This window comes from Primulina eburnea, chromosome 9 (genome assembly GCF_022965805.1).
Source record: "Primulina eburnea isolate SZY01 chromosome 9, ASM2296580v1, whole genome shotgun sequence".
Lineage (NCBI taxonomy): Eukaryota > Viridiplantae > Streptophyta > Magnoliopsida > Lamiales > Gesneriaceae > Primulina > Primulina eburnea.
The window spans coordinates 4,478,131-4,745,361 of NC_133109.1; the positions used below are offsets into that span (position 1 = coordinate 4,478,131).

A 267,231-nucleotide genomic window follows, 5' to 3' on the forward strand; every position below is an offset into this window, starting at 1 on the left:
TATATTTAAAAGATAGTTAGAGCATCCTACACCCACTATCTCATCAAAATATGTGATTTTAAAAAATTTAGTGGACCTCATGTATGTGTGGCTAAATTTGAGCCATTGATTCTATCATGGAGGTAGTGTTCTTACATGTAAGATGGAATGAGCCTCAAACACCCACTGTCTCATCAAGAATCACAGGATCCACTGCCACATACTCATTTTAATAACATATATCTTTTATCCACATTCCTTTTAATATTAAAACTCATTATTTATGAGTTACACAGTCTACTCAATCATCTTAAAATTTTTCATATTAAGTAAATATGTTTTAATTATATTTTAAATTATTTAAATCAATATTCTAATTTTTAAAATAATCTTACTTTTTAATAAAATAATTTTATTAATTTAAAAAATAATATTAATGTTTTTTTTAAAATATATTTATTAAATAAAGCAAATGTTCGAAAGAAATACCATGACTAAAGAAGAATTTAAACAAGACGTGAGCACAATTTATTTAAAGTTACAAAATAAATATGAAATTGAAATGAAACAATAACTTAGAAATAAACCACACTTTGATGAAATTAAAAATAATATATGAAATACTAATTCACGGATTGTTGTTGTATTGCCCCCAGATATACTCAACTAAGTCTGCACGAAGTTGTGATGAACTTGAGTGTCATATAGCTTAAAATTTGTACGAAGATAATCCTGAAATCCTCGGTTCGAGCCATGGATAGGTTGTGTGGGTTCGTCACCTTCATCGTTGTACCAGTTTGTCATGCGACCTCCCTCATCCTCAACGATCTAAATTGACCACCTCAATTGGGGATTCATATCGAAATTTGCGTCTCCGAGACACAAGTCGGAGTTACAGGTTCATTCGATATCGGAGATGTGAAAGACATAACATTTGTGTGCGGGTACTATATCCATGAACAACCGGCGGCGTAAAATACGGATGACTCATGTTTTGCCAATATTCGGCTGGAAGCGGTTGATGTGGACCTCGACGGGCATAATTCGGATTATTCATAGAATTTCCAAAACCTTGGAAATTTTGAAGATTTCGGGGAGGAAACGTCATATTTGGAAATGAATATTGATAATTTGGTGGAATTTGTTGATTTTGGGAAGATGGATATTCTCGCTTTTTAAAAGAAATTTCTAAAAAAATGTCTTATTATTTTCATCCGTTTCGGATATAAAATAAGATTTTTTTAACTTAAAAAAAATAGATGAGAATATTAGAGAGTAGAATTGGAGAGTGTAGTGAGTTGGAATGAAAATATGTGTACACATTTGTGGGTATTTATAGAAGAAAATTGAAACTAGTCGTTAACTAGCCGTTAAATATTCGTTACATTTTTTGGATTTTTTATAATTTAATTCGAATTTAATTAAATATTTTAAAAAATAAAAAATAGAAAATTTACAACGGTTATAAATGAAAACAAAAATTAAATTAAAAAAAACAAATCCAATCGTTAAGAAAAAAGAAAAATTTTTTAAAAAAATTTCAAATATGCGTGGTGCCCGTGTGAAAAAGAAAAAAGAAAAAATAAAAAAATTTAATCCAAAACATGTGGGGCCTCCGTGGGGCGGCTGCCCCACGCTAGCACGCGCCAATTGCAAAAAAAAAAAAAAATGAGAGAGGGGCGTTCAAACATTTGAACGCCTAATGCTCATTTAAAACCCTCATTGTAGGTGCTCTTACATCTATCTTGATGGAACAGTAATTAATTCTGTGTAATGAGTAACGACTATATTTTCCATCTTCATGTCTCTCAAAACGTCATCGATCGATCTTGGTTCAACTGTAATTATTGGATCGACTCGAAAGGCAATTCGTGAATATGGAAGTGCATCTAGAGTTCATGGAGAGTTCCATGGCGGGGAGCACATCCCTTTCTGCTCCTGAAGGGCATATTTGATGCAGCACTTGACAGATAGTTATGGATTGGAAGTGCGTGGGTTCGTAGGCCTGCCTCAAAATGATGTGTTAGATTATTTTATTAAAGTTTATAAAATAATTTAATTGTAGTCAATATATTTTATTGAGATATATATGATAGGCGTCTCATATTTAAAAGAAGATAAATCAAAAATATTATCTGAATTAAGATGATAAAGATTTTGAGATTTAATTTATCATATATCGGATAAATATATATCTTCAAGATAAATCACAATCAACTCAAACTCTCTAGGTGATAGTTAGAGAACATCTATAAATAATAACATACAATGTCTCAAATTAATGCAGTTATTCATAAGTACATCATCTCATAAATTGTATCAAGATTTAGAAATATCTATGTTTTCGGTGTTCATGAGATCTTGTTAGTTACAGTCTCAAATTCAAAATCAATTTGTTAGAGGTAACAATTCGTTCATGTTTATATTTCTTCATATTTATCTTTACATATTATGTTTGTGCACATATAGATTGAATTTATTTTTTCATTATGTTAAATTTCTGACTGTTGATACCATGGCGGTTTTGCCTCCGCCTTAATATTTTTAGATTTTTTAATTTAGACAAAAAATTTGAAAAATTATATTGATGCAACTTATATTTGTATCATGAATTTTACATTATTTCCGAAATTAATAATAAGTCTCAAATTAAGATCTGAAAATTTAATTATCAAATATTGGACATTAAACCCTAGCTTTCTAATTGGTAAAAATCACCGCCGTATGCAACCCATCTCCGGTGATTGGACATACCGGCCGACAACCCATTTTGTCGACGCGGTCATTTCTACACCACTGTCCGTAATAGTACATTGGAGAAAAGACAGACAGTATATTGTGATTTTCTCAGCGCGAAATTAGGCCAATGTTTTTCAGTGCACTGTCTCGTTCTTCGACAGATCATGTAGCAGCTATGGAGGGAAAGGGTAGATCAATATGTGCCCAATGTTTTGAATATGCAAGTGACTATTCCACGTCTTCGTTTGGTCGGAATATTCATAATCATGATCCCCTTCATAGCTGTGCGATTTGAAAGCTTATCTTTTATTTTCCGGCCGACATCACAGCGGAGTGGTGTCGGGAGAGGTCGGCCGCTCATGAATAATGGCCGATGGTCAATGAATCGTGGGAGAAGGTGGCAGGGATGAGGCCAATTTTTCAGAATATGGCTAGGGTTTGATTAACAAATTTAGGTTTTCAATTTTTCGATTTGAGGATTTATTTTTTTTTTTTGGCAGATTGGAATTTTTCCAATTTTATGAACTGTTTCAATGCTATAATATTTTAAAATTTGAAATTTTGAATTTTTTTTTTTCTTTTGAAACATTATGGATATTTTGCATGGGTAAAATTTATTTGAATAAGATATATAAAAAAACATTGTAATTTATTTTCTCATATTACATGCAATTAAATATAATATGTCAAAATTATATGTCATTAATCGTTGTTTGATTATTATGAAATAGTTAATATTATGATTATATTTATTTTCATAATGCATGCAAATAAAATTTAAAAATTTAATAATTATGATATGATATTGAATTATTTTCTTAATTTACCCATAGAGATTAAGAATAACGTATAATTAAATAGACTTATCATTAAGTTGTATGAATTTAATTGAATTAAAAATTTGGTCCACAAGAAATTTTTATGTCTAGTATTCATTTTTATCAAATGATTTACCTGGGTAAAACATGACATATGATTTACCTCTTCATTTGGTGATATTAGCATGTATTTTATTTATTTTGCAGCATCTTATCCCGTGAATTACTCTGATATTAATTGTGAAATTTTCAAAATTTAAGGTTATAATTATAAGGTGCAAATAAGATCATTCTTCAATTGAGTTTTGTTACGATCAGGTTGGAGTTTAGATGATGGGTCAATAAACTATTTAAAATTTTCTGTAAAACACTGCCAAATAATGCACTGGTCTTTATATGATTAACTCAAGCTCATACGTCACCTCTCCATCTAAAGAGAAGTCATCTCAGCCTAAATGGAACATATCTCCACAAAATAAGAAATACATTGGCAAAGTCAAGAAATCAAGAGCGTAGTGCGGTGCCGTAGACTGGCTGGGAAAAGAAGCGGGAAAGGATTTTTACTAGAATACTTTGGTTTTACAACTCTTGTAACAACTCATTTCCACCGTAGGACTTATCAACTTCTTAAGTCGAAACTCCTAGTTAACTCTTACAAATAGTTGAGACGCACAGTCAAACAACTAATACAACACAAATGAAATAAAATAATGAATCAACATATTCAAACTGGCGAAAAACTCATCAAACGATCTTGAAAAGAAACGGTTGATGTGGCAATATTTGCTACCCGCAAGTGCACAATGTCAAATTTTAGTACTCGGTTAAGTACAAATATCATTCCAACAGGGAATATAATTTAATAATATATTAACTACCGTAATTAGAATAGTCAACCTTTATTTAGATAATGAAAGTAAATTTTATGATTAATTATAAACATAACTAATTCAAGCATACAACACTTTAAAATCAATGGTAACAAAGAATCTAGAGGTGCAATTTCACTTGGTCTTCACTATATTAAATTATCATTGACTTTTATATTAATAAATTCAACCCGTTTATTATTCCCAGAATTCTCAAATATTCATACTCTCTTCCCCAAGTGATATGTAGGAATTAATTATGTAACATTGATTTCAATATCCCTATTAAAATGCAAACATTAAATAATTTCAATAGTACTATAATTCTTTTAATGGGTTCGGTAGAATTATAGGTCTTCCGAACTCTATAAATACCAACGATATATTTTCTTATGGTTTTAATCAAATCTCCTCTCCCGAGTGATAGATCTAGAATAAATATGACAGACCAGTTATTGATCAAGTAATTGAAAGCAATAAAATCCGAAAAATATAAATAAAACAAGAAGAAATCGCATATATAAATCAACAATTCATAAACATAGATTCGACCAAACTACATCGTCCTTTAGATAAAATAAATTAGTTCATAACGGAAAAAAAAACAACAAACAAATTCATGTTTTTTCGACATCGCAAAATAACTAAAAAATTGTAGTGAGAGCAGAAAAGAACACTCAAATCCAAATATGCGACTTCGTCCCTAGATGATGCGGTCTTCATCTTCGAGTTTCTTCCCGTTACTTTTACTTCACGCCTCCTCTCTCGGCCTTTTTTTTGTGTCCTTTTCTTTTTCTTCTCGCGCATGCTTCTTGAATTGTGGTGCATTCTTGCGTGCACGGCTGCTCGACCTTCTTGAGCTGGGGCGCTGTTGTTTTTGTGCTATACACTATTTGGTCCCAATATACGTATATTGCCTAGGTTCATGTGTTGACATTCAAAACAACCCAAAAATACATAATTCCGTTCGACACAAGCATAATTCATGCCTATTAGTTGGGTAATTTAAGTGCAAAACTTTGCCCTTATCAATTGAGTAGTTTGGCAAAAGTCTTTAATGATCCTTAATGATCTTATAGATGATATTTGAAGCAAGGGTGGTTGAGCAATAATGAGTATCACAATGAAGTATGCTCAAAAATCTTTTGGATAATGGAAGTTTAAAAAATTGTTTCGAATGCCTGCTCTTGTAATTTTCATAACTTCAACTCTTCTTGACATTTTCCATTTATAATGCTCTTTTGAATTGTAGTTTTCATAACTTCAACTCTTCTGGACATTTTATATTTACTAGAAAAATGCACGTGCGTTGCACGTAAAAACTAAACTGCTGAAAATATATGTACGAAATTTTGATAATATTTAAATGAATTAAAACATGGTTAATAACATTTATCAAATGAAAAACAAACTAAGCCATAAAAAATAAAAAATCATGACCATAGACGGTATATGAATCAGAGAAATTATCTTATCCACTTGACACACTTTCTAATATGCTTCTTGGTTGATTTTGACAACTCAACAACTGTTTGTCCAGGGGCGGATCCAGAATGAAATGTTTGGGGGGCTCGGTCTACCTCAATTCCTGAACGTAGAAAAAATTCCAAGAATCCTTGTCTTTCCTTCTGATGTGTCTCCGAACTCGCGTCCCACAATATTTCACTCGTCAGTCGACAATATAGCAGATGTTTTGCAAAAGGTTATTATTTCAAATGGCTTTCTTGATTGTGTTTGTATTAATCAACTATAAAAGTTTTAAGTTGGTACTTTGTAAAAGCCCGTTATTTAGGTTTTCAAAAAAAAAATTTGCAGAACAATGTCGAAAAACAGCGTATAAAAAGAATTAAACATGGACCATATGTGTAAACCTCGAAAGTCTTTAACCATTAGACTAATTATAGATACTTAAAATTTTGATGGGTCAAATAATATATATACTAAATAATAAAATATATCTTACATAGTAAAAAAAAATTAAAAAATTCAGGGGGGTCGTGGCCCCCTCCGGCCCTACAGTGGATCCGCCCCTGTCTTTGTCGTAGTTTGTTATAATATGCATATAACTATTTTGGTATGCTCAGCAAATATCTGATCGTCTATAGCTATAATTTTAATAAATTTTCAACAACTATTGAAGAACCTAAAGGGGGGGGTGAATAGGTTCTTTTAGGCCCTTTAGCGTTTTTAAAACGAGTTTGCAAAAATTGCAAGCGGAAGACTTGAGGGACAATCACAAATGAATGCGTAAAGTAAGTGCGTAAAATAAATGCGTAGTAAAGTAAATGCGTAAAGTAAAGAGGGATAGAGATGTTTATGGAAGTTCGACGAAGAATCGTCTACGTCTCCCCTTCTCGATGAGGATCGAGGTATCACTATATCGACTTGGCTTTAGGAGCTCCAAGCTAGCTTTTACAACCACGCCTCGATGCGTCTACTTGGCCTTGAGGGCTCCAAGGATAGCCACGAACTTTACAACCCACTCGAGAGTATTACTTTCACTCTTTTTCTACAACTCTTTTGATATTACAACTCTTTTAATCAACGCACACAAGAGATAGTAGAAAGCTTTGTAAGAGACAAGAGAGAGTGGAGTGGATTATAGAAAATGCATCCTCAAAGGCCTATTTATACTAGTCTTGGACGCCAAGGTTCGGATCTTCTGTTTATGCTTCGGAACGTCCGATGTGATTGAAATCAATTTGCGTAATTCTGGGATGACTTCGGATCGTCCGTTCTTGACTTCGTAGGGTCCGAACATGTGCTTCGGAGGGACCGATCAAACTTCGTATCTTCCGAACAGTTCTTTCAGACAGTGTGTGAACAGCTTCGGAAGGTCCGAACTCAAGTTCGTACCGTCCGAACATTCCCGCGTTTCCAGAGATTTGAAATCTTCAACACTTCGTAGCGTCCGATCATGTCCTTCGTAGCGTCCGAAATCTTACTCAATCAACAGTCATATCAATTTGTCTCCGCATTCAAGTGATTTGATTGCTTGTGTTCGGAACGTCCGATCACGTCTTCGGACCGTCCGAACTGGCTCCTCGCAGCTTCCGAACAGCTTCCACTTTGCTTCTGATCGGCACCTTTTCGGAACGTCCGAACCAACTTCGGATCTTCCGAACTTAACTTTGTTCTTAATTTCCTGCATGCCTCAATATAAAACATTAGTACATTTTTAAGCCAAGTTTTGGTATCATCAAAACAAAAACTTTGGGATATGTTACAGCATTAAAAACATTAATCTCATCCTCGAGATTTGTATGCGTTTAAGGCGTAACAATCTCCCCCTTTTTGATGATCACAAAACTTGGTTAAAAATTGAGAAACAATAATCAACATAATCTAAATTATTATTAAATAACTCCCCCTTAATCAAATAACAAGTCTAAGAGGTTGAATTAAGGCGAATTTATTTAATAACCATTTAATAGCAATTTTAACCAAATAAATTCTCCCCCTTTTTGTGATAAGCAAAAAGACATAAGCATAAAGAGAGACAAATAAACAGGTAAAATATCCACTAATAAATGCAAGTCTTTTATACAATGATGCATAAAGATAAAATAAACAAAAATAACAAAAACATAATCTAAGAATCCGCATCCCGCGACTCTCTATGGCTCGGTTCGGACGATCCGAACACGTTCGGTGGATTCCGAAGTAGCCAAGATGAGGAACACCTAAATTTTAAAATATTTAGCACATAAATGAATGTTGAGCCATAATTATGGATAAATACAATTAATTTGTATTATCCGACATTATAATGCTCACATTAATAATACTCCCCCTCAATTTAACAAATATGTACGAGAGTATTCGACTAGTGTTTACAACTCAATCATGCCAAGTTCACCACGCAAACGAGTAAAAGTAGATTCATCTAGTGGTTTTGTAAAAATATCAGCAATTTGATTCTTGGTGTCAACATAGTGAAGTTCAACATCATTTTGCTCAATGTGATCACGAATGAAATGATGTCGAATGTCAATATGTTTAGTACGAGAATGTTGAACTGGATTCTTTGTTAGACATATGGTGCTTGTATTATCACAAAAGATTGGAATTTTTGAAAAAGTAACACCATAGTCGAGTAATTGATACTTCATCCAAAGAATTTGTGCACAACAACTACCGGCAGCCATATACTCGGCCTCGGTCGTTGAAAGTGCAACACAGTTTTGCTTTTTAGAAAACCATGACACCAAGCAATTTCCCAAAAAGAAACAAGTTCCACTAGTGCTCTTTCTATCCACCTTATATCCTCCAAAGTCGGCATCACAGTAAGCTTTTAAATCGAAAAATGAGTTCTTAGAATACCATAATCCGAGATTTGGAGTATTTGAAAGATATTTGAAAATGCGTTTTAAGGCGAATAAGTGTGATTCCTTTGGACATGATTGAAATCGTGCACACAAGCAAACACTAAACATAATGTCAGGTCTACTAGCAGTCGCATAGAGTAGGGAGCCAATCATGCTACGAAATAACTTTTGGTCAACAGGTTTACCTCCCTCATCTTTGTCGAGTCTGACTGTCGTGCTCATAGGTGTGGATGAGGCTTTGGAAGACTCCATCCCAAACTTTTTTAGCATCTCCTTGATGTACTTCCCTTGGTTGACAAAGAAACCATCCTTGCATTGCTTGATTTGGAGACCAAGGAAGTAGTTGAGTTCGCCCATCATGCTCATCTCAAAGTGATCCTGCATAAGCTTAGAAAAATCTCTACACAAGTGTTCATTAGTAGCACCAAAAATAATATCATCTACATATATTTGTACTATCAGCAAATCATTATTTTTAGTCAAGGTAAATAAGGTAATATCAACTTTACCTCTACAAAAACCATTAGACAGCAAAAAGGTAGATAATTTCTCATACCAAGCTCTAGGAGCTTGTTTCAAACCATACAAAGCCTTATCAAGTTTATACACATAATCAGATAAGTGCACATCTTCAAAACCAATAGGTTGCTCAACATACACTTCTTCTTTCAAATCACCATTAAGAAAAGCACTTTTAACATCCATTTGAAACAATTTAAAGTCTCTAGAGCAAGCAAAAGCAAGTAGCATGCGAATGGATTCTAGTCTAGCAACAGGGGCATAAGTCTCATCATAATCAATTCCCTCTTCTTGACTATATCCTTTAGCTACTAGCCTAGCTTTATTTCTAGTGATTGTACCATGCTCATCTAACTTGTTCCTAAATACCCATTTAGTTCCTATGACAGGTCTATCAGTGGGTCTAGGTACAAGATTCCAAACTTTATTCCTTCTAAATTCATTTAGTTCATCTTGCATAGCAATAATCCAAGAATCATCAAGTAAAGCTTCTTCTATGTTCTTAGGCTCTATGTGAGAAAGAAAAGCAAGATAATTGCACATATTAGAAGAGCGAGTAGATACTCCCTTCGATGGGCTACCAATGATGAGTTCCATGGGATGATCCTTGTGTGTAGTCCACTCCTTCGGAAGAGGTGCGTCCTCTTGATCTTTAGGAACATCATCTAGGCTTGTGGACTCCAACTTTTCGCCAAGGATATCTATATCATCATCATCAGAAACAACAGGTCTAGGCAAGCAAGGGTTAGTTTCATCAAATATGACATGAATAGATTCTTCAACTAGTAAAGTACGTTTATTAAAGACTCTATATGCTTTGCTAGAAGTAGAGTAACCAAGAAAGATACCTTTGTCCGATTTAGCATCGAACTTACCCAGGTTGTCCTTACCATTGTTGTGGATGAAGCATTTTGATCCAAAAGCGCGGAAGTAAGAAATGTTAGGCTTTCTCCCTCTCCATAGTTCGTATGGAGTTTTCTTGAGAATTGGCCTTATTGATACGCGATTGATGATGTAACAAGCAGAACTCATTGCTTCAGCCCAAAAATATTTTGGTAGAGAATGCTCACATAGCATGGTCCTTGCAATCTCTACTAGGGTCCTATTCTTCCTCTCAACGACACCGTTTTGTTGAGGAGTTCTAGGACAAGAAAAGTTGTGACCAATGCCTTTGCTTTGACAAAAAATTGAAAAATTTTCATTTTGAAATTCCGTTCCGTGGTCACTACGGATTTGTTTGATCAAAAGATTTTTCTCATTTTCAACCTTTTTGACAAAAATTTTGAAATGATCAAAGGCATCATTTTTGTGGGCTAAAAACAATGTCCAAGTAAAACGTGAAAAATCATCTACAATGACAAAAGCATAAGATTTTCCTCCTAGACTAGTTGTCCTCGAGGGACCACATAAATCTAGGTGAAGTAATTCAAGGGGCATAGAAGTGGATACAAAATTTTTATTTTTGAAAGATTCCTTTGTGTGTTTACCAAGTTGACAAGCATCACAAAAAGAATCTAATTTTAAATTCAGCTTTGGCATTCCGGAAACTAGGTCAAGTTTTAAAAGTTTTTCTATGGTGCTCATCCCAACATGACCAAGTCGTCTATGCCAAAGAATGTTGTCATCAACATTTAATGTTACAAGGCTTTTTATTTTTGAAAAAGATGAAATCTTTAAATCGACCTTGTAAACATTTTCACTTCTATAACCTTTGAAACTAATGGTTTTGTCAGTTGTGAGTGATACAGTGCAATCGTGTGGTGTGAATTTGACTTCATAACCCCTATCGCACAATTGACTAATGCTTAGGAGGTTATGTTTAAGCCCTTTCACAAGAAGTACATCATCAATAATAGTAGAGTTAGATATACCTATTGAGCCGATGCCTTCTATGATCCCTTTGCTGTTGTCTCCGAAGGTCACCGATCCCTTTTCTTTTGGTCGAATGGATTGTAGCAACTTCTTTTCTCCCGTCATGTGTCGAGAGCATCCACTGTCAAGATACCAAGTGCTCGATGACTTGTCTCCCCTTTGTCCCTACAAGGTTGAGATACAGTTTGATAGTTGGTACCCGTTTCTTTGGGTCCTTTGAGGTTAGTAGTAGTTGAGGATTTGGGGATCCATTTCCAATAACTATTCTTGTTGTGCTGGTGTCTAAGTTTCTTGCATTTAGGTCTTATGTGGCCTATCTTACAACAGTAAGTGCATGTTGGTGGTGTTCTTGGTTTTGCCTTTGCGATAAGACTAGCGAAGTTGACTGATTTCTTTTCATATCCTAGACCTCCTTTGTCGAAGTTACACCTTTGCATGCTCAAGAGGTTTTCTAGTTTACCGCTACTCACATTGAACTTGTTGAAGGCTTTCTCTAAGTCTCTTAGGTTTGTTTTGATCTTAGTGTTGTCATGCATCCTAGCTTCTAGTTCAGTTTTAAGTTGCTTATTCTCATTTCTAAGTGACTTAGCCTTATTGTACATACTAGTGTACGCGGAGAGTAATTCATCGTAAGAGGGTACCTCGTCGTCATCCGAGTCGGTCAGATGATCTTCCTTCGCCATGAAGCATAGGGTAGACTCCTCTTCGTTGTCGCTGTCGCTCCACGTGGCTAGAAGGGCCTTTTTCTTGTCTTTGCCGGCCTTCTTCTTGGAGGGACACTCGTTTGCATAGTGACCCTTTTGTTGACAGTTGTAGCAGGTCACTTCCTTCTCAAACTTTTTGTCTTTCTTGTTGAAGTTGGAACTCCGCATGAATCTTTTGAACTTTCTAGTGAGGAGTGCCATTTCTTCATCGTCGCTATCTTCAAGTTGACTGGTCAAGGCGATCCCTTTCGCCTTTACTTTATCGTCATCTTTCTTTGTCTCCTTCCGGGTAGATACTTCAAGTTCATGGGTCTTTAGGGTCCCATGAAGTTGATCAAGGTCGTAGGATGCCGCATCTCCCTTGTTGGATTCAATGATAGCCGTGCGCTTTGCATCCCATTCCACCGGTAATGCTCGAAGGGCTCTCCTCCACACTTGTTTAGTTGGGTAGTTCTCACCAAGTTGGGCAAGCTCATTGATGATTTGGGTGAGCCGCCGGAACATGGTATCGATATCCTCCTTGGGTTCCATCTCAAAGGTCTCGTACTTGAGTTGGAGAAGGTCTATCTTCGTTTCTTTGACTTGATTGGTTCCCTCGTGGCAAATCTCCAATTTGTCCCAAATCTCTTTGGCGGAGGTACAAGCCGAGATTCGGTTGTATTCATTCATATCTAGAGAACAATGAAGAATATTCATAGCTTTAGCATTTTGAGAGATAAGTTTCATATCGTCCTTGGTGAAGTCATCCATTCCCTTAGGAATTTCCTTATTATCCACCGTTTTCATGGGGATATAGGGACCTTTCACCGTTATTTTCCAAAGGTCGTAATCGACGGATTGGATGTATAGAGATATTCTATTTTTCCAATATCCGTAATTAGTACCATTGAAAAGAGGGGGACGATTTGTGGATTGTCCTTGGGCATACTCGCTTGCTAGATTGGCCATTTAAAAGATTTTGAAAAACCTTGCTCTGATACCACTTGAAGAACCTAAAGGGGGGGTGAATAGGTTCTTTTAGGCCCTTTAGCGTTTTTAAAACGAGTTTGCAAAAATTGCAAGCGGAAGACTTGAGGGACAATCACAAATGAATGCGTAAAGTAAGTGCGTAAAATAAATGCGTAGTAAAGTAAATGCGTAAAGTAAAGAGGGATAGAGATGTTTATGGAAGTTCGACGAAGAATCGTCTACGTCTCCCCTTCTCGATGAGGATCGAGGTATCACTATATCGACTTGGCTTTAGGAGCTCCAAGCTAGCTTTTACAACCACGCCTCGATGCGTCTACTTGGCCTTGAGGGCTCCAAGGATAGCCACGAACTTTACAACCCACTCGAGAGTATTACTTTCACTCTTTTTCTACAACTCTTTTGATATTACAACTCTTTTAATCAACGCACACAAGAGATAGTAGAAAGCTTTGTAAGAGACAAGAGAGAGTGGAGTGGATTATAGAAAATGCATCCTCAAAGGTCTATTTATACTAGTCTTGGACGCCAAGGTTCGGATCTTCTGTTTATGCTTCGGAACGTCCGATGTGATTGAAATCAATTTGCGTAATTCTGGGATGACTTCGGATCGTCCGTTCTTGACTTCGTAGGGTCCGAACATGTGCTTCGGAGGGACCGATCAAACTTCATATCTTCCGAACAGTTCTTTCAGACAGTGTGTGAACAGCTTCGGAAGGTCCGAACTCAAGTTCGTACCGTCCGAACATTCCCGCGTTTCCAGAGATTTGAAATCTTCAACACTTCGTAGCGTCCGATCATGTCCTTCGTAGCGTCCGAAATCTTACTCAATCAACAGTCATATCAATTTGTCTCCGCATTCAAGTGATTTGATTGCTTGTGTTCGGAACGTCCGATCACGTCTTCGGACCGTCCGAACTGGCTCCTCGCAGCTTCCGAACAGCTTCCACTTTGCTTCTGATCGGCACCTTTTCGGAACGCTCTTCAAATGACTATATCTTAGAATTGTGTCATCATTTAATTTGACACAATTCAAGAAAATCATCCTTGATCGTCATTTTTTGGAAGCTTTGCAATAATGATTGCGTGCATCATGCCATGAGGATGATATAGTTTCAATCTCATTTTTTGCGTTTAGAACATAATATTATATTATTCATTGAAACAAAACAAATTTTCTTCTAGCGAGTTTATATTTTGTTTTATAATATTTTATCTTGTAGAACGACATACAAAATTATTTATTGTATTTTAAAAATCTTGAGAATAGATACGAATAATGTAATTAAGATATGCATATGAGATATCATTCTAATATATGTCAAAGTATTTGTTTTATTCAATATTTCATCTAATAATATAAACATTTAGATTTTATGAGCATTTTACGATAGTCAAAATTAATTTGATGAAATATTGTAGAATTTTATTTGAATTTCAATATTTGGCTAAGTGAATTTACTTGACAAGGAGTTTTCTATGCTACATCATATATGTTATGAATTAGCTGGTTAGACACTTTGACTAAAAAAAGAGACAAAAACAATCTCGTATCACCTCGAAATAAATCGAGATAATATTGGAGAAAATAAAGTAAAACTGGCTCGATGTCTCAATAAAATGCACAGAATTCATCTATTATATTGTGTCAACAAAGCTTTAGAATTGTTCTCATACCACTATAAATAGAATGAAAATTATGTACAATTTGTTTTTCATGTATTTTTTTCTGAATGAAGAATTTTTTCTTTTTGAAAAACTATTTTATTGAGAAATATTTACATTTATATGTCGCACAACCATGAAGTAGCAACATAATCATTATATAACACTTAATATACACATACAATCCTTCAATTTCTTCTTCATTGTGCTTCGTTGAAATTTAAATATGAATCATTCTTGATCTTAAAATTTTGCTTTAAATATGATTTAATATATATGTATATGTTTCATGTTACTTAGTTGGACCTAATTTCAAATATCTATAAAAAAAATGTGCTTGAATTATATCATACAGAAATCATGACATAGTATGTAGGACTGAGCACTTGTCGTTTTACCAAAAGTTATAGCTAGTAGTAATGGTGCAACTCAAATCTTTTAAACCGCGCAACAGCTCAAGCACCACGGTTCGGCCGCTCAACCAAGTAGGGACAATTATTGCACCCAACAATCTTCCTCCTATAATTGCATTCCTTGCAATCAATGGGAATCGAACCCGTGACCTTAGCTCTGATACCAATTGTAAGACTGGGCGTTTGTCGCTTTACCAAAAACTATAGCTAGTAGTAATTGTGCAACTCAAATCTGTTAAACTGCACAACAGCTCAAGCATCACGGTTCGACCGTTCTACTAAACAGGGACAATTATCGCACCCAACATAGTAATACACAACATATTTTTTTTATTTAACATGTCTTTTTTTTCATCCTATGTTTGTCGAAACTTTTTTGTTTAAAATTTGACGCATTTCGCAGACTATATATATGAAAAACCAAGAAATTATATAATTCACAGAAACCATTTATTATTCTCTTCATAGAACAGAAGACCCAAAATATGTGGTTTGATTGGTGTACTCGCATACTTATTTTTATATAAACAACAAGACACATCATATAATATCAGAAAAATCAATTACCGCCAACAATACTAACCAAAACGAATAAAAAAATCATAACACAAACAATCTCGATAAGAAAAAAAATGTTAACTCAAAGTTTAAAAATAATTTATTTACTACAATAACAAAGAAATTGAAGTATATACGAACAATAAAAAGCATAAATCACTCTCAAATTAAATATTAACCCATATTATTTACAATTTGTATAAATTTTCCAAATATTTTTTTTTTAAATAAAGAGAAGAAGTCTTATTAATGTCATCGTTTTATAGATATTCATTCCACTTCTTTAAAAAAAACAAATGAAAAATGGTGCCTTGAAATCATAATAAAACCATTTAGAAAAGCAGCTGTAAGAATATAATACAAAGTCACACAATTTTTCTTAAACCATAGAAAAATATTAGACTATTGACAAATATATGTAGCAACAACAAAACATGCGTTAACTTGTGATATAATTAAAATTTAGAATCATGTATAATCATTGAATTAGAACAAAATCGCATGTCAAAAATCTACTGGATATTATATATTTTAATAATTTATCCATATTTGTCGTTTACCAGAGGACTCTTAGACCTACCAATTTTTGTAGTTCACCTATTATTTTCATAATAAATAATATTACAAAAATAATATAAACAAGAACATAAAAACTCGAATTAAAATGCTTTCTATCAATCTAAGTAAAAAAAATTGATTAGATAATATAATAATGTCGTAAAAAATTTAAATATTGATTTATAAACAGAAGTTTTGAAATATATTTGTCCCAATAAATAAAAAATATTATCTCTTGATATTCTGAGACATAAGGTAAAAACGAAAAAATATTTCAATTTTTTAATATTTTCTAAGTCACTTTAAACTAAGTAATCTAAGCAAACAGAAAACATGCATTATGTGTTTAAAAAATAACAAAATATCTTAATAATAAAAAATTAAAAAACAATCATTTTTGTTGGATATTTGATTTTGTTTTCTCTTTTCTTTGTGCAAACAAACAAATAATAAAAACAATCCAAACACAATTACATGATCAATACAAATGACATATAACAATCAAACATGTTAACGCCAGGGTAAAAAAACTCCTCTCATTGCAAGAACAAAAAATAATTAAATAGAGCATATTATTTAGTAATATTTATTTAGCGGTATTTATAAAAAAAATTGACTAAATAACTTAAAAACAGTGTTTGAAATCTATTACAGAAAAATATTTCTCTCAATCGTATATTTCTATTGACACATGAGGAGTCTGAAAATATTTTTATTCTAAATGAGAGAAAGAAATTTTGTATGACCTTAATATTTATTAATACTTTATTTTTATTCAATCCGAATCATCTCTTTTGTCTTCCTATTATTATTTGACGACAATGTATAAATTTAATTATTTAAAATTAAATTTAAAGTAAATTAAAATAATAGTTAGTTTGATTGAGTTAAATACACTATTAATGATCTTATTAAACTAAAATAAAAAATGACTTAAATAACACCATTAATATGACAAATTGTAATATAAAAAAATAAAGTGATTTTCTGTGAATTTGAAAAAAAAAATAAAGTGATTTTGTGTGAATTTTATGTCAATATAATCATAATTCACATTCGTATATAGATATTAGTATAGATTAGTATAGATAGATAGATTAATTTAATTTTAAATTTTAAATTTTAATTAATTAATTTTAATTTTATGAAATAAAAAATGAAAAAGAAAACACGTATTCAATTCACATATTTATATTAGTATAGTATAGATATAGATATAGATAGATTTTAATTAATTAATTTTAATGTTATGAAATAGAAAATGAAAAGAAAATATGTATTAATGATTAATATGAAAATGTGTATTAATGATTAATATTAAATGAAAGTAAGAATATTTATGTAAATTCACAATTCAATTCATATATTTATATTAGTATAGGTATAGATAATGCTCTTTTGAATTTACCCGTTCAAAGTTCAACTGTAACTCAATAAATGAGCATTAATGCAAAAGTAACGTTGTTGTCTTCTTTTCACAACAACATATTCTTCGTCTCCTGTACGTGACTCTTAGACCTATCCTTTATATGCAAGCTTATCTGATTACTTGTCATAGTACTATCTGTAATCGTCTGAAGATACATTTGAATTCGAGCTAGTTACAAATTTACCTTCAACTTCTAATTTCATCTTTCAGTTTAGTTTGTTCATGAGCTAGCTGAATGTTAATTGATGATATCAGGAAAAGTTTCACAAAATGTCCGTTTGTTAATGTAAATAATTTTTACGTTAATTAAATGATTTATTTATTATAAGTTACATTTGATGATCAACTCATCATGTATCATACGTTTTATGATGTACAAGTCCCACGAATTTGTGCAGGAGACGCATATATTTTAGTACATCCATAATATAGATAGATGAAGAGTAGATATCTCAATGTAACATAGAACGAACTTCGATGAATTAACATCGGGATGTTGGTGGGCATCTTAGAGCACCGGCAGATCTGGTTAATAACCTAACTGCCCTTCCCTCAGCCACTTCAAAGCTTTGATCAGGCCTATAGTTCGGCCTCAATGCAACATCTCTAGCCACTGAATTACTGAAAGAGGCTCCATTCTCAAACACGTCCTGCACCGATTTGAAGCTGCCAATCGCACTGTGCCCCCATATAATCTACACATATGACGGATTTAAAAATTTAGTCGAGTGATCGATATGAATCCTATTTTTATATTTTTGAAATATTCGAAAATAAATTTCGAAACCTCTTTTTGTCGAAAGGATATATTGCAAATCTTGATCACATGGTCACTTGTTGAGTCTATCCATGTAGAAATTAGAAATATTGAATTGGTATGTGTACCTCTTTGTTTCCTCCTTGAGGTGCAATGAAGAGGTTTGCCTGACTTTTGATGCTTGGCTCCATGCTTCCTCCGATGGCGTATATCCCCCATCCTAGGTAAAGATTGTTCACAACATGTGCATATCCGAATCGAATTCTGCGAAAATAAATAAACAATGTCTCACACTGACACGTGTTTGAGTAATTCGTGGATGAATGCTATATATTTATGACAATTTGAGTTAATTATTTTTCGTTCACATGAGAACGTATACGTGCCTTGGCATTCTCTGGTGGCAACGAGGGCCAAAACTGTTGAATGCAACCGTCACCTTCATGTTCTTGTCCAGGAAGAATCCATCGTCGTGGCCTAAAAGCATGACCTTGTCTTGGAACTTAAACCAGTTATTCGATATAGTGATGTCCGTAGAACCTCTGGTAACATCTATCAAACCGTCGTGACAATCCTGTAGAGTGTTGTGATCGATCCAAATCTTGGATGAGCCTACCATCCGGATCGCGTCCCCGTCTACGGGACCAAGCTGCACTACCTTCCTGTCTGGGCCCATCACCGGGCCAGGCCCCTGAGCAAGGCAGTCGTGGATGTGAATCCCATGGATAATCACATTGGTCACCTGTAATGTTACATTTCCATAAGATTCGGACAGAAAACAATTTAAAATTTAAATAAAAACACAAACAAATTTATAGATTAGGTAAATACCTCTTGAAGCAATAAACAAGCACCACTTGCGATGTGAACATTAGCACCTCGTCCATCTAATGCAGTGAAACTGCCAACAAGGAGGGGTTTTGCAAGTTTAATGTTCATGTCCCTTTGGAATGTGATCCAAACCTTTCCCTTAATGCTGGTCATACCAAATCTCAAGGTTCCGGGCTTTGGGTTCAATGGGTCATCGCTAGGATCAGTAACAACGTAATTTACCATGCCACGTCCCACGTTGTTGGTCATCTTTCCGGCATAGCCAACCGAGCATGTGGCCAGCTGATGGCGGTTTCTCCTCCAATGGGGATCCGTCCTCCAGCAACTGTCGATCACATTCATGCTTCCGACCGGTCTCTGGGCTTGAACGTGACCCGATGTGAATAGGATGGCCACTGAAATAGCCCAAACAAGGCACCTTGTTCGGCCTTGTATGCCCATTGGAGCCACGGTTTCAAGATTATTTGGTAGGATGAATCCTATATTTATAGGGAAAGGAAAAGGTGTGGGAGATGCGTTGCATGGGAATTAGGGTTGGTGTCCAGGGTTTTTTATACATGCAAAAATTAGCTAATAGAACAGTCGCTATACGTATTCCATACCATTTAGTTCATGATTTTTCAATGCCAAAAACCATAAATCATGATCCGTATAAACAAAGTGTTCCTCGTTGCTAAACTGATATCAGTCCAATTAATATTATTCGTCTAGAGATCGATGTCAGAAATAAAAAAATCCATCCATTCAGTATATAATTTCGTTCAGTGTCAAATTCAGGAATCAAAACTCATGATTATATCACAGAATTTAAAATTTCAGAAACAAAAATCAGTATATACAATACACGAAAATATAAATAAAGCTCACTTACAGAATTTGAGTACGAATTCGACTACCAAGTTTTGAAAATCGAAAACTTCTTCTTGCAATTTTTTTTTTAATTCTATTATTTGATTGGTGTGTTCTTTCTCTCGGCAGCCTATGGTATGTAAATATAGGCAAAAGTGTAACTCCTTAAAATAATGGCGATTAATTTGCAAACATTATGGCTAATAATGTCAGCCATTTTTATTTTTTTTTTCCCATTAAACAAAAAATCAAATGTTGAAACTGTTGAGGGGCTTTGGCAAAAATTTGGTCTTCACGGGAAATCTTTTTTTAAAAAAAATAAATTGGAAATTTCTTTAAAAGCATATTTATATATATATGAAGATAATGTTGCCTAAGCTAATGTTTAATAGTAATTTTTCATTCTTTCGAGGTAATGTTCTCAGAAAATGTGCTTTGGGATATTAAGCACATAAAATTAAAATTGATCCAATAATATCATATTATATTTGTTTAATTATTTTATTTAATGATATATAAGATTCTATAATATTTTAAAATATGATGTATTGAAGTAATTATTTTATTTAATGATATATAAGATTCTATAATATTTTAAAATATGATGTATTGAAGATTCTATAATATTTTAAAATATGATGTATTGAATTAAATTAAAATAAAAGTACAGACTGACGTGATATCACTATCAAAGTATTTTACTATGACTTTTTTTTTTAACATTGTTTATATATATACATGCAAAAACTTGTGTGAGACGGTTTCACATGTTGTATTTTGTGAGACATATCTCTTATTTGGTCATCCATGAAAAAGTATTATTTTTTATGCTAAAAGTATATATATATATATATATATATATATATATATAACATACCGTAAATTTTTTTAACTGATAGCCTTGAAAGAAACTTGAAAGAAGATTAATAAAATTGAGAAGAGTTATGGTCAATAAATTCTGCAACTTAATTTGCAGAAAATAAAGAATTTAAGACAAAGATGATACTGCATCTAATTGATTGTTGAAACAAAAATCATATCACATGGCAACTTGTGTTTAAAATATAAAATAATAAACTTTATCGTATTTAGGATAACATATTGAAAAGATTGATAATATGTTATATTGTTCTTTAATTTGGATTAATGCAAATTACAATATAAAAATTAGTGACAAAAGTTACATCTGTGAACAATTTAACATATAGATATAAATATTTTGAAAGGACATACAACATAAGATCGATACTATAGAGTATTGCTCCAAAGGTGAAATCGCTCACCTTAGGCGCCGCCCCTCACCTCCCGGCCCGACAGGAATGTGAGAGGAGGTAAATCATGGTGACTCAGCCAACCAGCAGCAGCTAGACCTTATGCTACACCGCGCACAAGGAGCTCCCCCTCATTGGAGGGAATTTAACTCCCACACTGCCGCTTGCGAGACTCGATCCCTGGTCATTGGGGGACAGTCCCCAAACCAAACAAAGTTTGGTCCTAGCTTCCTGGAGAGATAAAATATATTTAAAAACCCAAAAATACCCTTATCCCTATTTAAATCATAATTGATCCCCGCGCTTTCTCAAATGGTATCAGAGCATGGTTAATTTATTTCAAACACGAAAATTTTATTATTACTAGTAACTAAATGCATGAGAAGGAGAATTTCGAAAAAATTATGAATCCGAACTTTAGTTCGAGAAAGATAATTTACAAGAACTATTCCAATATTTTGGAATATACACAAGTTCATCTAACTACTGTTAGATATCAGAAACATGAGGACAAAGGTATGTTCCAATGATGACTACCAAGTTATGGTACAGATCTGATGGAAACATCAGACATATGACGATATATGTCATGTATCAAGAAATGAAAGGATTTAGGTATCCCCGAAATCATTTCAATCTCTATTCCAGAAACATTAGTTTCCGAATAGATCTATTCAGATGTTCTATAAAGCATCTGAAACAACTCATTGAATCAGGAAACTTATCTCCTGATGAAAGACAGCAGTGTTTGCAAAACCTAGCATACACAAAAGGTAGACTCTTACAGGCCAAAAAGACCAGATCTTCAATGATCTGTTAAATATACCAAGGACTACCATCCAGTTCGAAATTGAACTTATTTCCCTGGAAATAACTCAATTAGAACAAGAATTACAGCGAAGTACATGCTTCACTGAATCCAGAACAAAAGGTATGCGTTTACAAGGTCTAAAGAACCGTAAAAACATACTTCAAAATCTACTCAGAAGAAATTCTTCAGAGAACAATGGATCTGTATAAACAGAAGATTTACGAAGGGAAGCAACAGCACCCTCAGGTAAAAATTTATGATTCAGAATAATAAATTTCTGGAAATAGTACCAGATTCCTCTAAGCTCTCTTTGGATCTTAGAGAAATACAGAAAACGGTACAAAATTATGGCAATATGCTATATTATGTACCTCAAAGGATTGAAAAGGTCCTAGAAAAACAAGAAGAAATTCTTGTAACCCTAAAGGATATTCAAACAAGAATTCAGAGACTAGAACAACAACCAAGTTCTAGTAGACGTACTTCAGGAGGTTGGTTACCACCAACCATCCTTTGGTACCGAACCTTTGTTACATCAACAAGGGAAGGCCAGAGTGGTGTCAAAACCTTTAACTGAAGAAGAAAAGATGATCAATCTAATCAATTCTGTCTCAGAAAAAAATTGATCTGATGACAACTTTAGAAAGGATTGGTTTGGAGGATCTACAAGAACTAGCGGAATCTTTCGCAAATCTCAAAGTAGTAGATCTAAAGATGAACAGAGCAGTAGGTGAAACACCACCTGCAATAACCTGGTCATCTTCTCAGGAACCACCAAGGGAAAGTATGGGATCTCATAATGTAAATATGAGAGAATCTCAAACTGATTTCCATACTGGTGGAGGATCACACCCTAGCGGGAACAAGGGCGAGGAGAACTCAAATTCCTTTGCACCAAACACCCTATAGGAAAACTGTTTTGGATCCTATACATCTTTACGGGGTTATGCTCAACCTTGATGTATTAGACTTCAAAAACAGAGAAGATCTCATAGACGATTGGACATCTGCTATGAGAATTGCAGCAGGAACACTTGATCTCAATAAAGAAGGATTCATTAAACTTTTGGAAATGAGTCTGATGGGATCAGTAAAAATTGCTTGGGACATGACTTCTTTAGAAATGAAAGAGTCAATCCTGGCTGGGGAATCTCTTAGTGAGATTGCTGGAAAAATGGCTACCCTATTTAAAGCACACTTTATAGGGGTAGACTATTTCAAAACTCAAGATACAGAGAAGAAGAAGAAATATACTCAAGCTCTGTATAGTCTTGAATTACATGATATATGTTTAGTAGATGAATACATCATGTTGTTCACCAAATATAGATGGAATTCAGGAGTCGAAGAAGATATAGCTATGCAGCTTTTCTTCGCAAAAATGCCAAGCCCTTGGAGAGAAATGCTCATAAGGGAATACATACCTGGTAATCCAGATACGCTGGCAAGAAGAGCCTCTTTCCTCAAAGGAAAGTTGGCAGAATGGTGTCATATGGCAGTGTTACAAAAGAATTACAAACGCCTAAGGGGTATCAACAAAAGAACTCCTTTGTGTTGTAAGGAAAATGATCTTCCAACAATTATTGGAAGTAAACCACAGAAGCATAAAAGGAAAAGTTTTAGAACTCATCCTTATGCACGAAGTGGAAGAAGTTCTTGGAAACCAAGAACTGTATGGTCTAGACAAAAAGCCAGATCTTATAAATCTGGACAAAGAAGTGGACCATCAAGAAGTAGGACATCATCCCAAGCATCGAGTACATCTCGAAGCACAGGAAGAACACCTACAAAGAAAACTTTCAGAAGAGCTCATATCCGAGCTAATGAAAGTTTCAAAGACTGTAATTGCTGCACATGTGGAGCAAGAGGTCATATTTCGACTAACTGTCCAGAAAATGAAAAGAGAGGTATTAAACGCTTTGATCCAACCCCAGATATTGAAGAAGCTGTTTACTACCAAGATCTTATTCAGGTATATAGATTTGAGGACATTGCCTCGGATGAAAGTATATATGAAGAAGAAGAGGTCTTAAGTCAAGAAGAATCTGATGAATCTGAATCAGAATCTGACTGAAGACGAAGTGTTTCGACACGAAACACATGAAGATTTGTCTGGTTTCTTTAGCCAGACTACCATATCTCATAACATGATTCAAAGAATTATAAGAGAATATCCTAGTCTACAGAGATATCAAGGTTTCTCTGCAGGACAGATAGAAAAGTTCTTAGGAAATCTTGGCCTAAGAAGCAGAAAGCATCATCTAATCTATAAAGTTTCTAGAAGGGAAATGGCAATCCCGATGGAACTTACAGGAAATAGAATAGAGATGCAGTTAATTCCTTCTGATGAAATAAAGGAGGAATTACAAAAACTCAAGATAGAAGTAGCAAGGACTATGTCCTGGATCCATATTGGAGCAATCCAAATTATGATAAAAGCTACTTTCAAAGAAGGAATAGATTCACCAATTGATATCGCTATATGCGATAAAAGAATGGGGAATCTACAAGATTCAGTACTGGGAACAATCTCAGGAAACCTCTGTGCAGGAAAAATTGTAGGAGTAATCTATCCAAGGATAGCCTACAACCTGGCAGATCGAGATTTCAGTCGAGCCTTGACATTGCATCAGAACTTCAAGGAAAAAAGGTTGATGAAAGAAGGTAATAGACCATATTCTATTACCTATCAGATTTCATATGCTCTATCTAATACACATCATTCTGAATTGTTTTTTAGAAACGAGTTTATAAAATCCCTGAGATATTCGGAAAAGTTGCACAGGAAATTTATCCAGAAAGAGTTGAGTTTCCTTTAATACAGGAAACAGATATCCAGATCCAAGACAAACCGATTCTACAAAGGAATCAAAGTCTTAAATTGGAACCAAGAAGACTATCTTTTCAAAGAGATAGAATTACAAGTTATAGGTGGGGAAAATTGCCTGTACAAGAAACCCAACAGGAGCCAAAGAGCTTTACCACAACTGGAAAGCTTAGATGCCCAGAAGGGTGGAAAGAAGTCGAAATAGTATTTGATATTACAAAACAAAGGAATCAATTTCCTTGTAATACAATATACTATTTAGAACAACCTATGATAGGAACCTACCAAGGAATGATTCAGATCGAAGAATTGGAAGTTCACATCACAGGGATTCCAGGAAAAGAATCAGATCGATTGATTCTTGGTCTAGAGTTTCTTGAGAAACATAAACCCTGGAAACGTCTAGAGTATGGAATGGAATTTATGGCAGAAGACCATATGTGGCAAATTAAATGACCACAAGTCCATTCTCGATATACATTCCAGTAGGAATGCTGTATGAACAATATAAGGCAGAATATTTTGCAGCTTATATTGATTCAGGTGCTGGAATTTGTACAGCAAAACGAGGAGTTTCGCAGCAAGCGTGGTGATTCAGGAAAACCCAGACTAGTTATTAATTATCAAGAAATTAATAAAATTCTGGAGTTTGATGGGTATTTTATACCTAGTAGAGAACACTTGATTTGTTGCATACGCAACGCCAAGATATTCTCTAAGTTTGATTGCAAGTCCGGATTCTATCAGATTCGGATGAAGGAAGAAAGCAAGAAATTCACAGCTTTCTCTACCCCGCAAGGACATTATATCTGGGAGGTACTACCAATGGATTGGCTAATTCACCACAGATATTTCAAAGAAAGATGGATAATCTTTTCAAAGATTATTTTAAGTTTATGTTTGTTTACATCGACGATGTTTTAATAGCATCCAAAGATATGAATGAACATGTTAAACATTTGGAGATTTTCTGTAATGTTTGCAAGAAAGAAGGACTGGTTTTATCCGAAAAGAAAGCAGTCATTGCTACAAGAAAGATTGAATTCCTCGGAATTGAAATCGATGAGTCAGGAATAATTCTGCAAGAACACATAGTAGAAAAGGTGCAGAATTTTCCAGAAAATCTCAAAGACAAGAAGCAACTTCAAAGTTTTTTAGGGGTTGTTAATTTTGCTGGGATGTTTATTAAAAACCTAGCAAAACACAGGAAGGTGTTCAGTCCATTGTTGAAAAGAGATGCTAGATTTATATGGACAGACGAACACACAAAAGGACTTATCCATTTAAAGAAGGTTTGCAAAAATCTTCCAAAGATGGCTATTCCTCAAGACAAGGATGATCTGATATTGTATACCGATGCCAGTGATCATTGGTGGGCTGCAGTATTAACAAATCTCACACCAGATGGAGAACAACCATGCAGATATTGTAGTGGGCTATTCTCAGATGCAGAAGACATAAGATGGCATATCAACGAAAAGAAATTTTATGCAGTAAAGAGGGCTTTTGAAAAATGGCCGTTATTTTTACTTGCAAAGAAATTCACTTTGAAAGTTGATAACACTCAAGTTAAAGCCTTTTTAAGGAATAGAATTGAGTCTAAACCGGAGAAGGCTAGATTATTACAATGGCAAGCTTTATGTCAAAATTATATTTTTGATATTATGATAATAAAATCTCATGAAAATATTCTTGCAGATTTTTTAACAAGAGATGGACAGCATTGACATTGATGCTATTATCAAGATGCAGAGGCATTTGAGAGAACACCTTGAAATGCTTCAAACCGAGTTCAACAAGTTAGCTGTTAACGCAGAAGTTGCGGGAAGGCTACAACAAGCTGATAAGAGAATTGTCTCTGATCGAATTACATGATGTTTACAGGCATATACTCAGTTATGGTCTGTAACGCAAAGGCCTATCCTCCAAGGCATTGAGAGACCACTGGTTTCCCAAATGGAGAGTTTTCGAGTACAGGACTCTATACCTGTAGCGGGGGATTCAAATACCCCTTGCACAAGTGTTAAGTCAGGATCATCACAAGATGAGTCGGCTGAAACAAAAATTGAGACTCCTGATCCTTATCTTGAGTCTTCAAGTCAACCCTTCACCTCGGGGATTGAAGAGGGAGAGATCAACCTTAGGCCTCGTATTGACAAAGGCAAAACTAAGGTTGGTACTAACGAAGCAACAATTTCTCCATTTCAGGTTTACCAACAGAATTGGGAGAAATTAAAAACAAGAATTGGCATTAACCCAGCTACCAATAGGGTTGATGTTTCAGGAAAATATCCAAGGGTATGGATGAAACAAAATTCATATCCAAAGGAGGTTAAAGCATGGTATGAATTCGGGGCTCTTGCCTCAGTTTATACTACGTCACCCAGCTTTCCGGAAATTTCAGGTCTACCTAAGTGGATCCAGGAAGCTGTTCACGAAACTTGGGCGAATAACGATTATTTGTCCAGAGGAGATGTTTTGGAGCTATACTTTTTTAGTGCAGCACCAGAACCAGCAGGGAAAGGTTCTCACGAAGCTTTTCATTTCATCAAGCTAAGGAGGCCAGATTCAAATGTCCAGAAATTTATCAAGGACCCTCCGACAGAAGAAACACCCCTGGTGTCTTCAATAACTGAAGATGACATTTCTACCAGAAGAGCTTGGGGTTTATGGGTCTGTCTTACTGAGATGGACAAAGTCAAGTTTCCGTTCAAATTCTACAATCATTCAGTGAACGGATCATTCCTGTTGAATACCATGACAGGAAAAACAACAAGTTTTGCAGAAGATCTATTTGAAAAGAAAAGAAATCTTTTGTGGAATAGCAAGCTGCCGGCAAGTAAAGAAACTCGTCGGAAATTATGTAATATGGCACATGTAGGAAGATGGTCTGAAAACATCTGTCCAGAATGCCAAAACCAGAAGGAACCGGAATTTGGTAAAGGATTCAAGCCGAGATCTGATCGGAAACACTTTACCGATACCAGTACAAGTAGGGATGGACCACATTCACGATTTCCTCGAGGAAGCCGAAAGCCGAAGATTCCTCGACAAAATTAAAAGGGACATGTGACCCTCCATTACAAAAGCAGGACCACTACCATGTGAGTGGTAGAAACAAGACAACCACTAATTAGTGGAAAAAGACAAATGGACCATTGGATACCACAAAAAGGAATCCAATAAATAAAAGAAAATTAACTGGTCCCAAAAAATTCATCTATAAATAAGGACAGAATGGAAACCAGTTAACACACCAGAATCAAAACTTAAAAATGTATAGAGTATATTTGAAAGTTTTGAAAAGAAGATTAACATACAAGAGAAAAGAGGCAGAAGCTCTTAAATGGTTAGTAAATCATTTTCGAGAATATAAAGAAGATGAAATTACTGCCGATATATTGGAAACTCATCGTCAATGGTATCTGAGAAAGATAAAAGAGGATGAGAAGTTGATATCAAGATTAATAATCTAGACAGGGACCCCTCAACCACCAAATGGTCCCCAATGCAAGCTGTAAAGGCTTATGAAGATTTGAAATCCGAAGTTCAAATCCGAAGGAGCCTTCTATAAATAAGGCAGAAGAAGGAAGTGAAGATCATCAAATATTTTCTCTATTTCTTTCATACAAGGTTGTAATATTTCTTTCAAGTTTTATGTGTGTTAAGAGTTCAGCTACGATAAGTAGCTAAACAAGTTTCTCCTCCTCTGCAGGAGGTTACTATGTATTATATAAATATTTGTGTTTGAATAAAAGAGATCTTTGCTCTAGCCCCTCTCATGTATTATTTTCAAAATTTTATTTTATACTGTACACTCTAAGGTAGGAAACGAATTAGAGTTGTGCCAAGTGCTGCTGAAGGAATCTGCGTCAGTAACCATCGGTTGCGACCGTGTGGTTGGACTGTGAGGAGCAGTTCGTAAAATACGGTGGATATAACCCGGTGGTACTCCGGTCAAAAAGGTATAAAATTTAATTTATTTTACGGAAGAATGATGGGCCATTATTTAAAAAAAAAATCATTTGGTTTAAAAAATGGTTAAAGGGTATTATAAGGGTAGGTTAGTATTTTTTCACAACTTTTCTCTCACCAGGGAATTGAGGCCAAAATGAATGAGGATTGGGTACTGATTACCAATTCTCCCTTTTTTTTTTATCATTCCAAAGCCGAATTAGATAAGGAATAGGTCTTTTGTGAGACAGTATCACAAATCTTTATCTGTGAGACGGATTAACTCTACCGATATTCACAATAAAAAGTAATTATTAGCATAAAAAATAATATTTTTTCATGGATGACCCAAATAAGATATCCGTCTCACAAAATACGACCCGTGAGACTGTCTCACACAAGTTTTTGCCTTATTTAAGTATTTAAATTAATGGTTTATGGAAAATATTTTCCGGATTTGATCATTGTAAATCTGTTATATAAACATCCACATAATTTTTTTTAGAGTGAGTCTCATGTGAGACCGTCTCACGGATCATAATCTGTGAGACGGGTCAACCCTACCCATATTCACAATAAAAAGTAATACTCTTAGCATAAAAAGTGATATTTTTTCATGGGTGACCCAAATAAAAGATCCGTCTCACAAATAATACCCGTGAGACCGTCTCACACAAGTTTTTGCCTTTTTTTTATCACAAAAACTTTTGTGAGTTCTCACAAGTCAATTTTGTGAGACAAATATCATATTTGGATCAGTCATGATTTTTTTTTAATTTTTATGTCAAAAGTATTATTTCCTATTGTAAATATGAGCATGGTTCACCTTTCAAACAAATAAAGATATATGAAATCATCTCACAAGAGACCTACTAAATTTCATTGAAAAGAGAGTTTACCATTAAGTGTTTTTTCATAATTTTTCGAAATTCTCTTATTAATAAATACGTATATCATATATCATTTTAATCCCTGATAATATATGCTTTTACTATATCAAATAAGAACGTTGGTAGCTGATAAAAGAAGAAGAGTAAATATAAAATGAATGATATGAAATATTATAAAAATGAGGTAAAAACTTGTGTGAGACGGTCTCACGGGTCGTATTTGTGAGACGGATCTCTTATTTGGGTCACCCATGAAAAAGTATTACTTTTTATGCTAAGAGTATTACTTTTTATTGTAAATATGGGTAGGGTTGACCCGTCTCACGGATTATGACCCGTGAGACGGTCTCACATGAGACTCACTCTAAAAATGAAAATGGATCGCCAAGAAAATACGTACCAATTACAAACAACTCAAAATAAAAAATATAAAAATAATTTCCATTATGGTTTTTTTAATTATTATTTATCATGCAAACGTAATTCTAATTTTTTACATCTGTGATTAAAAATAATTAAAAAAAACTAACACGTACAAATTTTTAATTTTTTTTTTTCTTGAAACCAACACAAAAAAATATTTTAGTCACGAAGAAACGCAGGTTTTGCTGCATCATAATACTTTAACGCAAGAAAAACATTTTGATGGCCAAACGTTAATTTCACGAAGAAAGAAGAATTATATTATATTCTGAAAAGTGAAAACCCACGTGAAAAGCTTCACACCGTGTGTACATTTATGCTAGGTTTGGTTGGAGGGATTACGTGGGTTTATGATTTTTTAACTCAGCTAATCTCATGTTTGGTAGGATTTTTATTTAACCAAGTCAATCCCTCATATGAATGATTATGTTATATTAACTGGGATGAAATAATCACTCATAACCCCTAGGATTATTTATCAACTCTTAATACATCATATTTTTTCAATTTATCATTCTCCTATATCCAAACTCACCAACACCGACCGCCCACCGACCGCTGATCGGCCGCCGTCGCCGTCTGCCGGCCGACCGATCGCCGACCACCACTGCTGTCGGCCGACCCCGCCGCCGACTGCCACCACCGCCGAAGTGGATTGGCAATTTTGTCAATTCATCAAAAGATTCTTAATTATCTCATTTTTAACAATCATACCAAACATAATATTATTTTATCATTATCTATTTTAATAATTCTTTTTATCATTTATCTCTTAAACATTTCATAATTTTATCTTTCAACCAAACATAGCCTTATAATTTACTAGTCTCTCTTTACACACACATATATTCACGCATATAAAAAATTTATTTTTACGTGCATTAATTTTTTGTATATAATATTAATTATATAATATAATTTTTAAATGTTATTTTTGAATTTATTATTTTTTGGGTGAATATAACAATCATAAAGTCATGAATGTGCTCATTATATGTATAGCATATAAGTAGAGGAATATGTAAGCATGTATATCTTACTATCATTATTAGAGCATGTTTTTTTGTGGTACGGTCTCGACCATCTGATCAATACATGCAATGAAAAATTATACATTTGATATAAAAAAAATAATATTTTTCATATGTTAGATAAATTCGAAGACTCGTCTCACAAAATCGACGTTATAGTTTTTTGTGTTATTATTATTAGTACACCGGAAACTACCAAAATCTTCTTCTGACTTTATGGTTTTAATAACTCAATGGATGGCCAAGGGCAAAACTGTCATTATAATTTATAGACCTCATTTCCTCCCACGCCCGTTATTGCAATTTTGTCTCTTGAAACAAGATTCCTCGACCATGTGTTAAGAACATAAAATTCAATATGTTTATTAATTTTTTTTAAAATCCTAGCATCTTTCTAAATATTTTACTTAAGACAAAAATTTATGTGATACAGTCTCAGAAGTCGTATTTTGTAAGATAAATTTTTTATTTGGGTCATCCATTAAAAATATTATTTTTTATGCTAAGAGTATTACTTTTTATTGTGAATATCGGTAGGGTTGACCCGTCTCACATATAAAGATTCGTGAGACCGTCTCATAAGATACCTACTCTTTTCTTGATTATTTTTCCTAATCTCTACTTACCATATGTTGTATTCAAATTTCTCCATAAAATAGATTTATCTGTATTACAAGGCAAAAACTTGTGTGAGACGGTCTCATGGGTCGTATTTTGTGAGATGTATATCTTATATGGGTCATCAATTAAAAAGTATTACTTTTTATGCTAAGATTATTACTTTTTATTTTGAATATCGGTAGGATTGACACGTGTCACAGATAAATATTCGTGAGACCGTTTCACAAGAGACATACTCAATAAATTTATATGTATTATAATTCCAGTACTCTTTATAACAAACAATAATAAAAAAAAATTTCTTCCAACACTATTTATTTTCTATTTCTCCCCACAAATTTCTCTTATTCATTTGAAAATCATGCATTTCAATACTCTCTCCATCACCAACCAAACACACCCTAGTCGTAAATCCCGCCGAATATCACAGCGGGTGAAGTTAGTGAACCTCGGGAAAATATATATTAAAAAATTTGTGAAAACATTCAGACAGAGAGAGAAACAAACAGTATTTGGTGAGAAAAATACAACGTTTCATTAACTGAGGAGAAAAATTTCCCAAATTTCTCCCATAATCTAGACATACACACATCACTGTATCGGTGCATAGAGAGAAGAAAATTTGTTCGATTCTCGTTTTCTGTACTAATCAGTGTTTTGTGTCTACATGCACTGAAAAATGGCTGAAATCTGAATCCAGCATTCCTCTGTTCACCCATCTTCTTCGGTTCATAAAACGGAAATTGCTTTGTTGAAGAAGTGAAATTAAGAAAGGAAGTGAATCAGTTGTAGTCTTTACTTCATTTTTGTTTGTTGTTTCACTCTTACTTGTATAGTTTTTTTTCCCGATTGCTGGAAATCATGAATGGTGGTGAAAGTGAAGAGGTGGCATCAGCTGTGGCCAGCCCACTAACGCCGCAAGAGTGGAAATTCTCTCAGGTATTTGGGGAGCTGGCGGTCGGTGAAGAAGTACAAGAAGGTAAAATATTAACTGTTAACTGAAAAAATTTGCTTTGGGTTCGGATCTTCTCTTTGGTAGTTTAGATTCCTGTGCTCTTTATAATTTTAGATTGCTAATTACTTAATTCAGTGGAAAATAATGGTCGTTGAGTGGGTATTACAGTAAGTGATTTGCATGTCGTTTTAATCAGGGGTATAAGTGGATGATTGTGTTGGGGAGAAGTGATTGAGTTCATTTTTAGTATGACTATGATATTACTGCTTAAATAAACTTTATTTTTGCGGAAATTTTTAGCTACAGTGTAGGCTGGGATTTTGTAACTGTGTTTACTACTGTGTCTTAAAACTTGTTGTCTGTACCTGAGTATGCAACTTTATTGCTTGAGCTCCTCGCTTTTTTTGTTGTGCTGAAGTGAGGACTGAATTGATTACTTACTTCGTGCAGCAATTAAGTTATAATTGGAGGTATACTTGCAAACCATTGTACGCAGTTTTTAGTGCCGCCCATTGATGCACAGTTAAGGGCTTCAGATTTTTTGGTTGACTAAAAGCCATACCCGCATGCTTGTCTGGAAATCCGTTTCGCATATTGGACTGACTTGTCCGCAAATCGTGTAACGGATATTCGCTTTAAAACAAATTATGGTCTTCTCGACTTTGAAACTATCCTTGACTTCACATTGTCGGCCAAAAGTTCCGGTCGTTAATTGTTTTGGCGACTAATGCATTTATTATTGTTGTCGAGTAGCGTAATTGCATTGAGAATATTACCTAAATTAGTTTTTCCTCCCCACTCTTTTACCTCTTCGACAACTGCAACGCAAGTCTTAGGTGGATATAAATGACCGTGCCGTATTCTAAAGCATATTACATGATCATTGATAAATTTGTTTGCCTTATGATTGGTTTTACATTTATCCATGCTGTAATTTTAAATGCTTCACACGTGTGAACTTTGACTATGAGCTGGCTTATGGGGGAGTCTCTATCATGAGCACTTTCCCGACTATTTAAATGTTTATGGATTACAGTGTCATTGTTACGTAGTATCATGCTTCGAGCCTTGGTAGGAAAAAACATTGATAACGTCTCTTTTGGACGTAGTAGGTCTACTTTTTATTATTCTTCTCTCATGACTTTGTTTTATGTATGTGCTGTAAATTAACATGCAGTTGACATCATCTCCACCCTTGAATTCAACAAAAGTGGAGACCATCTGGCTACTGGTGATCGTGGTGGAAGGGTGGTGTTATTTGAACATACCGATATGAAAGAAGTAAGTAACATCCAAGAATTATCTTTTATTGATGATGTGCTCATCTGTTAAAATCTTTTACTATAGCCAATTTAAATTGCAGCATGGTGGAAATCGAAGAGATTTGGAGATGATGGACTATTCTGTCAGTCGACATCCAGAGTTTCGTTACAAAACTGAATTTCAAAGCCATGAACCGGAGGTATTTGTTAAAATTTAGCTCTTCTATTGTCATCCTACAGGTTCTTAGCCATGAACCGGAGCTATTTGTTAAAGGCATCTTCTCTCTTCACCATTTTACTGTGGTGAAATGTTAAATAGGTAGTTTGAATTGTAATCATGCAATAAACATGTCTTTTTCCTCCAGTTTGACTATCTCAAGAGTTTAGAAATTGGGGAGAAAGTCAACAAGATTCGATGGTGCCATACAGCAAATGGAGCCCTTTTTCTTCTGTCCTCTAATGAAAAAACCATTAAGTTGTGGAAGGTTTGATTTACATTTCTTCTTAGTTTTTTATTTGGTCATTTGCAGTGAAAAATGTAGTTCATGTTTATTCATTGTCGCAAATACGCCTTAAGTTCTGTTATTATAATATTCAAGTTGGAAATTGTTTTGAACATTTGATCATTATTCTTCTTAATATGTATGATCTTAATTTTGAGCCTTATTTTCCTTTTTATCATTCCCTTTCGTATGTTTCTAAAGTCTGTTTGATTGCACACCTTTAAGCACTATTGAATTACTTATACCAGATCGAGAATTTTTCATTTCCTTTTGTCAAATGATCCAGTCAAGTTAATGCATTTGTTCTTTGGTTTTATTTCATCTGTAGTTGAAGTATGGTACATTCCATTTGCGAAATGCAGTCATAAATTATAGATTTTCTTGGAATCAGGAGGCGTAATATGTATCAAAAACCAAATAGTGGTATTGTTTGATGATTCTATCCTTTGTTTCAAGCAGGTCCAAGAGAAGAAAGTCAAGAAAATATATGATATGAACATTGACTCATCAAAAGCTGCAGGAAATGTTTCAGCTGCAACTTCCAGTGTTTCTTCTACTCCTAAGCAGTATTTCACTTATGGCAGCTTTCCAGATTGCTCTTACAACTGTTTGAGTGATGACTTGTCCTTTCCACCTGGAGGCATCCCCTCACTTCGATTGCCAGTGGTAGTTGTAATTAACTAAGCTGCACGTTTACCCATTGCTTAAAGACTTTTGCATGATGCATGTCCTTAGATGTATCATGTGGGGTTGAAAACTTATAGTTATGTTTTCCCAAAGGAAAAGTTCCTTTAATTTTTACTCTGATGTTATCCTTCTATAACGCAAAATAACTTTTGGCTGCTGTATATCAGTCTGTTTGGATGTATGTTTTGTATAATACGTGATTTTCAATTCTCAGTCTTGGAGCTTAAGGTTACTATAAGTAGTGTGAAGTGTGCATTGGTTGGTCTTAAATATTATGCAGACGTTCACTTTGGAACTATTTGCCAATTTCCATGTATTACTCCAGAGTATCTTCCACTTGATTATGCAGTTTCATTTCTTGTAGGTCGTAAGCGGTGATACCAGTCTTGTTGCAAGATCTAGGAGAGTATATGCTCATGCGCATGATTATCATATAAATTCTGTCTCAAACAACAGGTGAATATCTATTTTTTTACACCTTGTTATGCTTCCAATTTCCATCCTTTTGCTTGTGCTTTTATGGTTTGAAATGCTTCTCTTCCCCCTTTGCCTTCACATCCTGAAGGTAGAGGTGGAAAAGCTATGTATATTTAATGTTTGCAAAAAAAAAAACTAATATAGCATATTGGTGTCCTATCTTTGGTGGCTGTGAATTTATTCTCAAATGGTTCTGAGGCTTGGGGCCTCACAATTTAGTCATGAGGGTGAGGAAGGCCTGATTATATATAAGTTCCTAATTATTTTTTTGAACCTTTGAAATGAGCAGACGGAGCGGTATGGTTAGCATTTACACGTGGCTATAAATCCCTCTTTTTTTCTTTGGCTCTCTGTTAATCCCCCCCTTTCACCTGCCAAGTTCTTGAACTATTGTTTCTTTTCTCTATCCATATAGTTTAGTGGAGGAGCAGTACGGATAAAAAAATTCAAAGTGGAAACCATCTAGGAGTATTAAACTGAACTTTGTGGTGCAATTTATTTCAACTGACTATTTCAATGGCTGAATTTAATAAGGGAAACGGTATCCGATGATCAGTTGCATGTCAATTGAACAAAGGACAAGTAATTCACTTGACTTTTTTTAGTTATTCAAACACTTCTTGGTGAATACGATACCAAGCTGTTGGCTTGGGCGATACTTTCTGATTATAAATTATTATGAGGTTTTGCATTTTCTTACTGGCTATGTTAGTTATGTGAAATCTTTATCTTAACCACTAAAGTTCATAACTTTTGATGCATGAAAGTAATGGAGCCATGGAACTCGCTGTAATTTCTGTTGACATGTTGGAAATGAAATTAATTTTTAGTGTGGGAACCCCTATTATTATTTTTTTGTTGAAATTTTAATTTGTCTGAATTCCTAATTAATTTATATTTGCAATGCTTTTCAGTGATGGTGAAACATTTATATCAGCTGATGATCTGCGAATAAATCTTTGGAATTTAGAAATTAGCAATCAAAGCTTCAACATTGTTGATATAAAACCTGTGAATATGGAAGAGCTGACCGGTGATTAGCTTTTTCTTTATACATTCTTTTTTTCTGCTTTTCCTCTTGAGAATTCTTGTATAATTATTGCCAGCCTGAGGTTCTCTTCTTCTTCTTTTTACTGTTTGATGACCATAATGATTCTTTGAAATGGAACACACTGCAAAAGGGATTGTCTTATGGGTATAAGACTACTATAGTTCTTTTTTAATATAGACATTTTATATCTGATTAGTTCATAGTTTTTTTAGTTAAAGAAAAATCTTTGGGGACAATATGTGATAGCTATGTCGGTAGAACTTGAGCCATTTGCTCCGTCATTGCGTTAATACTTGTTTTCTATGGCAGAGGTGATAACTTCAGCAGTGTTCCATCCTACTCGTTGCAACATGTTAGCTTATAGTAGTTCAAAAGGATCAATTCGTCTCATTGATTTACGGCAATCAGCCCTATGCGATACACATTCTAAAATGTAAGTTTTAGGTAATTAGTTGGTTTTCACCAGCCTGATGATTGATTCTAATACCTTTGTCTGCTTTTATTATTAATAAAACTTAACACGAAATGAAATATTTGATTTTGGGTTATTTCAAATGCCTTTTCTGAATAGTCTCTTGGCTCAGATATTAATGTTCCATTCCTAAACAGATTTGAGGAACAGGAGGGACCTGGCTCAAGGACATTATTCACTGAGATAATTACTTCAATTTCAGATATTAAGTTTGCGAAGGATGGCAGATACATATTGAGTCGTGATTTCATGACTCTTAAGGTTCCAACTTCTGCACTTATATTTTTTACCACTGTTTGTTTAGGTTCCAACATCTGAAGTTATTTATTTACAATTTTGACCACTGTCTGTTTAAGTTTTCTTGAAGCTAGCCTGTTCTTCTTATAGATTAATCTATCACATGATAATGAATGTGTGTAGGCATTGATTTTTCAGTACAAAAATGCTTTCTGGAAGCAATATGTTGAATTTTGCATTTTGAAATACAATGGCATACTCTAGTTTGCAGTTTCACACATCTGTATTATCTGAAAGAAGAAACTTCATAAATTCAACTTTCTGTTGGGGTTAGGGAATGATCCATTATAATGCAATCAAACAATTTTGCTTACTGGTTACAGAATTTCTTCACTCTGTTGGTGTTGATTTGATTTTCCTCTGATCCAATATAAATTTGTTTTTCAGTTGTGGGATATTAACATGGATGCTGGTCCAGTAGCAACCTTCCAGGTTCATGAGCATTTGAGACCCAAGGTGAATTGCCTTACATCAGCACCAATTTTGGCTGAGGCTTTTCTGTAACATTATTTAGACGATCATATTGCTATTTGATATTCTCCAGCTTGGTGACTTGTACGACAATGATTCCATATTCGACAAATTTGAATGTTGCCTGAGTGGTGATGGTCAACGGGCGGCAACAGGTTCTTACAGGTAAACTCAAGTTTCAGTTAAGTTTTGTCGTTACCATTATTTATTCTGTCTATCTGGCTAAATATGCTAATATTTGGTATGATTTCAGCAATATGTTCCGCGTGTTTGGTTGTGCTTTGGGAAGTACTGAAGCAACTTTTCTGGAAGCAAGCAAAAATCCAATGAGGTACCTCCATCAGTTTAATTTTTTATCATCTGGAAACTTTCATCTATGTGAATATCTTAACTTGTTACTAAAAACATGAACGATTTAATCTCTTCTCAGAAAGCTGGTCCACGCCCCTTCAAAACCTTCCAGATCACTCTGCAGTAGCTTCACTCATGTCGTGAGACGAGGTACTTTTTCAATCTCGCTTTTTTAAGTTCTTCAATATAATAACTCCCAATTCAAAAGAATTTTGGGTTCTATGCCACAGGCGCAGAAAGTCCTGGAGTCGATGCCAGTGGAAATTCATTTGATTCCACTAAAAAGCTGCTCCATCTAGCGTGGCACCCGTCTGAAAACTCAATCGCGTGTGCCGCTGCAAATAGCCTCTACATGTATTATGCATAAGAAGTCCATCCTCAAACTCGGTAAACATTTTTGAATTAGTACCATTGACTAATAGAGGCTCTACCATTTTCTCAAACATCCACAGCACAGATATCAAAGTTTTCAAGATTCAGAATTACTGTCCCATTTCAACCTTTCGTTGCGTCCTCCACACAATTTTTTTAACCTTCAAAGGAAAAGATATAGTTTTTCTGTTGTGTTTCTCGGTTGGGCTGGATCAAGTTGGGTAAAAGTTGGGAAGAATATGTTTTAACCCTCCTGTAAACAAAACCTAAGGCTGTCTTGTACTTGTTTCTAGTTTTAAGGTAAAAGTAAGTTTTACTTGAACTCAACCTGGAAAGGATCTGCTGCTAACGTTGCCGGGGAAGTAAGCTCGTTAACTTCCATTGATAACATAATGCTTTTACTTTTTTTCTTTTATAGGATTGCTTTTTTCCTCTACAGATTCTCAATTTAATATTTTCTTCTGTAAAAAGTATTCAACTTTAGTTATACATATTTGTACAATCTTTTTGTTTTACCATCTAACATGTTGTTGCTTGTGCTTAGAGGGTAGGCTTTTCTTTTGTTATATTTTGCTATTTTTTTTTAAAAAATAAAATTGTAGCCAAGTAATTTTATGTCTTATGCTACGGTAAGAGTGACTATCCATGGCAAAATGTAAAATATAAATGGATCTTGTAATTGTTGGCTCCTCCCTTTTTATGCTTGTGATTGATACAAAAATCAATCATTATTAGGGGCAATGATTTAAAAAAAAAAAAGAATTCCAGTTTTTAGTTTCTTTCTTTGAACGTGACTCTTAGAAAAGAATTTGTGTTTAAATGTTTAGTTTCTTTCTTTGAAGATGAATTTTCAAATTTTAGTTTCAATCTATAATATAATGAAATGTTTTGTACTACAATAAAAATTATTGCAAGATGTTTAAATATTTGTAGAATGAAAAGTCACAAAGGAACCGTGAAGTTAAGGGTATGAAACAATAATCTAAAACTCAAAAAAAGATAGTTTATAGCCGACAAAGATATTTACTAATGTTTGGTTTTTCAAACCAATGTCAAATTGGAATTATAGGCTCGTTGAAATGAGAAGCATTGGAAACACATAAATAAGATTCGGGAGAAGCATTTCCAAAATAAGAGAAAAAATGGCTCATGAGCGAAACGTCGAATTCGTGTAACGTAACGAGTCGCAAGATCGAATTTGAAATTCCCATTTTAAGATTTGAGGAACTTGATTGACATGTGATATTCACGGAAGATTTAGGGTTCGATTCCAGTAAGTGTCACTAGTACAGATGCAAGCTTCGAATTTTTCTTGAGTCTGAAATCATGAAGAAGATCGTTAGAAGGGGGCCAGGAGGGTGTCCCGACGTAGCCCCTCCGACGCTCAAGTCAGAGACTGATGATATAAGGAGGAGCAGTTAAGGGTGCTGCTGAAAAATAATGTATTGAATGTCTGAGTTATACACCCAGCTCATCTATGGAGTGTCAATATGTTTGAGGATTATTTTGATAGTTATTATAGGTATAAGTATGACTAATCCCGGAATTCATGTAAAATCGAGCTAAATATACAAAACAAGAAAACATGGCGTGACCAAGACGAGAAGTGATGTGATTATCAAACCAAATATGATATCACTTTATCTTATACCCATTTGTTTGGTCTCATTAATGTCATTCACTTTCATATTTGACATGCTTGCATTGCATGATGCATTTCTGATTTGATATTACATTATTTTATCGTGTATGAAAGTTAGCTAATTTTTTGGCGACTACATATTTCTTATAGGTAAGTCGAAGATGGTGGGGTTTGCTGAATCATCGAAGAATGGAATAGATATATATGCCAACTTTGGAGTTTCGAGTTGTGGGTACTTTACAAACTTTAAATAAATCATTTCGACATTTGTATACTCTGTTATCTATCCGGAGTGGATGAGACTTGTTTGTTTGTTTCAATCCGTATACTATTTTTGTATGTTGGATCTTACAAATCCAAATCTTCTGTTTAAATGCGTATCAGATTACATTTGAATTGATGAGTTTGGATTTAAAGGAGGCATTTGAAATAAGGATTTCAAAGGATGAAAAGAATTTGAAATCTACTATAATGATTAAAAAAATAGCATGAAATGATAGTCAAGAACTTCAGATATCATAAAATGAATTTATACAAGCAAACTCCATGAATTTATCATTATGGATTCGAATCCTTTAGTTTTATATGCATCAATCCAAGTGTAGCCTGGATTTGAAAAGAAAAGAATGGAAATAAAAAGAAATTTAAAAATTTTGAAGCTTAGATTGAAAGTTGGGAGGGGAAAAAAGAGAAGATAAATGATTTATAATTTAGGTAAATAGTCAGTAACTCCCTGAACCCAAAACTCACTTTATCTTTATTTCCTTATCCCTTGAATTGTCGCTTAAACTCCTTAATTATTTGAAATTTCCAAAAATATCCTTGAGCTTTTTGGATTGTGACATTATTATATATATCGAACAGGGAGAGGATCTCTTACTGTAGAGAGAGAAGCAACATACCGTTACGTATTGTCAAAACTTATTTTTTTTAAACTTTTGTTTCTCTCATTTGGTTTGCTCAATTAATTAAATAAGATAAGATTGATAAAAATAATTATTATATATTAATTTTTAAATAATCAATTAATTCATGCAAGATGTATTACCGTTAATTTAAAAAAAAAAACTTAGAAAAATTAAATTAATAAATCAGTGATAAATTAATGATTAGCTTTACTTAAAAAATAAATCTAAACAAAAAAGTAACTAAATGGTAAATTTATAAACAATTATTTATATTAAATTTTTGTTAAATTTATTTTGTATGAAATAATATATATTGTTTAATTTTATTAAGTATAATGATTTTAAAATTAAATTGTATTATATTAATAATAATATTTTTACTAGTTGTAATAATCTTTTCGTATCATTTATCTGAATTAACAATTTTGATTTAACAATAAACGGATACAAATAATACAAATACATCATTAGTGTAACGACCCATTACAGGCCCAGTGGACCGCCCATACGGCCCACTGCCCCAATCGACCCAAGGCTATCCCGATCTTGTGACTTGGCCCGTAGGCCCAGTGGGCTTGCCCACCCTGTGGTGTCACTCACTGGCTTTCCATAAGCGTCGTATGGGTTACTCATAGAACTCTTAAGCCCATGAACTTAAGTATGTGCCTCCCCAGGATCGAACCCAAGATCACATGGATATATAGATATTTGGCACAATCCTGGTACCAATTGAGCTAGTATCTATATATCCATGTGATCTTGGGTTCGATCTTGGGGAGGCACATACTTAAGTTCATGGGCTTAAGAGTTCTATGAGTAACCCATACGACGCCTATGGAAAGCCCGTGAGTGACACCACAGGGTGGGCAAGCCCACTGGGCCTACGGGCCAAGTCACAAGATCGGGATAGCCTTGGGTCGATTGGGGCAGTGGGCCGTATGGGCGGTCCACTGGGCCTGTAATGGGTCGTTACAATTAGCTTCCACGTATTTCACTTTTTCAAAACAGTATAAAGATTAGTTAATGGTAATACGCTTTACATCAATTAATTGATTGTGTAAAAAATAATATATAATTATTATTTCCATTGTCTTGTCCTAATTAATTAATTCAACATACCAAGATGAGGAAAATAAGGAAATAATAATAATTTTGTAGCACGCAACTCGATGACGTTTTAGATGCACGGTACGATATACTGTTTCTCTATCCATAGTAGTGGATCCTCGCCCATATCGAGCATGCTCTTTAAAGACATATATACCAATTATTTATTTTTTAGCATATTATTTATTTATTTTATTAGCATGTCAATCTTCTTTAAAATAAATTAAACAGTTTACCTCTTCACCGAAATGTTGTCAAGTTATATCCACGGGTTTTATAGATTGTTCCTCAAAGTCAAACCACGTAGTCACAACATATGGTTCCTGATATAGATTCTTTCAACAGTACTTAACACAATCATGTGTTGTTTCCTACCTCATGTTGTTTAGTAAAGAAGTTTAATTATAAAAATAATACATGAGAGGGACAATAACATTGGTTATTTTATTCAAACATACAACATATTATTACATAATAACCTTCTGGAGGAAAAACTTGTTTAGCTAAGAGTTTGAATGATGTTTTCGAAGACTTGGTGGATTTAAAATCCTGACTTCAAACTTGTGAATTGCTTTGCTAGTTTTGGCCGCTGTCATCTTTTAGTTGGGCGCCACTAGTTAGTGGTTTATCATGTTTTCGTGGTTGAATGGTTCATCCTCCAATAATGAAGTGGTTAGATCACATGAATTTTTTACTTTTGTCGAGGAATCTTTTATTTTTGTATGGTACCTGGGGAAAACATGACTTGTGTGAACCTTCACCCTCGGACTTTCTCCGCAATATGTTTTCATCTGGGCCAAAAACATTTCCCAAATTCTGGCATTTTTTGGTTCGGGCATTTTGGGCAGATTTCTTCTGACCGTTTTTCCACATGAGCCAAATTATAGAATTTTCGAAAAGTTTCTTTACTCTCCGAAAGTTTGTTGTTCCACAGAAGATTTTTTTCTTTTTTTCAAATATTTCTTTTGCAAAGATTGTAGTTTTTTCTGTCATTATATTTAACATAGAAGATCTATTTACCGAATTTTGATAAAACTTGAATGGAAACTTGACTTTGTCCATTTTTATGAGACATACCCATGATCTACATGCTCGCCTAGTGCAGATGTTGTCTTCAGTGAATGATGAAACAAAATGTGTTTCATTCTCCGAAGAATTTTTTATGAACTTCTAAATGTTCATGTTTAGTCTTCTCAACTTGATGAAGTGAAAAACTTCATGCAAGCCTTTCTAAGCTGGTTCTGGTGTTGTACTGAAAAAGTACAGTTCGAGAATATCTTATCTTGAAAAATAATCTTTATTTGCTCATGTTTCATAAACAGATTTCTGGATCTGTTTTGGTAGTGCTGAGATTTCTAGGAAGTTGTAACACCCCAAATTTGACGAATGTCCTCACTGTATCAAGTCGGGTCTTTCCAGCATGCTTATGTCCTCACTCACACGCACCCTTGGAAACTTCCCAGGGGGTCATCCATCCCAAAATTACCCCAAGTCAAGCACGCTTAATTTTGGAGTTTTTATGTGATGAGCTACCGAAAAGAAGATGCACCTTCTTGATATGAGTAGTACCAATCAAATCTTTCAAGCCATCTTCAACTGTACAGTCCATTACATTGAACAGTCTCGGAATCCCTCTCATTCCGGTGTGGGATCGGTTCATTCATGTTCCTTCCACCTAGAAGCCTGCCAGGAGCCGCTCATTGTTCGTGCAACCTCATGGCACCGACGATCACCCCCTGCCCTCTTCGGCCCCGGGCCTCACATGCCCACCAGCTTCCGCTTGGTTCGTCCCCGAACCACACCGTACTAAGAGAGGTCGGCTCTGATACCAACTGTAATGCCCCAGATTTGACGATTGTCCTCACTGTATCAAGACGGGTCTTTCAAGCATGCTTATGTCCTCACTCACATGCACTTTGGGAAACTTCCTAGAGAGTCACCCATCCCAAAATTACCTCAAGTCAAGCACGCTTAACTTTGGATTTTTTATGTGATGAGCTACCGAAAAGAAGATGCATCTTCTTGATATGAGTAGTATCAATCAAATCTTTTAAGTCATCTTCAATTGTACAGTCCATTACATTGAACAGTCTCGGAATCCCTCTCATTCCGATGTGGGATCGGTTCATTCATGTTCCCTCCACCTAGAAGCCTGTCAGGAGCCGCTCATTGTCCGTGCAACTTCATGGAACCGGCGATCATCCCCCGCTCTCTTCGGCCCCGGGCCTCACAGAAGTTGTGTGATATAGTATAACTGAGGCAAGAACCTTAAATTCATATCATGCATTTACCTCCATGTGATTGGAATTTGGTTTAATTCATATCCTAGGATACTTTCGTGCTATATCAACTCATATTGTGGTTGATTGATACATATTCTTATTTTCGATTTCTCCTAGTTCTGTTGATATACTTGAAATGGAGAAACTATAAGCTCGTTAGTACCAACCTTAGATTTTTCTTTGTCAGTTTGAGGTCTAAGGTTGATCTCTCTCTCTCTCTCACTCTTCGATCCCAATGGTGAATAGTTGATTTGAAGGCTCCAGACAAGTACTGGAGCTTCAATTTTTGCTTTGGTCACTCATCTAAAAATAAACCCGAGTTAGTACTTGTATTATGGGCACTCAAACCCTTACTCCAGGTATAGAGCCATGTATTCGAAAATTCTCCATTTGAGAAAATAGTTGCTTCTCAAAAGCCTAGAGGATCGACTTTTACAATATAGACTATAAATGAGCATAAGTCTGTAAGCAACATGTTATTCAATTTGAAGTCTACCCACAACTTTTGCATTTATGACAAGCTTATTGAACCCATTTTGAAGCGTTTCAATGTGTTCTCTCAAATGTCTATGTATTTTCATGATGAAATCGACATTAATTGTCCATCTCTTGTTGAGAAATCTGCAAGAATATTTTCATGAGATTTAATAATAACAATATCAAAAATATACTTTTGACACAAAGTCTGTCATTTCAATAATCTAGCATTATTAAGTCTAGATTCAATTATATTTTTCAAGAAAGCTTTTACATGTGTATTATCAATCTTTTGAGGTAAATTTCTTTGCAAGTAAAAATAATGACCATTTTTCAAAAGCCTTTTTATTGCATTAAATTATTTTTCATTGATATGTCATCTTACGCCTTCTACATCTGAGAATAGTCCACTACAATACATGCATGATTGTTCTCCTTCTGGTGTGGGTTTTGTAAGAATTTTTGCCCACCAATAATCACTAACATTTGTATATAATATCATATCATCTTTATTTTGAGGATTAACTATTTTGGAAATCTTTTACAAATCACCTTCAGTTGGCTAAGTCCTTTTGTTTGTTCTTCTGTCCATATAAGTCTTGCATCTTTTTCAGTAATGGATTGAACAATTTCCTACATTTTTTTTAGGTTATTAATGAACATTCAAGCAAAACTAACAACTCTTAATAAACTTTGAAATTGTTTATTCTATTTTAGTTCTTCTAGAAATTTTTTATGTTTTCCACTATATGTTCTTGCAGAATTATTCATGACTTGTCTATTTCTACTACAAAGAATTTAATCTTCCTTGTAGCAATGTATCTTTTTTCAGATAGGACAAGTATTTCTTTTTTAAAAAACTTTTAGAAAAAATTTTTAAATGTTTAATATATTTTTCCATATTTTTATATATTATTAAAACATCATCAATATGAAAAAACAAAAATTAAAATAATCTTTAAATAGATTATTCATCTTTATTTAAAATATTTGGAGTGCATTAACCAAACTAATTGATAATAATTCTCAAATATAATGATCTTGCGATGTAGAGAATGCTGTGAATTTCTTATTTTTTCCTTTCATCAGGATCTAATAAAATCTAGACTTACTATCAAATTTAGAGAATATTTTTTTGTTGCGTATACAACTAATTAAATGATCTTTGTTAAGTATAAAATATTCATCAAAATCCAAAATTTTATTAATTTTTTGAGAACTAATTACTAATCTGGGTTTGTTCCTCTTTATTTCACAATGATCTATTACCAGGAAAAATGGACGGTTGTATATATGATGATATTCCTGCTTTGATTAACCAACTCCAAATGTTCCTTGATAATAATTTGCATATCCTTTTGATCAATCATGTTCATCGGGATAGATTTCATCTAACGAACTCATATTCCTTATCTTCCTTAATTTTAAGGGTGTCATGAAGTTGGTTTCTTTCCCACCATACCAAGGAATCTTCATTATAAATTTATTTGATCATTTTCTTGACATCTTCTAGGGATACATTTAATTCAAACCTACATTCTTCTACTATAAAACTATTTTGAGGAATTCTATTTCTTCTGGTATGAGGTTTTGATATGCTCTTAATTGAAGCATTGTTTTTCGAAACCGTCTGAAATCCTTCATTTGTTGGTTCAAAAGTTTTTCTTCATCACCACGCTAGATGCGAAACTAGATTAACATTTTTATGTAAAATACATGTCTTAGTCTCTGGACTATGACTTTGTGATCATATGATGAACACTAATCTTCTAGTCTCATTTTATTGTGTATATGATTTAAACATTTGCAAAAATTTATTTCATGTAGAATGTTTGCTCTTGTATCATGAAGATAAATCGTTCAACTTGTACTAAGGGGTTTGTCAAGCACCTCTGATTAATATTTTGTCTTCTTAATCTTTTTACGTAAGATTAAAATTCTCTTTGAGAAAATTTGTACAACAATGTGAGGTAATTCTTCTTTCAATTCTTTTGGAAAACTCATCTTTTTATTGTACATATTTCAGCTCTGGAGTCAATATAAGCAGCAAAACATTCTGACTTATATTGTTCATATAACATCCCTATTATGGTGTATATCGAGAATAAACTTGTGGTCATTATATATTCCATATTCTATCATCTGCCATTAATTTCATTCCATTCTCTAGACGTTTATAATATTTGTGTTCCTCAAGAAACTCTAGCTCAAGAATCAATTGATCTGGTTCTTTTCATGGGATTCCTTTTATATGAACTTCTAATTCACCGATATTGATAATTCTTTGGTAAGTTCTTCTCATAATTTGTTCCAAATGATATATAGTATTACAAAGAAAATGATTTCTTTGTCTTGTAATATCAAATATTATTTTTACTTCTTTCTATCTTTATGGACATCTAAGTTTTCTTATTGTCAAAAAGCTTTTTAGTACCTGTTGGTATTCCTGGACAATTATTTCCCCCCACTTGGACTTGTTATTATATCTCCTTGAAAGATAATCTTCTTTATTCCAATCTAAGACTTTGATTCATTTGTAGAATTAGTTTATCTTGGATCTGGATATATATTTGTTGGGTGCAATAATTGTCCCCGCTGGAAGAGAAATTGAACCATGATGTTTGAGCTGTTTTACGATTTGAAATATTTGAATAGCATCATTACTACTAGCTATAGCTTCTTGTAAAGTGGCAAGGGCTCGATCCTACAATTGATATCAGAGCGAACATCACGGGTTTGATTTCCATTGATTGCAACGAATGCAATTATTGAGAGTAAGATTGTTGGGTGTAATAATTGCTTATACTAGAAGAATGATCGAACCGCAGTGCTTAAGCTGTTGTGCGATTTAAAAGATTTGAGTTGCACCATTACCACCAGCTATAGCTTTTGGTAAAGCGGCAAATTCTCAGTCCTACAATGTTTCTTGAATTAAAGGAAACTCGATTTTTTCTAGATAATTTGTCTAAGTAACTTTTCCAAATATTTCAGTTATTTCAATAAACTTAGTTTTAATAAACAATTCTGAGTTATATGTATTAGATAGAGCACATCTCTATAGATTATAATTTTTTCTCATGATCTTTTGAACTATATTATGAGATATTGTTGTCTGGTTAAGGAAACAAGACAAGTCTTCATGTTTTTCTTCTCGAACTCCAAGCCTTCAATCTGATTTTGTTTCATCATATTCTTCCTGAATCAAGATTTCTTATTCTTCATATGTACTCTCGTCTGAAGGAATATCTTCAAACTTGTATACTTGAAATATCATATTCTTCTTGACTCTTCCTGCCATTTTCTGGACATTAGGTCGAAATATGATATCTTGTTCCAAATGTCCAACATTACAATCTTTAAAACTTTCACTTGCTCGGGTTTTAGATCTTCTGAAATTTTTCTTTGTTGGTGTACATCTCGTACTTCGAGATGGGTTTGATGCTTAGGATAACATTCTACTTTTTGATGGTCCACTTCTTTGTCCATATTTGTAAAATATGGCTTTTTGTCTAGGCCATAATTTTATTGATTTCCAAGAACTGCTTCCATTTCTAGCATAAGGATGAGATCTAAAGCTCTTCATTTTCTTCCCTTTTGACTTAATTCCAATAATTTTTGGAAGATCATTGTCTTTACAACATAAGAAATATGTTTATTGATACCCCTTAATCATCTATAATTTTTTTGTAATCATGTCATATGACATCATTATGCCAATTTTTCTTTGAGAAAAGAAGTCATTCGTATTCTCTAATTAGCATTTCTCTCAAGGGACATGACATTTTGACAAAGAAAAGTTATATTGTTTTAATTTCTTCGGCTCTGAATTCTATGTATATTTAGTGAATAATATATCATAAACTAAACATATGTCATATAATTCAAAAATATACAGAGCTTGAGCATATTTTTTTTTCTTCTCAGTGTCTTGACTGTAGTATACCTTTATAAATTATGTTTAAATAATGTAGTAATTATCTCAGTTATCACACTAAGAGATTCTATGACTAAGACTGAATCTTTGATTTCTGTCGAGGTCATGTCATAGACGATTTTAACTAATCCTATTAGATTGATTTTTAAAAATTTAATGAAATATCCTATTTATTCAGATCAAGTGTTCATGATGCAATTCTGATAGACAAAGTCAGTCATTTATGAGATTTTTCTGTTTTTGAAACCCAATACATCAACATTAAGCATAAACTTATAAGGATGTATTGGTTCTAAAACAGACTTCCCATAGGGTATTTGGTGAAAAAGAATTTGATTTCTCCTTGACTTTGTTCTTTTTGTGTGTGCTTCTCCACCAACTTGAAAATCTATTTGGGGTCCTCTCATTTTATATTATGAGATCTCACACTTTCTCTTGGTGGTTCATGGGAAGATGACCAAGTTACTGAGAAATGGTCATCCCCTATTGTATTCATCTTTAGATTTACGATCTTGAGATTCACGAAAAAACTTTGTAAGGTTTTGAAGATCTTATAAACAAATCTTTTCTATAGTTTTCATCAGCTTATTTTTTTTTTCTGAGACCGTTTTAATCAAATTGATCATTTTTTCTTCGTCAGTTAAAGGTTTTGTCATTACTTTGGTCTCCTCTCTTTTGTGTAATTAGGGTTCAGTACTAAAGGATAGTAGTAACCTTCTAGTCGAGATCCTTTTATTAGAACTTAGTTGTTATTCTAGAGTTTTGATTCTTGTTTGAATATCCTTTAATTTTCCATGGGTTTCTTCTTTTTTTCAAGGATTTCCTCAATTTTATGTTGTACATAGTATAGCTGATTTTCATAGTTATGTACCGTTTTTTTGGATCTCTCTAAGATTTTTGGAGAGTTTGGATGAATCCGGGACTATTTCTAGAAACATATTACTTTGAATCATAAGTTTATCTTAGGATTCTGATATGTTCCTCCTTACTCCTGATTTCTAACTTTGGTTATAATTTTTTTATAAATATTCCTAAGTGTTAGAATGAGTCAAATAGATAATTGATCTCGAACATATGTTCGGATTCATAATTTTTGAGAAAAATTTCATCCTCATACATTTAATTACACGGTACAAATATCAGTATATATTTGAAATAATTTTACCTCGACTATGATATCATTTCTGACGCAATAAACAAACAATAAATGAAGGGTATTTTTGACATGTTTAGGAAGTTTAAACAAAAGTTTTTAGGATATAAGGAGTAAATAGCAAATTATGTTTGATTTATGTATTTATCTTCAATTTACTTCTATTTTTTATTTAGAGTTGAAGTAAGAAAAGAATTTAAATAATTTTTTTGTGGAGGAAAGTGAGAAAATAATAAGTAATAGATGCCTCGGGATGTCCCGGGTCATGGATGTGCCCAGGTCAGGGGTATGGATTGTGCCCGGATCAGATCATGGATGATCCGAGATGATTGGTGATGTCTACATAGAAGCCAGGAACACGGACGACCCGTGAGATCTAGTGGATAGCTCAAATTAAGGTAAATCTATTAGAAGAGTCACCAGAAGCCGAGCAGTTGAAAGACTGGGACGAAGTCGCTCCGGATTTTTTGATGCCAGGGCTCTCGTGCAATCTCTCGGGAAATTTCTACCAGACCATCTCGATATGAGCACCACACTCAAGTGTACTAGCAGAATAAGGTGTGGGCAGCCGTCCCGTCTCTGACACTGACCCAAGAGGTTAACAAAATCAGGTAGGGTGGACGTGACTAGTGTGAGATTTGACATGTCAGAATATAAGGTATTATTAGCCGAATAGCTATAATTAGTATGTAGCACGCAAAACAAAGTCATTATTATTTCATTTACTATAAATACCAGGTTCTTTTCTTACATTTATTTTCTCTATTCAGACATTGAATACTCACATTTACTGCTCATTTATTGTAAAAAAAAAAAAAAACTCCACACCAATATCATAACCATCACTTGGTTACATTGATTTTTTTGCTTGAATCATTTGCTAACTTAAGCATCAGAGTTGCCACGCCTAGCACCTCTCTTGCACTCATTCACGCGGTTATCTTCTTGAGTGTAGGACATCTTATTCTTCCGAGAAAGAAGTTTCTGGCTCGGATACATCTTGCTCTTATTTCTTTCATTATATTGATAGCAGATTCGGTGGAGTACCCGACCCGGCTCCTTCGTTTTACTCGGATCATATCAATAATATATCCACTTTTACCTCCCATAAAAATATTTTGGTTGTGGAGGAGAAGCTTTTATCTCCTTTTACTTTCTTTTCTATTATTTAACAAACTCCAAAACAACAATGTTTTCAATTTTTCCTTCCAAATATTTTCTTTTCTCTCCTTTTGGATTGTCCAAACGTAGCCTGATTGTTTGAGAGAATTTAGCTGAAGGAAAAGACAGGAAATGTGCTACAGATTTTTAGGCTTAGTTTGGGAGTCGATTTTTGGAAAGGGAAGTATGAAAATGAAATGAAATTTAAAAACTTGATTCTTTGAGAGAATTTTATGGAAGGAAAATAAAAGAAAATGTTCTATAAATTTGGATTAAAATCTAATTTCATCCCATTAAAAATTAATCAAATACATATATAATAAAACAAGCTCATATAATTTTTTTTACCTAATTTAAAATTATTGAATCAATAGGGACGAAGCTAAAATTTCCACATATTGGGAGAAACGGTGAAGCTAAAATTGAACGAAATACTTATCAGAATATATTTATTATCGTGCTTCCAAGGGAAATTTGGTCACTTCAAGATATCTTTCTAATAAAAAAACACATCTATTTGCGGTCAAAATATAATTAATCCTTTCATATTTTATTTTATTTTTATTTTTGTTCTACTCTTTTTTAAATATAATTTTTTTTCTAGTTTTTATTACAAGCCAAATAAAATTCGTAAAAAATCGTCTAACAAAAGACATGCTATCTGTCTTAATAGTGTAAAAATATAATTTAATCTTACTTTATTTAAAATAAAATTATAATTGCAAAATAAGACCATATAACATACGAATCGAAAAAAGTTTTTTCCCTATTTTTTTTATTGTTTTTATTTGTGTTCTTTGTGTAGGTGACAAAAGTACTTAGCTTCCATCATAATATGTTGTTTGTATCTCTCTCTTTTCCCCCTTTATGCTTAGGTGTTGTGACTTTGTTTTCTTGCACTCTTATGGTTCATGTATTTTTATTTGATTCGTTTTTAAGTAAATTCTTTGGCGTTGTTTTATAAAACCTTTTCAAAATTTTTAAAGATAACATCGAATCTCCACAATTTTATCAAGCTTAAAGACTCGTTACATTTATCTCCTTGTATGATATCATTTTTTATGATGCTAGAATCCACACTGGATGAACTTTCAAATTAAGATAGTAGCCCTCAAACCACACTATCCAATTAATAATCTATCATTTTTCTTACCTGTCACGCCCCGGGTACGAGCCCGGGCCCTGGCCTGTGTGGCTGCACCAATAGGCCCTTATAGCAACTTTTGTATTCTTCATCGCTTTACGAAAATTATTAACTCAAGTTATAGAAGTTCATTGTAGCTCATTGTAAACTCATTTTATTTTTTTAATTTTTACCATGTGGGACAAGAGGTATCACAATTACCCCTCCTTCAGAACGCAACGTCCTTGTCGTGTCCTGACCCCTCGATCAACCAGCGCCGAGAATCTAGAGATGGTTCCTACATGTTCAAGAGGTGGCCCCCATCATATAGTATTTTGTCTAGCATGTTCAAGAGATGGATCTCATACACGTAGCACTATGCCCCGCATAGAACTTTTTTCCCGTTGATCCTTTCCAGTGATTGGCTCTGATACCATTTGTCACTATTTATAGGCAACAATGTGACTTTATGCCTTCCCCCTCCATGCCAAAGGTTGCATAGTTTATCACATGTAATTTATTCTCCTTCATACCAAAGGTTGCATAGTTTATTGCATGTTATTTATTATCATCCATGCCAAAGGTTACATGATTTACTACATGTAATTTATTATCCTCCATAAAATAATTCATCTTCAATGCAAAACTAAAATCAACTTGCACTTTATCTCTTTGTATAGTAAAATTTGGGTTTTCACATCCCTTCCTTTTTATTGGAAGTTTCGTCCTCGAAAATTGAGTTGTTCTTCTAAATCAAAAAGATAAGGATATGTTTCTCTCATCTTTGCTTCCAACTCCCAAGTAGTTTCCCTTTCTGTGTGATTTAACCAATGTACTTTGACATAAGGAGTACTCATTTGTCTCAATACTTGGTCTTTGGTATCCACAATTTTAATGAGAACTTCTTCATATCTTAATTCTTCGTTCAAGTTCCCTTCGATTAATAGCAATCCTTCTTCAAGAACATGGCTTGGATCAGAGACATATTTTCTTAGTTGTGAAACATGGAAGACATCATGAATCCTCGTCATATTGGGTGGTAAGGTTAGCCTGTATGCTGGTGTTCCCATTTTCTCTAGGATTTCAAATGGTCCCACATATCTAGAATTTAATTTTCAAGCCTTACTAAATCGAACTACTCTTTTCATTAGGAAAAATTTCACGTAAGCTTTTTCATCTATTTCAAATTCCAATGGGCTTCTTTTCAAATCAACCCAGCTCTTTCGTCTATAATGTGTCGTCTTAAGTTGTTCTTTGATCACAACTACTTTGTTCACCGTATCTTGGATAAGTTCGGGTGACATGGTGGTTCTTTCCCCGACTTCATTCCAATAGAGTGGTGACCGATATTTCCTCTCATACAGAGCTTCGTATGGAGCCATACCATGCTGCTATGGTAACTATTATTGTACGCGAATTCAATTAATGAAAGATAATTACCACTGAAGTCTAGAGCACAAGCTCTCAACATATCTTCCAATGTTTGAATTGTTATCTCTGTTTGGCCATCAGTTTGAGGATGATAAGCCGTACTTAGGATGACTTTTGATCCACACCTTCTTGAATGATCTTCTAAAATCGGGAAACAAATCTCAGATCTATATCAGATAAGATACTGACTGGAACTCCATGTAGGCGCACAATGTTGTCCATGTACAAGATGGTTAACTTGTCTAGATTATAATTCATGCGAACGAGTAAAAATGCGCAGATTTTGTAAGTCTATCTACAATCACTCATATGTCATCGTGACTTTGTCTAAACTTTGGTAAACCTACACAAAATCCATGGAAATTTGTTCTCATTTTCACTCAGGAATCTCCAGAGGTCGTATAATCCTTCCGGGTCTTTGATGTTCAGCTTTGACTTGCTGACATACTTAACATCTCGAGACGAATTCTGCTAGATCTTTTTTCATTCCACTCCACCAATAGTTTTTCATAATATCCCGGTACATCTTGGTACTGCCAAGATGAATAGAAAATTTGGATTTTTGTGCTTCTGACATCACTTCTTCTCGAAGATTGGAAACTTTTGGTACACACAATCTTCTTTTCATCCAAAGGATTCCCTTGTCATCAATTTGAAGATCTTGTGATTTCTCTTCTTGGAATTGTTCTTTAAGTTTTGTCGAATTGAAATTTTGATCTTGGCTCAACTTAACAGTTTCTAGCAGGCTTGGTTGAGCTGAGAGTAAATACCTTACTTGTATTCTTTCTACTCGAAGCATCAACTACTCTATTTGCCTACCTGGATAGTAGCTTATTGTCAAGTCATAGTCTTTTAGGAGTTTATTCCACCATATTTGTCTCATATTTAATTCTTTCAGGGTGAATGAATACTTGAAACTTTGATAGTCGGTAAATATCTCACATTTGGCTCCATAGAGATAATTTCACCAAATCTTTAGAGCAAATACTATCGCAGCTAACTCAAGATCATGCGTAGGATAGTTCTACTCGTACAGTTTTAATTGACTTAAAGCATGAGCAATTACCCGACCGTCTTGTATGAGCACACATCCTAAACCTCTTATTGATGAATCACTTTAGATGGTGAAATCTTTATCCTCTGACGGTATCACCAATATTGAAGTGGATGCAAGTTTCTCCTTTAGGATTGCAAAACTCTTCTTACACTCTTCATTCCAAATAAATTTAAAATTATTTATGAGCTTAGTGAGTAGCATGGCTATAGAAGAAAATCTCTCTACAAATTTTCTATAGTAACCAGTTAGCCCTAAGAAACATCAAATTTCTGTTATAGTCTTTGGTTGAGGCCAATTTGAAATTGCTTCAACTTTATTGGGATCAACTTATACTCATTCAGCTGAAATGATATGACCCAAGAATATCACATTGTCTAGCCAAAATCCACTTTTCTTAATTTAGAGGATATCTTCAATAAATACCACCACAAATATATCAAAGAATGCCTTCAACACTCTATTCATGAGATCATGAATGTCGCTGGAATGTTTTTAAACCCAAATGGCATGATGTTAAACTCATAGTCTTCGTATCTTGTTCGGAATACAGTTTTCGGTACATATTCTGTCTTGACTTTCAATTTGTGGTAGCCAGACCTCAAATCTACCTCAAATCAAGCTTAGAAAATATGTCGATACCGGGAAATAAGTGATATGCGAGGCAAAGTGCTACGTGCATGAGAGCCATCTTTTGAGAAGCTGCGGGGAAAAGTGCTACATGACGAGAGCCACCTCTAGATTCTCGACGCTGGTGGATGGAGGGGTCAGGCCAAGACGTCGCGTTCTAGAGGAGGGGTGATTGTGATACCTCTTGTCCCACATGATAAAAATTAAAGATTTAAAATGAGTTTATAATGGGCTACAATAGACTTCTATAAGAACTTGAGTTAATCATTTTCGTAAAGTAATGAGGAATAAAAAATAGTTGTTATAGGGACACGTTGTTCAGTCACGCAGACACATGCTCAGGCTCGGGCGTGACATTACTCATGCAAAAATTATATTGATTCAATGTAAATTGTGTAACCAAGACGTAGTAATATTTAAAATTTTTGAAAGCTTGCAATTGATAAATTGAATATTTGAACATGTTGATCTATATTCTATAAGCAATCTTGAATGTCTATACCGTTTAAAATTCTTGAAAGCTTGCACTTGACAATGGGATAATTATGTCAATGACACAAGATTTGATATGGAAAAGGCCGGAATAATTATGAAAACTTGGTCTGTTATACTTAACTTTCAGTTTGTTGAAAAGTAAGACAGGAAAAAAATCAGATTGCATTCGAATAGATGAATTTGAAGCTAGAAATTTCAAATTTATAATAACAAATTATTTGATTTATTTGGACAAATCCACTTGTTAATAGATTTCAAATATCAAATAATTATTTTTTGAATCATTATGGTGGATATCAAATTCATCCCATCATGAAATCATTTCAAATTCTCCAAAACAACTTTCTTAAATCTAAATCTTTTAATCTAAACACGATTTTAAGAGAGAGCGATTAAAAAACACAAGAGAAGAAAAAAACAAAAAGAAATATGAGAATGCAAATGATTCACATGGACCAACAAAACCACATCAATCTCATAGAAGGCAGTGTAAGATAAACAAGAAGATACTATTTATCTACAATTTTCTTGTAACATAAAAAATAATACTTTTTCATAAATGACCCAAATAAGATATCTGTTTCACAAAATACGACCCGTAAAACTGTCTCACACAAGTTTTTGCCTTCCTCTCAATTATCCTGAAATACAAAATATTTGGAGCTCTTTTCAGCCATCGGTGGCATTTGATTTTCTTCACAATGAATTTATATTAATTAAAATCATAATTAAATTCACCATTTAATTCATTCATATTTTTTCTACCTTTTTTGACTCTTTCTTTTACCTGAATTTCCCATTTGTGGGTACAGTCGTTCATCCCGTATATTTGCCCTTTTATTCACATTTTTATAAATAGTACTAGCATAGATTAAAGATATAGATAAATATAGTATCGATAGTGGCACGTTATTTGATTAGCCGCCATGCACACATGCATTGCATATTCATAATAGAAAATATAATGGTAAAAATTTAAAAAAAAAATCACATAGAAAAGTTAATATTCAAATTCAGCTTTCCATGAAACTTTGAAAACAAAAGGATATTTATTAATAAAAAAAACTTTATACAATGATGATCTATTATTGTAACAAATGAAAATACAAATTACTTTTAAAATAATCCATTGAACCTTTTGTAGTTTATTAAAATTTCTAAATATGGCTACAAGGTTTTGACACAATACTAATAAAAATTTGATCAAGAAGATTTTATTTTTGAATGAAGAAGGGAAAGACCATAAGTGTTATATATAGGATTCAATGCAAACGATGCATAATTTTAATATTAAAATTAATGTTTATGTATATAATAAGCACAACTTCAAGCAACATGTCCGTTTTATCGAGTAATAATACAGATGATCGTTGAAAGAAAATCTGACCATCAGATCTTTTTAAAATGTATATATGAAGAATTTTCTAAAAGAAGGGACCCCGATCATTTTTTTAGGCAAAACTTGTGTGAGACGGTCTCACGGGTCATACTTTGTGAGACAAATCTCTTATTTTGGTCATCCATGAAAAAATATTACTTTTTATCGTGAATATCGGTAGGGTTGAAATATCTCACATATAAAAATTCATGAGACCGTGTCACAAAAGACTTATTCTTTTTTTTATATATACAGAAACTGAACTATTTTCAAACCTGATTTTTCAAGATCTTCTAACACGCTTAATCTTTCAATATCGAGCTAATCACTTGGCATACTCTAGCACATATTCTCTAATTTATTTTAATTTGGTATGTCAAAAATTTAAAAATTAAACCATGATAAATCCTTATCGGATCAATTTTTAACCGCGGGAAAATACAATATTAATATTAATTGGGAATCTCGGATAGCACGATTTTAATGACCAAATTTTAATATATTGGTTTAATAGTGTCGAAAATAATCAGACGTAATTTTGAAATTGAACTATTAATTGAAGAGCAAAATCTGCGAAAAGTCTCCCAAGTCTATTTCTGTTATATGCGTCGACTCGATCTATACCTATCATGAAAAATAATATTTTTTGTATAATTAGATATTGTTGTTTGGGATGGTGTCCTTCTCGAAATTCTGGAACAACAACTAGTCTTTCAGTCGAGGCAAAGATAAATCTTTTATCCGTAAGACGATATTGCTCGTATACAAGTGTTTCACGTTAACGGCAATCGTCTATAAAATATAACGACTTCTATCAAGAGTAGCAGCACAACAAACTCTTGATTTCAACGAACAAAACTATGCAACAACTTTCAAGTATGGAAGAGAGTAAAAATGCAACAATATGAGATCAGAAAATTCGAACTCCAACAATGATGTAGTAGAGGATTATTTATAAATGATCACCGGATGCGTAGAAGAAACGCGTCTATCCGGACCGGATGCGTAGAAGAGTCACAACTTTAGTCAAGGAACACATTGATTGGTGCAAAATCAGTCAAGAACCGAAAGTTTGAATGCCAAAGGGCACGCATGATTTCTGAAACAACGCAGCGCGCGCACCCGCGCAACAACACGTGCGGCCGCGCGCAACATTCTGTTCGCGCTCAGCAAGGAGCCAGCACAATGCGCGCATCCGCGCGACCACGCGCAGCTTTCTGTCCTCCAAGCACATCAATGTGCGCGCACCCGCGCAAGAAGCTGTGCGGCCGCGCGCATTGCTCTGTTCGTTGGCCACCGAACCAGAAGCAAGCGCGCCTCCGCCTGTCCGTATGCGCACAAGTACTACCAATAAAATCTAATTTCCAAATAAATTTGGTCCAAAAAAATTAATATTGGTCAAAGACCGCACCGCACCAGCCGGGCGCGTGTGTTTAATTTACCGAGATCTAGCCTACTAGCGTCTTCCCCGTCTAAAAACTTCTAGTATCCCTTGGGGCCCAAACTCATTGCTCAAATTAGGAGCTTATGAGGGAGACTCAGCTATGCTAATTTTCCAATGTGGGACAACTCTCACTTCCTTCACCACTCTTCTCTTTTATTATTTAATTTATCCAACAGATATAATCATATATCGGTCTCATATTTTTTATGAATTAAATAAAATCATATATCGGTCTCACAAAATTAATATATATGATTATCTAACAACTGTTTTTTTTATTAATTTAGTTATATAAAAACCTATACAAAGACTCGTGCGTAACAATAAATAGGTTGACGAATCGGGTCAATGATGCTGACCCGCAAATATTCCTCCCCCGGAATATAACGGTCACCTTTTCAAAACACAAGACCCGACTTGCCAACTTCCATAAAGAGAACACTCCGCTGCTTTTTCTTCTTCGGCACGACACTGCCGATCTTCTCTTTCGAGAAATTCAAGAAAATGGTGAAGATGTTCGGAAAAACCCCACGAAATAATCCAACTTTCAGGGCTCTAATGCGATTATCTCGCGGCCAAAGGTTGATTTCTAGGAGCTTTCCGTACCGAATGCTTCCGGAGCAGCAGCTCAAACTTTCTGTTCTCAAATTGGATGGTTCCTGTTTTAGTAATTGCTCCGACCCTTGCTGGTTTTGTGAATTTATGATTTCTCTTTAATACAAGTAGTCTCGGAATTCGGAATGATAAAAGATTTTTTTCGATATAGGCTTTCATGTGGGGAGAAATGCTACGGTCTCGAGGCTTAAAATGGCTGTGGAGGAGGAATTTAAGCTCTCCCTGAATGATGAAGGCAACAGTTTATGGTATGGCGAAAGGCCGGCCGAAAATTTTGTCATTTCTGTTTGTTAAAATATCTCAATATATCTACAAAAAATGGTTATATGTGTTCTATCTGTCTTACCCGAACAGGCCACTTGTATGGAGCCATTTCTGTTTGTGCTATCAAAATCAAAAGCTAATCAATGACAGAGCTTGCATTCAAAGTTACGGGATCCGAGACGGCGATCAGGTTAGTAACTTTCGTACTTTGAAAGTCATTTGCTTGTTAATTTTGCCTCAAGTCTAGTAAATTTGTTTCAGCATCTTAAGCGAGGAAATTTCACTAGTTTTAGAATTGATGTTGGGCTAAGCGTGTGTGTGAATGAGAGTAGTATGTGATGGATGACCTCCTAAAAAGTTCTCATGCATCAAGTTACTGACGCTTGCGTCGCTTGATCTGGTTGACTAATTGAGCCGTAAAAGAGTGACACCAAATAGATTTTAACGTGTAATATTGTCCCTGCTCGGGAATTTCACTAGTTTTAGAATTGATGTTGGGCTAAGCATGTGTGAATGTGAGTAGTATGTGATGGGTGACCTCCTAAAAAGTTCTCATGCATCAAGCTGCTGACGCTTGCGTCGCTTGATCTGGTTGGCTAATTGAGCCGTAAAAGAGTGACACCAAATAGATTTTAACGTGTAATATTGTGCCTGCTGGGGACAAGGCCAACGGTAGAGTAAGAGTAAGGCTACACCTACCCCGACTCATGCTTAACAGCCTGATCCATTAGCACTCAAGTAAGTGCTCTCTACGTTGCCACAAATATAAGGAAATAAAGTTGCGCTTAGGCTAACAGCTATAATTTTTGGCCTAATGATAAATGTTTGATCCTTACAATTGTGCTCCAGCAAACCTCGAGTTTTGGGTTCTTGAAAGATTGAATTTATTGATTCAACAGAAAGAGTAATTTATGATGAATCAAAATTCATCAGAAAAGGAGAAACACCATTTATCTTATTTTATCTCAACTGTTATGAAGAGTTGATTTACTTGGAGCCTTTTGTGATTTTACCACTTTCTTGAATAATGCAGCTTCATTTTATCCAATATCTGAGGATTGACAATGCACCGATCCAAGAACATTCCAAATATCATATGATTGAATCCAAACAAAGGTCAATGTAAGAATTTCTTTACATGCCACGCCTCATGTTCACATAGGTCGAATCCTACCTAGACTATTCATGTAGGTAGCTAGGTACCCCCACCCTTTGCACAGAGCCAGGAGATAGCCAGTAGAATTTGAATTGATGGTTTGAGTTGGGAATTCATAATAGAGTATTTTCACATAAAATGAACAAAAATATTATTTCGCTAAATTTTGTTCTTGTTTCCCTTCCCCCTCGCCAATACACGATCTTGTGTTAGTCGTAAATCTTTAGTCCCGAGCTAGTTAGGGTCGGCTATATGAGCTAAATTCTTAATGATCACCGATCACTGAAGTCATGCTTAGTCCGTTAGATTTTGGCATCAAAATGAAGGCATATCTTTTGAACAGGATATTTTCTTGCGAGGCAAAAAGGGATGATCATGTTAGCGAAGATCAGAACAGAGAGTTAAAATGCTTCCACTCCGAAGAAGAAGAAGAAGAAAACCTGGATTTTCCTGAAGCAAAATCTACGCTTGCTGGACGCTTGATGGAGCTAGTGTCGCGCTCAAAGTTCCCAGGTTTGAAAAGGAAAGCATCGGATCGAAGGATTTGTTCTTGAAGACTAATACTTGACTCTGTTGTAAATGGATTTAGATCGTTAACAGGACTTGTGAAGGTAGAATCAGGGGTGATCAAATTTTTTTATTAATTTCGAACCGAATTGCACTGCAACGTTTTTTATAATATTTTATAAAAAACGCGATTAAAAATATTAATCATAAACTGCACCACATACGCGGTTCGGTTATATTTTTTTGTGCCAAAAATAGCACTAAACTGCGCTGCTTAAACCGCTTGCCATAATATTGAGCCTAAAATTATAATAAATTGTAAACAACATATTCAAATAAAGAAGTCGTCATTCATTATATCTCAACGCTCTTCAAAATTATATTCTTACAAATAAAATTTTTCTTTTTCTTAATTATTCCTCATATCAGTCTTTTATTAAATTATTTATTTCTTTTGCTACAATATTTTATTTGAAGTTTGAAAGTAAAAAAAAAATATAAGATAATGTAAATATTTTTTGTTATGAATATGTTGTGTTGTTAAATTATTAACTTAGTTTTGAATCTTGATTATTATTTTATCTATTTTGATCTTTATATGCTTTGAACTATATGTTATATTTGAAGACAATATATTGTTGTTGTTTTCAAATAAATTAGTATATATGTTCTAATATTTTTCATTAAAAAAAACTGTAAACCGACCGCAACCGTTTGAAACCGCTCAAAACCGTAAGGTTAATTTTTCATGTAAAACCGCGATTAATTTTGCAAAATACTAACCGACCGCATATGGCAATTCGATTTGAATTTTTTTAAAAAAATCGCAAAACTGCGTCGTGATCACCCCTAGGTAGAACTTGTAGCATTAGGATCCTTCGGTTCACAATGAGCTATGAAACGGGCAAGGATTTTCTTTCTAGGTGCTTTTGTGGTTTGGTCTTTGCTTTTAATTCAAATTGTCATCATTTTTCAGACAATTCTCTATTGTGATATTATATTTTCAACTGTTACACTGTTTTTAAATTTTATCATATATATATATATATCATTAAAATAATTAAAGCATTGTTTGATACAAAAAATAAAATATGAATTAATTATATATATTCTTGTTTCATCTTACTTTTGACTACAATTTAACAAAAAATAAATATTATAAAGGCAAAAACAAATGTGAGACGGTGTCACGGGTTGTATTTTGTGAAACAAGTATCTTATTTGCGTCATCGATGAAAAATATTACTTTTTATGCTAAGAGTATTAATTTTATTGTGAATATCGATAGACTTGACTCATCTCAGAAATATAGATTCATGATACTGTCTCACAATATAATTAGGCATAGTTTGGTACATGGGATAAAGGAGTGATTGATAAATAATCCTCCTTATCTCATGTTTGATACATTTTTAAAAAGCTCATGATAATATCATGGGCCCTTAATAAATAATTTTTTAGAATGATAAGATGTCCCTTCTATTAGGTGTGATAATTTTTATCTAATGATAACATACACTACAAATGACTTAATTACCCTCAATTTATAAATGATTTTTATAATTCTATGCTAGTAGATAGAAATTAAAATCAAATAAATATTTTTATTTTTTTTATATATTATATAATATGATAATTATATAAATGAATTCGAGATAATTATATAAATAATTTTTATAAATCTCTATAAAATTATTAGTATTACTCGATTAACCTTAAAAATTGATATTTGACTTGACTCAAAAAATCAAGAGCTCAATTATCATATTATATAATATATAAAATTAGGTAAAAATAAATAAATCATGCAAGCACTATCGATGCATGAAAAATAAAAAATATGAACTCAAACAACAATTTTGAAATTATAAAATTTATTATGATAAGGTTAATTTTGTCATTACAATCTAATATATAAATTTAATCACTCTTATTAAAATCATACCAAACATTAGATATAATATCATACATCTTATTTATCCTTAACTTATCATTATATTATATATCACATGTTTATCCTATCATGTGTACCAAACTATGTCTTACTTTATTATAAATTATTGTATAATCCATGTATCTTACAAATATTTTACCATAGTTTAAGTCAAATGATATTCCGGGTACCAACCCGTTAAACCCAATTACCCAGGCCCATTCCCCTGGCAAGCCCGCCTATCATAAGATCTACTTCTTGATTCTTGATTAATTTATCCACGCACGCCATTGACCCTTCTGTCTTTTCAGTCTCTCCGACAGCCGCGTCTCTCTCCTTCTCCGGCCACCGCCTCCTTCGCGACTGAGTATTTGTCTCCGATCACTTCTGCTTTCAATCTCAAGCCCTGTAATATGTTTCTTTCCAATTTTTTTGTTTTATTGCTTGAGTTTTTTGTTTCCAGTTACTTTTTTTGGTGATTTAGTCAATTGATATTTCTTCTTTGATCGTTATCTTGCATTTGTTTTTCTTACATTAGTTAGTGAAATGGGTAAATGAAATTCATTGATGGTTTTGAGTTTGGAATTCAAAAAAAAAAAAAAATTAACAATTTTTCGAGCTCTTGACAATTCTACCTCGACTTTGCTCGCGAATCCAAGGAAATGAGAAGAAAAAGAAGAAGAAATGAAATTTGCGAATTAAGAACTGCGGTAAAGTTCGTGTGTATGCTGGGTTTCTGCTTGTTCATCGTCGTACAAATTTTGTCTCAACTTCAACTACCTAAACTCACTGCTTCAGAAGATACCATTGCTTCACCCGAATTCAGATCCTCGAAGCTCGATAACCCAAAAATTAGTGAATTCGGTGAAACAGTGATTAACATGTTACCTGAGGATTTGGCTTTCACTCTGTTTCTGCCTTCGGAGAGGGCATTTGAGCGTGATTTGAGATTGATTCGAAACCACAGCTTGGTCGGAGAAAAGGCGAACGAATCATTCGCAATACTGACACGAGTGTTGGGGTTCTCAGCTCTGCCAAGATGGATTCATGCGGCGGATTTAGAGGTGGGGAAGGAGGTGATTTACCATTCAATATCGGGATTTAGCTTGTATATTACGAAGGATTCGAATGGAACTGTGATTGTCAATGGAGTGGCATCAGAGCTGCTGGATTTGAAAATGCGCAAAACTGGGAAGATATTAGTCCATGTCATGGATGGAGTTGTCATGGATTCGGAGTTTGAAGAATCCATGCAGCCTGAGATTGAATAAGAGAGATTCACTTTTACAATGTCTTTGCATAATTTTATCCAAATTACATGCTTTTCTATGTCTCGGTTTAGTGACGATATACAATAAACCGTCACTAATTTTAGCAACGGTTATTTTCACTGTGAATATGTCAGACGGTCTCACGGATCAATTTCGTGGGTCGAATTTCTTATTTGGGTCATCCATGAAAAAATATTACTTTTTAGAGTAGGTCTCTTGTGAGACAGTCTCACGGATCTTTATCTGTGAGACGGGTCAACCCTACCCATATTCACAATAAAAAGTAATACTTGTAGCATAAAATGTAATATTTTTTCATGAATGACCCAAATAGATATCCGTCTCACAAAATACGACCCGTGAGACCGTCTCACACAAGTTTTTTGTCTACTTTTTATTGTGAATATTGGTAGAGTTGACTCGTCTCACAGATAAAGATTCGTGAGACCGTCTCACAGAAGACCTACTCATAAATTATTATCCAAATCTTTCACGAAAAATTGCTTGTTGCATCTTCATAAAATACATATGATGCATGTCATTCATGTTGTTAATATATTTCTTACTCAATCCCCGGCATTTCATATTTTTTACTCATCATTGTTTGTTTCCTCTCCTTCATTTCTTGTCTCATATTTTCTATTTCGTTCTTCGTTGTCATTCTTTCCTCAACTTTTGCATAATGCTGTCTTGTTTTAGTCATCTTCGCATCCTCAATTTCATAGTATTTTGTCATATCATCTTGCATTTTTATTTTTGAGTAAGCTCCTTTCATGCTGGCTTTGAATGCCTTTCTTTCCATTGGTCTAATAGTTTTAGTCGCACGTCATCTTCTTCATCGACGGTGGGTGTATCAGTTGGTGTGAAGAAAGTATATGGAGATGATTCGCCATCAATATTCTTCAGCTTTTTGGTAACATTTTTTTGAAACTCTTTTCATCTCAAATTACGATCTACTTTGGTTGAGGACTTCTAATTTGCTTAGTTTGTTTTAGAAAACTAAAACTCTTTTTGAAACATTCGTGACATGTTTGCGTACGTTGTCCCTTGTACGAATATTCCATCCCCTTGAAAACTCGTGGTTATATTCTTTTTCAACCAATCCTTGGAAATAATAGTTGCTTTTGTCTTTGTCAAGTGTCATATTGGTGGAAACGTTACAATATGCCTTTGCAAGATTTCATCTCCGTCCTTCCTCCAATGTCTCCTAGTGATGGATTCACTCTCATCAGTCACAGCAACGACTTTCTTCCCTTTTTTTTTATTTAGAAGATGTGTTTTAAAAAATAGAAAGAGATACTTCATTTGAATTTTGGAAGAATTGAGCTTCATTGAACATTCAACATATGGTCTGACGTCCTAAAAACTTGATTCAGGAATGACGTCTAAAGTTTTTGTTAAGATTGGAACTTGGACCTAACTCAATCTCAAAAGCTAGCTCAAGGGAGGAGGATTGTCCAAGTCCATATATACAACTCCCAGGTTAATCATCCAACCGATGTGGGACATTTTTAACACACCTCTCTCACGCAGCGTGGAGTTTACAAATGACCCAATTATGGGCAGAACGGATGGTCCAAGTGTTAATTGTCCCACATCGGTTGGTTAAATAACCTTTGAGTGACGTATATTGGCTTGGGCAATCCTCTCCCCTTGAGCTAGCTTTTGGGATTGACTTAGGTCCAAGTTCCAATCTTAACATGGTATCAGAGCCCGGGTTCCACCGTTATGTGTTGGACTCCACCCGTTCTGCCCATAATTGGGTCATTTGTAAACTTCACGCTCCAGATGTTCATTCCTGGGCGTGAGAGGGGTGTGTTAATTGTCCCACATCGGTTGTTTAAATAACTTTTGAGTGGCATATATTGGCTTGGACAATCCTCCCTGATACCATGTTAAGATTGGAACTTGGACCTAACTCAACCCCAAAAGCTAGCTCAAGGGGGGAGGATTGTCCAAGTCCATATATACAACTCTCAGGTTAATCATCCAACCGATGTGGGACATTTTTAACAGTTTCATTAAAAGTATGAAATGCAGATTTTTTTTACAAAAATTCCAGCTCATCACGTAAGTTAAGGTGTAGGCACGCCTCTGTGCATATCCTTTCCTTCAAAAAAACTTCAGTTATGCACTAAGCACAAGGTGTGGGCACGTCGCCTTATACTTTCTTTAAACTTCTATATGGTCAGACACATCGTGTTACTAAAAAAAATGTATCAATCATGAACTATGTTATGAAACTGTCGTGAACTACATAAGACGAAAATCAAACATCAACACGGCGACGACGACAATCTTTAAGATAATGGTTCAATATTAAAATTTCATCAACTAGATTGAATAAATAAGAAACTAAAAGTTATTGTAGAAATCGTCAAGGCTAGGATAAGTGTTCCTCCTCAGTCCCAGCCCGTCATTCCTCGACAGCTATCGCCTCCTCAGTCTTCCTCACCTACATCAATTAAATCTATGCATTAAACAGACGCCAAATCTCATCATATGAAAATAATTTCTCTCTCAAAACAAAAACAATTGACATTTTCCTCGAAACTTAAGATTCTTCGACAAAATATGGCTGATAACTTTTTTCGCAAGGTCAGTAATATTCTGGCTCAACTTCCCGGAACGGATCATCACACTTTTCCATCAAAGTCGTAAATCTTCTGGCTCAACTCCTCAAAATAGATTTTCATACTTTCTGGTTTAGCTCTCTGGAATGAATCTGACTTCTGGATTAACTCTACGGAGTGGATTTTTATAATTCCTGGCTTAATTCTCCATAATGAAACAACTTTGGTGAGGCACCCTGATCCGAAATTGACATCCACATGCTCATAAACACTTTCAGTCATTACCTTGTCACAAGTAATCAAAATCTTTAAAAATTTCCATTTGCAACTCACGCACACAAGGTACATCTCCCTAAAAAATAATATATATTTTTTCCTTATTTCAATATCTTAATAAAATAATTATCATGCAATAGACTTTTAAATTTTTGAGGTGTTACATTTATACCCCTTTAAAATGAAATTCGTTTCTATGAAATTTACCTAGTCTTCACTATTGAAAAGCTTAAGCTCATTTAATCGCTCAATACTTGGTTGACCATAAAATTTTAGGTCGATCTATCACACATTCGTTACGTACTTTAATAAGATATTATTTCTATTTTTATACATCTATCCAAATTTTCTCGACTCAAAATAATTTAAGGATCAATTTAACTAACTCTACTTACAAAACCATAAATCCTAGAGTGAGTCTTGTGTGAGACCGTCTCACGGATCATAATCTGTGAGACGGGTCAACCCTACCCATATTCACAATAAAAAGTAATACTCTTAGCATAAAAAGTAATACTTTTTCATGGTGACCCAAATAAGAGATCTGTCTCACAAATACGACCCGTGAGATCATCTCACACAAGTTTTTGCCTAAATCCTATATCACACCCAAGTGATTTTATCTTTACAAAATTTAAGTCATTGACAATTTTTCTTTCATTCGTCATTACTCTAAATTTAAATTACCTCAAAAAATATATTTTATTGTCACTTTAATTGCTGAAACCCGTATTGAAACATCATTAGTATCCATGATTATCGATCATTATATCACTTTAACAAATTATGTCTAACTGACACTTAGCTGTTATATAATTAAAAATATTGTTATATTAACGTTAAAAATAATATTTCACTGACAATAAATTATTGTTAAAAAAATTAAAAAGCAATCGTTTTAGGTAATTGAAGACCGTCTGCTGGGTTTTTAAAAAACCATCGACAAAAAAATTATGCTGCTACGAGCTTCTTCCTTGTGTATTAGTGTCCTTTAATATTCGGCTAGCCGATGATATGTGAGACGATCTCATAACAGTTTTTATTTAACTTTATATCTTCGGCATAATTTGTTGTCTATTCGAATATTATTAATTGCGAATCTTTTTTAATAATCTATGTTTGTTGTGGGTTCCGTTTATGTTTATCGGGCTGCGTCCCTTATCTTTTCGAGATTATATTTGAGACATATATGTAATGGATTTTGTGTTGAATAACGTTGCTACTTCATCTATTTTTAAGGCCAAAGAGTCGAATAATGAATTTAATAAGTGTATTTTAAATTAATATATGAACTTTTTTGTATAAAAATTGTATATATACATGTATATATAGGTCAAGAAATAGTTTAGTGAGGAACTCGAAAATGTGAAAAGAAAAAAAAAATTAGGTGTTGTAGATTTAATAAAGTCCTAGTTTCTTGAATACATGCAAAAGCGTAGGTTGTAAACTTTCGTCCGATCCAAAATAATAAAGAAAATTAAATTTGCAAATAAAATGATTAATTATTATTTTCTCAAATGGAGCCCACTTTCTTGAATTCCAAATCATAGGTTATAAAAACAATGCTAATTGTTTAAATAATCGAAATATAGGGCCATGCTTTTCAAGGGACAATCAAGGCCTACAATAATTAACAACAATCTAAGAATAAAACAATTCACACTACGTACACCCAACGCCCTTGAAATTAGGGATTTTTGTTTCCAATCTTTTTTTTACTCATCACGAAATTTTTTATAAAACAATCTTACAAATCAATTTTATAATACCACAAAAACTTATGTGAGACGGTTTCACGGGTCGTATTTTGTGAGACATACATCTTATTTGAGTCATCCATGAAAAATATTACTTTTTATACTAAGAGTATTACTTTTTATTGTGAATATCGGTAGGGTTGACCTGTCTCACAGATAAAGATTCGTGAGACCGTCTCACAAAGACATACTCTTATAATACAGAACACCCTTGAAATTAGGGATTTTTGTTAGGTTTCCAATCTTTTTTTACTCATCACGAAAATTTTATAAAATAGTTTTATGAATCAATTTTATGATACAGATCTTCTATTTAGGTTACTCATAAAAAAATATTATTTTTTTACGAAAATTTTACTTACTATGATAAATATAGACAGTGTTGACTCGTCTTATTGATAAAGATTTGTAAAATTGTCTCACAAAAAACCACTCCTCATATCAATCAACAAAAAAATAATTCAATTATTTATTAATAATTTTATTAATTTGTCATTATAACCTTTTTTTCAATATTTAAGTGTTTGATAAAAATAAACCGGCTTGGTTTTTTAAGTGGAAGAATTGTTATTATTATTATTATTATTATTAGTAATATATCCAATAAAGTTGGGTGTCTTTTTATGCCTAATGCGAACATTATTATAAAATGATGATTTAGCACTAATTATGTGACCATGCACGTGCATGCGTCAAACTAATCATATTTTAATTTAAACTTGTAAATGTATTCCTTATTTTGCGGGACTGTTTTTATGTGTTTTAGGGAGTTGGTTGTTTTAATGGACTCTCGAATTCGATATTTCATCTCAAACTTTGAACCTTGATATTAAATGAGTTATAATCCATATTTTCCGATGATGCTAACAATTGTGTCAAGTTAAATATTTGTATCAAAATTTCAAATATAGTTACCAGTAATCCATTCTTATTTCCATATAGTAGTATGATTTTGATCAATAAAATACAAATAATGGAGATTGTAGATAAATGATATTAAACTCTCGATTATAGAACGTTTTGTATACGAAATTTAACAACATAGAAAACGAAGATGATAAAATCTTTTGATAAATTATTTGAACTTGTAATGAATCATATCTAAAATTTTAAAACCCTATTATTAGATAGGAGTAGATATCTTATGAGACGGTCTTACGTATCTTTATTTATGAGACAGGTCAACTCTATCTATATTTACGATAAAAAGTAACGCTCTTAACATAAAAAGTAATATTTTTTCATGGTTGACCCAAATAAAATATCTGTTTCACAAAATACGACTTTCGTGAGATCGTTTAACACAAGTTTTTGTCATTAGATAGATAGAGGGTAAACGAAGATTGATATAATATTTTTTTCTAAAAAATGATTAAATTGTGATAATAGAAAATATATATTTCCCACTAATTTAGGATGCCTTGTCTCTTCACAATTTTCGTTGATGACAAGTCCCAAAATTTGTCGAACTTAATGACAAAAAAAAATCTTGAATATGGAACACAATAAATTCTCTAAATTGATTTTAGTCCCTCGATTTTATAAAATAATAATTTGGACATTGGAATATTGAGACAAGATCATTGGAAAGTGGGGCCAAATCTCGCCGTCAAATGAGGACCGCCGTTAAGTCGCCGTTGATTTGCTTCATGGGAATTAATCACGGTAACGTGACAGTTAAGGCAGGCAACGGCGGGACGTTAGCTGACTGACGGAAAACGTTCTAAATTGCATGGGAATTTGGGAAACAAAGTACTCTGCCGATTTTGACTTGACGTAATAACTTCTCGCAATTAAATCGGTAATTCTTAATATTTATTATTATTCAATCACAAAAACTAAACTCATGTGATACAATTTCATGAATTAATTTTAGAATAGGTCTTACGTGAGATCGTCTCACGAATCATAATCTGTGAGACGGGTCAACCCTACCCATATTCACAATAAAAAATAATATTTTTAGCATAAAAAGTAATACTTTTGCATGGGTGACCCAAATAAGAGATCCGTCTCACAGATACGATTCGTGAGACTGTCTCACACAAGTTTTTGCCTTAATTTTATAAGATAAATATTTTGTTTATGTCATTCATGAGTTTATATATATATATATATATATATATATATATATAGTGGGTTTCATGTGAGACTGTCTCACGGATCTTAATCTGTGAGACGGGTCAACCCTACCCATATTCACAACAAAAAGTAATAGTCTTAGCATAAAAAGTATTACTTTTTCATGGATGACCCAAATAAGAGATCCGTCTCACACATACGACCCGTGAGACCGTCTCATATAAGTTTTTGCCATATATATATATATATATATATATATATATATATATATATATATAATTATATAATTACGGATAAATAGCATATTTAATTTTATGTGTTTTTAAAACTCAGACACATTTATCTCATCTGCACGACGGTTTATTTTTAAAAAAAACACAAAAAACTCAGGTTTTTTAAAATGACAAAATCGAAGTTTTAAAAGTTCTTTCAATTGAATTTATGATTAGGTTTCTTGTGAGACGATCTCACGAGTCTTTATCTGTGAGACGAGTCAACCTTACCGATATTCACAATAAAAAATAATACTTTTAGCATAAAAAGTAATATTTTTCATGGATGACTCAAGAAACCCGTCTCACAAAATACGATCCGTGAAACCGTTTCACACAAATTTTTACCTAAATTTATTTTATTATACATAATATAGATAGGTATTATTTATCTAATAATATTGAGAGCGATTTGCATTGAATGCGAAAAACTGGAGCATGTGGAGTGAGTCCACGGTCCACCAAACTCATTAAATGCCATTTTCAAATTTTGAATTTCCTGTTGGCTGCATTTTGATCTCACCTTCCAAATTTTTGCAACGTGTTTAGATCGAAATATTTTTAAAAATATTAAATTTTATAAATTTATATTTATTTGGATATCTTGAATTTATAGTTCATTTATTTTATTTTTAGCTGATATATGATCCATTAATATGATGAATTTCAAATGATAAAAAATTTGAGATATTTGAAATTGACTTCCTAAATTATTTTCTCAATTCCAAATAAATGTATCCAAATGTAGCATTAAAGAATTGACTATTTGACTTTACTTATTCATAAAAAATTAAATTAATGATTTTTGACTCAATTTTAAATTCAATACTTTGTTTTACAGAGGTAAAACTAGTAAATTATCCCTTTTAATATAATAATATAGCTAAAATATAATATTTTAAAAGAAAAACTTTTTATATAAGATAGGACTTAGGTGTGGAGTGGACAATAAAAAGGAACGTGTAGCGCAGGCAACTTGAAATGGCTATAATCATATATATCTTTTTACAAATTTGATATTGGTAGAAAATTATTTTTGGTTTGGTCGCTTGCATATTTCAATTTTTGATTTTGTTATCAGTCAATTTACATTCTTAATATACGTACTAACATATATTTTTCTAAACTTTTAGTTACTAGAAACTGACATGGTGTGGATAATTGTTGATATGACACAGGAAAATATTAATATTGTGATTGATATTGTTGCTATACACGATGTCATGTAAGCACTCCAATGAAAATGATTAAAATTAAAAAAACGTATATGTTAGTGGACTAAAATAGTGAATCGCTGCCAGAAATATTATTCTCCCTTAAATATTTTACCAAAAAAATTATTTTACGATCATTGATATTTCAAGACAAATTTTAAGTTGCCCTATGTCAGCAAATGTTTTGAGAAAAATTACCACACTCTTTTTTATTTACTTTCCTATCCAAAACGTGCACCCAACTAACACAAAAAAGTTTGTGAGACTATTTCATGGATCCATTTTATGAGATGGATCTTTGACCTGACTCATCTCACGGAAAAATGATATTTTTATGTTAAAATATTATTTTTCAAGATAAATATGGATCGGATCGGCTCGTCTAACGGATATAAATCCGTGTGACCGTCTCGTAAGACACATATTCCCAATTAATAGTTTTATCTTAAAAACTCATTCTAATATTATACCCAAAAAAACTCAAAATTAACAATTATACATTGTTAAACTATGTAAAACTACACACAACTTCTACGAGATAGTCTTATGAGTCAATTTTGTGATGTAGATTTCCAACCCAACCCGATCCATGAAAAAATATAAATTTTTATATCAAAAATATCAATTATCTTTGTAATATGAATTGAGTTAGCCCATATCATAGATATAGATATGTGAAACCGTCTTACATGAGACTTAACTACTAATTATATCAACCTAAATTTATGTTAAATGGTATTATTAAAATCAGTTTACAAAGAAATTAAATTGCTTCATATAATATAATTTTATTTAGGTATTAATTTGGTTGATTTAATTGTCATACAACTAAAATAAATTAATTTGTATAAAATGATTTCTTAAAGATTTTGTAAATTATGTATGCAATTGTTTTAAATATATATTACATATATAATAATCAGAGTCGTGTTAAAAAATTTAGTTTATGGTCAATAAAATTAGATATTCATATCACAAAATTGATTTGTAAGACCGTCTCACAAATTTTTTTATGATTAATTACATAATATTACGATTATTCATGTTCCAAATACATCTCACGAATCGATATGCTTCGACATTAATAGCAGAAAAAAAACATAATCTTAGAACTCTAATCCATAATTTCAAACATATCGAGGCTTGATTATTGTAAAAACAATTCCCTCCCACGTAAATTTCTGAAATTATATATTTTTTTAGAAGGAAATTATTTATTTTTTCAAAGAAGAAATATCAAGAATTCTATCACACAATGTACAATCATTTTCATCCAATCCATCAACCATCCTACATTAATGCCACACTGACACTATTTAATTCACTCTCTTCCCTACATAAATACTATTATTATTCACTCCAACAGTGCTAAATTCATTTATTAATGTTAACTTAATTTAAATATTTATACCAAACATTTATTTCTACCTATTTGTGATAATTCTTCGAGCACTTGAAAAAATAAAGGTAATTATATATACTTGATTTGGACGATTCAGGCAAACTCAATTTAATAAAAGATTGAATCTTGAAATAAGTTGGGGGAGAAATAAACATCAGTGAAATCGTCTCACAGAAAACATGTGTTTGGTAAAATTGTGAGTGAAATATTTTAAATTATACAAATATTCAAATCTACAGTTTTTCCCCCAAGATTTATTTGAGCAAGTGAATATGTGAAATTGTCTTTATTTGGGAGTAAGTGTCTTTTTCGCCATTGAATTTCATAAAAACAGAAACATACTGAAATTCATTATTACATTTGGGGGGGAGAGGTGTGGGTGGCAACTTTCCCTGAAGAGCAGAGTATTTAATGCAAGTGGGGACAATAATTAAATGCCAAAATTCTCTTCTCTCTTTTAATTTCATACAACTCAAATGATTAGATCTGAGACCATTTCACAAATTTTTATAGATGGGTCAATCATATCGATATTCATAATAAAAAATAATACTCTTAGAATAAAAAACAATATTTTTCATGGATGATCCAAATAAGATATATGTCTCACAAAATACGACTCATAAGATCGTCTCACATAAATTTTTGACAACTCAAATAGCTTAAAAATTGAGTTTTAATTTACAATCGATATATATTAACTTTATAGCATTTTTATATACTATGTTTTCTTTAATTTATAAGTTATTTCGACATTTCAAAAAAAAAAAAACTATGATCATATAATATCATTTAAAACATTTGTGAAATAATTGACTAGATTATTTATCACTACACTTAAAAAATCGATGGAATGATTGATTGATCACATAAAATTGTAATATTAAAAATAAAATAATGGGAAAAGTTCATATATGGTAGGTTTTTTATTTAAGAAAATATAAAGTAGTTTTCCTTAACTTGATAAGCCAAGAAAGCAAGATGTGTTGGGTTGAAGAAATGTTAATAATCTTGATTTGACTATAATAAAACTTGTTATTGTGTTGTTAACATATTTCGTTGAATGTGTAGTTGAAAAATCAAAATTTGGAAGTTTTGGGAAGCTAAAACTTGAATTCAGCATAGCAGATTCAGCACAGCAGAACTCTGCTTGTTTCAGCATATCTTCCCTTGATTAAGCTTAGCAGGCAGAACGAGCTGTTTTTCCTGTTGATCGAGCTGATTTGACCTCCTTTGTCTACTAATATGTCCTGTTGATCGAGCTGATTTGACCTCCTTTGTCTACTAATATGTAGGAGAGTCTTACTAGAGATATCGGCTGATTGAGAGTTATCCCTTTTATATGAGGTTATAATTGATAGAATCACATTGTATTGAATTAAATCCTCACACTCAAATCACTCAAAAAAAAAAAAAAAAAAAAAAAGAGATGAGTATGATGGAATAGTTGAGTGAGTGATAGTATTTGCACAAAGATATTAAAGAATGTGTATTTGATTGTGAGAGTTATTGTCTCAACTAGATTTGAGAATGTGCCAAGAGTTTTTGTAGGTAGTTGGTAGTTTAAAAAAGAAAATTCTTCTAGTGAATACTTGTACATAGAAGAAATTGGCATTCGAACATTCCTGAAAAAATATGTGCATCTTTGAAGCATTTGTTGTTGTTGTTGTTTTGGTAAGTATTTTTGAAATTTTATCTATATTCTATAAAATATCAAAATGTTTCATACAAAGTATTTGATAAAATGTTTCGATCAAATTGTTCTAATACATTCAACTTACATATCTTTTAAATATTTAAAAAAATATTTATTCATTGTTAGAGATATTATTTTGAATGTTTTCAGCTTGATTTGAAAACCAAGAGTTCAATATTAAAGAACCGAGTTATTGTAGCTCAATAATTTTCTCTCACTGATCCAAACAAGTGATATCAGATCATGTTGTTCTTGAAAGAACATTTAAGATGATTTTTTTACATTCAGTATTCTAAATTAGTGATCATAAAACTATTTCATTGTATTCTTTCAAGAATTAGATTTTGAGATATATTCTCACACTTTATGTATAGTAAAAAAATTCTGACAGCTTGCAATAAAATTGAGAAAAATGACATAACATCTTACTCGATTGTCCAAATAATGAACCATTTTTTGCATTGAAAAATACTCACATATAATAACATTGGTAAAAAAAAAATCAGCTTGTTCATGCATGAAGAAAATAGTCTATTTGTTAAATTCAGACTATGTATTATGTGTTGGTAGAAATATATTCAAATTTGGTTGAAAAACATATATTAATTATGTGTTGGTATAAATTTTTGGTTTAAGTTGTCTATTTTTTATTACTCAATTTAGGTATCTATGTTTTGCATATATTTCATCAATGACATATATTTAGATTGAGCTAAAATTTTAATGTATGTGCTTTCATTTTGCATTACTTTGATTATTTCTATTTTTGTGATTTCCAAACTTTTAGAAATATAGATAGAGAACTAATCATAATTTTTAGAAGGAGTTTTAATTAAATCTTGAGTGGATGTAAACTGTGTGCATAATTTGTTTTAAAATTTAATCTTTTTATTTTCACAAAAGTGAGAGAAATATGTTTAATAAAAATCATTCTTGTTATTATACAAGTTTTTTGATCATAAAAAAAACAAGATTTTTTATTGTGGAAATGCTAACAATATTGATTTTGATGATGACATAACTTGATATTGTGTTGGTAACATATTTAATTAAGTATGTAGTTGATAAATATAAATTAACAGTTTTGGGAAACTAAAACTCGAACTCAGCATATAAGATTCATCACACAAGCCCCCTGCTTGATTCAGCTTAACAATCATCATGAAAACCAGCATATCAACAGACCAAATAGCAGATCAACATGTCAAACCAGTTGACCAATGTAGCAGACCAAATCAGCAGGTCAAACCAGTATGTTCAACAGAAAAATCAGCTCACTTTCAGAAAATAGACAATAACTCAAATATTTCAAAAATTATACAGAATCTTTTTCAAATGACCATATTATTGTTTCCAACATTCATATCATTTTCGAAAGTCATAATTACAACTCTTTGAAGATCATATCAGAAGAAGAAGGAAAGAAAAACCAAAAAACAGTAACTAGAAACATTTATTGAAGGATTTAAATATACAAGGGAGTCTTAATATATATTGCTTAGTGAGAGTTATTCCTTATCTTAGGTTATAATTGAGAAAATGTTATTATAATAGATTAAATCCTCACATATAAATCACTCACACAAAAGATATATGAGCTTGATAAAATAGTTAAGTGTTAGTCTTTGAATAAAGAGATTAAAAAATGTATGTTTGGTTGTGAGACTTGTTATCCAAACCACAGTTGAGAGTGCACTAGTAATTAACTAGCAACTGGTAAGTCCAATTGAATTAAGTGTTCATAAGTGTTGTAATGTCAAATACTTCTAGTTGTAATGCCAATGTCTTAATAGAGGTCAGCTGAGTGAGAGCTATCCCCGAGTGTTCGAACTTCCATAAAAAAATTGTGCATCTTTAGTTGTCGAGTTTATTTATTATTGATGTTTTGGTAGGCAGCGTAAAAGTGTTTTATGCGTTCTATAAAATACCAAAAACACAGTGTTTGATAAAATACTTCAACCAAACTGTTTTAATAAATTCAACTTGCATATCTTTTAAATATTTTACAAAATATTTAGGTAGTTTTAAATAGATTATTTTGAGTGTTTTTTGCTTGGTTTGAAAAACCATTTTGATTTAATTTCTCGATATTCAATATTTAAAAAATTGAACTATTGTAACGCAATATTTGCCTCTGCCTATCCTAACAGTGTGAAGCTTGCACATTGGCTTAATCAAAATTTGAAGTATTCGAGCGCGTTAATAAATCTTTCCATAAAATTACATAAATTATTTTTAAAAAGTACTGATGGCTCGCATTAATTAATTAAATGTTACATTACAATTTCTCCGACAGGTTGTGATACTACTCGATATATATATATATATATATATATATATATATATATATATATATATATATATATAACAAAAGGATGAACTTGAGCCTAAATTTGACAAAACAACTAACATAATCAATTAATGTTTTATCATTCGAATCAAGTGAACGACATTGTGGTTATTTGCTATGTCAAACTCGTTCAATTTTGATCGAAAAAATGTGAAATTTTTTGAAGCAGAAATGACCATGCTGCGCTTTTATTAATATATTTGAATGAATTCATTTGTTGGATAAATTTCAAATTCAGTCGTTGGTTTTATATACATGTAAATTGTAATAATAGCTCGATGACATATTTATTCCTCATATATTGTCCTCCAAATAAAATTTTTCGATCCAAATACAAACTCAAAGTTGGTCAATTTGTTTTTCAGTCAAAGTTAAATCTTCACACAATAAATTTTGATCTTTTTTTTTACACGAAAATTTATGAAACATTATTGTAGCCTGTAGGTAATATTTCGAACATATAATTTTATAAATTTTGTTTCTTGTTTTTCTTTTTTAAAAAGGGGGGTGGGGGGATTTACTATTTTGAAAACACCAAATGTTAAGTTGAGGGCGACGTTTTCTGGAGACTGAAAATCAGCAGAAAGAGAGACAGTGCTGAAAGAAACTTCAGACCCTCATTTACATGTGCACAGATTTTGGGAGTAGCATCTCTTTCGATGTAAGAACGTAAACATTTCACTGTTACAAATGTGAGTGTATCATTGCTCTTTACCAAGCTGTCACCACCCCTGTATGCGCTATGCGGATGTCTGCCCTTTCCTTTTCTTTCTTTTTTGTTTTTCAAATAATTATTATGGCGTAAAAAATCGATCTTTTCGTATTTTCTGATATGGGTTTTGTGTATTTGATGTTATTAGGATCACATTACACCAACATGGATGTAGTTGTTGAGATTGTTCAAACATTGAAAGCTCTGTCCATGTTATATCTCAATTCATCTACTCTCTCTTTCACACACACATGTGAGTCATGACTTGGAAAAATGTTGTTTTGTTGAGATGTCATGTTCTTGTTATTTTGGTGTATCTTTAAATAAGTGGCAAGAAAAGAAAAAAAGATTACATTGATTGATTCAAAGATAACTAAATCACAGTATTCTCCTTTATGAATCTTGATCGCATCTGTTATACATCATGCATGTCTTATGTTGTTGTCTGGGCGTTCTTCTCTTTGTTTTGTTTTGTTTTTTGTTTCTCCTTTTTTTTTGTGTTTATCACGCTGATTGGTTTGTGGGTTTTTGCAGGAGTGAAAATGTTGGAGATCTGGACTTTGTGAGAGAAGATTGAGAAGTCACGTCTGAAACAAAGATACTCAACTCTCCTGTCATTCAATGACTATTTTGATTCCCTTTTGTTTGTGACGTTGGATTGATGTTTTTAGTGTGAAAAGCCAAAAGTAAGAAATAAAAGCATTATCCGAGTTTGGAGTAAAAGACTTGGTTTTTGAAGGGAATCAATAGTTCCACGTTTTCCAAGCTTCCAATTATTAACGTATATAACAGAGAGTCAGTGGGTTCGTTTTGGATCCATAGAGCAGCCAACCTAATTAACCCAAGCCCTTCACAATTCTACCCCGTCTTTTCACTTCTCTGCAGCCTATTGTTTGCTTGCTGCCATTTTAATGGTGCTGGTGGAGCATGGAGTTGGAAGTGTTTCTCTGTCTCTTGTGTGGTGCTGGTACCTAATCATGTGCCCAACAGTGACTTCTCGTTCTTGAAATGAAATCTCTCTGCAGAGATCTGTGCGAATAAGCCATCTTGATACCATTTTTGGAACCTGAATTTGTAGTCGTCTCTGGTTAAATTCATCACCCTCTCTTTGATTTCAGCGCTTTGACTAAAAACTCTTTACAAATTAAATTGCAAAAGAAATTCTTGATTTTCCTCGTAAAAAATATGTTTCTTGGTTGAAAGCGTCATCTTGTTTCCGTTAAATATCCGATTCCCTTTATTTGAAAAGCTCGAGCTTGTTCTCGGTTCGTCTCTAGAGTGTCAGTAAAGTCGTAGGTGCAAGGAAAACTTTAAGTAGTTGTGTGGGTGGCAAAAGGCAAAATAATGCACCTAATGTTTCTTGTTTTATCGTTGTTGTAAACAGACAGTAACATAGAGTTAGAATAAGCAGTAGACCTGTGGCATTTCGTGAAAGGAGAAACTAGTGCTGTCTTCACTTGAAATATTTTTAAAACGAAGCGTGGCATAATTTTCAAGTGGGAAAATGAGTAAAGACTTGAAAAAGGGGGGAAACGTAGAGAAGAGTTGCGATGTGGCTGAGAAAGTAGTGGTGGCTGTTAAAGCATCGAAGGAGATTCCCTAAGACTGCTCTTGTTTGGGCTCTGACTCATGTTGTGCAGCCTGGGGATTGCATTACTCTTGTGGTGGTGGTCTCTTCGCATCACGCTGGTAACATTTTTGTGATCATCCTTTTGAAATCATTGCCCTTTTCATGAGAATTTAGCCTTCTTTTCAATTGAAGTTTTCTGAGAAAATACAATTTGTAAAATTCTTTGTGGTGCAAGGAGATTTAATAAAGCTTTTCGATTCCATAAAGCTTGAGTATGTTTCTGAATCAAGATTAGCAGTTCAGAAGAAATAATGGTTTCAAATTTGTCGAAAATTTCTTGAATTTGAATACATTGCAAATTGCAACATGTTAGCATAATCTTCTGGTTGGCATTGCTCCTTCGTGCCAGTACATTGCCTCTTTTTGGCTGGACTTCCATGGATTTTAGTCAACTAGACTGCTAAATCGATTTTGGAGCGTCGGAAGTAAATATATATAGAAAATCTAAGCGGACACCAAGTTCATTTTCTGCACTGCTTCTAGTGTTTTTATGTGAATCTCTTTATTTGTCAAGCTTGGTGTTTTTTGCAGCTATTCTGAAGAATAGAGCTGTCTTGTTTTTTGAGTTCATTGCTGTTTCTTTTAATTCGTGACATGAGCCAAAAGCAAATGTCATTGATGAAATTTTATATCACCAAAATCAGGTAGAAAATTATGGGGCTTCCCAAGGTTTGCTGGAGACTGTGCTAATGGTCATAGGAGGTCACACACCGGTACAAGTGCAGAACAGAAGTCTGACTTAACAGATTATTGCTCTCAAATGATTCTTCAGCTTCATGATGTTTATGACCCTAACAAAGTGAGAAAAACGTTTTTGCTTATTTGACTAAAGGGATGGATCTGGGAATTTTGTCGAGCAGGGGCGACCTAAATATTTTACATATTTAATGCATTTAACGTGATCTGATGTATACATTGGCATTTCAGATCAACGTGAAGATTAAAATTGTATCCGGGACACCTTGTGGAGCTGTGGCCGGCGAGGCAAAGAAGAATCAAGCTAATTGGGTTGTATTGGACAAGTAATGTCTACGGTCCCCTTAGTTAAAGTATCTAAAATTAGTTATGAAACCTCCCTAAATTAAATTCCTGTTTTTGAATCTCTTTTAGACACCTCAAACACGAGGAAAAACGCTGCATGGAAGAGCTGCATTGCAATATTGTAGTAATGAAGCGTTCCCAAGCAAAGGTTCTTCGTCTGAACCTAGTTGGATCACCTAAAAAGCAACTCGAAGTGAATTCTGACAAAGATCAATCGTCTAAGAAACAAGAAAACAAGACTGATTCTTTGAATACAAATGATTCTTCTTCTTCTTCGGCTCGTGGCCCAGCAGTTACACCTTCTAGTAGTCCCGAGACTTTTACTGCCACTGATGCTGGAACTTCATCGGTTTCAAGTTCTGATCCTGGAACGTCACCTTTCTTCATTGCTGAAATGAAGGATGGCCTGAAAAAAGCCGAGATATTAGTCACAGTAACAAAAAGGGGCCATGATGAGTCCAGTTCAGATACCGAGAGTGAAAATTGGTCTGCCTCCTCGAGTTTAAGATTTCAACCATGGATGGCAGACATTGTTAGTGCACGTTGCCAGTCTTTTGAACGCATTGGAGAGAGCTCCAGACGATCCAACTAACTCGATTAACGCTTCAGTAGAAAAGCTCTCGAAATTAGACATTGAAGATGGGTTCGAATCACCAAGCTATCGATCTAATCTTGATTTTGGTGGCAGTTTGAGGGAAGTGATTGCACTTAGGACTGCCCCTCTGCTCCCCCTCCTTTGTGTTCTATATGCCAACACAAGGCTCCTGTATTTGGGAAGCCTCCAAGGTGGTTCACATATGCCGAGCTAGAGCTTGCCACTGGAGGGTTTTCACAGGCTAACTTCTTAGCTGAAGGTGGATTTGGAACCGTCCACCGAGGGATCCTTCCCGATGGCCAGGCGATTGCTGTCAAGCAACACAAATTTGCGAGCTCTCAAGGGGATCATGAGTTTTGCTCAGAAGTTGAAGTGCTGAGCTGTGCTCAGCAACGTAATGTTGTTATGCTGATTGGTTTTTGCATAGAAGATGGCAGAAGATTGCTAGTGTATGAATATATCTGCAATGGATCATTGGATTCTCATCTTTACGGTATTATACAAGCTATTTTAAGTCTCTCTTCATTAAAGGATAAACGTCAATTTATGACATTTTGCAAATGTCCTCGAAATTTTCAGGGCGTCATCAGGACACACTAGCATGGAATTCACGTAAAAAGATAGCGGTTGGAGCTGCGCGAGGGTTACGATATCTTCATGAAGAATGCAGAGTCGGTTGCATCGTGCATCGAGATATGCGACTGAATAACATTCTGATTACCCATGATTTTGAACCCTTGGTACAAACTTTACCCACATAATTTACTTTCTTTCTTGTTGAGAAATGTTTCTGAGAAATTGGATGTGATTCTTGGTTGATCTTACTTTTATCTGCCAGGTGGGAGACTTCGGTCTTGCGAGATGGCAACCAGATGGTGAGACAGGAGTTGAAACTCGAGTCATTGGAACATTGGGGTAATTTTCAAATTTTGCACTGCCTTTGTTATGTAAAGGTGTAGATCCAAGAATTCAGGAAAGGGGGCGATACAAAATATGAGGGTGGCCGGGTGGGGGCAATTCTCCTTGGGGGAAGGCAAACAAAGGTGGCCTGCCACCCACCTCATTTCGACAAAGTACATTATGTCGCCCCCTCATCCAAAATTCTGAAATCTGGTTGAACAATGTGAGTTTGATAAACTATCTTGATCACAAGGTACTTGGCACCTGAGTATGCCCAAAGTGGTCAGATCACAGAAAAGGCCGACGTTTACTCATTTGGAGTGGTGCTTTTGGAGCTTGTCACTGGGCGTAAATCGCTGGACCTTAACAGGCCTAAAGGACAGCAATGCCTTACTGAATGGGTATAGCTCTTTCCACAGCGCATTGGTATTTGTACTTGAGCTTGGTCTCTCCGCTTCTATATCCACAGGTTATTTTACGCTGATACAATTCTTGACAGGCACGTCCCTTACTGGAAGCATATGCCATTGATGAACTGGTTGATCCACGAATGAGAGGCAACTATGCGGAGAATGAGGTTCACTGTATGTTGCAAGCCGCATCCCTATGTATATGCCAGGATCCTCAGGCAAGGCCTCGCATGTCACAGGTAACTTTTTTTTTTTTTGCTTAAATATATACTTGTGCTCAAATGATTCTGAAGGCACATAAATATTCCTTTAAAGAATGTCGGGGCACGCATTTTATTAGAGATATTTTCACTTGCCTATATTTTCCGATAATAGGTACTTCGTATACTTGAAGGCGATGTCATTAATTCAAGTCAAATATCCAGTCCACGATATGATGCAGGCAACCGGAGTGGTAGGATTTGTTCATCAGATCACCAACATGAGCATTGTGTTGGCCCTATTAGGAACGAGGAATCCATAAGTTTTAGCTCGAGGCTTTCTGTTAACTCGAGAACGAGTTTTAGAGATGGAGACGGAGTCAAGATCATTGGCGAAACAAATAGCAGAATCTGCTCATAACTATGTTTACCATCCTTTCATGTTCTTCGTTTTTAAGATTTCGCTGCTTGTATAGAACTAGCTGTATCGCGTTGTAATCCAATGAGAAATGAATTACATTGTAATTTTGCGTGATGAGGTTTAGTGTACTCGTTTCTACTTGAATTAAGCCAATGAAGGCCTAGCAATTGTAGTCCTTTCCTTGTCATGTTTTGGAAGGTACTGGTTCAGTCTAGCATTGTATGATTGGGATACAATTCGAGTAGTCGGATGTCAATCGAGTCAATAATGAGAATATTGTCACGGGAACTAGACTAGCTCCAATGAACTAGAAAAAAATTGGACTAGGTGTCAATATTCATGGTGGTTTGGCCAGAATATGCAAACCCGACTGCACAGCAACTGGCAAGCTGCCTGGCGAATCATAGCTTCATTTTCATACAAGGAAAACTAAAGGTTGTCAAAGATTTTACACAGAACATTGCGCTATTGCAACATGAGACCTAGGCAGCGCCGCTGAGCATCGATACCGTTCTTCCCATTGTCTTCAACGATTTAAGACATGCATGTTTATTGTAGAACCAGTGATTTATGCTTCTACACTAGTGTTTTCAAGGCTTCCTCATTTTCGACCTAGCATATCTGGAAACAATGATGAAGATAAAAGTTTAATATTAAATTATGAATCGTGAAACGAACATGAATGCAATGGACATTATTGAGTAGCGTAGATTACTCTATGTGCATGCCACCCCGGTCCGAGGAAGGTAACGAGCTGCCTTGAATTGCATTCATTGCCTCCGTTGCTTGTTCAACTTTCTGCGAATACATGGAATTTTTTTGACAAAAGTAACTCCAATGTTTTAAGCGCAGTTTTCGTATAAAGATGGGCAGGATCAAAAGATCTCATTTTGTCACATGAAACAAGCTCGTACCTCAAAATCAGCAAATGCGACTGGCATTCCACCTCGAGTGCGAACCTTAAGGCCGTTGAATCCCGGGTATCTGAAATGCAAAGGAATGAACTATCAATCCTTGTCAAATCCATTTTTATATTTTAAGAAAGTTGTTGGAAAATCTGAATATGCTGAGTCCTCAACTATTCTTGAGGTCCCTTGTTTTGGCTACACAAACATGGTTCATCGTTCAGGGGCAACTTACTGAGAAAGAACTTGCTTCAGTTCCGCATCAGTACTGTTGGGACCCAGATTAGCGATAAACAGGGTCGAGCATGCGCCATCTGCTGTCTTTTCTTGATCCTATGACAACCATTTGCACAGAAGCTAATGACAATACGCCAACCAAAAATAATATGGACAGTAAACATCTTTGTTCCACGTATGTATTGAAATTAGGGATGTAATCATTAATCGAGTTGGTTCGCGAGCTTTTCAACCTAACTCGATAAATATTTGATCGTATTCTAAGTTATTGAACTCGAACATGGTCAAATTTTTTTCGAGTCGAGCCAAATTATTTTGTTCGATAGTTCGCAAAATTTAACATTTTACTAAATATGTATACATCTTGAGCTTTTCGGACATTTTGAGCTTTCGGACATTCATTCCCGAACCTTAATATTCGAGCAATAACTCAAATAGCCAGCGAATTGGTTCGAACATTAGGAGCCGTACTCAAACTTCAATTCGAGCCAAACTCGAGCAAAAGAATTTAAAATTTAAAAGCTTCAATCTAGCTCGAACTCGAATATACTTAATTCGAGCAAAATTTGAGCCTTAAATTTTTACTAATATTCGACTCGATTCAGTTCGTTTATATCCCTAATTGGAATGCCAACAAATTATTAATTTTTCTTTCAAACATTATAAAGAAGTATTCTCAGTCAGATAAAGTGGGTGTGGCGCAGTCTATCTTTACAGCTCAACAAGTTCCAAGAGTTGAGTAAACAAGATAAATGTAGGAAGAGTCAGCTTACATTCCGTGGAGCAAAGGAATCATTATCCTCAGCTGCTTTTTCAGTGCTGTAAAATGCAAGATGGTGTTTTATTAGATCCACGGTGGTCAATCCACAATAATTGGGCAAAAAAGGAACGTTGTGATGATAGACATCATTTCTACGTTAAATATGTATAACCTATTTTCCACTGCTGAACCATGTAGGTTACCAGAGTCATTGGTAGTTGGATCATCGGAATCACTCTCTCCTGAAAGTAACAATGTGAATTTGTGTCACGTCAAAGAGACAAATCAGCGATGTTATCAGGAACTATTCATACTACAATACAGAGACTGATAACAGTTAATAGACCAGCATACAAATTGAAATCAAGAATTTTCTCTGTTAATCCTTTCACTTATTTCCATGTTCTTCCAGATTATACTTCCTTGGGAAGAACCACAACCCCTTCCCTTGGGACAGCGCACAGGACCCATGTTCAAGGTCGAGTTCTATTTAAGGTGTCGACCAAGGCCAAAAAAGAAGGAAGGGTGTTTTTGCAGTGTTTCTAATAATTTGCACACCATATTACCATAGTCATTTGATGATTCCCTAGCATGGGTACCAGATGTTTTCCTTCTGTCAATAACCACGTATGGACCACTTCCTGCGACAATGAGTATTTTCAGCCACTGTCAAGGGTCTAATCGAGCCAAATAGCAACTAATCAATCCATCATATGATGGCTAGATGTTATAAGACCTCAGAAGTGATCATAAGAAAAAGAAACAAAACATTATTACCTGGTTTAATTTTTCTAGTGGAATTTGATCTTGCCAATTCGATGTGCAAAGTTGAACCAGTTTGAGGATCAAATTTTACACCCTATGATAGACCATGCACAAATACAAAGTGAGGAAACACGTAATAATACCTAAGTATAATATTCCAAAACATGATTATCCTCAACGAAAGTACAAACATAAGATCATGCATGCATGTCTGACTAATTTGATCTTGCCAATTCGATGTGCAAAGTTGAACCAGTTTGAGGATCAAATTTTACACCCTATGATAGACCATGCACAAATACAAAGTGAGGAAACACGTAATAATACCTAAGTATAATATTCCAAAACATGATTATCCTCAACGAAAGTACAAACATAAGATCATGCATGCATGTCTGACTGATGCACGAAACGGGAAATCAGAATAACCTAGAGATTTGGAAATGTTACTCCCAGGAACAGAAAATGGCAGAAATTTCTCCTTCATTCAAACGTTTCCCCTTATTTGGTTCTGTTTCTCATTTTCATTTTTCATCCACCATAATAAAAACAAACATCATCGTCCATTTTTATTCTCTTTAACAAACCAAATTTTCCCTCCTTTTTACATCTTCCAACATTTTCATTACTTTTAATGCAATTTTTTTATCAATTCCCAGAAAAAATAAAATTTATTATAATATATTCTAACTGAAAAAAATTAATAATTTATATAATTATCTTATTATGTAACATTACCACCAGGTAGATGACGTGACTTGGAGTCAAATACATCTTTGCATGCAAATTATTTACCCAAAACATTTCCACAAAATATTACCTCATATATCCTAAAAGAAAACCAAACAAAATGTACCCCGATCTGTCCCATTCGCAGAGTAGCTATAAATTTCATATGAGAAAACTTAGTCAAAGTTCTAAGCTCGAGCCAGATGCACATTATGTAAATCAGAATTGAAAGGGTCATTATAGCTACAATTATTGCCTTTCTCTTCCTTTCCCCCTTCTATTCCCCAGAAAGATAGGAAAAGATTTTGCATTCCTGCAATACTCTACTTGATACTCAAGATTTACATATATGCTTTTGTGACTGAGAAACCAATAAAAATCCATTAACTAATCAGCAAAAGTATGTCTAGGCGAAATATTTCGATTTGGCGAAGCATAAACTTTTGTAACCTGGATATTTTCTTAACAAACTCTCAGTAATCTTGCTTAATATTCTATTTTTAGCAAATGACTAAGAAATAACAAAGCTAAAATAACCACAAAAAAATGACCATCTTGGATTCTGTAAGCTACTCCAACCACTTTATAATACATTTACTGGATGCAATATAAAAAATATTCTAGCCAGGTGGGATAACTTCCAAAATGTTTAGCATATTGTTATATGTGCGCGACTAGGATCTAGTTAAAGGTTGACTTGTGCCGGCGTTCTCTATGATTGTTGCCAAAAACTTACAAGTTAAATTTTGTGAGACAGATCTCTTATTTGGGTCATACATGCAAAAGTATTACTTTTTATGCTAAGAATATTACTTTTATGGTGAATATCGGTAGGGTTGACCCGTCTCACAGATAAAGATTCGTGAGACCGTCTCACAAGAGACCTACTCATAATTGTTCAATTGTTTATGAGATTTAATATTACTTTTTATTGTGAATATCGGTAGGTTTGACCCGTCTAAAATAAAGATTTGTGAGACCGTCTCACAAGAGACCTACTCATGATTGTTCAATTGTTTTTATGAGATTTTCTTCCGTTTCAGCCTATGTTTGATTAAGTTTGTCAAGGCTCGTTTAATGAGAGAACCTCACGATCTCGGACTCACAAGTGATGATAAATTCTTAAGCTTGAATTTTATTAATCAAGAAACCAAGTACTTTTGCAGAAAATAAACAGACTCACTGACAAACCAAAACTCAAAAGACCAATACTAATAAACTTCAAATTTTGAAAGACCAATTCTACGAAAAAACCAAATCCTAAAGAAAGAAAAAGAAACAAAAGCTAGACTCCACAACTCTATGGCTTCACGCTGTCACTCTTGAACTTCCCATTCGTGCAACTCTTGTAAACAATATCCTTGGTTGATGTAGCTACGTCACATGGACTCGGAGAAGGTTGGGCCGAGCCCATGACACACACAAAAATAGATAATTAAGACCCATGAATAAAAATTAATAAGAAAGCATTCCTAGAGCAATCATTGCAATTTGAAATAGTTTCACCATGAAGTCAAACCTCAATCATTTTGCAACTCTTTCGCTAATCAGAGGGCAGCCTAGTGGTCAAAGAATAGGTTCTTTGGCCACAAAAGAACGTATTTTGTGCATGCTTGAACAGGGTAGTGATTGTGGTCTTTTTCACATGCCTAATGGGTTTAATTGCTGCATGCCAAAACCCCAAACAGACGCAATATAGCTTCCCACAATCAAGTTGAAGAAAAATGAAATAAAGCATCGCTGTAAATAACTTCCAAATCAATTTCTTTTCCTCCCATCGAATAATTTATTGCTATTCATTCATCCCCCTAGATTAGAAATTTAGAACAGCACAGGCAACAATCAAAGAAAAATAATAATAGAAAAAACACACAGAAACTTGGCAAATGCAACAATCCATATAAATCGAAGGAAGAAACAACACCAGAAAGTAACTAAAGATCAGTTTCAATACCGACTAACATTTAGAGAATGCAAAGCTGCCATTGCTGATTGATGATTCACAAAGGTGGCAAAAGCCACAGCCTGCAATTGCAAACCAGAGTTACAATAACCTGAATTACCATAATATGGTCATATCTAACTTTCCCCTTCATGACCAGCGAAACTGCAGATAAAAAAACATTTTCCTGGAGAATTCAACAAAGCTCGTAAATACATTCATACTTGAATAAAAGAATTCAGATTTAATGTATTTTTTAGAAATTTAATGCAATCCATAGTTACAATCAAAGAAACAAACATTTCACTGAGACGGCACATGGATGACAAGTGACTCGAAATCCATGGCAAGATCGTCAATCAAAAAGCATCTCTAATCATTGTAAATATTCCTCAAACAGCAAATGGACTCTTTAGACTTCTAAAAATGCAATTGCAACAAATTAACCTTTTAATCCAACCCACTGAGCTGAGATTATAACTGAAAATACATTCAAAATTAGAACGAATAAACAATTCTATTTTTAAAACACCATGTTAGCTAACAGCTTTAGTATTTTAATTGAGATTAAATGGATTAAAAAAAACTAAATTGGAAGGCGAAGAGAACTGGAGAAGTAAAACCTGATTACCACGGCCAGTGTATTTGAGCTGGCAATAATCAAACCCAGGACGTCGACGGAAGAGATTGTGAATCTCACGGGCCTTCACGTCCTCGGGAAGACCGGAGACAAAAAGCGTGCTGATTCCATCTCTGTCTTTGGATGCATATCCATATTCCTGCGGAGGAGGAGCCAAGTAGTACGGTTCATATGGCGGCGGAAGTGCCATGTCGGAGAAGGTGGCGACGGCGATGGAAGCGTTGCTGGACTGGACGTGAGTGACCGAGTCAGTAAATCAATGAGCTTTGGACTTTGGTACTGTGGGCCGGCTCAGCTCGATTCTCTCACAAGTTGGCCCATTAATGGCCCAATTTACCTGATCCAAATAATAATACAACAATATTCATATTCCAATTTTAATTTTATTCAACTTAATCTCACATTTTATTTTTTCGAAAATTAGTAAATTTTTTATCATAAATATTATTAAGTGAATTTTTAATAAATTATTTTATATTTATTATTTGACTTCAATTAAATTATTTTAAGTGCATAGTTGCCTTCATGTTTAGAGAACTTGATCTATTTCATCAAGATTTTTTTAAAAAATTGAAAATGGCACCCAAAAACGAGGTTGGTGGTGTAACATAATCATCAATTTGTTTTAGAGTAGGTCTTTTGTGAGACAGTCTTACGGATCTTTATCTGTGAGACGAGTCAACTCTACTCATATTCACAATAAAAAATAATACTTATAACATAAAATGTAATATTTTTTTATGAATGACTCAGATAGATATCCATCTCACAAAATACGACCCGTGAGACTTTCTCACACAAGTTTTTGTCTTTTTTTTTTAAAATTCATAAATATAATAATGGTCACCACAACTTTAAGAAAAATAATAATTCTCCCTAGATTTAATTTATTCCACACGCTACTTATTATTTTATAAATCCTCGAAAGGACTACTTGCCTCCAAGTCTTCGAATTTCTTGGAATAACGATACCACCAAAACCTAAGCCAAAAGCAACTCTCTACCATAATTTGATCAATGCAAGGAAAAAGTCTTGAGTGTAATTAACACAAGTTTTACATGTACACATGACAATATACATTTAAACATTCTTCAATTTTAACTCATTTTCCATTGAAAATGCACAAAAATTAATTTTTTTATGAACGGTGAATTACTTTTTGGGTGTATGTTAGATATGTACGTTAATCTTTAAACCTACACATCATATAAACTTGTAGAAACTGCATATCAGTTCAAGAAAGTAAGATTTTTGTAAGATTCGAACTTGAGACCTAGACGTCAACGTTCACACCATCAACCAATTCAGGTGCTATAAAATAACTGATTGAATGACATTTGCATAATGTTATTTCTCACTACCTAATGTAAATCGAGCATATTACTTAAATATAAGAGTAGGTCTCTTGTGAGACAGTCTCACGAATCTTTATCTGTGAGACGAGTCAACACTATCGACATTCACACTAAAAAGTAATACTCTTAACATAAAAAGTAATATTTTTTTATAGATGACCCAAATAAGATATTTATCTCACAAAATACGACCTGTAAGACCGTCTCACACAAGTTTTTACCTAAACATAATTACCTTACAATTGAATTGGTCAAATAAATTCTCATGATATGATAATTCCATAACCTATTTAAAATTAGAACATAAAAAACAAACCATTATAAATGTTAGATCTTTTAAAACTTTGGCTTAAAGGAAAAACAAGAAGCCATACTATTGATTTCCCTCTAAGATTTAAAATCTATGCTTCACACGTTTTCTTCGATTTCTTGAATTACAATAACAGCTCAAACTGAATTTATTTATCATACAATATATACGCACACAACATGGACTGGCAATGCTCATCTCATTGCATTTCAAGGAACTCCTCTCACTCATTTTAGAGGGTCTTTTCACCCCCTCGATTTTTTTGGCGATCCTAAGAATTTATATTCTAGAAATTGATTTAAAGAAGTTAGAGTCGAGCTACGTCGATGGAACACAAGCACGCATTCTTTCATGGAACGCTTGAAGTAACTATCTTTCGCGCCACCGTGAACAAACCATCCCTCCCATTCAAGGTACATAATTTAGTTACATTTTGAGAAATTTTAGACAGGAAACATTTTTTCTTCTGGTTATTTTAAGAATGATACAGGTTTTTAAGGAAAACAACTTTATTTCAAGGAGATACTAAGACAGCATACCGTGTATTGCAGTGCATATCTGCGAGTGGAAAGCCTACCTATGTGTCAATCAAAGTAGACAATAAAACAATGGCGAAAACTACGCAGGAACGAGACCGTGTTTGGAACCAAACCTTTCAAATCCTCTGCGCCCATCAACCAAATACAACCATTACAATTACCATGAAAAGAAAACGTTCTGTCTTGGGAAAAATCGACATCCAAGCTAACAAGCTTTTACATGAACAAAGTTCAATCAATGGCTATTTCCCACTCTCCAAAGCAAATGGAAAACCAAACAAGAAGCTCAAGTTACAGTTTATTGTACGGTTTAAACAAGCAGAAAGTGCGAAAAATTGGGACACGGTATTGTATAAAGGGATTAAGAATGCTGCATTTCCCTTGAGGTCGAATTGCAGTGTCAAATTGTATCAAGATGCTCATCATCGTCCCACGTTTCAACCGCCGTTTGATCTTTGTGAGAAGCCAAGAAATTTGTGGGAAGATATTTATATTTCTATTGATGGTGCAAAGCATTTGATTTATATTGCAGGATGGTCATTAAATCCTAAAATGGCCCTAGTACGTGCAAGAACTCTGTTCATAACCTCATACTTGGCATCCACCATTTCATTTTCTTGATTTCTGACACATCATGTACGTATTTACTTAGGTGCGCGACCCTCAAACAGACATCCCTCATGCACGAGGGGTGAAGCTCGGTGAATTATTGAAGCGAAAAGCAGACGAAGGCGTGGCGGTGAGAATCATGCTTTGGGATGATGAAACATCCCTGCCAGTCATTAAGAATAAAGGGATCATGGGAACTCAAGATGAAGATGCATTAGCCTATTTCAAGCATACTAAAGTGATATGCAAACTGTGCCCTAGACTGCACAATAAATTCCCAACAGCCTTTGCCCATCATCAGAAGACGATAACAGTGGATATTCGGGTTCTTCCCTCTTCAAGAAATCGAGAAATCACAAGCTTTCTTGGTGGTTTCGATCTCTGTGATGGAAGGTATGACACAGAAGAACATTCACTTTTTCGAACACTTAACACAGAATCCCATTGCTACGATTTCTACCAAACCAGTCTACCAGGGGCTAGTCTGCATAAAGGAGGGCCAAGAGAGCCATGGCATGACACGCATGCCTGCGTAACTGGCCAAGCTGCACGAGACATTTTAACCAATTTCGAGCAAAGATGGACTAAACAATGTGATCACAACTTACTAGTTCAACTCAGTTCCGTTCCAGAATTATCTCAGCAGCCTAATTCCATAACCAGTTCTCCTCAAAGAAACTGGAATGTCCAAGTTTTTCGGTCAATTGACCATCTTTCCGCTTACCCTTCGACTGAAAACGTTACCACTGAACGAAGCATCCACGAAGCTTATGTCGAGGCAATCAGGTGTGCGGAAAGGTTTATATACGTCGAGAATCAGTACTTCATTGGAGGTTGTCATCTTTGGGATGCGAACAAGCATTGCGGATGCAGGAACTTGATTCCTGTTGAGATTGCACTAAAAGTAGCAAGCAAAATCAAGGCAAGGGAACGGTTTGCGGTATATGTTGTGATACCAATGTGGCCAGAGGGAGCAGCAGATAGTGAAACGGTGCAAGACATACTGCACTGGACGAGGGAAACAATGCAAATGATGTATGGGATTGTAGGAGAAGCGATTCAAAAAAGTGGTGGGCAAGAACATCCAAGGGATTACTTGAATTTCTTCTGCCTGGCTAATAAGGAAAAGGAGGTAAAAGGAGAGTTCGTTCCTCCATACACACCTCATCAAGGAACACAGTACTGGAATGCACAGAAACATAGAAGGTTCATGGTTTATGTGCACTCCAAGATCATGATAGGTAAGAAGTAATCATAAAACTTGTGAAATTGTGAATTCAAAAGCCCGGTTGAATTATGAATTTTGTTCACTAAATGGAGTTTCACTAGTGCTTTGTTGGTTTTCAGTGGACGATACTTACTTGCTAATTGGTTCTGCAAACATCAACCAAAGATCGATGGATGGACAACGAGATACCGAGATTGCGATAGGATGCTATCAACCAAGAAGTGAGGAAAGCAATTCAGACAACAAGAACATTCTTTCATTTCGTATGTCACTATGGTACGAACATACCGGAAAAGCTCACGAAGTTTTCCGAGAGCCTCAAAGTTTGAAGTGCGTGCAAAGTATTCGATCGGTGGGAGACGATATGTGGGAAAGTTACAGTCGGGACGAGATACAAGATATGGGAGGTGTCCATTTAGTGAGTTATCCTGTCAATGTAACCAAAGAAGGTCGCGTTGAGGATTTAGCAGAGGGTGAGGGCTGTTTTCCAGACACCAAAACACCGGTGAGAGGGAAGAGATCCAAGGTTTTGTCATCCATATTTACTACATAGCAAGGGCTATGGCTTCGATTTTATCACATCTGCTTGATTTATCATCATTCATTGGTTCTGACAAGGCTCTGTAGGATATCTGTAAACCATCGTGATTCATTATCGATATATATATAACGTGCAGCAAGTTTCCTTTGGTTTTTAACATACGTAACAAACCCATCAATCTGCTTCGAATTTTCGTGAAGTACCGGAGAGTAAGTTCAAATGGAGTTTTGATTGGAAAATAATCTTCTTTTCTTCGCGGAAGTCACAAAATATTGGCATGGAAAAAGCTGGGGTTCAAAAATTACAAAAAGAATGCAATTTACCGCATCGGACGAAGAAACTTAAAACTAAAAAAAAATATCAAGCTTCTTCTCGCGGAGAGCAACTACATGGGCCGTCTGCCCATCAGCTCCTGGTAGCTGACACGGGTTTTATCCCATAGATTTCATCAGCAAATTCCATGTTACACTGGAAGAAGTTATATGCTGCACCGGGGAGCTACTCCGGGTGTATTGCCAACCATTGGATTGTGGTAATAAGCAGACTTCATCATTTCTCAGCACCAGTTTCGCAAATTGAAAGTAGAATTTGTAGTTGAACGGTAGATGCCAGGCGAAATCTGCATAAAGAAAGCAATTAGAAATTTAGAATTTCCAACAACAAAATAATAATGAAAATAAAATAAAAAGAAATAGATTATCCTTTATTTGGGACAAAGGCAAAACTCAAGACAAGTAGGGGAAGATCAAATATTTAAAATATCAGTCCATACATAGAAAAGAGACAAACTGCATAAAATTACATATATATATATATATATATATATATATATATATTCCCAACTGAATAGACATACACGGCTTCTCCAAAAAAATGAAAGACGGGGCCAATTTATTCAAAAAACAAATGTTTATGCATTTGTAATTTTTCCACACAAAAATCAGTTTGAGAGCCCTTGGCTCAAATACACTAAAGCAACCCTGCCCGTGCACCGCGACTAAAATTCGAAGTTTTCCCCTGACCAATACCACTAGTGGATAATGGCACATATACCACCCTTTATGAAAACCTAAAAAATAGAACCTGTATTAAATTAATGATCTTTCACACCCTGTGTTTTGAAAAATGAGGCACAAAACCCCTGGCATATTCAGTCGTGCTTGTATGCACTTTGCAAGTAAATATTCGGGTTTCGAGGGGTACAAAGTACATATAAATACAGCTGAATATGCCAGCAATTTTACATCTCAATTTTTAAAACAAGGGTTGGTGTTTTTGGGGGGGGGGGGGGGGTGGTGTGTAATGTAAAAGACTATTAATTTAATACAGGGGGCACCCTGCTAGCGTCCCTAATAAACAAATAAGGCAGGATTTTGACAAGGTAAAGAAAAGAAGTTTCGTGCTAGTGCTACTCCGCGACAAAGTTAACTAAAGATGCCCGATATTGAAAAAAAGAAAGAAAAGGAATTGGGTTGAAAACCCCAAGAGATCAAAACACTCATATTCAGTTTGTATTGGCAGTCAAAAACCTAACGTCCCAGGTATAAACATTTTTCTACAGGCAAAAAAGAAGAGGAACCTCATGGTCGTCCTTCCTGAATTCAGAACATGTATACAAAATCATCAAAATTTCTATGGCTTTCTTCTATTCAATTATTCATTCAGCACATAATGACGGCATCTCGAATTATGAGAATTTAACCAAATTATTTCATTTTGGTTAATTCAGGGTGCCCCTAACTAGTAATGTAAACGAACCAAGCAGCTTGCAAGCCATTCGGAGTTTAGCTCGATGAAAAGCTCGTTCTTTTAATATTATCGAGCCGACCCGAGCTCGAACATTAGGATATTGGGCTCGTGAGCTTGCGCGCCTGTTCGCGAGCTCGAGCTCGGCTTGTTCACTGTTCGCAAACATGTTAGTGTATATGTGTCGCAAGCTCAAGCTTGAGTTCGGAACATTTATTTGTTTCGAGCTTGGCTTGTCTACATAATCATGAATATGCTTGTCTACATGACTCGTGAGCTCGAGCTCGGCTCATTCATCGAGTTCACAAATAAAATTATTAGTATTAATGCATTTGTAAGGATTTGATTATTTGAAAACAAGACCTTCTGGAAAAATGATGATTTACACCACTTAACCACAATTGTTTTTAAAATTTAATTTGCAGATCACTATATTAAAATGTTCATTAAATACATAAAATAACATAACAGAACATAAACAAATGCACCAAGTTATCCTTTTCTCCCTCCAAAATTTAAACCACTAGGCAGGTTTAGTAAATTTATAAATTATTATACTAAAATATTATTTAAAAAAAAACATAATTATACATAAAACTCAACAAAACATATCAACGATTTCATTTAAAAACACTGAACCATTAAAATAATATGAACTTGCACTACTAAGCCCATTGCAAATTTGAATAAACTTGTATACATTATGCCGAAACATTCTTTTAAAAACTAGCAAAATAAATAAATAAATATAATCTAAATCTTATAACGACATTGCCGCTTTGGCTTTCTAACAACAATATTAATTAAATAATAAACTCATAGAATAATAATATAATTTTATAGGTTTATAGTAATAAAAATAAATGGAAAACCGATGGGAAAAACAGGAAAGAGGCTTAAGACAAGGGGATCCTTTATCACCGTTTCTGTTCAATCTAGTTGTCGATGGGTTGGGGAAGATGGTTGACAAGTCAAGGGCAGATAATGAATTAAGGGGGCTTGAAGTAGGGAAAGATAAACTCGAAATTTGCATTTACAATTTGCTGATGATACTTTGTTCTTCGCAAAATCAAAAAACGATGTGTTGGCATTACTGGACATATTCGGTCTGTTCGGCAAAATTTCTGGGTTGAATATTAATTTGGGAAAAAGTGTGATGTTGGGATTAAATTGCTTGGACGAGGAAGTCAATGATTTGGCGATAGCTTTTGGGTGCAAAAAGGAGAGTTGGCCTATTAAGTATCTCGCGGTACCATTAGGAGGTAATCCAACAAAAATGGAATTCTGGGAACCTGTTCTCTCCAAAATGTCCAAGAAATTGGCAAGTTGGAAAAAATCATTCTTATCAAGGGGCGGCCGACTCATTTTGATTAAAGCCGTGTTTTGTGCAATGCCATCTTATTTCATGTCACTTTTCAAAGTTCCAATTAAGGTGGCTACAATGATGGAGAAAATGATGACGGACTTTTTGTGGGATGGTGATGACGGGGAAAAACATTGCCATGTGGTCGGATGGAAGCAAGTGTGTAAACCAAAGGATAAAGGCGGTTTAGGATTGGGGGATATATGTCTCAGAAATAAGGCTCTACTTGGGAAATGGTGGTGGAGAGGGTCTGTGGAAAGAGGGTCGATGTGGAAGAAAATTATCAAGAGCATCTAGGGGATACATGAAAATGGATGGGATTTGGGGTTGGCAGAGAAAGTGACATTCAAAAGTCCTTGCAAGAGAAAGTGACATTCAAAAGTCGTTTTGGGGTTGGCAGAGAAAGTGACATTCAAAAGTCGTTTTGGTTATATATGAATGAATTTACCATTTTCTGTCTTAATTTAGAATTAGTTATATATGAATGAATTTACCCTTTTCTGTCTTAATTTAGAATTAGTTTATAGATATACAATAAATAATATACATTTTATGGTATCTCGAGCTCGATTCTATCTTTAACGAGCTAGAATCAAGCTCAAGCGTGAGCTCATTTGTATGCTTGACGAGCTCGAAAACGAACCTGCTTAACGAACTTAGCTCGAGTCAAACTCGTTAAACATAATAAATGAGCTATTAACAAACCGAGCTCGAGCTATTCAAGAGCTTTGTAATTTCAAAACGATTCGAGCTCGAACCTCGTGATAAAAGCTCGATTCGAGTTATAGTTGTAAAAGGCGAGCCTCTCGCCTATGGCAAGGACTAGTCCCAGGCGCAATGATTCATTAAGGCAAGCCTAGGCACTCACCTGAACTAGCTTTGGAAGTTGTGATTTTTCTTTTTTTACTTTTTCAAGGCAAAAAGCCTAGCAACCCAACGTCGGAATCAGAAGAAGAGAGATCTGAACAGAAGAACGAGTTGAGGGCATCTACATCCAAAACAACTAAAAAAAAGAATGATTTCACATCTTTAGGATGAAGAGGAAGAAAAAATTGATGTTGATCAAGAAAATGATAAAGACCAAGAAGAATACAAGTCCGAAAGTTCTGGGGACTCTGATGATACGATGGAAAAAAATGAACTATGATGATTGAAAAAGTTTAATCGTATTACAAATTACTATGATCTTATTAATCATTTTTTGTTTTGCGTGAAACCGTGACTTAATTATCTCATATATTAATATATTTATTCTAAGATACATACATTTAAATTTTAAATCTAAAAATGTGAGCCTTGCTTCAGTAAGGTGTGTGATTCGCCTTGCGCCTTCCGCCTCAGGCTCCATGGCCCTTGTGCGCTTTGGTGAGCCTTGAGCTCTTGACAACTATGATTCGAGCTCAAGCCTATATACATCTTAAACGAGCCGAAATCGAGCCTAATATTGTTCGGTTCGATTTGGGTCGTTTACATCCCTATCTGAACAGAATTTTAGTGTGTCAAATTAGAATAACTAAATATTTGACTTGTATTCATGTGCCCACAGTGGGTGACTGAAGGAGTCTGGAGAATTCTCAATGCAGACACATCTGAATCACATGCATAGAACCACATAAATTTGTACTTCCTAAGTATCAATACATGATTTTATTTCCATTATTTTTATTGCCTTTCCAGATCAAACAAAACATCGCAATACTGATTTTTTTAGAATAGAAACATCCATAAAGCCAGATAAAAAAAATCACCAATCAACGATCAAAGAAACTCAATTTGCAACCGCTATTTTGGAACTATGGTCAAAACATGTACCTGGTCCAATGACCGTATCTTTCGGGAGAATTTCGATAAAAGCAATTTCCCAATCTGCAAGAAGAGCAAACAGAAAAAATAAATATGTGTTAAGAGAAAACGATGACATTAATTAATAAAACTAAAGGTGAGACTTCATAAAAACATAACAAGAAAACTTATAGCCAAAACAACCATTTGATATCCTTGAATAACACTAGTAATTCGATAAAGTAATCAAAACAGAAAGCAAGAGCCAAGTCGATAATCCTAAACAAAATCATCTAAGTATCCACAACAGAAACAGACATGGCTGGACGCAATGAAATATTACCCTTGATTCGCCTAGGGAATTCGGAATTCAAACACTAACTTTGGTAATACCTCCAAGAAAATATATTCCTTCTTGGCCACCTTTCTAATAGATTATAATCCAATCACCGCAGATGATTATGTCGCGAGTCATCCCAAAACAAGCAACAACAATGGAAATGTGTGGATTGCTTAACCTGGTATTGTGGCCTGCTTACTTGTCTCCGCTAAAAATGTTAAGAGAAACAACATTACACCACCAAGATTGCTTTGACATAACAATCCTATGGATAATTAACTCCCGAAATTCATTAGATCACTGCATATACAGACTTCTCCAAAGCCCAAACTCTAATCAATCTGTCCCCCTCCAATGGTGGCTGGAACAAGCATGTAATAGAAGACCAACTTAAAGGCCACTCGCACCAAATTATAAATTCAACAAGTGATAATAATAAAAATAGGGTTGTAACCTACAATAACTTCATGCACGGTGTCTTATGGCAGCGTTGAGAACATCATTCTATTCAATCCATATTAATCTCCTTTCTATCGACTATGGGATAGAGTTTTCATTGTCTCAAAGGATACTTCCCAGGAGAGAATTGGTTCTATAATTTCTTTTAAACTGTACAAGCAGAAACCTCTGAATAACCAGATTGGTGAAAATCACACAGATGGTCAGCCAATAACATATCTGCCGATAATATAGATGATGAGGCCAATTGATTACATGATGAAATGTTGCATGGGGACATTCTAATTCTGTTCACCTATCCAAACATATCACAACTTAGTGGAATAGATATCCCATGTTAACACACCAAACCAGCTCAGATATTTTCTCATATTTCCTAGCTCCAAAAACCTAAGATCACATTCCTGGAGAACCACGGCAAAGCCGCTTACTACTCCTTGCCCATCTGTTTTTTTGTGAATCTTGGAATTGAAAATAACAAGAGAGAAAGGGAGCCAGAGCGAAAAGACCATATAATTTGGAAAAACGGTAATACTATACCTGCACTCAACTATCAAACTTCTCAATTACATTCAGCATGATGAAAATGTTAAGCATTATATTAAATCAGATCAGGACAAATAATTCAAGAAGTCCTTACGCAGTCTTGATTAACAGAAGGCAACTGTATGAACCAGTGACGGGAAGGGGAAGGGGAAGGGAAGGGAAGGGGAAGGGGAAGGGGTAGGGGAAGCACCTGAGCATAATCATATAGATATAAATTACAAACCAGTCATGACACATTACCTATTTAACAGGAGGATACTTGCCTATGTAGTGAAGCCAGCTTCATCATAGAGCAGTCATCACCACTTCTTCTTTCAGTTGTTCCACGATCATGGTGACTTATAGGGCACCTTGTTTACCACAGAGATAGCAAAAGCTACTCGACTACATAGAAAGAATTCAGGGAAACACAAAAATGGCAACTGAATGGGAACTTCTTGCACATTTGCAAGGTGCTACTATTGCTAAAGTCTGGACAGGCCGAAAGATGAAACGACGAGTCAAATAAATAAGAACAGATTCGACACTTGCAGCAGTAAGCCTATATAGGCAGTTCCTAAGTGCTCCTCCAAAGAAAATGAAGTGAACTTTCCAACTTCCAGTGACCAAAATTATGACTAAACCATGAAAATATTTCATTTCCCAGCTTCTCAGATGCCACTAAACAAGCTCTCTGGATGAGCCCTATAAAAATTCTGATAGCAGCACCATGTCGATACAACAGTCGCACAGGTAACTCCAGCGCAAGATATTCGACCTAAACTAGTATTGCACAACCTTCCAGAGATTTCTTTGCAGCATATCGGCGATACAATGAAATAATCATTCCTAAACACAGTTTTTACCGACATATAACAGAAACTCATTCTCATTCACAGCAAGTATCTTACCATAACACACCCAAAACAAAATTAAGACACGATCTTGGTGGTCAAAGTTCAGTTGTGGATCGAGATCACAAAGGCAGCGGCAATTTTCCAGTGGTAACTGGAGTCTTTAATCCATGGCATTAAAAAATATCACAAACCTCAATATTTGCATAAGTTTACTCTATCGTATATGCTGCTATAAAGATGACATCAGATCTGTCGACATGCATCTCTCTCTTAACAAAGACCAAATCCAAGCTCCTATGCCAATGAAAAGTAGCACACATCACATTCTAATTGGTTAGATACAGAAAATATGATCTCCATTAGATCCTCTTGGGGCATTCAAATGAAAATTTTTATTATTATATATTTGGTTTCACGGCAACCTTCTAGGTGAACTATCTATCCACTACAACTTGAAAAGATACCGCATATCAAATTAACTCTTATGAAGCATCTAAGGACATTCTAATTCAACAAATTTCCACGAGAAGCCAAACAAGCAACTGACTCCTTATGTCAAGATCACGCCACGGAAGCATCTTTCGTGTAATTCAAAACGGACTAAATATGGAGAAAAGTCATCAATACGAAAGGAACCTCCACCAACATTACAATGTTTGGCTGTTTCACATAACCAATTCACTACAAAAAGCATAAAGTACATCGTCTGCAGTACATTTTCACCGCCAAACCATTTCAATTCCATTCAAGCGACCTCTGGATGGAAAACTCTCCCTCAACCATAAAATCACACCTCTTCTCTCAAAACTGCTCGACTTCAACGAGAAATCCACCCTGCAACTTCATCAATCGTACATCTAATCTAGAAACCAACCGACAAGATGTAGAGATGATTTTTAATTTTTTTTGAAGAGGATGTATATACGATTTAATGACATAATGATTTGATAAAAAGTAACAGAAACAGCGAAACCACAAATTTAAGGCAAAAACCAGCCAAGGCAGCATGAAAATGCTATTGAGCAGAATTATAGTCATAAAGACAGATGATAGCATTAGATAAAAGATAGAAGTGTTAATCTCCTATAAAGGTAAGTAAAGGCATAAATATATATATAATTAGGCTACTGGTCTTAGTACGCACAAATTCATGAAATCACACTCTCTTTCACTTCACTATTGGGCTTCAGAAAACAAGAGTCTTGATTTGAGCTGCCAAGAGGTTTCCTTTACATCCATCCATATCTCAACGTCGAGTCATCCGCGGTTTTTCAAGGCCACCCCAGGAAGCAGAACCTGATCCATATGGACCAACCTTATGTATAGCACCCTGTAACAAAACAGTAAAGGTCAAAAAACAAAATAGCTCCTCACACAAAATGTCTCAAGTGAAAAAGAATGAAAATCTGGTGTATTTGATTATTAAATCTAAACCTGATGGATCCCATATCCATTGTCGTAAGGAGTAGGAAAGCTAGAACTGGGATTGCCGAATTCCATCATTCCAAACGGTCCACCTTAACAGCCAGATAGGCAAAATCAAGATGATGAATATAACAGCATAAGCACGATAATAAGTTAAATTTAACGTCAAACAGACTAATTGAATAAATCGTAGAGGATGGATTGATAAAAGGAGAGGACGATTTTCCAGTATACAAAAACTCAAAAAAAAAAGATATATGCTTGCTGGCAAAAGGAATTTAAGCCCTTTCCAAATCAATAACAGTCATGCTAGAAAATTTCATTAAGCCTGGTTGATGTAATAGAGGTCTGCCACCGCTAAGAACAAACAAAACAATTAGCTGAATAGGGAACAAATGACAAAAATTGCAGTCCAAAGGTGGTGGTAGGCAATCATTTACACCGTTCACCTTTTATTATAAGGCTTATATTACACCATAGAACATTCAAAGCTTGCAAACACACGACCAAAAGTAACTTTTGGGATAAACCATCTGCATGGTATTGGTATATTTATTGCTGTCCTACTATCATATAAATGAAATTAAGAATAAGGAACATGCAAGTAAACAATAATCTATTATCCACAAATTCTGGGCCAAATTAAGCAAAAGTAATTAGTACCAAAAGCCACATTAGCAACCCAAATTAAGCAATCCGTCAAAGTCATGAACCTCCAGCAAATGGAAGACTTTTCAGTATTACTAAGTTGCAGTTTAGAGGTTAACAAGTCCAAATAACTAGAAAATTTTGATCAACAACATGGTGAAGTTTGCATTTTTAAATTCAGAAAGGAAAATGATAAGCAAAAGCATCAAGTAACATTGGAATATATGTACAAGATAGCAAATGACAAACAAACAGAAAAGTCTCATTTCTCCTAAAGAAGTCTAAGTATATGACTTATTCCAAAACCATTACAACAATCTACATAGTAAATGAAGAAAATACATGAAAAAAATATATGTTAAATTCTGAACCAACAGATACAATACAACTCTGTAACAGAAAATGTACTCACTATCCAGTCATAGAATAAGATAAACTGTGAACTGGAAAGGAGATGGGCATTTCTATGTAGCAAATTAGCAATGGACCACAACTAGTATCAAAAAGCATTATCAAATTTCAATATATTCATTTCACATGAGGAAAACAAGAAGAGAGACTGGAAAGTTTTCACAATTTTCATTTAAAATAAGTGTCATGCGAAGGATGAAAAAGCCTTGCAAAAGCATGACATGAAAAAGTATCCACCTGAACTCCAAGATCTAGCACCAGAGTTTGCCAGCTCAGAACGAAGCTTTTCAACATCACGTGCCATTGTGACCATGTTTTTTTCCATTGCCTGTCTCTGTTCTCTCAGCTCAATGTTTGCATTCTTTTCGTAATCAATGGCATTTCTAAACATCAATGGCACTTGATTAAGGTCCGAAAATATCATGAAGACAAAAAAAATTCCTAACAAAAAGAGGTGAAAAAACTTTTATAGAAATATGAAAAATTGCGAAACGAAACTTAGCGCGCAACAGTTCCTGATGCAGTCCATCGATCTCAGTCCTCAAAACAGGAATGTGACGGTTATCACCTTGCAGCTTTGCGAGTTCTTGAGAGAGGGAATGAACCTTCGCAGACAAATCTTGCTTAATGGTGCTCAGTCTCTGAACTTCAGCTCGAAGTTGTGCTGCTTCACTTTTTAGAGGCTCGGTTGCACGAAGATCAGCCTTCAGCTTCATACTCCTTTCCGTAAGCTCCCTAGATTGCAGGTCTTGTTCAGTGTGAATATCAGCAATGGCAAGATTCATGCGGCGGACCTCTTCCTTAGCAGCAGTTAGCTCTCGTTCTAAAGAAATTCGATCCTCAAAAAGTCTACGGTTTTCACCCAGAAGTCTGCGAAGCTCAACATGTTGAATTTCAAGTTCTTCCTCTAACAGAGCAGGATGAGGAGGAACTGGCCGGGCCAAAGGTACTCGAACAACAGGTCCTTCTGGGGGATATCCACGCCTGTGATCGAATGATTCACGAGCACGATTTCTTCCTGCCATCTCAACTTAGACTGCAAAGAGACATGCATTCGTGAGATTGGAACAAAAAGAAATCATACAGCTAACAAGTTCCAAAGGCAAAGCTAAAACTTAGTTCAGCAACAAGGTAACAACACTACAAGATCATGCTAAACTCCGCATTAAGTTTACGAGTGTTGGTGCTTCAGTCAAATTATGAGAGGTAAAAACAACTTTTTGAAGGGAGGCAGTCCCCTTGTCAAAGATCCTTCAGGACCCACGATCATTCAATTAAATAAAATAAAACAACTTGTCACTAGGAATCAATTGATTTAATCAAAACTTTTGTGTATATTAAGATGCATATGTAGCAAAATGGGTAAGGATAGATTAGGAATGAAAAGAGTATGAACTACTTAGGTGTAGGTAAGGATAGATTAGGAATGAAAAGAGTATGAACTACTTAGTTATAGTCCCCATAGAGAATAAAATTAGGGACACATGTCTAACATAATTTGGTCATATGAAGAGGAGACCAAACAAGGCCCTAATCTGACATCTCTTAGATTGACAGGTTAATGGAAGGAGTAGATGGAATAATAGGTCCTTGAAAATTTAGATAAATGTCGTTAAGTAGGGTATCTTGGTTTAAGAGATGTCACGTGAGAAAATTTAAAAAAACTAATATCTATGATGAACGGTAAGGCAAAATCATATCGTTTTGTTTCAACCACATCGCACATTGCAACAAAGCAACGAGCAGATCCATAATTTCAAATAATTACATTTCCGCATCTTCTAGGAGAAAGTATCGACCTCAACAGTTTGACTCACTATCTGACTAAACTCAATCAAAGCACAAGGTTGATACTCATGGGTATGTTTGGAAGTTACAGTGTTTTTCAGTTTCTTGTCTGCAAGGTTGTAAATGGCGGGAGGCGGCGGCGGGGCGGTCGGTGACCGCCTACCGCCTCGGCCGCCTAGGCGGTGCCCAGGCGGTGCCTAGGCGGTTGAATTTTTTTAAGTGTTTTTTTATAGGTAATCATGCAATATAATCATTTACATGTAAATGTGCAACTAAATAATGTTTAAACACAAAATATAATATCATTTAGATAATGTGCAATTAATAAAGATTCATCATCATATTAATTATCCAAAAAACTAAGTTTCAATCATCATATTCATCATCATATTAATTAATAAAGATCATTTACCAAAAAACTAAGTTTCAATCAATTATCCATCATTAGAACAAATAGTAGACTAAATATAACTAATCTTCCAAATCATCTACATATGCACCATCTACTACATCCATGATCCTCTCATCATCGGACTCAAAATCAACATTTTCTTCATTCTCCTCCTCCGATGTATGTAAATCTTCGTTAAGTTGACTACAACTTAAAATTTTGACTGAATGCCTCGCCGCCGCCTCGCCCGCCTCGCCCCCGCCTCGCCCCGCCTGCTCGCCGCCTCGACCCGCCTACCCACCGCCGTACCGCTTAAACCGCCTCAAACAACCGCCTCATGCATAGGCGGTGCGGTCGAGGACCGCCTACCGCCTAGGCACCGCCTAGGCGGCCGCCTCGACCGCCATTTAGAACACTGCTTGTCTGTGCTCGAGGAACTACGTTTCTTGTTTTCAAGAAACAACTAAATAGGTGTCTCTTAGGAAGTAAAAAGTTTTTCACTCAAAGATAGAAACAATTTACATTCTGGAGTACTCCCACACACTTTTCGATGTCAAAACACTAAACAGGTAATAGACCAACGGGAGATCACTTTTATGTGTATATGATTATATTACTTAACATTCTAATAAATAAATCAAAAGTAACACCCATAAAACATTTTCTAGGTAATGCAATAACATAAAGAAAAACAATTTATGTACATTAAATAACAAAAACAAAAATGACTAAAAAAAAGTTATCCAGTAGGATACACAACATAGTTATTACCATTTAATTAAAATAACATTCAAAATGTTTGTGATATTACAACTACAAATTATATTGAAATAATTCTTAACTTTACCATAATGATTTCTAAGTATAGACTATATTTATTCACTTGTTTCAAATTTATGTCTAAATTGCTTTTGTTTTGTAACGTTCACAATATTCTATTAATTATAAACTTAGTAATGTATGAGTGAGCTTAAAAAAAATTTATTTTGTTTACAATGAAGATGAAAAAACGTTAATTATATCATTGAAACAAACGAAAAACACCAACAGAACACAAACAAAAACAGTTGACTATTTAAGGTTATTCTAATACATACTGTGAATCCAGAAACAGGTAACATAACTGATATTAAACCTAGAAATTAACATCAGTTTGCCTGAACAAATTGTAAGCATGATGGTAAAGGCGGCTAATACGTGTTATGCAATTAAATATATGATTGTCTTTACACATTGTAAGCACATGACAGTGAGGACAGCTGTTCAAAAAAATTCATGCAACGTGTCACACTCTAAGCAAGTTGAAACACCCAATCATGAAGAATCTGCACAATGCAGAACGGTGGTAAATACACATGGTTTTTATTTTTAAAGAGAACGATCAACCTCAACCTCAAGTATAATGTGCAGCGCGCTGGGAACGTTGACTATCTCATAGAGAGTCAGTGGTGATAACTGCGATTTGTTTAGAGACAAATGCCAAGACAAAGCACACGATCAGTATATAAGACAGCATTCGTCTTCGGAACAGAATTTATTAGACCTACATTGATTCAAACAGAGAACCAAACCAACCATTTATAGCTTTCCCAATTTATTATATTTGGTATTCAAGGACCGGAGGATGGATTGGTTTTCATGTAAGTACAATACACATGGACCAAATGACAATATTATGCCATAAATATCAGTATTACTTGCACTGCTAACAATTTAACCGTAAAAAAATTGGTTCGCAAATTTCTCCAAATAGATCCAACAAATGACATTTTTGTTCAAACTTCAGCCTAATAGAACACGTATTAAAACAAAAATGAAGCGATTCCGAGGAACATATAAAAAACACGTAAATTCATCGACGCACAATTGACAACTCTAATTTTCAAAGTTAACGCGACCCATTCTAAGCTGTTTTACCTCAATTTAAGAAAAAAAACAACTAACTCCAATTTAAAGTATAAAAAACGAGTCCATGCACTTCTTTCCAATTTTGTTATCTTCGATAAAGTGAGAGCCAATTAATAACCACCCCTTTTGGAATATCACTTGTGAGGTATTGAATGTTACGAAAACAAACATAGAAGCGGCAAACATCACAACAACACTGAGAATCATAAATAGTAACAAACTCCGACAAAGTTCTAATATCAACACCACAAATACAAAATGGAATGAGATCCCAATCAAATTATTAGTGCTCCGTCTACCACTAAAAACACAGTACAGTATATCCTAGATGGGGTAGCCAATAACAGCTGACAAAAAAAAGTAACAACATTAAGTTTACATTGAAAACAGAATGCAGAATCAACAACCTAAAATCCAAACAAACACATAAAAACCCATGCACATAAAAAGCCATGCAATATGTGGAAGTATCAACAGTCAAATACATACCCGTGATAAAAATAATGTCACTTTCATTAGTTACGAAACCATAGATCAATCACCAACACAAAACCCAGTTAAATTATCAGGAGAACAATAATCAATCCGAGTAAGTTTGCATGTTTGATCAAAACAAAAAAAACAAATAAATAATGCATATAGAGCATAAACCATAACCTAAGAAAACCAAAATCACCAGATACTAAATCTAAGAATAATAACAACAAATGGACATAAAGATGTTCAGAGTACATGCTATTAATGATCTCATTCAACAATTCCCCCAAATTTAGAGCCTCGGACATATGATTCGCCTACAAAATAAGTATTTTAGGGAAAAACAAGAACAAAAGAGTCGAACAATCATCTAGGTCTTTACATAACCATTGAACCTAACATCACCCACGAACCTCCTCCAAATAATTGAAAATCAAGCGAAAAATACGATTGGATTGAATTTCACACCTTCACGTGAGAAGCAGTAACTCTCTCTTGGTGGAGAGGAAAATAATTTGAGGGTTATTTATCTAGGGTTTGAAGACAAAAATTAATGCTTTGGACAAACGTTCTACTCTGCCTCAGAAACGACACCGTCTTCTGTGGAAAGTTGGAGTAAATACGATTACAAGTAGGATTAGGGGACATATGGGCCAACGAGCAAGGCTACAGATTTGGGCCGACCCAATTTGTAATTTTTTTTTGTTATGCTTTTATTTTAATTTTAAAAATTTAACGATTATATTATAGATGAAGTGTTGCAAATAATTATTGAAATAAAATGATTTGAGATTTAAAAAAAATCATTTTATCATATTATCAATTATTCGAACTCTGTGAATGTATTCTATAAATATTCTGTCTATGATGCTCTCAAAGAAGTAAAATATTTAGATTGATATTAATGCTCTCGAATTGACACAAATTTTAATATTTGTTGTTTTATATTAATGCTCAGAAATAGCAGAATATTGGGATTTAATATTGATGTTCTTGAAATATTTATGTTGATAATATTGACAAATCTACTATTAAAATATAAAAATTTGAGATTTATCAATATATAATAAAAATCTTGAGCTTCCAAAATTTGTCAAAATTCTTGAAAAAAATTTATCGGTCTTTCAACAAATATTTATCTAAGATATAAATTTGTCAATATTCAAGAAGAACATTGACTGAATGCAACTTAAAAATATATTTGCTTTTATGTACATTTACAGTCGTGTATCATTTTCGTAATTAGTATTGAATACACTTATTTGTTTTATATCGTAACCTTCAGAGATTGTTGATATAGAATCAAATATTTGTCAATATTCTTGAAAAATATTGATCTAAGATCACATCGATCAATCGATATCTATGAAGAATATTGATATAAAATCTAACATTATTATATATGTTGGGTTTCAGAATTTTAACAATCTTGAATTTGATAATAACAAAATTTGTCATTGTATTTATAGCATATTTACTCAAGTGTGTAGTTGCTTGTTTAAGTTTGAAGTTTTGGATGCTCAAATCCGAAATTAGCAAAGCTGAAAATCTGGCAAATAGAAGTTTTTTAATAATATCTCATAGCTCAGCGATTCAAATGACCAGCCATCAAAACTGTTAAACATTCAACTCAAAATGCTACAAATCATATTCAGAAGTCAAGATCTGAATCAGAGTCCAAGATGATGAAAAGTTGCATTGGAGTTACTCGTTTTGCACTCAAATTCAGTAGAGAAGAATCACTGGCTCATCTTAGTTTTTCAAGGATAACGTTCTTGTACAAGCTCTAAATTGAGTGATTCTTAACTATGTGGAAAGATGAAAAAAAAAAAAGGTTACAACTTCCACATTCATCATTTTGCTCATAAAGCAATGAATCAATAGTTATAAGCAAGAAACGTGGCTACTGAAATCATGAATGATGCAATTGCGAATGCTGAAATGCAATAGACAACGAAATACAGCAGAGCTCAAACCAGTAGAGATGGCTACTGAAAACCAATAACAGTTGTAACTAGTAGCTACTGTAACCAGTAATTATTGTTCAGTAGAACCCAGAATTCAGCCGACTGAATTCAGCACCACAAAATTCAGCAACAGTCAGAATTCAGCAGCGGTCAAATTCAGCAAATAGCCAAGCAACACGGATATGACAGTTTCAATATCAAAATAGTTTAACAGTATAGAAACTTTCTCAACGCTCATATTCTTGTCTCAATGTTCACATCATTGTTGGAGACTATAAATAACATTTCTTGAAGATTAATACAAGATTTTGAATGGGATTCAAAGCAAGCAACCTACATGAAGAAATTAGCTAAAATGAGAGCAAACACAATGTGTGAGGATACATTTGAGATATAAATGCTCCGTAAATGATTAAATCCTCACACAGTCACTCACATATATATATATATGAGAGTTGAGGTTCAAGTTTATATGAGTGAGAGTTCACACAAAGATATTGAAGATTGTGTTTGTAATCTTGGCATAAGAGACATTAAATTATGCGGATTGTGGATTGCGGTTTACAATCGAGTGTGCTAGGAGTTTTAATTAGTTAAGAGATAAGTACTAATTTGAAATGAATTTGTACAAGAGTTGTATAAATCAATAAGCGTGCCTTGTGCTATAAGACATGTTTTTTTATAGAAAACTATGATTTATTATAATAAACTTTAGATTACAAAATTAGTGGACGAGTGATCCACAAAACATATATGTGATTAAAAATAGTCATATCGCTAGCAACAGATAAATCTCCAATCCCTAACTAGGTCCCATATAAGCATATGCTGAAACTGCGGTATGTTAAGCGTCCAACTCGCCACTCTGAATTTGATCTTTTCCCATAGTTCCTCCCACGAGTCCTCTTTGTCCTGGAAGATTCTAGTGTTGCGTTCAATCCATGTTGACAAAAAATTCCATGAATCACTAACCCCCAAAAATCCGTGAGACCTTTCCTCTTTAGGAATTTCAGGTTCCATGAGCAGCATGTCTTGCGATCTGCATGGAAAAGTCCAATGGAAGCCCAAATGCTGCATAACTCTAATCCATATGTTAGTCGTGAAAAAACAGTGTAGCAATATGTGATCTTGATTTTCCCCACTTTGTTTGCATAAGCAACACCACTGAAGATTTAAGACTATGCTCGGCCTTCTTCTCTGTATCTCATCACAAGTCTGCAATTTCCCCAAAGCCACAATCCAAGAAAACACTTTTACCTTGAGTGGTGCCGGTACTTGCCAAATATTTGAATAGCAAGGGAAAAGAGGAAAAGTGTTAAGATGAAAGAATGAGGAATAAAGAGATGAGACGGAGAAGACTCCAGAAGAATCCCCCAACCAAATTCTAATATCCATGGTACCCACACACAATATAGCCGACTCTAAGACGCCTAAAAGGTTGGTGCACTCTTCCAACTCGATAGATTTTGGTATGATGACCAAATTAGGACCTTAAATCTTGTGGTACATGTGCTTTGTTCTCAATTGTCTCTAATTTGGGTTATGATGGATTGCGTGAATTATAGTGTTTGAATTTTGGTTTGGCTGTGACGAGGTGCAATTTATGATATCGTGATTTTTTGAGATAAAAAATTGGAGGTATATATTGTATAAAATAGTTCATTTGGGTGTTTTGCAAACATTGGATAAGCGTGAAAAAAAAAAAAACAAACCTACGTGATCCAAGCTACCAAACGATGTGCTAGTCTATGCCAACCAGGATTGTCCCTTCATAAGTGTCATTTTTGTGACATAAGAAACACTTTGGTTTCCTTGTCTTTGATCTAGATCTGCTACGATTCTTAGTTTGTGCTCCTCTCTTTTTTTATCTTTCCCTTACATGTAGGTAGTGTCCAATTTACTAAAGTGTCTTTTTCTATCATGGTATGTGTATCATTAGCCTTCCGTGCTTTCTGAATTTCATCGAAGACTCGTGATTTTTCGCATATTTCATTGTGTACACAAATACTGAGAATGATTCAAAAAGAGAATTGAGTACCAATATTGTCTTATCTTCATCCTCAAATTATATCCCAATATTTTCCAAGTTTATAATGATTCTATTAAACTCATCTAGATTTTATCCGATCTTCTTTGACTCAATCATCTTGAAACCAAACAGTTTGCCTTTAAGATAGATTCGATCTTGAAGGGATTTCGTCATATACATGTACTTTTTTCATATACAGGGACTCAAGTTTTGCCCAGATACCCACAACTGCTTTCTCTGATGATACTTTCTGGACAACTTTGTCGCTCGTATGAAATTTCAATGTTTTGAACGTCATTTTCATTGTCTCTGTTGTCTTTTATTTTGTGATAGATTCAGAGTGCAAGATTCCATTTACCATCGAGTTAATCTAATCCGATCTTCCTAGCCATCATAATGAGTATTTAACAACAGAGAATCTGACTTGGATGCCAGCTGTAAAGACTGAATCCCTTAGCGTGTAAATTAACAAGATTATTGCAAGAACTTGAGAATACAGGGCACGTAATATTGTACATAGATTCAGTAATCACTGCAACACAATGATAAGCATATGAATATGAATGTGAAGAATAGAATGCAAACAACACATGAGATTTACGTGATTTAATCAATGAATTGATCTGCGGTCACGCATGGCGATCTCATTAGAATTTGATGTTATCATATTACAACAGACTTTGAATAAAAGAACAAAAATGCTCTCAAATCCCTAGCTCATTCTCGTTCTTCACCTATTGATTACAAAAAGAACACTCTTGGCTATTTTGAGATAATATAATTATGATTTTTGTACACAATGATCACTGTTATTGTGTATGTCAACTGATTTGATCAACCAGAATATAAATATGCTTGACATTCCTTGGAGTATTATGATCCAATGGTCCTTGCTCAACTGAAATAAGGGCCCTTGATCTATTCCATTTTCAACCAACTACCTGTCATTTCTTGATCCAATCTCTTCCAACTAATCTTGAATTAATCGGTATTCAATTGTTGACATTGTAACTACATTAATGTTTTACATTCAGATTTAATAACAATTCGAATTAATTTTGATGTGGTATATTGACTGAAAATTAATCAATCAATGATGGGAGTAAGAGGCAACTGAAGGTGGATAAAACAGCTAAAGACTCGGCATTTAAAAAGTTGGAAATTCAAGTTGTTCGCATGCATTGTTTACACGTATGTGTGTGTGTGTAAACAATGGCTCAAGAGAAATCAGATTGTCTTTTTTTTTTTGCAGGCTCTTTAATGCAACCTTGTGAATCAATTGCTCTTAAAGTAAGAGGACTAACTTCATCATTTCTGAGAGATTAGAGGGAACACATGGGCTCTAATTTCCTGGAGAATTCTTAGGTATCGGGTGTGTGAAAGACAGATAATTCAAAAAGAAAATAGTGAATCGTTATCTACAGTTGATATACTCTGATTGAATTTCAATAAAGAGGCTTTCCTTCCCATGGATGTAGACCATTTGATCGAACCACGTAAATTGTTGTTGTCGTTCTTATTGTACATATTTTCATTGTGTTTCTTCACATGTACACTACCTTACATACAAATTTCAAACGCTCAGTATTGAGAGCTTAAAGATCATAAATGTTGTGAACAATAGTCCTAGATGTTTGCATATTGTATGAGATAATTAACTCATATATCCAGGTTTATAGAGCTAAAATCATGACGTTATATTTGTTCTTGATCGAGGATCATTTTCTGTTATTGTTTCTGTTTTTTTATATATAATTGTGATCAAAGTGTTCTTGAAGCTCATATGTGATCAAATGAATACACTTCATAACAAACGGTGACATTCGTTGGAATAGACCACAATAATGGGGTTTACAAGAATCAATATTGAAAGATTTATAATAATTAATTATTTTGGGTTGTGGATGGTAAATATGAGAGGCATGATTGTCCAACAAGGGGTTGTCGAAGAACGGAAAGGAGAAGAATATTTTCCCAAAACTTTGAATGAGAAATAGAACACAAAGATTCTTCACAAGCTACACATCTCGATTATATTGAGTCCTAGGTGACAAAGTTCTCAGAGAAATGGCAAAGGAAGAATCTGCAAGTGTTATCTTGTAGAAACTCGAAGCCATTTACATCCTTTACATCAAAAAATCTTTGTCTAATAGACTCTACTTAAAACAGAGGATATATTCTTTCAAAATGATATAAGACAAGACAATTTCAGTGTAGATCGATGAATTCAACAAGACCATTCTTGATCTTGTAAACATAGACATGAAATTGGAAGATGGGGACAAAATCTTGTTGCTGCTAAACTCTATCCCAAAGAGTTGTGGTCATTTCAAGGATGACATGCTTTATGAAAAGATCAAATCATTTTCTTTGAAGAATTTTAGTCAGAGATGAGAGCCAAAGAATTACAAGAGAAAATGGAGAGTAAAGAATCCAACAATTCATATGAGCTATTTGTCAGAGGTAGACCAAAAAAACGTGAAAACAAAAAGTACAAGAAATCTATATCAAAGTCCAGATCAAATTCTTATAAAGTAAACAACAACAAATCTACAAAGAAACCTTATAAATTTTATCATTTGATACGATACTTTGATTTCAGAAGGCTATGATTCAGTCGATGCCCTAGTTGTTGATCATACTTAAACAAATGAAGAGTGGATTCTTGATTCATGATGTATTTGCCACATGTGCTCAAATAAAGATTGGTTCGAGTCATTAGAACCAACAGATGGTGGATTGGTGCTGCTAGGCAATAAAAATGCTGCAAATTGATTGAAATTGGCTCCATTCGACTTAAGATGAATGATGGGATAGAAAGGATGTTACAACAAGTAAGTTATATCCCTGAACTCAAGATATTTGATTTAACTTGGTATACTTGAAATGAATGGACATTCTTTCAAAGCTGAAAATGGTTTGTTAAAGGTGATCAAAGGCTCACTTGCTATCATGAAAGGAACTAGGGAAAATGGATTATACTCGCTTCAAGGAAGTACAATAGTTGAAAACTCGGCCACAATAATTAAGGCAGATACTGACGTGGCTAAAATCTAGCATATGAGGCTTGGTCATGTCAGTGAAAGAGGGTTGATAAAGTTGTCCAGATAGAATATATTGTGTGGTGATAAGGTGAACAACTTGGAGTTTTGTGAACATTGTGTATTAGGAAAAGCATAAATGGCCGATTCAATACAAAAATTCACAAAACTTCAAGGCCATTTGACTATGTTCATGCTGATATGTGGGGCCTCCTCAAACACAAACTCTTGGATGAGGCATATATTTTATGTCCATTATAGATTATTTCTCAAGAATAATTTGGTCTTCATTTTGAAAACAAGGCAGAAGCTTTCCAGAAATCCAAGGATAGGCACCAAGTGATTGCAAACAAGTTAGGAACTTAGCTGAAACACTTAAGTATAGACAATAGTCTAGAATTTGTTTCTCAACATTTCAATGAATTCTACAAATATAAAGGGATCACTAGACACAAGACAGTACCACACACCACTCAAAAAAATGGACTAGCTGAGAAGATGAATTGAACTTTACTAGAAAGGGTGAGATGCATGCCATTGAATGATGTATTACCAAAGATTTTTTGGGGTGAAGATATTACAACTAGCTACTTGATTAATAGGTGTCTATCAGTTTCAAATGATCTCACAACATCTATGGAACTTGATATGGACATTCAGTAGATTACATCAACTTGAAGGTGTTTGGATGCATGGACTATGCGCACTCAAACAAATGGAAACTGGATGGAAGGGCAAAACGTTTGTTTTCATTGGTTATCCATATGGTGTTAAAGGATACAAGCTTTGGTGCTTGGACCAGATGGACAGAAGTTCATTACATTTAGAGATGTGGTGTTTGATGAAACAAAGATAAATTATTCTCTACACAAACTAGATGGAACTAATACCGGCAATAATACTTCTTATATGTTTCAAGTTGAGGTGGGGTTTCAAGGATTAAATCTGCAAAATAAACAATAAACACAAGGGACAAAAACGGAGACTCAAAAGGAGGAATCAGTGGATAAGGATGATGATGATAAAAAAATGAAATGGAAACATATGTTCTAGTTAGAGACAGTAAAAAAGAGCTACAAATACACCACTAAAGCATGGTCATGCTAATCATATATCTTATGCATTTAATATGGCATAAGACATTGCATACGAGAAGTCAAAGACATTCAAAGATGCTATAGGCAGTAAAGAAAGAATGACTTGGACAAAATCAATGGAAAGTGTGCATATATGCAAGTAGTGTTGGGAATATAATATATGGTGTGGTGTATAGCAGGCCTAATTTGGATCATGTTGTAAGTGTCTTAGCATATTTATGTCAAATCTTGGTGAAGCTTTGAAGTGGATTTTGAGATACATCAAAGGGTCAACTGATCCTGGTGTGAAGTTCAAAAGGAAAAAAAAGTGAATATGAGATGTCCATACGCTATGTGGACTCTGATTTGTAGGGAGCATAGACATAGAAAGTCCCAAATTGATTATGTCTTCACCATTTTGGAACGACAGTAAGTTGGAAGACCAAGTTACAATATGTGTTAGCTCTCTCGACAACCTAGTTTGAGTACATTGCAGTTTCAGAGGCAACAAAAGAAGTCATGTGGCGGAGATGAATTATTGAAGAGTTGGTGTTTCAAAAGAAAGCTTGTCAAAATTCATTGTTACAATTAAAGGACGATCCATTTGATCATCTAGTGTTTCATGAAAGATCGAATCACATTGATGTGAAGCTTAATTTTGTAAGAGATGTGATATCAAAAAGGTTGGTAGTAATGACCAAGATACCAACAGAAGAAAATCCTGCAGACATGCATACCAAAGCATTGTCAACATCTAAATCCTGATATTGTCTAGACTTAGTTAATGTTGAAAGGTTCTGAAGACCCCCCATGGGTCAATTGGAAAGGGAGCACTTTCTTTAAGAATCTTATTGATGATGTACCTAATTTGCAGGTCAATGTGGATAATTGTAATATCGACTGAAATTAATCAATCAATTATGGGAGTTAGAGGCAACTGAAGGTTGTTAAAACAACCCAAGGCTTGGCAGTTAATAAGTTGGAGACTCAAGCTGTTGGCATGCATTGTCTACACGCTGATATATAAAAATGGCTCAAGAGAAATCAAATCACTTTTTCTGGAAAACTCTCTGATGTCACCTTGTGAATCAATTTCTCTAAAAGTAATAAGAAATTCATCGTTTCTAAGAGATTAAAGGAAAACACATGGGCTCTGATTTTTGGAGAATTCTCAGGTGTTAGGGTGTATGATAGACATATAATTCAGAAAGAAAATATTGGATTGTTATCCTGTGTTGATGTACTATGATTGAATCTCAATAAAGTGTCTTTCCTTATCGTGGATGCATATCATTTGATAGAACCACGCAATTTGTTGTTGTCATTCTTAATGTACATATTTTCATTGTGTTTCTTCATCTATACATTACTATTCTCATAACTTTCAAACACTCAAGATTGAGAGCTTAAAGATCAGAAATTTTGTGAACATCAATCCTAGACGTTTGCATATTGTACGAGAGAACTAACTCATACAGTCCAGGTTTATAGAGTTAGAGTCTTGAACGTTATCTTTGTTCTTGATTGATGGATCATTTTCTTTCTATCAGTTGTTGATTCTTGATAGTTGTGATCAAAGTGCTCTTGAAGCTCATATGTGATCAATCTCAAATCAAACAATACACTACTTATTAGATCTTTGAATTCATAATAGAAACCCGTTTTGTGTATTGTATTTTAATTAAAAATAAATATATTACATATATTTTACTGAGATACTTGAGCATTTTGATGCAAATTTCGGACTTCCAAAAAGTCCTTTTGGGAATTCTTTCTATTTATATCCTTATAATTGAATTGTGTGATCCGTGGAATGTCAAATGTCCACATGCCCGCAAATCATATCTCTTGGATAAAATTGGAGGAAGGGGTCCCCAATTGTTTTGGATATGGCTTTTTTCCAAGAGGACCTTAGTCTAATTCATTATGTGGCAAATATATCCACTACATGTCATATATATATATATATATATGGACATGGGTCGGTATGACTCTCAAAGGCAAAGAAAGAAAAAAAAATGAACAAGCCCTCATCCCAATTGGTGACTAGGATAATGATAAGATCAAATAAATAAATACATAAATAATATCGCACACACGTATGTGAAGACAAAGCTCATATTTAGATCGTCTATGAAAAATATTATTTTTTATACTAAAATTATTATTTATTATTGTAAATATGTATAAAATTGATTCGTCTTACGGATAAAAATCCGTTAAACTATATTACAAGGGACGCATTATATAAATATGTGTGTGAGAGTACTTTGCAAAAATAAGCATGCAATTTTTATTTTTTTAAAAAAAAAAATAGACCTCATATTACGTTTACACGTAATACAACATGTTACACCACATATTTTGTTTGGTTACAAGTATTTATTTTTTATTTAAAAAAAAAAAGAAGAGGAAAAAGAAACGTACAAGTCTATTATTCTTGCAAATGAAATATGTGTGTGATATTAGAGATACCATTAAACACGACATTCTTGATAGAGATCATATCAGCAAATATGAAGCTGGAAACATATCGAGTTCAAGGTGAGAATGCATGCTCAGGTGTCATACTAATCCTTAAGCTTGAAAGCTACTACTTAATTTCCTCATAAACAAAATCAATACTTTTTTTCCTGTTTTCAAGAGGATGACGGATAATCCTTATCATTAATATTTTCATAACCAGATCAGTGATTGAATCTTAAAATAACGGTTCAACCGATCGTATCAAGACGTTGTTATGTTATATAAAATAATATAATATAATAAATAATCTATTTTAAATTTTAAAAATTGTGTATATAAATAATAATAATAATATGTATGTTCAAATGTTTAAAAAATCAAATAACTCTAATAATACTAAAATAATAATTTAAAAATTCAAATAGTCATATATATATATATATATATATATATATATATATATATATATATAAACAAAAAAATATTAAATTTAAATTGTGAATCGGTCCAAACAGTTTTTGCCCGATTCTTGGCCGATTTCGATCGGTTTGACCAATAAAACTATTTTTGGTCGATGTCTAGATTGGACCGAACTCGTGATCGGTTCAACCATCTCATCCGATTCGATTCAAAAAATGTTGTTTATTACCTCATGTTGGTCGTCCCTCCACAAATTAACATTATTTCGTTCAAAACAAAACAAAAACAAAAAATAACCCATTGAAAGTACATAATTTGAAAGGTAAAAACTTGTGTGGGACAGTCTCGTGGGTCGTATTTTGTGAGACGGATCTTATTTGAGTTTATCCATGAAAAAGTAATACTTTTTATTCTAAAAGGATTATTTTTAGTGTGAATATCGATAAGGTTGACTCGTCTCACAGATAAAGATTCGTGAGATCGTTTCATAAGAGACCTACTCCATTTGAAAAATAGATCGGTTCCATCAATTGATCCGATCCGATTCAAAAAACACGGCTTATTATCTCATGTTGGTCGTCCCTCCACAAATTAAGAATATTTCATTAAAAACAAAAAATAACCCCTTAAAAGTACATAATTTTAAAAGCAGAAATCACGCACCACATATATATACGTATATAAATTTGTCCAATCCTAGTGTTACTCACGTAGAAAAATGGGCATAAAGTGCAAGTGGTTAGCCCAAATTTCAGTCGCAACATCCGGACAACATTTCTTGGCCCATGTTTCTTGATTTATCTATTTTCTTCTTCTTCTTTATTTTTCTTGGTTATTTTTTCCCATTAAATTATTAAATTTGATAGGATCAGCCTTTCTTCAAACGAGAATTTTAATTTATTATGTAATTTCCTGAAAATATATAGTTTTTACTCCGTACTATCTCATCATTATTTGGTCACCTTGGCCGGTGTTGTGTGGAATATTTGGCCCCATCGAAAGCTGGAGAGGTTGACCAAATTGCAAGAAATAGAACATGGGGCTTCGGTCCCATGTCTCAACCAATTTCGAGAAATTAAGACATGATGCAAATCGAGATAGGTGACAGCTGCAAATACGATTATCATATGTATAATATATAATATTGTAAGGAATTGTTGTACAGGAAATAAATTAAAATAATATTATGTGTGTATCAGAAGTTAGTGTTGTGTCCGGTGTTGTCAACACTGTACACAACATGGCAGCGGAATTAAGTATTTAACACACAAATATAACTTTAATAAATTAACTCTAGATTTAAATGATGCACAAGTACGAATACTTGTGCGATGCCTCATGGCAAAAAATTCACTAGAAAATTATGTAAATCGTTTACACCAAAAACAATACTAGTGAGAAAACAAAACAAAATTCCTTGACACTCCAAGGAATTAAAAATGCATCAAAACACACCACATAAAAACTAGATGCATTAAATAAAAAAAGTGTGTTGCTTAAAACCAAACGAAACCACTCTTCGATCAACACTCTACGTCAGTGTTGTTCTTGAGTGTTGGCAACACCAATCGACAACACGGTATAACAGTGAATCAATCACACAAACTCTTCACAATCTTAACTCTGTGTGTGCACTCCCGAAAACCTCCAGCAGATCCTCTCCACAGCAAATTGATCACACGATCACACAAAAACGCCTCAACAAAATATAGGTTCGGCTTTTGTATTTTTCGTCTGTGTATGCGCTCTTCTACCGACCTCACGAAAGAGTCACATCAAAAGACTCACACGAAAAGCTTCGACTCTCCAACTCTCTCCTCTATCCCACACACATGACGGCTACAAGGCACTCCATATTTATATCTAATGCTTGACCTAAATATCTTCCCATAAAAGAGTCCTACAAAATATAGAAAGAAGATTTCATTAGATATAAAAACCTTTTAAACAAAGATAAAATATCTTGGAGATAAAAATCGTATTAAAACAAATCATATAATATCTATACATAATATTATCATTTAGAAATAAATCAAGCAAGATTTGATAATCTAGAAATAAATCAAATAAAATCTTTTTAGTCTAGAAAGGCAAAATCTTAAACTGATATTATCAATTTAACAAAATAATAAAGGAATAAAATATTCCTTTCAATCTCCCCCTTTTTGCCTTTCTGGACAAAACATCCAAAAATGATAATCTTGGTAAGCATCACCGTCATTAAGCTCCCCCTGCATTTGAGTATGTCTCCCCCTGAGTCAAAGTTCGTCTCCCCCTGAATTAGACATGTTAGAGCAATGGTGTTGTTGACAGTGTTGTCAACACCATCGTTAGAACACCTGAAAACATAAGAAGACATACGAAAGAAAGATTCAATAATCAAGCAAACAGATATAAGAGCAACCCACAAACAACATTACAGACAGAGTATCAGCAACTCGAGATGCTTCAGTACCATCCATAGAACCATGTCATTTTTGGTTCTCCTTCTCCCCTTTTTTGTCCAGAATGTAAGCCAACTTCCAAAAGCAGATTATACTCAGTTATATGTAGAACGTGAGAGAAAATTATAAAGATATATCAGGAGTTGAGCACAGAAAAAGAACCTCAAAGAAATCACGAGAGTAAGGAAAGATGCGAGAGTAAGTGAAAATAAGCAAGAGTAATTAAAGGCATTTAACGACAGCAAAACATATTTACTCTTACACAAAAAATTGATTCAATCATTCAGCACCAAAAAAATCCACATGGTAAAGGTAATATTTCTGAAATTTACCAAAAACACTAATTACGGTTCTATCCCAAAAACAAACAGTAAAATTGATTCAAACTCATGTTATGACAATTTCAAAAGAATATCCAGTGAAACCCACATCGATTATAACCCACTGACACAAGTAGTCACATAAATTCAAAATTTAGGTAATCAAGGTTTTCATCAACCGTCATAAGTCAATACTGATATGTCACTATACATGATGAATTCACGAAACAAACATCAATATGCATGTCCTCAATATGCCTCCAATATGATGAATTATCGAAATGTCAGGCAGTGTAAAAATTGTGCAGTGTCTGAACTTGGTGTTGGCAACACCTCCTGGCAACACCACTGAGTTTTAGTCAAACTTCCATAAAATTTTATTTTGATTCAGAAATGGTAGCTCCCACACTAGAAGAACGGTCTTCAATGGACTCCCCTAGGTAGCTTTTTCCATTACTTTTTACTTAGAAGTGGTAGCTCCCACACTAAAAGAACGGTCTTCAATGGACTCCTCTAGGTAGCTTTTTCCATTTTCTTCTAAACAATTTTTTTTTTTATTTACCTCTTTTCTGTTTTTCTCCTTTTGCTTACATTTTCCAAGTCATCTTTTCACTTTAGACAAGATCATGATTTTCATGAATATCCTCAACTACTCAATGCCTTGGATTTAAGCAAAAACTATTTCTCAACATACGATTGGAAGTATGAACAATCAGAGGGTACCTTTCAGAAATTTGCCTTCACTGTTCAGTCATTACAAAAATAAATAAGATGATTATGATTATGCAATATGCCTAACATCCTAAAAATAGTCATGCACAAACGGATGTTGTCTCTGGTGTTGGCAACACCTTGGACAACACTGAACAAATGTTTAAAGTACACACATGCTGAGAGATTTCCAAAGATTGGAAAATCTCTCAAAATCCAAAGGTTTCGTGAATATATCAGTCAGTTGATTCTCAGTCCTAACAAATTCCAGTCGAATTATTCCTTTTTCAACCAAATCTCGAATAAAGTGACGCCTTATATCTATGTGTTTTGTTCGAGTGTGTTGAACAGGATTCTTAGAAATGTCTATAGCACTTGAGTTGACACAATGTACCATCATTATTATTGTTGGGTTCAATTTGAGATACAAAACACGAGTGACTTACCTGGGAAAACGTGGAGCTCATGCATATTAAACCAATCATTTTGCGGTAGTCCACCTTTTCTTGGTTTCTTGTTTGCACACCATCATGTAATTCACCAATGATTTGTGATGATGGATGATTCTTCTGAATCTTGCTGGGAATTTCTCTTTCACAATTAATCACCACATCATCATTATCATTGTTATCATTATCCACAGTTTCTGTTCGGTTCAGAGGCGGTGTTGTGCTTGGTGTTGCCTCACTGGTCTCAACACCAGGCTCAACACTGTTTCTGGTCATTGCCTCACTTATCTCCAGCCATTCTTCTACATCAGCCTCCGATGTTTTAACTGTCAGATCTGCAAGATCATCAAACACAACGTTAATTGATTCCATTGTAGTCCTAGTTCTCAGATTAAATACACGATAAGCACGACCATTAGTAGAGTATCCAAGAAAGAGACATTTAACACTTTTTGAATCAAATTTAGCTAGATGATCTCTATCATTCAACACATAACCTACACATCCAAAAATATGAAAATTTTTGAGGTTTGGTTTTCTTCCCATGATAATCTCATATGAGGTCATTGTAGAACCACTCCTTAAATAAACACGGTTGGAAATGTGACATGCCGTATTTAAAGCTTCGGCCCAAAAACATTTTAACACATTCTTAGAACTAAGCATGACCCGAGCCATTTCTAGGAGGGTTCGATTTTTCCTTTCAGCTATGCCGAATTTTTGAGGGGTCTTCGGAGATGAATATTCATGAATGATACCTTTCTTATGACACAAAGAAACAAAATGAGAATTTTCAAACTACTCACCATGATCGGTTCTTATTTTAACCACCCTCATATCATACAGATTTGTTATCCTAGCATACAACTTCTTAAAAGCATCAAATGTATCCGATTTTTCTCTAAGAAAACTTACCCAAGTAAAATGCGAAAAATCATCAACACAAACAAACGAATATTTCTTACCACCCAAACTCTCAACATCCATTGGACCGAGTACATCCATATGCAAAATTTCAAGGCACTGTGTTGTCCCAAAGTGTTGCAACACCGGGTGCGCAACACGGGTTTGTTTACTCTTCTGGCATGGACCACAGACATACACAACACCTAAATTTAAATTGGGCATACCTCTCACAGCATCAAACTTACGCAGATTCTTCAAGGTATTGATACTCACGTGTCCCAGTTTTTGATGCCATATGTCTAAATCACTCACCTTGGCACTTCGACAATCATCACCTTCTCCCAATTGATAGCAATTCTCAGCAGAACGAGTACCTGACATTACACAAACATTGGCATCATTAAAAATTTCACAATTATTTTTATTGAACTTAACATATAAATCATCATCACAAAGTTGACTTATGCTTATTAAGTTTGAGTTAAGTCCTTCAACATGTAGAACATTTTGAAGTTCAGGAAGCCCATCAACGCTCAGGGTTCCTTTGCCTACAATTCTTCCTTTGGAACCACCACCATAGGTTACACGCCCACTTTTTATTTCAACATAATCCGTGAGGTGTTCTTTAAATCCGGTCATGTGGCGTGAGCACCCACTGTCGAAGTACCATGCACCTACAATGTTAGTTTTTAAAGAAGTATAAATGATATTGCATCGAATAACAGTTTTAGGTACCCAAACTTTCCTTGTGGAAGATTTCTTGACTACGGTGTTGCGCCTGGTGTTGGACAACACTGTGGGCAACACCCGATTTGATTTCCAATTCAGGTAGTCGTTTCTTAGTTTGTAGCAGAAGGGTCTGATGTGCCCAGGCTTATAGCAGTAGTGGCAAATAAAATGTCGCTTTCTTTGCTTTGGTTTGGAAGTTGACACTGGTTTCTTGATTTGTGATATCTTCACTGGAGGATCAACTTTCAAAGGAGAGGAAGAAGCTCTATTTTGTTTCGGCCTTTGTTCCGATGCTAGCTTTGAGATTGCCAGATTCTCCATAGGAGGGTTCACCATTAAAGGGACAGAATTGTCTTTAATTCCCTTTACAAACACAGTTGGTTTTGATCCGGAGTTGGAAGATTCACCATGTTCATATGCGCTTTCAACATATCCAAGACCAGTTCTGCCATCTTTTCCCATTGTTAGCATTGAGTCAAGTTTGACGAACTTGAGTTGAATTTTCCAATAGTCTTTGAGGCCTTCTCAAGCTCATCCTTGACTTTGCACAATTCAAGATCTCTTCTATTCAATAAGACTTCGAGTCGAGACAAATTGCCTTTTAACTCAACATTTTCTTTTGAAAGAATTGAATTTGTCTCGTTTCTTTTAAGCCAATCAACATACAACTCTTCATACATAGCCTGCACACTTTCAAAGGTGAGTTCCTCAGAATCAGTATCCTGTATTTCATGATTACCTGAGTCATTGTGAGATTTAGCATTGAGACACAAGGATTTTGAAGTGGTGTTGCGGCTGGGTGTTGCAACACCAGCGGCAACACCGTGCGGGTTGACTTGCAGCCAGCATTTTTCCTTCAAAACAGCAGTGTTCTTGGATAATATGTCCATCGGGATTCTGTTAAATTTCCTGAAAAAAAAAACAACAATAAACCACAATCAATCACTTAGTGTATCAAGCGTTGGCTCTGATACCACTTGTAAGGAATTGTTGTACAGGAAATAAATTAAAATAATATTATGTGTGTATCAGAAGTTAGTGTTGTGTCCGGTGTTGTCAACACTGTACACAACATGGCAGCGGAATTAAGTATTTAACACACAAATATAACTTTAATAAATTAATTCTAGATTTAAATTATGCACAAGTACGGATACTTGTGTGATATCTCATGGCAAAAAATTCACTAGAAAATTATGTAAATCGTTTACACCAAAAACAATACTAGTGAGAAAACAAAACAAAATTCCTTGACACTCCAAGGAATTAAAAATGCATCAAAACACACCACATAAAAACTAGATGCATTAAATAAAAAAAGTGTGTTGCTTAAAACCAAACGAAACCACTCTTCGATCAACACTCTGCATCAGTGTTGTTCTTGAGTGTTGGCAACACCAATCGGCAACACGGTATAACAGTGAATCAATCACACAAACTCTTCACAATCTGAACTCTGTGTGTGCACTCCCGAAAACCTCCAGCAGATCCTCTCCACAGCAAATTGATCACACGATCACACAAAAACGCCTCAACAAAATATAGGTTCGGCTTTTGTATTTTTCGTCTGTGTATGCGCTTTTCTACCGACCTCACGAAAGAGTCACATCAAAAGACTCACACGAAAAGCTTCGACTCTCCAACTCTCTCCTCTATCCCACACACATGACGGCTACAAGGCACTCCATATTTATATCTAATGCTTGACCTAAATATCTTCCCATAAAAGAGTCCTACAAAATATAGAAAGAAGATTTCATTAGATATAAAAACCTTTTAAACAAAGATAAAATATCTTGGAGATAAAAATCGTATTAAAACAAATCATATAATATCTATACATAATATTATCATTTAGAAATAAATCAAGCAAGATTTGATAATCTAGAAATAAATCAAATAAAATCTTTTTAGTCTAGAAAGGCAAAATCTTAAACTGATATTATCAATTTAACAAAATAATAAAGGAATAAAATATTCCTTTCAAATATATATTACATTGTGTTCATATTCTGATTATATTGTATGAAGATTAAACGTATGTGACCGTTTTACCAAAAGTTATAATTGATAGTCAACGTTGCAACTTCAATATAGTCTTTTAAACAGCATAGTCATGTTTTGATTATGCTTATAACAATATCAATTATCGCATTCTCGAAATTTTTTTTCAATAATTGAATTTTTCGAACTTTATGAAAATCGAACTTGTGACATTAGTTATGATATCAGCCTTTGTCATTTTACCAAAAATTATAACTAGTGATAATAGTGTAGTTTCAATCTTTTAAATCGTACAATAACTCGATGACCAACGTTTCGATTGCTCTCAGCAATTATTGTACGCAAAATTGTCTTTAGAGTTGGTTTAAGGTTGACTGTTTGAGATTAGTTTTGTTTGGTGTAGAAATTATATTATCTTGAAGTTATCATTGCTCTAAAATAGAATAATGGAAATATGTGACTTAATACAATAGTATAAGAGGAAAAAATTTATAAGATATAACTAACTAGAGTATGTCTCTTGTGAGACGGCCTCACGAATTTTATCAGTGAGACGGGTCAATCCTACCGATATTCACAATAAAAAGTAACACTCTTAACATAAAAAATAATAATTTTTCATAGATGACCCAAATAAGAGATATGTCTCAAAAAATATGACTCGTGAGACTGTCTCACACAAGTTTTTGTCTATTAACTAAAGTAGTTTTTGCAAGAGTAAAAATGTAATGTGAATATTGAAATCTTAGTACAAAAGAAGTAATTTCTTTTTAAAAAATAATGCAAATTGTTTATAGAGTTTTTATTGTAAAATTATGGAAATACATAATTATCGTTTATTGTGCACCAAGAATGCTCGTAAAGAGATGAAGTGACGCTATAACAATCCACAAACTAACAAGTTCTAGTTGGATTATAAATTAATTCAAACATTACGTGTGCTATTGTCAAATCACAAAAAATCTCGTGAGATTGTCTTACAAAGTAATTTTATGATATGAATTTTCGAATCGATTTGATCTATAAAAATATTATTTTTTATGTCCAAAGTATTATTTTCACCGGAAAAATATACCTTTTATTAGTTATATTTTGAATAAATTAATATTATGTAATATATATTGTTTTGAGTGTAAAACATTATTTTTTACGATAAAAATATATGATGTAATATATATTGATTCCGTTATTTGAGTGGAAAATATTAAATTTTATTTCAAATACATTACTTTTCACCGAAGATATAAACTGAATCGATTTATATCATCGATATGTATCTTTCATATGGTTGTACATAAGATTTGCTTTAGTCAAATTAAGATTCTATCATCTTTGGAAATATTACGGTAATAACTTATTGCTTAAAAAAGTAAAAAAAAAATGTTTCGATTGAACTAAGTATACCTTTTGGTAAGATTTTAAAATCACTGAGAATTTTTTCTCTCCTACCTCTGTGTAGGTCAACCTCCTGCCGACACCTTGGTGGCCGTGCAGGTTTCTTCCTCCACGCAATTTTGTGTGGCGGGGCAACGTTCCCATATCACCGAACATGGATCTTGAAGAGGTAACAAAATTGGTTGCGGAATTCCGTCTCTCAACAACAAACGAAACAGATGAGCCCTTAAATCTCAATGACGTCGACGTGCAGATCGTAGAGAAAAGCATTGCAAATTGTTTGGTGGCCAAAGTTCTCTCATCCAAGACGATCAATCGTGAAGTGTTTAAATTGCAAATGTCCCAGAATCTTACAAGCCGCTCGGCCGATCGAGGTAGGATCCATTGGTAATAATTTCTTCTTATTGGATTTCAAATCTACACAGGATAAATCGCGGGCTCTACGAGGGGGACCATGGAATTTCTTTCGGGATTTGGTGATATTTAAAGAACCCCACGGTCTTCAAAACCCCAAGACACTGAATTTTGATGAAATCAGTTTTTGGATCCAATGCTATAACTTGCTACTGTTATTCATGAACAAAGAAATCTTGACAAAAGTGGGGAATCAGATCGGGGTCGTGGAGGAAGTCGATACACACTCTAATGGATTGTCGATGGGGGATTTTGCACGTATTCGGGTGAAGATAGATATCACAAAACCTTTGAAAAAATTCATCCGGATAACTGCCCCCCAAAAGGACGAAGACATCATAGCATTACTAGCATATGAAAGGCTGCCCGATTTCTGCTATAACTGTGGTTGCATTGGGCATTCGTTCCGGGAGTGTGAGAATCCTATACCAGTGAGCGGGAAACTTGAGTTTGGAAACTGGCTACAAGCAACGAACGGGGGAGGCAGAGAGAAGAATAGAAAATTCACACAAAGCAAACCATATAACAACAGAGACAACTCTCCACCTAATAATTATGCTAGGAATGATGAGGCAGACATTGACATCCAAGGAAAAGAAGCCGGAATGGGAATTTCTGGATTGTTAACTTCACATTTTCCAGAGAAAGAGAGCCCGAGGCAGATCCTTACACGGGACATTGAACCCCCTGCCAGTTCCCAAGGTATTAACAAACATAAACAATCACCAAGTAGTAGCCAGAAGAAATGGAAGCGCCGAGCACGGGAGAAAGGTACTCTAGTAATTCCGACACTTGACCATCAAGTTAAAAATTATGAGAATATAGGCCCGGGGAATTCACAGAACCATCACAGTCCTCCAAAGAAGCGCACTTTCAGCGAGATCTTAGATCCCATAACAACTGAACCAGCGGCGGTGATTGCGAAGCAACACCGCCGATCACTATGAATTGCATATGTTGGAATGCTCGAGGGCTTGGGAACCAACGAGCATTCCGAGAATTAAAGCGACTTGTCGCAGAAAAGGACCCATCCCTTCTCTTTCTATGTGAAACTAAGATGAAGGGCTCTAATATCCGTTGGTGGAAGACGATTCTTGGATTTAATGGCCTATTTGCGGTGGATTGTATAGGTAGGAGTGGTGGTTTGATGCTACTGTGGAAAGACCCTCTCAACATTAAAATTCACTCGTATACATCGGGACATATTGACTGTACAGTACAACATGGCGATAAGTTTTGGAGATTCACGGGATTTTATGGAAAACCAGACACGGGATGCCGACATCTATCATGGAACCTCCTCCGTCGTTTAAGCGGACTTACTGAGCTCCTAGGAATCCCATGGATTGTTGGAGGAGATTTTAACGAAATTTGTTTTGACAGTGAAAAACAAGGAGGAAGCCAAAGGCCTCAGCATCAAATGCGAGCTTTCAGGGACACTCTAGACGCTTGCTCACTACAGGATCTCCATAGCAAAGGCGAGCTCTTCACTTGGGTCAACCGACGAGCTTCGGACAGTATTATTTTTGAACGGCTTGACAGATTTGTTGCCACTATTGATTGGAGACTACTGTATCCAACATCACAAGCCCAAACGTTGGAGTTCTTTCACTCTGACCATAGACCCATCCTTATTGATATTGGCGCTCCACAGAGACAATTAACTCGCCACAAAACTCTATTCCGGTTCGAACCTCATTGGGTTACAGAGGCTGATTGTAAAGATATAGTCACTCAAGGATGGAAAAAAGATGACAAGACTCTAACACTATCAGAGCGTATCCAAAGTGTTAAAACATTTCTAAGGAACTGGGCTGGACACCGATTTAAAGATCTCCCGAAACAGATAAAAACCAAGAGGGGGCAACTAAACCGACTCAGGACCCACGAGCAATGGCATTTGTCTGTACAAAAAATCAGTGAGCTAGAACATGACATTGAGAAGCTAGCTACCAAGGAAGAACTGTACTGGAAGCAACAAAGTAGAGTCAACTGGCTCGCAAATGGTGACCGCAATTCGAAATATTTTCATGCATGTGCATCACTCCGGAGAACGAAGAACCATATTAGCGGGCTGTTCACAGCACATGGAGATTGGTGTACTGAGCCACGCAACATGTCTGAAATCGTGGAACACTATTATTCGAATTTGTTTACAACTAATGCACCGACAACAGTAGATAGAAGACAGATTCTAGACTGTGTTGAACCAAAAGTGGACGGGGATATGAATGCTCTTATTTGTGCCCCGTTCACGGCAGAAGACATAAGAAACGCAGTATTTGACATGCATCCGGATAAAGCACCCGGGCCTGATGGGCTATCAGTTTTCTTCTATCAAAAATTCTGGGATGTGGTTGGCGCAGAGGTCACAGAGGCTTCTTTACAGATACTCAATGCAGGGGCGATCACGGAGGACTGGAACTCTACTATTGTCACTCTCATACCGAAAGTCAAGCAACCAATGACAATGAAAGATTTTCGTCCAATTAGTCTATGTAATGTCTGTTACAAAATAGTGGCCAGATCCTTGACAAACAGGTTGAGACCTATAATGCACCATATCGTTAATGAATTTCAGAGTGCTTTCATCCCAGGCCGTTTAATATCTGACAACATTGTCCTGGCTTTCGAGGCACTACATTGGATACGCAGCAAAAAAAGAGGACAAAAATCATTTGCAGCGCTTAAAATTGATATGAGTAAAGCATATGACAGGATAGAATGGAGTTTCCTTGAGGGAATGATGTCTCGGTTGGGCTTTGCCAATACATGGGTGGCGAAGATTATGCGTTGTGTCCGCACGGTCCAATATTCTTTTTCAATAAATGGTGAATTAAGCAACACTGTCATACCAAGCAGAGGCATAAGGCAGGGCGACCCGCTCTCACCGTACTTATTTGTTCTTTGTGCTCATGGATTATCATCTGCTCTTCTTGCTTTCGAAAGCAGAAAACTCATCACTGGAGTACGTATGGCACCCTCTTGCCCTTCTATAACCCACTTATTTTTTGCAGATGATAGCCTCATGTTCTTCCAGGCTACAATGGAGAACTGTGCTGGGATCCGCACCTGTCTTAACTTGTATGAGCGGGCATCAGGACAACTAATCAATTTTGAGAAATCTTCGTTGTCCTTCAGCCCAAACACGAATGACAGAGTGAAAGAAACCATCAAAACAATGTTAACTATCCCTGTTGTGCAAGGACATGAAGTGTATCTGGGCCTGCCTGTCTTCTCCAGTCGTAACAAGAAACTACAATTCCGATATCTTGTGGAGAGGGTAGCGACAAGATTACAAGGGTGGGGGAGCAAAACCTTCTCAAGTGGCGGTAAAGAAACCTTGATTAAGTCGGTTATTCAATCGATTCCAACCTATGCTATGTCCTGCTTTCGTATCCTGAAATCAATATGTGAAGAGATCGAGAGAGCTTGTGCTAACTTCTGGTGGGGTGTGGATCACGGAAAAAATAAAATGCATTGGAAATCTTGGAAAGCTCTTTGCAAGCCAAAATGTATAGGTGGGCTGGGATTCCGCCATCTCGAGACGTTCAACAAAGCACTGTTAGCGAAACAAATATGGCGGGTCTTACAATCCCCTGAGTCGCTCGTTGCCCGTGTTCTTAAAGCACGTTATTATAAACATCAAGATATCATGCATGCCTCACTTGGAAGTAACCCTTCTTATATCTGGAGATCTCTACTGTGGAGTCGGCCCCTCTTGGAAAAAGGATTATATTGGCACGTACGAAATGGGGAACAAATTGATACTTTTGCGAGTCGATGGATACCTGGCAGGGGTGTGCAACCAAAGCCTCCACATTTCAGTGGTACCTATGACAAAGTCAGTTCCCTCATCCTGAATGGACAATGGAATGAACAGATTGTGCTTGACTCCTTCCCCCCTCATGTGGCAGCAGAAGTGTTAGATATTCCGATATACCAATCGAACCATGGGGACTTCATATATTGGGCCTATGATCCAAAGGGTAGATATTCAGTCAGAGAAGGCTATAAGAGGGAAATTGGATTCTATGAACCACCGGACCACAGCTCGGAGCTGCACTCAAAGAAGTGGTGGAAATTCATTTGGGCTATGTCGGTACCCCCAAAAGTCCGTGTTTTTTGGTGGCGCATATTACACAATATTATTCCGACATCAGTCAATCTAATGGCACACCACGTCCCAGTAACTGGCAGCTGCCCATTATGCCATTTCGGTTATGATAACACAACTCATGCATTATTCTCTTGCTCCGTGGTTAAAGGCTGCTGGAAGACATCTCGGTTTTGGGATTTGCTAAAGCAGGTACAATTTTTGGAGGTGTTCGATATCTTCTGTTGGATGAAGGACAGGTTGAGCCAAATGGACTTCGAACTATTTGCAATAAATACTTATGCGATGTGGCGCGAACGACTCAACCTCGTACATAACCAAGGAACACTCGAAAAGGGATTTAATGTGAATTGGAGTGACTCGCTGTTGAGAGAATTCCAAGAAGCCCAACGATTGAGGTTGCTGAATGGGAAAATTGATACTTCAGGAAACTCACAGAAGACATGGACGGCACCTCAGATTAATGAATTAAGGATGGACGTTGATGCAGCTTTTAATGAGAACCTGAACAGCTTCGCGGTAGGAGGAGTGGTACGTAACCATGAAGGCCAACCATTGATCGCTTTCGGGATGAAGATTAAGAAGCCTTCTTCAATTGTCTATGGAGAACTGGCCGCCATTGATATAGGAATGAAGATCGCAAAGGATCACAACCTTTTTATCAACCAAATCACATCAGACTCTCTATTGGCAGTGCAAGCAGTCACCCATATAGATGAGGACCTTAGCTATGTTGGTACCTATGCTCAATATATTCGACGATCTCTGAGTGAACATGAAGGAGCCACCTTAAAACACATTCGTCGCACGGCGAACGCCGTTGCAGATTCACTTGCGTCTTTTGCTATTTATCACCCGACTTCCTTTGCTTGGAAGCCTGGGGATTTTCCTTTTTGGTTTGTAAAACTTGTAACTAAAGATATTTCTCAATCTCAATAATACTACAAGTTTTGTGATCAAAAAAAAAAAAAAAGTATACCTTTTGGTGGATTACAAATATTGCTCCGTTCAACTTTTAACTCAAATTCTATAAATAATAAGAGTTACATATTATTATTATTATTATTATTATATACACTCACACTCGACATCTCATTAAAAAAAAATAGGGATGTTAAAATCCGACACGACCCACCAACCCGACACTGTTCATCTAAAAAAAATAAGGTTTGAGTTTGGGGTTTTCGGATTCGGGTCGGATCGAGTTGGACCCAATAGCTGACCCAAAAAAAATGATCGAGTTGGGTTGGGTTGGGTTGGGTTGGGTTGAAGTTGACCCGGATTGACCCGAAAATTTAATTTTTAAAAAATATATATCTACATTTTTTATATATTTTATGTCTGAAAAAATATTTATTATATATTATCATAAATTTTCATTATTTAATATTTTTTTGAAAATTTTTTATTTTTAAAATAATTGATTATTTTTTTACGATTAGACTTTCGAATTTAAATCATATATATGAGGAAGTTTTTTTATTATGTGTTTAAATTAAAAATTATTTTTTTTTGAATTTTATTTACTTTTCTTTAAAAAAATTCAAAATCTGGTTATACGGGTTGATCGAGTTGATTCGAGTTCGGGTTTGAGTTGGGAGTTTTCGGGTTCGGGTTGAGCAGTTTTTGAATAGTAATGTCACTCAACCCACCCAACACACCCGAATTGACATCTCTAAAAAAAACAACCAATTTTGATAGTGTAGCTAAATTTTATATTTGATTTTGTTATATAATACACGTAATTTTAAATATTAATAATTATTAAAAATGGATATGTATTGAATTCGACAAACTATTTTGGAGACCCATAAGGTCGTTTTTGCCCATTGATGAGAGTGTCGATTGTGGTATGCCAGAGGTGTTAATGGTCCCTAAGACTCTTGGTTACGTGGGGTGATGGTCATTGGAAACACGTGTTTTCATTGGTTTTTTAAAATTAATTCTTCATAAATTAATTAATTTTGGAAATTATATATATATATATATATATATATATATATATATATATATATATATATGATATCTCTGTGTGTGTGTGTGTGATATTGTGTTTTTAAATAATCGTTTTTTTGCTATATGACAAATTATTTTAGATCATTAAGTTTCTAGATAATTCATGGAATGTTTTAAAATTGAAAAAATTATTATAGAATGGGGATTTATAACTTAAAATCCTTAAAGGGGTAAATTCATGATTTAAAATACCTTTCCAAAAAAAAAAGTAAAATACAAAAATTTTGTGTGTAATCTAGCGTTTTAAATAAACTTTTTTGAGTAGGAGTCTTGTGAGACGGTCTCACGAATCTTTAGTTGTGAGATGAGTCAATCCTACCTATATTCACACTAAAAAGTAATACTCTTAACATAAAAAGTAATATTTTTTCATAAATGACCCAAATAAGAGATTTATCTCACAAAATACGATCCGTGAGACCGTCTCAAACAAGTTTTTGCCAACATTTTTTTGGCTTGATGAAAAATTATTTAGATCATTTAGTTTCTAGATATTTCATGAAATTTTTTAAAATTGAAAATATTATTATAGAATAGGGTATTGTTTAAATTAAAATCCTTAAAGGGGTAAATTTGTAATTTAAAATACCTTTCCAGAAAAATGTAAAATACAAAAATTTCTATTGGATCGAGCTGACGTATCATTCCCATCTTGAAACTTAAAAAACAAAGATGACTCGTAATTCTAATCTTCTTATGACTATAAATTTAAACTGGATAATGCAAATCTCAGAAATTGCTCTTCGTCCGACCCACATAAAATAGACAAGTAACTAAAAATGGGAATGAATCGAATAAAAAAAAAAAAGAATATTTTCCTTTTAATTTAAAATCTATAAATTTGATTTTATCAAACTTTAAAACGAATCGAAGCACAAAAATTTTTGTAACATGGTTTCATGAGTCAATTTTGTGAGACGAATCTTGGATGGATCATTCAAGAAAAAGTATTACTTATCATTGTAAATATATATGTGATTGTTCTGTATCACGTATAAAGATCTATGCGGCCATCTCACAAGATATCTACTAAATTCGAAAATTAGTCCGTTTGGATTGGTTTGGTTGGAAATTATTCCAAACACTGGTTTTCTTAATATAGTAGACCTAACTCCAAAATTGAATTGATTAAATTTTATCAAAAATGATTAATTGTTGGAGTAAAAAAAAGTTTCTTGTAGTTAAAATAAAAATCATGAAAGCTTTCACTAAATGTCTCTAGTTTGTTAAACAACTGTCCGTGATAATGGAATCCAATAGATATGTGGGGCTAAAATGTTCATTTGTGGGGATTCATACACAAACCACAAATTTATTTGATTAATCTTAAGTTGATCAATTCGTGTTATTACAATTAGGGTGCAAATCCAAATCCAAACACGACAAATTTTAACGTGGTTCGAAAAAATTACAATATGATTAAAAGTCGGGATGAGCAATCAAGTGGATATAGTTTTCTAAATAATTTATTCTGTAATATAATTCGAGAATTTATATATGCTAGACATAAACGGATTAATCTATTCTATACTTTGAGTATTTTTTTCATATGATCTGATCAAATGTTAACTTTTGGATCATCGATATGTATGTCAACTTTCAAAAAAATGTGAGGGACTCACATGATCTAACGATATTCAAATAGAAAAATAATCACTCCCGATAGGGTTGACAAAGGTCTAGGTTTTACTCGTCCCTTTGGAGAAGGTTAAAACCATGTAAAAGGGGTTTCGAGGTGGCACGGGTACGAGTCAATTGGTCCAATGACAGGTTGGGGTGTGTCTCGAGTTTGGGTGAACCCGCCACGAATATATATGTATATTATATGTACATACTATTTATATATATGTGTGTGTGTGTGTGTGTATATGTACAATGTCTATATATGTATATGTTTTTTTATTTAATATATGTATGTATATATATTATTAATAATTTATTTAAGTTGTTTTAAATTAAATGTATTGCGGGTCCATGGGTCGAGATCCGCGTCTGACCCGAGGTGGACATGTCGGGTTTTGAGACGGGGGCAGGGGAGGGTTCGGTTCTTAATTTTTCTTGATGGGGTGGGTCTCGGGTTTGGCCAAATCTGTACCGTACTCTTTTCGTTGTCATCCCTAACTCTAAGAGTGTGTTTGGTTGGGTAGATTAAACAATGTTAGATAAATAATCAAACATGTATCTAATGTTTGGTTAAAATTTTAAGATACTTTAATAATCATTTTGATCCGGTTTAATACCCAATTTTATGGATAATAATTTGATTATTAATCTAATAAAACAAGTGGGATGTGTTATCAACACTCATCAAATTATATTTTTATCTTCTTATTTCTTATTTCATGTCAACACTCATCATTTTATACCATATCAAATATTATTTTGTCGTTTATTAAAAATACGCAATCTACAAATATATTTCTATTAAATATAACAATAAAATTAATATTCAAAATATTATTATATTAGTTATTAATTAAATGCATATTCACAAATATATTTCTAATAAATATATTTAAATTAATTTTAATAAATATAAATTATAATTATAAATATTTAATTATCTATCAAATTATTTTAAAAATATTTATAAATATTTTTAAAAAATAAAAATATTGTAATTATTACTAAACTTTATTTAACAGTAACATTCAAAATATTATTGTTATTTTAATTATTAAAATAAACGCATATTTATAAATTTATTTCTAATAAATATATTTAAATTTACTTTAATAAATTTAAATTATAATTATAAATATTTAATTATCTATCCAATTATTTTAAGAATATATATCTAATTAGCATTTAGGGCATTTTGGCATTACAATAAAATTTACAAAATTAATCCATCATTTTAAAATTATATCAAACATCATGTTATTTATCCCACCATACTATTAATACATATCTCTAATTTTTTAATCACTCTAATTATTAATCATTTACTTATCCCATCACACGTACCAAACGGAGCCTAAGTATATATCAACCCAACATAAACAAATTATCTAGTGTTACTGAACAGTTTGACTACAGTTATAAGCAACTTAAAATGGTTTATTAATTATCTAATCTCTCATAAGTTGTCTAAAAATGTTGGTAAAATATATTTTAAAAGATCTTATATATATATATATATATATATATATATATATATATATATATATATATATATAATTTGTAAGAGATTTTAAAAAAAATATAGAAAAACTTGAACTAATTAGAGCAAATAATGACTTAAGAATTACTCCACAATCATATATATTCCAATCAATATTTTACACTTCGTACCAAATAGAAAATGCACGTAAACAATTATGATGATTATTTACATTTGTTGCTTAACGTGGATGCCATCCAAATTAAATAATTATTTCCAGACTTTATATTATTGATGTTTTCCGAAAGGAACGTTTGAACAATAATAATTATTTCATTATTATTATTATTATTATTTTAGTTGTACGTATGATAATTATTTGGGAAAACTAAGTACAAATTCATTTAAAATATTTTTCATGTCCCAACCATATTTTTTACTAGTATTTTCTATAAGATAAAACCCTAGGAATCAATTTAATTACTTAAAGTAATGGATAATTTTTGTAGAAATATTTGTAAACTTTTTTTATACCATACTTTTATCATGCATGCGTAATATACAAGTTAATAATATATTTTCTTACATCAAATAAGTACCGAAAAATAATATTATTTAAGCCTCATTAAGAAAGCGTTACAGATCAGAATCTAATTTACATAGAAAATATTTATAAAAAAAATAGAGTTAGTTTACAAAATTTGATATGATTACGCACACATATAAATGGTAGGTTACACAGATAAATTAGGTGATCAACTCTGAACATACTCTTGGTCCCGTGTGTAACATCAAAATATAAATATAAATATAAAAATAAAGAATAAAATTAGATATCGAGATTTATGTAGAAAACCTCTAAAAATTATCAGGGTAAAAACATGAGCAAGATGAAAAGAATTTCATTATAATATTTTATAGTATACAACAATTTACTATGTTTCCAAATAGAACATACACTCTCTTATTGTAGGAGAATAAATACCTCATTAATATTGTATAACAAAACACTCAAATTATATAAATGCTTTGAGATGAGAGAACAATGCTGAGAATGAGATTTTGGGATGATACAAACTACATAGAATGTGTTCTATTTATAGAGCTCCCTCGTTACTGTGAAATCTTTAGTCCAGACTTATGCAACATGTTCACTGTAGAATTTGTATCATTCGCGTAACACCATTAAAGTACCTAATTTGCCGACATTTCTTCCACTTAGAAGTTTGATTGAGAATCAAACACATCTTCACACATCTTTTCTATCTTATTATTCTCAGCCGTTTTCGTTTCTGCTGGATTCTTTACAATGTACAATGCACTATGAATGTCGCAAAACAAAGGAACATTCCTTTGTTTGAGTATAATCTCCTCCAATAATCTTTAATCCATATTACATTTTTGCAAGCTTGAATATCTGTCATATATTCTGCATCTGTTGTATATAATATTAAAATTGTTTGCAGTTTTGAAACTCAACTTACTGCTCCCCCTACAAGTATAAATACATAACTAGTGGTAAATTTTCTCTTACCGAGATCATCTGCATAATTTGAATCTACACAGCCCCTGAGAGTAAAATTTGATCCTCGAAAACATAATGTAGTATTTGAGATAGCTTTAAAGTCTTTTTAACCATACTACAATGCTCTCGTCTAGGATTCTCTATGTACCGACTAACTGCACCCCACTGCTTGTGCAATGTCCAGTCTTTGACAAATAAATTCGAACATCAAACTTCCCACTGCTGATGCATATGATGCTTGAGACATCTCAATCCTCTCTGTTTCACTTCAAAGACACATCTCGGAGGATTACTTGAATTTAATAGGAAGATGGGTCGAGATTGGCTTGATATATTGTGTGGGGACCCGGGTTCTAACTCAATTATTTTGGGATTTATTGGATCTTTGCTCGAAAATGTGGGTCAAAATTTTTGCTTTTTAATACTAAATCAAATGTAAACATAAAGCATGTCACTGTTATTTAAACAACTATAAGGTACATACACATCTGTCTGATAAAAACATACACGATTGTCTAAAAGTTCCGTACAAGTCTAGTACAATAACAAGTAGTCTTCTTCTACACCCGACATCGCCACACTATAAACTCTCTCTTCAACGACGTGGCCCTGTACCTGCCCCACCTGTTGCCAAGTACACATACAGACAAGACAACAGCCGGAGAACTCCGGTGAGAATAAATCCCAATATAAAACATGTATGCATGCAATGTACTAAATCATACACTAAGGCATAGCATATATCAATGCACATGAAATACAATCTACAACATGTAAAGGAATACAAATCTGTAATCAACGTCTAGTTCTTGACTCGATTCTTTTCTAATCTAGGGATCCCGGTGTGAATAAGACGGTCTATCACCTACCCAACCACTCGAGGTGACGGTACGTCTTATTCCTAGACTTCGGTCAACTCTGTATCGAGGGCTACACATAGAGAAAGTCTACTACTATGCGTCGATACACCGAAACGTCTAGTTTTGGCCGATCTGCCAATATCTCCTATCTCAGGACTTGAATGTAAATCAATAAACAAGATATTACATAATCAACTGTAATAACAAATTAGTATGTGATTTGTGAGAAATCCGAATCAAATCTGATCCAAGTTGCATCTCCCAATTCACATGTATTTATACCTTTCTCGTTGAACAATTTGTGTCGTAGCCGGAGTCTTGAGTTCACAATAGCCAATACAAATCTGAAATGGCATAATCAATGTGCACTTCATCAATATACATCTCAAGCAACTCAATATACAAAGCTGAAATCGGTTCCAATACAATTCGACGGCGTAACGGCGAAAGTCTTCGATACCGATAACTCTATAATATCATACTCAATCACAAGCAACTCATACTATCATTAACATCAACATATATTCTGAAATCTGTATATTTTCGGTCCATCACATGCTGAAAATTCGAGAACATCTATACGGTATCCGAAATTCAATCCAATTGCATTTCTACGTTACTCAATATACCAAGAACACATATCTCTAACAAAATCATAACTTCTCCAACATATGAATTTCGAAACAGGCTGGAAATGAACAATACTTACATCCTTAGCTAGCTCTTGTTGCAAGGATCACAAATCCGGGCTCGAAATTAAAATCGGATCTCTAAATCTTGCACAATATAATTTCTAAAGGATGAAGAACTTGAAGCTATTCCATGGAAGCTCTCGGTTCTGCTGATGGAGATTTGAAGAATGAAGTGTCATTTCAAAGTATATATATATACCATGCCAAGTGTCAAGACAAAAAACAAAGGTGGCATTTTCGCATGCAGCACCGCGGGTGCGGTGAGTCCCTTAACGCGGGTGCGCTCATGCTTCGGCAGCATTTTCATTTTCCAGAAATCGTCGACCGCGGGTGCGGTCTTGTTCTTACCGTGGGTGCGGTCTTGCTTCGCTCAAAACTTCTCAGCCTACTGCCCATCTGCCGCGGGTGCGGTCCACTTCTGAGCGCGGGTGCGGTCTGGCTTCGGCCTTACATTGTAAAATTCTACCTTTTATGTCATGCATTCCCATATCTTCCGAGTATTTCGTCAATGAAGACTAATAATTCTCGAGCCTTACATCTTGTATGTTGAAGTGTTATAAGACTTTATTCAAAAAATTATTCTAGCAAAATCAAATCTTTATATTACTTCTGTCTCGGTGAACTTGCATCATTGTAATCTTGTTTGTTGGTCTCAAGTCATTCATATCAAATTCTCTAGCTAACCATGCCTTCAATTATTAGACCCGGTTTTTGTTGAGGTATGCTACCAACATGTTGTCCACATATAATAGAAAAATGATATAATCATCATCATATCTCTTGAAATATGTAAAATGGTATGCACTAAGTCTGTTGTATAATGCTCATGATTTATGAATCAAATCTCTTGTACCAACACATCGATGCTTGTTTGAGACCTTACATAGATTTGTTCAACCAGCAAACCAAATTCTCTTTGTCTTTTTCCGCAAAACCCTGTGGTTTCTTCAAGAAATCCATGAAGAAATGTCGTTTTCATATCTAATTGTTCTAAATGTAGGTCTAACACCCATCGTAAGCCAAACCAAATGAGAAAATCTCTCACTAAAGTCGGTGACTTATTTCTGAGCATACAATTTTACCATCATTCTAGAACGATAGCGCTCCACTTTGTTATTTTCACCATGTTTTGATCTTATAGATCCATCTGTTACCAATGGTTTTTCTCCCTCGTGGTAGTGTAACAAGATCCCAAGTTTTATTCATGTTTAGTGCCTCCAATTCTTCATGCATTGTTGTCATCCACATGGATACATCCGAGCTTTGAATAGGCCTGTGGAAACTCAATGGTGCAAGATCATCTGTTAAAGACAATATACAATATTGTGTTCAATGAAATAATCTAACTGTTAAAAAACAATATGTAATATTGTTTTCAATTAAATAATCTAAAGCCAAATTGGTGGTTTTCTCTCTCGAGTTGATTGCCTTACCTCGGAAATCTCTGACTCAACGTGTTGTTATTCTTCGTGTTTTGATATTACTTCACAAGAAATTTGACCTTCTTATGTGTTATTTTACACCTGAAATATATTAGTTTTTGAATTGAATGTGTATTTATCTCCATTTACTTTATCTTCCTCTAAGATAACATCCATGTTGATGACAATCTTCTTAATAATAGGATTCCACAAGCGAAACCACTTCATTCCATCGACATAATCTAAGAAGATACCTTTTCTGGATTTCGAATCCAACTTCGATCTTTCTTACTCATTGTACATAACGTACACATGACTTCCAAATGTATGCAAATGAGAATAATCAGTCGGCTCCTCATTCTACATTATCATCGGAGTTTTTAGATATATCTCCACTAAAGGCAAAAGATTGATTATATAACTAGCAGTCTTGACTGCTTCTGCTCAAAATAACTTGGCTACACACATTGTCCTCAAAATAGGTCTTGTTCTTTCCAAAAAGGTGATGTTCTTCCGCTGCACCATTCCATCTGTTGAGGTGTGTAAGTTGTCATGGACTATCTTTTTATACCCTCATGTTGACAAAATGCATCAAATTCGTCACTAGTATATTCTCATTCATCGTCAGTCCTCAAATACTGGTGAATATGTATAATGATATCACTGGACTTAGTGTAGATCAGATGACATCTTTTCAAAACAAATCTTTCTGAACATATTACTGAATTGTTCAAAATTATTAATATGCACTCAAGTTAGATATCTGAACTTAAACATACTACTGATCTTATCTGTCGAATTGAGAAGCAAGAAGCTATGTTGGCAGGACATATTGACACCATTAAGTCTCAGATATTCGAGATGATTGTTTCTTACAAGGTGGAAATGGTGATGTCAAAAATTGGGAGAAATCCGAAAGAATAAAAAAAATCTAAACTTTCCTCTTCGTCATCTCAACTCAAGTAGCACATACAAACCAAGCCACACAACTCTTCACTCGTTCGAGAAAGGATAAATCATGAGATAGAATTCTCACATAATTTTCATGTTTATTGTTGCAAATTAATAAAAGTTCTTATCTCTTATTTATTATAGACATTTGAGTTTTTAAATCATCAAAAAATGAGAAATTATTAAGGAAAATATATATCTAAATTTTGGTGATCACAGACTAAACTGATTTAACACAAGCTTATCTTAATGCAGATTAATAAATTGAACTAAACAATACTACAAGTACGATGATCAACCTTCGTTGTTACCGGCTAAACTGGACAGCCATATTGAGTTGTATAAATTTTTCGATATGATAGATAGAGTTTGGTCATCGACACAACTTGAACCAATATGTTCGAACATAACATATCAATTCGAATACTAGTATGCCAACATTATCCGAAGACAAATTGTATATCTCTCAGTTAATAATAAAGTTATCAGCAAGAATAAAAGAGAGAAGATCTGTTGTTACACTTTTCAGCTAGTGTCCAAAGAATTTGAATGAGCATATACTATTTTTGACAAAACAACAAAAACATGTGTCGATATCTGCATAAATATCTGCTACCTAGTATATCTATGAGTACCAAATATTTTATCGACTTTGAAGATCAATACTTATAAATACGAAATGCATTAGAAATGAAAATCTCTCTGCTACTTCTTTATCAATCTTCATCAAACATTCAAATCGCACATCATCCTTCAAAACATTCATCTTCAAGTTATCTTTGCATTACTCACTTGTTCACGGGATGAAATTTTAGTAAGAATTTAACAAATTTTTTGAATTCGTGTTTTAGAAATAAAAAAATGAAAATTTGTGATGATCATGTATATGAAATATTTTTATGAATTCCAAGTAACTTTTCAAAGTTATTAATTGTTGTATTATATCAGTCTACTGTTACGTAATCTGTGCAATATTTTTTCTTATATAGTCGTTTGTTGACTTCCATTTCAATGATCATCAACCTTATTGCGTGAAAACAAAATATAAAAATAACTAATAATAATAAAATTAATATTTTCGTTATCCTTTACTTAGTTTGCAATCTTAGCCTAACCTAAGAGCCCATCCTTAAATTATATTATATAATTTCTTTAAATAATTATTTTCAAATATCAACATTTTTTCGAATCAAAGATGAAATTTGTTACATTTTGGTCCAAACTCGATCCCATATTTTAAGACATCAGAGTCAAATAAACAATTAGTTACTAACATTGAATATAAACGTTGAGTATGTCTTTAGTGAGACGATCTCACGAATCTTTATCTGTGAAACGGATCAACCATACCGATATTCACAATAAAAAGTAATATTTTTTCATGGATAATCTAAATAAGAGATCTGTCTCACACAAATTTTTGCATAAACGTTTCATGTATACTTCGAGCTTATTTTGTAATCAACTTATTATTTAGTACTTATCCATAATCAAAGCAGATTGCACGATTGGACTACTCAAGCCAAATTCTACTATTCATTACGTTATCTTCAATTTCTTTATAATAAAATTTCAATTTCCAAAATCCAATAAAGAATTCACCTCCAAGCCATGCATGTATCGAGAGTGACCAATTTTTATTAAATAATAATAATAATAATGTAAAAACTTGTGTGAGACGGTCACACGAGTCTTATTTTGTGAGACATGTCTCTTATTTGAGTCATCCATGAAAAAATATTACTTTTTATTCTAAGAATGTTATTTTTTTATTGTGAATATCGGTTGGATCGAACCATCTCACAAATAAAGATTCATAAGACCGTCTTACACGAGATCTACTCTAATAATAATAATAATAATATAGTTAGGTCATCTTGCATTTATGCCGTCGTGGAATTAAAAAATCACATTAACTTGAATAAAAAATTAATTTAAAACTGTAACTTTTATACTTGTTACGTTGTGTTTTTGATTAAAAATTAAGCGTTAAATAAACACGATTCACTAATTAATAAATATATATAATATTAAAAATAATAAAGAAATGTTTATTATTTTCACATTGTATGCCGCAGCCTAGAAGCCAACGTACATAAGAATTTGAACGAATACGTAAGACGGGTCTCATAATTAATTACGATTAGTTCGAGAAAATGATGTTTGTTTTGTCACATAGTACTAATATTCCTTTTAATTCGGTCTTTTTTTAAAAAAAAATCCACAAATGAAAGAATAGGTTTGTTGTGAGATCGTCTCATATATTTATATAGATGAAACAAGTCGATCTGACTCATATTTATTATGAAAACTAATATTTTAGGCATAAAAAAATATTTTTTTATGAGGTGTCGGCTTGAAAATTTATCTCATAAAATCAATCCGTGATACAGTCTCACAAAATTTAATGTGGAAATTGAAAATGTCATTATTCAAGAGATTAATTAGAAGCATCTAGTTTAACAACTATAATAATTTCGACAAGAGAGAGAAGTCCTTGATTTAGGGGTATTAATTTGGCCTTTTTGCCCCGAAATACCCCCAAAATTGGTTCATATCACAGCTAGAGCAAAATTTTTAAATTAGAAGTTGAGCCATGTCCAAAATTAAACAAGCTAATTATGAAAATAAATTTAGAAAGTGAAATCGTCTCAATCCTACATAATATACATTTTTTTGAGTTTTATATTATTTCTAAAAAATTAATAAAAAAACCATACTAAAAAATAGTTTGTAGAGATTCATAATTATTCATACTCATCAAAAAATCTAAACAAATTTCAATAACAATCTACTCATATGGGCTCTCTCTATATATAATCTTAAATTTCTTTCCACCAAGTTTCTCGTGACATATCAATTGTGTCTATATTTACAATAAAACATATGTGAGACATGTTAACCATACACATATTTACAATAATAAATAATATTTTTCGATAATAGATCTCTTGCGAGATTGGTCAACTATGCTGATATTTGTAATAATAAGTAATACTTTTGACATAAAAAATAAATTTCTTCTATAGATGACTCAAATAAGATATATGTCTCGCAAAATTGAGACGTGAGACCGTCACACAAATTTTTTTGTGTTTTCTAAATCTCCCCTAGTATTAGGACAATTTTAATTTTGTCAATGAATCAAGTTTATTTTACCCGCACATACAATTCAATTAATTATAATTAAGCCATGATCATGACTCTTAAGCTAACCAGTGCTCTTTTTCTCCTACATCACCATGACATAATTAAGAAGATATTAAATTATTGAAATAGACTTCTGATAATCATATATATATATATATATATATATATATATATATTGATGTAACCATTTTAACATTGGGTGAGTTTCATTTGAGACCGTCTAAGTGATATTAATCTGTGAGACGGGTCAATCCTACTCATATTCTTAGCATAAAAAGTAATATTTTTTTGTGGATGACCCAAATAAGAGATCCGTCTCACAAATAAGACCCGTGAGACTGTCTCACACAAAATTTTGTCTTTAACATTATAATAAACCAATAACTAGTATCTAAATATTTACTCTTTTACAAATCAGACCATATTGTCAGTTAAAATAATTTCGGTTATTGCAAATTCTGAATGAAAATCCTTTCTATGGCCTTGGCTGATCGGGGACAAGCATCATGTCGTAAGATTTTATTTTTTAATGAATAATTGATAATTCATTTACAAAACAAAATCAAACAAAGCATTACAAAACAAAATCAAACAAAGCAAAAGATAAATTTTAATTTTATTAAAAACTTAAAACAAATTTCATTAAAGAGGCAATCATTATTATACGAGGAATTGATATATGCTATCTGTATAGATAATATCCTCATTTACCCAAGACATGATATATTTGTGTTGAGAAATGATTTACGATCATTCGTCTATATATCATGGTTGAATGAATTATCATAATTCATCAATTATTACATATATCATATAATAAATAGACAGATACGGTAATACGAATAAAATCGCATAGGAGAGCACTCACCCGACACTCTCTTCCCTGGGCGCGTGATGTTACGCTCTAGACCGCGTTTGGTTGTGAGGGACCGTTTTTCCTATGAGGATACCGACAACGTTGAGGGCCGGAAAAATACACAATCTATTAGCATGGAATTTCCAAAAAAGTTATATATTATTTCCAAATATATATTTATATATTATTTCCAAATATATATATATATATATATATATATATAATTTGCCAAAAAAAAAGATATTGTATATCATATTTATTTTAAAATTTTAACCTTCTTTAATATAAAATAAGATAAGATATTATTGTCAAAAGAAAATTATTCCCACAGTTAACTTTATATTTTTCATTATAAGTTTAAATAATCAAGTTATTCTTTTTTTTTGTTACATTAATATAATAAAAATTTGAAATTCAAGTTTGTTAAATTTATATATAATAAAAAATATTATGTAAATTACTAAATTAAATTATAGTATATATCTTATGAGACAGATATATTTTTCTTATATTCACAATAATAAGTAATATTTTTGACATAACAACTAATAATTTCTCTTGAATGACCCAAATAAGAGGCACGTCTTACAAAATTGACTCATAAAACCGTCTCACAGAACTTTTGTGATTAAATTATATTCCATTGTGTCTTTCCATAACATGAACAATGCACAACAAAAGACGAAACATAAATCATAATTTTTTTTGAAGCTAAACATAAAGAATAAATAAAAAAATGTAATTAGTAATTACCTTTGGAATAAACATAAATATAGTTTAATTGATACGTTTGCGGTTACCAATGAGTAATCATATTTATTTCAAACATAAATTATACCTATTACATAGGGATCCTCATTTGACCGACCGGTTCAATTTGGAACCGGAAATTGGTTTCTGATCGAACTGAATCCGTATAATATCGAACTGAATTGAATTACCCGAGAACGGATCCAAAAACATGTTAATCTGATATGGTTGAATATGATCCAATGATATAATTTAATTTTTTGTTTCACATTTAACGTTTCGGATTTTTTAGTTAAAATATAATTTTAAGAAATAATTAATTATATTATCTCCTTAATAGGATTGAAAGATTTAAAATAAATGTTATTTTAGGAAAATAAAATAATACAATAAATGTTATATATGTAAATTTAGTAATTAAATTAGTATGTCGATCTCTCGTTTAATATAATAGAATAAGTAGAAATATAAATTATTATGCTTTCCTAAATATAATATCATATAATATAATATATATGTAAAAAAATTAAAGGGTAAAAGGAGGGGCCCATTTGTGGGTCCGAAAGCCTAAACGGGTCCCATTTTCACACGCATAACCACCCATACCTTCTGTTTTATAAAAGCAGCTGCAAAGCACCCATAACTCACAGCTCCCAAAAGTCTCGTTTCATTACGCAATACAAAGCTGATAACACACTTTTACTGTGTGTTTAGTGACCTTGTTCGGTCATCATTTCTGAGGGGGGTAAGAGGGAAAAAACAAGAGAAATAGTTGATAACGGGCCAGACAGTTGTTGGTCTTTAATTTCTTGACCGTGTGTGGCTAAAAGAGGTATAGAATAAAGTGTAGGAGGGAAAGAAGAGCCAAAGAATATAGTAAAGAAAGTAGGGGTCAAAAGCTGAAATCTTGAAGGGTTTTTTTTTTTGCGCTTTGGAATTATGGGTGGGAAGATTGCTAGCAATGTATTTTTGCTTGTGGGATTGGTGTTTCTGAGTTCTTGGATTTCTTGTGGAATGGGTTCTGTTTCTTACGACCACAGGGCAATTTCTGTCAATGGGCAGAAAAAGATTCTTATTTCTGGATCTATTCACTATCCTAGAAGCACACCTGAGGTATATATCTGTGCTAAATGTAGTTGATTAAATATTTCATTGGATGGATTTACACATCCCAAATGCAGTTTCCTTGATTTTTATTTAGGGTAAAGCTGTGGTAGTTTTATATATTTATAAAATATAATGTCTTTTTTGAAGAATTTTTTTTATCTTTGGGATGTTACAGATGTGGCCGAGTCTTATTCAGAAAGCAAAAGATGGTGGTTTGGATGTGATTCAGACTTATGTTTTCTGGAATGGGCATGAACCTGAACCTGGAAAGGTCAGTTATTTATGGCCAGTTTGTGATAACTTTTACTAGGCTTTTTCTCTTTTATGTGTATATCCTGCTTCAGTTGTTTAAGTATGTCTTTTTCTTTTTTCCAGTATTATTTTGAAGAAAGGTATGATTTGGTAAAGTTTATCAAAGTGGTGCATCAAGCCGGGCTTTATGTTCATCTCAGAATTGGCCCCTATGCTTGCGCTGAGTGGAATTTTGGGTAATATATAATATTAGAGAGTGAAAATAGAATTTCCCATATTCTTTGACATAATGTTCATATTCTGAGCCCCTTTTGTGTATTTATTCCAGCGGTTTTCCAGTTTGGCTAAAGTATGTTCCAGGCATTAGTTTCAGGACAAATAATGGGCCTTTTAAGGTAAGGCAACTGATATTTTGTTATATGAGTAATCGGAATAGTTTATTGTCTTATTTGAGACTGATTGGTTTTCTATTGTGCTTTTGGTGTCGGAATATTTTACACAAGGATGCCATGCAAAAATTCACAACCAAGATTGTGAATATGATGAAAGCTGAAAGGTTGTATGAAACTCAAGGTGGCCCGATCATTCTATCTCAGGTATACGAAATGCTCTCGGTTTTTCTCTTGTTTGCGATGCTTTGAATCAGTGTGAGCTATGACAGGCCCAGAGCTTCATTCGACGACGCCTAGATGGGTTCAGGGCTCAATTTGATGGATTTTTGGGGCAAAACTTGCCTGACAGGAAATATGATATATGTAAAAGCAAATATGAGGCAACCTGTAAGATTTCTTTTGTGTGTGACAGATTGAGAATGAGTATGGACCAATGGAATATGAGCTTGGTGCTGCTGGCAGGGCATACTCCGATTGGGCTGCCAAAATGGCTGTGGATCTTGGCACTGGTGTTCCATGGGTCATGTGCAAACAAGATGATGCCCCCGATCCAGTTGTACGTAATCCCATTTTTTTCAATCAGATTATTGGCGATTCATATACTGTGTTTCCTAGTCATCACTGCTATGGCTTGGCTACCGACCATTGTTTTACGTTGTGTATGTATATGTATACGTATGCATTCATGTTTACATATATACCCTTGTTGATTAGAATGTTCGACGCTCCAATACTCAACTTTCCAATTCTCGTGTACTTTAAAGAATGTTCACAACTCCCACATGACAATGACCTTATATTTCCATGAGCCTCTGTTTTGCATAAAACTCTATAACTTATTGAGATGTATCATAATATGAATATTTTCTTGATATTCACCGCTGGTGCGCGCTTTCATCAAGCAGATTAATACCTGCAATGGTTTCTATTGTGATTACTTCTCTCCCAATAAGGCTTACAAACCCAAGATGTGGACTGAAGCCTGGACTGGCTGGTAAATATTGAAACAAAGTGATTTAGTGAACTTCCATTACTTTCAACGCCTTTTCTATGTTCATGTCACTGGAAAATAACGTATGGTAACATTTTTCAGGTTTACTAAATTTGGTGGCCCAGTTCCATACCGACCAGTTGAGGATTTGGCATTCTCTGTTGCAAAATTTATTCAGAAAGGGGGATCTTTTATTAACTACTATATGGTAAAAATGGACTGTCATCTAAATTCTTGACTGTGTACATTTGGTGATAGATTTGGCTTGATTTATTTTGTTTCTCCTGTTTTGTCAGTATCATGGAGGAACAAACTTCGGGAGGACTGCTGGTGGCCCATTCATTGCAACTAGCTATGATTATGATGCCCCGCTTGATGAATATGGTATGGCTCCTAAGTTTTGTTTTTGTTCTTGTCATTTGCTCATGATACATGTAGCACGATATGCCATGCATAATTTGAACTTGGAACTATTGAACTGCAATTTTGTTGAGCTATTTTGATTGATAAACATATCAACTTGTCTAGCGCCTGGAGAAGATGACTTCTTTTTTATTTTCAAAGTAGATAAGAGGGGCTGTTTATCAAATTTATGCGACTAATAGCAGTCGTCACCCTATCACTGTCATTGTGGTCTGTAATTGTTACAAGTGAGACAAAGGGATTGTGGAGACATGACCTTGTGTTTATAGATGACATGATGGTCTTGTAGTAGACTTTGAGGCAAAAGGTGGTGAAAGATTAAGCATACACATGTACCGCTTCAACTAACTCTAGATCGTTCCCCTCAAATGAAAAACAAATTCAAATTTTATGTATAAATTTATAGTTTTGCCGCCTCTTTCAAAGTCCTGGATGTGCCCTATGGGTCCATTCTTCATTTCATAAGACATCCATTTTGTGCCAACTGCTGTTATATCTCAAATCCTTTGTCATATTGCTTTCAAATATAACGGATATTTTGATGAAAAATTTGTTGTCATATCTTTGTATTGACTTTTATGGTTCCACCATTCTTGGTGGTTATTGTACCTCTCTTTATCCTTCCTGCACATAGTTTTATGTCTGTTTGTACCATTCATGTCATCATCTTCTAAAGTGACAGGAAGCTCCAGCTGAAGTAATGAACTTTTTTTTTTGACATAGGGCTATTGAATCAGCCTAAATGGGGTCATTTGAAGGATCTTCATAGAGCTATAAAACTCTGTGAGCCAGCTCTATTATCTGGAGTTCCCTCTACCATTCCACTCGGAAACTTTCAGGAGGTTGGGATTAGTTTTGATTCTATTCCATGGGTACTCTGTTTGTAATGAAAATGAACACCGTGCCGTTCCTATATTTTTTACCTTACAGGCCCATGTTTTCAAATCAACATCTGGAGCTTGTGCTGCTTTTCTCGCAAACTACAACCAGCATTCATTTGCGAAGGTCTCTTTTGGGAATGCGCACTACAACTTGCCTCCTTGGTCTATCAGTATCCTTCCTGATTGCAAGAATACGGTTTATAACACCGCAAGGGTGAGCAAAAGATTGTTTCAGTGAATATTTTATATTTTATTGTTATGTATACAAAGTTTCTCGAGTTCATTTTCAAGAAAAATAAATTGTGGAGAATTAAGTTGACATCCATTATAATTTCTTGTGAAGATTGGTGCTCAGAGTGCACAAATGAAGATGGCCCCAGTTGGCAGAGGATTTTCTTGGCAATCCTACAACGAAGAGACATCATCTTATGATGATAATTCGTTCACAACGGTTGGATTGCGTGAACAGCTCAATACCACCAGAGACAACACCGATTATTTGTGGTATTCAACAGAGTAAGTGCACATGTAATTGTTAGAAATCAAGGAATATATTCTGGAATCAGATAATGATATTATCAAGATTACAATATATTCATATTGTTTAAAAAACACTACCACAAAATTTAATGACACTTTCTATTTTTCAGTGTGAAGATTGATCCCCGTGAAGGATTTCTAAGAGGTGGGAATTGGCCTGTTCTAACCGTCTTATCTGCAGGCCATGCCTTGCATGTATTCATTAATGGACAATTATCAGGTGGGTCATTCTTTTGATAAGCACATCTAAAAACTTTACTATCATGTTCGACCAATGGACAACTAAAAGCACTCTGTTTCAATTTATTTAATCAGAGAAGTAATTTCAGGAAAATTTGTAAAATAACATCGGTCAACTATTTAATTAAGAAAATAACCTCCTCAAATGATACATTAGGAAAATGACCTACCTCAAGTGTATCATATGAGGCATGAGGAGATCGAGGTTTGCGAAAAAATTTGGGAAAACGTCAACGGCTGCTGGTTTATTTGGAAGATCAATCGGCCAAAACAACCATGAGTTTCTTAATTAAATAGTTGACCGAGATTAAAAAACAAAATAACCCAGTAATTTCTAGGGAATCCCTTTTTTGGGAGGACGAGGAGCTAAAATTGATAATTTATTTCAATTCCTGTTTTGGATTATTGTGATTGAGTATCCCTGTTCTGTCTCAACATAAGAAATATGTTTCTTCATGATGTAAATTTTTTCTTAGGAGCCTTAACAATCAACTGTTGGACCATTACTTCTGATTTGGTCACTTTACTTATGCATTTCCTTGCAGGAACTGCCTATGGAAGTCTAGAGAGCCCCAAGCTAACTTTCAGTCGAGGTGTGAATCTGAGAGCTGGGATCAACAAAATTTCTCTCCTGAGCATTTCTGTTGGTCTTCAGGTTCTTCCAGTTCTCTTTCTCCCCTAAATACATCACGTGGAAGAATATTTTTTTGACCAAACAACGATCGAATTAGAGATTTGTAGATTGTATACAGCTGGTGCATCATAACTCTTGTTTTTTTTTCCTTTTTTTGTGCGCTGAGTTCAGAATGTTGGTCCACATTTTGAAACATGGAATACTGGTATTCTTGGTCCAATTTCACTCAGTGGTCTGAATGAGGGGAGAAGAGACTTAACATGGCAAAAATGGTCTTACACGGTTAGTCGTTTTATTTTCATGAATTGTCTCATTTTCCAAGATTCTTGATTTTTTGTTTTTTCAAACTTCTGCTTTGTTTTTTGGGCAGATTGGTCTTCAAGGAGAATCTCTGAGTCTTCATTCAATCAGTGGAAGCTCTTCTGTTGAATGGGTTGAAGGTTCCTTTGTTGCTGAACGACAACCCTTGACTTGGTACAAGGTGAGTGGTGTTTTCCTCATCTTCATGACCCCAAATTTCTCGATTTTTTGCTGGAATCTACTAAATCTGGAGAACCTGCTAATTGTTTTTTGCCAGACTACTTTCAATGCTCCGGATGGAAACGAACCGTTGGCTTTGGATATGGACACCATGAGTAAAGGTCAGGTGTGGATAAATGGCCAAAGCATTGGGCGATATTGGAATCAGTACAAAGCATCCGGTGACTGTGGTGCCTGCAATTATGCTGGCTGGTTCAATGAGAAAAAATGCCTAAGAAATTGCGGTGAAGCTTCTCAGAGATGGTAAAGTTAATATATTTATATATATATATTAAAATTTTCTCATCCTATATATAATAAATTGGACTAAACCACAAAACCTGTTTTTAAGGTATCACGTTCCTCGGTCCTGGCTCTATCCATCAGGAAATCTTTTGGTTGTCTTTGAAGAATGGGGAGGAAATCCGAATGGAATTTCTTTAAACAAAAGGGAAGTAGCAAGTGTATGTGCTGACATAAACGAATGGCAACCAACCTTAATCAACTGGGAAATGCAATCATCAGGAAAAGTAAACAAGCCGTTGAGGCCCAAAGCTCACCTGTCCTGTGATCCTGGCCAAAAGATTTTGTCAATCAAATTCGCTAGCTTTGGTACCCCGGAGGGCACTTGTGGAAATTACCGACAGGGAGGTTGTCATGCATTCCATTCATACGACGTTTTTCAAAGGGTACGTGTGTAACTTCAAACTCTTAGTCGCCACTTCTTTCCTTTAATTAATTTTAGATTAGTTTGATCCTCCTGAACGTTGTGTCGTGGATATTAAGACCTTTCTGGCCTAGCCACGTAATTCTATTTTCTATTAATTCTCTTTTCGCTATATTTCCATTATATAACATTCAGCAAGATCTTTCTTCTGGTGTCTTATTCTGTCATTGGCTTGTCCGTGTCCTTTTTGCAGTATTGTGTTGGACAACAATCTTGTACAGTACCCGTTACACCCGAAATCTTTGGGGGAGATCCATGTGCACATGTTATGAAGAAACTCTCCGTTGAGGCCATCTGCAGTTGATGGAAACAAAACATCCCTCTTTCATCTCTACCTGTCTTGGATACAGATCTTCTGATGTTTACTATTCGTTACAGCTATTTTCTTCGAGCTTTCCTAAGGGTGAAGTTGTACATATATGCAACACACCATTTTAGCCGAAGCTTGCATAGATATTGAAAAGTTGATACGAAAGATACGATTACCGCTAGTAGATATTGTAGTATGTGGTCCTTTTGGAACTGCCATTTTTTAACTTGAAATTTGAGGTGAAGAGGGATATTAGAATGCTCTGCACTTTGGGACGATAAATGAGTTCATGTGCATGTGGTGTTGTTTTCTTGTTTAAAAGAGCAATAATATCATTGCTCCGCCTTTAATATGTAATTGTTCCCTATTTATCAAGGAAGAAAGCTTTACATTACTAATTGGTCTTCCTGTTATGTTTTCAATTAATTTAGTTTAAACAAATGATTTGCTTCGGAGTTTAGGATTGCCTGACAGATTTGGTTTTAAACTATCCACCTTTTAGTACAAGCAAAAATCAAAAGTTGCCAAATTATTCCACAACTGACTTTAGTCAAAGACAAAAATTTGTGTGAGACGGTCTCACGAGTCGTATTTTGTGAGACGAATCTCTTATTTGAATCATCCACGAAAAAGTATTACTTTTTATGCTAAGAGTATTATATTTTATTGTGAATATCTGTAAAGTTGACCCGTCTAACAGATAAAAGATTCGTGAAAACCGTCTCACAAGAGACTTACTCTTGGTTAAATATGTTTGTTTTATTTTAAGGTCTCTATGTAAGACAGGATTGGAATCTGGCAGCCTTGTGGCCTCTCTGGGTTCCGAGGAGGCTCTTCTGAGGATTTGTTTTGCTGGGTTGTTGGTTTTGGACGAGGGGACGACGATCTCCAAACTTTTGTTCCTTCTCCGTTGGAGTGTTTGGCTAGCTCGAAATAAGCGTTTTTTGCGAATGCTTCAGTAATTGCTTAAATTTTCCATAAATCAACTAGTCTAAACTATTCAGTTTTTTCACAAAAATCAAACATAGTTTGCAACAAGACATTGTCAAAATTCAAAACTCAGGCCTAAAACTCGAATTATTTTCAAATCCAAGTCGAATAGTGTGCTGAAGTAGAATCAACACCGGAGAGCTGATTATACATTAGGAAGTGCAAGAAAAAATAAAGAAATAAAGATGGATGAAACAGTAAAATAAATAAATATATAAAGAAAAAAGACCATAATCCCTTGGCCACAACTACATGAGCCTAAAGTGAACAAAACCATAATTAATTAAGATGAGGCAAAAGGGCTATGCTGGTAACAGAAGCATGGATAAGTTCCATAGTCGCTGAAAATTTTACATAGTTTAAAGATCTCATATCATGCAGATTCCAAGCACCTGATTCTACTTTCATTCTATAATATTGAAATGATGCGGGCCAAACTACATCCAAACTGTTGAATTTCATTCCAAATCACTCATTCTTGCATCAGTCGATTTTCACAGAGGAATAGATCTTCCTGACAAACCAGAAGCACGCATAGAAGCCAATTGTTCCAGTCAACACAAAAAAGGCATATGATGCGATTAACATGTACCCGAAATACAAAATACCCGAAACAAGTTTGGTGATTTCCAGTTTGGTGAAGAAGTAGAAAGCCGAGTATAAGAAAAGGTACAAGGCGGAGGAGCCAGCGGTTAAGTAAGCTCTCCACCACCAATGATAGTCTTCGCTGCACAACTGGAAATAGCAGAGGACAACTGTAATCTCGGCAGACGTGACGATTAGTATCAGAAAGACGATGAAGAGGAAACCAAAGATGTAATAGAACTGGTTTAGCCAGATGGAAGTCAAGATGAAGAACAATTCAATAAAAACGGCACCAAATGGAAGAATGCCTCCGATGAGTATAGAGAATATTGGTGTCATGTACCAGGCTTGTTCAGGAACTTGTCTCGGGATTTTGTTGGTCTTTACTGGATCTTCAATTACAGGTTTCTTGAAACCAAGATAACTACCAACGAAAACTAACGGTACTGATATTCCAAACCATAAGCACACAAGAGCGAACATGGTTCCGAAGGGTACAGCTCCAGATGATTTTTCCCCCCAGATGAGAGCATTCAGCACAAAAAAGAATGCAAACAGGATACCAGGAAACATGAAAGCTGTTTTTAAGGTGTTTCTCTTCCACTCGGTGCCTTTGAACATTTTATACAGACGAGAGGATGAGTAGCCAGCAAATAATCCCATGAACACCCATAACAGAACCATGGCAGTCATTAGGCCTCCACGGTTTGAAGGTGAGAGGAAACCAAGCAAAGCAAAGATCATTGTCACTAATGTCATTCCAAAGATTTGGACACCGGTACCAACATAAACACACAGCAATCCTGAATTTATAGGTGCCCGAAAGACATCTCCATGAACAAGTTTCCACCCCGTTTCTTCTTGAGCTTCATCTTGGGTTTCCAATTGATTATAGTTTGCAATATCTCTGTAAAGAGTTCTCATCATTATCATGGCAACCATACCAGACAAGAAGAGAACGATCATCAAGGAGTTGATGATAGAGAACCAGTGAATTTGATCATCGTTCATTAGGAGATAGGTATCCCAGCGTGATGCCCACTTAATATTACTTTCCTACAACATATTGTGTGCCTTCAATTTCGCACGAGACAATAAAACAATAGGAAAAACTAGGGTTAGAAAACAAGTACCTTGAAAGTAACATCGTAAGAAAATACAACATCCTTGCCCGCAACTACTTCCTGCGGTGACGTACCTCCCTGGATCAAATTTTTGGTGTTTGAGGAGCACGTTGTCACCTTAGGGTGGTTCTCGTCCCAGTCTTTAAACTCGTGATTGATACTGTTGAAACATATTAGGTGAATGTATAAGCGAGTAGAAGAAAACCAATTCCTCAACAAGGTAAAATTCCATCATTGTTTTTTCATATGTATAATTTTAAAAATTGTTTGAGAAAGAAACTCTCTTTATTCACTTCCATGAATGCGAAACAAGAAAATTATCTAAAAGTCAATCAATAGAAATAAATAGCAAACCTGGCTGGCGAAACTTCAAACCCAACTATTCGAGCTGATTCAGTTTCAGGATCTTTATGGTACATGACTCTGAAGCTTAGGTGGTTATGAATGAAATACTTTCCCTCTTTGCTCTGAAAGGAGTTAAAGACATCGAATCAGTGACCAAAATGCATCGTTAAAGAAAGGGAAAAAACTGTAACTTACCCCAGCATAATTTCCTATGAAGCCAACACGGAAACCGTGCTCATAAGTTGTTGATGTAATTCCATCTCGCCTTTGCCGAATTACAGCTACCGGAAGGTTATCTAGAATCCTGCATGTTTTAGATGTTAGATTAGAAAATGAGAAATTACATAGCAGAAAGCCCCAAGGTTTGCAGGCTGATACAAACAAAGTGCCAACAAGAACACAATCTATGGAGAGCTAAAAAGCATGAGCAAACAAGGACAATGAAGGTAAACTTCATCTTGCACTTACATATTAGCTCTGTATTCGTCATCAATTTTCTCCTTGAAATTTTTTGCATCTTGCTCTTCAAGAGTAACTTTGCAAGCTACTGTACAAGACTGCTCCTCTCTCATACGAAACTAATGCCAGATAATTTTGTATTAGAACATAGACATGACTCGGACTATAGTGTCCTAGCAGCAGGAAAGTCCGATGAAACAGTCATGGAAGCTTACTGTGTACACTGAGTTCTCTATGCGGTCACCTCGAAGGACCTCTCCCAAGTTTTCAGCAACATTCTTAATATTCTTCGGCTTGCAATACTTTAAGAAATAGAAGTCATACGGAAGTTGTGTCTTGGTAGATGATAGCTTGTTCACTTTGACAGCAAGGTCATCCCCCTGTAACAATAAAGAGACAGCCATATCATAGATTTTATTTTAAAAAATAAATAATGAAAAGTTTAAAAAGCCAGAAGCCAGCAGAGCAGAAGCATAATAAAAGATAAAACAACAATCAGCTACTTAAATCAACAGATATATAAAGCTACGATGATTATGTAAATTAAGAAATATATCAACAATGTAATATAACCCATTCATTTCAAATCTATAAAATATATCTAAGATAAGCCACCAAACAATTCTTGAGCAGACATTTATAGGGTAAGAAAGTGTTTGTATGCCTCATTCGTACTTACCAATGAGGAAAATAAATCAATCATCCTTATCAATTGCTAATTACAAGTTTACAACTGGAGACAGGAATATCAAATGACATCAAGGGGTCGCCAATTTTCATAGAACCACCATACAAAATGTTAGCTGTCAATTGATTTAATTACTGAAGGTACATATAACTCCAGTCTGCGGGACCTACGAAAGTCTATTAAACAGAATCATATCGGTATCTCCAACAATAAAATTTCTAAAAGATTTTAGAAAACAGAATCATATCGGTATCTCAAGCAGAGGGACTTCAAGGAAGAGTAGCGGGTTCCCATGATTTTCCTCGAAAACAACATTGTAACGATGGAAATGATGATAAAATGCGACTAACTACCCCACTGAATACAAATGAAAAACTTAAAATTCCTAATCAAAATGTAAATGCCGGAAACTCACGATCCACCTCGAATAAAACTTTCGCTGCGATAACCAGAAAGTCTAACATTAACAATGAAACTAAATGATAACACAAATAACATCAGAAATCAAATCATACTCAAAGAAACGGATAATCCCTGAATCCAAATCCAACAAATATTGCAAAAACCCTAGATCTTCACCGATCACTAAGAAAATTCAGGAAACCAAAATTTTCCAATGAAACTGAAACTAAATACCCATAAACCTGAGTATATTACTCGTAGATCCACTTATAAGGGGAAAAAAACTCAGGATGCTAATCAAAGACAGAATCCAGAATGTTACACAAAATTCAGTACTTGTAGAAAATCGCGAGGGGCAACCCCCGGGAGATAAAAGGAGTGAACCGACGAAAGCAACAGAAGAAACCCGAAGGCTGCGGCGGCGATCCGACCCAAGATCCGGCGGCCCATCGATTGAATTGAGGTGAACTCTCCTGAAGCGGCGTCCCTGATTTGTGATGCGACAAAGTTATGTCTCGTCGAAGAAGCAACTTAAAACAAAAGTCGTACGTCCAGTTAATTAATGGGAACTTTTAAATAAATAAATCCCCAAAACCTATTTTAATTTATATCTTAGTCCTTTATCCATCGAAAATTAATTTAAATTCCCTATTTTATTTAAAATTTTCCTTAGTCATTCTTGAGTCCTCTTTTCGATACATGACATTATTATACATCATACTTTCGTAAAAAAACCTATTTAATCGGAATCTCGTCGTGGTATCAACTGGATTTTACAAACATCTCTTCACATCCTAACCACGTCATCGCAACAGATGATTCTTGATGTAAATTCTTTCAATAACACTTAACACAATTATGTATCTTTTCATAACTCAGAATGTATAATAAATCAGTTTTATTTTGAAAAAAATACGTGAAGAGGGATGGTAAACTTTGGTTTTTTTTTGTTCATATACATAGAATATTATGACATAATAACCTCTCATAGAAGAGTATGAACTTGTTTATCTAATTATTGTAGTTGAAATTATAATACACATATATTGAAAAAAATATTACAAGTTTTATTTTGAAATAAAATGAAGATGTTGTAGTGGTTGAGTGGTTTATGTTCTACTAATGGAGTGATTGGATCACATGCTTTCTTTAACTTTGTCGGGGAATCTCTTTTTTGTATGGTCTCGAGGGAAAAAATGATTTGTGTGGTCCTTCACCACTTAGATTTGTTTCTACTATATGTTTTTGGTCAGATATTGGCTCAAAACCTTTCACGAATTTTGGTTATTTCTGGTTCGAGCATTTTGGACAGATGTCTTTTGACCATCTTCTAATATGAGCCACGTTGTAAACTTTTCGGCGAGTTTCTTTACTCTCTAGCAGCTTATTGTTCCGCAAAAGATTTCTTTTCTTTTCAAATATGACTTATGCAAAACTTGTAGTTTTTCCCGTCATGATGTTTAACAGAAAAGATCTATTTACAGAGTTTTGATAAAACTTAAATGGAAATTTAACTTTGTCTATCTATGTGAGAGACTCATATCTCCATTTCCATGTTCATCGAGAGGAGCTATCATTTTCAGTGAGTGATGAAACGAGATGTGTTTCATTCTCTGGAGGATCTTTGATGAACTTCTGAATGTTCATATTCGATCTTTTTGACTTGATAAAATGAAATGCTTCATGTAAGCTTTTTCCGGATGGTTCTGGTGCTGCACTGAAAAAATAAAATTCTAGAAGGAAAATGTATGAGGTCTAAGATTTATCTCTTCTTCTTCAATTTCCGAGGGAAAATGTTGATTAAAAGGCTCGAGATAAGGATCTTCATGTAAGTTTTTTTATCTTATGTTTATTTTTGATTATTTGACCACTCTTAATTTTAAAGAGGCGACCAATTTTAACACTCATTTTCCATTGTGACCACAATTAACGCGTTTTTTAAAATGAAAATCTTAAGTAATTTTTAAATGAAAAGTTAAAGTCTATTTTTATAAGTTTTTTTTACATGATAATTAATAGTTTACTTTATATTTAATTGATTTTTTTTAAGGCTAAACAAGATATTTTATTAATAATGGGATGAATTATTACAATAGTGGCTTAACAAAGAAGTAACACAATCCGGAGGTTCACTCCACACCATTGGACTAGCATAAGAACAAGAAGCTTTTGCTAGTGCATGAGCACACTCGTTCCCATGTCGCCGAATAAAACTAATTGAAAACTCGTGCTCACATCTAATTATATCTTTACAGTTTTGCACGATAGACCCAAATTCTGAAGGCAAAAACTTGTGTGAGACGGTCTCACGGGTCGAATTTGTGAGACGGATCTCTTATTTGGGTTATCCATGAAAAAGTATAATTTTTTATGCTAAGAGTATTACTTTTTATTGTGAATATGGGTAGGGTTGACCCGTCTCACATATTAGTATCCGTGAGACGGTCTCACATGAGACCCACTCAATTCTGAAATACCAATGTCAGAAGATTTAATCGCCTCCACCACCAACTTTGCATCCATTTCAAAGTACACTTTCTTCAACCCCAGTCTGCGGACCCAAGATAACGCTTCAAGAAGACCCATGGCTTCACCCTCTTTAATAATAAACACCCCAACAATAACACAGGTTCGACACCTAAAAAACATACCATTTTCATCACGTAAGATGCATTCAATGCCTATCTTTTGATCGGAAGGGAAGAATGCTGCATCCACATTACACTTTATAGATAGTCAGGGTGGCTTATGCCAATCAGGATAGCCACTATCCATGCTATGTACAACAGTTTTTTCTTGGGATATTTGCTTGGCTCTCAACCAGTCACAAACGAATTCTAGTGCAAGTCGAACCATTGTGGATGGATCATTATATGTATCGTTCCAAACTTTGTTGTTTCGCTGTCGCCAAATGTTCCAGAGTACCATACAAAATTTAGATTGTTTAAATCCTTTCATCTGTGACAGCAACATGAAGAAAAGCTCAGTGAAAGAATCTGCTTTCGGTAGAGAAGACTCAATCATATCAAAAATCTTGGACTTACGCCAACAAGCTTGTGCAAACCGGCATGAGATGAATATGTGCCAATTATTTTCTATACCTTATTGCACAAACTGCATACCAGAGGCACCAGGATTCTCTTTTTTTTTTAAGATTGTCCTTCAAAGGTAGACAGTTTCTCCCTAGCCTCCACAAAAATATCTTCACTTTCGGCGGTAGTTTTTGTAACGCCCCAGATTCGACGACTGTCCTCACTGTATCAAGACGTGTCTTTTCAGCGTGCTTATGTCCTCACTCACACGCACCCTGGGAAGCTGTCTTTCCAACGTGCTTATGTCCTCACTCACACGCATCTTGGGAAGCTTCCCAGGGTGCGTGTGAGTGAGGACATAAGCACGCTGGAAAGACTCGTCTTGGTACAGTGAGGACAGTCGTCGAATTTGGGGCGTTACAGTAGTATCAGAGCCGACCTCTCTTATTACGGTGTGGTTCGGGGACGAACCAAGCGGAAGCTGGTGGGCATGTGAGGCCCGGGGCCGAAGAGGGCGGGGGGTGATCACCGGTGCCATCAGTTGCACGGACAATGAGCGGCTCCTGGCAGGCTTCTAGGTGGAGGGAACATGAATGAACCGACCCACATGGGAATGAGAGGGATTCCGAGACTGTTCAATGTAATGGACTGTACAGTTGAAGAGGGCTTAAAAGATTTGATTTGTACTACTCATATCACGAAGGTGCATCTTCTTTTCGGTAGCTCATCACATAAGAACTCTAAAGTTAAGCGTGCTTGACTTGGGGCAATTTTGGGATGGGTGACCTCCTGGGAAGTTTCTTAAAGTGCGTGTGAGTGAGGACATAAGCACGCTGGAAAGAATCGTCTTGGTACAGTGAGGACATTCGTCGAATCTGGGGCATTACAGTTTTAATGCCCATAATTTCTTCCATCCTTCTTGTTCTTGTATTTCTGCATTCAAGCTGATATCCATCGCCATCTTGTAACCCGACTTGACAGTATAAACTTGATTTTCTGAAGAATGCCAAATACGAACATCTTCATGGTTCGAACCCACCAGTGGAATGTTAGTTATTTGTGTGATATCCCTTTCGTTAAAGAGTTCATGTAAGAGCTCGACGTCCCATTCTTTGTGACCTGGTACCATAAGATCATGTACTAGAAAATCAGACATATCTGGGAGAGGCGGGGATTCAATCCGCATATTACTAGCTTCTCGCAACCAAGGTTCATTCCAAACCCGTATTTTCCTCCCATCTCCAATCTTCCACCTGATTCCTTTTTCAAGCAATACTCGTGAGCTCCAGATACTCTTCCAAACAAAGCTTGGATTATTCCCAAGTTTTGCATTTAAGAAATCCCCATTAGGGTAGTGTTTAGCTTTGAAAACCTTGCAAATTAGAGCATCCGGATTGGATAGAAATTTCCACCTTTTTTTCCCGAGCATGGCTAAATTGAAATTGTGGAGATCACGAAAACCAAGACCGCCAACTTCCTTGGCAGCACAAACTTTATTCCATCCTAGCCAATTCACGCTCCTTCCACCATTCTTTTTCGAACCCCACCAGGACGAGTTTAGCATCCTTTGTAGCTCATCAGCAAGTGATACATGCAATAGGAAAGTGCCCATACAGTAAGCTGGTATCGCTTGAGCCATCGCTTAAATAAGGACTTCTCTTCCAGCTTGTGAGAGTGGTTTGCCCCTCCATGCTTGAATCCTCCTCCACATTCTATCTCGTAGATACTGGAAGATCGATCTTTTCTTCCTTCCAATCAATGACGGGAGGCCAAGATAGCGTCTTGTATTGAGGGGCTGCACCACACCAAGAGTGCTTGAGATCGTGTCTTTGTTTTCCTCAGAGACATTGTTACTGAATAATATCCCTGATTTTCCAAAGTTTACAGCATGCCCAGATGCCTTCTCATAAGTGATTAAGATTTCTTTCATTGTCTTGCATTCACCTTCATTGGCTTTAAAGAAGAAAAAGCTGTCATCGGCAAATAATAAATGGCTAATCGCAGGTGCTTTCATACAAATTCTGCTCCCATGCAAAAGTCTGCTTGATTCAGCTCTCTTAATGAGCGAACGATAATCCTTCGGCACATAAGATAAAGAGCTACGGATAGAGGGGATCACCTTGGCATAAGCCTCGATATGGGATAATAGGGCCAACCAACGTATCATTACCACCACTTGATAAGATACCGTTTTAACGCATACATGATCAGTTTGATCCATTTAGGATCAAAACCCAACCTGGTCATAATTCCTTCGAGAAAACCCAGTCCACCCGATCATATGCCTTGCTAATGTCAATCTTCAATGCAACATCTCCTTTTTTCCCTCGCGTTTTCCTCTTCATGTTATGGATTATTTCAAAGGCCAGAAGAACATTGTCCAAGATAGATCTACCTGAGAAGAACGCAGATTGTTGAGCAGCAATTAAGTTTGGCAGAATTTTTTTGAGTCTATTATCCAAAACCTTTGCCAATATTCGATATATAACTTTGCATAAAGAAATTGGCCTTAGGTCCTTCAATGTTTCTGGAGATCCGTTCTTAGGAATAAGAACAATATTTTTGTCATTTATACTGTCAGGGAATGCCAACTGATTCATCCAAGTCAAGCACGAGTGAAACACATCCTCACCAATAACATTCCAGAATTTTTGATAAAACGCGGGGTTAAAACCATCTGGACCTGGCGATTTATCTGGGTGCATCTGGAAGAGCGCCGACTTAAATTCTTCTATATCAAACGGGTGCAGCAGAAAATTATTTTCCTCTGAGTGTATGCACTGCCTAAATCCTGAGAGAACAGGTTCATATTCCCCTCTACTTGGTGAAAATAACCCAGTGAAGTAATTTTTGACAATGTCACACAATCCAGAAATGTCATCCACCCATATGCCATTATCACTTTTCAATTGCTGAATTTTATTGGACCTTTTACGCGTAGCTGCAGAAGCTTGAAAGAACTTAGTATTTGAGTCGCCATCCTTTAACCAAAAAGTTTTGGCCCTTTGCTTCCAGTAGATCACTTGTTGGATTAGAAGACTAGTTAATCTGTGTTTGGCATCTTCTAGTTGTTCCACCGAAGAACTATCATTTTTGGATCTGAGGGCATCCATTGTATTTTTATGTTCCACAATATCTTTTCTGAATGCATTAGATAACTTCCTCCCCCAAGAGATTAACTCATCAGAGCAGAAATGCAGCCTCTTTGAATATCTAACCCGGTGGATGCCATCCATGAATCCGTAACAACACTCCTCAACTCAGGATCACACAGCCATCTATTCTCAAAGCGAAAACGTTTGGCCGCATGCTGCATAACTATAACCTCTGTTTCCAAAAGTATAGGAGAATGATCTGAGATTGGAGTATCCATCCATGCATGAGATGCCATGGCTCGATCTAGTCTCTCTTCTTTTGCATTTTCAGTACCTTTACCTCTGTCCCAAGTAAAAGGGTAGCCTTGTAGAGGGAGATCATTAAGATTGCAATCCATCACGACTTCTCTAAAACCCCTGAACAACCAGCTTGGGTGCTCTACCCTTCCTTTCTTATCCTCCGGATAAAGTAAATCATTGAAATCTCCAATACAACACCATGGCATACTAGAGCGTCCATGGAGGTTACGAAGAAGATTCCACGAGTCTCGACGTCTTGAACGCTCAGGGTATCCATAAAAACCAGTCATTCTCCACTTTCCCACCTTAGTATCATGTACCTCTATATCAACATGATTTTTTGAATATCCCACAATTGAGCAGATATTAGATAGCCGCCACAACACACGGATACCTCCACCTCGTCCTTCTAGATCCACTGTAAAAGCACCATCAAAACCCAATCGAATTCGAACATCTTCAATCTTATTTGTATGCGTAAGTGTTTCAAACAAAAACATAACATCCGGCCTGTGAGTTCTTACCAACTCACAAAGAGTAGGAACTGCACGTGGGTGGCCCAATCCACGACAGTTCCAGCAAAGGATAATCATAACTCCTGATAAAAAAGTTACCTTTCGTACCTCATTTTCTTCATCGATATGGCTTGTGTTTTTCTCGCTATCCAAGTCCATATGATTTGGTTGGGCTTCATGCTTTTGGGCTGCCCTCCTTCTTTTCCTATCATCCATCAATTCAAGCCCATATCCTTCATTTAAATCCTCATAAGTGGGCTTAGTTATCGGGATTTGATAACCAGAGCCACCCTTCATGATTCACGCATATTCTGTTCATGCATGATTTGTCCATGATTTTCTTCCATAGAAGCTGTCATCTGCCCTCCAGAAAATATGTGATTCGGAATAATTTTCAAATTTTGACCCGCCACAAATTTGTCACTTGTGTTCGACCCACCACCGTTCGCCTTGTCAGCCATAGCACCGGCACTGGCACCAATACCGTCAGAACCACCTTCATAGCTAGTTTCTTTCAACCATTTCGACCCTTCTAGATTCGCCGTACGCTTATCCGGAGCTCGTAACCATATACCCCATTCTCTTTTCATTTCCCCTTCTGTAATGGTGAAGACGGTATCACAAAACCATTCTGTATGTCCTAAACATCCACATAAGAAACAAAAGGAGCCAAGCCATTCATACTTAAAATGTACGAGGAACCAATCTCCACATGGCTTTCTGATAAGTGCAAGATTTGCACTTAATTATATTAGAATCTATTTTGAATTATGCTTGTTTCGAACAGAATTATGCGTTTTTGGTTGTTTTTGTTGTCATTTCAGGAATGGAGAAGATAGTGGATACGCAACCAAGTGAATCGAGAAAACATAACCGAATCGAGAGCTCAACTATTGCCAAGACCAGAAGTATGCGCGCTGCTGCGCGAGTTCTTGCGCTACCGCGCGCGCAAAGATATGCCATGGGACAGAAGTGCGCACGCCATCGCGCCACTTCACGCGCAGTCGCGCGCACGTTCACTCAAACCCTCGGACAGAGCCTCGCGCGCGCCTGCGCGAGATCACGCGCAGCCGCGCGCAATGGTGTGCAGATGATCGACAGTGGCATGCGCGCCAACGCGCCAACTCATGCGCACCCGCGCGCACAGATCCGAGAGCAACGCGCGCAAGCGCGATTTCACGCGCAACCGCGCACGAGCAAACGCACCACACGGCAGAACGGTCCGCGCCACCGCGCGAGTTCATGCGCCACCGCGCACGCGCCGCGTTCCAGAAAATTATAAAAGCGCGATTCTTAGGTCAGAAATGCGGCAGCCGTTTTGGTAAAGAAAACACCTCGGAGGGCTGGAGAAATCAAGAGACGAAGATCCGGAACGCGAAGATCGATCGCAGATACGAAGAACGACGGATCTGGACACAGAGACGACACTTCGGATTTGTCTTTTATCTTCCGTTTTTATATTTTCGTGTAACTCAATTTCTGAATCTTCAAACATGCATTGTGTTTATTTAGATTTCGTGATGAACTAAATTCTCATTCTAGAGAATGACGTAACTCTGTTGATACGATGACTTGACACCGTTGTTTATGTGATTGAATTCCGCTTTCGTTTAATTGTGTTCTCTGCGTTTACTGCACTGCAATTTACTGGCCATAAATTGTTTGTTGTTTGATTAATCTTATAACTCGGGAGAAGGACTAGGATTATAGATCATTAGAGACACATCGTTAAATGTTTATAGCGTTCGGAAGGTGTATAACTTTGGCGAGGCTTAGTAAGAACATTGTTTGCATTTATCTATGAAATGTAGATTCGAATTAGGAATAATTGAATCGAAGTTGATAGATACACTTTATTCGTCACTTGGGAAAGGTGGAATAAAACAATCTAAGTGTTCTTGGCCATTAATTGATTGGAATTTAGGAATATAAATTAAACTGTGAATAGTTATCGTGGAAACTTTGTGAAATCATTTCTCTAGATACTTTCTCTCATTATTATCTCTCGATTCGGTGACTTAATTACTTCATTGTTTTCAGTTAATTCATTCAACCAAACCAACCGTTTATTCAATTTCTCTAAATAAAGTTGAGACTATTTTAATTACAAGAATTGATATACAATTTTGCACACACTCCTCGTGGGATCGATATCTGTACTCTAACCAGTACTAAAACTTGACACCGTACACTTGCGGTAGGAAAACGCTCAACAAGTTTTTGGCGCCGTTGCCGGGGAGTGTCATATTTGAATTTATATCAATATTGTTACCATTAGTCTAGATTTTAATTTATAGCTTTTATTTTATTTCATTTTTGACTTATTCACTTTCTCTGTTTGACAGTGCATGCTAAGATCGCACAGCCCTGATTTGCTTATTTTTGATCCGGAGATCGAACGAACTGCGAGAAGATTGAGAAAAGCGAGAAGGGAAGAAATCAAAGCGATGGCTGATAACAGAGAAAACGACAGACAGATGCCGCCTGAGGCTATACCAATCAGAGATCACTTTCGACCAGTGATCAACACGCACTATTCTGGCATTGCTCGAGGAACCATCAACGCCAACAATTTTGAGCTTAAGCCCGCATTGATAAACATGGTTCAACAGAACCAGTTTGGGGGAGCCACTACTGCAGATCCTCATCTACATCTCAGAACATTCTTGGAGATTACGGACACGGTAAAAATAAATGGTGTTTCTGATGATATTATTCGACTGCGCTTGTTTCCTTTTTCTCTCAGGGATCAAGCAAGAGGATGGCTCCAATCACTGCCATTAGGGAGCATCACGACATGGCAGGAGCTGGCGACGAAGTTCCTTTCTAAATATTTTCCAACTGCGAAGTCTGCACAATTAAAGATTGAGATCAGCACTTTTAGACAGACTGACTTCGAGCAATTGTATGAAGCTTGGGAAAGGTATAAGGAGTTGTTGAGGAGGTGCCCAAATCATGGTTTTGAAGACTGGGTACAAATCGAGCTTTTCTATAATGGATTGAATGGTCAGACGCGTACAACTGTGGATGCAGCGGCAGGTGGCACGATCTTTGCCAAGTCTCCTGCTCAAGCCTATGACTTACTTGAGCAGATGACTATTAATAGCTACCAATGGCCGTCTGAGAGGTTAGGATTACAGAGGACAGCTGGAGTTTATGCTGTGGATCCTATCACATCACTCACTGCGCAAGTCTCAGCGTTGACTACACAGATAGCAACCATGAATAAAGTGAGTACATCAAACACTGAGGGACCACCGCTTGTTGTTGAAGAACCACATTTTCTTGAAGAAGTCCAATACATCAACAACAAAAACTTTGGAAGCTATGGAGGATATCGAGGTAACCCTCCCCCTAACACTTATCATCCTGATTTGAGGAACCATGAGAATTTTTCATATGCAAACAATAAGAATGTGTTGAATCCTCCACCGGGGTTCAATACATCAAATGGGGAAGGGAAGCCGTCATTTGAGGATTTAGTTGGGACATTCGTTTCTGAATCTGGCAAGAGGATGGCTAGGACTGAGTCTAGACTTGACAACCTCGAGACACACATGACAAATATTGGAGCTTCGTTGAAAATCCTAGAGTCGCAAGTTGGGCAGATAACGAAGCAACTCACGTCTCAACCGTCGGGCGCAGTACAAAAGACTGCAGATCCAAATCTGAGAGAGGTGAATGCCATTTTTATGCAGCATGAGGAGATTGGTGTGGTAGGTAGCGAAGAAAAAGAGGTTGAACTCACACATGTTCATAATGAGAAGCCAACTCCAAGCAAAAGAACCCGAGGTAAGAAATCTGAGAGGTATGATTTAAATCAATGCATTGATATTTCCTTACTTCCCTACCCTCAGAGATTTTTACAATTACAAGCTGAATTTAAAAAGAAAAAAAGTCTTGAAGATCTCAAGACCCTACATTCTAATATTCAGTCTGCAGAGCAGGAAGATGTGGCATTTAATGGAGGAGATTATAAGGAGAAGCAAGGAAATCCCCCTCAGAAGCTACAAGACCCCGGAGAATTTGTAGTACCATGTGAAATAGGGGGTAAATTGGTGGAAAATGCTATCTGTGATTCAGGAGCGAGCGTGAATATAATGCCAAGTTCTCTTTACGAGAAACTTGGATTGAGCAAGATAAAGCCCACAGGACTAAGCTTGCAAATGGCAGATAAATCGGTCAGGACACCGCTGGGTGCTGTGGAAGATGTTGAACTTAAGATTGATAAAATAAGGCTTCTAGCAGATTTTGTGGTACTTGATATTCAGAACAGTCAAAACGTTCATGTCATTCTAGGACGACCATTATTGGCTGCTGTTGGAGCTATTATTGACGTGAAACGAGGAAATATGACCATGGAAGTTGAAGGTCAGCTGGTGGAAATAAAGGCATCCAAGATATCATACGATCCACCATGAACAGGATTGGTATAGTCGGGCTGATGACGTTAAACCAAGCGCTGTGTGGGAGGCAACCCACAATTTATTTTCTTTAGCATTCATTTTTTTTATTATTTTATTTTATTTTACGTCATTAGTTGTTAATTTTACCCACCACCAGATCTATCACCTCCGCAGCCCATGGAAATGGATGACTCAGATGCTGCGGACAACAACTCGAGCGCCCGAGTTTTGACACTCGTGCGCGAGGTATGTGTTGTGTTCTTTATTTCTATACATCGAGGACAATGCATACTTCAAGTTTGGGGGAGGGTAAAATTGCGTTGCTCATTGCTTGTTAGAATTTTTCTGCAAATTTTTTAATTTTTTGTTTTATCGATCAGTAGTTAGTTTGATTTTTTTTATTGCATGCTAGATTTGATAGGAAAAGTCATGGATAAGTAAACCGTGTGGCCGATGATGAAAATTGAATTGTGGTCATGAGATTTATATGTGTTCATGAGAACCTAGGAGTCACAAATATTTTGCACTGTCGTGTTTATTGATACTATTGTTGCTTAGAGACAAGTTGTATGCATGTGATGCTAAATAGACGACATATATCTGATTCTTGGTAATTCTTGCATGACATTGATTGACACTTTCACAAACATAGAAATGATCTAGGCAGTCTTTCACAATATCTTTGGGCCTGTGTTCTTTGTTTACTGTCAGTTGTAGCCCTTTGAGCTTCAAGTTAATTGAGATGCTTAAATTTTCTTCGTGCACCTATTTCATCTACCATTTTTATTGAAATTTGCATGTGACTATTTTGTATGAGTTGACTAATGGATTGACGGTAAGCTAGAACTTGTTTGAACACTTTTCGAGGCGAAATACGGATAATATGTGACATAGGAATGATTTAGGCGATCTTTGAAACCGTTGAGCCTTCGAGCCTACCAAATGAACATGAAATATCCCTAGTGTCCCATTTTGAGCCTACTAAAAAATCAAGTGGTGTGTGTCAATGACATACAATTAGCCCCCACTTGTATCTATTCTATATCCCACAGCAACTACCAAATGAAGCTTATACACTTAATTTCCTGCCTGCTTTTGAGAGAAATAAATTCATTGGTGTTGTAATGATTCAGATGCTCTTTGAAAAGAAAAAGAAAAAGTAAAGTGTGCGAAAAGGAGTTGGCAAAGAAAAGAGGAATAAAAAAAAACAATGAAAAGGATCACACAAAAGTGGTGAAAAAGAAAAAAGTGGAAAATAGAGGATATGATTGGGAAGAAAACAATAAAGAGATGGTGAATGAAATGCTAGCGAACCTGACAAAGATTCGATTATTTCTCTCAAATTTTGAATTCCATACCTTTTATTGTAGCCATGAGCCGTGGCCTAACGTTACAAGCCTACAAGACCTATTAACCTTGTCACATTTATCCAATATACTAGTGGAGAAAAGTTGTTCAAGTCAAGCCTATGGATACCTGAAAAACATTGTCAACGAGTATAGACTTTAATCACTTGCATGCAAGCATCTCATGGTGTGATTTCATCTTTGGTATACTTCTGTTGAATATTTATTGAGCCAATTGAACACCGATAAAGACCTTTGTGATCTATGAATGTGAATTTGTATTTTAATGAAATGTGAGCTGCACTGAGCTGATGATTTCTTGAGTTTGTAAGGCGAATGGGTATGACAACTTTATTTGAGCATTCGATTGGGTAAATAAACATTGACATATCACACACACACGTGACTCTTGGGAAATCGTGAATTACATTAAATGGATAAAATCTGAGGCCAATATCACTTCTTGCGAATCCATGACTTTTAAGAGTTTTTTTTCTTGTTAATCAACTTCCTGTTTTTATCTCATTTTGCTCGGGACTAGCAAAAGTTCAAGTTTGGGGGGTTTGATAAGTGCAAGATTTGCACTTAATTTATATTAGAACCCATTTTGAATTATGCTTGTTTCGAACAGAATTATGCGTTTTTGGTTGTTTTTGTTGTCATTTCAGGAATGGAGAAGATAGTGGATACGCAACCAAGTGAATCGAGAAAACAGAACCGAATCGAGAGCTCAACTATTGCCAAGACCAGAAGTATGCGCGCTGCTGCGCGAGTTCTTGCGCTACCCCGCGCGCAAAGATATGCCATGGGACAGAAGTGCGCGCGCCATCGCGCCACTTCACGCGCAGTTGCGCGCACGTTCACTCAAACCCTCGGACAGAGCCTCGCGCGCGCCTGCGCGAGATCACGCGCAGCCGCGCGCAATGGTGTGCAGATGATCGACAGTGGCATGCGCGCCAACGCGCCAACTCATGCGCACCTGCGCGCACAGATCCGAGAGCAACGCGCGCAAGCGCGATTTCACGCGCAACCGCGCACGAGCAAACGCACCACACGGCAGAACGGTCCGCGCCACCGCGCGAGTTCATGCGCCACCGCGCGCGCGCCGCGTTCCAGAAAATTATAAAAGCGCGATTCTTAGGTCAGAAATGCGGCAGCCGTTTTGGTAGAGAAAACACCTCGGAGGGCTGGAGAAATCAAGAGACGAAGATCCGGAACGCGAAGATCGATCACAGATACGAAGAACGACGGATCTGGACACAGAGACGACACTTCAGATTTGTCTTTTATCTTTCGTTTTTATATTTTCGTGTAACTCAATGTCTGAATCTTCAAACATGCATTGTGTTTATTTAGATTTCGTGATGAACTAAATTCCCATTCTAGAGAATGACGTAACTCTGTTGATACGATGACTTGACACCGTTGTTTATGTGATTGAATTCCGCTTTCGTTTAATTGTGTTCTCTGCGTTTACTGCACTGCAATTTACTGGCCATAAATTGTTTGTTGTTTGATTAATCTTATAACTCGGGAGAAGGACTAGGATTATAGATCATTAGAGACACATCGTTAAATGTTTATAGCGTTCGGAAGGTGTATAACTTTGGCGAGGCTTAGTAAGAACATTGTTTGCATTTATCTATGAAATGTAGATTCGAATTAGGAATAATTGAATCGAAGTTGATAGATACACTTTATTCGTCACTTGGGAAAAGGGGAATAAAACAATCTAAGTGTTCTTGGCCATTAATTGATTGGAATTTAGGAATATAAATTAAACTGTGAATAGTTATCGTGGAAACTTTGTGAAATCATTTCTCTAGATACTTTCTCTCATTATTATCTCTCGATTCGGTGACTTAATTACTTCATTGTTTTCAGTTAATTCATTCAACCAAACCAACCGTTTATTCAATTTCTCTAAATAAAGTTGAGACTATTTTAATTACAAAAATTGATATACAATTTTGCACACACTACTCGTGGGATCGATATCTGTACTCTAACCAGTACTAAAACTTGACACCGTACACTTGCGGTAGGAAAACGCTCAACACTTTCGAATATTCTTAAGCCGCTTCACAGGTTTTTGAACATCAATGGCAACCCGCACACGCATGTATGCTTTCCAAACTCCAGTATTATTATTGATATCATATTCCAAGAACGTACCAATGAAGTCGCCTAATTGTCGACCAACAGCTTCTGACATATATCCTACAGGCAAGTCATAAACCTGGACCCAAAAATTTACAATATTTAAAGGTACCTGGGTTGGCGTTTCCCCTGGCTTCAAGTGGTGTAGGAGGAGTAAACAATTATCAAATGACCATGGTCCTCCTTCATAGACTCTTTTCAGATCTATCACATGAAAGAATTGAAAAAGAAATCGATGGCTTCCAATATCATGGATCACTACTCCCCTTCCCGGCCACCATATATCTTAAGAAATTAATACCAAAGTGAAAATTTTCCAACTAATCACTAAGATTATAAAAAACCAAATTTAATTTAGAGATACATTTGTATTATTCAATTTTATAATTTCACATGCACGATTACACAATGTATTATTTCAGATCATATGTAAAAATATTTTAAATTAAAATTATCCTTTAGATTTGTATAAATTAATTGTTTGACATAAATCCAAAGATTTTCCTACAATGAGCAGAGCTCCACCAAAAAAATACATTCACTCGGACAAATTTCAATCTTTATCAAAATGTTCTTGAAAAAACAGAGAAAATTTCTAGAAAATCACTTGAAATATTTTAATTAGCTTTGAACTTATTTCATACCTGTGATAAAATAAGATAAATATTATACTCAAAGCCGAAGGAACTTGAACAAGTGTTTTATTCAAAGAACTAATTCAACATCACCGAAGTTTTCCCTTGACAACAACGAGTATCTTCAGTCTTTTCCTTTGCACGTCAATTGTGATATTCATGACCAAATTTACGATATAATAAATAAAATATATTTAAAATTTCTTTTATCTAATAGTGAAACAAAAATTAGGGTTTCTATTTTCATTTTGGGACTCAATTTTGTTTCACTCATGGTACATAGAGTAAGGATTTATGTATAATAAATTTTATCTTCAAAGACAATATACTATTTTTGAGTTAATTAACTATTTTAATTTTCGATTAATGATTTATCTTAATTTCAATATTAATGTGAATATTACTGTGAAATTATTATTATTTAAAAGTTGTAACTCATTTTCATAATTTTCTTTCAATATAATAATAATTTCTCCTAGTAAAATTATCAACATTTCGTGTCACTTTTGTGTATTATATAAATCCTCCCAACCCATTTTCACTTTTCTTACAAAGAGATTAGAGAGAGAAGCCATAATCCTTATATTTTATCACCACCGAATTTACTAAGTACTATTACAATTTATTTCATTTTGTCAAATTGACACCACCAACTTATTTCCTTCCATACTAGTATCTTCTCATTCTTTTTATTACATTAGAGTAGTGATACAAGAATTAAAGGGCACTGAAAATAATCGTTTTTCAAGTTGATACATTCGGTATTGTGTACTTGTAGATATTTAAGGATTTCTTTATGATATAATTCTTAAGTTATACCATGAAGTGATAGAATATGATCCATAATAATTTCCACTATATGAATATGAGATCGAAGTAAGTGGACTTAGATATGTGTTTTAAAATAATGATGTTTCTGCTTTTGAAAACTTGATCGTACACTACTCGTTTCATGTTTCTTGATTCCATATATGTTCGTCCGCATGATTCTTCTATTATTCAATGAAATCTTGAAAATGCACTGTTATGATTCGAATTAAAAGTGGTAAGAAAATTTCCAAAACATAATAAGATAAGATAAGACCCGGATGCGTTGGGTTATAATAACCGATATATGGCCCCATCCCCTTAAAGGAGTAACAATTAGGGACTTATCAGTATACCATAAATAAAGAGATGAATAACAGTGCCTTGCTTTGATTTGTTTTTTGATGTCTTGTTTCGAGTTCTCTTTGTCATATGTCTTGATTCATGTTGCGATATGTTCTGCGAAAATTCACTTTTGAACTCATATTATATGTATATTTCGATATTTTGGTGTACGGTTGGCCCCCACATACTGGACGTTTCCCCAAACACTCACTCCCTTATTTCCCTCATCAGATAAGAATGAAAATTAACTCAAAGAGGATGAGCATACATAATCTTGGGCTGATGAAAAAGGAGACATTTAGAAGTGCTACTATTATTTGATTTTTGTTGTCCCTATGATGATAGGTTTTAGCTTTCGCTGACGTATTTGATTATGATTTGTACTTTGGGATATAAGAACAAATTTTTTCATAAAATAATATAATAGTTTTTGGTTAAATTCTATATTATGAGGCTGGTTGTTTTTGAATTTTATTTGAAAACAACACCGATACCGCGCTCCCAAGTTCAGGGCGTGACACCACTTTTTTTTGTGTTTTTCATAATTAAGCATAAAATCATTTAGAGAAGCGACATTGTTACCTACTTTCATGACAACGTTTGTGACCTCGTTTCTAGAAGTAGCTAGAAGGCCTGAACTGAACATGTGATTACTAAATACAATAGACCATTTGTATCTCAGCATATACATGTTATTTAACCATTTGTGACCACTGAGATTATATTTATCAATCAAACATCTTCATGTAGAATCAAAAACTTTTTCAGATTCACGATGACTCATGTATTTATGCCACAGTCTTTTGAAATTTGAATCACTATTAAAGCTATGTTTGACTTATTCATGATCATATAGTCATCATCTAAGTGAACATTCCAATGAAACTGAGACTCGATGTTCGACTTATTTATGAAATATTGAAGCAACGCGGAAGCATCTTCATTATCAACTTGTGCATGGTTTCTTATACGACCAATGTGATCATATGCATATTTTCTAATAAATCTCAAATTTAGTGGCCCTTGTGCTTCAGCTTCCATATAAGATACTCCATTAGCCATCGATATCTCAGTATTTATCATTGCCTCTAAATTAGATTTTTGTGTATATGAAATACCACATGATGATATCAACAAATGTGTTTGTTCAACAGCAACATAAGTTTTGCTTTACATGTAGTCCTATATATCGGCTTACTATTATTTCGTTGAAACATTTTTCATCTTTACCGCCTTCACAAGAACATTTGAACTCTTTAGCTTGAAATTCATTAGTTCCAGGAAAATAATGTCCGTTAGCATGTGCATATTTACAATATAGTAGATATGCATCTTCAACACTTTTGACGACTTGACCAACAAATAATCTAACCTCCCATTAATCCACAATAGAATTAATAGATTGTACTGGAACTTTTTTTGAAATCCCGGTCTCCAAATTTCTCTTCACACCTACTTGCTACTGTAGAAGAACACTTATTTTGTGAATAATAATGTGTTATACATTAATTGTGAAACCACACATATACACGACTAAGAAATGTATCAGACCACAAAACTAGGAAGAATCACAACTGACTCCTAATAATAGGGAAATACCATAAGAATAGAAAAGAATACAACAACTAATTACAACAAACTCTTGTTACGTAGCATCCAATAATGCTAAGGACCTAACTCTATATATTTCAAGACTTCCCCTCAAGCTTGATTGTAAATATCTAACAACTCAAGCTCGCTTCGCATGTCATAGAAGTTAGGTGGATGAAGAGGCTTAGTAAGAATATCAGCAGCTTGCATTTGGGAATGAATGTAACACATATCCCCGACCTTCTCATTGATAAAATGCCGATCAATATCTATGTGTTTGGTGTGAACGTGTTGGACGGGGTTTTTTGAGATACTGATGGCAGCTTGATTGTCACAGTACATGGTGATGGGACTGGTTACAAGAACTCGAAGATCAGTTAGTAATTGTCTCAGCCAAATACCCTCACATACTCCAGTTGCTCGTGACCGCAGTTCAGTCTCTGAACTACTACGAGCTACCACTGTCTGCTTTTTACTCTGTCACGTAACTAAATTATCCCAGACATATGAGCACATCCCTGATGTAGATTTTCGATCAGAGATTGAACCTGCCCACTCGGAATCCGTGAACATTACTATATCTCATTCCACTATCTTCTGGAAGAACAATCCCAACCCGGTGGAGCCTTGCAAGTATCAGAGAATCGTCAATATTGCATTTATGTGTGTGATTGACGGGTTACTCATGAACCTACTCACCATAGACACTGAGAATACGATTTCGGGCCTTGTATGAGCAAGATATGTCAAGTTGCCCACTAAGCACTGATATCTCCCCTTGTCTATTGACTTCTCATATGTTCGTACACTTAGTTTGATATTGGGATCCATTGGGATAGAGGCTGGTTTGAAATCTAGCATCTCTGTCTGTCTGAGCAAATCCGGAGTATATTTTTGTTGTGATATAGTGATCCATTTCTTTGAGCGAGCCACTTCCATTCCCAAGAAATACATCATGTTCCAAGATCTTTTACTTCGAACTCGAAAGCGAGTGTGTTCTTCAATGCCGCAATCTCACTTTCGTTATCTCCAGTGATAACAATCTCGTCCACGTACATGATCAAGATCGTGCATTTACCACATGTTGAATGCTTAGTGAATAGGGTATGATCGGCATGACTTTGAATATAATTGATGTTTTTTAGTACCTTTGAGAATCTCCCGAACCAAGCTCTTGGAGATTTTTTGAGTCCATATAACTATTTCTTGAGTCTGCACACATTCTCACTGCTGATCTCACTATGGAACCCAGGAGGTATTCTCATGTACACTTCTTCTTCAAGATCTCCGTCAAGGAAGGCGTTTTTTATATCAAGCTGATGAAAGGCCGGTCAAGATTGGCTGTGAGGGATAGGATAACCTGCACGGTATTGAACTTGGTCACATGTGCGAATGTTTCTCCATAGTCCTCGCCGTATGCCTGAGTATACCCCTTTGCCACTAGGCGTGCCTTCAACCTATCCACCGAGCCATCTGGTTTGTGTTTGATTGTGAATATCCATTTGCAGCCTACTGCACGTTTCTTGGGTGGCAAGCTTGTGATATGCCATGTGTCATTCATTTCCAGAGCATGGATTTCTTCTTCTGCAGCTTGTTTCCAATATGGAGATTTGAGGGCTTCATCCACATTGTTGGGTATCTGCACCTGGTCAAGATGTGTCACAAATGCTCGGAAGGAGTGTGAGATATTGCTATAATATATATAATCATTCATGCGATATGGATCACATGACCGAGATGGATTTATCAAGGCTATTGGTAACTCCAGACCAACCTGTTCAACAGTAGTATCAGCCTCAGATAGAATAATACCTTGTTCATGTGATTCAGAGACGGGAGTCGCTGGTGATGAAGATTGGACATGGGCTGACGATTTTGTTGTTGAAGATGAGAAGTGTCTCTGTTGGTAGGGAGTGGCTGGTCAAACTCGTGGAGCTCATGAGAGGTGATCTGAGTATGTTGTTGGAGGCTGTGACTGGGATTCATGTCGGTTCTCCCCCTGAATACCAGTCGCATGATAATATGGCGTGTCTTCGAAGAATGTAACATCCATGGACACAAAGAATTTTCGAAGTCCAGGAGAGTAACACCGATATCCTTTCTGGGTTGGGGAGTAGCCAAACAAACACGGAACAACCGAAAACCTTAGGTAGAATAATAGAAAGTAGACAGTTTTTTGAGAATATGGTTAGCAAGAGTTGGCAAGGAATTTAGAAATTTTGTACTCGAGATGGCATGCGATTAATGAGGAAGGCAGCTATAAGTACAACTTCCCACAGAAATGCTTGGGAACATTCATGGTGATCAAGATAGAACGTGCCACATCTAGGAGATGTCTATTTTCCGTTCAACAATGTCGTTTTAATGTGGTGTTTTGGCATAGGAGCTGGATTGAATAATGCCATTTGATCTAAATTATTGGCTGAGAATATTAGTATAGGATTCGCATGCATTGTCAATATGAGATATATTGATGTTTGAATTAAACTGGTTGGTAACCATGACATGATATTGTTTGAACAAATGATAGGCTTCTGATTTCTCCTTCACGAGTTACACCCAAGATAACCGAGTGTGGTCATCAACGAGTAATATAAACCATCTAGTATCTGTGAGATTAGATACCTTATAGGACCCTCAAATATCACAATGAATCATCGAAATGGTTTAGATGCAATATATGATCTTGGTGCATAAGTGCTTCGAGTGTGTTTATTATACTAACAAACATCACATAAAAAAATCTTTTGCATTCTTATTATGAAATAGAAATAACCGTGCAAAGTATAAAAAATTTGGATGTCCTAAACAATAATGTAAATTCATAATATCATGATTATTAGTGGATGAAAGATAAGAAAAGTTATTTGATAATGGCTTTGTTAGAACTGGTTTGACACACGGCAGATTGATTGTGATTGGCTTTGAGAAAGTATAGCCCATTGTGGTGATCAGCACATCCAATTGTCATCCCCTTGTCCTGCTCCTGAAATACACATGAACGAGAATTAAACCAAGTTAACCATTTGTTATCATTGTTGAGTTTGTGAACAGACAATAGGTTGCACTTTATCTTTTGATAATGGCTTGGGTTTTTGGCAGTGATCACAATAGGGTCATGGCTTGCGGGTTCAGTTATCACCGCTGGTGCTTGCAGCATGTGCCTGAGGGAAAACCCTTCAGCATTCGAACTCCTAGTAGAACCTGGTGATCCTCCCATCATTACCTTTTGACGGCTTTCTTCATGACAAATCATAGAGAAGACTTCCCTGAGAGGTGGCAGTGGCTTGATGCTGAAAACTCGTCCTCATAGCTCACCAAGCACTTTGTTAAGACCTGATATGAATTTGAAGACCTTCTTTGTTTCAACAATCTTACTAAATAGTGATCTGTCCTTTGGGCATGTCCAGTTGTATGTGTCGTACAAGTCGATTTTCTGCCATTGTCTTGTTAAATTGTTGTAGTATTGTGTAGTACTTAGGTCTCCTTGGCGCATTTCATACACCTGGCTTTAAGTTGCGAAGAGCTCTGAGGTGTTTACTGAGCTGGAGTAGGTTAGCATGGCTGTTTCCCAGGTATCTGCAGCTGTATGGCAGAGAAGGAAGTTGATACTCGCCTCTTCAGTCATCGATCCAATGAGTCACGATTTGATCAAGTTGTCGGTTGTCTTCCAAGCTTTGTATGCAGAGTCCTCGGGTTTTGGCGCCTTGGCAACACCCATAAGAAAGTCTTCCTTGCTTCTTCCACAAATGAACATGAGCACGGGATGAGACCATTGCAAATAATTGTGGTATGTGATTTGATGTGTGAAGTGTTCGGAGGTTTGGGAAGTGTTGGATGTGGAAGGTGATATGTTAGCGTCCGAGATAGGTTTATCAGATTTTGAGGTCTCCATGGCTCTGACACCATGTAGAAAGACACTTATTTTGTGAATAATAATTTGTGTTATTCATTCGTTGTGAAACCATACATATACAAGGCTAATAAATGTATCAGACCACAAAACTAAGGAGTATTACAACTGACTCCTAATAACAGGAAAATACCATAAGAATAGGAACGGATACAACAGTTAATTACAACAAACTCTTTTTACATAGCATCCAAGAATGCTAAGGACCTAACTTTATTTATTTCAACAGCTACTTCCCACTTTTTCAGCAGTATCTCCCAAGATACCAAGTCTATTACAACAAGTAAGACTTCCACAATTAATTTTGATAGAATAATCATCATAATATTCTTTTTGGAAAATAAAATAAGATAAGAACAAACCTGGAATATCACACGAGGATATTGTTCCATTCTAAAAATAATAACCTACACAAATTTCCAAAACAAAAAAAAAGAACTGAAACTTATCAAATGGGACAACATCATAGTTATTCTCATATTTTCATGAAAACCCAATAAACAAGGTATCGAAAACATAATTCATGTTTCAAAAGCGACGCACATTAGAGATTATAAGTGACTAATCAATAATTCATCTGTTAATTCATTAAATAATTCACTAATTTTTTGCATTAAACTTTTTCATACCATCTAGAATTACTTATTAAATCAAAAACTAATATTAATTAAATACATAAGATATAAGCAAAAACTTGTGTGAGACGGTCTCACGGGTCATATTAAATCAAAAACTAATATTAATTAAATACATAAGATTTAGGAGATTCACTTTGATTCGGGCTATAATACAAATCATCTCATCAAAAATTTTGAGATTCACATACCACATTTACATTATATTAATGCATATATTCTCTCACATTCATTTTAACATCAACATTCGTTAATGTAGGTCTCGTTGTCTACTCATTCATCTTTATTCTTATTTTACATTAAATAAATACAATTTCAAATATATTCACACAATTTAAATTATTATTATTTATACATTATTTAGTATAAAATTGAGATGAAGAAAATAATGAGAGAAGATTTTTTTGGAGTGCTTTATGATGGAGTAGCTCTCATGTGAGACCGTCTCACGGATCTCAATCTGTGAGACGGGTCAACCCTGCTCATATTCACAATAAAAAGTAACACTTTTAGCATAAAAAGTAATACTTTGTAATGGATTATCCAAATAAAGATCCATCTCACAAAATACGACCCGTGAAACCGTCTCACACAATTTTTGCCTGTATGATGTACCATAATGTGTTTTGATATTTGAATAATTTTTTGGATGTGCGAAAATTTATAGATGAATATTTGAGTTTTTTTAATTAAAATAGCCGTTAAATAATCATTCAAATAATTTTTTTATTTTTTTTAAAAAAATCAACCATTATAATGTTTTTTTTATTTTTAAAAATAAATATTAAAATATTTGAATTGTTTTTAAAAAGAATTAAATTAAAACGAAATAAAATATATATACTATATTATTAAGTGTGAGACCCTGAATAACTATCATAAAGGACACTAAAATATTTAATTTCATAAGTATTCTTCTTACCCTAAAAATCTCCTCAATTCACTCCATAGTTTACATAAAAAAAATATACACAAAACTTCTCTTTTAAATCAAACAATTCTTATAAATCGAAAATAATTTCATATTAAATATTTAATATTATTTAATCAAATTAAAACTAATAATAACACATATAACGCGTATGTATTTTTTACTCGTATATATAAAGTGGTAATGTGGGGTGGGTCATGTGCCAAGGCAGTCCACCTCTCACATCGTTTGCTGACGCATGCAGACGTTTATTTTTTTTAAAAAAAATAATTTGCAACCAGGGCGTTCAACAATTGCGTTTGATCATAAATAATGATTCTAACATGATTTAAAAAGAAAAAAATTTATGCATTTATTCTTAACATGTGTATGTTTTTATTCTTAATATGCTATTAATCAACTTAATATAATTATCATGATACTAAAAACAAAAAAAAAAATTCACTCTTAATCCCTTTCTAAACACCTTAAGTTTGTGAAGTTATTTCAATACAAATCGAGACTTTGATTTTCTACTCTCTAAACAACAAGACTCGCACGAAAGAAAACCTCATAACCAACCAATCTCTTATAATCTCATTAGTTAAATTCAATATAAGCTCGTCTATATCGATTTTATCTTCCAACGAAGATAAATCCATCAGTACCATGTTTACACATCCACAATACATGAAATGGTTCATAAGCCAATATCATATATACTTGAAATCGAAAAGAAATAATCTCAACACGTGTAATTAATTATTCCAAATATGGTAAAAAATTAATAATAAAGTCAATTGAAACAATATCGGACGGGACCTGGTCGGCGTGGGCAAGCCCACGGCGCTGACTTGGATCGCCACCGTGTCATCTTTTCCAGAGTGCCCTTTTGTTTATTCAAAAAAATATATGTATAAGCACCTGATTCATCTCGTTTCTAAATAGTTTAATTTAGGCTAATAATATATTAATATTACTCTTTATTTAGTTTATGATATCTACTTATCTGGTCTACTCTAGAAAAAAAGACTGATATAAATCTAGACACCTAACATTTGTGCTACATACATATAATATATTAAGTAAAAACTTGTGTTAGACAGTCTCACGGGTCGTATTTTGTGAGACGGATCTTATTTGGGTCATCCATGAAAAAATATTATTTTTTATTCTAACAGTATTACTTTTTATTGTGAATATCGGTAGAGTTGACCCGTTTCGTAGATAACGATTTGTGAGACCGTTTCACAAGAGATCCACTCAATTTATTATATATTTTGGCTGCGTATTCGACTGCCAGAAATAGAGAATTTGGGTTGGTCTTTATCTCGGAAAGAAGCTAGCCTGAGTGTCTCTTCATTGTAGTAGCTTTACCTAGACTTGCATTTATTTGAGGTAATAAACATGTAATAAAACTATTAATTTGAGTAACGAAAATAATATGATTTTTTTTTCAATATACGCTTCTTTTTCTTCCTTTTATTATAATTAATTGAAGTTCAAAATTGAGATTGTTTTGTTTAATCACAATTTTATTTAATTAAATTAAAAGTTTATTATTTATCAATAACCACTCGAAAGTATATACAAGCGTAGATATTTTAACATTTAACAACTAGGACTATATTTAGCTTCAATTACAACTTAAATAAATTATGGATAATATTGAGTTGGTTGAGAATAGATGATTTATTAACGAGAAACTAAGATTTCGTAACATACATTAATATATTTGTATGATTTATTATTATTATACTTAGACAAAAACTTGTGTGAGACGGTCTCACGGGTCGTATTTGTGAGACGGATCTCTTATTTGGGTTATCCATGAAAAAGTATCACTTTTTATGCTAAGAGTATTACTTTTTATTGTAAATATGGGTAGGGTTGACCCGTCTCACAGATTAAGATCCGTGAGACGGTCTCTCATGAGACTTACTTATATATATATATATATATATATATATATATATATATATATATATATATATATATATATATATATATATATTGTGTTAAAGAGGTGAATATATGGAGATGAAAAGTCAGTTAATTATTGTAGTATTTTTTTTCATATATTATAGAATAATATAAATAATTTGATAGAATCATATTGTCGTTTCAAATTGCATGGTTCGTACTTTATTCATTGGATTTTTATCATTGAATTGAGATCAATATTTATATTGCATAATATGAAATTGGTGTTGAGATTCGATCAGGAAACATATACAAAAATACAATAGATAAATGTGATTGTTCGTAAAACAAACTTTATAGTATGATCATAACATAATCCACAACTTTAGACACAATATGTCGAATATCAAAATAAAATAAAGTCATCGATAATAAGTGAAACAAGTTTCTCATTGAATTGACGAACACAACAATTTAAACATAGTTTGTATGATAAAACCTGATGCACCAAAATATAGGCAAACAAGAGACTAGCAAGCAAAATTTTTGCAATGTAAAATAGAATTGTATTTCAACTAGCAACATAAATATAAACTAACAAAGTAAATTTGTAACGAAATAAAGAAACTAATAAACTTAGGCCTGTAACAAGCATAATTTATCTAAAACAAATGTGTCTCTTCCACGAGGTGTTTGATGATCAACATTAACAGACGTCTATTTATCAGGATACAACAGTTGAATCCGTAGTAAATTAAACACAAATTCGTCACTCCAGCGAACTCAGATCCTACGTTCATTTTATCATTAAAATTTAACGAAGGCAGGCCAAATGAAATATAGTAATATGAAATGCAAGATAATGGTTGAGTTGAGTGTGTTTGTAAAATTTTTATATAGATTGAGAAAATTGACACACTATTTATGAACTTCAAAATGTACACCAAAAGTCATGCAAGATTAATTAACTCAATTAATCTCAATTAATCTTGTAATTAACTCAAGAATACGAAGAACCAAAAGTTTCTAATTAACTCAAGAACGTAAAAAGTCAAAAGGCACTCTCACAATCACTTACCACAAGTAACTCAAGAATGTCGAGAGCTAAAAGACATTCTCACATTCATGAGTTATACTTTTCATTCAGACTTTAAATTCCATTCAAATTTCCACAATACCCACATCAATAAAAATTGTTACAAACTATGGTGATAAATTTCTACAGTCGAATCCTACATATATTTAGAAGTTATCATTTGGGCATTCTCTTGTGAAATATATTTGTTTTATTAGCTAATCAGTATACATGGTATCCTTGAATTCTTCTGTTGTCTATGTAAATTAAGATATATTTTACACGTGAATCTCTCCGATACAATTTTGTTATCATGATTGTGTTCGTTTCGGCCATGAACATGTCTAGTTCTATGAAAGAGTCTAGAATTGAGTCGTGCAATTCCTTCAATTCGATCTCACTTCTCTCTCACATAGGTGATTCTTTATTGAGAACAATCGACATTGTTCCACCCATTTCTTATTTGTAAGAATCATTAAAAATTGTATGATTATCTTTAAATTCATTGTTCCACCATAGGAATAGACAAGAGATAATCCCCATAGTGATCCGCCAAGTAAGTGCAATTAGGTTGATCAATTAAACCTAGTTCTCGGGATCTTCTTTCATCATAGGTTCGGTTTTCCTTTCTACCAACTTATTCAATAGCCTTAAGTCTCATTCTTCTCGATGATTATGCAAATAACTCTCTGTTTAATCTGTTGATTAGCAGATCCGCTAGATTATCTTTTGATACTTACCATAATACATATTTCTTTGTGTCTTTATAAACACAGAATGACTATCACGATGAATACATATAGCTAACACAAATTTGCTCATCGTGAAATATCTTCTAAGAATAGATGTAGTTATTCATTATTTTCAACACATTTATCGAGAGATATGAACTCATATTCCATTGTAAAACTAATAGTAACAGTCTACTTGTAAAATTTTCGTGTCACACAAATCCACTAGTAGACTCTGAGTCTATCGAAGTTTCGTCCAATTCAAAGTCATCATTGTTGAATTTTTCAAGAATTTCAATCATCTTCTTATTGGAGCAGACCTGACGAGTGGCACATGTATCAATCCCATCACTCATTTGAGTTTGAACCCACCAAGTTTACTTCAGAAACAATACCGCATGTTCATACTTTAAAGCTCTTGAGATATGGTCTCCACCATATTCATCTCCTTAATTTTATTCGGTTTCTCACACCGAAGCTTTGTGACCTGGAACCCCATGATAAAAAAAAAAAAAAAATTTCTAGATAACTTTTTCTTGAAAATATCCTTATTGGGTCCCAACTTGGTAACTTTTCCAAATGGCTCAATGTTTTCCTTGGTTTTGGAACTCTGACCATGCTCAATCACATTGGCTTTAGCCACAACAATATTAACAATCTTTTCTCAAAATTATTGTTGTCTTCTTCAGTGCAAAACCTAACAACAAGTCCCTCCACATTCATTTTCTTTCATTTATTTTTCAAGTGTTTCTTGAAATCTTTTGACGCTAGAGATAGTTTCTCAATAACAACTGCAACTTGAAAATATTCACTCAACACAATTCAGAATGAATCTCATGCAATATAACTTGAGGCTCTTGAACTTGACTGATCACAGCATGGAGTTCACCATCTTTTAATCCATGAATTGGCCAATAACGAACTTCTTGGCTTCAACATCCTCAGACTTATAATTTCGATCCAAAGACTCTCATAACTCCTTAGATATGTTTTTTCAATAAAGACATTATATGGCGAAATAGATAAATCATTCATGATATAATTTCTACAAAAGAAATCAGAATGATGGCATGCATTAACTGCATTAGCAAATTGAACAATTCCCTCGCCCCAACAGATTTCAGACTGTCCCCAGTCAAAAATCTAGCCAGATTCAATGTAATGAGGTAAAAGAATATTCTTTGTTGTCACTTCTTGAAATATGAACCATCGAAATTCTATGATGTATCATCATAATTAGAATTTGTAGCAAAATGAGAATCACTTATGAGATCTATACTTTAATAGTATGAACAATCACTGTGGTGTTGAGGTATTTGATTCAATAGTTATGTTTTAATATTCTTGGGATTCGATCAAGAAACGAATACAAAATACTGGAAATAAATGTAATTCCTCGTAAAAAAAACTTTGTGACATGATGAGAACATACTCAACAACATTTGACACAATATGTCGAGTATCAAAGTAAAGAAAATTAAATCGATAATAAGTTAACAAGTTTCTTTTTGAATTGATGAACAACACACTCTAGATATATTTTGTATGTCAAAACCCGATACATCAAAATGTAGGAAAAAAATTCCAAAAATCAAATTTGTAGCAATGTAAAATAGAATAGTATTCCAACTAGCAACATAAATATAAACTAACAAAAATTTTAACGGAATAATGAAATAAGAAAACCGATGCCTATAACATATAAAATTTTCTTAAAATATATTTGTCATCTCCACGAGGTGCTTGAAGATCAACACTTACGGAAGCCTGTTTCCCATTATACAACTGTTCAATAAGTAGAAAGTTAAGCACAATTTTGCTACTTCGCCGAACTCAATTCGTACATTCACTTTATCACCAAAACTTAATGGATGCCAAATAAAAAGCTAGCAAAAATGAGATGCAAGAGAATACTTGAGTGATATCTTAAATGTATTTGTAAAAAAATGTATGGATATAGGAAATTGACAAACTATTTGTTAGCTCCAAGTTGCACACCAAAAGTCATACAATATTAATTAACTCAATTAATCTCGCAATTAACTAAAGAATACAAAGAACCAAAAATTTTCAATTAACTCAAGAATGTGGACACTCAGAAGATATTACCACAATCATGAACTAAAACTAACTCAAGAAGATGGAGAGCCAAAAGATACTCTTATATTCATGAACGATAATTTTCATTCAAACTTTAAATTTAATTCAAATTAAAATTTTCGTAAATAATAAACAGAAAATATAATTGATTTTTTTATAGGGTGCATAATGAATCTATTAGAGTTTGATAATTGTGCACAAAATTGAAATTTAAAATAATAATATAATAAGAAAAAATCGATGGATTTCAAGATATTGATAGCTAGATTTTGGCAAATTTAGGACACCATGTAAAAGGGAAAGGAATATGACATCATGAAATTTATGTAGTAAAAAAGAAAAGGATTACCACAACATGAAATTACGTAACTAGATTTTGACAAATTAAAATGAGCATTAATGTTTTGCCTAGAAAATGAGCATTAATGTTTTGCCTAGAAGTATCCTCGTAATTTATAATACGGTACTATTCTATTTGAGCTAATTTGAAAATATTTTTTTTATTAACTTCTTCAATTTTAAATTTTAATATGTTAGTTTTCAGAGTTTAATTTTTATACTAATAAGATCGATTAAAGGATAATCGTTGAGCTACAGTAGCTCGATTCTTGAAATATTGAACAACGATGAATTAAATCGAGTTTGATTTTCAAATCAAGCGGAAGACCCTCAAAATAATTATTCGTATAAATCGATTAAACATTTTGTAAAGTATATAAAAGATATGCAAGTTGAATGAGTAAATTATTTTTTTGGTTGAATCATTTTATCAAACACTTGGTACGCAATATTTTGGATATTTGAAAAACACATAAAATGCTTCAACAATGCATCTTAAAAACAATAACAATAATTAAATGCAATAAATAAATAAACACGAATTTGTTCATAGATATTCGAAGATTGACAACTACTACGTGACCTCTTTTTCTTCTTAGGAATGATTTACTTTTTTATTTATACAACTCCTTCTACAAACCTATTTGAACTTCGAAGTTATCTCTTGCCTTGTTGAAACTCCTTGCACACTCTCGATTGTAGACTGCAACCTCACAATCTGCATAATGTATTCTTACACATTGAGCTCACTCTCATTCTAGCTTATTTCTTTATGTAGGTTGTTCATGCTTTGAATTCTCTTCCGAAACTTGTATTTGATCTTCAAAATGTTGTATTTATAGGCTCAAAGAATGATATATACGTTAGACATAATAATATGACTGCTTGGAAAGTTTATGTATTGCTTTTATATTGAAACATTCATTTCCATCTTGTTGGTCATTTTTCTCGAGCCTAACTGATTTTGACATTTGTATCTAGTTTTGCTCGCCTGCTCAACTAGTCATTCGGTTTTGCTCATCTGCTCAACCGAACTTGCTCAACTGGTCATTCGGTTTTGCTCGTCTATTGAATTGGTCATTCATTTGCTTTTCTGCTCAACTGAACCTATGATGACTCGAATCCTTATTTGGAAAGAAATACTAATTAAGCTATGATTAAAGAGTTGTTAATTAAGCATTATTAAGGAAATGATAATCGTGATCAATCTATTGGGATCCGCCGAATTTAAAATGGACAACCCAATCTACTTCAGATTTCATTATCCCGAGAAATCCAACTAGACAAATGAGATTCTGACTCGTGGCAGATAAGATTGATTCGGATTTTCTGAACTAGTGCAGATGCAGCCTATAAATGAAAGCTGATTTCTTTTGTTTTCTACACCGCTTCCTACAGAGAGAGTTCTAGCCATATATCTTAGGTTTTCTTGCCAGTTTCTAGGGAACTTTGGTGTTGGTAAGTTTCAGATCTAGTGTCGACTCGAGGAGGGATCAGTGAAGTGGGATCGAGACATAATCAGCGGGCTGACGACGGACGCTTGTATAATCCTAAAGTCTTAAATATTGATTTTAGGATGATTAAGAAGAACTTTGTAGCATGTATGGTAATTCAAAATCTGGTTTGATAGTGATTTTATTATGTTGGATTGTTTTAGTGAGTGAGGTATGTGATGTATTGACTGAGATATCCAAGCGTAGTATACACACTTACATGTTGCATGATACATGTTTTACTGCTTTAGCATATAATGTATGACATATCATGTTGAGCCTGATATATTTTGAGATATACCTCGTTTGTTGGGGCCGCTCAGCCATATTATGTATTGTGAAAGATAGGGCATCGAGAGCTACAATGTTCGACGGGACTTGCGGACTCTGATGACCTGAACATTGTAGGTTCGCATCTTGATGATGAGTGTAGGACCCAAAACATGCCTAGGGCAGATTAGAGACTACACACTCAGGCGTCTCTAGACTGATCATTAGATTCTTGACTTGATTCTTGACATCCGAGCATATTTCATTTCACATGCATCATATCAGTTTGTATATTCTCGTATTGGACGATTGTCACTCGCGTCTTTGTTTTTCATCTTGGGCACCCCATTCCACAGGACATGTCTTAGGTTAGACGGTTCGGACGACCATGACAGTGGCTAGAGTTGTTGGGTTTGCGGTGGTGATCCAGTGGTGGTTTTATGTAGTTTATCGTTTTCTCATTCAGAATTATGTTTTCATTATGGTTGTATTAATGTTTAAGACTTATGTTATTATTTTGTTTTCGTTTAGGTTGTAAGATAATTAAGTTATTTGATTTTTACTGTTTAATTGTTGTTATCAAGTTTTAATTTTGCGTGCGTATTAGTTTGTTTAGTAGTGACTTGGGTAAGGGCGCTACAGAACCTGCTCAACTGGTCATTCAGTTTGTCTCATATGCTAAACTGATCCAAACCGATGAGGTATGCTGAAATCAACTTTGCTACCTGCTTAAAACTCGTATTTTCATAATCATTTATAAGCATATTAGACTTCGATTCAGACTTTGACTTGTGAATACGATTTTTAGATCATCATTTTAGCTTCGTGACACATACTAAATCATTTTAGTTGGATTACCGAGCTTATCAAGCTACTTAAATACGACAACTACTCATGCCCAGTTAATTTTTGTTTTCATGCAATTAGTTTGGTCTTGCGACCATCGGTCTGTCTAAATAACATCCAATTTGGCCCAACTAGCTTGAAATAAAACTTCTCCCAAATTGAGTTATCTGTTCAGTGAATTTGACGGTTTGTCATTTTCATTACCAAGTTGTGAGATATCATAAAAAAACTTAAGCTCATCAGATTTTCAGTTTGACTAAATTCGAGTTACAACTTCCAACTTGAGCTAACAACTACTTACTTAAATAAATATGTTTGAAACACAATAACACATTTTGTTATCATCAAAATCAAGATTGTTTGTGTTTCTCAACCCACATATACACTAACTTTTAATTTTCAATTATTATGAGCTAATTACTGACATCTGATCAGACAAATAAATTTTTTTGATGTCATGAAACATTTTTTATGTCATGTTTGCATTTTTTAGTAAAAAACTCATGTGAGATGGGCTAATTGCTGACTTGTGATCAGACAAATGCATTTTTTTATGTCATGCCAACATTTTTTGATGTCATGTTTGCATTTTTGTTTACAAAAAAACTCATGTGAGACGGTCTCACCTGCTAATTTTATTAGATTTATATTATATTTGAATTATCAATGAAAAAATATTTTATCTTTATGCAAAAAAATATTAATTTTATTATAAATATGAGCAGAATTGACATATCTCACGAATAAAGATATTTCTAACAAAAAAACCTATTCTTTTTTATATCATGTCAACACTACTATAAAATAAGATTGGAAGCCAATAAAGTAAAAGCTAGTATACAAAACAAAATTATGGAAATTTAATAAACCAAACTCAAAACAGAAAAAAAATCAGAGGACAAAAATTATAGGATATTAATGATACTAGCTTTATGTACAAACCATTTTAATTTTTCATATTATTCTATGATTGAACTGTTAATTTTTTTTAACGGTACTAGCTTTATGCATATACATTATATTAATTTTTGTTAATGGATTTATGTAGTATAATTAATTTATAATTTTATATTTCTAGTGATTTATATGGTATAATGAATTATTAATTTAATTAAAGGTATCCAAGTTAAATTTAAATAATAAATCTCTATCAATTTGAATTACTATTATATTTTTTAATATTTAAGATGGATATTGCATGTTTGCAACATGTATGTGCATGTTTGAATGGGTTAATAGTTATCATCTCAATGTTCAAATCTATACTACACATCTCATTTTGTGAAATACGTAAATATTTGATCATTGATCAAGATTTTTTTATCAATATTTTTTAAGACGAGCTTGTTACACATGACTTGTCCAATGTAGTTTATCCGATTAACGTAGTTTGCAGACTATTTAGTTAGGTCAGATATCTACTCATTGTGTATCGAAAGATAGCTTATAAATAAATTGTAATTTAATAACTTTTTCTGAAATATACAAGAACGAATACAAAACTTGGAAAACGGGATTTCGAAGAATCCCAAAAAAAAGGTGTGTTTTTTTTTTAAAAAATTACAAAATGGTGTTTTTTTTTTTACTTTTTATTATAAATATATATTCAAATTTATGGGGGTTCTTTTGGTAATTTCGATTTCACTTTATTTAATTTTCTTCTACTTTTTTCTTTAAATTAATAAAAAAGAGACGCGTACAGGTTGAAGTCATATGTCGTATGAACACAAATCCCGATTCGAGATCTTCGACTTTGATTCTCTTATTTTTCTTCTCCGATTTCCCGATTTTCCAATCTCCGGGCACTTCGCTACTTTGATCGGACCCAACAGTTTCTTGCACACATGGGTAAACTTTTGATCAGTTTCTGTTTCAGTCAGTTGTTTTGTTCTTTTTTCAGTTAAACCTCTCAAATTGAATGGTTTTTGATTAATTGTCAATGATTATGTTAGGAGCTTACAAGCATAACCTTCTTATTTATTGTTTTGTGCGTGATTTTACCTATACACTTCGGTTTCGGTTTGTTGCAGTAGAGTTTGGATAAGATTTTCTGTTTTGTTCTGGTTATTTCTTGATGTTACTTCTGATGAAATTGATTTTGTAAGTTTGAGTTTTAGGTTTTTTTTGGGTTGAATTTATTTACGAGTTTGTTGAGTTGTTTCGTTTGTCTTTTATTTTTTTTCCGGAAGTAAAATTTGGACAAGGATTTCTTTTTCTCTGTCTGATTATTCTTTTGATGATATCTCAATAAAACTTAATTTTGTGTCGATCCTGTAAATTAGGGTTTTCCTGGGTTCAAGTGATTTGATGGCTTTTATAATTTCTGTTCATGTTTTTCTTGACTATTGCTCTTTGATTTTTAACTTCGTTGGAAGATGGACCTTGTGTATGATATTTCTTGAAATTCAGAATATCTATTAACTATCTGCTATCATATGGTGATTTGGATGATTAAATTCTGGAGAACATCAGAAATGCCGTAAAGTAGTGGAGATTCAGAATATCGCACGGTTGCTTAATTTTGGACACGAATATATGAGTTATCTTTGTTTTCCCTTATGATTTTACATGGTTTTCTCAATGTACCTATTGAGTTAATTATTGGATCAGCACTCTTTCTTTCTTGTGCTCCATGTTGATATATTTTCTGTCCATCTTATCCAGATAAAAGCATTGAGTGTTGTTCAACTCATCTCATAGATGGGGATGGTACTTTCAATGCTGCTGGAATCGATAAATTTACGAAAGAAGTCAAATTGGCAGAATGCGGTCTTTCTTATGCTGTAGTAGCCATCATGGGCCCTCAAAGTAGTGGTAATAGTTTTGGAACAATTTTGTATTAGTAAGTCGATGTTTATTTTATAGTCAATAAACGTGTGATGGTCACCGATGAATGATCTCGAGCCTAGGCGCAAGGCTAGGCTCATGCTTCGCGAATCAAGTTGAAGTAAGACGTAATATTCCGGAATCTAGATACATGAAGAAAATATCATTTCATATTGTTCGATATGTATTTTACAAATTATTTGAAAAAATTAAAACAAATATTTATCTGTCTACTATTAATATGAATTGCCAATAAATTGCATTTTGATCAGTTCAAAATCTGTACTTTAAAGCATGCTTAAAGTTAAGTGCACTTTTGTACTTAAGGTTTGGCAAGATGTGTTCGTAATGGTCTTGGTGCGCTCTTCACTACAGAGTTTTGTCTTGGCTTGCATTTCATTGCGCCTTGAGCCTGCACGCTTGCCTTATGAGCTTTTGATAACTCGAGTTCTTGGATTATGGCTTGGTTAACTTGCGAATTTTTTCTGCACCTCTTTGAGACATAGCACAGATACATTGTTTTTGTACATGGTTCTGCTCATAGATCCCTATTATTGATCATGTGGATGGATGAAATTATTTGTTCATTATTGGTGTTAACGACTGTCAATAATTTGCACCTTCTTTGTTTTTTTGACAGGGAAGAGTACGCTGTTGAATCACCTCTTTGGTACAAATTTCAGGGAGATGGATGCTTTTAAGGGGAGGTATGTGTATTTTGACTCTCATGTGTCGTTTGATTTCTTATTAAAATTGAACGTACCTATTATTTCAACTTATTAGGTCTCAGACCACAAAAGGTATATGGATGGCACATTGTGTTGGAATTGAACCATGCACACTTGTAATGGACTTGGAGGGTACTGATGGAAGAGAACGAGGAGAGGTTAATATAAATTATTTTGGGCCCTATCCATTAACTAGCATTTCAGCTCTGAGAATTCTTATTAGCTTTGAGGTAATTTCATCATTATCTCTGAATTGATTGCTGGCTGACCATTTAGCTCCTTTTCAGGATGATACGACCTTTGAAAAGCAGAGTGCTCTTTTTGCCCTTGCTGTTTCAGATATTGTATTGATAAACATGTATGACCGTTGCATCTTGATATAAGTGATCCAAATGTTGCATTCATGAAATTGTTTTTTATCGTTGAATAATTATACGATTAATCAGTTGTTGAACTGGGGGAAAATACAATTTTGCAGGTGGTGTCATGACATTGGCCGCGAACAGGCTGCAAATAAACCTCTGTTGAAAACTGTATTTCAGGTAAATTGACATGTGATATGTGCCAACGTTTAATTTAACTGGTGAAGGTTTAACAATTTCTTTATGTTTTACAGGTTTTGATGAGATTATTTAGCCCTCGTAAGACAACTCTGATGTTTGTTATTCGTGATAAAACAAGGGTATTTTCTCCCTCTTGTTTGTCATTAGTTATTACACTTGAATATATTGACAGCTTCAAAATTTTGTGGACCATTGGGTCCCTGGAATAATTTGTTGGATGCTGGAGGATTTTTGTTTTATTTTTGTACTATTGCAGACACCATTGGAGAACCTGGAACCAGTTTTGAGGGAAGACATTCAGAAGGTACATGATTAACAGCATTTCATTTTTTTGGCCTTAGTATGGTTGGTTTCTAACTTTTTTCTTCATTGGAAGATATGGGATTCTGTTCCTAAGCCACAAGTTCACAAGGAAACTCCAATAAGTGAATTTTTCAATGTAAGATGCTTGATTGGTTAGACTTGCTTTTTATCTTACCTCTATGTGTTGTAAATTTAACATGAGTTCTCTCTTATATGATTGAATGATAAGGTTGAAGTTGTGGCGCTCTCTAGTTACGAAGAGAAGGAAGAACAATTCAAAGAACAGGTTCAAGCTCGTTTTGTCTTCATGTTATAACGAATATTTGGTTCCGCTATTCGGCAAGTTATGCTTTTGCATGTTTCTGTTGGAAAAAAGGATGCCCATGTGGTTTTTGGAGAACGAAATCATACTTTTGGACCCATTTTTATGATAGTTATATAATATTGTTTCTTGCGCATGATATCAACATTTACTTATTTAAATACGTTTTTCTAAATTATCATATAAAATTCTACAAAGTTTTCTGAAGAATTTGCATTTAAAGTAGGCGAATGAACCATATTGCACCTTACCATTTTTAATGTCTTGTAATTTTGTTAAGGTGGCGAACCTAAGACAGCGATTTTTCCATTCCATTGCACCTGGTGGGCTTGCTGGGGACAGGCGTGGTGTCGTTCCTGCTTCTGGGTTTTCATTTAGTTTACAGCATATATGGAAGGTCATTAAAGAGAACAAGGATCTTGACCTTCCTGCTCACAAGGTTTCATCCAAATCATCTATATAGAATCCACAATTAAATTGTTGAGGTAGGTTTCTCATTGAAATTTGTCTTTCTTTTATTAGGTTATGGTTGCTACAGTACGTTGTGAATGAAATTGCAAATGAGAAGTTCTCTTCTTTTACTACTAATGAGGTACTTCTCCAATGACACGTGTGGATGTTTCTTTTTGAAGGAATAATATTTGTCTATGGACATTTTTAATTGTCTAATTGTTGTGTTTCATACATCTAGGAATGGTGTCAGTTAGAACAGACTGTACAATCCCAACCAGTGCCTGGATTTGGAAGGAAGCTCACATCAATTCTTGATGTTTGTCTTTCGGAGTAAGTGAGATTCTTATATTTTTTTGGTATGCTAATCATATTTGTCTCGTAGGAGATGCTGTTATTTTAATCTTCCTCCATGCAAGCATTCTTGTTAGACTCTGTTGCATTCTCTATACAAGAGGGTTATGAATGTTTTGCTTAGACCAGTCTGATATTATCTAAAGACCTTGTACCTCTCTTGACTTGAGATTGTGTTCATTAAAGTGAACAATATAATCAATCATTGGCTAACAGCGTGTCTGAAGGATGTTCCTCATTCGCTAAAAGGAGACTATGGGAGGACTGAAAAATTCATTCAATCATATCTGAATTTTCCTTGCTGTAGTTTCACGGTTACTATGAAGAGCCTATGAGCTTGTGAATTTGGGTTCATGAAATTAAGTTTTGTGTCTTTTTCAGCATTTAATATTTGCGTCCAAGCTCATTGAACAAATGATAATCCTGCTTTTAAGATTTTGGGGGGACTAAATACATGTATCTTGTCTTTTCTATGATAGGTATGATTCCGAGGCCACATATTTTGACGAAGGTGTTAGATCTTCAAAGCGGAAACATTTGGAAGAGAAGCTTCTGCAAGTAATACTTTTAAGCTTGCATGTTGATTTTACACTTGCCTGCACATAATGTACACGAAACTTCATTCCCCTTTTTACGCTTACATATGTTATTTGGATGTCCTTTCGTATTGAATATGGCAAGTATTTTGATATGCATGGACTGATTTTACATGACTATTGAAGTTTGACCTTCTGGACATTGTGTTTTATGCTGACAGTTTTGCTTTCTTGTTTGTATTAGCTTGTTCACCCAGCGTACCAATTCATGTTGGGACACATACGCTCTGGAACCTTGTATAGATTTAAAGAAGCTTTTGCTAGTGCTTTGAATGGGGGGAAAGGATTTGCAGTGTCTGCACGGGATTGCACCGAGTTCTTTATGTCACAGTTTGACAAAGCAACTGCAGGTACAAGAATTTATGTTAGCCTTCTAATTTCTGCATAATATCAAATGCCGTTATTTATTTATTTATTTTAAGCGAATTCCTTGAAAACTCTGAACGAAGCACACTGGCATCAACATTTGAAGTTTAAATTTCTTCTAGTGGCCGATACTCCAGTATTCTGGCCCCATGATTTACCCTTCACGTGATAGCAACCTCTACTCTCGATGATCTTGAGAAATTTATTATAGCGTGTCAAATGAGCTCCTTTTCAATGTCCATTAGCCGATATGCTAGATATGGTGGAAAATTAGCTGATAACTCTGATTTTTGTAGATGCGGACATTAGCCTAGCAAATTGGGACTCTTCTAGAGTTAGAGAGAAGCTCCAACGCGATATAGATGCACATATTGCTGAAGTTCGTGCTGCCAAGTTGTCTGAACTCACAACCAAGTATGAGGTATGGAATTTTTTAGTTACATTTGTGATGATAGTAACATTTCTTGCCCCTTTCAAGCGCAAGTGAAATGATTGTTGAAAAATTATTTAAATGTATTTTGCTAGAATATATTGTCGTTAGTTACATGTATTATGTTGGGCAATTTTATCGTCATTGGTTACCTTCATTAATGTTTGGGTTATTAATTCGTCGCGGAACTCCATCAACGTAAAAGAGCTGGTGGTGTGTAAACAGCTTTTTGTTTTATCTCATGTTGCCTACAAAGTTTCTGACCATTTCTGGCCTGTATACTGTCCGATGAATACTGATGATTTTCGTTGGCAGACAAAACTGAATGAAGCATTATCTGGACCTGTTGAATCTTTATTGGATGGAGCTAGTGATGAAACATGGCCTGCGATAAGAAAACTTCTTCGGCGGGAGACTGAAGTTGCTGTTACTGGGTTTTCAAGTGCACTTTCTGGTTTTGAAATGGATGAGGCCACAAAGAGTAAAATGCTATCAAAGTTGGAAGATCATGCTAGAGGAATAGTTGAAGTGAAAGCGAAAGAAGAAGCTGGAAGGGTCTTGACCCGTATGAAAGACAGGTCCTTGCTGTGTTTTTGCTAATATCTTGACCTACAATGCAAACATTTTGAAGCTCCCTTATGTTTCTATCAAGAGGAACTGATCGGGCCTATTTTGCAGGTTTTTAACGTTATTTAGCCAGGATTCTGATTCAATGCCACGGGTCTGGACCGGCAAGGAAGATATTCGAGCAATCACCAAAACCGCTCGTTCTTCTGTATGATTTTCTCTACAAGTGCCTGGTGTGACTAATGTTCTAGTTTTTAAAGGGATATTTATTTATATATATATATATGTTTTATCTTGTTTCTGTCCCTAGTCTTTGAAGCTATTGTCTGTCATGGCTGCCATCCGCCTGGATGATGATGTTGATGCAATTGAAAAGACTTTGTCCCTTGCTCTTGTGGAACCATCCAAGAGTGGGACTTCTACAAATAGGAGTAATTTGGTGGACCCTCTTGCTTCAAGCACTTGGGAAGAGGTGGTTAGCGTATTTCTTTAAATACATTCGAGTGTGCAAAACATTACTTTTGAAAGAAATTGATCCTGCAATTGAAACGAGAATTAGATTCACTATGTAATGTGATGAATAATTTGTTTTGTAAGCATCATCTGTGCTCCACCTGGATTTGAACTAATTGAGATTTGGAAAATTTGAGTAATTTGTGTTTGTATGGCCTTCTGTTGAGCTTGTTTCTGCGTATTAAATCCACTATGAACCCGTTCTTGACTTATATTACATTTTCTTAAAACCAGGTTCCATCATCGAAAACCTTGTTAACACCAGTCCAGTGTAAATCTTTGTGGAGGCAATTTAAAACCGAGACAGAGTATACTGTTAGTCAAGCCATTGCTGCTCAGGTACGCATGCTACCCATTGCTTCTGTCTCATACTGTAATAGGTCAAGTTATAACACTTCTGCGGGCATCTACATTTATGCATCTCCATACTTTAGGGTTAAAATTTATGATGGAGATTATTTACCGGAAATTAATAGATAATTACTCTCTTATTTGTCAACTTTCAGGAAGCTAGTAGACGAAATAACAACTGGTTGCCACCTCCGTGGGCAATCGTTGCTATCGTTGTCTTGGGTTTTAATGAATTTATGACTCTATTGAGGTATAGCTTATTCTTTATTGTTGTCTGGGAAGCAGTTGTTACTTATAGGTTCTTCACCTTTTGGTAAAATCTGTGCGCTGGAGGATACTTATGCTCATCTTTTGACAGGAATCCTTTGTATTTGGGCATCATTTTTGTTCTTTTTCTCCTTGTAAAAGCCCTTTGGATGCAATTAGACATCTCTGGTGAATTCCGCAATGGAGCTGTGAGTGAATTATTACTTATTTAATATCTCTATTATCCTTCTTTAGTTTAACAACCGCATTTTTTGTTAGAATTCTAGTATTCTTCACATATTTTGTAGGTCTAGTAATCTATATTACCGAGGCTTTTCTAATAATGCATCTTGATGAGGCAAAATGGAAATCATCAATTTGAAAATTCTTTGAGAATACAGACAGAAGTAATGAAGTATTCCCAAGTACACTTAAATGGCTAGTGTCTTTTATTTCGGTTTGAGTGACGTGGAATTTTAAACATTAAAATATTCACGTGGCTTTGAAAAGGAATTTATCGGAATTTCCTGGATGCATGACCTCCTCGCGCCTATTCAAACTGCTCTGGTTAAGCACTTCGTGCTTTTCTATGATTCATCTTTGTGTAGATTCATTCTGCTGCGATAGTAGTTCGTGAATAAGATTTTTCTTTTTTTGTACTTTGGGAGTGGTACTCGCAATCATTTAAAGAAATAGGATTGGAACTTATGATATAGCTTTCATAACGAGAATCATAATTTCGATCAATTGATTTTTCCTATTTTTGGTCTGATTTGTTTCCATTCTTTCTTCGTTCCTTTTTGTTCTGCGTGCAGCTACCTGGAATACTCTCAATATCCACCAAGTTTCTCCCTACTATCATGAACCTTCTAAGAAAACTAGCTGAGGAGGGCCAAAGACCTGCTAATTCCAATCCTCAACACAACCCTCCATTTTCGGCGAAGAACTCGATAAATGATCAAAGTCACACGTCATCGGTTGCTTCCTCTGAGATAACTTCTTCAGAAAATGGAACAGAATATTCTAGCCCCTTGGTGCATCACAAAGCTCAGTAAGCTCTCAATCACACACCTTTTTTCTCGAACCACCCTTCATATGATTATCTAAAGTACAATACCGAGCTCACACATGGTTGATCCTGGTTATGTCACCTTAAAGTACATGAAAAAACATGTCCCGAAATCATGATTTTGTCTAATAGTTGGGATGTCAAGGATGTTGTTTTTAGTCAGTAGTGCCCTTGTTCGTATTATTTTCGTCGACTGGTTTCGGTTTTGTATCATCAGAAACTAAATCCTTGTGTGTATTTCTTGAACTGCCCCATTCTATATTTATATGAGAAATGTAATTCTTCGCACACAAGCTTTCTGCTACTGAACTCGATTCGACTCGACTCGACTCTAATGTATGTAGGGGTTGATTAACGGTGAGTGACAAATTTCTGTCTCGCTTGTTATATATAATGTAAACCAATATAAGGTGAAGCATTGAAGTCACAAAATATATAGGATATATATGTAAATAAATTAAGGTTGTAAGTTGTAATAACAAGTACTTTGATTTAATCCGATTTGAATATGAGTGGAAAAATTGGACCCAAATTCTAATACTAACAGTTATGGGTAGTGGGTCATTGAAGAGCACTTGAATGCAATTTACTGAATGGATATTTTTGGGGCTCGAACTAAAAATTAAATCCATCAAATTAAATCCAATAAATTAACCCATCTTTGCATTTTCTTCCAGTTTCTTGAGAAATATGTCATAAAATATATTTATTACCGGCCACTGTTGCACACACGTGTGTATAATATAATACATGGAAGATTATCATGTATTGAAGACAATTGATTATTATTTATTACAAAACATGTGAGTGAGACTCGACAACTTCAGCGGTCCACTCCAATGTATTTATCAAGAAATTTGGAAAATATTAACACATTTTCAAAAAAATTTAATGTCTTAGTAGAATATATTATTCTTGCGAGAGATTTTTCTATCCTAAAATGGAGGGCGTTTCCTCTATGGGCAAAAACTTGTGTGAGACGGTCTCACGGGTATTATTTGTGAGACGGATCTTTTATTTGGGTCACCCATGAAAAAGTATCACTTTTTATGCTAAGAGTATTACTTTTTAGTGTGAATATGGGTAGGGTTGACCCGTCTTACAGATTATGATCCGTGAGACGGTCTCACATGAGACTCACTCTCCTCTATGATATATGCGTCTTTTTAAGTATAATCGGATATGATGACAACTTTCATATGATAATTTTTTGGTGTAATTTTTAATTTAATTCTTTCTTATAATAATTTTTTTGTATCACATAAAATCATTTGAATTTTTTTGTGTTAGTTTTAATTTAATTTATTATTTCTTATATAAGAAATGATTAAATCAGTTAAAAATTCAAAAGTTTGGATAGGAATAACGAAAATATTTTTGTAATTTAAAAATTTTGGAAAGTGGATATGATAGTGATAAGGAATATTATAAAATAAAGTTTTATAAAAAATTTATTGAATGAAAGTAGAATATTTTTTTATAATTTTAGAAGGGTATTGTCGATATTTTAGAAAAAATTCACCGTGACATCAAAGTTAGTTACTCTATGTACCTCAAACTTAATAATACAGTAAGTATAATATAATGTTAGGATCGGTGGGGTGTTTAGAAAAGGAGGTTGACTCAAACTTTTCGTTCTTCTATTTCTAAAAAGTGTGCTTCAGACATTTTAAGGAGTCAGAAGCTGGTCTGGTTATGTTATAAGTGCAGCAGACTGCTGAAAAGTGTGGAAACAATCCACAACACATAATTAAACTTTGATCGAAAGACAAAACCCTTATTTGTCTCCACTTCTTCTATTTTCAAAAGGTATAGCCATAAAACTTTGATCGATACACACTTACACAAACCCATTTCAGCAAGAGTTACACTTGCCCACTGAAACTCTTATGTAAGATCGAGTGCTTACCGTTTTATCAAAAGCTATACCTAGTAGTAATGGTGCAACTCAAATCTTTTAAACCGCACGGCAGCTCAACCAATACAGTTCGATTGCTCTATCAAACAGAGATAATTATTGCACCCAATATGCTAGTACGACAAATCAACACTCTATGAACTCTGGTTAAGAGAAAGACTCTTTCCTCTCAAATCTTTTAAACCGCACGGCAGCTCAAACACCACGGTTTGATCGCTCTACCGAACAGAGATAATTATTACACCTAATATCCTAGTAGGGCAAATCAACACTCTATGAACTCTGGTTAAGAGAAAGACTCTTTCCTCAAATTGCAAACACTTCACACTTTAATCTATCTAAAACATAGACTAACTCGTCGGTTGGCCGTCATTTTGTCGAGGAATCTTCGTCCTATCAAAAACAAAAAAGACCCTCAAATACTGACGCTATCCTGTACGGTTCCATAAAGGATGATTCTCCTCCACCAAAGCCTCAAGCAACTGTATTTCCAGCCTAGCTAGGTAGCTACACATTGATTTCATTTCACAGAAATGGGAAATATTACAAAAAGTACACAAGTAGAGAGTAGTAGAGGAAGATTAATTGCACAAATTGATCGAGGATTCGGTTGAAATAGTATCAATATTTATTCATTATAAGACAAATTTGATTTCATTGAAATTAAATTTTGTTAGGTGGTTTCATGCATGGGACACCCTAGCTACTATACCATTAATATCTATATCGAATAACATTATTGTAAATAAATGTAAATAACCTTATAATTTAAGGGTCTATAATTATTATGAAATTAATGCCTTTGATTAATTTCTTCTTCAATTATCAAAAGACAAAGAAAACAGTTGGATGATTCAAAAGATTAATGAATTCCCTTCTTGTTTAGCCATAGGAGAAGTGTAATTAAGGGTAGCATATACTTTGAGAAAATATACAAAAATTGTGGCGGATACTTCTCCCGATTTGATCTCAAGGTGCGTCGTTTCGAACTACTGTTTGGTACATGACATTGAGATAATTAATCGAATGGCGTGTACGTATAGCATATGATTTATGTAGTGTGATAAACTATATGATATTTGATCTATAAATTGAACGTGAGTCGAACAATTAACGATGGATTACACCAAACACTACGTCGTAGTGTATTTATATTTTGTTTTCGATTATATTTCACATACATGCATGCTTAAGAAAAAAAAAAGCAACAACTTGAGCCCTTAAGTAGGCAGAAATGAACAAAAATTCGATGAATCAATGGACCATATTTGGATGAGAATTGAATTCAAAGTCTGAAAATTTTCTTGGGAGAGGATATTGTATTTTCTTTTTACTTGATAATGACATACGTATCTGTCTGATGTTAGGAAATATTTTGAAATTGAAAGCTTAACATTCTAGCTAACGTGGAAAATATTTGTACGTACTTTTCTTTTTCAAGTCCATAATTATGGTCTGGTCTTGCTCAACCGTTTCTGCTATTTGTCACATCCTATGTTTTAATGGCACAACAAACAACATCCTCGCCATCGAACAAGAATCAACGTGAGAAGATTTATGATATTTTGAGGATAAAATTTATATTACTAGTTTTGTCGATTTTTTTTTTTGCAGCTCATATGTCTATATTAAGGCAACTTGAGTTGGTGTTGCATCTTCTTCCATACACGACTTCTTACCAGAAAACTGCTGTTGAAAACTAATCTTATAATGGATTTCGTTAAGAAGCTATCAAATTTTCCTCCGGGATAAAATGGATTAATGATAATATTGTTTGTGAAGTTGACGCTTGAAAACAATCCTGAATACCTTCGTTCAAACTTGAAGATTCAATGTTTGTATTGTTGGAAATTTAAATCAAATTTGTAATTTGAATAAAAATAATGTCTCGTGAATGTGAGGATTTCTTTTTGCTCTCCACAATCTTGAGTTAATTGTGACTCATAATTGTAGAAATGTATTTTGACTTTCTATATTTTTGAGTTAATTGAAGATTTTTGACTCTTCATATTCTTGAGTTAATGAGAAGATTAATCGAGTTAATAAATCTTGCATGACTCTTGGTGTGAATTTTGGAGCTTATAAATAGTTTGGTCATTTCTTCGTTTCAAATATATGAAAATCTTATCTCTTTCAAGCATTCTCTTGCATTTCATATTGTTAGCTTTCCATTTGGTTTCCGTTAAATTTCGGTGATAAAGTAAATGTACGTTTTCAGTTCGTCGTTGTAGTACCTCGTGTTAAGTCACTGCTGGTTGCTCCGTTGTATCCTGAGAAACAGACGTCCAAGAAAATCCTCGAAGCACATACATGAGGGGACGAATCTGTTTTAAGGACAATGTACTTCGTACAAGCCTCGAGTTTGATTTACTTTAAGCTTTGCTCTACTGTGTTTTCTTCACTATTTAGTTCATTGGTTTTTACGAAAGTTTACTGTACTTTATCGTTCGATATATTGTGCAACATGTATATTGTTTTTGTAGTATTCCAATATCCAAACAACAAGAATTTGATGGAAATCAGTTCCTATATGAGAGAAAATGGAGTCTGTTGTTTAAAAACTGTCAAAAACATGAAGGGATGCCATGAAAAGAAGTCTTTGTGAAGTAAATCCATTCCACTAACTGTTTACGTCATGGTGTACCATGTATTCCGGTTCCTTGATTCATGGTGTTCTTCCAAAAATGGAGTATCAAGTATCAACAAAGCCTACCCTTTTGATTAGATTGAGATATCTTCGACAATCGACAAGACATCCACAACTGATGTTTGGTATATCCATCTATGTTTGTGTATGATTTTATATCCATGAATTTTTATTCTAGTTTTGAAGAATTACATTCATATACCCACATTTTCTCCCATTCTTTTCTCTTCTTTTATATATACCTCTATGTATTGTAACTCACCTATGCTCACTCTTGATACAAGAATATATTTGTAACACATAATGTATACTAGTAATCGTGGCACACGCGTTGCGTGTGTCCTGAATACATGTAGCTAATATATTAAATATTCATGATATTACAACATAATGACTTCACAACATAAAGAAGAGAGTTTATTTTTCACGGTGGCTAGTTTGGAGAAGAAATAATATTATTTTTCACGTGAGCAGTTTTCTTATGACGGTGAATATAATATTATTTGTTAAGAAAAAATATAATATAAAAAATGAGAAATGGTAAAATAAAAAAGAAAGTTGGTGTCCTCATAGAGCGGTTATTATTAGGGGCTCAACTATAATAAAATAGTAAATTGTAAATATAAAAAATTAAAAAGGATAAAACAGAAAAGAAAGTTGGTGTCCTCATAGAGCGTTTATTATTAAGGCCTCGTACTTAATATAATAGTATAGATACCACTTTGTATTTAAGCCTAAAATCCTATTACATCATTCATCAACGTATCAAGAAATCCAATAATTTCTTTATTCCAAACAAATCACTAATCTTGTGATAATGAAAGGTCAATTTGATTAATATTTGAGTAAAAAATAATTTGATATGTGTGAAGTATTGGTTGAATAACAATTTGGTACACAATTTTGTAATGTTCTAAATAACAATTTGGTACACAATAACAGACGAAATCTTATGCAAATTAAGAAATATTATATCATAAGTTTTGATATGATAGTGACAAATAACAATATCAAATAGTTTCAGGATTCCAGCTACTGTTTCTTTGTATTTTCCGGACTTCCGACTATTGGGATCAACTTAGATCTCTCAACATAGTATCAAACTCAAGTTGTAGGCAGAAGATCATCACTTGTATATATTTTAAACCGGAACATCTTAGATACAATTGATGTCCGACCGTTCAACTTCAACTGGTCAGATATTAATAGTTCAAGATGAAAACTTCATATAAAGTCGTTAAATGAATATCAGATAAAGTGACAATTATAGCATCATGTTAACTCCTAAATGACAAAATGTTTCCAAAAATATCAAAGATTCGATCGGATAAGCTAAGAGCCAAAGCTGTAAAAAGCAAAGAAACATTAAATGAACATTTAATGTAGTGTCCGGAGAAGAGAAGTTGACAATACCATTCTATAGGGAGTTAGTACAGAAGATCGTCGGAAAATTTTCGACTATTGAAGCCTTTTAAATATAAACATACATTTCAAAAGTGAAGAAACATGAGAAAACAAAAGTAACAATAACAAAGAGAGAACATTATATATTTTCAATCTGCATTATAAGATCTTGATCATGATTATTCTTTCAACTTCAAGCTGCCCAACTTGGCACATGTTTACCAGACTACATCGGATCTTCTAATGAGCATTTTGTGCTACCCTATCAATTCAAGCTTTCAAAGCTAAACGTTGGTGTTTGTATTGGTTTAAGTTCCTTAAATAGCCTGAAGATCTTGCGTGATCACTAAGAGTTTCAATTTAACATGGTGATAAGTCCTGATCAAAGTGAGTTGTTAAAAATTGTTGTAAAACCAAAATTTTCTGGTAGATTCTTTCTTATGTGGAAGAAGGGGTAACATAAGATTATTCTTCTCCGAACATATATAAATTCTTCTTTATCTTATGCACTTTTTTTAATTGCTTGCTTGCATATCTTGCCGTTTTTTTAAATTTCGCTTATATTAAATAAATATTTATCACTTGTCAAGCCAGACTATTTTTGCACTTGTCTAATTTAGCAAGGTTCTAAAAAACGATAGAGGGTAAGCATGATACCAACATAAAAAATAATTTTTGTCTAACTGTTATGTTATTAATAAAATTTTATATATCAGTCAACCATCTTTTTAAGTTTACTACAACCTTTATATTGTGAAACTTTAACATCTTTCCAACATAATATATAGATATTAAGCTTAAACATTTAATTATTCTTGTTCATGTTCATATTTCTCTTTCAGTACATCTTCTGTATCGGATTCAAACACAAAATCCATGACATCTTCTTCTTTTTCATCCAATGCAAATTATTCTTCGTGAAGTGACCTTTTATCTTCAACATTTGTCTCAACATCTTCGTCTCCACCATCAACAATCCATCTTTGAGCGATAGTTGCTTCAGTAGCAAGTTGCACATCCACACTTGTCTTCTCCTCTTGTTGATCGATGATCTTGGCATTGTATTGAACATAAACTAAAATTTTCAACCTTATGGTATCTAGTCTATTTTTTTTTTCTTTTTATGGATCTACATTAAAGAAAAATATTAATAGATTTTATATTATGTTTGTTTTTCCTTTTATTTCAATATTAATCTATTTTACTAATTAATTCTCTAATAATTTTAGTTAACTAAAGAATTATGATTGTGATAAATTTTTATATATCGATCTCTGTGACACGATAGTCATACTTGTTACACTGCATTACTCGTACACTCGCGATATTATCGTCTTGGAGAGATTTAATTATCATACATTATAGTGTTTGAAAAGTTTGAAACAAATACAATTAAGATTAGGTAAAACTTAAAACCCAACAAATTCACTATCACTTTAAAACATTTAGATATTTTAGCATTATATAATCTATCTAATATAATTTCTAATAAAATGTATGGACGAAACAAAATTTTTACTTCTGAAATATGATATTCAAAACATGCCTAGTTTTTAATTAAAATTATGTGTCATTTTTCCGATAAACGATAAAAATAGACACTTTAGTTAAATTTCATCGGAAATTGGCCGGAATCCAGTCAATCTATACTCAAAATTAAATAATCGAGTAAATTTTTAGAGTAAAAATATTAAATCTTGATGCAAAAATTAAAAAGCACACAAAAATTATATTTTCCAGCTGGGTAGATAGCATATTTTCATGTGCAATTGTCTGTGTAGATTAAATGCGACAGGTCTGAGTTAGGGGCACACATTAATTAATGTACATCCAACCCATGTTTTAATTCTTAATTTTTTTTTATAAAAAAAATATATTTATCAACTTTATTTACTATAAAAACTTTGCTCCAAGTCTAGGAATAATAAGCTAAAAATCATTAACATTTATTCAATTAAATATATACTTAAAAATTGTAACTCGTCACGCCATATTTTCTTGTAAAAAAAGTATTTGTACTTTCAAATTTTATTTTATTTTAAAAAAAACCCAATTCTAAGATATAAAAATAAATAAATATTTCTATGTATAAATGTGCATATGGCGATGAAAGCAATTAAGACAGTCCTTACTACCTTAATATGAAAAAAATTAAAAAGAACAATTACTTTGATGAAAGTATACGGTTAGCAAATAATGCAAATGGCCCACACTCAAATTTATCAGCCTAATAATCCTTGATGTGTGTGGTCGTTGGTGAATGGTGGGTGGAACTATCAAGTTATATATATATATGTATATACTGATATATAATTGGCATTACTGATTATGGCAATCGATACATGGTGGTTGAGTTGCTGTACGGTTAAAAATATTTGAATTGTATTGTTACCACCAGCTATATCTTTCGGAAAAAACAACAAGTGTTCAGTCCTACAATTGTTATCAGAGTTAAAGTCACGAGTTCGATTATAATTGATTGCAAAAAGTACAATTACTGGGAGAGAGATTGTTGAATGCGTAATTGTCATTGCTAGTTATAACAATCGAAACGTGACGCTTGAGTTATTTTAAAATTTAAAAGATTTTAGTTGCACCATTAACACTAACTATAACTTTTAGTAAAACGATAGGTGCTCGATATGACATATATATATATAGATATAATAAGAGTTTCAAGTAAAACACATACTCTTGCCCTAAATGTCTACTATTTCATATAAACATTATTAAAATAAGATGTATCTTAAATTTTTTGTCTTCTAAGATATATGTTATTCATAACGCGCACTTTTTCCAACGGTGCAACGAATAAGCAGCGGAAAAAAAATAAAATATTATATTCATTATTCTATAAAAATGTACGTAAATTTTTATTTTAATAATAATGATTACTTTTCAACCCTTTGTTAATTTATAAAGATTACTTAGCTCAAAATCAATATTTCTTGGACATAACTATAAAAACTATATTCAAAACATTATGATCTAATTGTTATGTAATTAATATATACGTAGCATCAAACGTTTTTTACTCGATAAAAAATTATAGTTAGTGATAACGATAAAAACTCAAATCTTTTTCTTTTTTCCTAATTTTTTTATTAAAAAAATCTGAATGCCGCTTCAGGCAATTATGATCTTTCCAACTGTGCCATTCATTTTCCCATTAAATGCCAATTTCCACAGTGGGGATATCTGTTACATTAAATGCGCTTTATATTACGAAAAAATAGCAAAAATTTTAAATCTCATAATAATTCATCACTTGTTTCCTCCACTAAAATTTAGAATCCAACCACATTCTTAATGATTCTTATCAAATCCTGTGCATAATTATTTAGGTAATTAATCATCATAAATTATTGTTCTCCCCCTGCATGCATGCACGCATTGCATTAATCAAATCAAATTAATTAAAAGGGCCTTTATTTCTTTGTATCTCAGTTCATATATATATATATATATTTTGACAGACATATATATATATATATATTCATATTGGACAGAGAAAGAAGGCCAACCAGAGAAGGACACATAGAAATGGAGGTGTAATTTGGGGGGGAAGCAGCTGCTTTTTTTAATTTTATTATATTTTTTTTGGGTGTTGCAGCCTCCTTAGAATCCCCCCAATGGCTTTTCTTGGTGGTGGTCTTGGTGTTTATTGTGCTGCTCTTCTATTCTTCTTCCTCACCGTTCTTCTCACTTTCTGTCAAGGTTTCTACACCAAACCCTCGTCTCTCTCTCTCTCTCTTTCTCACTCTCTCTCTCTCTGTCTCTCTCTGTGTTCTTGATGTATGCATGTATACATACATACATATACATATATATATGTATATGTATGCTTTCGTTTTTGCAAGAAAGATTGTAAATATTCTAGCTTAGCTCGTTGAAGATATGGGATTCGATACACAAACTTATTAGGGTGGTTGAAGTTCATGTTTTTAGGAAAATTGTATGCAAGATTTTTTTTTTGGTGTAATTTAATGAAAGGGGAGACTTTGGTGGATTTGAGTGGTTTTTATCTACTTCTTGCTTTTCTTGGCTTTTGGTATCATCTGCTTAGCTTTGGGAGTTGGACATGTGAATCCAATTTTTGAAATTTGCTTGGCCAAGATTAGATGTTTTTTTTTTGCCCACTTTGATCATTTCATAATCTTAATTATTGAATTCCACCTAATTATGAATTAGTAGGTTATGATCCAAACTTGTAGTAAAAATGTGCATTGTTTATGAATCCTTCATATTGAAGAAAAAGACTCAAATTTATTTGATGCATTTGGTCACATTCCCTTTAACATTTGGGGCTTAACTTTTAATGAATGTTGAAATTGCGATTTTAAGTTCTTGTAATTTTTTGAAAATGCGATTTTAAGTGATTTGCCTTTTCCCTCTTTAAATGGTGAAGTCGTTATTTCAATTTTCAGGTGTTGAATATGAACATCCGGCGCAATACCGTTACCCGTTCATAGCACCCGCGAGCTCATTCTCATCTCCGTCGCCTCCTTCAACCAATCGGCACGTCCAGGGCGAAGACAGCGCCTTCGACTACATCATCGTTGGTGGCGGCACGGCTGGCTGCCCCCTCGCTGCCACCCTGTCACAAAACTACAGCGTTTTGCTGCTGGAAAGAGGGGGAACCCCGTTTGCGAATTCTAATGTTTCGTTCTTGCAGAATTTCCACATTACTCTGGCCGACATTTCGTCGACTTCCGCCTCCCAGATGTTTATTTCGACCGATGGGGTTTTTAATTCTAGGGCTCGGGTTTTGGGCGGAGGCACTTGCATCAATGCTGGATTTTACTCCCGGGCAAGCTCAAGGTACAACCTCCCAGCTTTTAATCTCATTTATTTATCTTTTCTTTTTCCTGCTTTTGATGGTGTCGTCGGTTTTATGACGATGTTCTATGTGTCGTTTGGTAATTGGAGGTTTTTCTATTTGATTGCATTTATTGTGAAGCAAATGATCCATGTGAACGAATTCATTTTTCAGAGTTTACATCTGTACACAAAACTTTAACATGAACGAATTTGATCGTTGTTCCCTTCATTGTTGGTTTTTCAACTTGGCAGTCAATCAGTATTTTTAATTTAATCAGGCATGATTTTGAACCTTTTATCGAACTAATGTAGCAATCTAGTTAGGAAAATGGTTAATGTTGCAACTAAAATTCTTGATTATTGGTAACCACTAAAGAGGTACAGACGTACAGTGAGCATAAATGTCCACAATAGTTTGGTAGGGATGGTTGCGTATTCAAGGTTTGCACGGTAGACTGAAAAATTTGCTGTCGCCAGTATCTTTTTCACAGTTATGCTATATTTTACATAGAGAAAAATATATTTGTATTTGTAAATACTCAAAAACACTAGAAACTGAAGTTTGTAACAACCATTGGCATTGATTTGATATCTTATATCAGGCACAGAATGGGAACGGCTTTTATACTATGAATTTACAAGATATGTAATCATGTCTTGAACCGATATTCATTACTGTTATTTTTTCCGCAGAGTTAGATTTATATGGATTACCATTCGAGAATCTTAAATTGTAACCAGTATTGTGCATTACTGAACATGAGCAAATGGAACAGTTCCAGTTAACATTTTGTGGTTCATTTCTAGTGACTGAATTGGCATGGTGTTGATTCTTGAATTTTGTGATTTTGCAGATACGTTAAGAGAGTAGGCTGGGATGCTGAATTGGTGAACGAGTCATTTCCTTGGATTGAGAAGCAAATTGTTCATCGGCCGCCGTTTAGGTCCTGGCAGAGAGCAATAAGGGATAGCTTGGTAGAAGTTGGGATTTCTCCTTTCAATGGATTCACCTACGACCATTTATATGGTACCAAAGTTGGTGGAACCATCTTTGACAGATTTGGCCGCCGCCACACTGCTGCCGAGCTTCTTGCCTCCGCTAATCCTGAAAATCTCCGTGTTTTGGTACATGCTACAGTTCAGAAAATTGAGTTTGATACAACAGGTAGGTCCCGAAAGAAAAACTTAATTGAGTTCACAACGGCCAAAACATATAGGAATTTATTATCAGCTAGGGACTCTGGGAAATGCCATGGAATGGTAAATACGAGTTGTACGATAGGTCCCCGTATGCTATAATAACAAATTTATGATCAATACGTGATGATGTTATGGTAATCTAATAGTTTTTTGAAACAGGAAAAAGGCCAAGAGCAGTTGGAGTTACATTCAAAGATGAAAAGGGGAAAATACACCGAGCGATTATCTCAAAAAGGGCTCAGAGCGAAGTCATTGTTTCCTCTGGTGCAATTGGGAGCCCTCAACTGCTGATGCTTAGTGGCATTGGCCCTAAGCATGAACTTGACAAATTCAACATTCCTGTAGTGCTAGATAATGAATTTGTGGGAAAGGGCATGTCTGATAACCCTCTCAACACTATTTTTGTTCCGAGTAATAAGCCTGTAAAGATGTCCCTCATCGAAACTGTTGGTATTACAAAGTTGGGAGTGTATATTGAAGCTAGCTGTGGTTTTGGACAGTCTACTGAGAGTATTCACCGGAATCATGGAATTGCTTCAGCTGAGGTGGGTAAAGAAACTTATAAAAAAAATGGAACTTCATTCTTCTTTTTATTTCTTTACATTATACTAATATTTATATATTGAATATTTTCCTTAAATCAAATAAAGTTTGAAACTTCTGTGATGTTACCAGATAGGTCAGCTATCAACAATTCCTCCAAAGCAAAGAACACACGAAGCAATTCAAGCCTTCCGAGAGAGAAAAAGAGACCTGCCGTATGAAGTTTTTCAGGGAGGCTTCATCCTCGAAAAGATTGCCAAGCCACTGTCAACTGGCCACATAAGCTTAAAAAACACGAATATTGAGGACAACCCATCAATCACCTTCAATTACTTTAGTCATCCAGATGATCTAGCAAAATGTGTAGCAGGAATAAGACTCGTGGAAAAGATTCTTAGATCGAAACGCTTCACCAACTACACACAGTATGACAAGGAAACAATGAAGAAGTTGCTAAATATGAGTGTTGAAGCCAATGTGAATCTTATACCGAAGCATACCAACAACACATCATCATTGGAACAGTTTTGTAAAGACACGGTGATTACAATTTGGCATTATCATGGAGGGTGCCAAGTGGGCAAAGTGGTGAGCCCTGACTATAGAGTTCTTGGAGTCCACGGGCTCCGTGTTATTGATGGTTCAACGTTCTATGATTCCCCAGGGACTAATCCTCAAGCCACGGTTATGATGATGGGCCGGTAAGGTTACAACTCAAGAATTTCCTATATGCTAAACAATCAACATAAAAAAGAAACATTCTTTTAAAGTTTTGGATCAACAGAATTCTGATTAAATTTTGAAAATGTAAAATATAAACATGCAGGTACATGGGAGTGAAGATACTGAGAGAGAGATTAGGCAGAGCAGCTGGAGTTTAAGTAGTAGCACCATTTACAAGTAAAAGAGCTTCAATTTGTTTTTATTATTATAGGGAAAATTTTATTCTTTTCCATCCTTTAGTTAGCTAGCAATTAAATGTAGAGACGCAGGCTTGCATTTGAGGATGTAGAAATCATGGATATCTATTATGTTGTATCTTGAAACTTGAAGAATCAGTTCTCTCCCGATACTGTTATGCATGAATCTACTGTGGTTATCTTTTCTCAAATGAAGTTTCCTTCTTTTGATTTCTACTTGAAATTTCTTTTATTCCTTTTCCTATTTCTTACCATCATTTAAAATAAATAATTTGGTAAACGGACTTAACCATATTTACTCCTGTAATTGCTTAAGCAAGTTTAGCAAGTGTCTTAATTTGGAAAAGGATTTGATTGTCAGCCATTAAAAGCTGGTGGTACATCTGTCAAGAGTTCACAGAATTGCAGTGGTTTTAAGACGAAGAAGACTATCAACTACCTACTAATTAATGAGGGTTCCTACTTTTCTAGATAGATAATGAAAAGAGAGACTGTAATTAGATTTCATAATTGCTGTTGTTTCACTTTTTCACTCATTTGAACAAAGCTGCACCAATAGGTCAAGTGAAGTTCTATATATAGCTCGTTTACTTGGATGCATGTGATTGGATATGACAGAGGTTGGATAACAATTACTAAATACTAAAATGTTTAATTTGGTTGATTAAATTTGGAATAAATTAGCAAAATACAAAATTTTCATTTTTAATATTAATTAATATAAATAAAAATATATATATGAAAGATGATATTGCAATTTTTTTAATTAATGATTTGATTGGTGTGATATGATAATTAATGATTTGATTGATGTGAGATTAATAATTAATACATAAATTTAAAACCAAACGTTTGATGGTCCTGATGTTTTTAGCTCTATATCATTTTAGGTGGTATGTTCCAAGATTATTATGTGTAGTCTATTCGAAATATTAATATGATGGGGTGAACTTAATGAATGACATTAAATGGATAAGAAATATAAACACCGTCATTTTTGTTATGTAATAGACTGATTTTGGATCTATGCTACGACGAGATTTGTTATTTTTTTTTATTGTTCAACATCATTGTCAATACACCTCAATCTCGGGGCATGACAAAAACTCAACCATACTACGTTCATGTTGGTCATACATTGAGAAGATAAAATTCTAGAGATAATAAATATTTTGCATTTGGATTTTTCAATTATACTTCGATTATGTTGGTCCAAAAAAAAAGGTTTTAAATAAGTCACGCCAAGTTATAGGTAATAAATATCAACTTGATAGACATTAACAAATTTTAGTGTTAAAGTAAAAGACTTGTTTATTGGTTTAGTTTTACTAGAGTTTTAACTAATCAAATGGCTCAAGAAAACAAAGCTTTTCTGATTAATAGATTTAAAATCCACTTAAAAATTCTATGTTCATCAAGACCAAAAAAAATTAAACAAAGAAATGGTATCAAATCCAAATCACTCCGTCCAAAGAAGAGATTTATTACCATTCATCATTTCTAGCTTTAATAAAATGGGATTTCAAACTATAAACAATGTATGAAATTTACGACAAGATTGAAGAATTTTTTTTTCAAGAAATGAATCAGAATTCCGATGAAAACTCGTGCTCACTCATGCTGCCTCTGGAAATCCCTTTCAGTTTCTGCCAGAATTTCTTTTTTCTTCCCATTACCAAAGGAGCAGAATTGAACTGTCTCCTAAAAGACTCAGATTCCTGCCCTTCAAATCCCAACGATGAACTCTTCAAATCTACAGCAGATAATGCTATTTTAGCATCTAAAGAGGAATCATATTTGCCTGAAGCTTCCACGAGTTCGGCAGACGTTCTGCTTCGTTTACTTTCTATGTCCATTAAAAAATCTTCTTGGCTGCAGCTTCTTGACATTTGCTCTCTCGTTTCTTCAAAGTCGTTGCACACGAGCTTCAAAGCTTGAACAACTTCTCCCATAAAGGGACGGTGAGAAACTTCTGGTTGAACACACATTGATGCGATTGCTGCTACTTTTGAAACACTATCTAATGGTACATTTGGTTTTAAAGTTGGGTCGATGATTGTTTCTAGCCCGTTCTTGATGGCAAGGAGTGGACGAGCCCAAGTGACTAGGTTCTCTTGGCCTGGTGGCTGCGTCAAGTCCACGGGTTTTCGCCCCGTTAGTAGCTCAAGAAGAACTACGCCATAGCTATAAACATCACTTTTAACAAGGAGATGGCCTGTCATTGCATATTCTGGAGCTAAGTAGCTGCAAAAGAAATTTGAGTGAGAATTAGATTATAACACGAGGTTTTTAAATAGTTTAGCAAAAACACATGGAAAGACAAACTCAATACAGGAAAACAGAGACAATTGTTGTTTCCTAGATGTTCTATATTTGTATAGACGATGGTGATGGACATTTCATAGCAAAGTGATGCTTACCCAAAGGTTCCCATGACGCGAGTTGAAAAATGTTTATCTCCTCCATCCGCTGCTGTTCTAGCCAACCCAAAATCTGAAACTTTAGGCGTATAATCGTCTTCCAACAAGATGTTGCTCGACTTAAAGTCTCTATGTATCACACGAGGACTTGAATCTTCATGCAAGTATGCCAAACCTCGAGCTGTACCTAAGGCGATTTTCATCCGGGAACACCAGTCAAGAGGAGCAATCTCCTTATCAACTCCTATACCATCAAATAGACACCACCAAGAATATTATGGACTGAAATACACTTTTAGTGACACATTGGGCAAAAATGTACTGACCGTGTAAATGAGATTCAACGCTTCCATTGGGAACAAGCTCGTAGACAAGGCATCTACAATGGTCCTCTGGGCATATACCAATCAATTTTACCAAGTTTCTGTGATGTAGCCTGCTAAGCATCTCAACTTCTGCCAAAAATTCACGGCTTCCTTGTTGGTCGTCTCTCTTGAGAACTTTCACTGCCACCTGTCTTCCATCATCAAGAACCCCACCATATACAAGTCCAAAACCACCTTCTCCTAGTATTCTTGAAGTGTTGTAGTTATCTGTGGCTCTCTCTATGTCATCAATGCTAAAAACCTTAGCAGTTCCTGTATACGCCACAAGGCTAGAACTGAAGGACATTGAAGCCGAGCTAATTCCACTTTTAATTGCCAACAATCTATTGCCACCTGCCATTTTTAATTTAATATACAACTGATGGTTGATAACTGAATAATAAACACGTTTGGATACAGAAGTACTTGAGTTAAAAAAATTGCCTTACTAAGCAGCCTATCTAAGGTGTTTTTTTTCTATCCTATCCTATCCTCTCTGATAGGATAGGATAAATAAATATGAATTTTACGAGACTCTAAATTCATTGTTTTCTTTGTCGTTTTATCAGAATGTGGTACCTGAGGTTTTTTTGTCCAAAGGTATTAACCCTTGAAGATCTCGTCTGCGTAGACAAAAGAAGAATTCCCATTTCGATAAAACCAGCCACAGACAGCCTATAAACAATACAAAAGCTGTCACAGATGATAGAATGGTTATCACGATTATGCTTTTGCCTGACTCCTTCTTCCTATGACTTGTTACGTCTACCCCAAAGGGTTTTACAGGACCATCGTCATTCGTGCTGCTCGGAAAAGGTTGGCCATCAATTGTGGCCGAAGCGAAGGAGTGCGAAGGAGGAGATGGTGGTAGACCTGAAAAAATCACTCATTAAAACACCAAGAATCTTCTTATCATGTAATATTTGACAGAATAGAGTTCTGTCGATACGTCCAGCAATAATCCATGCATCAGTGGTAACCTGGATAGTGAACATCGAGCACTTCATAAGTGCCAAAAACAGACTTTTTGATGGGAATATCTCTCTTCCAGAATCTCGTATATATTGAAATGGCCGTTTCAGCTTTGAAATTCTGTTCCAGAGGAACCAGTTTGATTAGAACAGTGGTTTTCTCAAGTTGTTGGTCTACTGAATCTGCTCCCACTATTCGAACTTGACTTTTCTCTAATGGAATGGCAGTAGAAATTTCTACGGCAAGTTCAGAGACCAGAGGGAAAAATGAATACAAGGACATACTAAAGAGAAGTTTGATTTCAATTGGCCAAACACAACCACAAGGTGCTCCGGGAGGTGCATAGGTAAGTGGCTCAGAGCAAGTTACAGACATACACCCTGTAATGATTGATCCAAAGGATCTTTTGTTAAATAAAGTAATGAAATGAGGAGGTAATATCATAGAAACTATGCACCAAGTAGACATACATTGATTTTGAGAAGATGGTGAGGTGAGACTGAGTATTGGCGGTAGAGATTTCTCATTTGTTTCCGCGATCGGAGAAATTGCAGGTGAAGGGCTACTGCTTCTGGGCTCTAGCGGAGACACAGATAATTGTTAATAGTTCATCTACGCGGTACATACAGGTCAGCTTCCAAATGAAGAAAACATAACTGGAAAATGAGCGGAAATTTATTATCTCCTTACTATTTAAGTGATGATTCTGTGGATTGGCTGGCAAAGGCAATTGCCTGGATGAAATACTCCCCTTTATTGCAGGTAACGGAGATGGAGAAGGGCTGATGATACTAGGTCCTGCAAACAAGAGAGGGAAAGATTCTGCTTCTCAAAAAACTTGAGCAAGTTGAATAATAAAAAACAGATGTTTTCAGTAGTCAGAAAACTGACCGGGCGGAAGCTGATGATATGGTTTGGAAGCAAAGTGGTGTATTTTTTTACGCAAGTGATGATTTTTGTGCACATTGCTGGTGTTATTTAGTTTGTGACTATTGGGGGCTAGAAACAGAAAAAAAATGAACTGTCAAAACAAGTGGCAAATATATTTAATTTGCAAGATCTATTTACTATGTTTAATAACATACATCCGATCGATGGATTGTATGCAGGTGATTGAGCAGAAGGCGTTTTGAGATCAGGCTCCGCAGCAAAAGTTCCACGTTCCCTATGCTCTGAGCTGGTGTGAGCTGATGTTGGTGAGAGAGCAAGGTCTAGAATACAACCAACCACCGATTATGGGAAAGTCAATAAGATACATTTTTCAAGTAGCCTTGCTTAATTTTCTTGTATTGGAGTTTTCTACAAGTTTTTCAAATATTCTGATAGTAATTCTTGGCATGATCCACAGATAACTAAAGTCATGAGCAAACTAAGCTTAGTATTCACGAGAGAAGAAAAATCACCATTTTGCAACAACATAAAACGCCATTTGCCTCCGTAATGCGAAGCATTGGGGGCTCTCACTTTGATGGAATGAAGCAGAGAAGCCACAGACGATGACTGCAAACTTAAACCTGCATGCATAGTTTTCGAATCATATCAGAGCTCAAGAAAAAGAAGAAAGACAGTTCACCAAGACATTGAAATGCTATTACACTGTAATACTAGTAGTATAGAAACCGTATACACGCAATAATCCGAACAAGGTGATGAAGATTAGAGCGAACACTCTTTTGGAGCGTAAGCATTAAAGAAAGGAAAACATTCTCCCTAAATCTCTTTTTACAATGTCATCGTGATTTTGGAGTGGTATCATAGAAAAGTTCCTACACCTCAAGAATCAAATCAAGAAACCCATGAATCCAATCCGATTCCAAAGGAATACAAATCAATCTACTACACCATTAATTATAACAATAAGAAGAATCCCTAACCTGTAGATTCTTGAAATAACATAGCACAGAGGATCAAACAAATCTCCGAAACCAAGAAACTCATTTGCAGCTCCATTTGTCCCAGCAAGAAACACAGAGAACAAACCTCAAGATTGATCGCCCCAAATACCCATATCTCAATCAAGAAATAAACATCACCGAAAGCCACCAAAATCTGCAGAATGTACTAAAAACTTACATGGGCCTGGCTTGGAAAAACATGAAAAGCACAGAGTGAGGTACAAAAAAAGTAATGACCGGACAGTGTGGCAAAATAAAAGTTCACAACCACATTAGGTGCAAGGACAAACTTTCTAGCTTACACGTAACAGATTTACCCCTGCTAAAACAAACTATTTTGTTTGGCAGAGTTTGAGTGTTTGGGGCGACATAGTATCCCCTTTGATGAACAAAAGATCACTTCCAAAACTGATCCGGCAAAAAGAAAGAAGCATTGCAGTCTTTAACCAGTCACTTTGAGAAAGGAACCATAATCTCGTGGTGGGGATGACACAGAAACTACAAGAATTATATAAATAAATAAGAAATATTCGTTCTTTGAAAAAAGAACTAATGTCCCTTTTGAATGTGTGCGTTGAAATTTTGATGTCTTAAAATTCGTGTAGATTTCTTTTGATTGAGGAAAAAAAAGAAAGATTAAATCTTTTTTTATCTCTCACATTTTAATCATTCCATCATTGGCTAATGTTCCACCGTCACTGCCCCTTCTTGGTGGCCTAACTAGTTCCATCATGGTATCGTTAAAGACACACTAATTGATTGGAAAATGAGTTTGGAATAGCTAATCATCAATATATATTTTTTTTTAGTTCAAAAATGCTAATATAGATAGTGATGATGTCCGGGTAGATTGGATGAGCTTGGGAGGGCAATCTACCGAGCAGAGAAAAGTTATTTCCCTGTAAAAATTTTGACATGATGTGATGAGTATGACATGGTCTGATGGGATGATCCTGGGTGGTCTGACCTGATCTCTCGGGTGCTCTGTTCTGGTCTGCCCGAGTGTCCTGTCCTGGTCTGCCCAGGTGATCATCACTATCTATATTAGCATGCCATCAGACCAGTATAGAGCACCCGAACATACCAGAACAGAGCACCTGAGAGACCAGGCCAGACCACCCGGAATCATCTCATCAAGCAAGGTCATACTCATCACATCATGTCAAAGTCTTTACATGGAAAAGACTCTTCTCTGCTCGATAGATTGCTCACTCAAAATCACTTAATCTACCTGGACATCGTCAGATAGTTTTACAAATAATTTTATAAAAAAAATGAATATAAGTAAGGGCGTTCTACAATAATATTGTTTTGAATAAAGATAGGACCATGTATAGAAACCAAACAAGAAAATTAAATATGACAAATGAATTTTGTTAGTTTTTAAATATTATGGTATTTAATCAGAATTTTTTTCTAGTATATGTTTAATACATATAAATTATAGTGTTTTTAATTACGGTTTGATTCAGTTTTACGCAAAAATTCGAACTAAACCATATTTTTATCGATTTTACAAAATTAAAAATGATACTGAAATTCATGGTTCGGTTTTGTTTGAATGTACATTTTATTCGATTGTGAATTAGAATAATTATATTAAACTATCATAAATTAAAATATTTATGCATGCTATATAATTTTACTAACTTATAAAAAAGTCTGAACTTTTAATGTTATGGTTATTTTTATTTGGGATAAAATATGAAATAAATATATTCTCGATTTAATTGAGCTAATACAAATCAGCATAATACAAATTAAAAATCAAAATAAAATATTCCTATATCCAAAACATCATACTAAATTAATAAAATTTATTGCATGTTTTTTATATTATTGTAAATCCAAAACTTGAATTCATCCAATTTTATTTATTTCGTTGATTTAAAAACTGGTCTAAATTATTATTGACAGAAAACCGATCAAAATCATAAGTTTTGGTTTGATTTGGTTTAGTTTCAAAGATCATATTAAGTCAAAAAGTTTATAATTTAATGAAAACACATTTCAAGATTGGAATTCAATCTTACTATATAAACTTACACATACATATATCGATGGATATAATAAAAAAAGAGCAGGTCTCTTATGAGACGGTCTCGTAAAACTTTATTTGTGAGATGAGTCAACCTTATCGATGTTCACAATAAAAAGTAATATTCTTAACATAAAAAGTAATATTTTTTTATGGATGATCCAAATAAGATATCCGTCTCACAAAATACGACCCGTGAGATCGTCTCGCACAAGTTTTTGCCGTACAAAAATTATATATTATTACATGATGATTGAGGACTGTCCCTACTTGCCAAAGTTAGGCTGATTTTTGGAATGTGGCGTCAGATACCACAATTTTCAAATCTAATGATCACAATTCACAAGATGGGCCAAAATATTACATAGTATTTTTAAAAAATTAATAAATAATGCAATTCTTAAATAAAAGTTTGAACTTGTCGGCGAAATAGCCAAAAATTCAATGAGTAGGTCTCGTGTAAGACTGTCTCACGGATCATAATCTGTGAGACATGTCAACCCTATCCATATTCATAATAAAAAGTTATACTTTTAGCATAAAAAATAATATTTTTTCATGGATGATCCAAATAAGATATCTGTCTCACAAATACGACTCGTGAGACCGTCTCACACAAATTTTTACCAAATTCAATTAAGAAAAGTCAGATGTTTTGTTAGGTGATACCTCATTATTTTTAGAGTCGTGCATTTGCATTTTGGTTGGTAAAAAGTGACTGTCATCTCTAACATAAAAGATATTTTTATTTTTTTCCCATATATTAATTTATTTATTTTTCTTTCCCCAATGCAACCAGATACTATTATTTTTGGTTTGCAATTTAAACTTTAATTTTCTTAAAAATAGTACATATTTTAAGGTAAAATTAAATATGAAATTAGTAATTAGTATTGGAGTAGAAATAAAATGATTAAATTGTGAAAAGCTTACTACTTTTTTCGTGTGAGTGGACTTGTGTATGTGCTTTGATGGCTAGTGTTGTTCCAAGTGTACTTTGGCAATAATCAATGTTAGGGGTGTTTATCGATCGGATCGATTCGATTTTCGATTTTTTTATTTCGGCTTTAAAAATATATATTCCGATATCCGAACTATTTTCTTTCGGTTCGGTTCAGTTCGGTTCTCTACAAAAATGGTTCGGTTATTTCGATCTGTTAATTCAGTTTTGATATAATTATTTAAAATAATAATATAAAGATATTGTAAAATATAATATGTTAATTTTCTACATGTTTTCTTAGTAAAATATTTAAATACAAGGTCTAAATTAATTAAAAAAACAACAATCGACTAAAAATTGTTCAAAATACTTCTTTATTCACTAAATATCATATCAAAATATATAATATAAATAACAATATAATTTTTTTATTAATTTAATGAAATTTCGTTTATTCAGTTTTGACATATATAATCCGAAACCGAACCAAATAAACTTCGGTTTTAACATTTATATTCGAATTACAAAATTCGGCTTTCGGTTCGGTTCGATGTTCGGTTTGGATTTTCGATTTTTTCGGTTTTATCCGAAATTTGAACACCCATTATCACTACTTACAAAAGTACCGATGATGTGTCGCTATCTATTGGATGAACATATTTTTTATATTTCTTCACATCTAATATGTGAGTGACATCATCGATTTCCATTATAATAATGTTTTATTAACGATTTTTGGTTAATAAAAAAATCATAAAAACATATTTTAATAAATTTGCGACTTATTTATAACCAACATATCTTAACATATCTCATATGTTTTCAACTTTAAATTTCTAGTCGTATTTATTTATATTTATCTCTATTTAATTTTTTTTACATAATATACCACTTTTAATATAAAAATATAAAAACACAAATTTGAAAATATAAAAATTATCATGTCTAGATAATTATTACAACTCATGCTTGAATTTTTCTAATGAATATTAATAATTTTCTTTAAAAAATAATAAATTCAGTATGGTTGTCTATTTGATGCCTTTGAATGTCGGGGACAATTCAGGTAAATTAAAATTTAATGTTTAAAATAATTTATTAGCAAATTATTGAATATTGGATATACTTACAAATTGATCATATAACAATTCATTAAATAGTTTTATAATTAAAATATTTCATTTGTTTTATAGCTATACGTATGCTTTCTCGTTAGAGAAATCGGGTCGGACCAAAGCGTCGGCCTTCTTTTTTACAAACCCGGTTCTCTCCTGACCCGGCCCATTTATAGCTTAGTAATTTACTACGTCGATTTTTTTTTTTTAAAAAAATAAAACTACGTTGCTTTTTACATAGAGATTCAATTATTTTTTTGGTAAAAACTTACGTGAGATGGTCTTATGGGTCATATTTTATGAGACCGATATCTTATTTGGGTCATCCATGAAAAATTATTACTTTTTATGCTAAGAGTATTATTTTTTATTGTGAATATTGGCATGGTTGACCCGTCTCACATATAAAGATTCGTGAGACTGTCTCACAAGAGATCTAATCTTTTTTTTCGCATTTCCAACTTTATTTTTCTTGTTTCATAAAAAAAAAAATACTATATTTCTTTTCTATAAAAAAATTTATTTTCATGACAACTTCATAGTTGATTTGTTGCCATAGCTCACATTATTGCATAATTTATTCCTCTGAGACAAAGTATTGAAAGATGCATAATAATTAATAAAATCCTTATGATAGATATTTAAAGGATTAAAAATTAATGTGGAGCCCAAGATAAGTATTTACTAAATTTATTATATACCAAATTGTGTGCAAAACCAATAATTAATAGTATTAATAATAATAGATAATGATGGAATAAAATATAAAAAATATTTTAATCCTATTGGCTATTAATTCTGATAATTTTTTTTAAAACTAAAAAAATGAGAGTATGCGTTGACCGGAGTTAGTTATACGTTTACTTCGATTCACATGTCATAAAACTTACTTTGAGCTCCCTAGCCTCACTTCTTCTTTTTATTCAAAATAAGTACAGATTACTAAATTATGAAATAAATTTATGAGTTTCAGATATCGATAAATTTTAATTGGATATATTATTTATTTCATATGTAATATAAGAAAACAAAAACAATAAATATATATACAAATCATTGAGATTATAGCACAAATATACAAATTTTTGGTATCAACTTAATCAAATTAGGTATATAGTTATAACTTTTAGATATGAAATTTAACACTTTTTTTGGGATGATAAGATACATATTGCAGAAATAAGATACAAATGTATGCATTTCGGTTATCAAGTGACTTAAATCAATCACTTAAATCGAGTATATATAATATATGGGTGGGTCTCATGTAAGACCGTCTAACGGATCTTAATCTGTGGAACGGATCAACCCTACCCATATTCACAATAAAAAGTAATACTCTTATTATAAAAAGTAATACTTTTTCATGGATGACCCAAATAAGAGATCCGTCTCACCAATACGACCCGTGAGACTGTCTCACATAAGTTTTTGCCATAATATATTATGTATATTCTTAATTCCAGAGAGTTAAAATGAAAAACATATCAGATCAAATATTTATAACTAAGTTTTTCTAATACGAGAGCTGAATCATAACATACGTTTGGACTTAACGACTAAATCCGATTAATCTGTCATCTCTGGTATTCATAATTATGTTTTCTCCCTAATTTTTTCCTTTTCATATTATTTTGGATGATATGTAATGATTAATTGGTTATTGAATTTTTTAAAAATATGTGTTTTGATATATAAATATTGGTTATACTATTAAGCGCAATCATTGTCATTGTTGGTTAGAGCAATCAAAACGTAGTACTTAAGTTCTTGTACGAATATTTGATTTGTACCGTTACGACCAGCTATAGTTTTTGGTAAAACGACACACTCTGACCTACAATAATTGATATCAGAGCCAATACCATGAGTTCAATTCACATTACAATTATTACAATTATTCAGAAGGATATCGTTGAGTTCAATAATTGTATTTACTCGTTAGAATAGTCGAAACGTGATACTTGAGCTGATATACAATTTAAAATATTTAAGGTAACGTACTATCAGATATAATTTTTTTACAATATATTATAATTTCAAGTATACTCTGTAATTAATACTATCTGAAAATTTAATTGAAAATTCATCATACATAACATGGCGTCATGAGATACATGTATCTCTACCACATTATGTGAATCCGATTAATACAATTAATGTTCATTTTTTGAATAATTACTCTAATTACCATGCTCGTGCAGCATCAATCACTTCTTAACCAAATATCTATATTGAGCTGACGAAGTGATACGTATCAATCATGTTTATATTTATAATAATAAGTAATATTTTTCATATAAAAAATAATATTTTTATGAATAATTCAAATAAAAGATATGTATTGAGCAGACTTCATCATAGTAAAAATTGAGACGGATCAATCATGATCATATTTGTAATAATAAATATTATTTTTCATGAGAAACTTAAATAGAATATCTCTCTCACAAAATTGACTCGTGATACCGTCTCAAAAAAATTATGACTTGGAGGAATAGATTTGATTGATTCCAAGCTTGACTTTGATTTCAGATATAATATTGGAAAATCAACTTCAATGAGAATTTCATTGATTATTTAATTAGATGACGTAAGCTTGAATTTATCGATAAGACACCATCCTGACGAAGAGGAGTGGATTGCATGTTCTATACAAAAGATCAAGATGACAGCTGAGCCAGTACACCCAGCGGAGAAAACACCCGACGACAAAGACCCTCCCGTCGCCTGGATTCCGGAGAACGAAGAACAGATTCGCAAAAGTACCAGGCGTGGATGCTGCTGCTCATGCTGCCTCTGGATTACTATCATTATTACCTTCGTCCTCTTCCTCGCCGCAGTCGCCGTCACCGGCGGCATATTATACGCCCTGTACCGCCCTCACCGCCCGACGTTCTCCTTAAATTCTCTCAAGCTCTCGGAATTCAACCTCACGGACACAACGCTAACCTCAACCTTCAACCTGACTCTCACCGCGCGAAACCCGAACAAAAAGATCACGTTGGTCTACGATGAAATCTCGGTTAAAATACTTTCCGGCGACATCGGAATCGGGGAAGGATACTTTCCTGGCTTCGTTCACGGCAGGGAAAACGTGACGACCTTGAAAATGAAGGTGGAATCGAGCTCGAATTCAATCATCGACGGCGCCGACATATTTACGTTGAAATCTATCGTGAAGAGCGGGGATTTGCCGGTGAAAATTCAGTTGGACACCAGATTTAACAAGTTTGGGAAAATGAAGGCGAAGACGCTGAGAATGAGGGTTACTTGCGACGGGATTACTATATCGGTGCCGACTAACAATACGGCGACGTTTGGGAGGATTTCGAAAGCTAGATGCCACGTTGACCTGAGATTCAAGATCATTCATATCTGATAAGACCATTCGGAAGAGGCCATGCATGTAATAATTAAGTTTTTGACATAATAAACTTTCAAGATTTTGTTTCTTTGAAAATTGTGTTGTAAATCGTTCTTGAATGTTAATTTATCAACAAGTGTGAAAAAATTGTTCTCCTTCGTCGTAAATCGCTTTTGTCTTTTTTCTGTGTTTTTGGCAATCTCAGAAACATTTGAGTTCTGATATCGTATTACGACTGTAGTCGAGGTAAGAAATTACAAGAAAAATTACCTCGTATAAGTGTGTTTATATGAAGAAATCAATACTAAAATATCTAAATATCAGCGAATTTAATATGCTGAGAACTTTCAAGCCAGCGAATGAAAAATAGAAGTAATATGATTGCTGGAAAACTCTATCAGTCGGTGAAAAAATGAATCAAATTTCTTTGAATGAATGGCAGAAAAGATTGTATGGAAAATTCTCCACATAATTGAATTTGATGCATGTATGGAAACTTGTTTGAAAGTTCTTGTGAATTATCAATGGATCGAGATAGGTAGCTTGTGACCTTGAACTTTCCTTAGTAAGATATGTAATATCGAATTTACTAGTTGCTTAGTGACGCGATGTTTTGAACTATTCGACCATTTTTGAAACCAAGTCAACTGTATTTAATTACACAATAACAATTCTAATATATTTGTTCTCATGTTGTGTCTATTTTGGCTCTAGACCATATCTTATATTATTCTTATTGAAACGATCATTATTTCACAGTTATATATATATGATATCTTATTTAGAGTATCATGTCATACTCCACCTTTTGGTATAAGAATCATTAAAAATATTATATATATATATATATATATATAGATATATGTATATAGACACACACTATCTCTCTCTACCGTTAAAATTCTCAAACCACCGCCGCCAATTTGACCGCCCATATCTCCGCCATCGATCGTTGAAAATTTAAAGTAAACATATATTCGGCAGGCCAATGATGAAAGCCATGTTTTTGTATCGATATTGAAGGGTTTTTTGGAACTTTCTGACTCGCCGCCACCCCTTCACCACCGAAATTGCCGCCTTCTGCTACTAGAAACACAAATTTTATAGAGGAGTTTTGTTCTTTATGTCGTAAGCTTTGTTTTGATATCAAAATTTTGCAGAAAGCTCGCGACTCGATTTTCTGTGTGATTCCGTCGTCATCTTCGGCGATTTCGCCGCCTGTTGACGATGAGCATAATATTTAAGTTTGATTTCCTGCCTTGATTTGGCGAGTTCGAAGGATGCCTGATGGTAGAAATTTAATCTTTTGATTTCATTCAATTTTGGTCCAAATATCACATTAATATTGCTTAAATATTGGGTTATTATTGTAGTTTCTTACATTGTGTGAGTTAGAGGTATAATCTAGCAAATTTAGAATTAGAATTTATCGTTGAACTAATAATGCGATAATTTAATAGAATTATCGTAGTTTGATAATTATTATAATTTATCGCAATTATTAGAGTACAGACATGAAATCGAACACGTCAACAATATTTGGGGAATAACATTTTTGCTCCTGTAATTTGCGCATCTTTCATTTTTGTTCATTTTATTAATCAATTCATATTTTTAGTATACTAGCTTGTATATATATATTTTTTTTTCAATTTTAGTCATTTTTCACCTAAATGCTGACATGACACCGAAAATGCTGACGTGACGCCGGATATTGCTGACGTATTAGATTCCACACATCAGCACTTCGATGAAAAAAGATTAAAATTGAAAAAAGAAGAAGATCAAGTAATTAGTTGCCTACAATCATGAATTGACCTAAAAAGAATCAAAAATAAAAATATGTAAGTTACAGGATATACCCAACAATTTATGGCGTCACATAAGCAATTTTCGGTGAGACATCATCATTTTTTGAAATAAGATCAATAATCCATTGAAAAATGACAAAATGGAAAAATAAAAACAAAAACTAGTTGAGTAGGACCATAAATTGATACACAACATATCAAAAAAATGTAAAAGTACAAGATATAAAACAAAAATTTTATTTTTCCTTTTAATTGGATACATGATTTACACATTTCTGTTACAAATACATATGGATGAACAATTCAATTAAATGCATGGCTTGATTTGCCAAATAATGAAAATCAAGAGCAAACAATGTTTATATATTCTATGGCAGGAAATATTATACAAAATAAAGCAGAAGAGTTCAAACCCCACTTGTGTCATATTTAGAGGTGTTATATTGTACCGTAGCATATCGAAAATTATATATCGATCACCATATCGAAAATTATGGTATAAGCAAATTCATATGGATACGGTACCGAAATTTTCGGTATACCGAAAATCGGTATATCGAAATTTCACTACATATAACTAGCATACCTATTATACCGAAATTGTACGGTATACCGTAATTTCAGTACGGTATCGGTATATACTGTTTTATATCGAAAAAACATTATATTTTTAAAATTTTATAAATTTATTGTTTTAAAATATTATATATTTTAAATTGTATATAATTTTTCGATATTTCGGTATTTCGGTATATGCCGAAATTTTCAAATTGCATACCGTTACCATACCGAAAAATTCGGTATTGTTACCATACCGTACTGAAATCTTCGGTATACCGAAAATGCAGTAAATTCAGCATTTTTTCACTATAGTAATCTCGATATACTATTAATTATGAATCACCAGTCGTTCGGATTGCTAAACTGATAAATGTTATATATACATATAAATAATGGTTTGGGATTTATAAAAAATTTGAGTGTAAATAACATTAATTGGTTTTACAATATATCATACTTACACATATGCTATGGAGTTTCTATTTCAATAATGAGCAGTAAAGAGTACATACTCAATCAATATTCTACAAAATTTGTAATCGACTTTCAATTTTAGCTATCACAATTTGCAAGTGTGAAAAAAGTTGCAGCAGCCTTTAAATCTTGATGATCTTTAACCGGTGGATAGCACCCCAAATCCTCTTCTTTGAAGTTGCCTTTCTCTTCTATCAAGGCTCCATTATTGCTGCAGCGTCAAATTTGTTTTACTTCGTTTGAAGTATTCAAGAAAATAAAACATAGAAAGAATTACGGTTTTAGTCACGTAACTTGAACTGTTTTTTGTTTTAGTTACGTAACTTGTCAATGTTTGGTTTTCATCCGCTAGCTTAATTTTTTTTGTTTTGGTAATTTATCACCTGAAACCATCGAATCTATCAAATATTGATTGTTTGAAGCAAAACATATTATATATATATATATATATATATATATATATATATATATATATATATTATATATATATTAAAATCTATTGAACCAAAAGTAGAATGGAAAGACAAACTTTTTCCTTATATTTTGAAATATTTTAGCGTCATTTTGTTTTTATTTTTCTCCGTAATTTTTTTCTGCTTAGATTTATTATGTGTGTGTAATATGAGTTTACAATCACAACATGAGCTACGTAAAAAATATCGATGTCAGATAAACAATATTCAAAAAAGTTAAGACTTTTAACCCAAAAAATAGACCAAAACCAATAAAAAAAAGATAAATCAGTGGATGAAAACCAAATATTAACAACCACAAGACTAAAACCCAAAATGGATCAAATTATAGGACTAGAATCACAATTTTCCCAAATAGATGAAAAGGAAAAGGAAAGACGAATACCAAATATCTATGATTATTCATTAGTAGATGAATCAAGTAGTCATGCCACAGATTGAGCCGGAACAGCCAAAATTTCAAATGACGAAACTTCGAATTTTATGCAAAAAAAGATTAGTTTGTAACAGATTACCTTGGTATAATCGTTCCATTGGAATCATATTGAAACAGCCCTTGTCTATGATCAATATCAGCATCGTCGTCAATGGATAAATCATCAAGAATTGGTTTTATATCAAGATTGCATCCATCCATGGAAAATTTCCTCAAATGATCCTGATTCTGATAAGCAAATGAAGAAGACGTAGATTCTCCATTTGTGTGTGCATGCATGAAACCCCATGAAGAACTAAAATCCTCCGCCGCCGCCACGTACTGATCATCCTCCCTCCATTTCTCATAATAATTCCCCAAAGGGTCCCCGTTAATGATACAATCTCCGGCATCCACTTCTTGCCTTGCCACCTGGACCGCCGGATCCTGTTGCGCTGCGGCGGCACGACAAAGGGCGAGGTGGTGGAGAACAATCTCAAGCTCCGCGTTTGCGATACTTATCCGCTGCTCCAGGTCATGTATTATGCGGTAGCACCCACCCACAGGGTCAGCGGCGCGTGCATCGGATTGGAAGATAATCGTCCGCATGGCGTGGTCTTTGGCTGGCGGGTCGAGGTGGCGGACGATCTTTACGATGTTGCTGACCCCGAAAAGGCGGTGCGCGTTCAAGAACTGCCGTTGGCGATCGTGGGGGAAATATGGGGCCAAAATGCAGTCGGCGGCGCACTTCCGACGCTGGTATTTGCAGGCGGCGCAGGCCTGGGTGGTGGAGCCGTGGCTTCGAGAGTGGTGGATATTGGGAATATTATTTATGATCTTCTTGTTGATTTTGTGTGTAGATTCAAGATTTGTGCTGTAGTTTTGATTAATTTGCATGATGTTATTATGGGATTGCATGGCCTAATTATACGGTGGTTTTGTGAAGTGTTTGTGTGAGATATGGGCGGCGGCTCCGGCGGGGATGGGGATGGGGATGGGGGAATGTATTGATGTTTGTTGATTGAATTAAGGCACTCTTTTTGGTGCTTGTTTTTGTGTTTCTACCTTTCTTTTCTCGTTGGAAAGCTAGAGCCATTCAATTACAAAGGTAAATTGAAGGGGAGGTGGACAATTTTAATATTAAAAAAAAAATTCTTAATTCTTTTTAAACACTGATTTAATTCTTTTTTTTTTTTTTTGGTATAACTTTAACAAAAAACCTCAAGTGAAACAGATATCTGATTCGACCCAACTTATAAAAAAAATGTTTTTTTATGTCAAAAATATTGTTCTTCATGATACTTATTGATCGAGTCAACTCGTCTTACGATTATAAACTCGTTAGATCGTTTCACAATAGACTTACTCTAACTGTAATCTTGTTACATTCAATTTAACTCGTAGAATATTATAATTAGATAAAGAACTTAGAGAAAAAAATTGTATACAATACATAATATTGACATATGATATTACACACAAAGTGTGCGGTTGTTATTGTATTATTAAAATTTGATCACTATATTTAACAAGCTCATTAAGTTAGCAAATATGGGCCGTCCAAGGGCAACTTTAGCCCGATGAATATTTGGGCTTTCTTGTGGCTGCCATAAGGCCCATAAAATAGCAGGGAAAACTCTGGCAACATTTACCTACATTTTTCATTCACTTTCTCAGAGGGAAACCTGAAGAAGAAAACACGAACACCAGAAGGTGATCAGGTGACGAGATTAACAGATTTTGAGCTTGAATTTTTAGGTTCTATTCTCCTATTTTTTCATTGTTGTCTAAATTTTTCGATTTTTTGTGTCGTTTATATTTTTTTAATGCACGCTTTTCCGTTGGATTTTCATATGATCCTTATTTTATGCAATAGGTGCAAATTAAAAATACTTTTTTTGTGTTTTCCTATGTTTTGTTTGATAACTGATTTGTGACAGACACACAGCGAGATGAATTGATTCTTGATTTGGGTTTCGATATTTTAACCGTTCAACTTCATTCGCCTTGAAAATGTGATTGTGTTTCTGCCAAAGAATGTTGATCTAGCGAATTCATTAAAAATGTTCAAGAAATAGTCAATATTGCCAGTTATCATTGTGAATTTCGGACGAAATGGTAGATATTACAGATTATTGGATATGCTAGGTGGCTTCGGATTTTAGCTTATTTCATGTCGATTATTGTCTATCAAGCTATACCGAGTTATTTTGATGTTATTTGAGTGATAAAATTTGTTCTATTAGCTCATTCATGTAAAGTTATGGTTTTGCAACAGTGGACACTTCTTCTATCTGTTTTAGCACTGCCCTAATTTCAATTTCAGAGGCACGGTTGATACTCTATACAAATTTGGTGGATGAGCTAGACTTACTAGTTTTTTATTGGACAATATTATTTGCGTTGTGGAGACCTCTGATTAGTTGGCAAGGATATCGTGATGTCTTCGTAGGAGTACATTGAGACGTTTTTATTTAACTTGCAAGTTCCACTACAGTTCTTAAATTGTTTACTAAGCAAAAATGATATTCTAGTGTACTGCGGGGTTTGTGTTTGTGTTTACCTTCTAAGGAAGATGTAGATGAGGTGCAGTCACCTATAAGAGAGGATTCTAACTGCTGCTGGGGTGATTGCAAATGGTATTTGCTGGCTGGAGTATGATCTGTTTGTGTTTTTTAGGGGGAGGAGTGAAGGATTTGGCAGGTTTGGAGTGGGTACTTGTATTTTATGAGAACACAAAACTCTTTTCGATCATAGTCGTAATCTAGGAGCTACTGTGCAGAATAAGCTGTGGCCGCCAAGCATGAGGTCACTAAAGGCTCGAGGTGTCTCTTGGGTGTGTTTCAATCTTAGGGATGATGAATTGAAGGTGAAATAGAATAATGCAATGAGCACTTGGCGTTAGTTTTCACTTAAAACTTTGTTTTACTACTTCAATCGTTTAGATTTAATTTATCAGTTTATTATCCCCACATGAGCTGAGGCGTGTGCCTCATCTTGTGCTTAGACTTGATGACAGTAGTGCGCTTTAGCGTGCCTTGCACCTCTTGAACCTTTTTTATTCAATTACATAGTTTGGCCTTGTGAATTAGAGATTTTGGTAGAATCTAAAGTCAACAAGATTTGGTATAAATTATGAAACATGGAATTCATGGGTTAATGTTTCAGGGTTATGGAGTTTACTTAATCAACTGAGATCTCCACCGCTTTCCTATTTCTACACACACTCTTAATAATGATTGGCGTTGTCGCCTGTTAATTTCTATACAAACTCTTAATTTAGAGATTTGCATTGCTGCCAGCAGGGTTGTAAACTATGCCGGTAAAACCAACAGTTGCACTTAGAGCTATGCTTGTGGGAGGAATCGCTGCATTTGCTAAAATCGGAGGTGTAATGAAAGCTGCAGGTGGAGTCAAGATCGGAGCAGCAGCAGCTGCTGTGACTGCTGCAGCAACTGCTGCCATATCCGGCCCAAAAGCAGATCAAAAGGATTCTTCTGTGCAATCTTCCAAATGACTTCTGGAACAATCTTCCAAATTTCTGTAACTGTAAACAACAAACAGATATTAACAGCAATCCAGTTGCTGGTATTATAAATTTTTGTGTTGTATCAACCATTTTCTACCATTAATAATAGATGAAAGATCTTTGATGCAAGAACTTTCAAACATCGCTTCTAAATTCATGTCTCATCTTTTGTGTATTCAGAGAAGTGAAATTTGGATATAATTTAATACTCAGTATGTATCTGAAAAACACTTTTTATCTACTTAGTGATATAGCACATCACTCTCTAATATTTAATATTGGTATCACCGCTGTTGGAACAGTATTATTGACCAATTCTAAAGTTATCATGTCATCTAGATGTGATATATATTTCCCTTTGGACTGAAAGAAAAGCTGAGTATTCTGAATTTGAGTCATTTGTGATGCGTGCTTGGGCTATTTGGAGTGAGAGACTTCGGATCACTCATATACACGGAGACTGTCATTCTGCTATCAATATAGAGTGGTGTGAGCACACTCATAGATATTCAATTGGCGGTGTAATCCGTAATCATGAGGGACAACCTGTACTAGTTTTTGGAAACAAAATTGAGAAGCCCTCATCTGACTTGTATGCTGAGCTTCTCGTCATATTAAAAGGGCTCAATATTTCAAGTACACATAATATCTGGTTTCATCATATCTTGATTGATCTTGTCATAAAAGACATTCTCCGTATTCAATAAATTACAAGACTTTTCACCGTGAAAATATATATATATATATATATATATATATATATATATATATATATATATATATATATTTTTTTTTTTTCAAGAAAAATAATGAAGTGGTTATATCGAAAATATTTGTAATTTGTATAGATTATGTGTGAATTTTGAAATTTAAAAAATAGATATATTGTTATAATATTTTTATTACTTTATGTTTTGGTGATCGATAAATATCGACATCAATCTATTTCTGTGAGAGCCCAATGCCTAAAATAGGCCCAGTCCATTTCCAGATTTAATTTAAATAAAGCCAACCCATTTTCCCCTAAATCTATCCCGTAACATCCCCATGTTTTTCCCATGCAACACGTCTCTTTTCTCCTCTTTCTGCATCAGTTGCGCAGCACCATCGGTGGTCGGAGAGTAGTGCAGCAGCTTAACAACTTTCTTCCTCCCTTCTATTTACTTCTTCGTGCCATAAATCGGAAGGTGATGAGCTCGATTGCTTGTTTTTACAGCTCCTATGCGCGTAGACTTTGATTCGGTTTTAGGTAAGGTTTTGGCTTCGATTATTGGTTGATATTGGTGGAATAGTTTGTATAAGTGAAGTATTAAGCTTTTTCCTATTTTTCCAGCTTGTATTTTTGATTGTGAACACTGTTTATGGCGACATTTCCGGCGAAATACTTCTGCGAGATCACTATTGTGCGTTTTAGTCTAGATTATTGAGGTATTAAGCTTGAAATTTCAGATTATATAAGGGTTATATAGGCTGCCTGGAAATTCGAATTTTAACCGCTCCGATTTAAATTGTTTTAGTCAGTTGGAATGCATTATATTGAAGTGTATAGCAGATTTATATTATAGGTTATATCGTTGGACGAGTTCATCAGAAATTCCTTAAAAAATTACTGTGGTATTGTAAGTTATAGTCGAGGTACGCTCAAATCAATATCATTATGACGCGTATATTGGCGTATAAAAATATTCAGCAAATGTTATTTGCTATTATGTGTCTTGAATGTTTATTATGTTGCATTCATGCATAAATTATATTGGCATAACATATTGAGCCTTGAATCCTTTGACGACAATTTATGTTGATTCTGTTGAGATATATTGAGTCATCAGAAGGACGAGTGAGTTAGAATTAGCCACATTCCCAGATGACAGCTAGGGACGAGCGACTTAGCTACTCGCATTCTCGATGCTACGTGCATGGACGAGCGACGATTTGATGCTGCTTTCCTGGCATGGGTGGTCACTGTTACTGTTGATGATACTATTTGTTTGGACTCCGTTTGGTATCCGTTAGTCCATTATTACCATTCATGCATCGCATATCATTGCATTTACTTGGTATTATTACATGTCTTTTATATACGTCGTAATTTTACTGGTTTGTCGTACTGGGGTCCGACCCCTGATGTCTTTTTATGTTGTCGTTGTTTTTGATGTCATAGCAGGTCATTCAATGGGATTTGACACGTCTGCTGGAGCGTCAGCAAATTGTACCCAGTAATCAGTTGGTTTGTGTCAGAGTTCCAGATATCTATATATTATATTGGTTTGATATATTTGATAGAGAGATGCCCTGTGTAGCTGTATGGTGACATTTTTATGTTGTTTTGGATTTTTTTGTTGGTATGTTGTGTCTAGTCCTGGCCAAGTGCGGTTGTATGATATTTTTTTGGTTGATTGTGAACTTGATATTATTTTCGAGCGTATATTGATGTTGTTGTGTTTTGAAATTTTTGGGATATCCTACTTACAGGAAGGTCATGCCGAAATTTTTGTAGGCCCAAATGAACGTTTTAAACTCTTTTTCGCTATTTACACCAATTAATCCATGTTGTTTGTTATTCAATATTAATTAAGAGCACAGACCCTCACAATTTCAGATTCAACTGTTCTTTAATTGTAAATTCAGGTCTTTGGACCGTTGAATCATTCAAGTCATTTAGACAAAAAAACATCAGAAGTTCAAGTCGTTTTCACAATAAAGTCAAGCCGCAGATTGTCTGAGTTTTAGCTACAAGAAATCATCTGTAAAACTAACCGGATCAAAGTTATTTTACAGTATACATGTTCAAACCGTTGAATGTCCAACCACACTGCAACCAGTCAAAATTAAGTAATTTCACAAAGGATACTACAATTCAAGTCGTTCACTGTCATATTTAGAATGATTACACAAAATTTTACCAAATCTCGAATGACATAATCTATTTAAGACATGGTCTGTCAACTTTTTTGAAAAACAAGGAGTTTAAAGTTGCAAAAGACAAAGGACATTAAAAATAATTTAATGATAGATATGTCAATTGAAAGCAATATGTACATTTTTTCGGGTAACAATATAGATGATTGTTGAAAAGCAAATCCAATCGTTGGAACTTTTCAACTATAAATATGCAGATTTCAAATAGAAGAGAGAGACTGAGAAAAACATAAGAATTGAACTATTTGATTAAACTTATATTTCTAGGAACTTCGAGCACACTCAATCTTCCAATTCCTTGTTGCTCACTAAGCACACGCCTATCATAATATATAAGAACATTCAAAGATCACCATGTGCCACACTACCAACTCAAGTCATCAAGCTGACCCCTGGGTCATTTTATTTTTTTCCTCATGAATCGAGGATTCTTAAAAACATAGATATTGTAAAATGATTACTAAGAGTTTTAGTTTAAGCTATTATATGTCCCAGTTGAAGTGAGTTGTTAGAAGACGTTGTAAAACCAAAGTCTTTTAGTGGAATCATTCCTTAAGTATTAGAAGGGATGACGTATGTGTATTATCTCCGAACGTCCATAAATTTTTTTTGTCACATTTCATTACCCACATTACATTCTCGTATATTATTTTCAAGACATTTCTTGTTAACTATCAAGTGCATCATATAGTTCATCATTAATCAAGACATACCGTTTCTGCACTTATTCGCTTTTCATTGGTTTAACAAAACTAGCAATTCGAGATTATTTTTTAACAGCATAAAAACTATTAAGAACGATTCATAGTTTCAAAAATCTTAAGATAATTTGTTTACCGCCTCCATAATCTCTAACTCGATCCCAAAAATTGGTATCATATAGGGTTTTTCATGAACTCCAATAACTATATTTTGAAATGATATTGTTTAACTAAATTTCATTGTTTTCTAAGAAGACTATGATGATTGAAAAATATATATACAAAAACATTTAGCATCTCAAGATCATGACGTAATCATCATTGACGGTCCAACAAAGATCTTGAAGGTCAATACAACCATTCTTGTGATTGAGGGTGCACCACAGATGATTGAGAATAACTAGCCAAAGGGGACTGAATATAATAAAAAGTAAGCAAATCTTGACAACATGGCTAAAGACAATATTTACAAAACTCTGGACTAAAACTGTCACGCCCCGAGCCCGCGCCTGCGTGACTGCACAATGAGCCCCTATATCAACTCCTTCGTATTCGTCCTCGCTCTACCAAAATGATCAACTCTATTGTAGCCCATTATAAACTCATTTTAAATATTTCATTTTTAAGATATGGGACAAGGGTATCACAATCATCCCTCCTTCAGAACGCGACGTTCTCGTCGCGGCCTGACCCCTCGATCCACAAGCACCAAGAATCTAGAGGTGGCTCATACAGCTTCAAAAGGTGGCTCCCATCATGTAGCACTTTGCCCCACATGTTCAAGAGGTGACTCCCATGCACGTAGCACTTTGCTTGCATAGCACTTATTTCTCGGTGTTCCGTGCTGGTAACCGGCCCTGATACCACTCTGTCACGCCCCGAGTCCGGGCCCGCGCCTGCGTGACTGCACAATGGGCCCCTATAGCAACTCCTTCGTATTCGTCTTCGCTCTACGAAAATGATTAACCCAAGTTTTTTTAGAAGTCCATTGTAGCCCATTATAAACTCATTTTAAATATTTCATTTTTAAGATATGGGACAAGGGTATCACAAGAACATGCTCAACAAGATAAAAACTCGTACAACAACAAAAGAAATATAAGAAAATTTGACCCAAATTTGTGAAGAAATTATCAAACCATGGTAAACAAGCTAACAGTTACAATCTAGAAGTTTGATAACACAAAAATGAAGCCCGACGAGACTCCTAATGAGTTCGGTGATTAAATTATTATTGAACTAACATATCTTGTATAGAATATTCTAACAAAGAAATTGTCTTGAAGGTTAGGAAAACATAGCCTACAGAATAAGATGTAAAGACGATGGCTATGAGAGAGTCCAATGATCTCAACGAATTTCAGCTGCACGACTTGTTTGCTGATCTTAAAGCCTACGAGTTTGAGCTGGGAATCAGGACATAAAAAGACTCATCCACTTTACAAACAATTATAGTTCTAGCCGCCAGTACCCCAATTCCAACCGCCAACGAATAAGCTTCCAGCAGAAAATCTACTGATCAAATAAGCAACAAGACTATGTCCTTATTTGTTAAATTTTTTGACAGATTTATGAAGAAAAAATAGTCTAAATTCAATTCTTATCGTAAAAAGGACAAAGTTGATGATAATCAAACTTGCTTTAACAGCGAAAAGTAAGGCCAATTTATTGCATATTGTAACATACCGAAGAAAGACGATAAGAAGCTTTCGAAAAAAGGTTCCAAATATGGAAAAAGATCTTTCGAGCAAAAGAAATATCAAATAGTACTTGTTGCTGAAGAAACAAAGAACAAATTGGCCGATTCAAACTCAGATCAATCGAGGTCAGAGATCTCCTAAAGTGAAAGTGATTATAAGAAAGTCCAGTGTCTCACGATAGATGTTGAGCTAGATATTTCAAATAATGGCCTGGAAACTGCAGATGACATGATATTTAATTTTGACTGAAACAAGTTCACACGATAGGATCTTGTCATGACACCGCATGAAATGATAGACGAGTTTAAAAGAATCTCGCAATTATTTGATGAAGCTAAGGCAGAAATCAAAAAAGCTAACAGATAAGTCAAATAGCTTAGTTGTTCGCATCGAAACAAATTTGACAGTCTGAGAGTAAAAATCAGTCTACTAGCAGCTGTAAATGATGACATGCGAAAAGTGTTATAAGTAACTATGAATGAAAATAAATGATTAATACTTCAAGTCAATTTCTGGAACAAGTCTTCTACCTCAATTTAGAAGATGCACGAATTACAAAAATCGGCTGGAGACAGAACTAGACTAGGGTTTGGCAATATTGACTTTAATAATTCTGAGATGGGTACTCACTCGTGTCTTGATAAATACAAGTCTAAAATGATAAACTTTGTCCGATCTAACATGAAATATGAACATGATCAGCCAAAACCTAAGCAGAATGTAAATTTTGATAATAAGATCAAACAAAGAGGTTCAGACTATATTGAACCAGAGAGTTATAAGTCCAACCAAACATGACTTAAATGCAGACAAAGTCAAGTTGTTCCACCTGCTCGAACTGTTCTTGCAGAAAACCAAGTCCAATCGAACATTACTTTGCGAAAAAGATGTCTAGCCGTAATCACAACTGTAGACTTATTCAAAATAGATACAAAATGAATGAGAAGGATGAACAACATAAACATAATTTTGGCGAGAAAGAGAACACATCACAAAACATCATCAATTTATACACAAACTCGCACTATTTTTGATCACATATGAGTATGCAACTTAGGCAAATTCAAGTGTGGGTCCTGAAAAGGTTTATCTATTCAGGACCCAACTAGATTTTGGTACAAAAATATTATTTCAATGATTGTAGGAACTAAAGAAAAAGATTATTAAAGAATCCACTTAGTTTCTAGACAGTGGATGTTCGAGACACATGACTAGTGATATCAAGATGTTATCCGAAGTCATTGACTACAAAGGACCAAAATCACATTCGATGATAACTCTAAGAGTAAGACTACGAGTGAGGGTAAGATTATCTGTGTCAATGTCATTATTATAGATGTTTTATTAGTTAAGAACATTTGCTATAATCTTATTAACATTAGTCAGCTTTGTGACAATGATTACTCAGTTGAATTTCACAAATACACTTAAACGGTTAAATATGCAAATGATAATATTATGATAACCAGAATAATAAAACAAAACAATTATAAAGTGAGCTGGAATGGTAATAATCTAAATGTTCTCACATGTTTTGTTGTCTTGCATGAAAATAAAAAATGATTTTGACATAAACGGCTCAATCGTTTGAATTTAAAATCTCTTGGCAATCTTAGCAAGCAAAAATTGGTCTCAGGGTTGCCTAACATCGATTTTACAAAAGATAAGGTTTGTTCTGCATGTCAGATAAAAATCGGAAAATATGATTTTTACAAGACGTTGTAAAATCAAATTCTTTTAATAGACTTCATCTTTGAGTGGAAGAAGGGGTGATTCATGATTGTTATCTTCGAACAACCATAAAAATATTTGTCTCATTCTATTACATACGTTACATTCTTGTATATTATTTTCAAGTCATTTTTGTCAACTATCAAGTGTATTATATAGTTCATCATTAATCAAGTCGGACTCTTTCCACAATTATTTACTTTTCAATAGTCCAACAAAACTAACCGTTCGAAAATATTTCGTAGCCTAATAACTTTTAACAACGATTTATGGTTTTGAAAATCTTAAAATAGTCATTCATACTTTTACACTCTAACTCGATATCAAAATATACAATAGTAATGGATAAATTATAAATTTATTAATTATATTTTTATGATATTTTTTGTTAAATAAAAAATATTACTTTGTGGTTGATGGGGAATTTTTTATATAGTGAGTCTCATGTGAGACCGTCTCACGAATCATAATCTGTGAGAAGGGTCAACCCTACCTATATTCACGATAAAAAGTAATACTCTTAACATAAAAAATAATATGTTTTCATAGTCAACCTAAATAAAATATCCGTCTCACAGATACGACATGTAAAATCATTTCATGCAAATTTTTGTTTTTTTTTATGAACTTCAATTGATGTTAAAAACATGGGACCACCATATATATTTTTATATAGAATTAAAATTTGCTTTGCGAATTTTCTAGATATAAAATGCTAAGTATCCGCCGCTGTACGAGTTATATTTGCAGCAAATATTTTGTTCCTCCAGGTGGAAGTCAAATCTTCCCTTGAGATGGAAATCGCAAATGTACGAGGATCCAAATCCAAAATCCTGATAAACCCGGGTCAAGCCCGAGAGCTCGGACGAGCTAACGGTTTCAATTCCTCGGACAGAACCATTTCTCGACGCCACGTGTCATTCTTCAACCCCTCACGCAGCCAAAATCAAGCCCACTGCCTCCAGTTCGAAGTCATCGGAGTGAACCCCATTTATGTGTACAGACACGGTGAAGTCAAGGTTTTTCGAAGGTTCGAAAGGGGTGAAATGGAGGGCGGTGATTTGTTCTGCGTGTCTGCGAAGAATCCCGTTTGGTATACTTCGAGGAATGTTGAGAGTGGCAGTGAACGTGTGGTGGAAAATGTTCTGGAGAGTGAATTGGCGGGAAGTTTGGAGAGTGGCTTTGAGTTAAATGGGGTGGAAGATTTGCGGACGGAGGATGTTGATTTTTTGGGGGTTGATCATGTCAAAGGTTTGCTTTTTTCTTTTTTTTTTCTTTTTTTTTGCCATCAGAGGCATTGTTTACGCATTGCTTGTTTTTCAAGATGGTATTTTTGGTTGCTACGAATCAAGGATCCTGTATATTGGGATGACATTTTAAGAAAATATAAATGTTAAAATTGTACAAATCTACGTATTCGATTTTATTTCATTTTATCCGAATGCCTTATTTGCCTTGCTAGTCTGGCTGTATTTGGTAGAGAATGAAAAACGCCGATGCGTCATTGTGAAGATTGATTGTATGGTTGATGGCATATTAATGGAGGCAACGAATTTTGAAATATTAGAAAATTTAATTAGGAAATGTTTTTGGTGGATTTAAATTGCAAAGCTGTATCTTGTTTCAGTACCTTTCGGCTAACTTCTGGAAATTAGTATAAAATTACTTTTTCAGCGGTCTTACTAATTCGGAGGTGTTTTTGATAATGGTTGATAAGAATGTCTATTTCAGCTACAGTTTGAAGTTTTAACTATCCTGTAGTATATTTTTCGCATGGTTTCTGTGCTGGATTGTGGAATAACTTTGTTTGTTTCAATGTTTATTTAGTGATTTTTAATCTGATCGCCGGATTTTTTCTGTGTTTCTATTTATAGATTGTGGGGTAAATTGGTTAGTTTGTTGGTATTGATTTGAGTGCATACATACTGATTGCACAAACATTGAATGCAGAATTTGGTTTTGTGGTAATGGGACATGAGTTTGATTCTTACCCGAAAAAGATGATTAGGAATATCAAGAATTGGAATTGGTTCCTTGATGAATCTGGCGAAGATAGCGATGATGATGAAAATAAAAGAAAAAAGCTCAAGGTGAGTGGGAAAGGAAAAAGGAAGAAAGGGAGAGACAAAGACGATGAGGACTGGACCGGGGAGAGTGAAGATGACAAGGAATTAATTAACAAATCGAGGATGGTTCAAAAGCCTAATTATATGACAAGGTCCAAGGATGTTAGAAAACCAAGTAAAAACAAAAGTAAGAGTAAAATTACGGCTGGAAAGATTAGTGCAAGTATGGATGATGAAGACATGGAAGAGGAAGATGAGGATGATGAGATGCTCGGAGGCTTCATTGTTGGAGATGATAACTTGGACGAGGCGGAAGAATCTGGTGATGAAGAGGAAGAAGAAGAGGAATTGGAGGGTGTAAATGATGAAGACGAAGATGAATGACATCTTATAGGTATCGATGTCGCGCTGTTTATTGTCTGTATTTTTTAAAGATTGTCCTTTAGTCTTTTATGTTTGCTTTTATCTGGCATTCTATAACATTTGAACTTGGTGTTACACTATATGGCTCATTTTGGGCAACTCATTTCGTATTGTTATGCCTGAGCTCTTTTTGGAAGTATATGAATTGTTACAAGTGGAGGACTAGGAGATAACATCATCCTAGTAGTAGAATGACATATTTACCATAAGCCTGCCTCAAGTTAGAACGGATAATGATTCAAAGTAGGAAAAATAGTATTGATGGAATGAACAAACCGAACTCAAAAGACATGATAATATATTAAAGCTAGTGTGTCTTGTGTTGTGATATTTACGTATCTATTTAAGAAACATACTTATTCAATTATCTTGATTGCCATTTAGATAGTGATACAATGAAATAAGAAGATCTTTAGAGACATGGCAGCTTATTGGTACAAGTAGATTCCTTTTTGGATCATTACGACACTTTAAATCTACAAGGTCGATGATAACTGGTGTCATGTCCTCTATTAAAAGGAATAATGTCGGTGGTTAAAAAGACAAATTCTAACGACCATTGCTTAATGAGCCTTTAAGTTCCACTTTTGGGTTAGTCTTCTATGCACCGTTGACTTTGCAACTCACTTGTACTGATTACAACCCATCCATATGATTTGCTATTTTTTTTTTATAAGTGTAACGTCATTAGCGTGCTTGTGTTACCATATGCATAGGAAAGAGGTCTGCTATACGCATATCATTGTGCCAATCTACTTTAGGAGAGTAGTCTAGGAGAGAGTAAACTTTCAATTTGTACATATCAATTTCATGACATGGCCAAGTTAATGATTGGAAAATCACTTTGTACTTTTCTTTACCGAGGACGTGGAATCAATTAAGGTACCTGTTACCTTTAATTTGGTGAAGGGATTGATCCTGTCCTGTAAAAGATTTACTATTCATGGAAATATGTATACTTGTTTAACCCTTATTGACATTCAAATTTCACTGTCATATAATTTGATGGGCATTTAGATTATGATAATGAGCAAGTGAATCTTAATTTACTAGTTGCCATTTTTAATATTAACGGCTACAATTTCTGAGCATCACTCAAATTCTACTGTGAAATCAGGAGATATTTCAGAAAACAGTTGCTGACAAGTGCTAATGAATCCTGGATTATTATGATGTTCGTAATTATATGAGTGAATAGAATCAATAGTAACTAGCACACTTGTCCTTTATCTGAGAAAACAATGTTGATGGCCGAAAACGACACCTAAAAGATTGTCCAACCACCAAGTAGGTTTCCGAAATATTGGCTTGCTTTTGGGGTTTTGTTTCTAGCCTTCAGTTTGTAACGGTTCCATATGTGTGTTAGACTTTCTTTACACGTGCACATTTAGTGCGTACACAAGCAAGCATATAACAAGCGTGCACATCCATGATCCACTCACTTGTCATATAGCTGACTCCCTGTTACTGTTGCATCTTGTATATCTTTATCTGTTTCTTGTTTTTTTGTTGAGAATTATCTGTTTCTTGTTTTTCCCTCAAGAACATTAAGAACTTCGAATCATTGATAGAATAAACATGCAAACCAGTCATGAATTTCTCACTTTTCCGTGGAAATACGATGTTATTGTTGCCCTGATTATCCCCTTTCCCGCACATAATGTTTTTCACTGTTCTTCCTTATTTTATGTCTCTAACTTCCCCATTTACCGCACTTGGAATTTGCAACAATTTTCTCATGCAGAACTCGAGTTGTGGAAGTTAATCACATATTCAAGTTCTTCCCTTATTGTTGTTAGATGACCTAAGAGGATAAAAGGCAGATGGTACACGTGTCCTAGATCTAAGAAAATGATATTGATCGCAGGAATCGAAACCTTGAATATTTTTCAACTGCTAAGCAGGTTTCCAAAAACCCTTACCTCGATCAAATTTGGATTTTCCTTTTCACCATTGGCTTACAACTGTTCCATCACGTGTCAGACTCGTCGCACGTCCACTCACTTGTCGTTTAGCTGCCAATTCCCAGTTACTATTCCATCTTGTATGCCTTCGTTCATTTTTTTTTTTGGTGCCACATTTTTAAGTTGTCTCATTGATATATAGAATACATCAACATGCAACTACAAGTCATCATTCTTGGACTTCCGCTTGTTTATGGAAGTATCATACTACTATATGCCCTGCTTCTTGTTTCTGCGAGCATGATATTTCTTCTATTCTTTATTCTCTACGTTTGGCATATATACCGAAGATTTGCATCGCTACAGTTAGTTCATGTGATTTGCATCATTTTTTTCTCTCAACTGATGCCATTTTGTTTTTCCTTGAATAGAAACACTGAAAACTAAGAGTGACCGAACTGGTGAATGACCAAGTTTTGCGTCAGAATCTTGGGTAGATAGATATATTACACTCCCATCGCGTCTGTGGAATGTTGTAACGTTTTTGTGCATCAGTTCGAGAGTGTGCCTTTTTTAGAATTTCATACCCAAATGTCCTGTGTAGGGACGACTCAGTGTCTTAGATGATAGTTGTGCGTTTCTGTGTCTATCCCTTGTGTACAGTCAACAGATAATGGCTGAGAAGGCTACATTGTTATTCCCATTTTCAACTTTGCCTTAATGTTTCATATGCAGTTTTTGCAAGTAATCTGTGCATATACATTTGTGCCGATCCATCAATTATTTTATGCATTTTGGTTAATTTGACTAGTTTTGCACATACGATGTGTGTATACTAATGACCATTTTTAATTTTCCGTCGTTATTTAATGATCGTAATGCATGCACGTACGCACGTACGCACACACATATAAATCGTGGAAAACCCACTTTTGGAAACCATATTCGATATCAAATCATAAATTTAATTTGAAAATGTTTCTATAAATTAATACATTTGCAGTATATTTATCCGTAATCTCTTTTTTTTCCATCTTAATAATTGAGGTGGTTAAAATTAGTTGTTCTTTAAAATATCTTAAACTATATTTATGTAAATAATTTAATCATCTATCGACCGTAAAAGATCTAAAACTTGTAATAATATTAATTTTTTAAAAAAGTAATTAGTATTTGGTATCGAAAAACTAATAATTTAATTTAATCAATCATTCTTTAAATTAACTAATTAATTCTTTTTAAAAAAAATTAGGGAAAATAAATTTTGTACATCCCAGAACGTTTTCCAGGATGAAAATGGTAATAATAATTTCATTTGTTTAGAAAACTTAATAGAAAATTAAAATATAATTTTGTAGATTAATTCTTTGTCAAAGAAAGTCCGATATAAAATAAACTCACTCTTGAGCTAATTTTTAAGGTTGAATTTAAATAAAATATTTGTATTTAACAAATTTTTTTATTTGAAAATTTGGTTGCATGCATGATGCGACTTGTGCATTGCAATTTTTTTAGCAAAATATCCATATAAATACATATTAAATGTTATAATTAATTAAATTGATCAGGCTTTATTCCAAAACTAAAAATACTGAACATAAAAAAGGACATTCTGAAGATAGCCAAAATTACATTCATTCGTAGAACACGATCGAAGACGAGAGAACGCGAAACTACAAATCTTCAGGGTTTTCTCCACACAGACAGAGACACTGACACGACAACCTTAAAATGCTAACACACTGAACTTGGCAAAAGGAATGCATGCACGGAATTAAGACAGGGATTAAACTTATTTTCTACACGAACTCAGAGAATTCCCACGAGCTTGAAGTGGTTGCAACACCAGGGTCCATGTTGAAAGCGTCACTGCTTGGGAATGGAGCCATGAAATGATATTTCAGCTGCTGATAGTTGGAGGAGGGGGGTGACGATGTGGAGGATGGAGTTGATGCCACAAACGAAGCCATACGAGATTCAATGAAGTCGATATGATGCGCAGGCACCATCATTTCAAGGATTCCAAAGACATGCATCTCTTGATTTTCAGTAATTAATGGTTGCTCCAAAACCTGTTCATGAGAAGTAGATGAAAGGGGCACACCAAATTCAATGAAGTCGATATGATGCGGAGGCACCTTCAATTCATGGCTTCCGTAGGCATGCATCCCTTGATTTTCAGCAATCAATGGTTGTCCTAAAACTTGCTCCTGGGCAGCAGATGAAAGGGGCACACCTAATTCTTTCCTTCCTGTTTTGTCGAGTTCTGGAAGAAAAGAAATGACAGTGGATGTTGGTGATGAATCTCGATTAGGGTTTAAAAAGTTACCATCATTAAGAAATGGTGGATTTTGATAATCAAATTGAGATATGAAGTCGTCGTCATATTGATAATGAAGGGTTAAGTTCTGATTGCTTTGAGTTAAAATTTGAGGATTATTGTCTGGTACAGGCCATGCAGCAGGCGGATCTGGAAAAGGAGAAGCTTGAACCGGAACCGGAGCTTGATCCTCGACTGGGGCAGGGACATAAACTGGGACAGGCAGCGACATATCGGGGTCGAAATTTTGGGTATAGGTGACCGGAGCTGGTAGGATTATCGGATTCATGTTAAACATCTGATGATTGATCTGGGGATTTGGATTCACATAGTACAGTTTTTGATTTTGAGCAAAGTCGGCTGCGGCGGCGGCTTTCTTCAGAGCTTGGACATGTTTCTGATGGGCCACGATCTTTTTTTTCAAGCCCGAGTTCCAAAAGTTCTTGATTTCATTGTCTGTTCTCCCGGGGAGAAAATGAGATATATGAGACCACCTTCAAGAAACAGACAAAGTGTCATTGACTGAAAATGAAAGTACCTTTAAATAATTTGACAGCATAATCAAGAAAATAATTCTTATATATATAATTACTTGTTTCCCACAAGCTTGTGACATTCAATCACAAGAGCTGCTTCTTGTGGAGTGAAAGTCCCTCTCTTTAGATCGGGCCTCAGGTAATTTATCCATCTCAGCCTGCAACTCTTCCCGCATCTTTGCAGCCCTGCAGGTTGTTAAAATTTTTAAGACAATAAATACAACACATGTAAGATTGCGTGTCTGTGTGTGCATGCACATTTCACATACAAAAACCCTTGCGTTTGTGTGTGTGTGTGTGTATACATTGACAGACCTGCATATCTTGGCATGGAACTCCAGCAGCCATGTCCGTATTTATTGATGAAGTTCACGAGCTTTTCATCTTCCTCAGGCGACCACAGCCCCTTTTTCACGTTCTGTTTGTCGCAGCAGTTATGATTCGTCGTCATGTTCGAAAACCACCTTCTTCTTTATCTCTCTGCAAAAGAAAAAGATCAGCAGAAATGAGAAAAAATCGAGAAAACCCCTCAGAGAATAATTATCCCAGAAATGCAAGGAATAACAATGGAGTTTGTTATATATATACTGAGATACTACCTTGAAATTGCAAGCTTCGACGGTCTTTCGAAGGAGAGTGAGGGCCTTTTATATAGGGGAAATGGTGTTTAGTCCACGAGTCAGCCATGCAGGGTCTTGTGGGTCCCACGCTTTTAAACCACATGTTTCATCATCTTATTGCAAGAGAGAGAGAGAGAGAGAGACAAACGTAGTTTGAATTCAAAGGGTCCCACGTAATTCGTCAATTCCTTCAAATGTAAATGCCAAGGATTCTGTTGCCTAGTGGCAGCTGAGGTCCCAAGACTCGTCAACTTTTGGGGGTTCAAATTTCAGATATAAATTACACAAAATGTGATTGCTTGAGAGTCTCATTAATTAAGTAAATCATAATTTATATAAGACCGAACGTTTGCCTCTTTATCAATATTTATAATTAGTGATATTGGTACAACTCAGCTCTTTTAAACTATACGACAACATAAGTGTCACGTTTCGATTGTTGTATCTAGGAGGAGTAATTATTGCATATCAAAAATCCCCTCCCAACAATTATACTTGGAACTCTTGAAATTGGTTTTGATACTAATTGTAAGACCGAGAGTTTTCTGGTTTACTAAAAGCTATGGATTGTAGTAACAGTGCGATTCAAATATTTTAAACCGAACAATAACACAAGCGTCACGTAAGATACGTTTAAATTGTACCACATCATGTATTTAAGACGTTATATTTCGATTGTTGTATCATTAATATTTGCTTTCCAACCATTGCTGGCTGTCATGGTCAATTTTCCGCTACTTCCATTACCTCGGTGGTTGTTGAATAAAAAGCAAGGAATCTTTGTGTAATGCTCGTCGGGTGAGTTAATTAATGGCAAAAAAGCCAAGAATTCCAACGTCAAAACGGTGGGGAAAGGAGTTTTTGTCTTGTTTAATTAGCTAAGCTTTATGCATGTGTTCGTCTGAGGCTTTGCATGAGTTTCTGCATCATCTTCGGGCCACATTTTCTTTTGTATTAACAAAAAAAAAAAAAATTGTTCGATGTGTCCTTTAACGTGTAAATGTTTTAGGGAAATGGGAGAACCAAATTTAAGCAAAAACATAGTATTTTCTGTATTTTAAAATAATGGAATTGATATTAATAATTTCTCAAAAAAGAAGGAATTATATTGATAATTAGGGAAAAATTGTCTAGAATTTTGTTGGTATCTATTCAAAAAAGAAGATATAGGGCAAAGACGCCTTATAAATAAGAGTTAATAGATACTGCGAAGGGATTGATGAATATAGACGTCGCATATATCTATTTAAAGAAGAAGATCTAGGGCAAAGACACCTTCATGAGCTGTCAAGAGCCAGTGGACACGTAGCGTTCGGACGTTCCGAAGTGGTGTTCGGAGGATCCGAACATGGCCTATAAATAGTGGTCGGATTTCCTCATTTTGACTCGCCAATTCAGAGAGTTCCATAGCATTTCAGTCGTTTCTGACAGGTTCTAGTCTTGTTCCGAGATTTGGGCACTAGCGGGGAGCTGCTGGTCTTGTAGCAGAGCTGTGCTCTAGTTGGGAGCTAGCGGCATCAGTGGGCTAGCGACGGACGAAGGTTTGGAATTTTATCAGTATTTATCTCAGGATTATCTAGTTAAGTCTGGTAGATAAGTTTAGTGATGGTTTTCACTTGATGAATAGGCTTGGATTAGACCTGTTGTCTGGTGGTTCCAGTGGATTAGGATTGCTGTGATAGAGGTACGAAAGTACTATCCGAGATATCCTGGTTGAGTATACATTCATATATGTGTTGCATGATTATGTGGTGCATTGATATATGTCATATGATGCATGCTATTATGTCACGGTTATTACTGCACGTTGCATTTCATGTTGAGCCGTATTCTCCTTCGAGATAGCCTTTACTGTTGAGCTGTATCTCTTTCGAGATAAGCTATATCTTGGGGCCGCTCAGCCCTGTCTTGTGGACGCATGGACACCGAGAGTACACAGTGGCCGACGGGTCGGGAGGGCTTCGGTGGTCCGGGACATTTTAGGTCCACGTCTGTCTTGTAGTGGATGCAGTGACCTAGAGGTTGGACCGCGCGGCACTATCCACTTGGCGCCTCTAGACTGAGCATTGTTGAGATCCTTTTGTGATTCCTGTTTCTTGACTACCCCGGTATCATGATCATAGCATGTGCATTTCATATAGGTCTGTATACTCATACTTTTGTACTGGGCGTTCTTATCGCTCACGTCCTCGGTTTTGTTTATTCTTGGACACCCCATTCCCTCGGGGCAGGCCTCAGGTTGGACAGCTCAGGAGGAGCAGGAGGAGGACGTTGAGTATCTGGTTGGTTTAGTTTATCGGTATTGTTTTGATTCGATATGGTTGTATTGGATATTTTATTTTTGAGTTATTCTAGACTTCGATTGGGTTGTATAATTATAGTTGTCGACTTTTTCCGCTGTTATCTCTGATTATTGTTAATTAGGTTAATTGCATGCTTAGTTTTTGATTAGTAGGTGATTCTGGAACGGGTCACTACATTTATGGTATCAGAGCATGCGTACGATTTTGGGATATAGATTTCTGTTTTGGGATTTCCGTTGACCAATTTACTAGTTTCCCTATTCTATGTTGTAGCAATGGCTGACCACTTTGGTGATGAGAGTAGTCAGGGAAGTGTAGGTCGTTGGGGTGACCGGGACGATCTGTTAAGCGTCATAAGTTACCGCATGTTTCTCTAGACGTCATTCTTTCTGTTTCTACTCCGATGGGTCATTCGGGGTTAGCTAAGCGTCTAGTGATGGGTTGTCCTTTAGATTTTGAGGGTAACGATGTTGTTATTTCGTTTTGTTCATTCTCTTGCCTAGATTTCGAGGACGAAATCGTTTTAAGGGGGGGAGAATGTAGTAGCCCGAATTCCAAATTGGGTAATTAACGGATTAATGGTGATTAATCATGATCGGAAGGTCCGAAGATGGTTCGGAAGCACCGAAGAGTTCGGAAGGTCCGAAGTGAGTTCGGTGGATCCGATCATTAGGTGTCAAGAGTTGATCGACACGTGGGAGTTCGGAAGGTCCGAAGTGGGTTCGGTGGATCCGATCATGAGGTGTCAAGAGCAGCTGGACACGTGCATGTTCGGACGGTCCGAAGTGTATGATCGGAGGATCCGATCATGAGCTGTCAAGAGCCAGTGGACACGTAGCGTTCGGACGTTCCGAAGTGGTGTTCGGAGGATCCGAACATGGCCTATAAATAGTGGTCGGATTTCCTCATTTTGACTCGCCAATTCAGAGAGTTCCATAGCATTTCAGTCGTTTCTGACAGGTTCTAGTCTTGTTCCGAGATTTGGGCACTAGCGGGGAGCTGCTGGTCTTGTAGCAGAGCTGTGCTCTAGTTGGGAGCTAGCGGCATCAGTGGGCTAGCGACGGACGAAGGTTTGGAATTTTATCAGTATTTATCTCAGGATTATCTAGTTAAGTCTGGTAGATAAGTTTAGTGATGGTTTTCACTTGATGAATAGGCTTGGATTAGACCTGTTGTCTGGTGGTTCCAGTGGATTAGGATTGCTGTGATAGAGGTACGAAAGTACTATCCGAGATATCCTGGTTGAGTATACATTCATATATGTGTTGCATGATTATGTGGTGCATTGATATATGTCATATGATGCATGCTATTATGTCACGGTTATTACTGCACGTTGCATTTCATGTTGAGCCGTATTCTCCTTCGAGATAGCCTTTACTGTTGAGCTGTATCTCTTTCGAGATAAGCTATATCTTGGGGCCGCTCAGCCCTGTCTTGTGGACGCATGGACACCGAGAGTACACAGTGGCCGACGGGTCGGGAGGGCTTCGGTGGTCCGGGACATTTTAGGTCCACGTCTGTCTTGTAGTGGATGCAGTGACCTAGAGGTTGGACCGCGCGGCACTATCCACTTGGCGCCTCTAGACTGAGCATTGTTGAGATCCTTTTGTGATTCCTGTTTCTTGACTACCCCGGTATCATGATCATAGCATGTGCATTTCATATAGGTCTGTATACTCATACTTTTGTACTGGGCGTTCTTATCGCTCACGTCCTCGGTTTTGTTTATTCTTGGACACCCCATTCCCTCGGGGCAGGCCTCAGGTTGGACAGCTCAGGAATAAGAGTGAATCGATACTGCAAAGGGATTGATGAATATAGACGTCGCAGGAGAGTAAGCACTGAAGTTGGTGATTTACTTCGAAGAGATCGATCAAGTTCTGAAGCCAAAGCATATTGATCTGTTGTCATGAAATGTTGAAGACAAGCAGGTACAACATCTAATCACAACGGTGATTAGAGTTTCGGCTTCGCAGAAGTTGCATCCGTCTTTATTTCGTCATTTTTGTGATAACAGAGTTTCGGATGCACTGCGCTCATTCGCTTTGTTAAGGGAGATATATATATCTGATTCACACACTTATCCACTTATTTAATACTTTCATGTTAAACGACCCCTTCCATATACGAACGTTAAAAATATTACGCACAATTCGACAAAAAAGTTCGATAAGGAATGTTCTAAAATAGAAATTTCCCCAAGAACCTGTTAAATTATACACATGACTCTTTAAATCACTAAAAGAATTATCTTTTTTATGTGCTAGAAAGCCACAACTGATTTTTGTTATAGTGTATATAATCGATATAATTTAATATTGAAAAGGTTCCGTAAACGTGAAAAAAAATATTTATGCATTTATCGACAAAAAAAATATTAGAAAATGAATATGTTAACATAGAAAATTTCCGAGTTGTTAAATACCAATAATTTTTTTTCCATCATATTTTCTCTAATATCATTTCAATTTGAAAATTTTGATAACTTCCATTTTAATTTTAATTTTTTTTTAAAAACATGTGGTACATTTTTCTACAAATCGCACACATCACTTGTGTCAAAATCAGCTAGTATATGTGTGTATACACACACTTGTAACTCACACGTCTATCGTGAACATAATATTTATATACATAAACTAATATTTTTATATCATAATTTTAAATGGCCATATTCATGTTGATGATTATTTTTTGAGAACGAGCTGATTTTTCTATTGACTGATTGATTTTACTGTTCTAGTTGATCAGCTTGGTCTGCTGGTTTGATCAACTTAGTCCAAGTTGAGCTGGTCCAAGTCAAGTTGGTTTCTTTTCTTGATTATAAATCTCGATTAGTCGATTTATTAATTTATGGAAAAATTAATGAACATGAACGTGACAGTTCTTTCTCTTAACTTTCCATAAAATTAAGAATCACTCAATTTCGAGTTCGTGTGAGAAAGATATATTCGAAATAATAGACTATATTCAAACTGAAACTCTTTCTTCGTTCACAGAAGAACCAAAAACATCATCATAGTTTTTCATCATCTTAAGATCTGATTTGGGCATCGACTTTATAAGAGTATTTGTAGATCATTGTCTTAGCTTGGTAACACATATTAGAGTGTTCTATTTTGATAATCGAGCTAAGAGATATAACCAAAATACTAGAACTGGTTATGTCAAGCTGATTTCACCTTCAATTACATCCAGCTTGATCTTGTGACCATCAGCTTGCCTAGATAACATCTGAATCAGTCGAGCTAGTTTGAAATATGACTTGTAGAAATTTGATTTGGATGTTCAACTCTAACACCCTTCTTCTATACTTGACAAAATTAATGATACTTATACTCATAGTCAAAATAGGGTGTGAATGATATACCTATATTATGAAGCAATTCAAACAATCGACAATTTGACGGTTTATAAAAATTTTGGTATGATATCCCTATATTTGTAATAGCCAAAATCTCAAGCAATAACATATATACATACGTATATCATATTTTCATATACAAACATACACTGTATCGTTATACATATAGTCATAAACGTCGTTTCAAACCATGACATAAAATCCATTATAATACATATGCGAAAGCTATACAATAAGACATCCAAAATATTGTCGAGGTAAGGCACGTCACAAGTGTGAGAACCTGAAATTCCAGCATTACTTAGCAATTTGCAGCAGCTAGTAATATTCACCAGCAATGCTAAATTTTCAGCAGAAGCTAACAATTCCAGCAGCAAATAATAATTCAGAAGCTGGTATTTTCCAGCAGATAGAATCCAGCAGCAGAAGAGTGCGAGATTCCAGCAGACAACAACTCCTGATTCAGCTTAGACTTGTAAGTGAAGCATTAACATGGAATAAATGTTGTTAATGACAGATTATGGTCATTAATTGGGAGGCTAACAGTCAGAATTTGGCCTATAAATAACACTCTCAAGTCTCTGAAATTGTTGTTACACAAGCATTGAGTTATCACTTGAAAATTGAGCCAAGAGAGTGTATTTTCGAGCTGTAAAAACCAGTAGCAAGACAAGCAGATTCCAGACTTCAGCAATCAAAATTTCTAGCAAATTACGTTAATTGGGCTTATGTATAAATATCTTGAAACCAGATTGTTGATTTCTGTTTTAAAGAAAAGTATAAGTATTCCTGATTTCTGATCTCTGATTATTGAAGCACTGAAACTTAGTGAACTAATGATAGGAATATATATTCTGAACATTACTGATTACTGATTATTGGCCTCACCCCTTAGAGGAGAGAACATATATGGGACTAATATCAGTTTAGTCATGAAATTCACGAACGTGCTCAGTGATTACTTGTTAAATTTCTGATTACTGATTACCGAATACTGATTACTGATTACTGAATACTGATTTCTGTTATGAAAATAAGAATTTCTGTATATTATCCGTATTACTATTTCGGTATGAAAATGATTTCGAAAACTGGGAGTTATTCCCTCCCTCGCTTACTGAGTGACAACCATATCACTCACCCACCAAATCCATCTCAGATAAGAGCGAAGAAGAATTGTTAGAAGAAGAAGAACAACAACATCAGTTCTGGGGCTGGTGAAGAAGATTGTTATTTTTCTCAGTTCTGAATTATGTAATTAGATTCCGCTGCATCTGTTAATACAGTATTATGTTTAGTTTTACATTTACGCTGTAAAACATTTGTCATTGAGTTTGTATCAGACAATGATTATTAAGAATAAAAGACTGTTTTCTGAATTTTGTACTTCTGAGGCTTGTTGTTTTCGAATGTAAATTTGAGAGCAACGCCGGTGTCAACCAACTCTCGTCTCGGGGCGTGACAATAAGCATACATTGGTGAACCGGCATCCTATGTATCTTCATTATCTGATCCTGTAATACATGAGCTACGTGAGTTTATAAAACTCAATAATTTGACACTTATATGTATCAATATGCATCGAAGAATTATATATAAGTGTCGTGATCAACGATGAATCTTTAAATCATGTCATATCATATCATATATTCATGTTCATTTCTATACTTGAACCTCATTAGTTGACATGTACTACTGTGATTGCTTTATTATAGTAGTGATGCATCGAAGAATTATATATATCAAGTCGTGATCAACGATGAATCTTTAAATCATGTCATATATCATATATTCATGTTCATTTCTATACTTGAACCTCATTAGTTGACATGTACTACTGTGATTGCTTTATTATATAACTACTATTGTGTTAGACGTCAGGGTGCCTTGTGACAACCCCACGCCCCATGAACATATTGGCCAAAATGTTTGGTGGACTTAAAACACCCATGATGTCAACAAGCTCATATATCATATAAAAATCAGTCATTTTCCTATTTCTTTCATGTTCATGACGTAACACCTATCTTCAATATTCATGAATTTCTTTCATATTTAATACATAACAATGTAATATGGTGCTATGTTTTCATCAATAAACATACTAACATTGTACATATAGCAATAATCAATGGGAAGCATTTGAAATTCATAATATTACTTATGTATTACTTCAAGAACATGCCAACTTACAGTCCAAGCGTAAGAATACTTATTTGAGGCCATGTTTCTCGCTCTTATGTTGTCAAATATATCAATAATTCAGTCACTATGTCTATACTAGGTGAAAATCACCCCTTTATGCTCCTCTACATATATAACAACCATTAAAAATGAAAACTTACAACTCTTGGATGATCTTGAGGCGGAGAACTCAATTATAGCTTCAAAATGAAGAAGAATAAGAAGAAGAAGAAGAAGAAGAAGAAGAAGAAGAAGAAAAGACCACTTGGAGGAAGAATCCTTTTTTTTCTCTCGAGTTTTGCTGTGAAGGGAAATGGAGAAACTGGTGTTGATGCCAAGAAATTTCGAAACTTATATTCTCATATATAAGGCGGCGCTCGGAGGGTAACATTCTACCGATCGGGCGCGGACATTCTGTCCAAATGCTGAACATACCATGCAGTGGCACTCGGGCAGTGGCGCTCGGGAAGTAATAATCTCCCGCTCGGGCACAGAACTTTTTATAAATTTACTTCGTTTGTTGTACAGGGACTCTCAGGCGGTAACATCCGACTGCTCGGGCGTCACACCTTCTGTCCCTGCACACTGTTCATCAAAGATCGTTCCAGAATTATCTCCTCCTTTCATAATTTTAAAGTGTGGAAAACATAAAATTGTAGCCCTATGTCTTGGCTTGCATCTCCAATTGGTTTCATGTCATTTGAAGGTCTGAGTAAAAATTTATGCTCATTCTCCTAACATGTGTCAGTGCAGGAACAACAATACACACTACACATTTCCGGACGATTTTGGCCCATTTTCCCAATAGATTTGGACTAAAATCAAAACATCAGTTGTAGTCCTACTTATTAGATTTCTAATGAAATTGGCCTCATATCAATATGATTCATATTCAAATACGTATGCTAAAAACCATAAGAAGTGTCACAGTTTTCATTCTCGTTTCAAGCAGTTCAATATCAATGTTCATGATACCATTTCATTCACACATCTTACAGTCACTATTAAATCTAGTCACCATATTCAATCTCACTATCGATACTTCAATCAACACGTGAAACATAATGAGCCAAATAACCACATAATAAATGACATAAACACATCATTAATCATTTGTACGAGTAACCAAACATTACATCAACCGTTATTGTTGCTGATCATTTGAATCACCGAACTATTAGATACATATACCAATTGCACACTTAATGAAATATGTTAGTAATATAATAATAAGTTTTGTTATCATCAAAATTAAGAATGCTAGCTTTGCACTTCCCAACACTAAGTATTAAATTGTTTGTATTGTAGGGTTAATATATTGAAAAATTAGATATAAAAAGGGGTTAAAGACACAAAATTAGGGAGAGAGAAAATGATGGAAATTATAAGGGTACATTTAGGGTTGATGAAATTGAATACATAAATAATATTGTGGTTATTAAAATATTTGAGTAATTTATTAGGGTTGATGAGCAATCACTCATCTATTTATGTGACGAAGTATATCCAAATTTTATTTCATTGATAGATATGAGAATGAACAGTATATCAAAACTGTAACAATGTCTAAAAACTACTTTGATTTCACTCAAGCTAACGTACGCTTGCTTTTTTCACCCTCCAAAAATTGTTATTAAAAATATGGTACTTGTGAGTGCTGGTAATAAAAACCGATGAAAATGGTCAACTATAGATAGTCACCATATCAAATTTTTTAAATTATTAATTTCTTCAAGATTAACTTAAAGTTATAAATTTTGTAACATATGAACATTATTATAAAAATTTTAAATATAAATTTTATTTTACAACCAATTTCACTCATCAAAATATTTATATTGCTCACATGAAAGTTGCAATTATTTTAACGTCAAAAAAGCAACTTCGTCCGCTTCAAACCAAACATTTAAAATACAATGCATAACAAATAATAAATGCCCTTTTACCTATAAACGTCACATTAGAATTCGAATTTCAAAATTTTTTGAAAATTTGTTGATAATAATGGAGATTATATTAATATTAACTCGCCTATTATTTCCAGATAAATTTAAATTTCTTGTAATTTAAGTGAATTATAGTCTAATTTCTCAATATTTCTTATAGTTACATTTTGATCTTCGTTTAAAAGTAAACCAAATTAAATATAAAAATATTGTACAAACAAACAACGCGTACGTCGGTACATCTGTATATATATGTGTGTGTGTAGGGAGTAGATTGTATGATTTGTATAGATGCTAAATGTAAAATCACAAAGTGCATTCTCAAAACAAACTGGAAAATGCCTAAAAAAAGTAAGTTCAGAAAAGAACTTCAACATTGAAAGTGTTGTGTGAATTAAAAGAGCAACAAGCTGTTGAACTCATCAAGAAAACATTCCAGAAGTACCACTATGATTCAATAACAAAACAGATAATTCAGTCGAGGAGGAACAATTCCGGTTGCTCGCCTCTGTTGAGTATGTCCCGCTAAATTTCTCTTCAAATAAGTATTGGAGGGTAAAGGTCCTTGCACAGATCAACTGAATAAAGATCAATTTCAGCACTCCTCCTCCCAGTCCCCTTCGAAAGTGGACTTGGCTTCCTACAATGTGGCGCCCCTTCAACCGAATGCCTCTGTAGAAATCGGGACGGGGACATATAAGAAGATGGTTTCAGCTTAGCCTTGATGGACTTGGTCATGTTCATGTAGTTTGGTTTGGTTCCACTTTGATCCACTGTTGTATCACTTGAGCCAGGCGTCCCACACGTGGTAGTTGAGGAATTTGAGGTGCTGCTCTCATCATAGGAAAACTCAGAGCATGGATCAGAAGAGGAACGCATAATTTGACAACTTCTTGGGACTTTTGATGGTATTCTTGCTGTCATGTTGCTACGCCTTATTCTCACGGAATCATAGTCGGATAAATTTGATAAAGACGTGACCGAGTAACCCTCATTTCGCCTAGAAGTCGGTGTCATTTCAGAAGAGTCGGTATAGAATTCTTCCATGGACCTGGCATCCCATGGCTTAGTTGTCCCCCAACGATCAAACCAGTTCTGTCCCGAGCCATTCTTGTCCACTTTACTAGGGGTAGCTGTCTTGTTTGGTCTCGACTGTGACATGTTGTTTCTTGATTGCTGAATATAAGAAGATACTATTTTTTTCAGGACAAGCATATTGACAAATTAGTAAGAAAAACACATTAAATTTTGTTAATTAACTATGATATCCAATACCCGTTGAGAGATGGCGTATGATATCGCCCTTTCCCGCTTCAAGGCTCCTTCTTGTTTCATCTGTAACTTGGACTTCACCTCGTCAGCCGTGCCTCGGCTGTCACACCACCCATTCTGTAATCAAGGAGACATCAACTTTAAGATTATAAAAGTCGCGTATAAATTTTATATAACAATGTGTTGTGAAACATAGTACCTCAGCCTGTTGTATTGGATTAGTCTTTAGCATATTCTGAGCAGAGGATTGAGTGCAATGAGCTCTAACTCGAGCTTGAGCTCGAACAAGTGACTGCATGCATCTAAGTGTTACGGCGGCTTGCTTTCTTACTAGTCGTCCCCGAACCATAGCTTGTAGTCTAACCAATGCTTTCAAGGCCCGTAAAGCACGCCTCGCCTTTAAGCATTAGTTCGCAGAGTATATTAGCAAGAAATGTTAATCATAGAAGGGAGGACAAAATTAGAAGAATAACAGAATGTTTCTTATTTCGCAACACAATTCAAGAAAATATACTTTACTGAAGTTGGGTAACAGCTGATGGTCTTAATTATTCTTGTCCTTTGCTTTGATATTTTTCATCGTATCTTTCATGTTATGAGGAAATTTGGACAGTGACTCAAATCAGGATACAACTGAACCAAGCTTGAGTAGCTTGATGAATACTAGAGCGTGACTTGAATGTACTAGAGCTCTCGACAAACAGTTTAAAGAGCTCGAACTCGACTTGAACATCATCATAACTCAACCTGGAGTTGAGGTTTGAGTTGCTAGTCAACATTAGCTCGACTAGCTATTAATGACCCAACCCTTAAACTAAATACCACGCCCACATTTTCAGGTAGCATACTCCCAACCCACTAGAATCCATCGCCATCCTAGAGATGCCACTACCACCCAACCAAACGTTCTCATGCCACAAGCACTAACACAACAACAAAAAAGAAACATAGAACGTATGATGAATCCGCAAGCATTAACTTAAAGTAAAATTTATTACAAGAAAAGATCGGAAAATGGTCTGAATTCGAACAGCGGCCCATTCTCGCCGGACCACCATGAAATCTTTGGGTGATGCTTTGGCTAAAGCAGCCACAGCTGCCGCCATTTCCCCATCTATAACGAATGAGGAAGACTCTGATCCCTCAGTCTCTCTCGCTCCACCGCAGCCTTTTCTTCCCTTTTTGGCATCAACAAACCCCACAGATCCATTTCCCCATAGCATCCACTTCCTCCCCTTTCCACTCTCTTTTTCCTGCACCCAAAAGTAAACAAATATAAGATCTTAGCCAAATCCAAGAACAGAGTCGTGCTAATGGATTTTGGCTTAGAAATTCATATTTTGGAAATTATGCATAAATTTTAATTTTTCATTTGTCTGCTGCTCCAACATACAAGAATCCCACAAACTGATGATCAAGAATGATTTCACAACGCACCTATAACAAAATTTGCAGCTCAAAAGGACTATACAAAAGTTTTCTGCCAATTACTTCTCTCCACCAAGATCGAATTTGCTCCAAAAATATGAGCATAAAAACGAAATAACAGCAAAAGAAGATTATTATTGCTAGGTATCATCTCATCTCATGGCGGTAAACAGTGCAGAAAATAAAATACAAATCAAATTCATGAAACCAAGTCAATTTCTTCCACAGGCTGAAAAAATCAGCAGACATTTTTCAACTTATTATTCGTGCACCAATTACTCCAAAAATTACACCCCGTGAATCAAAACAAATGGAACTAATCTAGCAAAAAAAATATTATTTAATAACTTACTGGGTCATTTGCAGAGGACTTCTTGAGACCAATCAGTGCTCTAATCCACTTCCCTGAAGCACCCATTTCATAAAAAAAACTAAAAATAGATTAACACAGAAGAAAGAAATCAACTTTGTTTGTGATTCGAAAATCTTGAAACTCTGCTAAGTGAAAGACAAAATTAAAAGGGTAAACCGAAGAAAGCTCGGGATGATAAAAAGAACAAATGGGCTTCCCGAATTATGATGGGGTTTAATATGAAATAATAAGTGTTTGATTGTCTGAAGCGGAATTTAATTTTAAATTTTTGAAAGAAAGAAGAAAATGGAAAGTGTCGCAGGGACAAAAGGAAAGGGAGTGTAACGGATAGTATTTTGACCTTTTTTTCAAATGTTCGAACTTTGACTTGGCGGAAACGGTACGTAGTCGGAGTTTCTGTATTTAATTGTTTTTTAAAAAATATTTATTTTTGGGTTCAAAAGTAGAGGAAGATGAATATATTTTATTATTGTTTCTTGATTAACGCAAATAAATTCCTCTTTAGAAAATGTTTTCTTTTTTCTACTAAAATTAGTGAAAAATGAATAGATATTTAAATCGAAAAAAATATTATAATTAAAAAAAATAAAAATAAAACTATTTTTCGTTAATTTTAAAAAAACTTTATTAAATACAACGCATGTCGATTAATTTTTTTTGCTAATAATCACTATCATATATCAAAAGTGTAGATTGTGATAGACTAAGACAATGACATGATACTTTCATGTTTAGTATATTGATCTCGGTCACTAATCTTAATACATATTTAATTCTTTAATTTTCGAGAAGCTGTATATTTTTAATTTTTTACATGTGATAAAAAAATATTTTTAAATCACATTCAATAAAATTAATGAGAAATAATTTTTTTTAAAATTCAGTAATTTCGTCTAAATCTACATTCACAAGCAATTTTGTGACATGACATGTGTTTGACACATTTGAATGATAACAATAATTGTTTCATCAATATATTTATCCAAATGGGTTGTGATTTTATTTACAAAATATCTTCATAATATACACAAAAACCTATTATTTCGAAAGAAAAATGAAACATGTAATCATAAGTAAATTATGTAAAATCAGAAAAGTTATTTTATTAACATTTACTATGTGTATTCCAAAACAATATCTATAAATTTTATAATGTATCTTCTAATAAGATATTTACCTTCTTTAGAATTGGTTTAATCATTTTTTATTACGGGGCATTTATACTATCATATATACATGAACTTTATAATATAGAAGAAAAATTATCACATTAGTAATACGTAATAATTAAAATTTTGTACAAATATAAAAATAATATTTTTTACTTCTCGATCATGAAAGACATACTTCAAACTTAATATTTGTTGTTCTCGTTGTTTCCATATGTAGGTAGTTCATAACAACGAACAAATCTAAATTTAAACGAATATTACATCTTGGAATGATTCAACTCATATATGGTGCTAAAAAGAGGAGTCATTTCAGAATTCAATTTTGGAATAGATAAATTAAGTAAGATAAATATAATAAACTTGATTTCTAATATAATATGTAATATTACATTATTTATAATTTAAAATTCAAATAACACATCTCAAAAGACAAAAATTATATATTGTATGCTTTTGACAGAATTATACCATACATTAACTCTTTAGAATTATGAAATCTCGAATGACATGCATTGGGTGTCAAACATTTCTGATTATTGAGGGTAGTTTAATGTTCATTTGAAAATCTTTTGAATCTGTCTCTTATAATTTTCTTATGCTCTTTTATTTGAATTTTTAAGAAGACAATTAAAGATATACAAAATACGTATGGTTTTGGAAGAAAAATTCAATATATTAATTCTTTCAAATTAAGGTAATTTCGAAATAATATGTATCTGATATAAAAAATTTAAGATTATTAAATGGTAAATTAATGTCCATTGAAAAACCTTGATGTAGTGATAAATCTTAACACTCAGCCAATTTTTTTTTAAAAAAAATTAAATAAACTAATTAAATATCGTATTTCTTTTTTAGGAAATAATTTGAGCAGAAAATTACTTAAAATAGCAAAATTTATTTTTGAATTATTTACCTCATGAGTAATACTGATCATTGCAAATCATTTGTATTTTAAATTTATTTATACATTTTTTAATTAAAATAATTGATATAATCAATATAAAATTTTTAATATAGTTTACGTTTTCGATAGAGTTTAGTTTTAATTTGAGTAAAAAAATAAAAAAAATATATAATGCATAAATTACATTTAAATTAATATAAATTTAATTAAATTCAAATTTGAATTAAATGAATTGATATAATCCATGTAAACAATAACTGAAATGATCATTTATTGCAGTACACACATATCAATATTCATTATATCTATTTCCTTTTTTAGTAATGATATTTTGGCGGGAAATTACTATTTTTGGCAAAAACTCTGCTTTTATATATACTAGTATTTAACCCGTGCGATGCACGGGATGATATTATTAAAAATTAGTGAAAAATGAATAGATATTTAAATTTTAAAAAACAATATATTTATAAAAAATAAAAAAAATCGTTAATTTAAAAAAATTCTTAAATATAATGCATGTGGATTAATTTTTTGGCTAATAATCAGTATAATATATCAAAATTTTAGATTGTGTTAGCCTAAGGCAATTGCATGATGCTTATCGTGTTTAGTGTATTGATGTCGACCACCAACCTTAATACATATTTAATTATTTAATTTTCGAGAAGCTATATATTATTATTTTTTAACATGTGATAAAAAAATATTTTTAAATCATATTCAATAAAATTAATGAGAAATACCTTTTTTAAAAATCAGTAATTTTATCTAAATCCACATTCATAAACAATTTTATGACATGACATGTGTTTGACACATTTGAATGATAACAATGATTGTTTCATCAATATCTTTGTCATGGGTTGTGCTTTTATTTACGAAATCTCTTCATAATATACACAACAACCCATTGTTCCGAATAAAAAATGAAACTTGTGATCATAAGTAAATTATGTATAAATCAGAAATTTTATTTTATTAACATTTACTATGTCTATTCAATAACAATGCCAATAAATTTTATAAGGTCTCTTCTAATAAGATGCTTACTTTCTTTAGAATTTGTTTAATCATTTCCATTATGAGACATTTTATATTATCATGTATCCGTGAACTTTGTAATATAGAAGAAAATTATCACATTAGTAATACGTAATAATTAAAAGTTGTACAAATAGAAAAATAATATTTTTTACT

At 34.4% G+C, this 267,231-nt stretch overlaps 20 protein-coding genes and 1 pseudogene across 36 annotated transcripts; 11 read left to right on the forward strand and 10 right to left on the reverse strand.

The window, feature by feature from the left end:
* Positions 1-17,741: 17,741 nt before the first annotated feature.
* Positions 17,742-19,967, reverse strand: LOC140842180 (probable pectate lyase 4). Its single transcript, XM_073209996.1, has 5 exons — positions 19,877-19,967; positions 19,006-19,484; positions 18,561-18,916; positions 18,303-18,438; positions 17,742-18,112 (listed from the first exon to the last, which is right to left on the reverse strand). The coding sequence occupies exons 2-5, from the start codon at positions 19,444-19,446 to the stop codon at positions 17,900-17,902; spliced, it is 1,146 nt and encodes a 381-aa protein (XP_073066097.1). The 5' UTR covers positions 19,447-19,484; positions 19,877-19,967; the 3' UTR covers positions 17,742-17,899.
* A 12,216-nt stretch (positions 19,968-32,183) lies between these two features.
* Positions 32,184-40,495, forward strand: LOC140841154 (serine/threonine protein phosphatase 2A 55 kDa regulatory subunit B beta isoform-like). Of its 4 annotated transcripts, none has more exons than XM_073208376.1 (15): positions 32,184-32,661; positions 33,815-33,918; positions 34,001-34,099; positions 34,265-34,384; positions 34,862-35,071; positions 35,454-35,545; positions 36,481-36,599; positions 36,927-37,050; positions 37,227-37,350; positions 37,774-37,842; positions 37,931-38,022; positions 38,111-38,188; positions 38,288-38,358; positions 38,439-38,595; positions 40,373-40,495. In XM_073208376.1, exons 1-14 carry the CDS (start codon positions 32,544-32,546, stop codon positions 38,573-38,575), a joined length of 1,557 nt encoding a protein of 518 aa, XP_073064477.1. In that variant the 5' UTR covers positions 32,184-32,543; the 3' UTR covers positions 38,576-38,595; positions 40,373-40,495. The 4 variants fall into 4 exon arrangements, with proteins under 4 accessions (XP_073064477.1, XP_073064476.1, XP_073064474.1 ...); XM_073208375.1 differs by lacking the exon at positions 40,373-40,495 and adding an exon at positions 38,874-39,226; XM_073208373.1 differs by lacking the exon at positions 40,373-40,495 and having other exon boundaries at positions 38,439-39,225.
* Positions 40,496-59,111: 18,616 nt separating this feature from the next.
* On the forward strand, positions 59,112-62,302 carry LOC140842181 (uncharacterized). The gene is made up of 6 exons (XM_073209998.1): positions 59,112-59,466; positions 59,566-59,662; positions 59,769-59,868; positions 60,712-60,800; positions 61,178-61,445; positions 62,195-62,302. Exons 1-5 carry the CDS (start codon positions 59,304-59,306, stop codon positions 61,386-61,388), a joined length of 660 nt encoding a protein of 219 aa, XP_073066099.1. The 5' UTR covers positions 59,112-59,303; the 3' UTR covers positions 61,389-61,445; positions 62,195-62,302.
* A 1,237-nt stretch (positions 62,303-63,539) lies between these two features.
* LOC140842182 (uncharacterized) lies at positions 63,540-64,683 on the forward strand. The gene has a single exon (XM_073209999.1). The coding sequence runs from the start codon at positions 63,937-63,939 to the stop codon at positions 64,543-64,545; it is 609 nt and encodes a 202-aa protein (XP_073066100.1). The 5' UTR covers positions 63,540-63,936; the 3' UTR covers positions 64,546-64,683.
* A 14,018-nt stretch (positions 64,684-78,701) lies between these two features.
* On the forward strand, positions 78,702-84,251 carry LOC140841155 (inactive protein kinase SELMODRAFT_444075-like; annotated as a pseudogene).
* Positions 84,252-84,567: 316 nt separating this feature from the next.
* On the reverse strand, positions 84,568-90,348 carry LOC140841156 (polyadenylate-binding protein 2). The gene is made up of 10 exons (XM_073208378.1): positions 90,038-90,348; positions 89,435-89,497; positions 86,756-86,837; positions 86,545-86,619; positions 86,151-86,220; positions 85,992-86,037; positions 85,217-85,314; positions 84,991-85,060; positions 84,792-84,874; positions 84,568-84,697 (listed from the first exon to the last, which is right to left on the reverse strand). Exons 1-10 carry the CDS (start codon positions 90,242-90,244, stop codon positions 84,667-84,669), a joined length of 825 nt encoding a protein of 274 aa, XP_073064479.1. The 5' UTR covers positions 90,245-90,348; the 3' UTR covers positions 84,568-84,666.
* Positions 90,349-91,917: 1,569 nt separating this feature from the next.
* LOC140841161 (phospholipase D alpha 4) lies at positions 91,918-94,978 on the forward strand. Its single transcript, XM_073208382.1, has 4 exons — positions 91,918-92,133; positions 92,272-92,820; positions 92,912-94,109; positions 94,216-94,978. The coding sequence occupies exons 1-4, from the start codon at positions 92,047-92,049 to the stop codon at positions 94,647-94,649; spliced, it is 2,268 nt and encodes a 755-aa protein (XP_073064483.1). The 5' UTR covers positions 91,918-92,046; the 3' UTR covers positions 94,650-94,978.
* On the reverse strand, positions 94,724-199,323 carry LOC140841162 (protein FLX-like 3). 4 transcript variants are annotated; one of them, XR_012120107.1, is made up of 6 exons: positions 104,692-105,277; positions 104,431-104,576; positions 103,144-103,226; positions 102,854-103,039; positions 99,559-99,612; positions 94,724-95,256 (listed from the first exon to the last, which is right to left on the reverse strand). XR_012120107.1 is itself a non-coding variant. In XM_073208383.1 (6 exons), the coding sequence occupies exons 3-6, from the start codon at positions 105,216-105,218 to the stop codon at positions 102,956-102,958; spliced, it is 840 nt and encodes a 279-aa protein (XP_073064484.1). In that variant the 5' UTR covers positions 105,219-105,229; positions 109,013-109,076; positions 109,227-109,344; the 3' UTR covers positions 101,575-102,955. The 4 variants fall into 4 exon arrangements, 3 of the variants coding, with proteins under 3 accessions (XP_073064484.1, XP_073064487.1, XP_073064485.1); XM_073208383.1 differs by lacking the exons at positions 94,724-95,256; positions 99,559-99,612 and adding exons at positions 109,013-109,076; positions 109,227-109,344 and having other exon boundaries at positions 101,575-103,039; positions 104,692-105,229; XM_073208386.1 differs by lacking the exons at positions 94,724-95,256; positions 99,559-99,612 and adding an exon at positions 199,311-199,323 and having other exon boundaries at positions 101,575-103,039; positions 104,692-105,229.
* Positions 122,057-125,001, reverse strand: LOC140842183 (uncharacterized). Its single transcript, XM_073210000.1, has 2 exons — positions 124,811-125,001; positions 122,057-124,015 (listed from the first exon to the last, which is right to left on the reverse strand). The coding sequence occupies exons 1-2, from the start codon at positions 124,965-124,967 to the stop codon at positions 123,588-123,590; spliced, it is 585 nt and encodes a 194-aa protein (XP_073066101.1). The 5' UTR covers positions 124,968-125,001; the 3' UTR covers positions 122,057-123,587.
* LOC140841157 (beta-galactosidase) lies at positions 149,207-155,979 on the forward strand. The gene is made up of 19 exons (XM_073208379.1): positions 149,207-149,682; positions 149,852-149,947; positions 150,052-150,164; positions 150,257-150,323; positions 150,432-150,524; positions 150,733-150,876; positions 151,226-151,314; positions 151,414-151,519; positions 151,608-151,695; positions 152,458-152,576; positions 152,665-152,829; positions 152,959-153,131; positions 153,266-153,375; positions 153,941-154,050; positions 154,201-154,311; positions 154,400-154,510; positions 154,607-154,812; positions 154,901-155,237; positions 155,469-155,979. The coding sequence occupies exons 1-19, from the start codon at positions 149,509-149,511 to the stop codon at positions 155,577-155,579; spliced, it is 2,523 nt and encodes an 840-aa protein (XP_073064480.1). The 5' UTR covers positions 149,207-149,508; the 3' UTR covers positions 155,580-155,979.
* LOC140841158 (transmembrane 9 superfamily member 7) lies at positions 156,762-160,734 on the reverse strand. The gene is made up of 7 exons (XM_073208380.1): positions 160,515-160,734; positions 159,304-159,468; positions 159,098-159,207; positions 158,825-158,933; positions 158,639-158,751; positions 158,294-158,444; positions 156,762-158,216 (listed from the first exon to the last, which is right to left on the reverse strand). The coding sequence occupies exons 1-7, from the start codon at positions 160,626-160,628 to the stop codon at positions 157,059-157,061; spliced, it is 1,920 nt and encodes a 639-aa protein (XP_073064481.1). The 5' UTR covers positions 160,629-160,734; the 3' UTR covers positions 156,762-157,058.
* On the reverse strand, positions 164,094-164,849 carry LOC140840671 (uncharacterized mitochondrial protein AtMg00310-like). Its single transcript, XM_073207842.1, has one exon. It carries the CDS (start codon positions 164,847-164,849, stop codon positions 164,094-164,096), a length of 756 nt encoding a protein of 251 aa, XP_073063943.1.
* On the forward strand, positions 194,337-202,574 carry LOC140841159 (protein ROOT HAIR DEFECTIVE 3). Its single transcript, XM_073208381.1, is given in 24 exon segments — positions 194,337-194,492; positions 195,309-195,458; positions 196,111-196,177; positions 196,254-196,356; positions 196,486-196,556; positions 196,677-196,740; positions 196,815-196,880; positions 197,018-197,065; positions 197,138-197,200; positions 197,294-197,350; positions 197,667-197,825; positions 197,909-197,935; positions 197,937-197,978; positions 198,078-198,169; positions 198,670-198,748; positions 198,971-199,136; positions 199,449-199,573; positions 199,898-200,160; positions 200,261-200,357; positions 200,460-200,621; positions 200,897-201,001; positions 201,169-201,263; positions 201,372-201,468; positions 202,075-202,574. Coding segments are annotated over 24 exon segments (2,442 nt in total). The 5' UTR covers positions 194,337-194,488; the 3' UTR covers positions 202,315-202,574.
* Positions 202,575-211,786: 9,212 nt separating this feature from the next.
* Positions 211,787-216,004, forward strand: LOC140841163 (protein HOTHEAD-like). Its single transcript, XM_073208387.1, has 6 exons — positions 211,787-212,014; positions 212,725-213,118; positions 213,973-214,283; positions 214,478-214,863; positions 214,994-215,562; positions 215,688-216,004. Exons 1-6 carry the CDS (start codon positions 211,930-211,932, stop codon positions 215,740-215,742), a joined length of 1,800 nt encoding a protein of 599 aa, XP_073064488.1. The 5' UTR covers positions 211,787-211,929; the 3' UTR covers positions 215,743-216,004.
* A 1,207-nt stretch (positions 216,005-217,211) lies between these two features.
* On the reverse strand, positions 217,212-221,982 carry LOC140841164 (receptor-like serine/threonine-protein kinase ALE2). Of its 5 annotated transcripts, none has more exons than XM_073208391.1 (12): positions 221,751-221,982; positions 221,413-221,587; positions 220,942-221,052; positions 220,624-220,749; positions 220,430-220,537; positions 220,229-220,336; positions 220,009-220,116; positions 219,547-219,918; positions 219,146-219,439; positions 218,528-218,920; positions 218,202-218,445; positions 217,212-218,025 (listed from the first exon to the last, which is right to left on the reverse strand). In XM_073208391.1, the coding sequence occupies exons 2-12, from the start codon at positions 221,486-221,488 to the stop codon at positions 217,368-217,370; spliced, it is 2,598 nt and encodes an 865-aa protein (XP_073064492.1). In that variant the 5' UTR covers positions 221,489-221,587; positions 221,751-221,982; the 3' UTR covers positions 217,212-217,367. The 5 variants fall into 5 exon arrangements, with proteins under 5 accessions (XP_073064492.1, XP_073064493.1, XP_073064491.1 ...); XM_073208392.1 differs by having other exon boundaries at positions 221,413-221,617; XM_073208390.1 differs by having other exon boundaries at positions 221,736-221,982.
* Positions 221,983-228,173: 6,191 nt separating this feature from the next.
* On the forward strand, positions 228,174-229,036 carry LOC140840395 (NDR1/HIN1-like protein 13). Its single transcript, XM_073207597.1, has one exon. The coding sequence runs from the start codon at positions 228,198-228,200 to the stop codon at positions 228,909-228,911; it is 714 nt and encodes a 237-aa protein (XP_073063698.1). The 5' UTR covers positions 228,174-228,197; the 3' UTR covers positions 228,912-229,036.
* Positions 229,037-231,699: 2,663 nt separating this feature from the next.
* On the reverse strand, positions 231,700-233,640 carry LOC140840396 (uncharacterized). Its single transcript, XM_073207598.1, has 2 exons — positions 232,731-233,640; positions 231,700-231,953 (listed from the first exon to the last, which is right to left on the reverse strand). The coding sequence occupies exons 1-2, from the start codon at positions 233,546-233,548 to the stop codon at positions 231,821-231,823; spliced, it is 951 nt and encodes a 316-aa protein (XP_073063699.1). The 5' UTR covers positions 233,549-233,640; the 3' UTR covers positions 231,700-231,820.
* Positions 233,641-234,256: 616 nt separating this feature from the next.
* LOC140841165 (uncharacterized) lies at positions 234,257-236,312 on the forward strand. 7 transcript variants are annotated; one of them, XM_073208393.1, is made up of 3 exons: positions 234,461-235,333; positions 235,413-235,499; positions 235,936-236,312. In XM_073208393.1, the coding sequence occupies exon 3, from the start codon at positions 235,947-235,949 to the stop codon at positions 236,145-236,147; it is 201 nt and encodes a 66-aa protein (XP_073064494.1). In that variant the 5' UTR covers positions 234,461-235,333; positions 235,413-235,499; positions 235,936-235,946; the 3' UTR covers positions 236,148-236,312. The 7 variants fall into 7 exon arrangements, 5 of the variants coding, with proteins under 5 accessions (XP_073064498.1, XP_073064497.1, XP_073064500.1 ...); XR_012120109.1 differs by lacking the exons at positions 234,461-235,333; positions 235,413-235,499 and adding an exon at positions 234,257-234,351; XR_012120108.1 differs by lacking the exons at positions 234,461-235,333; positions 235,413-235,499 and adding an exon at positions 234,267-234,388.
* Positions 236,313-243,914: 7,602 nt separating this feature from the next.
* Positions 243,915-248,322, forward strand: LOC140841166 (uncharacterized). Its single transcript, XM_073208400.1, has 3 exons — positions 243,915-244,461; positions 245,161-245,670; positions 248,035-248,322. The coding sequence occupies exons 1-2, from the start codon at positions 244,005-244,007 to the stop codon at positions 245,658-245,660; spliced, it is 957 nt and encodes a 318-aa protein (XP_073064501.1). The 5' UTR covers positions 243,915-244,004; the 3' UTR covers positions 245,661-245,670; positions 248,035-248,322.
* Positions 248,323-249,261: 939 nt separating this feature from the next.
* Positions 249,262-251,007, reverse strand: LOC140840397 (uncharacterized). Its single transcript, XM_073207599.1, has 3 exons — positions 250,775-251,007; positions 250,516-250,645; positions 249,262-250,417 (listed from the first exon to the last, which is right to left on the reverse strand). Exons 1-3 carry the CDS (start codon positions 250,908-250,910, stop codon positions 249,403-249,405), a joined length of 1,281 nt encoding a protein of 426 aa, XP_073063700.1. The 5' UTR covers positions 250,911-251,007; the 3' UTR covers positions 249,262-249,402.
* A 10,154-nt stretch (positions 251,008-261,161) lies between these two features.
* Positions 261,162-264,261, reverse strand: LOC140841167 (protein IQ-DOMAIN 8-like). Its single transcript, XM_073208401.1, has 5 exons — positions 263,932-264,261; positions 263,150-263,404; positions 262,351-262,548; positions 262,155-262,268; positions 261,162-262,055 (listed from the first exon to the last, which is right to left on the reverse strand). The coding sequence occupies exons 1-5, from the start codon at positions 263,995-263,997 to the stop codon at positions 261,417-261,419; spliced, it is 1,272 nt and encodes a 423-aa protein (XP_073064502.1). The 5' UTR covers positions 263,998-264,261; the 3' UTR covers positions 261,162-261,416.
* Positions 264,262-267,231: the final 2,970 nt, after the last annotated feature.

What these genes read in the sequence shown, in the direction of transcription:
- LOC140842180 (XM_073209996.1), bottom strand. Translation starts at nt 19,446, where the DNA reads ATGGGCATACAAGGCCGAACAAGGTGCCTTGTTTGGGCTATTTCAGTG. An exon ending in CTTGTTTATTGCTTCAAGAG is followed by an intron (nt 18,917 to 19,005) that starts GTATTTACCTAA and finishes GTAACATTACAG; the next exon opens with GTGACCAATGTGATTATCCA. An exon ending in CTCAAGGAGGAAACAAAGAG is followed by an intron (nt 18,113 to 18,302) that starts GTACACATACCA and finishes TCATATGTGTAG; the next exon opens with ATTATATGGGGGCACAGTGC.
- LOC140841154 (XM_073208376.1), top strand. Translation starts at nt 32,544, where the DNA reads ATGAATGGTGGTGAAAGTGAAGAGGTGGCATCAGCTGTGGCCAGCCCA. An exon ending in AACATACCGATATGAAAGAA is followed by an intron (nt 33,919 to 34,000) that starts GTAAGTAACATC and finishes TTTAAATTGCAG; the next exon opens with CATGGTGGAAATCGAAGAGA. An exon ending in TGCGATACACATTCTAAAAT is followed by an intron (nt 37,051 to 37,226) that starts GTAAGTTTTAGG and finishes ATTCCTAAACAG; the next exon opens with ATTTGAGGAACAGGAGGGAC.
- LOC140842181 (XM_073209998.1), top strand. Translation starts at nt 59,304, where the DNA reads ATGGTGAAGATGTTCGGAAAAACCCCACGAAATAATCCAACTTTCAGG. An exon ending in GATGAAGGCAACAGTTTATG is followed by an intron (nt 59,663 to 59,768) that starts GTATGGCGAAAG and finishes TTACCCGAACAG; the next exon opens with GCCACTTGTATGGAGCCATT. An exon ending in GGATCCGAGACGGCGATCAG is followed by an intron (nt 59,869 to 60,711) that starts GTTAGTAACTTT and finishes TGAATAATGCAG; the next exon opens with CTTCATTTTATCCAATATCT.
- LOC140842182 (XM_073209999.1), top strand. Translation starts at nt 63,937, where the DNA reads ATGAGAAGAAAAAGAAGAAGAAATGAAATTTGCGAATTAAGAACTGCG.
- LOC140841156 (XM_073208378.1), bottom strand. Translation starts at nt 90,244, where the DNA reads ATGGCACTTCCGCCGCCATATGAACCGTACTACTTGGCTCCTCCTCCG. An exon ending in CACTAGAAAAATTAAACCAG is followed by an intron (nt 86,620 to 86,755) that starts GTAATAATGTTT and finishes TCATTGTCGCAG; the next exon opens with GAAGTGGTCCATACGTGGTT. An exon ending in CGGGGTGGCATGCACATAGA is followed by an intron (nt 84,698 to 84,791) that starts GTAATCTACGCT and finishes CATTGTTTCCAG; the next exon opens with ATATGCTAGGTCGAAAATGA.
- LOC140841161 (XM_073208382.1), top strand. Translation starts at nt 92,047, where the DNA reads ATGGAACACAAGCACGCATTCTTTCATGGAACGCTTGAAGTAACTATC. An exon ending in TAAATCCTAAAATGGCCCTA is followed by an intron (nt 92,821 to 92,911) that starts GTACGTGCAAGA and finishes GTATTTACTTAG; the next exon opens with GTGCGCGACCCTCAAACAGA. An exon ending in GCACTCCAAGATCATGATAG is followed by an intron (nt 94,110 to 94,215) that starts GTAAGAAGTAAT and finishes GTTGGTTTTCAG; the next exon opens with TGGACGATACTTACTTGCTA.
- LOC140841162 (XM_073208386.1), bottom strand. Translation starts at nt 105,218, where the DNA reads ATGGCAGGAAGAAATCGTGCTCGTGAATCATTCGATCACAGGCGTGGA. An exon ending in TGCTAGATCTTGGAGTTCAG is followed by an intron (nt 103,227 to 104,430) that starts GTGGATACTTTT and finishes CTGGCTGTTAAG; the next exon opens with GTGGACCGTTTGGAATGATG. An exon ending in ATGGATATGGGATCCATCAG is followed by an intron (nt 103,040 to 103,143) that starts GTTTAGATTTAA and finishes GTTTTGTTACAG; the next exon opens with GGTGCTATACATAAGGTTGG.
- LOC140842183 (XM_073210000.1), bottom strand. Translation starts at nt 124,967, where the DNA reads ATGTCAGGTACTCGTTCTGCTGAGAATTGCTATCAATTGGGAGAAGGT. An exon ending in TAAGTTTGATGCTGTGAGAG is followed by an intron (nt 124,016 to 124,810) that starts GTATGCCCAATT and finishes ATGATCTTGCAG; the next exon opens with ATCTGACAGTTAAAACATCG.
- LOC140841157 (XM_073208379.1), top strand. Translation starts at nt 149,509, where the DNA reads ATGGGTGGGAAGATTGCTAGCAATGTATTTTTGCTTGTGGGATTGGTG. An exon ending in ACTGAAGCCTGGACTGGCTG is followed by an intron (nt 151,315 to 151,413) that starts GTAAATATTGAA and finishes AACATTTTTCAG; the next exon opens with GTTTACTAAATTTGGTGGCC. An exon ending in GGTGAAGCTTCTCAGAGATG is followed by an intron (nt 154,813 to 154,900) that starts GTAAAGTTAATA and finishes CCTGTTTTTAAG; the next exon opens with GTATCACGTTCCTCGGTCCT.
- LOC140841158 (XM_073208380.1), bottom strand. Translation starts at nt 160,628, where the DNA reads ATGGGCCGCCGGATCTTGGGTCGGATCGCCGCCGCAGCCTTCGGGTTT. An exon ending in GACGAATACAGAGCTAATAT is followed by an intron (nt 158,934 to 159,097) that starts GTAAGTGCAAGA and finishes TAAAACATGCAG; the next exon opens with GATTCTAGATAACCTTCCGG. An exon ending in CTTACGATGTTACTTTCAAG is followed by an intron (nt 158,217 to 158,293) that starts GTACTTGTTTTC and finishes AATATGTTGTAG; the next exon opens with GAAAGTAATATTAAGTGGGC.
- LOC140840671 (XM_073207842.1), bottom strand. Translation starts at nt 164,849, where the DNA reads ATGGCTCAAGCGATACCAGCTTACTGTATGGGCACTTTCCTATTGCAT.
- LOC140841163 (XM_073208387.1), top strand. Translation starts at nt 211,930, where the DNA reads ATGGCTTTTCTTGGTGGTGGTCTTGGTGTTTATTGTGCTGCTCTTCTA. An exon ending in TCTTCTCACTTTCTGTCAAG is followed by an intron (nt 212,015 to 212,724) that starts GTTTCTACACCA and finishes TTCAATTTTCAG; the next exon opens with GTGTTGAATATGAACATCCG. An exon ending in ACGGTTATGATGATGGGCCG is followed by an intron (nt 215,563 to 215,687) that starts GTAAGGTTACAA and finishes ATAAACATGCAG; the next exon opens with GTACATGGGAGTGAAGATAC.
- LOC140841164 (XM_073208391.1), bottom strand. Translation starts at nt 221,488, where the DNA reads ATGGAGCTGCAAATGAGTTTCTTGGTTTCGGAGATTTGTTTGATCCTC. An exon ending in ATACAATCCATCGATCGGAT is followed by an intron (nt 220,538 to 220,623) that starts GTATGTTATTAA and finishes TTCTGTTTCTAG; the next exon opens with CCCCCAATAGTCACAAACTA. An exon ending in ACCATCTTCTCAAAATCAAT is followed by an intron (nt 219,919 to 220,008) that starts GTATGTCTACTT and finishes CAATCATTACAG; the next exon opens with GGTGTATGTCTGTAACTTGC.
- LOC140840395 (XM_073207597.1), top strand. Translation starts at nt 228,198, where the DNA reads ATGACAGCTGAGCCAGTACACCCAGCGGAGAAAACACCCGACGACAAA.
- LOC140840396 (XM_073207598.1), bottom strand. Translation starts at nt 233,548, where the DNA reads ATGCAATCCCATAATAACATCATGCAAATTAATCAAAACTACAGCACA. An exon ending in AATGGAACGATTATACCAAG is followed by an intron (nt 231,954 to 232,730) that starts GTAATCTGTTAC and finishes TTGACGCTGCAG; the next exon opens with CAATAATGGAGCCTTGATAG.
- LOC140841165 (XM_073208397.1), top strand. Translation starts at nt 235,947, where the DNA reads ATGCCGGTAAAACCAACAGTTGCACTTAGAGCTATGCTTGTGGGAGGA.
- LOC140841166 (XM_073208400.1), top strand. Translation starts at nt 244,005, where the DNA reads ATGGAAATCGCAAATGTACGAGGATCCAAATCCAAAATCCTGATAAAC. An exon ending in GGGGGTTGATCATGTCAAAG is followed by an intron (nt 244,462 to 245,160) that starts GTTTGCTTTTTT and finishes CATTGAATGCAG; the next exon opens with AATTTGGTTTTGTGGTAATG.
- LOC140840397 (XM_073207599.1), bottom strand. Translation starts at nt 250,910, where the DNA reads ATGACGACGAATCATAACTGCTGCGACAAACAGAACGTGAAAAAGGGG. An exon ending in TTCCATGCCAAGATATGCAG is followed by an intron (nt 250,646 to 250,774) that starts GTCTGTCAATGT and finishes AACAACCTGCAG; the next exon opens with GGCTGCAAAGATGCGGGAAG. An exon ending in CACAAGCTTGTGGGAAACAA is followed by an intron (nt 250,418 to 250,515) that starts GTAATTATATAT and finishes TGTTTCTTGAAG; the next exon opens with GTGGTCTCATATATCTCATT.
- LOC140841167 (XM_073208401.1), bottom strand. Translation starts at nt 263,997, where the DNA reads ATGGGTGCTTCAGGGAAGTGGATTAGAGCACTGATTGGTCTCAAGAAG. An exon ending in AGTCCTCTGCAAATGACCCA is followed by an intron (nt 263,405 to 263,931) that starts GTAAGTTATTAA and finishes TTTTGGGTGCAG; the next exon opens with GAAAAAGAGAGTGGAAAGGG. An exon ending in CCATTTTCCGATCTTTTCTT is followed by an intron (nt 262,549 to 263,149) that starts GTAATAAATTTT and finishes TAATGCTTAAAG; the next exon opens with GCGAGGCGTGCTTTACGGGC.